The 288358-nt window shown below is 36.2% G+C and overlaps 2 protein-coding genes and 1 long non-coding RNA gene across 6 annotated transcripts; 2 read left to right on the top strand and 1 right to left on the bottom strand.

Moving 5' to 3' along the window:
- Positions 1 to 42854: 42854 nt before the first annotated feature.
- Positions 42855 to 84542, bottom strand: Herpud2 (HERPUD family member 2). Its single transcript, XM_078039859.1, has 9 exons — positions 84227 to 84542; positions 83602 to 84025; positions 66355 to 66432; positions 63128 to 63241; positions 60117 to 60262; positions 47158 to 47280; positions 46158 to 46481; positions 45344 to 45458; positions 42855 to 44676 (listed from the first exon to the last, which is right to left on the bottom strand). The coding sequence occupies exons 2-9, from the start codon at positions 83746 to 83748 to the stop codon at positions 44515 to 44517; spliced, it is 1209 nt and encodes a 402-aa protein (XP_077895985.1). The 5' UTR covers positions 83749 to 84025; positions 84227 to 84542; the 3' UTR covers positions 42855 to 44514.
- Positions 84543 to 84554: 12 nt separating this feature from the next.
- On the top strand, positions 84555 to 88301 carry LOC120891973 (uncharacterized). Its single transcript, XR_005736571.2, has 2 exons — positions 84555 to 84739; positions 87667 to 88301. It is a non-coding gene; the product is annotated as an uncharacterized LOC120891973 (long non-coding RNA).
- Positions 88302 to 168144: 79843 nt separating this feature from the next.
- Septin7 (septin 7) lies at positions 168145 to 275167 on the top strand. Of its 4 annotated transcripts, none has more exons than XM_078039858.1 (13): positions 168275 to 168313; positions 195879 to 195981; positions 218574 to 218680; positions 228317 to 228417; positions 229488 to 229622; positions 236085 to 236202; positions 239884 to 239976; positions 240853 to 240949; positions 242291 to 242342; positions 246153 to 246278; positions 268880 to 269015; positions 273084 to 273223; positions 274098 to 275167. In XM_078039858.1, exons 2-13 carry the CDS (start codon positions 195972 to 195974, stop codon positions 274135 to 274137), a joined length of 1155 nt encoding a protein of 384 aa, XP_077895984.1. In that variant the 5' UTR covers positions 168275 to 168313; positions 195879 to 195971; the 3' UTR covers positions 274138 to 275167. The 4 variants fall into 4 exon arrangements, with proteins under 4 accessions (XP_040147777.1, XP_077895984.1, XP_077895983.1 ...); XM_078039857.1 differs by lacking the exon at positions 168275 to 168313 and adding an exon at positions 188775 to 188798; XM_040291842.2 differs by lacking the exon at positions 168275 to 168313 and adding an exon at positions 194545 to 194563.
- Positions 275168 to 288358: the final 13191 nt, after the last annotated feature.

Genomic DNA, 288358 nt, shown 5'->3' with positions numbered 1-288358 from the left:
AATTATAATAATACAAGTAGTTGGCTACATTAGTTATAATAATTACAGAGTAAATTAACATGTATACTATATAATTGATATGTTTTGATTGTTTGATGATTAAAATCATTACAATGTATTAAGATGATAAATCTAGTGTAATATATATGTTTCTGAAATACAATAGGTTAATTATGTTTTAAAGTTATTATTAAAGTAGTTATACTTACTTATTTTTGTATTTACATATCTGTATATGTATACATAAATATATATACGTATATAAATGTCTAAATACAGCCATAAAGAATTATGAATAAATTCTTCACTGCAAAATGTTATAAAGGACACCAAGAAAAGAGCTCTCAAAAAAACATAGAGCCAAAGCTAAGATCAATGTTTTGTCCCTGACACACTTCCTACCTCATCAGTGATCAACACCATTAATGTTTCTTGAAATAGTTCTCCTTGAGTGTCTTTGGAATAGGAGAAAATCTTTGCCACCTGCACCTCAGAGAGAAGATTAATCTCCAGGATATACAAAGAATTCAAAAAGTTAACACCAAAACACCAAATAACCCAATGAAAAAAGGGGGGCAAAGGAGCTGAACAGACACTTCACAGAAAAAGAAATACAAATGGTCAATAAATATATGAAAAAAATGATCAACATCTCTAGTAATTAGAGAACTGCAAATTAAAACTACACTGAGATTCCATCTCCCTCCAGTCAGAATGGCAATTATCGAGACTACAAGTAACAATAAATGTCAATGAGGACGTGAGGGAAAAGGTACATTCATACATTGCTGATGGGACTGCAAATTGATGCAACCACGCTGGAAAGTAGCATGGAAATTCCTCAGAAAACTTGGATTGGAACCACCATTTGACCCAGTTATCCCACTCCTCAGTTTATACACAAAGGACTTAAAATCAGCATACTACAGTGACAAAGCCACATCAATGTTTGTAGCAGCTAAATTCACAATATCTAAGCTATGGAACCCACCTAGGTGCCCCTCAACAGGTGAGAGGAAAAAGAAAATGTGTTATGTATACAGAATGAAATATTACTCAGCCATTAAAAAGGAAAGACATTATGACTTCTGCTGGTAATGGATGGATCTGGAGACTATCATGCTAAGTGATATAAGCCAATCTCAAAAAAAATCAAAGGTAGAATGTTCTTTCTACTATGTGAATGCTAATACACAACAAGGGAAGAAGGGAAAGAATAGAAGTTCAGTGGATTAGACAAAGGAGAAGGAAGGGAAAGGAGGAGGAACAGAATAGGAAAGAAAGTGAAATGAATCTAACTCAACTTCCCTATGTACAAATATGAATATACCACAGTGAACCTCACCATCATGTACAACCTCAACACTGGGATCCTAATTGGAATAAGATACTTACTCTGTTTGAATAAATATGTCAAAATATACTCTATTGTCATGTATCACTAAAAAGAACAAATAAAAAAAGAAATATTTCTCCTTTAGTTTTATGTGACAACAAGCCAACCCTCCTCCTATTTCCTCAGTCATTCATTTTCTCCCCTTTGCAGAACTCTCCTCTCCCAGAATTTTATAGTTACACACTCTGAGTCTTGGTCTTCAGTCTTTGGTTCTCTACATTCTTTCCCCCTAGGCAATCCCGTCCACCCAGCTGTTTTAAATGCTCTCTATAACCTGACCCCCAAATCATTATCTCAAACCTAATCCCTCCCAATTTCCTGTTTTGTGAACCCAGCTTCTGACTCAGCATCTCCACTTGTGTGATAGGCGTCGACACTAAGTGTTGGCGAGGATGTGGGGAAAAGGCACACTCATACATTGCTGGTGGGACTGCAAATTGGTGCAGCCAATATGGCAAGTAGTATGGAGAATCCTTGGAAAACTGGGAATGGAACCACCACTTGACCCAGCTATACCATTTCTCCATCTATACCCAAAAGAGTTAAAAACAGCATACTATAGGGACACAGCCACATCACTACTATTGTTTAGCACAATTCACAATAGCTAAACTATGGAACCAAACCAGGTGCCCTTCAGTAGATGAATGGATAAAGAAACTGTGGTATATATACACAGTGGAATATTATTCAAAATTAAAAGAGAATAAAATCATGGCATTTGCAGATGAATGGATGCAGTTGGAAAATATAAATCTAAGTGAAGTAAGCCAATCCCCAAAAAACAAATGCCAAATGTTTTCTCTGATATAAGGAGGCTGGTTCATAGTGGGGTTGGGAAGGGGAGCATGGGAGGATTAGATGAATTCTAAAGATAAGGAAAAGGGTACAGGGGAGGGAGGAGAAGGGAGGGGTCATGGGGGTAGGAAAGATGGTGGAATGAGATGGACATCATTTCCCTAAGTATATGTGTGAAGACACGAATAGTGTGACTCTACTTGTGTGCAACCAGAGATATGAAAAATTGTGCTCTATATTATACTATGAACTGTAATGCATTCTACTGTCATATATAGCAAATTAAAATTTAAAAATGAAAGAAAAAATTTACAATTAAAAAAAGAGAAATCCTGGCACACCTCCTCCACTCCACCTGCTCTGCACCTTCTTCCCTCACCCACTCAGTTGCAGAGCCTCCAGGTCATCCTCAATTCTTCTTTTTCCATAACGGTCCATGTGCTGTCCACTAGCTTTATATGCTCTGCTTCCACAACTTTCCCAAATATGACCACCTCTCATCATTTTCCACTTCTAACACCCAGCCCGACCATTCTCAGTTGCCACCTACACTCCTGAGATAACTCTGGATGAATCTCCCATCCTCCGTTCGGGCTCCCCAGCCCCCTTTCACTGTCTGTCTGTCTCACCATAGCCACAGGGAGCTTTTCAAATAGGAAATACATATGTATATGTAATAATGAGTTTCTGAAAAGCTATTTAATCTCAGCAAGCAACTAAACATTTTTAAATTAAAATAATAGACTGTTCAATATAATGCTTGGCACAAAATGACTACTCAATGAATATTTATTGCACAGATGGAAAGCAATATCTCATCTACCAATGGGCAAAAACTTTTTTAAATATCAATTCACAGTATTGGCAAAGGCACTCCCTATTCTTCAGGAAAGATTATGCACGTTATCAGGAAATTTGTCTCCGTGGTCTCTGAAATGTCCAGTTTCATACTTAAATTTTTAAGCTAATGGTTTAACTAAGGATGTTCACAGTGGTAGCTTCTGCATCTTTGATGCAACCAGATGAGATCTTCAGAAACTAGTTGGCATCTTCATATGTTCATTCATTTTTTTCCCCACAGCTCAAGATTGGAGCAGGAAATTTAAAAGAAGGGTTTCGGTCATGTCACACAGAGAGGTTAACCAGGTCTTGGTCCTAAGAAAAGCCAATTGATTCACAACCTTGACTTGAGTTCATTGGTCTCAGTTGGGTCTTCAGAAGAATATTTTTAACGTGTTTTTTAACTGGCACATAATCATACATCTTGTGGGGTATAGTGGGAGAGTTAAATACCTATAGTCACATGCAAGGATCAGATCAGGGTTATTGACATAGACATCACCTCAAAAATTTATTCTTTCTTTGTGTTGGGAACACTCAAACTGCTCTCTACTAGCTATTTTGAAATTTATAATTAATCATTGTCAACTTTAGTTATCCTGCTCAACTACACAACATAGACGGTGTTCCTCCTCCCTGCAGCACTCCTGAATTCCTCCAAGGAAATTTTTTTTTAATTTATTTTTTAGTTGTAATTGGACACAATACCTTTATTTATTTATTTTTATGTGGTGCTGAGGATCGAACCCAGGGCCCCCCACGGGCTAGGTGAGTTCCTACCACTGAGCCACAACCCCAGACCCTCCTGCAAGGAAATTTTTAAAGCTCTCCTTAGAGTCCACAGAGTAGAAGGCTAAGAAGGATCAGCCTTGTTTCCCCACCTGCAGGAAGGACATTCTCAGCACTGCCGTTTTCTGAAAGTGGCTCAGAGGAGCCCCCAAGTGGCACAGACTGCCATTGGTGTGGCTTCCTGGGACTCAGACGGGGCTGCCTCCTAAGCTCCTGAGCTACCTACCAGCGCTCCTGTGGCCAGGCCATCCGTCATTAAAGGAAAGCTCCGTGAACTCTGAATGTAGATGACCATCCTCTTTGCCACAGAACAGTATTGAAAAGAGGGCAAAGGGAAACTTTTTTCACACTCAGCCCTAATTGTCTCAACATCCCAAATCTAGGTTCTGAATGAATTAAGGGTTTCTATGAAGATTTTAGAATATTGCTCATACTGTGATCTTATGAACTGAATGAGTTACGCCCCCCCCCAAAAAAAAACAATTCATGTGTTGAAATCCTGCTGTGGACTTGATAGTATAAGGAGATGAGCCTTTGAGAGGTGGCCAGGTCTAAAGGTGAAGCCCCAAAGAATAGGATTAGTGCCCTTACAAAAGAGACCCTGGAGAGCTCTCTTGATCTCTTTGCTCCATCTGAGGACACAGTCAGAAGATTGCCATTTAGAAACCAGGACACAGGCAGCCACCAGACACCAAATCTGCTGGCATTATATTCTTGAACTTCACGACTTCCAGAACTGTGAGAATAAATGTAGTTTAAACCACCCAATCTATGGTATGTTTGTTATAGTGGCCTAAGACACATTGCAAGTGTTCAATTTCCTTTTCTATATAATGAATGGAAACTAAAATGAGGTAACAAATTGCAAAGTCCCCTATCCAGATTGACCAGTAAAATTTTTCAGGCTAGAATTAAGAGATTCAGAGGACCAATCAAACAACATAGTTTCTTCTTTCTTCCCCTCTCATCCTCTTCCACATACTCTCCATATCCTGCATGTTTTATAGCCTGAACCCCTTCCCCCAATAAGATGCAAGCAGGGGCCTTAGTACTCTCTAAAGACCTTGCTGGGTGATGGCAGGATGGGCGCCCAGAGTAAGCTCCTTTCTGCTTCCTCTGCCCACTCCCTACACCAGCACTTCTTCCCCATACACAGGTCAGAGTCAAGGACAAGAGCAGGGAGGAAGAACAGACCCTGAATCAGGAAAAGCATCTCTGTTTGTAGTTCTTTGAGTTACTGAGATGGTAGGAGGCAGCTCCAGGGGGCTATTCTAGGCTCTAAAGACTGCAGACAGGCCAAGCATGTTAGGCATTGAGGCACTCTGGCTTCTGGATGGCAGGCAGGCTCTGTGTTAGCCTTTCTTTGACATCAGACTGCCGGAGTCAAGCCCAGCTACACACCAAGCCATAAAGCTCTTGGACCTATCTAGATCCTCTGCCTAAAGCTAAGGGGGGCGGGGGCTCACTATTTATCTAGCTTAATAAGGGAGGAACAGTTGATTCTCTTTGGTTCCCAAACATCCATGTTTTGGCTAGAAAAGCAACTAATTTATATTCTGTAATTCAAGCATTTTAAGTAACAATTTAAACTAATATGTTCATGTGTTTTTTTGCTTAAAAAATTCATCATGGAAAATAGGGGACTTTTCCTTATAGAACATATATTAATTTCTTCTTGCAGCTGTGACAATCTCTCACAAACTTAGTGGCTTACAACAACACAAATTTATTACCTCATGTTCTAGACTGTCATGGAAGAACTTTATTTTGTCTTCATGGTGGCCACGGTGATGGTGGTGGAGGTTAATGCAAACTTTTGGTCTCACTGCTAAGCAAATGATGACCTTCACCCGGGTCATCAAACTTTGGAAGAAGGTCTGAGGCTGAAGCCTCAGTTGCAGACCAGGAGAAGACTCCTCAGCCAGGTGGATGGAAATCAGTATTGCTATTTTTTATTAATCCAAATATACAGATGAGGTAACATGATCAGAACCCAGTAAGGTATTTTGCTACTTGGACCAAAAGTAGACCTGAGTCACCTTCTCAAAGCAACCAAGATGTGGAAGGCCAGATCTGGAATTCTTAAGCCACACGAGAATCAAAGCTGGGGAAACAACGTACAAACACCAAATCCATGCGGCAAAAGTAGCGTTGTCACCCACCGTGAGACCAACGTGAGATGGTGACTAGTATCCAAAACTGGAGCCCACTGAGCAAAAGCACCACTGTGTATCTATTTGCCAATCACCCTCTTGGTGTTTGGGCATGGTCAGCCTGTCTTAGAGGCACAGGCTTCACCTGGCATCATTTTCCTCGGATGAAATTAAAACAGAATCTCTGTTTTGATCCATTTTTGTTTTCTCCGACAAAATGAAGAATCTCAGTAGACAAGGATGAACCTTTGGCCCCACACTAGTAATCCTAGTAATGTTAGGAAAGGCTGGCTGGGGTCCACTTTTCACCCACCCCAGCATCTTTGCAGGTGCCTACTGGAAAGCGTAAGAGCTGAGATAATGGAATGGAAACCTAGCATCTTAATGCACATCACCAATACCCGTTCCATCCAGGTATCATCAGGCACTTTCTTTCTTGTAACAATGTAATTTCACTGGTGAAGGAAACAGGATACTAGCACAGTGGTGCATGGAAACCTCTAGTTTACTCCACTGCAGCTCACAGAAAAAGCTTTCTAATAGAAGTGTCTCCTGGATTGAATGAATAAAGGAGGGAAAAAAACTACAGCTGAATCTAGGCGACATGTTATCTAATTTCATTCTTTTTTTAAAAAATTGGGTCCACAAAGGGCTCTGGTATTTACCAAAATTTCTAAAGATGTGTAAGGGAAAGAAAATAGAATGGAAGAAAAACAAACAGAGAGAAAGCAATGTAATTGCACACCAGATCTGAACCTGGATGTATTTCATCTGCTTTTTTATAGAGCGTGTCACAACAGTGGTGTAGTTATTATTATTCTAACCATTTCAATTGAGTAGCTAAGACTCACTCAGAATATAAATGACTGGCCTTAGTTAATTTTCAAAGCACATAACTACATGCTTAAGAATCCTTGACATTAGCTAGAAAATAGTAAAGCTAAAACTGACACTTTGTGCTCTCTGAACCCTCATATCTTTTCCTCTATGACATAATACCTCCAGATTATTTTTATGCTATCATTTGTCCAAACAGATTCCCACAAGCAAAATACTGAACGACCTTAGTGATGTATTCAGCACAAATATGATATATTTCAAAATTACTTGTGGGCTTGTAGAAGGGTAGGGATAGGCTGGAGGTGAGGCTAGGAGTCCTGGTGGGACAGGGAGAAGAAGGCTAGTCTGGAGCAATAGAAGAATTGAACGTGGTCCTGGATTAGATGGTGTTTCAAAGACTAAAGCAAAATGATCATGGAAACAACCTCAAGCCCTACATATACGGACTCCTGGACTTTCAATGAGATTGTATCCCAATAAGCCTACCATACGTTTGAAATATAATAAGCTGAAAATACACGTAATACAGATAACCTACCAAACATCACAGCTTAGGCCAGACTACCTTCAAGTACTCAGAGCACTTACACTAGCCAACAGTTGGGCACAATCATCTAACACAGAGCTCGTTGAATAGTGAAGTGTTGAATAGTTCACACCGTTTATTGGCTACTATAATAAAAGTGAAAATCAGAATTGTTGTGTGGGTACATTTCTGCACTCATAGTAAAGTCCCAGAATTCTAAGTCAAACTAAGTCATGGACCATCTGGATACAGAGGCAACAGCTGAAATCCTGGAAACGTATCCTAAGGAATAATTTAGAAATAATACATAAGCACTCGAACATACACAAAATGCTCATGGTGTCACATATTTCTAAAGATTTGGAAACATATAAGCCTAACAATATAGAAACAAATCAGCAAATTTTTATATTTTTGCAGTCATATTTTTAAAGTATAATATTTAAATATAGAAAAAATGCTTATAAGATTGAGTTTTTAAAAATCAGAAATCAGAAAATCTAGGAAAAGATTATTGTTTTAAAAAATTTTGAAAGACAGCTTACCCCAGACTGGGAAGCTTATAAAGAGTAGGGGTTTATTTGGCTCACGGTTTGAAGGCTGGGAAGTCCAAGAACATGATGAGAGCCTTCTTACTGCATCAGAACATAGCAGGGCAGAGCCAAGCGCGCTCTATCAGGTCTGTCTCTCTCTCTCTCTCTCTCTCTCTCTCTCTCTCTCTCTCTCTCTCTCTCTCCTTATAAAGCTGGAAATGACATTGGGGGAGAGGCGGCAACCCTCATGACCTCATCAAATCCTTTTTGCCTCCCAAAGCACATGAACACTTCCAAATACCATTATCATGCAAATTTGGATTTAAATTTCCACACCTGAATTTGGGGAGAGCATATTCAATTGAGAATAACCCCTAAAATGATGAACCCTGGAATCTTTCCCAACTCTCCTGAGCTGGAAGCAAAACAAGCCACCTCACCCTTCCTCTAAATCGCTACATATCAGTCCCCTGCCCTCCTTATCTCAGAAACTGATGCTCCATCTGCTCCATTGCTAAGCCTGAAAACCTCTTGATTCCCTTGGTTCCCTCCTTTTCTCACAGCCAAGATGTAATCCATCAGCATATCCTAATGGCTCCGCCTCTACAGTATATCCCAAATCTGGTCACTTATCATCTCCCCTTCTCACACCTGCATTCCCGTGACAACTTCTGGCCCATCTCCTGTCCTATATTCTGGCCCCCAGCCCTCTCCAGGGTCCATCTCATCACGGCCAACATGAGCTTTATAAAAAGGCAATATAATTAGCTGCTGGATGTATGAAAAATGATCCATATCAATAAGGAATAAACATTTTCAAATGAAAGTAGCATTGTTCAATACAGTAATTAACCTATAATGAACATAAATATTTATTGAAGACATTAGAGACATTTTTGTCTACCAAATTGACAATTATTTCAAACTGAAAATTACTAGAATGGAAAGGGTTCATATAAGCACTTTTTTTGCTTTTAGAGAAATTGTAAATTTTATTTTAAAAAGTCTCAAAAGTTTCAAAGATATCTAGTAATTTCATATGTAAAATTTCAACCTAAGGATTTAATTAAAAATAAGCAATTCTACTTTCTGCAGTTTTTTTTGTTTGTTTGTTTTATACATCCCCAGCCCTATTTTGTATTTTATTTAGAAACAGGGTCTCACTGAGTTGCTTAGCTCCTCACTTTTGCTGAGGCTGGCTTTGAACTCAAGATCCTCCTGCCTCAGCCTCCTGAGCTGCTTGGATTGCAGGTATGCGCCACCCCATCCCGCTAGCTTCTGCACCTTTTGACAACAAAAGACCGAGACTCAGAAATGAGTGTCCAACTTGCTCATTTGTCTGTTTTTTTCTGGCTGCTTTGGATTATGTGAAGGGAGAAAAGACTTTTATCTCTTTCCCGTAGGAAGAAATTGTCAGATCTGTATCCTAGGGCACTTGTGGTTAACCTTGACTGCATTTAGAATCATCTAGAAAGTTTTAAAATATACCCATCATCTGGGCTCTATTGCTAAAGATTCCAATTTCATTGGACTGGGGTGGGGCCCGAGCAAGGTATTTTTCTCACCCACTGGGCATTTTCACAACAGCCAGGCTGAGAGTGAGGCAGGAGCTCCTCTGCCCCCAGGGGAGGGGTCTTCTCCACATTGTAGGATTCCTCAAGAAAAATCCAGAGGTGCCTAGAGCCCAGATGGCCACAGCTGTATGGAAGTCTGAAAACTAAAACAAGCCCCTGACCTTGAGAATATCATCAAGGCCAGCAGTGGTTAGGGAATGTCCTACAATTAACTTGCTGTGCTGGCCAAGAGTGCCCAGAAACAGGTCCAGTACCTGCGTTCTACCCCAGAGGATAATGGCAAAGATGGTTTCCAGAAAAATCTAATGACCGAAGGCCTCTGTCTGCCATTTTCCTGAGCTGTTAAGATTCTATCTCCTAGCAAATGTAGGTGTTCCCACAATATCGGACCTCAAATTAGACTCCAGAATTGGAGTAACAAAAACAGCACGGTGTTGGCATGAAAACCAATGGAACAGAACAGAAGACACAGAGACAAATCCACATAGATAGAGTCATCTGATCCTAGACAAGAAGGGTGAGAGATAAAGGCAGACTTCAGGAATGCCTGCGAGGATTTTGGAATTTCATGACTGATGTTAGCATTCTCACCATTTGTAATCCTTTAATAAAGAACTGGAACATTCCTTACATGGTGAGTTTTCTGGAACAATTCTTTCCTATTCAAATCTGAGCACTCCTTTAAGGGATTGCTAAGACTGTGCGTTCGCAGGACTAGTTACAGTCCCCAGCTGTGTGGCCAGCAGAAGCCAAAACCCCACTTGAGGATGGGTGAGGGAGCTGGGGAGGCCTGGGATGAGGTCAAGAAAGAAAAGCACCTCAGGAAATTCTGTTGTTTCTAGTGAAGAAACCAGACAGCGGAGCTTAAAGCTTTACTGTAAACCATTGCTGGGGACTGGAATCCTAAAATTCTTAGGACTTAAGAGGCAAGAAGCCACAACTTACTAATCAGCTGAAAAAAAAAACAGGTCAGGATAGAAACATCCCAAGCCTCATCACAAACACCAGGCTCCTTTCCCACACCCGCAAATGTGCCTGTGTGTCATAAAAATAAATTCTCTCCATGTGGCCCCAAGCTAAGCTCCCAGGAAAAAAAAAAAAAAAAAACAAGACAAAACATATCCTTCTGACTGGCCTCTGCCTTGTCCCAGAGCTTAGGTTTCAGTGAGTCCAGGGCCCTGGAGCCAACCTCAGGGGCAAGATTTTTCCCTCCCCATCTCAGCTTGAAGAAAGCAGTGTTGAAAACAGGATTTGATTTCAACAGAGGTAGGCCAGAGCCTCAAGACTAAACCTTCAGCTGTAAGATGTAAACCGTGCCATGGAATTCTGGCTGTGGTATGTCAAGCTAGAAGACAACAGGCCATCTCGCCGCTCTGGATAACAGTGGCACAGAGAGGCTGAGAGGGAGAAACACATAAATGTGTCCTTAACTACGGTATCCAAATAAGGGAGCTGCAGGAAGAATCTCCCTGCTGCTGAAAGTCAGAGACACTGTTGCATAAGAACCATGTAAATTTTGACTGGAAGCAACACTTATAAAATTTGATCCCTAGAAATTCATAAAGATAAGGAACTATCTTATTTTATTTCCATGAGACAGTTTTCTGAAAACTGCTAAAGCAAGAGTTTTGTAAACAAAATCACGTTCGGCACACCCTTATTCCTTTACGGGAAGGATCACCTCCTACCTTGACAATTTACCCTTTTTTGCTTGGATTGTTCTTTGGCCCTTTCCCTCCTCCTACAATGTGCAGTTCCTTTGAGACAAAGTTCATGGTCTATGGTGGATGCTGCTGCTGCTGCTGTTGCGATTGCTGCTGCTGCTGCTGCTGCTGCTTCTGTCATTGGCCAAGGACAGCTAAAAACTCAGCTCATGTTTTCCTGGTTCCTTATCAGCATGTCTTTCATCTCTGCCACTCTAACCTTATGGCACTAAGGTGCCAACCCTACGACTTTATGATCCGAAAGGTGTTACAAGAAAAGGCAACAAGAGGTGTCTCTTCACCACCCCTCCCACCGCGATTCCTGGATGGTATGATACTGTCCACACAGGCATGCCCTGATTTACTCTTTCAACCTTGATGCTGCTCAACAAATACTTAACTGAGCACCTACTAAGTGCCAGACACTCTCCTAGAATCTCAGTGTACAAACATAGACCAAATTCCTTAAGACATTTCTTAAGTCTCCATAGACTTCAGACTTCATGTCCTCCTGAAAATTCACACGACATCCCTGTGTTTGGAATCAATCCCATACTAAAATCTCAACCTGACAACAATTTCCAATGTTTGCCTTTAAGATAAGCAGGCAGTAAGACTATAACACTATGGGTATCTAGAGCTTTATAAAACTGTCCTTCCTAACATTGTCAGCAAACAGGCACTGACCTTCCACAGGACCCTGGGGGATGATCATGGGATGCAAATTCCACAGGTTGCACAAATCTTCTTTTCAAGGAGGTTCCTCTGACTCCTGCAGAAACCAAAAAGTCTGTGCAAATTCTTATAAAATTCTGGAATAAATCTACCAAACTTTTTCCTAAATCTCCATCAATCTGCTCCATTTGACCACACCAGGCCACCAGCCACCATGTGCAGACTCTTGCCCAGGAAAATCATTGAAGGTTTCCAGTTGGGATATAATTTATGCGCCAAGCCATAATATCTATCTTGAAAATATTTTAAAAAGTCAATATAATGAAAAGCTTTCCCTTGTCTCTTTCTTGAAATTCTTCTCCAGCTTAACCCAATTTCCCAAGTCACTTAGAGGGCCTTTAAACAAAATGAAATCTTAATGATGTCTCTGCCATGAATAATTAATTGTTCGGGTACCATCTTCTCAACAAAATCCATTATCATTAGATTAGAGGTTTCCTCAAGATACATGAGTTCATTACGGACATTTTTGCCTCTTTGTTGGTATCTTTCCCTCCTTGTCCTTATCTGTGCCTGTGATCTGAGATTCCATCAGCCTGACAGCCCTCCAAAGAGAAACTCTGTCTTAGGGCACTTAAAGGCCTTTGAGACCTTTAATGCCCCCCCCCACCCCTGAAAATTCACACGACATCTCTATGTTTGGAATCAATCCCATACTAAAATCTCAACCTGACAACAATTTCCAATGTTTGCCTTTAAGATAAGCAGGCGGTTAAGACTATGACACTATGGGTCTTCCTGCTTGAAAACATGGTCGTTTAACCAAAGAGATTTAAACAATGGAGAGTGAAGGTGTAAAGGAGGGTGTTTGGTCCTTCCTGGGAGAGAGGAGAGTCTAGAGAAGATAAACCTACCTTCTTAGAAACTGACTTCTTCATCCATCAGTCTCCTGTCTTCACGTCTTTTGTTTTTTTTCTTTTGGATGATCAGAAATCCCTGAGGAAAAGGGAATACTATAATAACAGACCTTGTGATTTCTTCTCAGATGATGAGATGAAAGGTCCGTAGACACAGTGGGAAAAACTCTAGAGGTCATTAGACAGAAAGTCCCAGTCATGAACAAATGAAGCTTGGCCCTTCCCGCCTTGTGATCCCTCCTATCCATTCTTCCCTCTGCCATCCTCAGATGCAAATGTGTTGAAGTATTCCCCTGTATTGTTGAATTGAATCAAATGTATTAAATCTGTATTTGAATTTTGAAACTATTCTAGAAGAAGAAAGCTTCCCATGTAAAACTTCATGAGAAGTTATAAATTATAGACCTTATATGTAGACATTCTGCTTACACCCGAATTATTGTTCTTCTAAGTAGTGGTCTAAAAAACAGTTATGTATAAGAGGGATATGTCAGATGTCAGGCATAGAGATTTCTGCTTCACTGGCTTCTTTTTTACGTAGCTATAATCATCCAATAGACACAATTTTGTATCCTGTTCTTTTTCATCTTTTATCCTCTCATCTACATTTTTGAGATTACAACATAATCTCTACAACCATCCTGTAGAAGAACTGCATGACATCCCGCTGAGTCATTATAGTACTTTAACAAACCATGTTCTTCTTTTTCCATTTTTTACTGCTATTAATAACATTGCAATGTGCATCTTTCTGTATGAAACTTCCTCCGATATTTAGTATTATTTCCTTAGCTTTAACTCTTAGAAGTGGAACTACTGAATCAAAAGAGAGCAATTAGGTTCTTGAAAAAGAAACAGCTTTCCCAAAACTGTTCCAATTTATGTTCCCTCACGTTCTATTGGCTGAACCAAAGTGAAAAAGATTAATTAACTCTCAGTATTAGGGGGTCAAAATGTACAAGAGAGTGTGATATTGTTCATTGTGAGATTTATGTTACATATGGAAAGTATACAAAATATATGCTGGTTCGAAAATCATAATAAAATTAATACCCATGTACCCAGCACCCAGTTTAAAAACTAGATTTTTTTAGTGCTCTTAGAAGACCCCTATGAACTTGTATTAGTATATTAAAGCAGCTACAGACAGATCTCAAAATCTCAAATCTCATTGACCTTGCATTTATAGGAGTATTGACACATATAAATGTATTGACACATACATTTATAGGAGTCCCCCTTACCTGCAGGAAATGTATTCCAAGACCGCTCAATGAATGCCTGAAACTACAGATAGTACCAAACCCTAACAGTATATTGCAATAAAAGTTTTATGAATGGGGTCTCTCTCAAAATATGCTACTGCATTGTATTCATCTTATTATGATGATGCAAAATGACATAATAGCTACAGGATGAGATAAAGTGAGGTGAGTGACGCAGGCATTGTGGTGTAGACTTAGGTTATTACACAAGAGTTATTCAAAGATGAGCACTACAATACCAATACCGAGTGGGATGAAATTTTATCATGCCACTCAGAATGGCAAACAATTTAAAATTTATGAACTGTTTACTTCTGGAATTTTCCATGCAATATTTTCAGACTGCAGTAATTGAAACTACAGAAACTGAAACCATGGATAAGAGATATGTTAGTCAGCTTTGCGTCACTCTGACCCAAATACCTGACAAGAAAACTTAGAGGGGGAGAAGTTTATTTGGGCTTCTGGTTCAAAGGTTTAGTCCGTGGTGAGCCAACTGCATTGCTCTGGGCCCACGGTAAGGCAGAACATCACGGCAGAAGGCCATGGTGGAGGAGTGCTGCTATATTCATGACAGCCAGAAAGCAAAGAGAGGGAGAAAGCAAAGAACCTCGGGGAAGATGCACCCTTCCAGGAAAGATCCCCAGTGACCCACCTTCTTCAGCCATAGCCTACCTGCCTACAGTCACCACCCAGTCCATTTAAACAAGAATGGACAGATAGATCACAGCTCTCTGTCTTACTCATTTCATAAAGATCCCTGAATGAACACAGCTTTGGGGGGACCCCTCATATCTAACCCATAATAAGGGACAACTCGAGTAGCTTTTCTTCACATCCTAGTCCTTGCTGGCTGAGGAGCTCTGCTAGACACTTCCAACAGTAACTGAAGATTCTGGGTTGCTTCCAATTCATAATTCTACCATCTTGGGTCCTTTTTTTTTTTTTTTAACTTCTAGTCAGGTAAGACAAATAAGAGAGACCATGGAGAACTTACATCCGCTTTTAAATGCCTTTCTCTAGAAGTGACACATTTTACTTTCTTTGGAACTGCCACGGGACCTCCACTCTACTGTAAAGGAGGCTGACAAATGTGACTATCTTTTATACCCAAACAGGATTGGCCATCACACATTGCCTCGGCCACATTGCCCTTTCTCATTCCTGTCTCTTGTAGGAACCATTCCTTTGCTTTTCTTAATAATTAGAAAAAAAAGGAAAAAAAATTATAAGTAGCCAGGAAGTACAAATCTGTGAGAGAGAAGGATAATATCGACACTATTATACAAAGGCTCCTGAAAAAAGATGACAAATTGCCTGAGTCATAGTCTGACTTCAGCTTCCCTAAGAATTTACAAGAGCTCTTTCTGGGAATGCCAGCAGGCAAGGTCACGGGTGACCCTTGGAAATCACAGGAGTTGACACAGGTGGGACATCTAATAGAACTAAAATTTGGACCAACTACTGTATGTCCATCAGAAATAGCTTCAGAGAGAGGAAGTTACTCTGAATTTTATTCTTTAAATTCACAGTGGTCTTCCATCAGCTCTAAGAGGCTGTTAAAAGCTAACCCAAGCATTAAGAGGGAATAAGAACGGGGTAGTACGTAGTTAAGACTAGTCCAATGCGGAGGAGAACCTGGGCCATTCTCATCCAGGCATTTATTCCTCAGAGTAGAAGGACAGTACTAAGGCTGCGGGATCTTGGAATGCATGGGGTTCAGTGTGCACTGGCTGCCTTCTCTCTCATCCGTCCGTCGGTCATCATCCCAGGGCCTTCCCTCATCATCACCCTGGGGATTCTCTGCACCTCTCCCCTGTGTTGAATTTCCTGATTCCAGGATCCCAGGGCTCCTTTTTTTTCTTTTCTTTCTTTCTTTTTTTTTTTTTTTTTTTTTGGTTTACTCTTGATTTTTGTTATTTCTTGAACATAGTCACAATAGCTATTTTAAAGTCTGTAATTCATGATTCCAGTGTCTGGAGTCGGGAGGGCCTTTTCTGTCATCTGTTTGTTTCTGCTGAAACCCAACATCTAGCAGCTTCTTAAGAAAGGATACACAAGAGGGAAATTTTTTGAGAAAATGTAAATGCATTGTTTTTTATTATGCAACATAGTTTTTACAACCATCATATAAAGGATACATGACATTCCATCCAGTAGATATATACTCTTTTATCAAACCATGCCCTTTTTTAGATACTTATGTTGTTGTTTTCCATTTTTTATACTACTGCTAATAGTACAATGAGCATCTTTCTTCATATGGATGGCCAGTGTGGACCAGGTACCCTGGTGGGCACTAGAGAAAAAAGCCAAATGCAGTCAGTGGAGATGTACACACACACACAAACACACACACACACACAAACTGAGAATTAAATGATTGTTTCCCTAAGAAATTGGGGTGTTACAAAATAGCCTAATGCAAAAGCTAAGTTTCTCTGAGGTCTTTACTGTAACTTAATTGCACATACAAATTCTTCATTTTAATCTATAATAGTATATGATGGTTTTGACATTAACAATAATCTCTTAAATTACCAGTTATCTCATCTGTGTCACCAGAATTGGCTGTCATTTCTCAGAATTCCTCCACATTCACATTCTGTACAATTCATCTCTCAACTTTCAATCCTGTATTCAAACCAGTCTGCTGGTCCATTTTGCATTATTATAATGAAATACTTCAGGCAGGCTTACATTATAAAGAAGTCTAGTTGTCTCAGATGTGGAGATTCAAGTGCATGGTTCCCATATGGGGACTCATGGGGGATGGAGTCACAATGGCAGAAATACATGAGGAAGAAATCACATCTGAAAAACAGGAAGCCTGAGAAGTTGGGGTTCCACAGTCCTTTCTGAGGACAGTACCCCGGTGTCATAAGGAATTTCCACTAAGTCCTGCTTCTTAAAAATCAAACCTCCTGTCAGTACCACCACACTAGGAACCAAGCTCCTAACACATGGATCCCTGGAGAAACACTCCAACCATATCCAAACCACAGCATCCTTCCACCTGAAGTCTATCTTCTGCTCTTCTTCCTTCTACCTCTAACTCAGCACATCCAGACCTGTCCCAAAATCACACTTCCAATGTGTCCCTGATCCTTATGCTAGCTGGGGTCTCAAGATAAACATTACAAATCTATCAGGTACCAGCTGACTCAATGAAGTGAATACTTTTATGCTCTGTAGTTATCTCACAAGAAAATCCTTAAATATACTAAAATATGCTTCCAACAAATCAGTATGGAATTTCCTCAAAAAGCTAGGCATGGAACCACCATGTGACCCAGCTATACCACTCCTCAGCATTTATCCTAAGAATTAAAGTCATCTTATACAGTGATACATGCATCTCCATGTTTACAGCAACATAATTCACAATAGCCAAACCTATGAAACCAGCCTAGGTGTCCAGCAATGGATGAATGGACAAAGAAAATGTGGTAGATATACACAATGGAGTCTTCTTCAGACATAAAGAAGAATGAAATTATGTCATTTGCAGAAAACAGATGGAACTAGAGACCATTACGTGAAGCAAAATAAGTCCAACTCAAAAGGTTAAGGGTCGCATGTTTTTTCTCATATGAAGAAGCTAGAGAGGAAAAAGGAAAAGAAAGATGGAAAAGAATCTCATGAAAATCAAAAGGAGATCAGTAGACTAAAGGGAGCAAGAGGTAGGAGGGAGGGAGCAGGGAGGAAGTGCTGAGGAGTTATTTTGGCCAATTATATTCTTATATTATGTGCAGATATGACTGTGAAACAACAAGTCCCATCAACTATAATGAACCAATAAAAAATGTGGAGGAAAAAAAAGAAAGAAATATGTTTCCAATGGACTTCCACACACTGCCTTTAAGAAAAACACAGGGCCACCCTTCACCATTCTAGAGGGGCTCAGAACACCCAGAGAGCCCAGAAGCCCCAGCATCGACTTCTGGTGCTTATTTCTGGTAAGGGAAGAAGAATGGAGAGAGATAACCATATGTTGGAAAGAGAATCACGATCCAACATGGCAGCCGGCAAGGAAGCAGCACTTTCAGTATCTCCACATTAACGGGATCAGAAAGACCCATTAATACACCTAGATTCTATCTACTGAGGAACTTCTAGCAAAATTCTGCTGAAAGGAGACCTGCCGGGAATTAGTAAGTTTATTAGAGGTGACAGTTTGTCCCAGACGAGTGAATCTTGGCCACACGACGCACAGGTCCAGTCCTGCCGCTGCCGCCGCCTGCCCGGCTCTGCAAGCAACCCCCAGCGGCCTGGAGCGAGAGAAGAGTCCCTGCCCGGCCTGGCAGATGGCCCCCGCCCTCCCGGCTCTGCTGGCGGCCCCGCCCGCACGGTGAACAGCCCCACCCGCCCGGCTCAGGAGGCGACGTGAAGGGAATCTAACCAAGCCTTTATGAAATAGCGAACTGGGAACTAAAACCAGAGATTGAGTCACACCAGAGACAAGCCAGTCCCACCCCTCCCTTCGGATACTCCGGCAAGGAGCCAGGGGCCCACCATAGCAGAGAGGGGAAGTCACCAAAGTTCGGCCAACAAGATTCCTTCCCAGCGGAATCTACTTTAGCAGGTGTGTGACTCCCACTTACATCAGATACAAACAACCAGGAAACTTCAAAATCTCTCCATGGGCGTGACCGTAAGGGCTAAGGGACTCCCGACCCCCAACTCCCCCTAATGCCAGTGACGTGGGCGTGACTGTAGGGGCGGAGGGAAGCAGAGAAGACTCACCACCCCCAACTCCCCCAAACGCCAACTGAGAGGGCGTGGCGGTAGGAGTGGAGGGAAACAGAGGACACTCCAGACCCCCAACTCCTCCTACCACCAGTGGAGTGGTCGTGATTGCAGGGGCTGAGGGAAGCAGAGGGGATCCTCCACCCCCAACTCCCATTACCACCAGCGGCGACACCAAAGGTCTTAGCCGCCAGCTTCCGAGGGCGTGCCCACCAAAGGGGTCCGGAAAAATTAAACTATTGACTCCCAGACCACAGCTCCACAGCACTGGGGCTTAGATGAATGACAGAGAGAGTGCTCAGTCAATCAGGAAATAGGGCACACGGTGGGGCTGAAAGTGTAACCAGATCCTTGGGGAACTGCCTCCAGTGAGCAGGACCAGGCTGGTTGGCAGGAGGAAGGGGAGGGAGGGGCCGTAGAAGTGAAACGGCTCTGGACCAACAGGATTGAGAGACTCCCAGGAGCTGCCTTACAGGGATTGCTGTCGACACATTGAGGGCAAAACTCAGCTTGGAGGGCACAGCTTTGCCTACGAGAAGAGAAGAAAATGGATCTCTAAGACCTAGTTTTATTTCTTATTTTATTTTATTTTATTTTTTCTCTCCCTTTTTCCCTCTTTCTTTCCCCTTCCAAGTTTTATTGTTCTTTCCATTCTCCTCTATGCTATCTATCTCCCTGTCCTTCTCTCTTTTCAAGAGCACCTTCCTTCCCCTTCCCCCCAACTTTCATCCCAAGCATTACGTCCTCCATTACGTGTAACTGTCTAAATGCAAATAGGTGAATGTTTGGAGGCCACCTATAGTGCTCCTAAATACCTAGCTATTACCAACACCTTGATCCAATCGACGGTTAGTTATTCCCCTTCAGTAGAGCAACCTTCTAAAGTAGCCAAGACATACTAACCCTTATACCTTCATAGCACCTAACCTAAAGTCCTAAGAACAAACAACAAATCACTATATGCATACAAAATCCGGAAGCCCTTTATAAATTGAATGAATCAGCTCTAAAGTACAATAAAGCCCAACATCTCTAGGCATAATCTCCCACCACAAAGGAGTGACAACAGAGATATACAAAGCCAAAACAAATGTATAGGAGAAAGCAGTTACAAAGCAGTCAAACAGAGCTGGAAAGTAATGCGAACAACATGAAAAAACAAGGGAAAAAAGGATTACAGATAATGCAGGACAACTTAAATCTACAGGAGGACCTAGAAACATCAGAAACATGGACAGGGAAAGAAATCAAGGCATACCTAACCCAGATGGAACGGAATATTAGAGAAGACATGAGACAGCAAGTCCAAGCATTGAAAGTATATTTTGAAAACGAACTAAACAAACAAATTTAAACTGCAAAGAACAAGTTTTACCAGGAGATAGAGATCTTAAAAAAAACCAAACAGTAATCTTAGAAATGCAAGAAACCATAAACCAGATTAAAAACGCTAACAAGAATATTACAAATAGACTAGATCAAGTAGAAGTCAAAACATCAGATAATGAAGACAAAGTTTATCAACTTGAAAAGAATATAGTCAACACAGAAAAGATGCTTAAATCTCACAAGCAATCTATCCAAGAGATATGGGATCTCATCAGAAAACCAAATTTGAGAGTCATTGGGATAGAAGAAGGCACAGAGGTTCCAACCAAAGGAATGCAAAACCTATTAAATGAAATAATCCTAGAAAACTTCCCAGAGATGAAAGATGGAATGGATTGCCAAATCCTGGAAGCCTACAGGACCCCAAACATCCAAAACCATAATAGACCAACTCCAAGACATATAATTATGAAGACAGCCAACATACAGAACAAGGAGAGAATATTAACAGCTATGAGAGAAAGGAAGCAGATTACATTCAGGGGTAAACCAATTAGGTTAATGACTGATTTTTCATCACAGACTTTGAAAGCGAGAAGATCCTGGAACAATGTATTTTGAACACTGAAAAATAATGGATTCCAACCAAGAATACTATATCCAGCAAAATTAAGCTTCAGATTTGAAAATGAAATTAAAATCTTTCACGATAAACAAAAGCTAAAAGAATCCACAGCCAGAAAACCAGCACTGCAAAGCATTTTGGGCAAAATTCTACAAGAAGAGGAATGGAAAAATAGTGCCCAAAACTAACAGCGGGAGGTAACTCAGTAGAGGGGGAGGAAAATAACCAAAAAGTAAAAACTAGCCAAACTAAAATAAATAAATAAATAAACATGACTGGAAGTACAAATCATATTTCAATTGTAACCTTAAATGTTAATGGCCTAAACTCACCAATCAAGAGACACAAGCTAGTAACCTGGATCAAAAAAACAAATCCAACAATATGCTGCCTTCAAGAGACTCATTTGATAGGAAAAGACATACACAGGCTGAAGGTAAAAGGTTGGGAAAAATCATACCACTCACATGGCCCTCGGAAGCAAGCAGGAGTGGCCATACTCATATCAAATAAAATCAACTTCAAACCTAAGTTAATCAAAAGGGATAAAGAAGGACACTATATCCTGTTAAAAGAAACCATCCACCAACAAGACATAACAATTATCAATTTGTATGCCCCAAACAATGGTGCGGCAACATTCATAAAACAAACTCTCCTCAAGTTCAAGAGTCAAATAGACCACAACACAATAATTATGGGTGACTTCAACACACCACTCTCGCCATTAGATAGATCCTCCAGACAAAAGCTGAATAAAGAAACTATAGAACTCAACAGCACAATCAATAACCTAGACCTAACTGACATATATAGAATATATCAACCATCATCAAGTGGATACACGTTCTTCTCAGTAGCACATGGATCTTACTCAAAGATAGATCATATATTATACCATAGGGCAACTCTTAGTAAATATGAAGGTGTGGAGATAATACCATGCATTTTATCTGATCATAATGGAATGAAACTGGAAATCAATGATAAAAGAAGGAAGGAAAAATCCTGCATCACATGGAAAATAAACAATATGTTACTGAATGATCAATGGGTTACAGAAGACATAAAGGAGGAAATCAAAAAATTCTTAGAGATAAATGACAATTCACACACAACATACCGGAATCTATGGGACACAATGAAAGCAGTTTTAAGATGGAAATTCATTTCCTGGAGTTCAATCCTCAAAAAAAGAAAAAACCAACAAATAAATGAACTCACACTACATCTCAAAACCCTAGAAAGGAAACCCTAGAAACCCTCAAAAGGAAGAGCAAAACAACAGCAAATATAGCAGAAGACAAGAAATAATTAAAACCAGAGCAGAAATCAACGAAATTGAAACAAACAAAAAAAACATTGAAAAAATTGATAAAACTAAAAGTTGGTTCTTTGAAAAAATAAATAAGATCGACAGACTCTTAGCCATGCTAACGAAGAGCAGAAGAGAGAAAACTCAAATTACTAACATACAGGATGAAAAAGGCAATATCACAACAGACACTACAGAAATACAGAAGATAATTAGAAAGTATTTTGAAACCCTATATTCTAATAAAATAGAAGACAGTGAAGATATCGATAAATTTATTAAGTCATATGATCTGCCCAGATTGAGGCAGGAAGACACGCACAATTTAAACAGACCAATAACAAAGGAAGAAATAGAAGAAGCCATCAAAAGACTACCAACCAAGAAAAGCCCTGGACCGAATGGTCCATACATATTGTGGGGTCGGGCTCCAAATTCCTTAATAGGACACCCATAGCACAAGAGTTAATAACAAGAATCAACAAATGGGACTTACTTAAACTAAAAAGTTTTTTCTCAGCAAGAGAAACAATAAGAGAGGTAAATAATAAAAACAAATTTTTACTCCTCACACTTCAGATAGAGCCCTAATATCCAGAGTATACAAAGAACTCAAAAAATTATACAATAAGATAACAAATAACCCAATCAACAAATGGGCCAAGGACCTGAACAGACACTTCTCAGAGGAGGACATACAATCAATCAACAAGTACATGAAAAAATGCTCACCATCTCTAGCAGTCAGAGAAATGCAAATCAAAACCACCCTAAGATACCATCTCACTCCAGTAAGATTGGCAGCCATTGTGAAGTCAAACAACAATAAGTGCTAGCGAGGATGTGGGGAAAAGAGTACACTTGCACATTGCTGGTGGGACTGCAAATTGGTGCAGCCAATATGGAAAGCAGTATGAAGATTCCTGGGAAAGCTGGGAATGGAACTACCATTTGACCCAGCTATCGCCCTTCTCCGTCTATTCCCTGAGGACCTTAAAAGAGCATACTATAGGGATACTGCCACATCAATGATCATAGCAGCACAATTCACAATAGCTAGACTCTGGAATCAACCTAGATGCCCTTAAATAGATGAATGGATTAAAAAAAAGTGGCATTTATACACAATGGAGTATTACGCAGCACTAAAAAATGACAAAATCATGGATTTTGCAGGGAAATGGATGGCATTAGAGCAGATTATGCTAAGTAAAGCTAGCCAATCCTTAAAAAACAAATGCCAAATGTCTTCTTTGATATAAAGAGAGCAACTAAGAACAGAACAGGGAAGAAGAGCATGAAAAAAAGATTAACATTAAACAGAGACGAGTGGGGGGAGAGAAAGAGAGAGAGAAGGGAAACTGTATGGAAATGGAAGGAGACCCTCATTGTTACACAAAATTACATATAAGAGTTTGTGAGGGGAAAGGGGGAAAAAACAAGGGAGAGAATTGAATAACAGCAGATGGGGTAGAGAGGGAAGAGGAGAGGGAAGGGGAGGGGGGATAGTAGGGGATAGGAAAGGTAGCAGAATACAACAGTCACTAATATGGTATTATGTAAAAATGTGGATGTGTAACCGACGTGATTCTGCAACTTGTATTTCGGGTAAAAATGGGAGTTCATAACCCACTTGAATCAAAGATATGAAAGATGATATGTCATGAGCTTTGTAATGTTTTGTACAACCAATAAAATTTTTTTTTTTAAAAAAAGAGAATCACACTGAGTGTTCTCTGAATGCAGATCTATAGGACTGGGCCACAAAGAGCCCAGTCATTTAATCAGATGCCTTCACGCTGCTTAACTATGCCTCCGGTTCCTCAGTAGTAAGACAGTAAGAGCAGCTGCCAGCTTCAAAAAATGTGGTCTCAATTGTTTGATTCTTACATGTAATAAATATCTCTAGGGCTAGGGTTATGGCTCAAGTGGTAGAGTGCTTGCCTAACATGTGTGAGGTACTGGCTTTGATCCTCAGCACCACATAAAAACAAAATAAAAATATTTTAAAAATATCTCTAGAATATTAGCTGTAGAATCAGTACTAAAGATATAGATAAGGGACATAGTCCCTGCCTTCGTGTTGCCTATTGTCTGCCTGTGAGAGGAAACAGAAAAAAAAATGCAATTGCAATACAGTCACATAAGTGTTACCAAGATGTGCACAAAATTAGATCATGATTATACAGTGGAGTTACCAAACTTCTGAGTGGTGTACGAATGTTTGGTTGTATAATAACGAAGTACTAGACCCTTATGATCCCACTCAGAGATCTCTTAGTCCTCTATCTCTCCTGCTTCTCCAGACCAACCCAGGAAAACAGGAGAGCCTTGGTGCCCAGATCCCTTAGAAGCAGACTTGACATTGAAGCTGCTGTTCAAGGGGCCACACTAAGTGAGCCCTCCCACCAAGCTCCCCTCATTGTCAGGCTGCAGGTGAGAGAACCACGTTAGCACTAACCCAGGGAAGCCAGTGTCTGTGCCAGCTCCCAAAATGTGATGCTGTCTGCCCAAAGACTTTGTGTCAAGCCAATCAGTTTCTCACTCTCAGGAATTTGGACTGGGAAACATAGTAAGGATCCTGCAGTCAACAACAGGGACTAAAATTGCAAGGTTACCTAGAGCCTAACTGAGAGGCAGAATCACGGACAGTGAGGGGCCATGGCCAGCAGAGGTTGTGAGGAAGCTATGCAGAAAGAAAAAACCTACTAAGCCAGTAGTGAGAGGACAGCAAAACAGGTGCACAAAGTAGAGTGACAGGAAGATTTGTCCTTATGTGGAAGCTGTCAAATTTTAAATGGCCTTTGCCTGAAAAATAATGGTACAACTTAACCATCAGGAGTGGAGTCTGGACATAGAAAAAATCACAGGACAACAGTGAGTAATGGTTAATTTCTGCAAAAACCACTCCATTCCTCACTCTAGTGCCTCCCACCAACACTTCTGAGTAAGTTGTACAAGGAGATGTCCCTATTCTCTATATCTTTCTATAGGTTTGAAATATTCTATGATGGTGATATATAAAACATGTAAATTTTAAAAATGAATATTTTTTATTTAACTTCAAGTTTGAAATAACCTCAGAATTGACCCCCCCCCAAATGTTTTAAAATTAATACAAAAATTCTCATACACCATTCATCCAACTTCCCCAAATATTAACATTTGACATAGCCATGGTTCAATGACCAAAATCAAGAAATGAACGAGCAATACTATTAACTAATGTCCCTTTTCTGCACTAGAAACCTATATTGCATTTTTTTGCCTTATCTTTTTTCTCTTCCAGTCCCCCTCCTTGACTGTGGCAGTTCCTCAGTCTTTCATAACCCTGACCTTTTTGGAGAGTCTAAGTAAATCATGGAAACTCACTGATTTTAGGACAAAGTCTCCAAAACAGTATTATTAGAGGGTGCTCATCAGTTATTCACCAGGATGTGAGAGCAGAGTCTGATGTAGGTTCCTGCACCAAGGCTCCTCTGAAGCAACCAAAAGGCAGTGAGAAAGTGGCTGGGAGAGCCAGGACTGTAGCCCACTGGGATGACAGAAGAACGGAGTTTGTGTATCTGTAGTCTCTTGAGTATCTAACACAGTGCCAAACTCTTTGCTGCTTAGACATCCCACATCCCCCACAGGAGCCTCTGAGGTGGATATGTGTGTGTCCAGCTCTATTCCCCAGGACTGGGTAAAACAAAGAACTCAATTCACAAAAAGGCTTGGCTGCAAGTCCCAGAGTGGAAAGTCTTCAGCATTCCCAGAATTTAGCATCAAAGACTAGATTATTAGAGCCAAGAAAATTTCCTCTCTTAAATGCTTTTTCATACTGAAGTAAGGTAGCATCCTCCTCACCAGCACCACAAATGCTGAAGATACTTTGTCCAAGACCCACAGCAGTAGAGATGTGTGGTGTTATAGCACCATCTAGTGCCAAAAATAGAGAAGTTGAGTCATCTATGCCACAATTCCAGTCACAGCCATGGGACGGTAACCAGTAATTGAACAGAGGTTCACCACCTTGAAAAAGCAACACACCAGGGTTAAGAAATGAACATTGTGAATTCCAACATGGCGGCGGGCGCAGAGAGATCAAGTCTCCGACCTCTTCAGCTGTGGGGGCATAGGGAGTCGTAAACAGCCTAATTCTGTTTGCTCAGGATCACTAGGCAATGCTGAACTGACGTGGATCTGGAACGAGCAGTCTGGGCCTCTCAGAACACACACTGAACCTGGATCGGCTGAATTCAAGCTCCCGTTCGCCTGCTTCCCGCAGACAAACAGCTGTGACTCAGCACTAATCCATCCAGCTGAAACAACCGGTCAGCCCTTCTGATTCTACGGAGGTAAATGCCAACCGAGCCTTCATAGGTAGTGGCCACAGGTTTGAACGGGGCTTGGGAGACACAATAAGGACCCACCCGTTGCATTGGTCACCCGGCAAAGGGAAACGAACTGTCGCCATTTGCAAGAGATACCACCATGGCAGAGAACTGACGTCACCAGACTGCGGCGGAGGAGATAACTTCATTGAAACCTGCGGCTACAGGTGTGTAATCCCCTAGCCTTCCCTCTCCACACATTGGGGAAACCTTAAGGGCCAATCCCAGCTCTCCCATAAGGGCCCCCCCCCCAGCTCTCCCGTGAGCGCAGTAGCTAGACTGAGGGAATCAGACGTGGCGTGGGACCTGAGGTGCAGAACTCCCGACTACGGCTCCCACCAGTGCTGACAGCTGAGGTCTCTTGCACCAGCTACTGGGGTCATGGCTACTGGAAGGCAAGTAAAATTCGCTGAGGATTCTCAGCCCCAAGCTCTACAAACTTAGGGTCTGAGGGAATGGCAAACAGGGAGAGTATGCCCAGGCGTTCATGACAACAGGGCTCCCAGGAGCAGCAGACCTAACGTGTAGCCAGTATTGTGGTGAGCGGCAACCGTGAGAGGGGCCTGGCTAGAGGAAAAGTGGGGAAGTGACTAGACACAAGAGGAGGCCCTAGGCACTCAGGATTGGTGACTCGTCCAGTCTGGGAGGAGGAGATGCTGCACAGTGATTGGTTCCCACGTATTGACAGGAGAAACTTGGCCCAGTGGGCACAGCGCCACCTACTGGAAGAGAAGTTAATCAAACTCTAAGACTGCATTTATTAGGGTTTTTTTGATTTGGGTTTTTTTTTTCATTTTCATTTTTCTTTCTTGTTTTTTTTCATTTTTTTTAAATTTTTTTTCTTCTAATTTTAATTTTTTTAATTTTTTCTTTTTTTATTTCCTATTTTTTCTTCTTTTGTCTTTTCATTTCTTTTCAATTTTCTTATTCCCCCTACCTTGAATTCTACCTGCTTACTCTCAATCTATTTAGTGACTTCTTCCCTTCCCTTCTAATACTTTTCCTCCCAAGCACCAAATAAATTTATAGGAGTAAACAGTAACTCAGCAGTCAAATAGAACAAGAAGTAACATGAGCAGCTTGAAAAATCAAGGAAGAAAAGGAGTACAAACAATGCAGGACAGCCTAAATATTCAGGAAGATATAGAGTCATCAGGAAAATGGTCATATAAAGAACTCAAGGAACACCTTAGACAGATGGAATGGAACCTTAAAGAGGATACGAGACAGCAAATTCAAGCAGTGAAAGAACACATTGAGAATGAATTACATAAACAGATAAAATAAGAAGTTAAGCATCTTTATCAGGAGACAGATATTATAAAAAATAATCAAACAATAATTCTAGAAATGAAGGAAACTATAAACCAAATTAAAAACTCAATTGAGAGTATCACTAACAGAGTGGAGCAAGTAGAAGCCAGAACATCAGATAATGAAGACAAAATATATCATCTTGAAAAGAGTCTAGCCAACTCAGAAAGGCTGGTAAAAAATCATGAGAAAAACATCCAAGAGTTATGGGATAACACAAAAAAACCAAACTTACGAGTCATCGGGATAGAAGAAGGTACAGAGATTCAAACCAAGGGAATGAGTAACCTGCTGAATGAAATAATTACCGAAAACTTTCCAGAAATAAAAAAGGAAACAGATATACAAATTGAAGATGCATACAGGACACCGAGCACACAAAATCACAGTAGACCAACGCCAAGACACATTGTTATGAAGATATCTAATATACAGAACAAAGAGAAAATATTAAAAGCTACAAGAGAAAGGAGGCAGATTACATTCAGAGGTAAACCAATAAGGTTAACAAGGGATTTTTTATCACAGACGCTGAAAGCGAGAAGATCCTGGAACAATGTATTTCAAACACTGAAAGACAATGGATGCCAACCAAGAATTCTGTATCCAGCAAAATTAAGCTTCAGGTATGACAATGAAATAAAAATCTTTCATGATAAACAAAAACTAAAAGAATTTGCAGCCAGAAAACCAGCATTGCAAAGCATTTTGAGCAAAACACTACACGAGGAAGAAATGAAAAACAATAACCAAAACCATCAGTGGGAAGTGCCTCGGTAAAGACAGAGGGTGAGGGGAAAGATAATCATGGAGAAACAAACTAAATTTTTTTTTAATAAAGGATAAATAATCAAACATGGCTGGAAGTACAAACCATATATCAATAGTAACTCTAAATGTTAATGGCTTAAACTCTCCAATAAAGCCACATAGGCTGGTATCATGGATTAAAAAAACAAATCTAACAATATGCTGCCTCCAAGAGACACATCTGATTGGAAAAGACATACACAGGCTGAAGGTGAAAGGATGGGAAAAAATATACCACGCACATGGTCCTCGTAAGCAAGCAGGGGTGGCCATCCTCATATCGAATAAAATCGACTTCAAGACTAAGTTAATCTAAAGGGATAAGGAAGGACATTATATACTGTTAAAAGGAACAATTCACCAACAAGACATAACAATTATCAATATTTATGCACCAAATAATGGTGCTGCGACATTCATAAAACAAATTCTCCTCAAGTTCAAGAATCAAATAGACCACAACACAATAATTATGGGTGACTTCAACACACCTCTCTCATCATTGGACAGATCCTCCAAACGAAAGTTGAATAAAGAAACTATAGAACTCAATACCACAATCAATAACCTAGACTTAACTGACATATATAGAAAATATCAACCATCATCAAATGGATATACTTTTTTCTCAACAGCACATGGATCCTTCTCAAAAATAGACCATATATTATGCCATAGGGCAACCCTCAGTAAATATAAAGGGGTGAAGATAATACCATGCATTTTATCTGATCATAATGGAATGAAACTGGAAATCAATGATAAAAGAAGGAAGGAAAAATCCTACATCACACGGAAAATGAACAATATGTTACTGAATGATCAATGGGTTACAGAAGACATAAAGGAGGAAATCAAAAAATTCTTAGAGATAAATGAAAATACAGACAACACATATTGGAATCTATGGGACACAATGAAAGCAGTTTTAAGAGGGAAATTCATCGCCTGGAGGTCATTCCTCAAAAAACGGAAAAACCAACAAATAAATGAGCTCACACTTCATCTCAAAACCCTAGAAAAGGAAGAGCAAAACAACAGCAAATGTAGCAGAAGGCAAGAAATAATTAAAATCAGAGCGGAAATCAATGAAATTGAAACAAAAGAAACTATTGAAAAAATTAACAAAACTAAAAGTTGGTTCTTCGAAAAAATAAATAAGATCAACACACCTTTAGCCATGCTAACAAAGAGAAGAGAGAGAACTCAAATTACTAACATACAGGATGAAAAAGACAATATCACAACAGACACTACAGAAATACAGAAGACAATTAGAAATTATTTTGAAAACCTATAAATAAAATAGAAGATAGTGAAGACATCGATAAACTTCTTAAGTCATATGATTTGCCCAGACTGAGTCAGGAGGATACACACAATTTGAACAGACCAATATCAATGGATGAAATTGAAGAAGCAATCAAAAGACTACCAACCAAGAAAAGCCCAGGACCGGATGGGTTTTACAAAACCTTTAGAGAAGAATTAATACCAATGCTTCTCAAGTTATTTCAGGAAATAGAAAAACAGAGAGCTCTTCCAAATTCATTCTATGAGGCCAACATCACCCTGATCCCGAAACCAGACAAAGACACTTCAAGGAAAGAAAACTACAGACCAATATCTCTAATGAACCTAGATGCAAAAATCCTCAATAAAATTCTGGCGAATCGAATACAAAAACACATCAAAAAACTTATGCACCATGATCAAGTAGGATTCATCCCTGGGATGCAAGAATGGTTCAATATATGGAAATCAATAAATGTTATTCACCACATCAATAGACTTAAAGATAAGAACCATATGATCATCTCGATAGACGCCAAAAAAGCATTCGACAAAGTACAGCATCCCTTATGTTCAAAACACTAGAAAAACTAGGGATAACAGGAACGTACCTTGACATTGTAAAAGCTATCTATGCTAAGCCTCAGGCTAGCATCATTCTGAATGGAGAAAAGTTGAAGGCATTCCCTCTAAAATCTGGAACAAGACAGGGATGTCCTCTCTCACCACTTCTATTTAATTTAGTCCTTGAAATACTAGCCAGAGCAATTAGACAGACAAAAGAAATTAAAGGCATAAAAATAGGAAAAGAAGAACTTAAATTATCACTATTTGCGGAAAACATGATTCTATACCTAGAAGACCCAAAAGGGTCTACAAAGAAACTACTAGAACTAATAAATGAATTTAGCAAAGTGGCAGGATATAAAATCAACACACATAAATCGAAGGCATTTCTGTATATCATCGACAAAACTTCTGAAATGGAAATGAGGAAAAACACCCCATTCACAATATCCTCAAAAAAAATAAAATACTTGGGAATCAACCTAACAAAAGAGGTGAAAGATTTATACAATGAAAACTACAGAACCCTAAAGAGAGAAGTAGAAGAAGATCTTAGAAGATGGAAAAATATACCCTGTTCATGGATAGGCAGAACTAACATTATCAAAATGGCGATATTACCAAAAGTTCTCTATAGGGTTAATGCAAAGCCAATCAAAATCCCAATAGCATTTCTTGTAGAAATAGATAAAGCTATCATGAAATTCATATGGAAAAATAAAAGACCCAGAATAGCAAAAGCAATTCTAAGCAGGAAGTGTGAATCAGGCGGTATAGCGATATCAGATTTCAAACTATATTACAGAGCAATAGTGACAAAAACAGCATGGTACTGGTACCAAAACAGGCAGGTGGATCAATGGTACATAATAGAGGACACAGAGACTAATCCACGAAGTTACAACTATCTTATATTTGATAAAGGGGCTAAAAGCATGCAATGGAGGAAGGATAGCATCTTCAACAAATGGTGCTGGGAAAACTGGAAATCCATATGCAACAAAATGAAACTGAATCCCTTTCTCTCGCCATGCACAAAAGTTAACTCAAAATGGATCAAGGAGCTTGATATCAAATCAGAGACTCTGCGTCTGATAGAAGAAAAAGTTGGCTCCGATCTACATATTGTGGGGTCGGGCTCCAAATTCCTTAATAGGACACCCATAGCACAAGAGTTAATAACAAGAATCAACAAATGGGACTTACTTAAACTAAAAAGTTTTTTCTCAGCAAGAGAAACAATAAGAGAGGTAAATAGGGAGCCTACATCCTGGGAACAAATTTTTACTCCTCACACTTCAGATAGAGCCCTAATATCCAGAGTATACAAAGAACTCAAAAAATTAGACAATAAGATAACAAATAACCCAATCAACAAATGGGCCAAGGACCTAAACAGACACTTCTCAGAGGAGGACATACAATCAATCAACAAGTACATGAAAAAATGCTCACCATCTCTAGCAGTCAGAGAAATGCAAATCAAAACCACCCTAAGATACCATCTCACTCCAGTAAGATTGGCAGCCATTATGAAGTCAAACAACAACAAGTGCTGGCGAGGATGTGGAGAAAAGAGTACACTTGTACATTGCTGGTGGGACTGCAAATTGGTGCGGCCAATTTGGAAAGCAGTATGGAGATTTCTTGGAAAGCTGGGAATGGAACCACCATTTGACCCAGCTATTGCCCTTCTCGGACTATTCCCCGAAGACCTTAAAAGAGCATGCTACAGGGATACTGCCACATCGATGTTCATAGCAGCAAAATTCACAATAGCTAGACTGTGGAACCAACCCAGATGCCCTTCAATAGATGAATGGATAAAAAAAATGTGGCATTTATACACCATGGAATATTATGCAGCACTAAAAAATGACAAAATCATGGAATTTGCAGGGAAATGGATGGCACTAGAGCAGATTATGCTTAGTGAAGCTAGCCAATCCCTAAAAAACAAATACCAAGTGTCTTCTTTGATATAATGAGAACAACTATGAACAGAGCATGGAGGAAGAACAGGAAGAAAAGATTAACATTAAACAGAGATATGAGATGGGAGGGAAAGGGAGAGAAAAGGGAAATTGCATGGAAATGAAGGGAGACCCTCATTGCTATACAAAATTACATATAAGAGGTTGTGAGGGGAATGGGAAAATAAACAAGGAGAGAAATGAATTACAGTAGATGGCGTAGAGAGAGAAGATGTGATGGAAGGGAAGGGGGTTAGTAGGGGATAGGAAAGGTAGCAGAATACAACAGTTACTAATATGGCATTATGTAAAATTGTGGATGTGTAACCGACGTGATTCTGCAATCTGCATTTGGGGTAAAATTGGGAGTTCATAACCCACCTCAATCTAATGTATGAAATATGATATGTCAAGAGCTTTGTAATGTTGTGAACAACCAATAAAAAAAAAGCAACACACCAAGATTTAATAAATTCACTCTAATTTCCTGGTGCGACAAACAGAGTAACTTAAGAAGAAGCAAAGAAGAAAAAGCACTGGAATCAGATGAGTCTCTGCTCTGCTCTTCACTCACAATAGCTGGTTCAGCCACTATTCCTGGAGCTCTTTCCATATTTAAAATGTGGCTAGGGCCAGGTGAAGTGGTGCACACCTGTAATCCCAGTGGCTCAGGAGCCAGAGGCAGGAGGATCGTGAGTTCAAAGCCAGCCTCAGCAAAAGTGAGGCAGTAAGCAACCCAGTGAGACCTTGTCTCTAAATAAAAGACAAGGGATTATTTGGCTCAGTGGATGAGTGCCCCTGATTTTAATCTCTGGTACCAAAAAAAAAAGGTGGGGGTCAGGGGGTCCTGAAGATGGCAGAACAGAGCTAGGTAGTGATTTCCAATCTCCCACAACACAGAAAGAAGGCAGTGAAGGAAAAACAGATCTGAGAGAGCTTGACTACAAGTTTATACCTGGATTAGAGGGATTGTGGAGAGCAGTATCAACAAGTTTTTCGATTTTCATAAGATTGAATAGTATGTAGCTTGGCTCTGAAAGTCAATAAAGTTCAGTGGCTTCTCTTAAAGTGGTGCTGATGCTGGGAACAGCAGAGGCCACACATGAAGTTAAAGTACCAATACCTGGATATTCACCCAACCCTGGCTCTTAAGAGAAAGAAGCTCATGAAGAAGTCCCTTGCTCAAAAGGAGAAGCAATTACCAACCCAATAGATGGACATACGTATAAACAATATGGAAAAGCAAAGGAAGAAACCACACCCAAACAGCCTATAACAAACACTTCAACCACTGACTTCATCAACACCACAGTATGGGAAATGTCAGAGAAAAAACTTAAGTACCTAGTTAAAATGTTCAGTGACCTAAAAGGAGACATAAGTAGTGAAATTGGAAAATATAGGAAATGAAAGACAACTTCAATAAAAAGACAAGAGATAACAAACAGAAATCCTAGAAATAAAAGACTCAATAAACTATATTTAAAATTCAATGGAAAGCATTACCAATAGATTAGATCACTTTGAAGATAGGTTTTCAGGCCTTGAAGACAAAGTATATAATATTGGAAAATAAAGTTGATCACAAGGAAAAAACATGTTAAGAGAGTATGATGAGAATAATCAAGAAATCTAGGATAATGTCAAGAGACCAAATTTAAAAATCATTAGGATACATGAAGGCTCTGAGATACAAACTAAAGGAATGCACAATGTTTTTAATAAAATAATATTAGAAAAATTTCCAAATCTTAGAAATGAGATGGAAATTCAAATAGCATGTAAAAATCCAAATAGAGTCAGAATAGATTTTCTCTAAGACACATTATAATGAAAATGCCTAATATGCTGAATAAGGATACAATTCTCAAAACTGCAAGAGAAAAATGGCAGGTTATATTTAGAGGTAAACCAATTCAGATTTTAACTGATTTCTCAACCCATATCCTAAAAGCCAGGAGGGAATAATACATAACAAACTCTGAAAGAAAATAGATACCAACCAAGATTACCAAACCTAGAAACATAATCCTTCAGAATTGAAGATGAAATAAAAACCTTCCATGATAAGCAAAACCTAAAAGAATTCATCATAATGAAACCTATACTACAAAACATACTCAATTATTTCATGAAGAAGCAATAAAAAATAAAAATGAAAACTAGCAGATATGAATTGAACTAGAAGAACAGTCAATTAGAGGAGACTCCAGCCTGAATTAAACATTAGAAGTACATCAAAATAGCACTAAATAAAGAGCATCGTTCTATATAAATGGTCTAACTCTTCAATCAAAAGCCAAAAATTGGCCTAGGGATATAACTCCATTGGTAGAATGCTTGCCTTGCATGCACAAGGTCCTGGGTTCAATCCCAAACACCACACACACACACAAAGACAAAGATTGGCAGATTATATTAATTAACAAGATCCAACAATATGTTTTCTGTAAGAGACAAACCTCTAGGCAAAGACATCCACGGACTGAAGGTGAAAGAATGGGAAAATATATATCATGCAAATATTCCCCATAAACAAGCAGGGGTGACTACTCTTATATCAGACAAAATAGACATCAAGCCAAATTAATCAAAAGAGACATAGAAGGTCAGTTCATACTGGTTAAATGAATCATCCAGCAATATATAATAATTGTAAATATTTGTGCCCCAAATAATGACACATCTATATACATAAAACAAACTCTTCTTAATATTTAGAATCAAATAGACCACAATACAATAATATTGGGTGACTTCAACACACCTCTCCCACCACTAAATAGATCATCCAGACAGAAACTAAATAAAGATTCTTCAGAACTAAAAAATACTATTAATCAAATGGACCTAATAGACATCTATAGAATATTTCATCCATCAACGACTAAATTTACTTTCTTCTCAGCAGCACATGGAACAGTTTATAAAATATATCATATTTTAGGCCAAAAAGCAAATCTTAGCAAATACAAAAAATAGAGAAAATTCCTTGCATCCTATCAGATCATAATGGAGTGAAATCAGCAAGATAAAAAACAGAAACCACTCTAACATCTAGATATTAAAAAGTACACTTTGAATGATGAATATATATCAGAAGAAATGAGGAAAGAAATAAAAAAATTATTACAAACAACTGAGAATAGTGATACAACATCAAAATTTCTGGGACAGTATAAAGGCAGTTCTAAAAAGAAAGTTTATAGCACTGAGTTTATACATTAAAAAATAAAAAGATACTAAATAAATAATCTAATCTTATACCTGAAGGGCCTAGAAAAAGAATAAATCAATGCAAAAATCAGTAGAAGACAGAAAATAATTAGTATCAGAGCTGAAATTAATAACAATGAAAATAAAAAATACAAAGGATTGATGAAGCAAAGAGTTGGTTTTTGAATGAATAAGCAAAATTGATAAACCCTTAATCAAACTAGTCAAAATAAAGAGAAAGAAGATTAAAATTAACAAAATTAAAGATGAAAAAGGAAATATCACCATAGATGAAATCCAGAGGATCGTCAAAAACTATTTTGAAAGTTTACTCTCAATAAACTAGAATATCATGAAGATATTAACAAATTCCTAGAGATATATAATCTACCCAAGTTGAACCATGAGTGTATACAAAAATCTAAACAGATCAATATCAAATAATGAAATTAAAGCAGCTATCAAAAAAAAGCCTTAGAATTAGGGGCTGGAGGTTGTGGCTCAGTGGTAGAGCACTCACCTAGCATGTGTGAGGCACTGGGTTCGATCTTCAGCACCACACAAAAATAAATAAATAAATAAGGTATTGTATATGCCATCTACAACTAAAAAAATACATTAAAAAAAAAAGCCTTCAAACTAAGATAAGCCCAGGACTGGATGTATTCTCAGCTGTGTTCTGCCATACCTTTAAAAAAGAACTATACCAATCCTCCTCAATAATTTCATGAAAGCAAAAAAGAGGGATCACTGCCAAATTCATTCTATGAATTCAGTATCACCCTGACACCAAAACCAGACAAAAACACATCAAGGAAAGAAAACTTCAGGCAGATATACTTGGTGAACATATATGTAAAAATTCTTAATAAAATACTGGCAAACTCTATGCAAAACACATTTTTAAAATCCCAGAAATGCAAGGTTGGTTCAACATAATGCAAATCAATAAATGTAATTCACCATGTAAGTAGATTTAAGGACAAGAATCACATGAATATCTCAATAGATGCAGAGAAAGCCTTTGACAAAGTACAGCACAACACCCATTCATGTTTAAAACACTAGTGAAACTAGGGATAGAAGAAACTTATCTCAACATTGCACTGGCTATATATGACAAACCCAAGGCCAAAATTATTCTGAATAAAAAAAACTAAAAGCATTTCCTCTAAAAACAAGGATGCCCAGTCCCATCACTCCATTCAACATTGAAACCCTAGCCAGAGCAATCAGGCAAGAGAAAGGAACTAACGGGATACAAATAGGCTAAGAACTCCTCAAATTATTTGTTTGCTGATGATCCTATATTTAGAAAACCAAAAAACTCCACCAAAAGGTTTCTAGAGCTGATAAAAAACAATTTAGTAAAGTATCAAGATATAAGATCAACATACATAAATCAATCATGTTGCTACCATAATGAATCTCCTGAAAAAGAAATTGGGAACACTTTCCTTTCACAATAACATAAACCAAATAAAATACTTGGGAATCAATCTAATGAAGGATGTCAATGACCTCTACAATGAAAACTAAAGAACACTGAAGGTAGAAATTGTAAAATACTTTAGAAGATGGAAGGAACACACCAATATCATTCTTTACAGAACTACAAAAAGCAATTCTAAAATTCACTTGGAAAAAAAAAGACTCAGAATAGCTAAAGCAATCCTGAGCAAAAAGAGTGATTGATGCTGGAGGCATAACAATACCAGACCTCAAAATACACTACAGAGCTACAGTAACAAAACCAGCATGGTACCAGTAAATGGAACAGAATAGAAGACACAAAGACATACCCATATAAATACGATTATCTGATACTAGACAAAGGTGCCAAAAACATTCATTGGAGAAAAGATAGTCTTTTTCAACAAAAAGTGCTGGAAAAACTGGAAATCCATATGTCTATCTCTCATTCTGTTCAAAAGTCAACTCAAAGTGGATCAAAAACCTAAGAATTAGATCAGAAAATTCTACAATAGCTAGAAGAAAATTTAAGCCAAACTTCTCAACTTATGGCACAGAAACTGACTTCTTTAATAGTATTCCTAAAAAATCAAGAAATAAAACCAAAAATCAATAAGTGGGATGATATCAAATTAAAAAGCTTCTGCACAGCAAAGGAAACAATGAAGAGCATGAAGACAGAGCCTATAGAATGGGGGGAGATCTTTGCCACCTGCTCCTCAGATAGGACATTAATACCCAGAATATCTAAAAACCTCAAAAATTTGACAACAAAAAAACCCCAGTTAATACATAGGCAAAAGAACTAAACAAAAGAAGAACTACAATTGGCCAACAAATATACAAAATATGTTCAACATCTCTAGCAATCAGGGAAATGCAAATCAATACTATATCCAGATTTCATCTTACTCCTGTCAGAATGGCAATTATCAAGAATACAAATAATAATGTTAGTGAGGATGTGGGTGAAAAGGTATAGTCATACATTGTTGGTGGAAGTGAGAATTAGTGCAACCACTCTGGAAAGCAGCATTGAAACACCTAAAAACCTAGGAATAGAACCACCATATGATCCAGCTATCCCACTCCTTGGGACCAAAAGATCTAAAATCAGTATACTATAGGGATGTGTTCACATCAGTGTTTATAGCAGCACAATTCACAATTATGGACCCAATCCAGGAACCCATCAACAGATGAACGAATAAAGAAAGTGTGGTATATATAACAATGGAATACTACTCAGCCATAAATAAGAATAAAATTATGGCATTTGTTGGTAAATGAATGAAAGTGGAGATTATCGTTCTGAGTGAAATAAGCCAGTCCCCAAGTCAAAGGTCAAATATTTTCTGTTATTTGGAAATTAGTACAAAATAAAAGGGAAAAAGAAAGAAAAAAAAGGGAGAGGGAATTCCATCAAAATAGAAGACAGATTGGTGTACTAGATGAAGGGAACTGAGGGGGAAGCTGGAGGGATAGAATAAGAGAATAATGGAATGAACCTAACTTTCCTATGTATGTATATGAATATACCACAGTGAATCTATCATGAATAGCCACAAAACACTAACTTTTAAAAATGATGACATTTATCCAGAGTCAGATTATAAAATCTGGAGTCTGCTCCATGACCAAGAGCAGGGACTCTGGCACCACAATGACTTGCTTTGCACACTCTAACAGTGTGGGTTTTCCCATCTGTGAAATGGAAACCTCCAGGGCTGCTGTGAGGATATACTAAATGAACACATGCAAAGCCCTTATATCAGGAAGCATTTGATAATTGTGAGCTAACATTAACATTTATTAGTGATTCTGACCCCGAAAAGTAGGGCAGGGGGCATGCATAGGACTCATATCATATTTACAAAAAAAAATGTTGCATTTCTTGGCCTTTTAATAGTATGCTCCACCCTTGTGTTTTTCTCTGATCTCGCTTGCTTCCTCCTGTCTCCCTGTATACTTTTTAATCTAGTTCCTCTCTGACCAGCTCCAAGGTGAGGCAGGGCTATGGGCACCTTTGTGAACCTCACAGGCAGCTCAATTACCTCTGCAGGCTGGATACTCTGCTAAAATGAACCATTTATCATTATAAAATACTCCCCTGGCCCTAGAAAGTGTCTCTTATTTGATCCCCTAATTCCCTACTATCTAGAACACACCTACTTTTTTTGGGGGGGGGTGTAGTGGGGATTGAATCTAGGGGCGCTCAACCACTGAGCCATATCCCCAGCCCTTTTTATTTTGTATTTTGAGATAGGGTCTGAGTTTCTTAGGGTCTCACTAAGTTGCTGAGGCTGGCTTTGAACATTGTGATCCTCCTGCCTCATCCTACTGAGCCACTGGGATTTCAGGCAGGCACTACCTACCTGCTTCTTTTAGCTTCACTTACATGATAGGTCTCTTCTTATCTTTGTCCCTTCAATTCTTTTGTATCCTGATATTTAAGCTGTGTTATTTTTAAGTCTCAGATTGTTCAGATTTGTTCTTTATCCAGGCTGACAATATTGTCTTTAAAATGGAATGTTTAATCCACATGTGCTTGATATACATACTGATGCATCTGGGTTTAAATCAACCTTCTTAATGTTTTCTCTTGCTCCCCTTGGTTCTATGACGCTTTTACTCCTTACTTGCCTTTTTTTGGATTACTTTGCTATTTCAAATTCTCCAGCTATTATTTTGTTACTCTTATGTTGTTTTAGGAAATACCTCAGAAACTGAAATGTGCCCCTTGCTTTATTGATTGCCATTTTAGTGTCTTCACCATCTTCCAGACAATTCAAGAACCTCAGAGTAACTCGGATCCTGGGTTTTGTTACCAAGAAGTCTTACAAGAATTATTCAGCTTCTCAGCCACTGTCCTTGAATTAGCAAGATCTTTGAGGGGGGAAAAAATGACACCAATTGTAGGTTTCAACTCTGGAATATAGGCTCTTACTTTCTCAACAACTCTCCAGTGCCTTAATAGATATGCATATTCTGGCTTTTCCAATTGTCTCAGCAGAAGGGATGGTGTAAGACAAGCTCTTCAGTCTGCCTAAAGCCAGGTCTCCACAAGCCTTATTTGTGTATGACTACTTTTTAAAGAGTGCAAAATCTGGGGTAGAACAGACACCAGTTCAAATCTGTTATGTACTGTGTGACTTTGGCAAGCTGTGTAAATCTTGGTGTTCTCATATGTGCTATTGTAAGGACTTTTTAAATTGCAGGTATAATGCTTAGCACAGAGCAGGAATACAACCAATGTTCAAGTATCAATAATAGTTTGAGCATTCTAGTTCATCATCTTATTATCATGTAGCTGGAAAGGATGGCACAAAACCAGCCTCTCCCCTGCATTTCCTCCTTGAGAGGTGGTAACAGGTAAGGACCCTACACAGGTCATAATCTTCCTTCCCATTTGTTCATCCTGTGGTTTTAAGATTCTTGTGTGCAATGGCTTGCCACCCCATATGGCAATGCATGCAGACACTGGAAGGTTTATTTTGGAAAGTAGATCCATTGGGGGAAGAGAGAATTTAGCAGTAGGATCAGGAAGTGAGCTTTGACAACATAACTCATGAAGTTGATCCCCTAGACTGGGGCCTCTAGGGTGTACCCACCAAATGTAACCACAGGGATTTGCTCTGGAAAGAAGAGTCAGAGCTTCTGTGTCTAATCCTCACCATGGCTGAGGCCTCATGGTGCTTGGGCTTCTTCCCATTTACTAATAAGCATCTTAGCCAGTAAAGAAACCTGAGGGCTCTGAAACAGGAAAGCTGAGTAGTTACTGTGGGCTCCCTCTATAAGAAACAACTTTTTGTCAAGTACTCCACAGTATTTTTTAATAACAGACTTGCATCACTCCACAGAACTTGACATCAACAGCATTACCACTGATTTCTTTGGTTTTAAATGTTTTAATTCTTCTTAAATGTCTTAATATTCAAACATCCAAAGTGTTTGAATAATTCATAATTCATTAATGTAAGATCCAATAAACATGCTTTCTACACACTCTGCAGCAGGTTTCCATGACTTTCCCAGGCTGCAGTTCAAGCTTGTGATGCTGGCATTACCACCCACAAAAGGGAGCCCTCTGGCCACACTGGGCCTCCCAAACAACTTGGTAGTTGAGGTAACTACATGCCAGAGCCTGGGCCAGTTATGCAGATCCCGCACCACCATTCCACACAACAGGCCCCAAGCTCTGACTCAGAACTAAAAGCTGATGTATGAGTCACCACACTGCAGTACCATGAGGCAAAACTGCCAGTGTGACTGTACAACTGAGGCTACAAACATGGCCTTTTCTCCCACTAATTTGAAAAACCAAATTTTAGTAGTGATGATGAAAAGAGCCAAAGAAACCAGTCAAAATCCTGACGGGTTGTGGCATCAAATGTCACCAAACTACAATGCAAAGGTCCAACTCTCCAGCCCACAGAATCACTTTTCTTTTACCCACCTCTCACTGCAGAAAGTCTAGTTTTTAATGTGATGTGTAAGTAATTGTGAGAAGTTCTTACATAAGGACTTATAAATATGCAAATATTAACATGTTCCAGAAACATATATCCTGGTTGTCACCAGCCATCACTTGGTCTAAGACCAGAGCCTAGGCTTCTCTTTGGTGCTCTCCTGCCATCTGGAAATGATCTCTAAGCTACCACAGCCATTTTGACACCATCTGGCCCCAGTATGAACAGAGCCCCTCCCTGAATCATCCAATACACAGCTAACACTGGACTGTAGTTTTGGGGTTTTTTAAAAATATTTATTTAGTTGTAGATGATCACACAGTATCTTTATTTTTATGTGGTGTTGAGGATTGAACCGAATGCCACACACATGTGAGGCAATCACTTTACCACTGAGCTACAGCCTCAGGCCCTAGACTGTAGTTTTTGATGAGGACTTACTGAGAGTGAGGCTAATATAAGGGAATTAAAAACGTAGGGAACCCCTGGCCACACCCCTTTAAGGGGATCTATGACTAGGAACATTCTCCTTAAACCTCAGCCTGAGGCTGTAGTACAGTGACCTGCTCATTTCTTCCAGAGTAGTGTCCCCCACAATGCCAGTCCCCCACAAATTCCACAGTTCCAATTCTCCTCCTTCTAGTTCCCAACAGAAGAGACAGAACTCCATCTTCTCTCCCCACCCTGACCCTGCCTTAGGATCTTACCCATGGAGCATTTCTGCCAGCATTAACAATTAATTCCCAGATTAAAATTCAGACCCTCTTTCTGGATGCAAGGATTCCATCAGCCCTGAAAAGCCATCCCTAGTCATGGACTCAAACAGCATTCAAATGTACTCCTTTGTTGAATAACTGCTTAGTTCTAATTTCTTCCAATTACAAAAAAAAAAAAAATGCCATGAATATCTTGAAAGCTAAATCTCATATGCAGGATACCTTTTCAAACTTTTGCTGATTGAAACGTATGCACTCACTCAGTGTTGAGTTAAATACCAGGCACTCTTCTAGGGCTAGGGATATAATAAATGAGCACAAACACTCCCCAACCTCAAATCCCTCATATGTTGTGGTAAGTCAAATAAAGAAACAAATGTAAACAACATCATCATTAATGCAAAGAAGGAAATTGTACTTCCAAGGAAAAGCTTCCATAAGGGAACTGGCAATTGTGCTGATGTCCATTCATGATTAATATTAATGAAACAAAGGAAGGGACTATGTTCTGAGCAAAAAGTACAGCAATTTCAAAAGTCCTGGAAGGGGAGAGTGCTGGAATTGGAAGACCAGAAATTAAGAGGGAGCTCAGACTGAAAGGAGGCAAGGGCTACCAGATCTTTCAGGATTTTGTAAATCATGTTAGTTTTATCTTTATTCTAAGAATAACAGGATGACAATGAATGATTTGGCACACAATTTTGCTACTTCACATTCCCCTATAGCTTCAATACCAAGTATCATCTTACAAAGTTGATAGTAACTTCTAGATACTATAGTACTTTGCTCCACCCCCACCACCCCAGTGTTTACCACCCACTTCTTAATTGGGTGTTTTGTTTTTTTTAAACTGGACCTCAATTTTTTTTTCTACCGGCTGGAGACTCCATTTATTATATTTCCATCTTTTTTTCACCTATTTGCCTTTAAATTATATATGCTAAAATACTACATATACAGCAATCTTTTCTTTTAGGAATTCTGCTATAAAGATAGTTTCTTACCCCAATTTTATTTTCCTATATTTTCTACTCATATTTCCATGGTTTGATTCTGAGTCATGATGTCTTCATTGACACATACAGATAGAAACCTAATTACTTTTCAAGAGATAAACCAGTTACCCCTTGAAATGTCACCTTTAACATTATAAGTAAACAACTTAGATAATAATTCAAAGATATTTTCTAAATCTCCCACTCTGTTCTGTTACCTAACTATACATTCCTATGCCAGTAGTACCTTCATAATTTTACAATGCATTTCACATGACATAAGTTCTCCCATCCACATGTTTGATTTTAATTGGCTATCTTATAAAACTTTGCTCCTTTCTTATGAAATATTACATTGGCTTTTACAGAGATTTTTAAATAAATTGCAAAGGCTCCAGATTACCTAAGAATTAGGAAATATCCATCAGACAGGAAAAAAGGTAAACATGACCTTAAAGACTTCAGCAACCCTTCTAAACAACAGCTGAAGTTTACATAGATTTGTGCAAGTAAATAGGTTAGTTACTGAAAGTTTGAACAAATATCCCATAAGACCATTTACCATAATTCATAGTTGACTTTTTATTTAAAAAATTACAGGGAGCAATTTCTAGCATTTTTTTTATAAAAGTACTGCCTGTATCAAACATTTTATATCACTGTTAATTCCACTGAAGAGCTGCCTTTTTTTCTTTTTAAAGTACTAATTCCAACAGATGGGATACATGCCCTTAAAATAGAAAGTTTCCATCATTTATTCAAATGTCAAAATTAAGATTATTGACAAGTTTATTGCTTATGGCTGGGCAAGATGCTACTAGCACATTTTAGGTAAATAATATTCTTTATTAAAAACTATGAGGTCATTCTGTTTAAAACTTTCAGGATAATTCACAGAAAATAGATATATTTATTCAAATTACACATTGAAGGGCTGGGCTACTAGCTATAGACATTTATAGTTGAAGCAGCTCTTTAAAGAAATAATATGCCCAAGTAAGTCTGTCTTGATACACTACACATAATTGAAATGAAAAAAAAAAAAAACCTGGAAGACCAATATTGTTATGCTATATTCTGTTAGGATCTTTAAAAAAAAAAAATCACACATTTAGTAGTCCATTTGTGCTTAAAATATTCATATGCATGAGGAGCTTAAAGAAAAGAACACCTCTGTACATGATGATCAAAAGAAAGTTATAAATTTTTTTTTGAAATTGCACTGTTATTTAAACCACTTTCCTAAAGTCAGACCCTCCTTTGCTGCAGGCACAGTTTTTCAGGTCTAATTGGCAACCTGGGGAGGCCCCTCTGGTATTAGTGACGTAAAGAAGGTGGTGATAAAAGACCAAGCTGAAGCTATTAATCCAGGCCTTTGAATTGCACCGACATCTTCACCTCCATCTTCTCCACTCTCATCATCAAACCCATCATCCATAAGGCGCTCCTTTTAAACAAAACAAGAAACACTCCTGAGTGATCTGAACCACTGGTATCAACTCACAAAAGAAAAAGAGAGTTAAGTTCTTTTTGGAAAGGAAGAAAATGTGCATTTAATCAGAAATGGTTAATACATGGTCACTAGAAATCTTTTTTGGGGAGTTGGGATAACTGGGGTATATTCAGGGCCAATCAGCCACAGACCCACATCCCTAGCCCTATTTTGAATTTTATTTAGAGACAAGTTCTCACTGAGTTGCTTAGCACCTTGCTTTTGCTGAGGCTGGCTTTGAACTTGCAGTCCTCCTGCCTCAGCCTCCCAAGCTGCCATTAGAAATTTTGGGGAAGGTCAAAACTAATAAATTTGAACTTACATATACTTGAATTCGGTGGTCAAGTTTAAAGGGAAACCCATCAATGTAATGCAATAAAGTCTCATCTTGTGCATAATTTCCTTTTTAGGCTATTTTCAGAAAGAATGTTAGTCCTTCCCACTTAATTTTAATACATGACTAATCTAGTATTATATTCTAAATTCTCACCAATAAAACCACCAAAATTTATGTTTGCTTTTCTTCATGTGCCATTCCAAAAATATTTATAGAATATGTTGGTCCCACACAATGCTAAGGAAATATCTGTATTTAAAGTTTAACAAAACTTCAATAACGTACCATTTCTTCAAGTTCTAAGTTGTTTGCATTTTGCCCATCATTGTTAACATCAATGTTGTTGGGAGCCTGTTGCTGACCTCCTTCTTGCCTAAAAGGAAACCATCCAGCTTGGTGTCTGTTCAGTATAATACAGGAAAGAGAAAATAGGTTGAAATTGTTTTTATTTGCAACATTATAAAACATTAATGTCCTACAAAAGAAAAATGATGAAACTATTACAAATGAAAAAAAAAAACAAATCTCCCACTTCAGGTCAGGAACTACCCTTCTCAAAGCAATGACAGCAAAACAAAAATCAATTCAAATCTAAGTCTACCATGGGCTTAAATGACTCTATGTGAGATATTAAGAGAAATCGGGAGTCACAAACCTTTTTTGGCATTTTTCAAAAAGAAATATAACTAGATATTTGTTGGTTTGTTGTAGAAGAGGGACAAGGGAAAAATCAGTCTACTTGTGAAAATACATGACTTGTATTTATATTTATACATCCTATTGGTAACTATAATTAAAACAAACATGTTTAGGCAGGAGTACATCATACATTTCTTCAAGTTCTAATTAAAAGGCCATATCTCATTGAATTCATAATTTTAATAAAATACAATAACAAAAACTGATTCTAAAATTCTGATAAACATTCTTCTCAGCATAGCCTATCCCTGCTTTTGGTATAAAAATATGTCAGGTATTCAAAGCATAATATCCATAACCCTGCACTTAACATTTACAACAAATATCCTATGTCAGGTTCTGTGCTGAACAATTTTAGAAATTAATTAAAAGAACCCACAAGTTCATGAACATCACTCACAAATAAACCAGTAGCATGGCTCCCATTACCATGATAAACCGACTAAAAGAAGAATAGAAGTAAACAATGCTAAGGAGAATGGCAGCACGTGAGAATGTGTACATCCAGTCTAGCCAGTCACGATTGAAGTCTTCTTCATTTAGCACTGGACCTCCCTGTGCATTCATTTGAACATTCTCATTCATGGGTCGATTTTCTTGGGCCACAAGGTTTGGGGGTGGTGGGGGTTCTTCTCCAGGAACATGTGGCAAATTTAGAGGCTGTGATACAGCAGGCTGGGCTGGGTTAGCAGTTGATGTGGCCTGAGCTGAAACTGCAGCTTGACTGAAATATTCACCAAAAAAAAAAAAAAAAAAATTAATGAACAAAAAGCTTTACCATACTATATTTTTTAAAGACTTCCTATGGAATTAAGATATTCTTCATAAACCTAATATGGAGTATCACAACTTCTGTACCACATTTTTTAGGTAAGTACAAATTCCAGTGGAAAAGTGGAGCCAAGATTGATCCATGTGCAGCTAAGAAAAGGATGCTCTCAGTCTAGTAGTCAAAGATGACAAGGGAGAGGTGGAAGAAATAAGAATAGCCACATTCACCTCTCTTCTTTTTCATTAAATTACCTTATAAACTAATCATTAGCTATCTCTTCATGTAGACCTGCTGCCATCCAGTGAAACTCTCCTATGTCTTCTCCTCTTGAATTTATAAAATGTTTTACTAGCAAAAGCATCTGAATACTAATAAATGTAATAAGGGGAGGAGCCAAGGTCAGGTTTACCTCATGTGAACTAGAGGTGAACCCTTTTTCCTTTAGACAAGTAAATTTAAAATAAAGTATCTGCTGAGATGTTTGTGAATTCTTTCTCATAATTTTGAATAACTGATTAAATACATAAGCAGATAAAATCCCAAATCAACTTACTTAGGATAAAATACAAAATAAAGCAAGTAACAGTAGTGAATAACTGAAAAAAAAAATGAACTCATATTAACTTACTATTGCATATAATACTGATGAGCATACATCTGTTGCCACCACAGCATCTGCAGTGGGCTGAAAGCAGGATACACTGGGATTGCAGGTGCTACAGCTTGCCCAGGAAACTGGTTATCTATGTTTCTGCAATAAAGAAATGAAAAAGTACAGTATTTCAATGCTTCAAGAGTTAAAAGCACTTCTCAATTTTTATTTCTGAATTCAAGTCAACCATTATCAAAATGTTTCAAATCATACTGGAAAGAAAAATTTTCAACATTCTTCAAATAAGACCATGCAACCTAGGACCAAGTATATAGATAAAGCAAGTCATTCACAATGTGTGTAGCAAGCCTAAACATTTCCTATCTTCTCATCTCAGCCCATAAAGCCAAAAAGTACTTTATGTACATTCTCCTTAAGAACCAAAGTCCTAAAATAAATTTCATGACAAAATGTCTTGAGGAATGAGAAAATGAGCCAAATGAAATTTTATATTAGCTTAAAATATTATTAAAAATGTCAGCCGGATGCAATGGTGCATGCCTGTAATCCCAGCGGCTCAAGAGGCTGAGGCAGGAGTTCAAAGCCAGTCTCAGCAACTTAGTGAGGCTTTAAGAAACTTGGCGAGACCATCTATAAATAATATTAAAAGGGCTAGGGATATGACTCAGTGGTTAAGTGCCCATGAGTTAATCCCTAGTGCCAAAATACACACACACACACACACACACACACACACACACACACACACGAGCTAATTAGTTGCAAAATAAAAATGAAGATGACAAAAATCTGTGAAATACATTTAAAGAGCCAAGAGTGGCCTAAATGTTGTGCGAATATAGAAAGTATGTGTATACATACATATCTTTAAATCTATATGTAATTGGGGAGAGGTTCCTGTGGTGGGTGCTCAAACACTGAACCACATCCCCACCTACCCCTTTTTACTTTTTAAGACAGGGTCTAAGTTGCTTAGGGCCTCAAAAAGTTGCTGAGGCTGACCTCAAACTTGCAATCCACCTGCCTAACCCTCCTAAATCACTGGGATTATAGGGATGTACCACACTTGGCTATGCATATATTTTTAAAGCTTAAAATTCTATTAATTCAGTAAGCTTGCAGACAAAACTCATTTAACTTCATTATTTCATTATGTCTCAGTTTCTCCATTTCTTTTTTTTTTTTTTGTAGTTGTAGATGGACAACTATTATTTATTTTTATGTGGTGCTGAGGATTGAACCCAGTGTCTCACACATGCAAGGCAAGTGCTCTCCCACTAAGCTACAGCCCCAGCTCAGTTTCTCCATTTCTAAAATGAAGCTAATAACAGAATCTTCCACAGAGGGTTGTTACCTACATTCCATAAATGTCAGCCTAGTTTTGTTTTTAATTCCCCACAATCCCTATCTCAGAACATGTCTCCAAAGTGTGTAATGTGAGATCTGTAGAAATTCATATATATCCAGACAACTATAGGGATACACATATAAGTAAGTGCAGAATTTATGAATTTGCTAATCCTCCTTCATATTACTTGAATTTTAAAAAAATACTTTTAGTTGTACATTGACATAATACCTTTATCTTATTTACTTATTTTTATGTGGTGCCAAAGATCGAAACCAGTGCCTCACACGTGCTAGGCAAGAGTTCCAACACTGAGCCACAACCCTAGTCCATATTACTTGAATTTTATCTTGGGCTGACAGTAGTTTGTTTACCCAGAGTGTGATGAGTAATTAATGATAATTATATATTCTAAAAACCATTTACACATACAATTGGTAATAGTTGATAATAGAGATCTAATTTAGAACAGCTGGGGGTGAGGGCTAAAACTTACCAAGAGGCTGTACTTTAGGAAACCTGGTGCTAAATGAGACACAAATACTCATTTCCATATTCTTCAATGTTCCCTATGTATTACTGAAACTTTCCTTATCCTTGAAGAAGTAATGAGAGCCAATATGAGTATCCTGATAACAGTTTTCCCCCTACTTCCTAAGCTTTCCTGAATACTCAATTAAGATGGAAAAGCAAAGCAGCTTTCTTAAAGTGGCTCCGGGCAATTGACAAGACCTGTATAAGAAGGGAAAATAAAACCTTAATATAGCTCTTCCCTTAAAAACATGTGAATTGTTGAACAAACCTAGAAAGAAAACCAGGGAAGAGAAATATTATAAAAAAATTTCTACAAAGATCTCAGCATTTATAACACAGGAAGCTGATACATCTCTGAAAACTATCTAAAGCAAGTACTACCAGTGAGATGGTTTCCAATGAGGAAAAATCACCCCCTTCCTCTGAAAGCATAGCTCCACCAATCTCTACTATAAATAAGAAACACAACCTCAAACAAATCTGTTACTTGAACTTGAAAAATGGGGAGAATGAACTTGGTCATTGTTTTTTAAAGTAGACAGAAGAAAAGTCACAAATAATAACTCAAAAATTTTTCTATAGCTTCCCACCTCACCCTATTACAGTCCAAAACACAAGGCAATTATTGAACACATGTTGCCAAACTAAATGAACTCCCCTAGATGATTCTGACATGCTTTCTACCTTTTATTCCAATAAGTTAAAAACTACTAGCTGGGCATGGTGGGGGCAGGCCTATGATCCCAGAAACTCAGGAGGCTGAGGTAACAGGATCCCCTGAGTTCGAAGCCAGTCTCATCAACTGTTAAACAAAGCCCTAAACAATTCAGTAAGACTCTGACTCAAAATAAAAAATAAAAAGGGCTAAAGATGTGGTTCAGTGGCAAAGAGCCAGTAGGTTCAATGCCCAGTACAAAAAAAAAAGAAAACTACTGAACTATATAGAATTGCTAAAATACATTCCAGGCTCAAGCTGGCATACTATAATTTTCAATTGTGCTTATTACCCTTCAGATAACATGATACACATTTAGCACCCTCCCTAAAAACAAGAATTAAATGATTGGATATTAAATTACAAGTTAATATTAAAGTATATAAAAAGAAATCAATGAAACATATAAGAATTTAATATATTTTGGAGGATGCATCATTAAACAAGAAGGAAATTATCTGGTGCTAGAAAAAATGATTACCAAAGTTGGTGGTAGGGAAAGGGAAAGTTAAATGCTTCACTTTTTTCCATTTGTTCAGATAAATTTCAAGTAGACTAAAATAAAGTAATAAAGAGATAATCTAAAGGAAAATGAGAATTATTTACCAAAATTTTGGATGAAGAGCTTTCCTAATTTAAAAAGCAATAGGAACAAACAGCATAGACACACAAAAAGCAATATATTGGACATCAAAATTTACAGAGAACTTTAAAAAACACTTGGCAATCATTAGAACAAATGCAAATTAAAACAAAGAGAGGTTTTTTGATTGTTTGAAAAGTTAAAAAGATTAAAGTAAAATCCAATTCTTTCAGTGCTAGTGACAGTATAAACTGGAAAAAGCCTTTTAAAAACAAGTGTACAAAATTAAGGACCTATAAAAAATGTTCTTTTATACCTATTTGTCCTAGTAATCTCGTTTTTGAAAATTAGCAGATATGAAATATGGAAAAAATTCACACCTCTGCCTTTTTAGTCTTTGTACATACTAACTCTCAGGATCCACTCATAAAACTATTCTCAGCCCTAATCATAAAGTTTTCCAATGGTGTTGTGATTAAGTTTTTGAAGTTTACGTCTACCAAATCTGTTATAAAGAACAGTAAAGTATTGCAGATGAAATGATATATCCAGGTTTTGCTTTAAACTCTGAGTCAAGAATAAAAAAAAAAAAAAGAAAAACCAGAGGAAAATAGATGGAACATGGTAGTTTGTTAATACTTGCTAAGGCTGGTATTAGGTACACTAGTGGTCATTATAATATTTTCTGGGTTTTTAAAAATATTTTAACCTACATCCTGGGAACAAATTTTTACTCCTCACACTTCAGATAGAGCCCTAATATCCAGAGTATACAAAGAACTCAAAAAATTAAACAATAAGGAAACAAATAACCCAATCAATAAATGGGCCAAGGACCTAACAGACACTTCTCAGAGGACGACATACAATCAATCAACAAGTACACGAAAAAATGCTCACCATCTCTAGCAGTCACCCTAAGATACCATCTCACTCCAGTAAGAATGACAGCCATTATGAAGTCAAACAACAACAAGTGCTGGCGAGGATGTGGGGAAAAGGGTACACTTGTACATTGCTGGTGGGACTGCAAATTGGTGTGGCCAATTTGAAAAGCAGTATGGAGATTACTCGGAAAGCTGGGAATGGAACCACCATTTGACCCAGCTATTCCCCTTCTTGGACTATTCCCCAAAGACCTTAAAAGAGCATATTATAGGGATACAGCTACATCGATGTTCATAGCAGCACAATTCACAATAGCTAGACTGTGGAACCAACCTAGATGCCCTTCAATAGATGAATGGATAAAAAAATGTGGCATTTATACACAATGGAGTATTACTCAGCACTAAAAAATGACAAAGTCATGGCATTTGCAGGGAAATGGATGGCATTAGAGCAGATTATGCTAAGTGAAGCTAGCCAGTCCCTAAAAAACAAATGCCAAATGTCTTCTTTGATATAAGAAGGGCAACTAAGAACAGAGCAGGGAGGAAGAGCATGAGAAGAAGATTACCATTAAACAGGGACGAGAGGTGGGAGGGAAAGGGAGAGAGAAGGGAAATTGCATGGAAATGGAAGGAGACCCTCATTGTTATACAAAATTACATATAAGAGGAAGTGAGGGGAAAGGGAAAAAACAAGGAAGAGAAATGAATTACAGTAGATGGGATAGAGAGAGAAGATGGCAGGGGAGGGGAGGAGAGAGGGGATAGTAGAGGATAGGAAGGGCAGCAGAATACAACATATACTAGTATGGCAGTATGTAAAAACCTGGATGTGTAACAATCTGTATAGGGGATAAATATAGGAGTTCATAACCCACTTGAATCAAATGTATGAAATATGATATGTCAAGAGCTTTGTGATGTTTTTAACAACTAATAATAATAAAAAAATTAAAAAATATATTTTAAGAAGTTTAAGTCTTTAAAAGTTAAAAATAATGCAATGGGTAAAAACACTGTTTAACCTTAATATACATCAACAGGAATCAGTCCATTCAATTATAATAATCCACATTATGGAATACTCTGCAACTATAACAGATGGGGCAGCTATTTTGCATTAATATAAAACAATTATCAACATTTAGTGAAAAGGCAAGATGTAGTCTAGTATGTATAAAAGAATGTAGTATGTATAAAAGAATGCTATAATTTATGTTAAAATACATGCATGTGTATGTATGCCACGTAAGCACATTATATCCTTCCACTTTGACTCAGGAATTTCACTTCTCACAATGTATCCTAAAATTATGACCATACTTAAGAATGTTGGTTTCAGTGACGTTTAGTAGGAAAAAGTTAACCCAAATATTTGTTACAATTGTCTCAAATTATTCACTCTTTGATAACAGAATCATATGTAACCTCTGCCACACAGTGGCAAAGGTGGCAAGTGCTGATGCATACTGGCTCACAAGAGCTGATGCTTAAGTTCAGGAATTTTGTGAGTCAAACCTTTGTGTCTTAAAATTGGCCACAGTGAGAGTATTTACACCACAGAAATCAGGAAATCCAGGGCTTATTTTTTTTCCTGCAGAAATGCCAGCTGTTAGGCTTTTCTAGCACAGCACTACCTGTAACTTTGTAATATCTCCCCCATGCTAATGAGTATCCCTGTGACTTGCTTTGGACAATCAATATTAATAAATGTAACACATATAAGGTTTTAAATATGCTCAGGGGTTAGCTTGCCTTCTTGTGTTTGTCATTTACCATGAGAAGAACATGTCCTAGGGAATTACTGATCCACAGAGAAGGAACAACATGAATCAGAACTGAACTCAACCTACAGCCTGAAGCAGAGCTATCCTGGGTGACTTACAAACCTAGGAGCAAGAAAAACAAGAGTTTTATTCTATGCGACTGAGATTTTCAAGTTATCAAACAGCAAAACCAATAAATATACTTTCCATTGCTAGAAGAGTAAACAATTAGTATATCCAGATAATTAAAAAAAGGACTTTAAATGCTTAAGATTTATATTTATCTGAAAATATATCCAAGCTATGTTATTTTAAAAGCATTTATAAAATAAAATAAAAAGTATGATATTTCCATTGAAAAAGTAGACAGAGAAAAGTGTTTAAAACATATTTATAAAAATGTAAGTAGCAACTATTTTTAAGTGATGGCTTCAAGCAATTTTTACTTTAAAAAATAGACAACATAGGAAGGTATATGTTAGTCAGCTTTTTATCACTGTGACCAAAATACCTGACAGAACAACTTAGAAGAGGAAAGGTTATTCTGGCTCATGGCTTCAGAGGTTCAATCCATGGTTAGCTGATTCCTTAGTTCTAAGACTAAGACAAGGCAGAATATGGCAGAAGGGCATGGAAGAGGAAAAATGCTCAGTTCATGACAGCCAACAAGGAGAGAGAGCTTATGTTGAATGCAGAGGTAACATAATCCGCCCAGTGACCTATTTCCACAACCACACCCTACCTGCCAGTTATCATCATTCATCCATTCAAATTATTAACCCATTAAAATTGATTAATTCACCAATTACATTATATCTTACCTCCAAACATTCCTGCATTGTCACCCACATAAATTTTTGGGGACACCTCATATTTAAACCATAACAGTATAATGAGTAGGATTTCAATTTTATTTTAAAACAAGGGCTATTACTATTTCAGAGAGAAAAACTGAATATATAAAAAACCGGTTATTCTATAAACCAGTCATCAATTTTTAGAGTTAAGATAAATAAATGTGACAGCACAACATAATGAACCAAAAAACAGTAAGATTTATAAATGTGACTTTGTAAATGGATAGACAGTGTGGTGATGTGCAGTTCTGCTATGCCCTTCTCATGTTTCCCCTCATGAGCTGGTTAGACAACTAATCCTCTACATAAGGACTTCTCAAAGTGAAGTTCCCAGGTCTTGTTAGGTTGGCAGATTTCTAAAAACCACCCCAAAACTAGTGATTGAAAACCTCAGAGAGTAAGAAATAGGAATCAGAAATTTTAATAAAATCACTAAAGATTGAGAATACTAATCTACATGATAGAAAACACAAGCCTAACTAATTAAATGTAAATTTTACTGGAATTTAAAAATGAGGAGCAGAGCTTTTATTTTGATGGTGAATTATTTCAGGTCACCATATTACTGCTTTAGTATATTTAAGACTGTGTTAAATAAAATTTAAAGATATAAAGCCTTCATTTCTAAAATATAACAACTATATAGTCAAAACATATTCATTGTTGAACTAAATAATGTATTTATTGAACTTTCTTATCAATTGTTTTGTAAATCATAAAGTATTCTCTCCAAATATAAAGTCTTATTTTCTAGCACTATGCACTGGCATTCATTCATCTGAATGCTTTAGTGTACCAGGCACACAAAATGCCTATAAATTGTCTGCTGAATGGATGTCCAATATTCACTCATAAGGATAAATGAATTTAAAAGTAATTGCTAACACATCACTGTTGAGAGCCACAGCCAAAGAGGCCCCAGCAAACTTCCAGCTGCCAGCAAACTTCCAGCTGCCGGCTGATGATTGGCTCACAGAGGCCCCAGCAACATCTAGCTGATTGGCTCCTCTGCGGTGATGTTCATTGGGCTGTTTCCCTGCCCTTCAGACTGCCAGCTGATGATTGGCTCACAGCGGTCCCAGCAACATCTAGCTGATTGGCTCCTCCATGGAGCTGCTCAATGGGCTGTTTCCCTGCCCTTTCAGACCACGGAGCTGCTCATTGGGGGACTTCTTTGGCTCCGCCCACGCGACCCAGCCAATTGGCCTCAAGAGCAGGAGGATTGTGGGAGGTGGTGAGGTTGGTGTGGGTGAGAGGCTTGTGGAAGCCAGTGGTGGCAGTTGGGCTCTGAGGGTTTTTTTTCCTGAGGAGCTGTTTTGCTTAGCGTTTGTAGTTCTAAAAATAAAGTTAGTTTCTTTTGACAAGTGGCTCCTGAATTGTGCCCAGCCAGACTGCGGCACATCACTATGCACCTATTATTACTGTTCTAACCACTTGACATCCACAAATTCTTTTAATCCATATAGAAATCCAATAAGTACTATTGCCCTCCAAGTAATGAACAAACTAAATAAAGCATAGTAGGGAAGAGACTTGCTTAAGTAGTGAATGAATAAATTCTGGATTTAAACCCAAGCAGGCTGGCTTCAGCATCTGTGTAAACATTAAACTATACTGCCCTGCTGACTAAATATCCGTATTATCTAGCAATAGACTCCCTAAGTGAAGCTCATATAGATTCCCTAAGTGAACAGTTTTGTTACTATTTCCCCCCTCACTTCTGGCAAAATAAATACTATTTCAGATTTTTCTAATCCATTTAATAATACTTTTATGATCATTCAATTTCTTCCTCTGTGAAGTACCTGTTCAGTTCCTTTGCCCATTTATTGATTGGGTTATTTGGGTTTTTTTGATGGTATGTTTTTTGAGTTCTCTGTATATCCTGGAGATTAATGATCCATATATCCTGGAGATTAATAATCCATATAAGGTGCAGGTAGCAAAGATTTTCTCCCTTTCTGTAGGCTCTCCCTTCATGTTCTTGTTTCCTTTGCTATGAAGCTTTTTAGTTTGATAACCATCCCATTTATCAATTCTTGATTTGACTTTTTGCACGTCAGGAGTCTTGTGAGGAATTTGGTTCCTTGGCTGACTGGATGGATAATTGGGTCTACATTTTCTTCTAGTAGGTGAAGAGTCTCTGGTCTAGTGCCTAGGTCCCTGAGCCACTTTTAGTTTTGTACAGGGTGAGAGATAGGGGTTAAATTTCAATCTACTACATATGGATTTCCAGTACCATTTGTTAAAGAGATTATGTTTTCTCCAATGTATGCTTATGGCACTTTGTCCAGTATGAGATAATTGTATATATGTGGGTTTGTCTCTGAGTCTTCTATTCTGTTCCACTGGTCTTCATGTCTGTTTTTATGCAATGCCATGCCATTTTTGTTACTATAGCTCTGTATTACAATTTAAGATCAATTATATAATTTAAGGTTTATTTAATAGTTAACATACAAAAAAATGTTCAACATCTCTAGCAATTACAAAAATATAAATTAAAACTAGACTTAGATTCCATCTCACTCTGGTCAGAGTGGCAATTATCAATAATACAAGTAACAATAAATGTTGGTGAGGATGTAGGGGAAAAGGTACATTCATACATTGCTGGTGGGACTGCAAATTGGTGTAACCATTCTGGAAAGCAATATGGAGATTCCTCAGAATATCTGTAATGGAATCATCATTTGAACCAGTTATCCCACTCCTTGATGTATATATTCAAATGACTTAAATCAGCATACTACAGTGACACAGCCACATCAATGTTTATAGCAGCTCAATTCACAACAGCAAAGCTAGGTGCCCTTTAACAGATAAATGAATAGAGTAAATGTGGTATATACACACAATGAAATATTACTCAGCCATAAAGAAGAAGAAATTGTCACATTTGCCAGTAAATGGACAGAACTGGAGGCTATCCCGCTAAGTGAAATAAGCCAGTCCCAAAAAATGAAAAGGCCAAATGTTCTGATATGTGGATGCTAACATACAATGGAAGGTGGGGGTGAGGAACAGAAGTTCACTAGATTAGACAAAGGAAAATGAAAGGAATGGAAGGAGGATGGGATTAGGAATGACAGTAGAATGAATTTGACATAACTTTCCTATGTTCATATATGTATATGCAATCACTGAAATTCCACATTGTGTACAACCACAAGAATGGGATCCTAATTACGATAACTTAGACTCTACACATGTATAATATGTCAAAATACACTCTACTAGCTGGGCTCTGGGTTGCATACCTATAATCCCAGCGGCTTGGGAGGCTGAGGCAGGAGGATCATAGTTCAAAGCCAACCTCAGCAACAGTAGGGCACTAAGCAACTCAGTGAGCCCCTGTATCTAAATAAAATACAAAATAGGGCTGGGGATGTGGCTCAGTGGTCCAGTGCCCCTGAGTTCAATTCCTGGTACTACCAAAAAACCCCAAAAAACAACAACAAAAAACCACTCTGCTGACATGTATAGCTAAAAAGAAATTTGAAAAATAAAAATAAATTTCATTAAAAGCTAAAAAATAGTAATAATACCTTAATTGGCTGGCTTTTTAAAATTTTTTAATTTGTCTTAATTAGTTATACATAATAGTAGAATGCATTTTGACATATTGTACACAAATGGAGCACAACTTCTCCTTCCTCCTGCTGAACATGGTGCAATCACACCAGTAGTACATGTATATAGGGTAATAATGTCCATCTCCTTCCACTGGCTTTCCCATCCCCATACCCCTTCCCTTCCCCTCACTTCCCTCTGCACAATCATTGTACATTCTCCCTGCCTTGCCCCCCATTATGGATCAGCATCTACTTATCAGAGAAAACATTCAGCCTCTGTTCTTTTGGGTTTGGCTTATTTCACTTAGCATGATATTCTCTAGCTCCATCTACTCATGGGCAAATGTCATAAAGTCCTTCTTTTTAAGGCTGAGTAATATTCCATTGTGTATATGTACCACATTTTCTTTATCCATTCATCTTTTTAAGGGTATTTAGGTAGGTTCCATAGCTTAGCTATTATGAATTGAGCTGCTTTAAACATTGATGTGGCTGCATCACTGTACTGTGTTAATTTTGAGTCTTTTGGGTATAAACCAAGGAGTGGGATAGCTGAGTAAAATGGTGGTTCCATTCCAAGTCTTCTGAGGAATCTCCATCCTGGTTTCCATAGTGATTGCACCAATTGGCAGTCCCACCAGCAATGTATGAGTGTACCTTTTTCCCATATTCTTATCAATATTTATCATGCTTATATTCTTGATAATTGCCATTCTGACTTAAGTGAAATGAAATCTTATTTTTGATTTGCATTTCTCTAATCACTAGAGATGATGAACATTTTTTCATGTTTGTTGATTGACTGTATTTCTTCTTCTGTGAGGTGTCTATTCAGTTCCTTAGCGCATTTATTGATTGGGTTATTTGGGTTGGTTTTTTTTTTTTTTTTTTTGAGTTCTTTATATATCCTGGAGATGAATGCTCTATCTGAGGTACATGTGGTAAAGATTTTCTCCCATTCTGTAGGCTCTCTCTTCACATTATTGTTTCCTTTGCTGAGAAGAAGCTTTTTTAGTTTGAGTCTATCTGATTTATTGATTTTACTTCTTGCACTTTAGGAGGCTGGTTAAGGAAGTTCATAAGCCAACGTGGTGGACATTTGGTCCTACGTTTTCTTCTATTAGGTGCAAGGTCTCTATTCTAGTACCTAAGTCTATAATCCACTTTGAGTTGATTGTTGTGTAGGATGAGAGATACAGATTTAAATTCATTTTTCTGTATATAGATTTCTAGTTTTCCCAGAACCATCTGTTGAATAGGCTATCATTTCTCCAATGTATGTTTTGGGTACCTTTGTCTAGTAAGAGATAATCGTATTTTTGTAGTTTGTTTCTGTGTCTTCTATTCTGTATCATTGGTCTACATGTCTATTTTGGTGCCAATATAGCTAATTCTTTTTCTCTCTTGTTGACTGATTTCCTCTATAACCTAGTTTAGAAAAATTACTAATCTTTTACTGATATCTCTTATTCTGAAGACCTGCTATCTTACAAGCTTTATTTTGTTTATTACAAAATAAATAAGTATGGAAAAGTTTAAAATCATCCAGAGATAACCACTATTAATATATCGTATTATATTCTTCTAAGCTTATTTTTAAAAATCCCACCTTCCGCCATTATACTAAATAAAATAAGTAAAATCATCTGTATAAGAGGCACTGTACTGTCTTACTCTGACAAAAAGAAAGGAAATGAATCACTGTCATAAGACACAAAGTATTATAAGCTACTGTTCCACAATGAAAATTCTAAGAACTCTGCCTGTTACAAATAACTAAGTTTTGGCTTATACTTATCATATTCTAAAAATAAAATTATTTTCATAGGGCCTTATAAAAGTCTATAACCAGCTTCATCTTTAAATGCTTACTTTGACACGAAAGTCTTTATACTAAAGAAATAAGAGACAAATGAGGCTTCTTATATTTTGCTATAAATTCAGTTTTATTCTTCTATATTAAAAAATTAACTAAGATAAAAGTTCTAAGTAAAATGTGTGAACCTGAATGTTCATGCTATTCTATTTAGTATAGCAGTCCTCGGTTACATCACCTCCTCTACCATTCTGGGTCCTAGCCATTTCTAGCTCACCAACATATACCTGGAACAGTGCCACACACTATAGCCCCAGAGTTTCATGTACAATGCAAAGCAATCATCACTACCTGTTACTTACATTTCCTTTACTTCAAAATACAAATAAATGAAAGTATCCCAATAAAGCATCTACCTTCACACAACAACTGAGGTCCAAACTATATTTTCTAAGATCCTATCTCTGATTTCTGAAAAAATGTGCTTTTACCCCGTGGCTGTAAGCTGTATTTCCTACAAAATTGCCAAACTAAAGAGGCCTGTTATAGTTGTTAAACATAAGGTAGGCATAGTAAGCTTCTTTAAAAGCCTCCTCTATAGAACACTCAATTCAGTGATTCTAGATAATATAGAAGGGTCATGTATCTTTGTAAGCCAGGGTGGTTTTTTACTCTATCTCAGTTGTTCCTAAGTCTGGAGGATCTGAGTAGAGCTTTTTAAAAACAGATTGCAATTCCTACTCTCACAAGTATACCCTCCCTCACCCACCTACTCTCCAGAAGAGTAAATTGAGTAACTCAATAGTGAAACTGAATGAAGGAAAAAAAAAAAAGTTTCCTAGGCGCCTACCTACTCAAAAGTATGATCCAAGCACCCTAATTTCACTTACCCTTGCATTACATATGGAAACTGTGCTGGGTCAGTTTGTGCTTGTGGAAGGGTACGCTGCCTCAATCCTTCAGAGGAAGACGCGGCAGCTAACGACAAAGTTTCTTGACTGGATGATGGAGTTGTTGATCCTGAATGATCTGAACTCTAAAACAAAAATGAAATTATTTTTTTTAAGGAAACTTAATTTATTACACTCATGAGATTACAGGCATGCTAAAAAATGTACTCATAAATACCCTCCGCAAAGTAACTGAATTTTAGAAATGACCCAATATGATTCAATCTTAATAAAACTAAAAAAGTCAGAAAGTTAAAACTGCTTAACTAAACAATAAACATAAATGCATTTATCAACTACATAAAACTGAGTAAAAGAACAATAAACAAAAACTGCATACCACATTTTTGGATTAAACTAATGAATGCAAAGTTCCTTTCATGATGCCTACACAAAGAAAACGCTCAATAAAACTAATTACTAGGTCATTTAAATAGATACTATGCACCAGGTACTGTGTAACATGCTCCTGGTAACACACTAGCTTAACATGATAAGGAACAGGAAGGAATAAATGATCTACAATCTGATGCTACCTCTGATATTAACAAAGACTACAACCTTAAAGATTCACTTAATCTCTCAAGAATCTCTATTTTCTTATAGAAAATGAGACTGAACTAGATTTTCAAGATTCCCTTCAGTTCTAAAAGTCTATTAGTTCACAGATGCCACAAACAAATATTGTTTTTTTACAAAATGAGTAAGATACCAAACAGGACTTTTTAATTCTCATGTTCAAATGATGTAATAACTCACTGATTCAATAACCTTAACCAATATAGTGCCTAAAATATCACCTCTGTTTGTTGAAAGTAGTTTATCCAACTGTCTTTGTAAATTTAAAACATAACTTCATTTTATATTAATTACAGTTTTTTCACTTTTGTAAAAGTTGGGTATAATATTGTTTTAACATCCTTTCAACTTTGGTGAAATTGGATTTTACCTGTACTGCCTTCCAATTGACAGAAGTCTTGGTCCCAAGAACATAGTCTCTTGCAAAACTAACAAAAGCTTTAAGATGTTAATTCGGGGAGGAGGAGGGGGAAAAGGAGAGAACTGGGGAATGAAGTTGACCAAATTATGCTATGTGCATGTATGAATATATCACAATGCATTCCAATTTTATATATAACTATAATGCACTGAGTAAATTAAATGGAAGATCAACAGAGTAGAGGAAGGTAATAGGAGGAGGGAGGAGAGGAAGAAGGGAGTACTGGGGTTGAAAATGGAGAAAACTACATTATATGCATTTATGAATGTTAAAATGAGTTCCACTGTTATGTATAACTATAATGCACTAAAATTTAAAGCAATAGGGATAGGAAGAGAAGAAGGGAGTACTGGGGATAAAAATGGAGAAAACTACAATATAGGCATTTATGAATGTTAAAATAAATTCCACTATTATATATAACTATAATGCACTAATTTTTTTTAAAGTTAAAAAAATATATGCTACTTCACACAAACTAGATACCAAATAAAGACTCCAATTATTTGGGACATAAACTTGGAAAGGCTTTTCTTGGCAAGATTTCTCACTAAAGGAACATCTTGATATAATATTCATTAATATAGTTAATAGAAGAAAAACTTAGCCATTCATCAGCATAGCCTAATTTCACTAGACCTAATGACTTCTGACCTTTTAGGTAATTCTTTTGTGATTAGATTTTTAACACTTTTTTTTTTCTTTAAATCCCTCTGAAGGTTTTGAGCCACAAAATATTTAGGGTGACTCAATTTAACATTCCTTTGATATTCTTTAAATTTTTCTTAACACTCTGAAAAAAATATATACATACTAATGACATGAAGTCATAGCTTAGGAACCACTAGACAGGAAAGAACCTTCTGATTTAATTGACTTGTCTAACAAAAATCTGAAGAAATACAACTGTATCTAAGACTACATACAAAACTTCATGCCAATGCCAATATTTGACCCTTGGTCATAATCAAGGTAGGAAGCATATAAAGAGTCTTGGGTGTTCAGATAAAGCATATTTCCATTTGATGTAAGCTAAATTCCGATAGCTGTTACTAGAATTTACCATGCTATATTATTAAGTAGAGCAAATAGAGAACCTAGTTTCATAAAGAAGCAGTTCACTAGCATGTATTGGAAGATATTTCAACTAGTTATCACTCCTGCCACTCATTCCTTCCTTAAAAGTTTTGGCTAGATTCTTGATAAAAAGTAAAGTATACTTATCCAAATCATAGCTACCTGCCTGAAGTTTAAAGCAAGCTTCCACTAATCCCAATCCTCTCACTCCAAATCTATTATTTAAATCAATGGAAAAATCAAAAATAATTTAACAAAAAGATATCAGTATCAATGTCTTTAAAATTTGTAGAGACTGTTAAATTGAAAAGTTCAAATATTACAAAAATTTTCAAAACAATTTTAGGCAGATGGAAAAACAGAGAGATAAATAAACCAAGTCTGAAATAGGTAAAATAGTTAAGTACATTAAATACTTCTTCTTCTGTAGTCTGAATGTATGCCCAAATCCAGTGATTTAAAATAAAAATACATACACAATCCTTGATCAATTACTATTTCAAGAAGATTTAAGGTATTTGCAAATTTAAACAATTTAACCTACCTTGAATAAATACGTTAGATACGTTATTTTGTTGAAATTTCACTGGCCTGAAAATCTATATAATATAACCATTTCATAATTCTGTTTTCTGAGTATTTCAGTCATTAATTAAATCTATGAAGATAGGCTCTATTAATGCCTGCCATTCAGTAAATTATAACCCACAGTAAATAGGATTCTAAAAACAAATTTTAAATGCCATATTCCAATTATTCAAAAAACAATCTCAAAACCCACAGGTTACATCTCTTCTGTTTTCCATTTAGATTTTGAGAGGTAAAGAAAAAGAATCAGAAAACTTCAATGTTTACTTCTCCTAAAACAACTCACAGAATTGCTGTTGGATGCCAACGCTTCCCGACTTTCTCTATTGGTACTGGATTTTGGAGAACTGGGAGGAGTCCGAGAAGTACAAACTAGATGAACCATATGATACTCATCTTGCTAAAATTAAAGAAGATTACATATTTAAAAGGGAGTCCTAGAAAATATAATTCAAAAAAGTTAGTACCTAACCTAAAATACTTAAAACTTACATTCCTTTCTAGTCTAGCCAGTTATTAGTAATAAACTGTTGTCATTTGAAGGTAACTTTGCCATTTTAATATTTGAATTAATTATGTAATTCAAATATTGAATTCAATATTTTCCCTCCGTGTTTGAAAAATAATCTAAGTATGTGCTATATTAAAAAATTATTACTTTGCATTCTAAGCAGTCTTGAAGCAAACAATGCTGTAAAGTTGGGAGAGCAGAATCTATTATTTCAATATATAAAAGAAATAGAACCTTAATATCAGAACTGTTAAGAGTCACCATGAAGCTTAAGCCTACCAACTTTCAATAGTGAAATCATTTCAATTACTTAGAGTTAGCACCCATAAAAGAAACTCAAATAACTTCATTGTAGTTTCATTTGTCCTAATTTTAGCTGCTATTGAAATATGCCCAATTTTTAAGTCAAACATTTTTTATCTGGAACAATTATACGTATGTTTAAACTCTGTTCTATAAACATTCCATGTGTTTCCACAAACCTACAACTGAAGGAAAATATGCTAAACAATGATTAAGCATGGCATTTTAGCTTAGTTCATGCATATTTTACACTCAGACAAAGCTAGTACAAGATGAGGAAAAAATAAAGGTCAAAGAAGAATGATGCATTAGCAATTTAAAAAGAAGAAGATGAAAAACAACAGAATGATAAAAAGAGGCAGAAAGAGAACAAGAGATTTTTAGTGGTGAGAAAGGGAAGCAAAATTACTAGAAACTAAGAACTGATTATCAACTGCCTACCATGAACCTAAAATCATGCTTAATGATGAGATGAACCCAAGAAAGATAAGCTCAGCCTCTTAAAAAGCCTCAAGACATTTGTTAAGAGATCAGACAAGTCCATTAGAGCATAGTTAGAGAAACATAAAAGAGTCTCTTGCATAAAACCTGAGAAGCACAAACTCTAACTGATTTAGGAATTCAGGGGAAGAAGTTAATGGGATTAAAATGCTAAGAAAAGACATCACAGACAGTGTGTAACATAAAATATGCTTGAAGGTGCTACTAATTTACAATGTTCTCTCAGCTTCTGAGTATGAATATCAAAAAGTATTTAAGTATAGGTTGAGCGCTGTGGTGCATGCCTATTAATCCCAACAGCTCAGAAGGCTAAGGCAGAAGGATTTTGAGTTCAAAGCCAGCCTCAGCAAAAGCGAGCTAAGCAACTCAATGAGACCCTGTTTCTAAATAAAATTCAAAACAGGGCTGGGAACATAGTCAGTGGTTCAATGCCCCCGAGTTCAATCCTCGGTACCAAAAAAAAAAAAAAAAAAGTATTCAAGTATAGAATGTTTACCCTTAGAAACCTAGGTTCAAATTTTTCATACTAATCATAACTCAGTGTTCATTCACTTTGGGGGAACGTTTCTATAAAATATTTTATAACTAAACAAGTAAAGCTAATGGCAAAATTTAACAATGCCTTTAACAAAACCAGTTCAATGGTCTACTCAAAATGTAAACAATACTGCTCAAAATGCTTGATCTAACAGTTCTTTCACTAAAGCAGTTTAATTTTTAAATCTTCTTCTCTAAAACTATTTCTGGCAGCAAAAGCCTTTTTAAAAAAAAAAAAATTTTTTAAGTATTTCTTTAGTTGTAGGTAACACAATATCTTTATTTTATTTATTTATTTTTATGTGGTGCTGAGGATCAAACCCAGGGCTTCGCATGTGCTAGGTGAGTACTCTACCACTGAGCCACAACCCCAGCCCAGCAAAAGCCTTTAAAAGAGTATTCATGTGTAGATCCAAGCTATCCTTAAGATATCTGCATTTCAAAGCAGACAGCAGAAATGCCTATAAACAGGGGAAAAAAAAAAAAAAAAAACAACCATGCAGACACAGAAGTTTTTTGGACTATTCAGCATGATGCTATAATGGAGTCATGTCATTATTCATTTGCCAAAACCCACTGAATGAATGTACACCAACAAGAGTGAATTCGAATGTAAACTATGGACTTTAAGTGATAATGTGTCAATATAGGTGCATTGATGATAACAAGTGTACTACTCTTGTGCAGGATGTTGGCACTGAGATGGGTTCAGCATGTGAAAGGAAATCTCTGTACCTTCCATTCAATTTTGCTATAAACCTAAAACTGCCCCCCCCCAAAAAATAAAGTCTACTGTAAAAAGAGAAATGAGAATCTGCCACAAAATTCCACTATTTTTGAGGGGGCAAATATTAAACCACTTTAGCTATTTGAAACTACATAATGAAAATGACTGTACCAAATCACACTGGCAAAGCTAAAATGTCAACTAAGCAGAAAAAACAACCGAATACATAAACATCACAATAAACATCAGAATAAAATGCAGGTCTTCTAAATCAGATCAGGTCTATCCACAACAATATTAAGAATTATTCAAAGATCAAAAAAATATATAAAGCTATTCAACTCTGCTGTAATCACAAAAAGTAAAATTTCAAAGTATAAATCCTACAAATAAGTATGAGCTAAAAGCTGCCATTAAAATAACTAGTATTCAAGCTCATTGTCAAAAAGATACACTGAAATAAATATATTTTAGTGATGAGGATTAGCTTTCAGAGCTTGATGATGGGAACAAAAGTAGAACTTCATTCTACTTCCTATCCTGAAATGAAACTTCCAACCCAGACAATCTGTATTAAACTGTCATGCAGTGAGGTTTAAAGGGTATTAGAGGAAAAATTGGTACTAGTCTTTCACTACCTACTGAGCACTCTATTCCTATACCACTTATATAAGTCATTAGTGTTTTCTTCCAAAAGATGACAAATAACACAAATATATAATCCTTCCTCAAATTTAGCTATCAGATGAAAATATAACACTGTTACTCAAACTAATCTGAACCTATCACACTGTTTACTTTCTAATTTATTTTACCTGTTAGGCTAAACCATAGGGGTTGATTTAAATAAAATCCAAACTAGTTGGATAAAACTGCAGAAACATCTCTCACAAAATGAATATATTTGGTTTCAAAAAGTGGAAGAAAAGCTTACTTTTCTGAGAATGTCTTTCAGCTGCAGATGATCAGGAAGCAGTCTGCCAGAATAAACCAATCTCTGATCCTTCGTCAACTATAGGATAAAGAAAAGAAATCACTTTACTAATTATACAAATTTTAAGTTGGGAAAAATATGACTAAATATAGGTAATATAAAACCCCCTTTAGGGATAATTCAGCAAAAAAACTGACATAATTAATAATTTGTTTTTCTAATTCCTACTTAAGATAATTAAAGTGCTCAGCAACTGGAAGCAAACCTATAATAAAATAATACAAATAATTATCATATTTTTAAATTGTGGCCAAAGAAAGGAAAAATTGGGAATCTATCTTTTCAACTATAATGCATGTATGACTATTATTAAAAACCTCCAATATTACATAAATGAGAAAAATGGTTGGCCTATTAACAGTAGGCCAGGTATAGTGATGCACACCTATAATCTCAGAGACTCTAGGAGATGAGGCAGAGGATCACAAGTTCATGGTCAGCCTGGACAACTTAGTAAGACACTGTCTCAAAAAATTAAAAGGGCTGGGAATGTGGCTTAGTGGCAAGGTGCCCCTGGGTGCAATTCCCAGCACATACACAAGAATATTTAAGTAGTCAATAGCAGGATAAAATTTTAAGGTCACCAGAATTATTCTGCATTGTTTTATCAGTGCTTTTAATCTAAAATATATACATAAGACTTATTTTCTTCTTTACTAACATAATGCAGAACAATTTATTGGTTTTAATTCAAGAGCCACTTGAATTTAATTACAATTTGGGTAACTATTCTAGTTTTTATTATCTCTGACACCATGCACAAATAGCTTTATACATTTTCAGAATCACAAGACTTGAAAAAATTTAACACAAATACTTGGAGATTCAGTTGCCATCTCTATATGCAACCAGGATACAAAATATATACTGGTTAGCTCTGTCATATTTTATTCTTAATGATAAATCTGCTAATGTCTATACTGTTTGCATACTTAACATTAAAGCATCTTCATTAGATTTATTTGCCTTGAACATTCACCTGCAAATAAGCCTATTAAAACAATATCAGCTATATCAACTGTTAAATCCAAAAATCAAAATCTATAACAATTTTTAAACAGACTATACATCCAACATGGCTACTATAAAAGACTATATGAGTAGTTACTATATATATAGTTATATATACTATAAACAGTCATAACAGAAATTATCCTACTGACTAAGATCTGAGGTTCAGGTATCCTTATACCCCAAAGATGAAGGGAAAGGCACTGTTTGCCAAGATACTTAACTGTTAAGTACAGTTTCTCCTTCAAGTAGCCATTTCTAAAATAGATAAATAGACACTCCATATGAAAACAACCAAATACAACATAAGAGGTTTTTTGGATAAATATCACAAGTCTCCAAAGTTCTTATTAATTCATATAAAGTCTAAGTGGGGTACCACAATGTTGTGAAATATGTATTTGGTCTTCATCCTATTTCCTTCCAATACTGCTCCTAAAATCCCTAGACTCTGCAATGATAAGTGTATCTCTTGCATGCTAAGGAATGACTGGTGGATAGGGGTCCCTAAAGAGCTCATGTAATTAAAGAGTTAAAACTTTCAGTCTCACCCTCCAAATTCCAAAAAGAGAGGCCAAATTTTGAATTTGAATTAACAAACCAATGGCCAATGATTTAATCAATCATGCCTATGTAGGAAAGCATTCATAAAAGACTAAGTTCTGAGAAATTCCTCAGCAGAATATGTTAGTAGTAGCAGAAGTTCCACTAGAAAGTGCTATGTCAGAAAGGACACAGAAGCTTTCCAACACCGCTTCTCCATATCTCCCCATATGTATCTCTTCCATCTGGTCGTTCATCTGATCCTTTGTAATATCCTTTAGAGTATATAAGTAAACATAAGTCAATGTTTCTCTTGGGTTCTGTGACCTGCTCTAGAAAATTAACCAAACCAAAAAGGGAGTCTAAAGAAACCTCATTTATACCAGGTTGGTCAGAAATACAAATTGTTCTCATACTAAGAGTCTATAGTGGGGAGAAGGACTGAGCCCATCTCCAGATAGTGTCAGAACTCAACTGAATTAGAGGACACCCGGCTACTGTCTCCTGGAGAATTATCTGCAGAGTTGCTTGCTTGCTGGTAGGGAGAAATTCTCACATTTTTTTCACCCGAGGCCACAGAAGTATCTATTGTGGATGGTAGGAAAAACTGAATTTATTTTTTTGTTTTTCCCCCATACCCTTACCATCAGTGAAGTGTAAATTACATATAAGTAACTTAAAAGCTAAGTAGATAATGAATGATGTAAACCCCTGGCAAAAATGAATTATCTAATTCTTTATAAATTTCTATAACATGATTATTGAAAGACAGCCAAGTCACAGACCTAACCAACTTCATTTTATCCCTTTCTAATTCCATTTACCTCTTTTGTTTTCCTTCTGAGCCACATTTTTTATTTTAAAAAAATTAGTTGTAAATGGACACATATATAAAAACAAATAAAAATGTATTTTATTTGTTTTTATATATGGTCCTGAGGATCAAACCCAGTGCCTCACATGTGCTAGGCAAGCACTCCACCACTGAGCTACAACTCCAGCCCCCAGAGCCACTTTCTTCTGCAGATATCTTAGATTCCAGGACCAGAGGTCTGATTGATAAGCATCTTTATGATAGGGAAATAAAATTGTCCCCAAGCAATGGCAAGCCTCCCAGAACAGATCATCCCATGATAAGACTGCCCCACTAAGCAGGAACAATTATCCCATGACAGAAACACCCTATTCCTATGAGGCATTTCATCCCCATGACAGAAGCACCCCATGACTGAAGGAAGGCTTCCCACCTACACAGAAGGAATCATCTCACCTAGGAATTAAACTGTCCCCCCTCAGGTGATGATAGCCTTCCCAGAGTTTCACAGAACTAGTTCTGAAATAATGATCAACCAGACCACTGCCTTACCAAGATGGCCTGCCAGCTATGCAAACACCCCACCCACCTAAGTCCCCAACTTTTTCTTTTATTATAAAAACCTCACATTTTCTGTCAGCCCCTGAAAGAATTGTTGAAAGATTGTTGATCAATGAATTCCTAATCTAATCTTCCCTGTGTGGTCACACTGATTAAAGCTCTGTTAGTGCCCTTTACCATTGTTCATCTCTTTGATTGGCATATTGGGACAGGTAGCCACGTTTGGTCTACTGAGATCCCCAGAGCCAGGGCCTGCACCCTTAGAACTCCAGAAATTACACTAGAACTTAAAGAAGTTATCAACAGATACTTCTATGTCATATCATTATTCTGCATAATGGACACCTGTCTTTTTTTATGAGTTTTTGTACCTTACTATAAAAATTCTCAAACATACACAAAGTAGAGGAAATAAAATTAACCCCCAGGTACCATCTTCAAGAACTCACAGAAAACTCAGCTTCAACCACTACATTCTTCTATTCTTATTTTATCTATTCCATTTCCCCTTTCTCTCTCCTCCACCCAAAGTATTTTAAAGCAAACAACACATATCATCTCTTTCTACCTGTAAAGATTTAGTGTGCATCTGTAACCCATTTTCTTAAAATAACCACAATGTTACCACATTCAACAACAACAACAAAAAATCCTTATTATGTAATACAATACAGCTCAATCTTTCCCACCTACTCAAAAATATTTTTTAGAGATGGTTTATCTGAATCGGAATTCAAACAAGGTTCCCACACAGGTTTGGGTTGTTATAATTTCTTTTAATTTTTTAACAGTTCCATTTCCTTTTCATTTTGCCCATGTTATTTGTTGAAGGAATCATGAAATCTGTCTTAGTGAATTTCCCAATCTGTTCTGGCTGACTATATCCTCCTGATACTATACACTGTGGTGGTTAGCTGTACAGGGTTGATTATATTCAGATTCCTTTTTCTTGGACAAGAGTACTTTATATAACAGTGCTATGTGCTTCCTGCATTACATCATTATCAGCACATTTGAATTAGATGATCTAAAACTTTTAATAAAGCTGTGATAAATCAGTTCAGATACTGTCAGCCTAATCCATCCCTTATAAAGATCCCATTAACCTTATTGATTACCTACATCACTTGCCTATTATTTCTATTATTTCATTAGGGTAGAGAACTGTTATTTTTTTAAAACCCTATAAGTCCTTCTGTATTTATTAGATACAATTCTTCTGAAAAGAACTTTACCTATAAACTATTCAGTTACCCAGTCCATATAAGCAGCAAAGATGTACAAAGAACTCTTATCCTTTATCACTTTTCAAGGTGACCGTGCAAACCACCTCTACAGTGACCAATGAGCTTTTTTTTTTTTTTAGTATCATTATAAGCTTGCAGAATTGTATGTTTTTCAATATAAAGATATCTTCGCCCCTCCCTTTTTTGTACTCAACTTGTTCCATCTTTGGCCAGAAGATCCTTCAAGTTGGTTCTAGTATGGCATGACCTGAGTCTACTCTAATAGCTTCCTTTTTTCAGATACAAAATCCTAGGTTCATCCTCTGTACTTATAGACCTGGAATCAGTCATTGCTCCAGGAGCTTTGATTCCTTTTAACAGGAAATGATATCTGAAGACCAAAATCTGAGAGATAACAAGTGCTTAATTTTACTTGTCATCACTTCTGGGATTCTTCAATGAGCAAAGCTAAAAAAGTATTTTTTAGAAGGAGAAACTTAAATCCAGAGTTCATATTTTTATTTTCCATTTAAATTAAACATTTTTTCTTATTTTATCTTCTTGAAAATCTTGCTTGCTAATGACATTAAAAAATGTGCCATTGGCAAGTGTACTTGTTTTCTCCTACCATATATAAGCCCACAATAAAGGATTGGTTACTGTCAGTATTATATGAAATCTAAGATTTCTTGTAGCATTTTTCTATCCTTCAGATATATGCCACTAGAAATATGCAACCAAAATATTGCATTTCAAAGTAAGTTAAAATAATTCTTCTCACTGCTTTGACCATCATCATATTGTTAAGTTCTTAAATTACTTCTTAGGAATGATTTTCTATTTAATTGGGATTTTTAAAAAAATTGTATATGACATACATGGGAATAACGTTAAAACTTTAGAAAAAGGTACAGAGAAATTTAATTTGTCCCCTATACCCCTTATAATTTTAGATTACTTTCCATCATTTCTTTTTAACGATATAACAAACCTGGACACACATTCTTCTATTTCTCCTCCTTTCTTACATAAAAGGTTGTACACTATACTTAACTTCCATGTTAAAAATACTCTCAACACCAAAGAAGAATAAAACAGAATTCCAGACCCTCTCTTGATGCCACTTTCCTTCCAGCTATTGTTCTATTTCTTTCCTTTCCTTTCATGCAAAACTCCTTGTATATATTATATATATTTAGTTGTATATATTTACTATTTCTTACTATCCTTCTCTCCTTTTCTCCTCATCTATAAAATGAAGACAATAATAATATCTTACTCACAGAATTAAATTTTCATTAACAATAAAATGCACATCAACCTCTTAGAGCACAATGCCTAGTGAGCATTCAATGAACATTAGGTACTAAGTTCTAGTATATGCATTTTGCAGTTTCATCAATATCCAATGTGATTATGTGAAAGTATTGAAAAGTTATGTGTAACATCAGACTGCATATGTTCATTATGCCTAAGAACATGATTAAGACACCACAAAACTAGGTTTAAAACTACAACGGTTATCTTTTATTAATTAAAAAGGACAGTTCCAATCAATACTAGAACAACTTCCAAGTCTCATATTAAAATGACATTTGTGGGCTGGGGATGTGGCTCAAGCGGTAACGCGCTCGCCCGGCATGCACGGGGCGCTGGGTTCGATCCTCAGCACCACATAAAAATAAAATAAAGATGTTGTGTCCACCGAAAACTGAAATAAATATTAAAAAATTCTCTCTCTTTAAAAAAATAAAATAAAATGACATTTGTAAATAACAAAAGGAAGTCTTAATTCATTTTATCTTCTCTACACAGAGAAAAAATTTAAAGTTTATTAAAAGAAATTCATGTCCAAAACATGAGTCAGTTTGCTTCAGATTTTTATTGAAAAATGCAGTTTACCAACTACCTGTAAATGTAAATGATCTATATATTATCTGCTTTCTATATGGATAATCTCCATTTTCCTATTAAGCTATCATTAATCAGATGCTTTATCAAAAATGTCATCTCCAAATAAGAAACAAAAATGCTAGAAAAATTTATATTTGTAATCACTGGATAAAAATACATATATTAAGTATACTGACTATCTAATTTTAAAAGTTTACTTTCATAATTCACTGGTAGATAGGTTTTAGACCAATTGGTTCCAGAAACAAAAACTCAGAGACTTTACAGACACCAAAAGCCCAAGCTTGAAAAATCTACAATTGCCGGACACAGTAGCACAGGTCTATAATATGAACAGCTTGGGAGGCTGAAGCAAGAGGATCGCAAGTTCAGGGCCAGCCTCAGCAATTAAAGAGCTGTGGATGTTGCTCAGTGGTTAAGCACACCTGAGTTCAATCCCTGGTACAAAAAAAAAAAATCTACAATCTAGTTAAACATACTTAGGAAGATTATTTAGCTAAAAACATAGAATCTCTTGATAGTTATAAAGTGATCATCCAGACTGTCAAAGATTTTGAGTACTCCTAGTTTGAAAACTGTGGGTCCTAGTTTGAAAACATATAAAAACAATTAAATTTTAGGAGCTAACACAAATCTTATTTGACCCAAAATATAGTTGACTGAATTATTATTACTAGTACCCACAGAAAGAGTGGTAATCCCTTATCCCCAAATTCTTCTTAAAGCCTATACCTACTGAACAGAAAGGCTGGGCAATGGCTAAGTCCCAGGACAAGGGAAAGACTCAATAGCACCCAGCAAAAGATCCTGACGTTTGCAAGAAGAAAAGACACCCCAGCTTTCCCCACTGGCACCTCTGGAAGAAGGATCAAGGCACAGAAAAAACATTATGAAGCATTTATACATTTCTTCAAATGACTCTTCTTTGCCCTTACAGAGTCCTTCGCTAAAGTCTCCATCCAATTCTAAAAGCTAGATTTCTTCATGTTTTACAAATTTGTCTCTCGATCCAAGTCCTCTCTCTCCCTCTCAGACCCAGACTCATATCCAACTGCAACAACACATGACACCTTCAGATGTCTTAACAGGCAACTCAAAGCCAAAACATCTACAATGGATCTCAATTCTCAAAACTTTCCTTGTTTCTTCCCTATCCTAAAACAACTTGCCATCAGTTGTTTAAGCAGAATACCTAAGCATAATTCTCCAATTCTTCTTTCTTTTATCTTGCCTCCCATATCTGGCTGGAAGTAAATCCTACAGATCATATCTACAAGTCCTTCACAGATATATCTACATTCTTCCATCACCATCTTCTAATCTAAAACATTATTATTTACTTACCCTGGGCCTCTGCAATAGCTTCTTAATTGATTTCCTTGCTTCCATTCTAAAGTCAGTAGTTGGTGTGATCTTTTCAGAACAAAAATCATTCCTGTCACTCTCTGATGGATCACCACTATACTGAATTTAATTCTAATTTCCTAACTATGGCCAGACCTGGCTTCTGTCTCTCTCCAACCTCTTATGATAGTATTCTTTCCTCCTTACTAGAGAAGAGAACTGGCATTCACTTAGATCCCCAAGTTCTTTCCCTACTCACACACCCTTCCTGCACTACTCTCTTCCAGCTCCTATATAACTGGGTCTTAATCATCTTTTAGATGTTAGCTTTAACAATGTCCTCAACCAGGTCTCCCTGACTTACAAACTTAGTACAGTACTTATTCCCTTTTGCACACTCTGCTTATTTCCTTTGTAACAAATCACATTCTGTAATCGCGCTCACATATGTACCCCTAAGTGGAACATAAATGTCAAGAACAAAAAGGTCCCTATCCCTTTTACTGAAAATAGTAAAAACCATTGTTTATACCTTGAGAGAGCAAATTTTATAGTATGTAAATTATAACTCAGTAAGAAAAACATTGTTAATCTCATCTGCATATTCAAATGCCTTCAGATTATCTGAAGTTATAAAAGGAAAAGAAATTCTTTCATTTTACTATGATTGAAAACAGAAAAAAATAAGTTCTTTATGTGCCTAAATTAGGCAAAAAATTAGACTTGAAAATTTTTCTGTCACTAAAAATATTGCCTCTTCAGTTTAATTAAATGTAAATATCAGGTAAACTACTTGTCAGACATAACAAATGACAGTTAACTGAATTTTCAACCAGTTATTTTATTATAAGCTATAGCATTAAGCAAGGTACAGATTTTGAGATCTCAATCAAAATTAAATCTAACTTTAAATTATATTGTTATATCGTGTGCATGTACAAATATGTAACAAGAAATCACATCAAAATGTATAACTAATGCACCCACCAATAAAAATGTGGAAAATTTTTTCAATTCAACTTGCAAAACTGATATGACTTTATTTCTACAAACTTTCTTATAACACTTTTTCCTTGATTGAAAAATCTCTTTCTTACCAATGGTACAGAATAGAGGATACAGAGACTAACTCACAAAATTACAATTATCTTATATTAGACAAAGGTGCCAAAAACATGCACTAGAGAAAAGACAGCATCTTCAACAAATGGTGCTGGGAAAACTGGAAATCCATATGCAACAAAATGAAATTAAACTATCTCTCACCATGCACAGAACTTAACTCAAAATGGATCAAGGACCTAGGAATTAAACCAATGACTCTTGTCTAATAGAAGAAAAAGTAGGCCCTAATCTTCAACATGTGGGATTAGGCCCCAACTTCCTTAATAAGACTCTTACAATGCAAGAATTAAAACCAAGAATCAATAAATGGGATGGAATCAACTAAAAAATTTCTTCTCAGCAAAAGAAACAATCTGTGAGCCTACATCGTGGGAGCAAACTTTTACCCCTCACACATCAGATAAAGCACTAATCTCTAGGGTAAATAAAGAACTCAAAAAGCTAAGCACTGAAAAACAAATAACCCAATTAACAAATGGGCCAAGGACCTGAACAGACACTTCTCAGAAGAGGATATACAATCAATCAACAAATATATCAAAAAATACTCATCATCTCTAGCAATCAGAGAAATGCAAATCAAAACTACTCTAAGATATATCATCTCACTCCAGTCAATATTATGAAGACAAACAACAATAAGTGTTGGCAAGGATATGGGGGAAAAGGTACACTCATACATTGCTGGTGGGATTGCAAATTGGTGCAGCCAATTTGAAAAGCAATATGGAGATTCCTTGGAAATATGGGAATGGAACTACCATTTGACCCAGCTATTCCTCTCCTCGGACTATACCCAAAGGACTTAAAAACAGCATACTACTGGGACACAGCCACATCAATGTTTATCGCAAAATTCACAATAGCTAAACTGTGGAGCCAACCTAGATGTCCTTTGAATGGATGAAAAAATGTGGCATATATACACATCAGAATTTTACTCAGCATTAAAAAAAAAAAAATCATGGAATTTGCAGGTAAATGGATGGCCTTGGAGAAGATAATGCTAAGTGAAGCCAGCCAATCCCCCCAAAACAAATGCTGAATGTTTTCTCTGATATAAGGAGGTTGACTCATAGTGGGATAGGGAGGGAGAGCATGGGAGGAATATGAATTCTAGATAGGGAAGAGGGGTGGGAGGGAAAGAGAGGAGGCAGGAGATTAGCAAGGATGGTGGAATGTGATGGACATCATTATACAAAGTACATGTATGAAGACCTGAATTGAGTATCAACATATTTTATATACAGAGATACGAAAAATTGTGGTATGTATGTGTATTAAGAATTGTAATGCAAAAAAAGCAACAAAATTCATGTATAAAGGCATAAATTGATGTGAACATACTTTATATAGAGAGATATGAAAAACTGTGCCCTATATGTGTAATAAGAATTGTAATGCTCTCCACTGCTATTGTGTATTTTTAAAATAAATAAATAAAAAGAAATTTAAAAAATGCTATCCATAAATTTAATGAACCACTCATGAAAAAAAAAATCCCTTTCTTTATTAGTTTGCATAAGTGATGCTGGCTGTTATAACACACCCCAAGATCTCAGTAGCTTAACATGATAAAGATCACTTTTCTCTGAATTAAAAAAAAAAAATACGGGCATACCTTTTATAAGAATCCAGGAAACTCAGGATTAGCAAATCAAAAAGCACTAACTAAATTTTCAATTAAAAGATTCTACTGATAAAACTACTGGCTCCACAGAGTAACATAATTAAAACTATTTCTGTTAACACCACCACTATTCTTCCCAGCACTCACTCCTATCAGATACACACCTTTTATCACATCCACTATCCTACCTTAGACAAAACCTGGTCATATATGGTAGAGCAGAGTCAGCCAAACTAGATCAAGATCAAGATGGAAACATCCTAATGGTACTCTGAGTAGCCCAGACACAGAAATGTTCCATTCAAAATAAATGACTGCTTAACCTTAATAAACAGTGGGTCAAAAAAGTTCTAGTACTCACTTAACAGATATTGCAAAATAACAAAGCAAGGAAAGCTCACCTACTCGTATATTATTCAAAAATAAGTCCAAATATGAATATTTTTCTTTTTAAAACATTTACATAACTATACCATTAATATATATATACTTACATATTAATATATATACTAATGTCTAACTAGACATCAAAAATAAATGAAGGAGCTGGGGTTGTGGCTCAGTGGCTGAGCACCTGCCTCGCATATGTGAAGCACTGGGTTTGATCCTCAGCACCACATATAAATAAATAAAAAATAAAGTACATCAACAATTTAAAAATATTTTTTAAAAAAATGAAAATAATGAATCCCACTATTATTTATAATTATAATGCATCAATACAAAATTTTTTAAATTTTAAAATATTATCCAACTCAAATACACCTAATACAAAAATCTGAGAGCTGAGTTTACAAAACAAACAATATTTTTATATTTCAAAAAATTCACAGTATTGGAAGATTAATTTTTTTATGTGAAAGATTAAATGTATGCCATAATTATGTATGCCTTAAAAATCACATTCTTACTACATATGACTTTAGTATAATCAAATTCCACCTGAAAATTTTTTTTTAATTTTTTTTTTTTTTTTTTAGTTTTAGGTGGACACGATCTTTATTTTTTAATGTGGTGCTAAGAATCAAACCCAGTGCCTCACGCATGCTAGGGGAGTGCGCTACCACTTGAGCCACATCCCCAGCCCATCCACCTGGAAATTTTAAAATCTTAAAATTTTTAAAATTTAAAATATCTAGTCTGTACTGGATCAGTAAGAGTAATCTTTACCTAACAAAATAATTTAAATAATCCTTTGAAAGTAATAACTTTTAACATTTCAGTATTTACATATAGTTCAGTCAAAAGTGTCAAACAGCTTTAAAGCACTAAGTACAAGGAAATGCACAAAATTTCTGTGGAAAATAAATTGTGTGAATTTGTAATGGAATACATCTCCCTTCCATTTACAATTAAATTCACCCAATCTAAAACCCCAGGAAATTCAGAAACACTATGAATGCAAGCATGGTTACCCAAACAGCCTTGTCCAGTCGTTGCAGTAACAAATGGTACAAAGACTAAACACAAATATTCTGAGCCAGGTGCAGTGGCACACATCTATAATCCCAGAAGCTCAGGAGGCTGAGGCAGGAAGATCATGAGTTCAAAGCCAACCTCAACAATGGTGAGCGGCTAAGCAACTCTAAATAAAATACAAAATAGGGCTAGGGATGTGGCTCAGTGGTCTAGTGTCCCTGAGTTCAATTCCCAGTACCCACCCCCACCCCACAAAAAAGAGTAATATTCTAGAGTTCCAAAGGGATATTTCCTGCTTAGCAGTTTCCATTCACTGGCCATTCACATATCAGATGTATGTACAATAGAGAATACCCAAACATAGAAACTATGAAAAGATAGGCCACAATAATGTAGTTTGCAGAGTTAAGATTATATTCCCACAGCTTCCCTATAAATTTATCAGGATAAACATAAATAACTACATACTAGACTGCTAAGTGTTAGCATAATAGCAAGGCTACGTTACTCATTCAACACAGCCATTAGACAACAAACCATCCAAATCTGCCTCTTTTTATAGTGGAATTGGTTCTTTTTAGTTTACAGATATAACCGACATGACCAAGACCCTAAATGCCTTTCTTCATCTACTCTACAGTCCTCATATCTAATGTGAATAAAATGGTTAAGGGCCTAGGTCAAACCAACCTGGACTCAAATTCCAATTCTATTGAGAGTTCTATGACCTTAGGCAAAAAAAAAATCACCAAACTTAAGTTTTCTCATCTATAAATCTTATGCCATAAGGTGTCTATAAGAAATAAATGTGATGAAGCATAGCAAGTAGAATTACACAATAGTAACTATTTAGCAAATGGCAGTCTAAAAATCAGAGCAGCTGAAAAAAAGGATAATAGACAATAAAAGGATTATAGACAATCAAATCAGTAGGATGTAAAGAAGGGAAACTTAAACTACAAATTCTTAAAAAATCTTTTTTAAAAAAGCATTAATGCACGATTAAAACAAAAATTACCTTCAGAGTACTTCTATTTTTCCAAAAAGATATTAGAAAAAGGCTTTAAATGACTGAAATTTTAGTCAGCAGTCATTAAAGTTTTCAACTTAAGTCTATTTCTCATCATCCTTCACATTCAATTTGATAGTACTTTTGTTCACAAATGGTTTTAAAAATTTGAACTATATTGTGGTGACATTTATAAGACAACAGTCTTATATCTATATGTATGGATTATTATAGCCCCCTTGAAATCAAGAGTTCTGAAGTGGTTACACTGACCGATTTTTAAAATTACTTATGTAAGGTAATAGGGAATTACAAAAATAACAGATACAAATTTCAAATGATATAATACAAGCTACTTCCTCTGAAAATGAATGGAAGACTTTGGTTATGGAATGTTATTATAGACTCAGAATATATTCTCAGAATAGAACCTACATGCCTGGTTCTATTCTTGCTTTAATTCTAACAGAATAAAAGAAAAATTTGAAAAAGTAGCACAGACCAGATCTTCTCATCAGCAAAGCTAAAAGACCTAAATATTCAAAGTCACTGCTTTAGTGTAACAGCAAGAACAGCAAAGACAGAGGGAATGTACCCAGAGAGGAGACAATCAAGAAGCACTCTGATCCCAGAACTGGAAAATGGGAAACAGGGAATGCAAGCGCAAAAAAAGTTTTGCCTTTAACACTGAGTTCAAGGTGAGTCAGGTCCACCTTAGTTACAGTTTGCCTATAAAAACAGATAGTAAAAAGAGATAAAGAAAAAAGTAAATAATTGAACTTAGAAATTTGTATTTTTTAAGTTTTCTTAGTCCATTCTAACTGAACAACATTAAGTTCAACCATTTAGGTATCTACTTCTCTGATAATTAAGTCTAAACTCAGATCAAGGTCCCAAACTCAAGTGAAAGTGGCCTTTCTTGACAAGTATCTTCACCATCTAGTAGGAATTACCTAAATTTCAGATTTCACACTACAGTCCAATTTCAGGACCTAAAAAACTAAAGTCATCAGGTTAAAAAAAAAGTCATATTAGAATAGGATCCACAACTAAGTATTCATACTCTCATCAATATGAACTGATACACTTTCCAGTTCCTAAACTAAAACTTAAACCAATTATCAATACCATTCAAAGTTAACTAAATTGCAAAAGAGCTCAATTCCACTTCTGAAGATTTTAATGATTTGGAAATATTTTCATAAATATGGCAACTTCCTGATTCTTACCTAGAAAGTACCTTCCCCTCCATAGCCCACTAAAGATCTATCATCTTTTTACTAAGGACTGTATCACTATGTGATAAAGTAATAGAAAGCATCTAGTCATCAATTCAACATTAACTATGAAAGAATACTTAAAAAAGGAAATTATTAGACTCTGACTTCTCTCCTTCCTTAAAATTGCTATCAGCTCTTTAAGAAAAATGTAAATGTCCCTGTGAACCCTGTGAATAGCTACATTCCCTTAACACCCCCAACACAAAAGTTAACCATTCCCTTCCTGTGCTCCTACAACACACTACACCCCTCCTGTATAACACTAGTCACCATAGTGGTATAGTTTATTTATATGTCTGTATTTATATGTCTGTATCCCCCACTAGACCTGAGCTTCATAAGAGCAAAGGACAGTCATCATCATCTTCACACTGCATAGATATTTGAATGCCAAGTCAATAAAATCCTAGTTAAATAAATGAAGCTCAAGAAATGTGCTTTTTGAGCAGCGGGGTACATGTATGGTAAGTTTACAGGGGGAGGGTGAGTTGAATTTTAAATATTCATGTGGAGATTAAATATTCACCTATGATTAAGTCAAATCAATATCTGACCATACAGCATGTAAACATGTGACCTATCCTTACAGGAATCCTAAAAAAGACAACTTCAAATCTCTATTCTTCCTCCTCCCCCAGCAGATCCCATTTACTTTCCCAGAAGCCACTGCCACAGGATCCAAGGCCCATCAGATCCAAATAGAGTGGTATCAACCAAAGCCATCAACTTTTCTCCTTCTTACTGGGGGAACTCCTACTCCTATAAGGCACTGGAACCCCTGCTTCCAAGTCCACCTACCTCCACCAGGCAGATATTAAGGAAGAGGCATAAGAAATTATCTCTTAAAAACCAAACAGCAGGGCTGAGGCTGTGGCTCAGTGGTAGAGTGCTTGCCTAGCATGGGTGAGGCACTGGGTTCGATTCTCAGCATCACATATAAATAATTGAATAAAATAAAGGTCCATAGATACAAAAATATTAAAAAAAAAACAGCAGCCAAGAGTGGTGGCACATGCCTGTAGTCCCAGCTTCTTGGGGGCTTAAGTGGGAGGACTTCTTGAGCCCACAAATTGCATACCAGCCTGGGCAACACAGCAAGACCCTATCTAAATAAATAAATAAAATTTAAAAACCACCAAAGAGCACTTGAAAATCTGTCACTGTGGGTGGACATAAAAAACATAATTTCTGCTATACTATTTCTTAATTGTGAAAAGAACATCAAGAAATAAATTTTTAGGACCCCAAGGTTCCACGCTGACGACTACCATAGCTATGGGATACCACTGAACAGTTGATCTGCTCAACGGCTGTGATACTTCAAATTAATCTCTAATGATCATAACATAAACCTGCCAAATCTAATAACCATACAGTTTTTAGTGAAATTTGTAATAGTAAACACATGCACCCCTGTCCAAATCTCATTAACCTGGAAATGACAGTCTATTACTTGATATTACAATCTACTTGGAGAAAACTTGCTGGAGGATAAAAAAGTTAGGTTTACCACAAGGCTGAGTCATGAATAGGATGCATATTATTTGGTAAGGCCTCAAAAAGCATCTCTGTGTGTCTACAAAAGGCAGAAGGGTTGAGAAAGAAGTTTTGCAACTGATATCCTCAAGCAGCTAATAAATGATGGCACTTATAGTCCTCCACTAGTGATTAGCACTACATGGGGAAAACTGCCAAAAACAGGTTTCTCCCAGGCAGATAAGGTAAAAAGGTTTCATATTCCCTTCTCTAATACTTAAAAAAAAAAAAAAAAAAAAAAAGTTGCAGAACAGTAATAATTTGTTCTATCAGACTGCAGACCAAGTCCCTTTTGCTTTAACAGTACAACATGAAGATCTCACATAAGTACAGATATGATCAAGAATGTACTTGGGCTATGATATTAATATTATATTAAATGATATTTTGGCTGTTGTGAACAGCACTATGACTTTCAATACTGACTACTCTGAAAAGCTACTTTTCATTTCAAATATGTGTAAAATTAATCATATGCAATAGAAAATTTTTTGTAAAGCAGAAATTTTTTAACAAATTGCTACCATGTGAAACTTTTAAACAAAAGTTCTGAATAAACCAGAGCTCCAGCTATTCTGTTCCAAGTACTTACATACCTGGGGGGGGGGGGGGGGTTGCCCTCTACTAAAAATATTTGTATCATAAAATACTGACAAACACAACTAATGCCAATGAGTTATTTTTCTAAACCTCCTATTTTCACAATAATTGTCCTAATTCCATGATTATTCTAGAAATCTAAAAGCCTAACCAAACTTAATACTGCAACATTGAAAGAGTCCTAATTCATAAATATCTTAAGTGTCTTCCTAACTTAGGCGGTAAAACAAGACTAGAAGGCATAAATGCCTTCTAGTAAACCCATGTGTATATCTGTCTGATGCAAAAATAGTTCCCACCCTAAAATCCACACCTTTTCCATATTTACACAAAAGTTTAAGTAAGTGAACACTGTTCAAGAATGAAAAATGTATACAACAAAGAATATGGAAACCTCACTCTACATGAGACTATCCTTCTTTCATTAACTATTTCAAGACTTCTTAACTACCAATTAGGTTCTTTCAAATCCGACTTTAGAAACAAATAGATCTACACTGTCCATCTGTATTTATCTTTGCAATCTCCACATATGCTTCAGAATGGGAAACAAAGTCACACTGATCTTGGGGAAACAGTTGATATGAACTCCCTATGAAAGGAATAAAAAGATACTAAATGGTTGGGAGGTGGTCAGAGGGTTGGAAGGACTATTCTAAATTAAAGAGATTTCTGTGTCCTTCCTCTTCAGGAGAAAAACGAGAAAGGAGTGCTGGTGGAAGAAAATTAATGTACAACTTGCTCCTTGAAACACAGGCTTTAAAGTATAACTTTGGAATCATATACTTATTTTCAAGAAAAAAATTATCTTCACAATGAACGAATTTCTGGATGAGGTACTTAGAGTAAAATGGAATTCTAGTGTAGAAGGGCTGTAGCACTTCTTTATCTTAAAAAAAAAAAATGCATGTCATTCTCCTTTTAGGCTGTTGACTACGGAAAATGGTCCCTTTCCATATCTGCCAATTTTATGTCTCTTGATATTTCTGCACCCTCTTACTAATTAACTGGTCTTCATCAGGAAGATATTAATAATGGTTGAACACTCAGGAGACACCCACAGCCTCAAAACTAAAGAGACCTATTCAAGAAGAGACGGGATGAACCAGGAGAATAAAGGTACATGGCAAAAACACAGCAGGTCAGAGCAGTTGTGCCCGGCTTTGCACACTTACTGGTTTGCTAGGGTACACGTTAGATAGATGCGTTTTTAGTTTCCCCACGGTCCAGTTCAAGAAGCAGCTAATAGTCTGGTCACTGTATTTCTGATTCGGTGCTTTAATGATGAGGGTCACAGGAATCTCCATCCCACTTTGGTCCATGGTGCTCCCAAAGTCGGACGGTCAAAGAGGAGCAGCAATGAGCCCTAATGAGCCGAAGTGTTTACCGCCGGCGCGGCTAGGATGGGGACGGAAGTGAGTTCTTAGTATTCTGTGTTCAATTCAGTCACAAGTGCATCGGGCGATACGAAGGCCATTGCCAGTACCAAGGATGGACAGAGACGGTGGCGGCGGCGGCGGCGGCGGCGGCGGCGCGGTCTGGGTGCCCGGCCGTGGGTGCAGCTCTCCCCGCCAGGTCCGGGCTCCGCCTGGCTCCGGACTGTGGAGGGAGGCGGGGGGGAAAGAGAAAGCGATGAGAAAGCAGGATGGGAAGGGTGGGGGGCGCGACCACAAGGGTCACCGCCCCGCCCCTACAGCGACCCCCAACCTGAAACGCAATAAGGCCCCTACGCGACTGCCCCGCCGCGCAGGCTGGGGAAGTAGCTGGGCTGCGCAGGGCGGCTAGTCGGAAAAGGGGTACCTGAGACACGGCAGCGGGGCCCGCCACCGCCGCCCTCCGCGCCCAACAGGGCGGCCAGCAGCACAGTCGGGGCGGGCGTTCTCGGCGGCGGCCGCTCCCTTCCTGCTGCTCCGCGGCGCCCGGCACGGCCCACCCCGGGTCTCGCGAGGCGGAGCGGGTAGCAGTCAGAGAAGTTGGCCGAAGGGCGCGGCCCGGCTCTCCAACTGACCCCTCGGGCGGAGGCGGCGCAGGTGGCAGGAGGGCGGGACGACGGCCGCGGCGCCGGCCCCGAGCGCGCAGATTTTGTTGTTGTTGTTGTGTACGGGGGTCCAGCTCCTCTTTAAGCCGGAAGGTGCAGAGCCGGAAGTGCGTCACGCGCGGAACGCCCCTGCGCGAGGCCGGGTCAGCCCCGCAGCCTCCCGCGGTGTTTGCACTGCGGGTAACTGGACGTCCTGAACCTCGCTGCGCATCGCCGTAGGCTGAGGCCTGAATGCGGTGGCTCTTGGTGCAACCTGGCCCCCAACACCAATTTAGGTGACGTTAGCATATCTTGTTGACCACACCCTGGAGGTGCAGGAAGTGCTTCTTCATCCCATGGGTTGTCTTTGCTAAAGTTAATACCCTCCCTAATGCTGACTCAAACTGCTCAAAATTTTTTAAATGTCGACTATCTGCAAAGCACGATGCCAGGAGGGGAGGCCATGGGTACATCGTGTAAGGAGCACTCTGCTTTGTGGGAACCTAGCTAACCTTTCTGAGTCTCCATTTAGGGAACAGTCCTGCCTACCCAACTGCATGCTGATAAAGGAAATGAACTGTCCATGTAAAGCGAGGTATAATTAGGGAGAATGGCAGTCTCTCAAACGTAAATTCGTCTTGGTTCTCTTAACAAACGTTGACAAGTGCTTATCGAATACCGACTACTGTGTGTTCAGTACAATGGGGCTTGAAGAGGGATGATAGTATTATTTTTCCGTTTTATAGGTTGATATAGGAACAGAAGTTGATTTAAACTTTTTCACATTTCCTTGCAACTAGGATACTTTGATAAAGGAAAAGAGATTGAGTCCACAACTTATTGCTGGTTTATTCTGCATTGTTTGCATGGAGGGGTCGGCTAATCGGGAAAGGGGTACCTGAGACACGGCAGTGGGGCCCGCCATGGGTTTAGGAGTCAGTAAATTTAAGTTTGTTTAATGTGTATTTTCACTGCTTCAGACTTCGACTTAGAGGAGAATGCAAACTGATAATACAGGGAATTTGGGGAAGTTGGTCTTTTTCTTTCTCAATACAAAAAGGACTTCAAACTACCACTGGATTAGTGCCCAAGTGGAAGAATTTCCAGTCATCAGCTAATGCAGCAGGATCCCTTCCATTCTTCTCCCCCAATACACACCACCTTGTTTTTTGTGGTAGGACATTTTACCTATCTTAGCGGTACCCTCCCAAGTGCTGTTCTGAAATAAAAGTGAAATCCCCTTTGTTGCCATTCATGGAATGACCACAGCTTTCTGTGATCGGGTTTTCTATAGCAAACTCTACTCTTTGTTTACCCTGTCACCCAAACAGAACCTTAACATTCTAGGTTAATTTAAAAAAAAAAAAATTTTTTTGAACTTTTTCACATTTCCTTGCATCTAGGAGCAACCATATGACACAGGTCAAGCAAAGGAAATGAAATTTGAAGTTACTACTGGGGTTCCCAGGAAAGTTTTTAGGACAAGCTCCATAGAGCAGAACTCATCCTTATCCTACATTTGTCTTTTGAAGGTATGTTATGCTAGAGGTGTAGCAACATGCATGAAGTAACAAGCAGAAGAATAGAAAGTCTGCATGCCAAGCATGGCAGAAGCTAGGTCTTTAGTGGCAACATCATGTCATCATATAAACCCTTGACTGTCTTTTCTAAAACTTTTTATATCAAGTTCCTATTAAGCCATCCCTACAGCTCCTGTCACTTATGTTTGTAACTCAGACTTCCAGGAATCCTTTAAACATGATGTCACCATCTTGACTTGGCACAAGAAAATGTACATTACTATTGAAATGTACATTAGTAATTATTTAAAAAGGAATTCTTTTCTCCAGTAATAACAAAGAATATGGTGGTATAAATAAATGAATGAATAAATAAAAAACAATTATTAAGACAGAAAGTGCATTTCACAATGTTAGGCAATTTAAAGCAGAGTCCATCAAATATTCACTAGTGTGAACAAAAATTAAAATTATAATGAATGCCAGGCTCTATGGTGCAAACCTATAATCCTAGGAGACTAAAGCAGGAGGATCACAAATTCAAAGCCAGCCTCAGCAATTAAACAAGGCCCTAAGCAATTTAGTGAGGCACTGATGCAAAATAAAAAATAAAAAGGACTGGGGATATGCCGCAGTCTGGCTGGGCACAATTCAAGAGCCACTTGTCAAAAGAAACTAACTTTATTTTTAGAACTACACATGCCAAACAAAACAGCTCCTCAGGGAAAAAACTCTCAGAGCCCAACTGCCACCACCAGCTTCCCATAAGCCTCTCACCCAACACAAGCCTCACCACCTGCCAATATCCTCCTGCTCTTGAGGCCAATTGGCTGGGTTGCGAGGGCAGAGCCAAAGAAGTCCCCCAATGAGCAGCTCCGGGGTCTGAAAGGGCAGGGAAACAGCCCAATGAACATCACCGTAGAGGAGCCAATCAGCTAGATGTTGTTGGGGCGCTGTGAGCCAATCATCAGTCGCAGCTGGAAGTTTGCTGGGGCCCCTTTGGCTGTGGCTCTCAACAGGGATATGGCTCAGTGGTAAAGTGCCTCTGGGTTCAATCCCTAATACAAAAAATAAAAATAAAAAGTGGACTAATTTGAAATATATTGGCATGTAATATCAGACAAAAATGATTTTAACTTTATAACTACTTGAGTAAGTACCTAAAAAAATGTTCTGATGCTGTTGAAATGGGCCACAATAAAAAAATAAATGTACCATTTTTGTCAAAATATGTATATATAACAATGTATGAAAGGGTGGTCCCCAGAATATTGATAGTGTTTGACTTGGGATTTGGGATAGAAATAATCACTATTGAGGGGATACAAGATAGTAACAGTTGGTGAGAGACTGCTATAAACTAATTAATATGCCAGGTATGGTGGCATACAGCTATAATCCCAACGACTTGAGGGTTGAGGCAGGAGGATCAAAAGTTTGAGGCCAGCTTCAACAGTAAGGACAATCAGTCTCAAAATAAAACATAAAAAAGGGCTGGTGATGTAGCTCATTGGCAGAGAACCTATCACCAGCCCTTTTTTATGTTTTATTTTGATGTTTTGGTCCCTAGTAACCAGACCAAAAAAGAAAAATCATGTACATGTTGCAGATTGGAAATGTGAAATGTGAAAGAATGATTGCTATTAAAATTAAGACTTATTTTATTGACTTGTTTAACTGTGAGATCACAAATGTCCACTTAGATGGATTTGATTAGGAGGATAATGAAGCACCTGACTCCGAAGAGGAAGAGGATAAGGATGGAGATGAAGATGATGGAGATGAAGAGGAATATTTAGCTGGTCCACCTGAAGTATATGAGGAAGAGGAGGAGGAAGATGAAGATGAAGCAGGATCAGAATTGGGAGAGGGAGAAGAAGAAGTGGGCCTTTCTTACTTGATGAAAGAAGAAATTTAGGATGAAGAAGAGAAGATGATGATGATGTTGAAGATGGGGAAGAAGAGGAGGAAGAGGAAGAAGAAGTTCTGGGGGGGGAGGAAGAAGATGACTAGATCATTCTAATACCAGGTTCCTCAGCATTTCTGGGTGTGTAATAGAGTGATTACATCTTTGTTTTTTTTATGTACAATAGCTATCCCAACATAAGACAATGTATAACTTTTTATAGAAAAGTGTGCTTTTACTAGTTTTGCCTTATCATTCCAGTTAAGATTTACTAGTCTGTTAATGATCATTGTATGTGGAGAAAAAATTTCATTGACACTCCCCCCTATTAAGATATTCTCTAGCAATTATATTTAGAAGCTTAATTTTTCTAGTTCAAGTTCATTGTATTAGTAATTTTTAGTCCATAATTAAAACATGATTGCTTTTACACAGGTGAAGTTTGGTGCATTTCATTCATAAGATTTTAAAGTTATTTATAAATTAACTGAAATTACAGTCATCTGTAATATGAAATGACAGTAGTCTCCTGAATAAGTTGATTATTATTTTTTTTAGAGATGATCCAGGGATCTTTATTTTGAAGGCATTGACTTTTTTTTAAAATAGCTAAGGATATTCGGGTGTTTTTTTTTTTTTTTTTGTCTCATGAATTAAGTTGGAAAGTAGAAGCAGAATAATAAAGGTTCTATTCAGCAATATAGTTTGTGTATTTGGAGGAGGTTCTAACCAGTAATATAATTCATGGATTTTGTGGTGATTGATAAGATTTTATTTTTGAAGGAAAAATTGCCTATACTAAGTGAGACACACAGGTGAATCTGATCTTTAGGCTGCAGATCATGACATGCCAATGGTTGTTTATTTTTGTTTTAGATATGCATTTGTTTTCCTCTCATCAATTTCTTTATGATCACCTTCCCTTCTTGTTGACTCCCATTTCTCTATCCCAAAAGAAAGCTGGGAACTTCTGTATACCCAGAAAACCTTATGAAAGTCTTATACTTCAACCACCTTTTCAGATCTTTCTGGGTTTTAAACAGAGTGGAAGAAACTGAGATTTTTCTGAGATACAAATATTGTTATTGATAGAATTTTAGGCAGCAAGCTCTGCTTATTGTAAATCTTTCTTGACTGACAACACTTAAGACCATATAAGTAGGATGAAGAAAGTAAAGGACCAGGGGAGGGTTCTTGAATTAGCATCATGTTCATTGCCTGTTGATAATTAATGAGACATTTAAGTCAATTTTTAAGTTGACATCCCAAATTATTTGGATACCAACCCTGCGCAGTTTTAAAAATTTTTCTTGGTGGACCCTTTAGTTGTTCCTATAATTTTAAAGCATTACCAGATTTAGTATTTAATTGGAATATTGTAGGCAGTTGGAAAAATATTTGGGATTAAATATTAAAATTAAGACTTATTTTCAAGTGAATGTCCATTAAAATAGAAGAATATTTGGGATAAGTATGAGTATGTGCTTACTTACATGGTTACTAAATAAAATATAATGAATAGACAAGTACATCTCTGTTTTTGTCATGGAGGCTCCATGTTCATGGTAATTGCTTTGTTCTTCTTGATTTCTTCTTCTTTTTCTTTGTTTTGAATATTTATAAAGTTTTTAAAAGTTGGTGTCAGGAAACTAATTGAAGCTATTCTCTGCTGGGACATATCTAAATTATGAGTGTAGTACTGCTGCTGCTTGTTTTTTTTTAAGTTTAAAATATATGACTTGGCATTTTAAAGGTTATTTGTGGAGAAACTAAAACAGTTGCACAACTGACTGAAATAAAATGCTTGGAATAAATTTAGTAGGGGAATCAGAAAGTACAAAAGATTAACTTTTTCTCTCCTAATTTTTTAACAATTGATATGCCCTGCTTTTCTAAGAATTTTCATTCCATACTATGCCCAGATTATAAAATACTTATTTTTAAAATGGAATGTATATGTTGACTTTCTTATCAATCATCTTATTGTGTGATCAAAATTAGAGTTCTTTGGTTTGAAAACAACACATAGTGAACCTCCAGATAACTTTTAAGAACTTATTTAGCTTTGTGGGTGGTATTTTCATGCAAATAAGTTAGGGAGGGGTTATATTTTGTAGAAGTTTGGGGTCCTATTTTAATGCTTTTTGTATTGCAGTATGTACATAGTGTGTTAAGTTCTTTAAGAATCTCTCCTTAAACTTTGAGGTTAATACTTTTGTGCAACTGTGTTTTTGAATAAAGCCATTACAGTGTTAAGAACAACAACAACAACAAAAAAAAGATTTATAATAGTAATAAATGTACCTAAATAGTATTAACTATGCAATTCATGGAAACTATTTTATTAACTCAGGGTAATTTCTGCCCACTTGGGTAGCTATCTTCGTTAACAAGGTAAATGAGAAAATTACTTATAAATAATAAAACGTGATTTCCAGTGTTTGTGGAGTGTTTATTTCTAATTCTTTTAATCATCAAGGTAAGAAAGAGAACAGCTAGAAAAGCACATACTGATTCATTCTATGAGATTCCAGATTCTTTTAAAAATTCAAAGAAAATCAAGTGTTTGTTAGTGAAATTTTCTTACTAAAATTTGGAGTACCTTCCAGGAAGCTAAATGCTCTTTTGGTGTTGGTATATTTGAGTTTCTTCATTTGTTTATTTGATTGCTGTCTTGGGATAAAAGGCTTTAATCAAGTGATGATCTTGCAGTTGCAGATTTCAGAGGTGATGTTGGCCATCTGGCTTCTGATTCCTTCCATTTCCACTTTCTCCATTCTTTTCATTTCTTAAGATGCTGTGTCACAAAGCATCTAATCAAATCTCAATCAAGTGTATTGTTTTTTTAAAAAAATGAAAACCAACAGTGGAACTCTATGAAAACTAGTTCATTTCAACACTGTTCTTTAAAAATCTTAATTGGTCCCAGATGTTTGATTTAAACCATCTTATAGAAAATGGAAGGAAGAGCCAATGCAGTGGCTATGCCTGGAGTTTTAGCTATTCATGAGGCTAAAACCAGGGAATCACTTGAACTTAGAAACTTAAGACCAGCCTGAGCAACATAGAAAGACCACATCTCCTTAAAAAAAAAAAAAAAAAAAAAGCGGGAAGAAGCATATGTGCATGCCTTAAATGCCAAATATGTGTTTTGAGTAATATATCAGTTAATGAATTTTCAAAACAGCCCTGTTTCAAAACAGTGGTTAGGATACTGAAGCTCAGAAAGGATGTCTGATACACAAAGTCTCACAACTATTAATTTTTAAATATAGTTTTGATTCTATTGTAATACTCAGTCTTTCCATTACACTGAACTTTCTCATTTAAGAATATTCATGGATAATATGAAACATTCAAGATGAAAAGACTTTCAAGAACAACCTTAGAGGTCATCTAGATCAATCTTTCAAATACTACCAGAATCTCTCTTCCCATTTATCTGAAGGACCATCCTTCAGATAAATGGGAAAAGAGATTTAAACCTTTCCAGGAAGAAGAAGCACCCTAGTTTCCACTGAAGCATAATCAATTGTTAAACAGCCATAATCATTATGAGTTGAAATCTGTATTCCAATCATTTGTCTTTAGGTCTGCTCTTCCCCTCTTTATCAGTTCAAATATGTCTCCCTTTATTCCCTTCAAATAAACATTGAGTGCCTTGCATGCCTTTTTCAGATAAAACAGCCCTGAATCCTTCAACCAGCCTTGAGAATGATTTCCAGATCTCTCAGAATAGTGACACCTTTGGAAACACTAGTTTATAATAACTCATAAATTTTGGTACACACAGTAGTTCAGACATTTTGTGATTTCCCTAGAATAGCTTCCATAATGATGCATCTACGTTTCAGTTTCTATATTAATAGAAACATGAATAAGCTGGTTTGACAGTTGGATTTACTGCTTTTCAGGAACTGTATTTCTAGTCAGTACTTACAGTGACCATTTGATTAAGATAGAAGCTTCTAATTTCTTTGGCGATTTCAATCTAGTGATTTATAATGCTTAGAGAATATTGTAGCAAAATAGCATCTCACTGACCAGAAATGTGGCTGGAGGCAAGTGTGTGTGTATGTGTGTGTGCAATAAAACACACAAATCCTTTCTATTTTTCACCTTTTGAGAATTTTGACCTAAAAGGATGTATTGGTTGCAAAATAAATTACCTCAAAAAAATTGTGGGTCAGAAATTTGGGAAGCAGCTGAACTGTAGTACTAGTTTGAATCTCTCATGGCATGCAATCAAAATTCCAGCTGATACTGGGTAATCTTCAAGACTGAATTAGTACTAGAAATCTACCCTCCAGGTGGCTCACTCATAACACTGGCAAATTAGTGCTATTTTTTATGTGATGCTTCAGTTCCTCCCCACATGGCCTCTTTAAGGGACTGCTTGAGGGTCCTCACAACATAGCATCTAGATTCACCCAGGACAAGAGATCTAAGAGACCATAATATAATTTCATAAATCACATATTGTCATCTATAATGTGCTCTTTGGGTCACATAGATCAGCCCTGAGTCAATGAAGGAAGAAAATATGTATGAATAACAGGAATTAAGGGCCACTGGTCCCATATTGGAGGCAAGTTACCATATATCTTACCAAAGCATGGCAGGTGATAATAGGTAAATCTTGCCTTCTGTTTATGATTATCCTTGTCCTGATCCCAATGCCAATATTGCAATTATTTCACAACTGCCTGCTCTTCCACTGACATTCAGCCTCTCTTCTCCCAAAGATTTTTCATCAATTTTCTACCTCCAAATTTAGAAATATTGGCTATATTTTTCAAATGTTTGCTGTCTTTGTTGCTAAAAAGCAAACACAGTTTAGTAGAATTTGGAGATCTTACATTTCCTACCCTACTTTCAAATAAAGTTAAGAATATGTTAATATGTTGGGCTGGGGATGTGGCTCAAGTGGTAGCGCACTCGCATGACATGCGTGCAGCCCGGGTTCGATCCTCAGCACCACATACAAACAAAGATGCTGTGTCCTCCAAAAACTAAAAAAAAAAAAAAAAAAATTAAAAAATTCTCTCTCTCTCTCACTCTCTCTTAAAAAAAACTAAGAATATGTCACTAAATTGAAACAAATTTGAATTGCTGCCCTAATCCAGGAAATTCTTAATCTAGCTTCAGAGACAGACATCCAGAATATGCATACCTCTGAATTGTCTATAGGACTGTGTGTGTATGTATGGTCAAGTGCAGCAAATATTTGCTTTAATTGGCCCATAATCAATATCATAACACCCCTGTGTGCCATCAATTTCTATAATCTCACTGATCTAAATGTATTTATCCAGAGGAAGTGTCCATGGCTTTTATCAGCTCTTCAAAAAGGCTATTTGTAGGGCTGGGATTGTGGCTCAGTGGTAGAGTGCTTGCCTAGCACATGCAAGGCCCTGGGTTTGATCCTCAGCACCACATAAAATTAAAAAAGATATTGTGTCCAGGGGCTGGGGTTTCTGCTCAGCGGTAGAGCACTCACCTTGCACATGCGAGACCTTGGGTTTGATTCTCAGCACCACATAAAAATAAATAAGTGAAGTAAAGGTATTGTGTCCAACTACAACTAAAAAATATTTTTAAAAATGCCTTTCAGAGCCCACAATGAAAATCAGTAATCATTTTGAGATTTTTTTCCAGTTAAAGGTAATGGGCCTTTCACTGAGCCAATTATAAAATTATTTTTCAATGCTCCAAATATACCCCTATTTGCTTGCTTTGTAGAGTCCAATAAAGTTTTCACTGCAGCATGAGTATGACATTTTCCAGCTGGTGTGACATTAAGCTTCATCAGTAGAGGGCAGTAGAGAGACACTGGAAGAAGAGGAGACTGGGATATTACCTGAATAACTTAGGCAGGCCCCTACAATGAATGTGAATTCAGTTCTAGCAGCATTCCTTGCTTCTGCAGAACCCAGTTCCACCAGGGCCCAATGACCAGTTGTGTGTAGCACCACTCCATGAACAACTTAACCAGCAACCCTCTTGTGCAAATTTGCAAGCAAAGCCTATGAACAGTTTCCTCTAAAACCCCCTCAAATGGCTTTGCAGCAGAATACCATGAATACAACCTCCACAAACAGCATCTCTTCACACTCTTTAGGTGGCTTTGAACCCTAGCACAATTTCTCTGACATCCAGTGAGCCACACTCACTGGACTTCAGCAGTAACTGCCTATCTTAACCCTAAGGGTTGTGGCTGATCTCTCTGTTATTCTTAAATTCTTCAGAATATTCTTTGTTCCTTTCTAGTTATCACCTTATTACTCTAATTCCTGGTTATAAGTAATGATTCTTTATACTTAACCTTGCATGTTTAAAACATTGTGTGGTTTCTGTCTCTTGACTGGACCTCAACTGATACAGAATTGGTATCAAGAGTGGTCCCAAGAAACAGACACACAAAGATAGAATTTGAAAATTGGTTTTAACTAAGCTTCCTTCTCTAACCCCAACCAGTAACAAATGAGATGCTAGAAAATGATGACTTACGGGGGGTGTTATCTTCTGATTATGATTATGTATCAACTAAAGCAAATGTTTGCTGCACTTTATCATAATGTCAATTAATATGACTATAGGGACAGTGGCATGGGATAGATACTTGTGAATGATCTCGAGCCTTTATAAAAATAAAATGCCAAACTCACATCTTTCAGCTCTCAGCTCAAGTCACAATCTAAGAACAGAAGGCTTCCATGACAAGTGTAAAAGGATCTTTTAGTACTTAAAGACATCAGGGTATTTTTATTGAAAATCAAACTTAAAAATTTATTTTGTGTGTTGTTTTTGTTTGTGTTGAGATGAGTTCTAACTATGTTGCCCCGGCTGATTTCAAACTTCTAGGCTCAAGTGATTCTACTGCCTCAGCCCCACAAATGCTGGGACTATAAGCATTTGCCATGTGCAAGCTGCAAAATTTTATTTTAAATATTGCTGAAACAATTGAATTCATAATCCTATAAAAGTTTTCTTGTGACAGGGCACTAAATAGTAAAGAACAGGATTCTGAAAATTAGAATAGGGACATCTACTTGGACCCAAGGAAAATAACAATCTTTAAACTCTACATCACCTTAAGCATTCCCTATTGATGAATGTAGCTTGCCCTCTGGAAATAAGCCTTCTTTTCTTCAAAAACTCAGTGATAACCTCATTCAGTATTCTTTTTTTTTCTCCCTATATCAAGGGATTTAACCCAGTGGCACTTAACCACTAAGCTATATCTTCAGCCTGTTTTTATTTTTATTTTAAGACAGGGCTTTGCTATGTTGCTAAGACTGGCTTTGAACTTGCAATAATTCTGCTTCAGCCTCCCAAGCCTCTGGGATTATAGGCATGCACCAACACACCTAGCTTCAGAGCAAAATTTTAAAAGGGGATGTTCCTTACTCTCAAGACCCATCATAACTGCCTGCTGTTGCCACTGTATCAATACTGGGGTTAAATCTCAGTGTATTCCACAGAGACAGGTATACACTACAATCCAGGAAAAACTAGCTCATGCACCAAAAGAATCACAAGACTTAACAAATATATGTCAGAAATCTGGGGAATGTGCATGGAAGTCCACTCTAAGAGTATTAGAAAAAGAGAAAAGGGTGAAATACAACATCATATTGTGCTTATGGGTACACTTGCTAGAGATTATAGGTTTAATGTGTTTGCTCATGTGGCTAAGAATGGCTCTCACAATTTATTGATTGGTTGACTGAAGTTTGGACTCAGTGGTAGCCCACATCTGAGATGCCAGAGCTTTACTGGCATGACGTGGAGAAAGGAATCCAGGGCTTAAGGAGACAGGAATGTTAAACTATAGCACATGTTAACTACATAGACACCCACCCCCTCCACTATTCCATGAGAAAGCCCAGAAGATAATCCCATCTCTAAGGCATTGAAGAGGACATTAGTGAGGGGAGCACATATATCCTTATAAATCTCAGTGGTTGCTTTCCTTTATAGACCAGATATGTCTTAAGGAATGCTGCCATTATGATAGAGCTCCTAATTATGTCTAGAATTGGGAGACAGCACTCAAAAAGATGGTGATCTGTTTCATAGGATGTAATATAAGCTACAATTATATCCAATTATATCCAATTTATATTAATAGTTGTGCCAGTCACTACAATAGAGGATATAGGAATAGTAAAATATACTTGACTTCAAGAAGTTTTGGAGATATTAAGACAAGCACACAGTGACTATAAAAACAAAATAGGATAACAGAGGTGTCACAGACCCTTCTGCATGCCAAGCTACCTTATGTCTCATCCAAAAGCAGAAGAAAGTAAGAGAAATGATGTAAGCTGATATCTCAGCCCATTTGCAAAAGATAAACAGTAATTTGACATGATTCTTCCTTCCTGTAGTCTTTTCCAATTTTTCCTCACATTTTCCTCAGATTATATCTTCATTAACACCTTCTATACTGCCTTTCTGGAGGCCCAGTTAAGACTCAGGTCAGCCAGTAGGGAAAGAGACTGACGTGGGTGAGAAAGGGGGAAATGACAGGTAAAGTGCTTCAAAGACTATACACCAGAAACCTACTTCATCCATTCATGCAAGCATTCAACAATCTAAACATACAGATTTTTATATTTGTTTATTATCTTGAAAAATTGTTTTTCAAAAACACACAAAACGCTTTTTAAAAAGTTACATAACTAATCAAAAAAAAGGGCCAAAGTTCTTGGAGAAAAAAATCTTGTCTGAGTTCACAATTTTTCCCCTTCTTGGGTCTTTCTCTGAATACTGCTCTTCATGACTCCCTAGGGTTTGTAAACTAGGTTGAGCCTCTTAAAAAGCCAGCTAGCTTTGACTAAGAAAACTTGCTACATTCCAGGCTTTACAAAGTAATAGGAGAGCTTTCTCTCCCAAGCATAGTCTTTGCAACAATCATTCCTAAAAAACGCAGGCGTTATCTCCCTGAAGGGATTTAGGTTTCACAACTTTGATATTGCCCAGTGCAAAAAATGCTCAATTCTGTTGCAAGAATGTATAACTAAGATCACTCCAGAATGAAGACAAAGCAACTTAACATTGGTGGAATGCCTATTTCAAATGTGGAGTTCATTAGGTGTTGTTATATGATGATCTCTTTGATTCACTTCAGGATAAATCCTGAAGGCCACTTTAAAACTTCTGCCCCCTCCTTAAATGCTTTCTGTGTACTTTCATGTAAAATCAAATATTGCATTGACCATATGATAATTACTTATTTAATAAAGTCTTCATTAAGTCTGTCTCACTGGCTGGGGTTGTAGCTCAGTGGTAGAGTGCTTGCATAGCATGTGTGAGGCACTGGGTTTGATTCTCAGCACCACATATAAATAAATAAAATAAAGGTCCCGCATCAACTAAAAAATAGTTTTTAAAAAAAGTCCGTCTCACTACACCATGAGCTCCCTTAGGTTAGATATTGTGTCTTAGTTATTTTTACACCATTATTACCTTTATACAATCCTTTTTTGGATAATAACAACAAATATTATTGATTGAATGACAATACTTACTTTACAGAGAGGAAAATGAGCTGTAGAGAAATAATTTGCTCATGGTCACACTGTAATTAATAGAGCTATTGACGTAAAAATCTTACAATTTTATGGTATTTACCTAAGTATTTCTATTTAACCTCACTTCCAGCTACAGTTTTGTAGGGGCTTTGAATAACTATTTCATGTCCTCTATCTTGGGTATGATACCAGAGTGCTTGGGAGAGTCTGGGTCATATTGAAGAGACTTAGCAAAAAAGAGCTAAGCAATGAAACCACAGAATTCCACAGGGACAAAGTTCAAAAGCAATGGAGAGACGTCACTCTTCAGACATCTGCTAGGAAATTCACAAAGCTGAAAGCAACATCCGGATTAACTATAAACTTGCTTGTTATTCACCCAGCAAAATAAACAGCCATAAGATTCAGTACTGTACCTAATTCTTATTTCTTACCCACTTTTTCATTTTGTGATTGGCAATAACACAGGCCATTTTCCTGCCAGTTCCTTCTCTGACAAACTCAGAATTTTAATCTAGTTATTGTTATTACCCATGTGACTGGAAACTCTTATAATATGCTCATGTCTCTTCTTTTGTACCTATTAAAGTCATTCTTTAGTTAACATAACCATCTTTCCTTCACTCTTGCCCCAAATTGCAGCTCGGATCATACTACTTCAGGAAGGGGAGATTTTGAGGCTTCCTCCTAATAATATTTGTGAAGATCCCAAGCTTAAAGAAAGAAAAGAAAAAATTTAAGTTTACATTGGTCTTTTCTCAGATTTCTGTGAGATACAATATTTTTTGATCCTCACCATTTATAAATTGGTTCTCCAGTTTTTTCAAAATTCCTTTAGAAACATCCATTATGAAGATATGATCTCATTTTGACTGATCAACAGAAACCATTTTTAGATTATTTCAGGGGATTGTTTATCAGCTATGATTTTCTTTTAAATTAAAACATTTTAAAATTTGTAGAACTTTCAGTCTAATTGTATACTCATTGACCTAAGGCAAAAACTATTCTTATTTCCTCCTGTCTTCCAATTTCCATTATATGTGTATATGTAATCAATCAATGCATATAGTTTTATAATGTTGTAATAATAGTATACATACACAATTTTAGAAATTTCTTTTTCACTTAAAAGTGAATTTGTAAACTCTTTTTTCCCATTGTATTTCTATATAGTCATATTTGTTAGAAATAGAGTTTCAAAAAATAATCAACATGCCATATTTTTTTCTTTTTCTCAAATATTAGATTTGTGGGTTCACAACTGTTATTATAAAAATAATGTTCCTATAGACACCTTGGTATGTTTAATCCCTTATTCTTGAAATATATTACCAGGAAAAATTAGTAAGTCAAAGTATATGAACATTTGTCACTCATTATACATTAATCATTGCATTTTTTTAATCAATTGAAATTTATCTTGAAATAACCATAAGAATGGGTATTATTTATTTTAACTTGCTTTAGTCAAGCTGTTAATATAAAACATGTGGTCATCCAAAACTTTAAAATTTGCTGAATATGTATCATTTAGCTCATTGCATTGCAAAAAACAGTAAGCTAACTATCAAAAAGACATGACTAGACCCAGGAGTTCCTTTTCCCCAACCTGCTTATCTCCAAATGATATACTAGTACTGTTCCTTGAAGGGCTTCTCCATAGCAGGAAAAATAACTACTGTTAACTCAAACTTATATCTTTAAGACTTATGGCTTTCATGTGTCAGACTTCATTGAAGGATTCTGACTGTCCTTGTTTGTCAAGCCAAGCTCATAAGTCGGACTAATTTTTTCTAGAAATATGACTAACATTTTTTTCTTTTGCAGTGTTGGTGATTGAACTAAGGGCTTCATGCATGCTAGGCAAGCACTCTACTACTGAGTCACATCCTCAGTCCACTAACTTCTTTTTTGATTGATATATATGGTTTGAGGAAGGAAAATTAATTCTAACTGTGTAAGACATAAATATGTACAAACCCACATACATCATATATCTAAATATACATACAAACATGCATAATACATACATCAGATATTTATAGGCATACAGTTTGGAGACCCATACCAGTAAAAGCTCTGCTCTTTGACTCTAGGATACTTTTCCTCTTAAACCTACATCAAATACCAGCATTGCCTCAATCTGACTCCTAGAGGTGAACAACCTAAGGAAAAAAGCAAGGTAACTGGGAGAATGCTTTGTGAAATGCATTCCACTCCTTTTCTAATAAGACCCATAGGGTGCCTTTAGGTTTGACCCTCTTACATTAGATTATGACTTGGTAGGGGGAGCTTCCTATTCAGGTCATTATAAGACAAAAATGCCTGGTACTGTGCTAAATATCATAGGCAGCCACAGTAAACTAAAATTCAAACCTGAATTATATTTTCAAATATTATTTAGAAATAAAAGTACAATTGTAACAATGCCAATATGACACTCCATATAACTTGTTGGGTTGTTTGTTTGTTTGTATTTACTATTGATTGCAAGTTATTTCACAGCCATTCTCTAAGATAGACACCTGATATAGTCTTGCAGGAGTGCTAACAAATGCATTTCTGGGAAGTAATTTGGTAATAGATATCAAATTCCCCCAAAGAGGACTACAATCAGGAAGGGGCTATATGTATCCTAGGGGATTATAATGTTCTATTTCATGACCTGGATGGTGGTTACACTGTTTTAGACTGTTTGTTAAAATGTATATGTAGGTCAAGTACTTGATTATTGGTTGTCAACTGTTCAATTAAATTAAACTTGGCAATATTGATGAACCTATCTGGTGTGCAAAGCACTGTGTTCCTGGATGAGGAAAAAAAATGGAAACTAAATTTGAAACCTTGGTTTTGTATAGTTTTTCTGGTTTCAATCCACGAATAACATGTTAAATCGATAAAGTTAAGGTTTGGACATTGCTGGTTTCTCATTGAGAAGAGGATGTTTTCCTGAAACGAGTATAGTGTACTAGATCTGCATTATGTGGAGTTAGCTAAGCTGGAAATAAATTACCCTAAATTCCTCCTCCCCCAAAAAAGTATATGTAAAATTATATGTACTTTTCTCTATGTTATGTTATAATTAATAATTTTAAACTATTCTTAAAACGCACATGCTATCTTTAAAAGGTATATGCTAAACAAGATGGCATATATCTATAATTCCAGCTACTTGAAAGGCTGAGGCAGAAGGAGCACAGACTTAACAACTTAGTAAAGACCTAGTCTCAAAATTTTTAAAACAAGGAAATAAAAAGGGCTGAGGATTTAGCTCAGTAGTAAAATATCCTTGGATTCAATACAAGTACTGCAAAAAAAAAAAAAAAGGAAGAGAAAAGAAAAGAAAGAGAGAAAGAAAAAAAAGGAAAAAAGAAAGGAAGGGACAGTGAGGAAGAGAGGAAGTATTTGACAGTAAAGATTTTGTTAAATTAAGTATAGTACAGCCATATAATGAAATACTATATGTATTCTTAAATTATGTATAGATGAATAGATATTGATATAGAGGTTGTTCATAAAATAAGGAGAAAAGGCAATGCAAAAAAAACTGTTACATTTGTCAGTTCTGCATTACTACAATAAAATACTTGAGATAATGGACTTGAAAAGAAAAAAGGTTTGCTTCAGCTTACAGTTTTAAAGATTTCACTCCATAACCGATTGGCCTTATTCCTTTGGGCCTGTGGCAGCGCAATATATTATAGTTGGAGGATGTGATAGAAGAAGACCATTTACCTGATGTACAAAAAAGACACACACACACACACACACCTAGTTCGAATAATACTCTTCATAGACATGCCCATAATGACCGAAAATCTCCTACTAAGCTCCATCTCTTAAAGGTTTCCAACACCATTCAGGTAAATCCTTTTTACTTGAAAAATTATCTATGTATAAGGAAATTTTCTGGAAATATATGAACCAAAGTATTAAGAATGAAATTGTAATAAGCATTTGACTTTTTTTTTTTTTTTTTTTTTTTGGTACCAGGGACTGAACCCAGGGGCACTTTACCACTGAGGTACATCCCCTGCCTTTTTTTGTATTTTATTTAGAGACATGGTCTTGCTAAGTTGCTAAGATGCTGAGGCTGGTTTTGAACTTGCAATCCTCATGCTTCAGTCTCCTGAGCCACTGTGCCTGGCCTTTACTTCTTTTTGTTGATCTATATTGTCTAATTTTAAAAATTAACTTGTTTTACTTTTTTGATAAGGAAAAAATGGTTCTTCAAAAAAATGGGGGGGGGGTTGATACTGGGGTGCTTTACTATTGAGTCACCCACATCCCCAGGCCTTATTTTTTTTTTCTTTCCTTTCCATTTTTAAATTTTGAGTCAGGATCTCACTAAGTTGCTTAGGGCCTTGCTAAATTGCGGAGGCTGGCTTTGAACTCACAATCCTCCTGTCTCAGCCCTGAGCCACTGGGATTACAGTCATGAGCCACCCTACCAGACTCAAAAAAATGTTTAACATTCATTTATTCCTTCACCCAGTCTTGTCATTATTTCTCAACATTATTGTCTTTTTATTTTTTTAATAAAATATACCAGTTCTTTTCACAGTCTTAGATATTTTTTTAATATTTGTTTTAGTTGTAGGTGGACACAATAACCTTTTTTTCATTTTTATGTGGTGCTGAGAATTGAACTCAGTGCCTCACGCATGCTAGACAAGCGCTCTACCGCTGAGCCACAACCCCAGCCCCACAGTCCTATATTTTAAAATGTTAATGTATTTTATTTGTTGAAAATTTCAGTGGTGTCAGACATTTTCAAATTTTAAGTTTTAATTTCAAGTCTCAAGTGTCAGTCTTTATATACAATTTTTCCTAAATTGAAATTAGAAAAAAGAAACTTACCTTCATGTCTTACAAAAACTATATTTTTAAAAAATAAGGCAGGATTGAAAGATGTTTTTCCTTTATACTAATTTAAAATGTTGCTTTTTCCACACATTCTTTCATCTTTTAGACTAAGACCTAATTTGTGAGTGAGATTCAAGTCATGGATTTCATATTTATTACTAAATTATTAAATTTCTGTTTAGAGATACTCGGTGTCATCTTTTCAAGAGGAAATGGACACATAGAAAACAGGAAACAGTGCACCAAGAAATAAGCTGTTGCTGTGGTTAACCGCACTAGCCGCTGGGTGTCTCCACTGCTTCACACCATTTACTATCTCTGATGGTAGTTTTCAAGGAAAACAAGACATGAAGAGCAAAGCTTTATTTACAGAATGCTTAATTAGGAACGGATGCAGCTTTTTCATGCCGGACATTTTATTTAGAAACAGTTCTGCCCATGTACGCAATATTGTCTTGCATTCTTCGATAATAGGACATTTGATTTGACAAGGAGAGGAGAGGAAATCTTTGTTTCTTTACCATTCTTTACCATCCCATCATTTCCTATGCCAATTTTAAATCAGAATTTTTTTTTCATTCGTACACGTTGGCTACCATTTTCAGAGGGCTATGATAAAATAACTCAAGAAAAAAAAGTCATTGTGAGACAGGGTCATAGTTTGTTTTCCCTTTGGAAAAGTAGAAAACTGCATTGCAGATAGCAAGTAATGTCATTGTGTCTGGTAAGAGAAAAAAAAGTATCTCCCACAAAGTTGTAGAACTGGCCCCTGGGTAGGGATATTTAAAGCTAACTCTCTCTAGGATCACACATCTAAACCTTGGAACCAACCATTATTTAGAAATTTGGCTTCAATTTGCATTTCTGGATGCCATTAAATCTGCAATTTGTTAGGATGAATTTTTCTCCACACTGCCTTCTTTTAATTTGATTTCCATGCTCCAAACCCATCATTTTCATCTGTGTTCTTGATTTTTTTCGTAATCTCCCAGCCCTATTTTTATTTATTAATTTATTTTGCTGCTCCCTCTCATTTGCTAGGTTAATAATTTTTGAATGAAAGTCATTGTTTTTAAAAAAAAAAAACTTCTACTTTAGCCCAAAATCATTCCATCAGAAAAAAGGAATTCTAGAAATTTAACATAAATGGTTCAAAGTTTGATGGGCCTCAAAATATGAATACAATGAAAAACTTGAGTTTAATATTCACTTACTTTAACGTAGGCTATAGAACAGTTTACTTATCTGTTCAGAGAAACTAATGAATAGTGGAATCAGATGAAAGGACTTTGAATTCAAACAGCAGTGAAATTAGAGAACATATTTCTGATTCTGTGAACTATAAATAGAGTAACTAAACACAGAATTTGGTGTAAATGACAGAACTCTAAGTAAGAAACTGGAATTTAAATATCAAGTTCACCCTGTTGGGAAAGATAGAGTCACAAGTTGGAGAATACATAGTTTTAAATAGATGAGGAGGAGGAAGTAATATAGAATTTTGGATACCAGGTTTGGGCATAATTTAATATTCTGTAATTTATGGAGTTCTCTGGACAAGGGATAAGGATTTTTAAAATCTGTCAGGCTGATCAGAGAGAGAAAGAGAGAGAAGGAGAGAGAGAGTAAGAAAGAGAGACTATGAATCTCCACTACCATTCTACCAAGAAAAGATAAATCCAACATAACCCTGTCATATAGCCTTGGGGTAGATCAGATTTCTTTCCTATCACATATGTCAACAGTACTAGTATCAAGGATATTTCCAGAGTGTGAGAGCCAAATGGCCACAGCCACACTCACCTCAGAGCTTCATTATCTCCAAAAGCTTCTGTAATCAGATTTGTTTTTTGGAATGAAGTTTTGTGAAGTGGCTACACCTCAAAAATGTCAGGACATCAGCTTGCATTTGGGTTACTTAAGTCTTGAATGGGTCTTAATGTATAATGTTCTTCATCCATAAATAGAATTATGTCAATAAAATTTTAAATAAAATATGTAATTGAGGCTGTTCAGCAGCAGAGTGCTTGCTTAGCATTTTGAGGACTTTGGTTCAACTCCCAGCACCACACACACACACACACACACACACACACACACACACACACACAAATGTTCCTAAAGATCTAATTTTTTTCCTGCAAATATGCAGTTCCCTCCCATTACAATGTGATTGCACAATTCTTTATTTCTTTTTATTTTAATCACAAAATGTTTCCAGAATACCAAAAAGCATCAAGAATAATATAATGAACTTCTGGGTAATCATCATGAGGCCAAGTCTAATCAATATTTTTTTTATATTTCCCAGAGCTCTTTATTTGGGGTATTTTTAAAACTTTTTAAATATTTCAGATTTAGATGAAACCTCTTGTATCTTCTCTTCCAGCTCCTGTCTCCAATGTCCTTCCCTAGAAGTATCACTCCACGAATTCAGTGTTTATCATCCAATGCATATATGCATTCCTAAACAAAATATATGCACTTGAATATTTTAACATTGAGAGGTGTTTGCTGGAATTGAACCCAGCATCTTGCACATGCTAAGCACATGCTCTACCACTGAACTACATACCAACCTACTGTTCAGTTTTTTGTAAAAACAGCACCATACTCTGCAATTTGCTTTTTTAACTTAATATTTTTAAAATTCATCCATTTTTACTAAAGTAATCTGCTATATTCATTTGTTTTGACTTAAGCTCAATTTTCCCTACTTTTAGTTCGTCACTGGACAGTTTGACCACATAAAAATCTACCATCTAGTGGAGAGAATGAAGAATTATAGACAATTATTTGAAACAACTATGATTTTAATTCCATCTGTTTACAAGAAGAAACTGGTTAAGAAAAAAAAGACATATTTTAGACTTTATTGTATGGTTTTTATTTTTTTAAATTTCTTTTCTTTCTTTCTTTCTTTCTTTCTTTTTTTTTTTTTTTTTTTTTTTGGTACTGGGGATTGAACCCAGAGGCACTTTATCACTGAGCCACATCCCAACATCCCCAGCCCTTTTTATTTTTTATTTTGAGGCAGGGCCTCACTGAGTTGCTTAGGGCCTTGTATAGTTGCTGAGGCTGCTCTCAAACTTGCAGTCCTCCTGTCTCAACCCTCAGAGTCTTTGGGATTACGGGTGTGAGCCATTGCACCCAGCTATTGTACACTTTTTAAAGATGATCTGAGCTATTGAAATAATTCCCCCAAAGTTTCTTCCACATGTCATGAAGATCAATGAATGAATTACTAAACTGCTAGGCTGTGAGATAAGAGTGCTAGATCTTATACTAGGATTCAGTGGTCCCATAGTCTATTCCTGACTTTCCTACCTTTGGCAATTTATTTAATTTAACTGATCTTTTTTTCTTATCTCTAAAATGAATTTGTTGAACCTCTTAGTGCTCATTTTCAATGATCTATGAAATGAATAAAATATTTAAAGGCTAAAATTTATTTTACATCATGTACTTTAGCTGAAATTCATTTTTTGTGTGTGAAATAAATTTTTATTATAATACTTTGATAAGGAAAGTGCACAGTGTATGAATACGCATTTTTAGTACAAAGCATATTTAAATATCAAAGCATATTTAGATATCTAAATTACTATATAGGCATATAGTTGTAACTTTGCTTTTATCGTACATTTTGTTCACATCCATAATCTATTTATTTCTGAGTTCTTGGTGGTAATCCTTTCTCTCATTATAACATTGCTCTTGTGGAGGAAAAGGATTCACTTCTAGGATCCACTTCTTCATACAGATTCATTGTCACATTTGTAGGTACTTTGTATGTAGGTGAATTATAAGGAATATGCCTCCCCCATCCTCCCACCGAAGTCCCAACTGTTGTCCACAAATTCAAAGGAGACTACTGAGAGTCCTTCCTAAACTCTCATTTACCTTGAAGTAAATTTTAAAGTGTGATTAGAGGTATGGACAACACAGACACTAATGCAGCAAAAATAAATCTTGGTGATTGTCTGAGCATCTGTTATCTTTTTCACCAATATTATTTGAAAAAAATATGAATTTACATGGAAAAGTAGATTGTGATGATGACTTGCCTTTTAACAACATTTCCCCCTCCTTTTTCATGGAGAGCAACCCTAATTTATTACTGGGGGGGGGTTGCCCTATATTGCCTTACCATGTAAACTTTTAGCACATTGCCTCTATAAAGGAACTTTTATATTCCTCTCTTGCAGATATGATAAAAATTGTTTAAAACTCATATTAAAGTTACAGGTTTCCTTTGCTGTTCTATGTCTCAGCCTTACCCCCATGGACTTCACAAATCATATTTAAGGGATTAGAGAACTTCCTTTCTTAAATTCATTCTCATTAGTTCTTTTTTTATTTATTTTTTTCTCATAAGTTCTTCTAGGGTATTTATTCATTAAATAGAATGGATCACTAGACTATGTCTTTTAAATGTGAAGGGCATGTGACCCAGCAAACATCAAGACTATAAGTTGGTAGGATTTCATGGTCAAGTACAGACTCCTAACACAATCTCTTACCTATCACACCCGCTGGTCTTCTACTTCAATCCTATTCATTCTTACTGCTACTAATAATTCCACTTAGATTCTTTAATTCCATCTCCTTTCCTATTTCTCTTTCCTCACAGTTGGTTTCATTTCCCCCACTTATGATGACTTTCATCTATTCTGATCTGTAGGCATTTTTTCATTGAGCCCTAAGCAACATGAGCAGAGGCAACATTGTCAACCTGTCCAAAAAGTGCTGCAATTGTGAAGGGTAGATAAGCAGGTGGTAACAAGAGCATCCAAGCGAATCTGGGCCAGCCTGGGAACCTGCTGAGCAGGCCTGGCTCAGAGGCAGTAAAAAGAAGGCAACAGTGGGCAGGAAGCATGGCTATTACTGTAGGTTCAAAAGCAGGAATGGGGAGGTTGCTCCCCACCTCAAAGCATCAAGGGGGGAAAATTCTCCCAGAAACAATGCAGATAAGAAAGCTTAGAGTGGAATCACAGTAAGATCAAGTATCAGTGCCATATACAAAAGGTCAGAAAAAGGAAATCAAGATTAGTATGATAAGGCCAACAGTTTAACTTGTGGTTTGGCTTTATCAATATGTGGGCAAATGAAAAGTGCCAACAGACAAGCTGAAAGATTCAGGAGATGCAGAAAGCAGGTGTATTGGAGATGTGGGCCCCAGAAGAGGAAAAATGTGAAAGAAGAAGATACCATAGGAGTTGAGGAATCGGCTAGGAAGTAGATGGCAGAACTGGCAGAGACTACTGAGCCTATCTGGGCACAAAAATGACAGAAAAGACTTGCAGAGGTGAGAGGCAGCTGCTGGGCAGGGTAGACCAGATTGGGCAGTACAGCAGCAGAGGCCACGTTGTAATTTGACCCAGGAAGGTGGAGGCAATTATTAGAAACTGGAAGCGACACAGTAAGTAAGCCAAGGAAATGGTCAGACAGGGAAAGCCAGATGGCTGTGTTGGTGTGTCCAATTTTCTAGCAGCAATCAAATAACCAAATGAATATGTAAGTCAACAGAAGCCAATGTCAATTATAATTCTATGCTTTGCTAATGATACAGAATCATTAACTGTGTCAATAATGTCCATGTTAAGCTCTTTCTAGAATGGGGACAATTGCATATCTTCAATTTGGTCCAGATATGTTCAAAGCAAAATCATAAAACTTTGTTTTTTAAACTAATAAACATTAGTAAAATCTAGGAAGCCATGAGAACTGACAATGTTGAGATTCATAGAACTGTTGAGAATTTACTTTCCAGGAATAATTTATTTCAGTCAGCACTTTTATCTTCCACTGAAGTACAAACTTATTTTCATATAAATAACTACTTCTTGAACACTAAGATAATATTTTCTTCAAACAAAAAAATAAAAAAGGTTATGTGTGTGTACATGTACGTGTCAAGACTAAAAATTAAGCATGAGTTAGTCTTTGGCTAACAAACAACTGGCAAGTTCACAAATTGGAATGTATAATTCCATTGTGAAGTTAACTGATTTGTTATTTTAAGTAGGATTGTGACAACACATAAAAAGATAACCCAGTCTCAAATGTAGCTACAGATTGCAAATCATATGTCAGTTCAAATTTTTGCCAACAGATAACTAATGACTTTACTGAAAACAGATGTTTAAAATGGAAGTGCAAACCCTATCCTAGTTGAGTACTTTGCTTATGTACTTCTATGTTACAATACTAGCAAATATTCAGTTATCTATAAGTTGATCAATACCATATCCAACAGTATCATGAGAGCCTACGTTTTAAAATGATTTTTCCAAAGTTTCTATCAATCTATCCTAGCAACAGAGCCAAGTGTTAGAGCCATTGCTGTCTTGAGTTATAACAGCTGCCCTGGGAATCTTGTCTGAACAGCCAAGTTAACTGCTGTTCACAGTAATATCTGGTCTTTCCCACCCCCGAACATACACAAAAGATTTTTGTCATTCTTGGCATTGGGAAATAGAAGTAGTGAGACATGCCAGCAGAACTCTAAAGGCAGAATGTCCTTCCACCTGTTTTATGCTGTAAGACAGCCTTCCAAGTGCGAGGCGATGTGGAGGGCTGTTTCTTTGAATGGCAGCTGAATGAGCCAGCAGGATCCTTGGCAGTGATGCCTGGGCACTGAAGCTGGGCATTCAGGAGAGCTAAATGGAGAAAAGAAACTTGAGCAAACTGCTTCCTGGAACACTGAGAACCTGAATGGGAAATTAAGAAGTACCAGATTCTCTCTATTCTTGTGCTGGCCAAGGTCAGATTTCCAAGCTTCCATGTATTTGAATCTTTACCTCCCAAAAAGTATTGTGGCAATGGTGAGAGTCATAAAAATATTCTTTTTTTCTTTTAGAAAATATCAAAAGTTATTGTTTTGCTGTGCTCTTGCTTGAGAATTTTTTCCCCCATCCTAAATCGACAACTTTATACCAAAAAGCAAGCAAAACCATGGTGGTGATATTCATTTACAGGAAACAAGTACTTTTAGTGCACACCTTAAAGGAATGTTTCTTAGGTGAGAGGTGTTGGCTATGCTGGATCACTTGTTACATCTTTCTATGTCATCTTAACAAAGCTGGGACTAGTAGCCCCTAGGTGGGGAGAACTTAAGTCAGGAATAATTGCCACAGGGGAAACACCCATTTCCATTAAGGAGAGCAAATAGATAGCAAAAGACCTAGCAGAGTTAATTCTGTTTCTGCCTGGCACCCCCTGGAACCCTAGCTTGAAAGCTAGAATACATAGCAGTTGAGGATAGTAATGACCAGTGTCTGAGGGGGCGGGGTAGACAGAGGATGAGAATTCCTCCAGTTATTTTCAGTTTCTCAGGAAACTTAAAAGTAGTTGTTAGTTTACTCAAAATACAGCATCAAGAATGAATTTTAGTTGGGGGGGGAAAAAGTATCTTGATTCCTTGATTTCCTCTTGGGAAAATAAATTCATTATTATTTAACAGAGTTGTTTGTTTATTTAAAAAAAAATCCCTCAAGACAGGGACTCCATTGGGGAAAATTTCTGAAAGGAATTTTTAGGGGTGATGAGATTAGAAATCTGTCCTAAGAAAATTGTGTAAAGGATGTCATTTTTCAAACTGTTTTCATTTAAAAAAAATGTTTTTACAAACAGTGGCTAACTTCCCATTAAACTCCTTATCTATTTTAACCTCCTGGAACTTTTAGAAGATTGTTCTAGGAGCGGCTGTGGGAAATTCCAGAGTTGCTGTTGCCTGCAGAGCTTTACTTTATGGAGAGTCTCAGGACTGCTGTAACAAATCCCAGACGCTGGCTTGATTTGCCAGAACTGCAAGGAAATGGCTGAAATTCAATAGAAGGAGATCTCACTTGAGACAGGGGAGCCTTCTCATAGAATTATAGATTCTCCTGAGAGGCTTCACCAAAGTAAAAGCAGAACGTGCCTGGACTTCCATGGATTCAAGAAATGTGGGCAACAATGTACATGATTAGCCTTCCTCTTGTTCCAGCAGCAATAACAAAATCTCTTGTTTTTGATTGGCACAAAGTGTATTTGTTCATTAAGTTATCAGACATTGCTCATATACCAATCATAGGCCAGGATCTGTGCCAAGCACTGGGAATATAAAGGTGAATAAGACTCACAGTGCCACAATCAGGATTGTCAACAACTGACCTAGGTGGCTTATCTGGTTTGCCCCCGCTGTTTTCCCCATAGGAGGGGTTGCACCCAAACTATTCCCAAGACCAGGTCATCATGTGCTAGACAGCTGACTTCTCTAGACGACTCCTATAAAAAGTCGGTATCTAACCCCAGTCTGGATGTTATTCAAAAAGTCTAAAGAGCTTCCCTCCAACTAGGCTGTTCTCGTTCATGCCCTAAAAGGAGAACATCAGGGGGAATCATTCCTCCCCTGGAATGCCCATCCACCATCTGCCCAGCAGAGAAACTTGGCCCATCTCTTCTCTTTTTTTGTTGATCCTTGCTTTGTAAATTGCCCCCTAGTGTAACCCATGATACTTCATGGAATTCATCCCAAATCACAAACCTTGTTGTATGATAGATGATGAGCATGAAGGGTAGCCTACTATAACTTTGCTAAATGGTACCACTGAGGAGAGCTAAGTGAAGATACACGGGATCTATCTTATTTCTCACAACTGTGTGTGAATCTACAATTATCTCAAAATTTAAAAATCTAACTAAAAACAAATAGGCAAATAAATCTACAGCATGAATTTCTTGTCATTTTTTTTTCCTCCTGGAATTGCAGAGTAACAAAACCAAACAGAATAAAAAAGAAAGAAAAAACCAGCCCAGGATCCCCAGTTGTGATTCTTTGGCTTCCATGCTTATGAAAGTGTATCAGGAGGCCTTCAGGTTTAACAGAAGATGCTGACTCAACCGATGTAAGTAATAAGGAGAATGTGATGTATTATTATATATTGAGAAGTCTTGGGTCGGGTAGTCCTGGGGTCAGGTGAGTCAGCAGCTTAAGATTCATAATTGAAGACCAAAATTCTTTCCAACTTTCTAGTCGACCCTTTTCATCAAGTCAGTTTTGCTTTCAAGCTAGCCTGGTTATAGTTGGTAGATGACCGCTATCATGCCATTTTCCGCATATAGCTGCAAACGATATCTCTTCTCATAAGTCTCCTTTTATGAGCAAGAAAATATTTATAGGTCTTTCTACTCTTCTCTTTGCCTATTTATTTTATTGACCAGGATCAAGTCACAAGTAGCTTCCTAAATGGATTCTGTGGGAGACCAATCTTGCACTTGACTGAGTCACACTCTGTGGCTGGGTGCTGAGGCGCTCAGTCGCAGAAATGTGGCAGAGCTTTCCCCACCCTTCTTGGTCTGAGGGTCCATGTCTCGTGCATGGGTGTGTCTTGCTACAGCCCCATGGGTAAAGCTATGCTCACCTGTTCCTTTGTAATATAACCCCTTGCCCTGTTTAGGATAGAATCTTCCATGGAAGTGCCTTGTGTGTGTCCCCTTCTCTTACTGTGCCCTTGGGTGTGGCCAACCCAGGTGTCAGTCAACCTGCTGACTGGAGACATCATGAAGATAGACTCAGCCCCCTGAAACCTGACTCCTTGCCTCATTTGATTAGCTTCTCCTCTCTCTCTTCCTGCGGACCCTTAAGGTCACGGCGACCCCAAACAAAAAGGTATCTGTGTCTCTTGTGTGGTTATTTTGCGCAGCCCAGTCAGCCCAGTTTTACTGGAGTGACCCCTGAGCCTTTTAGTCGTGAGAACAGAAACCCGGCAGGATTCCTAGCTAGGGGGATGAGATTGCCACTATCCTTATGACCTAGTAGCTGGGAAGGTGGGATGGTAATACCTGGAAAAAAAATAGTGTTCTGTTGCTGAGTAAGAGTGAGGATCTAAAGATGGGTAGGCATTCCATTGCTAAGGAATCATAGTAAAGTTTCAGGCCAGCTCAGATGATAAAGAGGGAGTAGACACTAGAATAACCAGAACAACTGGAAGGAATGCACTCTTACAGTCTGTTACTAATTCCACCCTATTGAAGATGATGGGACCAGCCTTCCAATTAGGCCTGGGGAATAGAAGTAGGTAGGGTGCAAGGGAGAGAGGCTGCCATCATGGAAACCCAAAGAATGAACTTTCTACCAGGAGGCTGCAGAGGTTGTCCTTGTTGTAAAGAATTCTGTTCTGGGTTAGAAAATTTGCAAAGGTTTTGTTTTGCTTTTCTTGACTTGAATGAGGGTCAAATAGGGTGAAATAATGTTTAGGAATTATCTAAAATAAAAATCTTTTTAAAATGAGAAAACGCAACAGCTGCCTTTCAAATAATTTATTCTCTAGTTATCAAAGATTTCTTTTTTATTTGCTTCAGCTTTCTGACATACAAGCTTGGTGCCCAGTGGAAGGGTCCAGATGGGACAAGATTCAATCTGTGATTGGAAGATGTGACCAATTTGGTAAAGGGCAGAGGGGTACAAAATATGGTACGATGTGGGATACTTACTGCTTCCCTGACTGCAGACTCAAGGAGGCAGAGACTTTAATACCTTCCCCAGTGCCTATCTGTATCCCCAGTGCCTGTCACATATTACATGCTCAAAAAATACTGGCTGGATGAATTTAAACTTTCCTTCTCTACTGCCAAACTATAAAAACTATCCTCTTACTGGAGGATAGCCTAGAGACAAAGGAGAGAAGGTGAAGATATCTGTCATTCCTATCTGACACATGCCCCACATATGTGATCCTAAATGCCACAGCCTCATGGGTGGCCTCTATCAGGACCTAATCAATCCCTGTGGAGACAGTAGCTTACAGAGCTGCAATCCATGGGTGGATTGCAAATGGTGGGCAAGATGGAATCACCCAACACAGACATGGCCTTCCCCATCCTTGAGGAAAGAGGGCACTGCACTATTATTCACCAGTTAAGTCCTACTATAGAACTGGACCAAGTGGTAAATCTCCAAACCTGGAGGTCCATCAGTGTCACAGGCCAAAGGTTGTTCTTTCCAGGGTGTGGGCAGTGAAAGGGGTTTAAGCACTGGTTAATAGCCCAACGAAGTTTCAAAAGTGTGGAGAAAATTGTTCCTCTCCCTCGGAAGAATCTTACTAATGACCTTGTCAAAAAAATCCTTCAAAATCTTTAGAACTAATTTTTTTTTAAAATTTAAACAACTCTGCTGTTTTCTTTTTTACATATACACTGAAGACCAAACTAAGGACTTCACACCAGACAAATGTTCTACTATTGAGCTACACCCCCACCCCACACTTATTTCTATTTCCTTCTATTTTCTCCATTTCTCTGTTTCTTTAGGATTCTTCCTTTCTCCCCTACTTCTTCAACTCTTCCTCCTCCCCCATAAACATGATACTTTGGAAGCAAAAAGATATTTTAATATTTTTTAAGTATTAAAGCAAAAATATATTTTACATTTAATATTTATTATTTCTTTTCTCATGGTTCTTGACCCTCCTTAGAAAATTATTCTTCCATCTTAAATTGACTTTCATATTAATTATCAGAAGGCACAAGAATCCAAATATGTATAAGTTTAATACATTAAAAGAAAAAAACAGTTATTTCAAACTAACATTTACTCATTCTGGCCTTCACTATTTTAAAATTAGAGCTCAACTTGATGCCATTCATATTGGAATCACTAAAATTACAACTACCATCTATGTTTTACAGACTTCCTTTTTCTGTACAGATATTTCCTGCTCTGTCTCCTATTTCCCCTGAGACTCATGAAAACTTTTTGTTGGTGTAAGATTTTATTTGGCAAGGGGAACAGGGTGCCTTTTTAAAAATAAATATGAATCCAGACATTTGAAGAGAGGTAGGGAAAGGGCAGAAGTCATGAGATGTTGGCTCTAATCTAGGTTGGTATGTTTGCTTTTGTCTGACCAAATTGACTTTATAACAAAATATATACCCCCTTAATTAATTTTAAAATAGTTTCTCAAAGTTTATCAAAACTCAGTGTGCCCATATAAAATTATTCATGACACACTGTACAATATCCTAAGTCCAGATCTGAGTTCAACACCACTAGATAATCCTTATAGAACTTCCCATGTGCCAGGCATTGCATGAATCACTTTGTGTGTGTGTGTGTATGCGCGCGCGCATGAGTATGTGTACATTTATGTGTGTTAATCAAATTTCCATTGCTGTGACAAAATACCTGAGAAAATCAATTTATTTTGGCTCATGGTTTCAGAAGTTTTACTCTATGATGGACTGGTCCTATTGTTTTGGGACCTGTGGCAAGGAAGAACATCATGGCGAGAAGCAGACGATGGGGTAAAGTTGTTTACCTCATGGTGGCCAGGAAACAAAAAATAAGAAAGAAAGTTGCCAATGTCCTGATATCCGCCTCAAGGGCACACTTCCAGTCACCTAAATTTCTTCCACCAGGCCCTGACTCCTATAGGTTTCACCATCTCCCCAAAGCACGATGAGTTGGGAAACAAGCCTTCAACATGTGATCCTTTAGAGAATATTTAAGATACAAACCAAAGAGGGTGGATTCATTTAACAGTCCTACAAAGTAGGTGCTTTATTCAGCTCAGGCTACCCTTACAAAACACCACAGACTGGGAGGCTTACACAGCAGACATTTGTTTTCTCACAGTCTGAACACTGGAAGTTAAGATCAAGGTGCTTGTGAGGTTGGTAAGGGTGTGGGTCGTGGCTGCCTTCTCGCTGGGTGCTCAGGTGGCCTGTCCTCTGTGCTCCTCAGAGAGAAACTGAGAGTGCATTCTCTTCCCATAAGGAAACTAATCCTATGTGATGAGGGCCCTTCTCTTAGTTCCTCATTTAACCTTAATTATTTCCTGAGAAGACCACATCCAAATGTAGCCACACTGGGAGTTAGGCTTCAAATTATGAATTTTGGAGGATGCATTTAGTCCATAATAATAAGTAATATTGTCACCCCCATTTTTCAGATAAAGAAACTGAGACCTAAACAGGTTGAGTAATCTGCTCAAGGTCATTCAGCTAATAAATGGCAATACTAGATCTGAACTTGAATACCCATATTCTTAACCACTATGGTGTATTCTCTCTCCTTACCTAGCCCAAGGGTTGATCTATCATTTAACAACACATCAATATTAGCAATCCAACAACTACAATGCTTAGCCAAACTTTAAACCTGTAATAGAATTATTAGAGATTTGTCATGCATTTTTAAAAGGTTTTCTACAAAAAAATGATCCCCCACCATTATCATTTTATTAGAAATAGATTTTTATATTATTAATTAAAAAATAAATTGTAGTTACTACAATCTAACTTTTAAAATGCTAATAAACCCCATCTATTTCTAAGTTTCTACCATCTCCTAAAACTCAACAAAAGAAAATAAAAAACCTAGAACCTATCTTAAATTTAAAGTAATAATAATAATGACTAGGGATGTAGCTCAGTGGTAAAGCATTTAGCATGAACAAGGTCCTGCGTTGGTTCATTGATGGTGGGAATACAAGATGGTATAGTCACTTTGAAAGACTGGTGGTTTCTTACAAAACAAGTTTCTATATTTACCTCTAGTGGTTATAAATATAACCACTGATAGATTTTTCTAAAGGCTCTATTACTTTTGAATGATTTAAAGATTTTTAACCCAACTTTTTCTCAGTAAATGAGAGCATTGTAATTTGGTGATATTATTCTTAACAACTGTTGCTTGTGAATGAAGACATGGCTATGTTCAAAGTAAATATGCACAGAGGAGAATCTGATTAATTGACAACAGTCCCAGGATTCTTACTGGGAGGAGCCGAGGAAAACAGTGCATTGGATAAGAGCAAAGATTCTAGAATCTGGCTATCTGGGTCTGAATCCTGAATCTGCTGTGTCTTTGAGCAAGTTGTTCAACCGAAGTTTCATCTTCTTCATTAGTAAAATAAAGTTACATAACATACACTTTATGTGAGAATTGAGTGAGAGAATTCTTATAAAGTGTAAATTAAATAGTCCCTGGCTATTAGCTCAATCTAACCTTGTACTGAAAACTCCAGAAGAGAGATTTTAATACTTAAAAAAAAAAGTATTATTATTCCCCAAAGTCCCTAACAGAACAGGGCATGGTAAGTGTCAAGAGGGGTCAGTTTCACACCCCAACCCATTCTCAGTTATTACTAGCATCACTGGGAAACAGTTGAAGTTCTCTTATGAGGCAAAACCACTGGGCCTCACACAGGCAAGAAGATTGCTAGACCGCAGGCCCTGACTTTAAACCACAACTACATACCCCAGCCTGACATGGGACCTGGGGAGGAACTATTGCTTGATTCCCACAACAAACACGTTTTCACCTGTGCAGTTCTTGTGAATTACGATAAATGTGTTTGTTAGAAGAAGACATTGTGATGTAGGGAATTTCTCCCCATAATCTATTTTAAATTAGGCATTTCAGTTAATGGAATGAATTAAAACTATTAAGTACTACAGAAAATATAATTTGGCTGTCTGAGCCTAATTATAGACTGTTAGCTTAGACACTCATCAACACGACTACTACTCCCACCAACACAAGACCGCCTGTGCCTGTAGTGATATCCTTAGGAAGTTTGTGACTTAGGAAGTAGAGCCAAGTGCAGTTACTAGGGTGGCTAAGATCCACGAGGGAGAGGTTTGAAGAAGGGTATGGATTCTCTTCCCATCTAGATCTTTGGACCTGATTTTAAACCCCAGTGGTTAGACAAATGAAGACCAGAAAGTGATGAAACTGTCCAAAAGAAAACTTTTTGATACTCAGTTCTAAGCATCCTTGCTTCAGATCCCTGGTGACAAGGCCTTGATCAGAGCTGGGAAGAAGAGGTCATTTCCACTGCTTACACATAAAACCCCATTCTGTTCTGACAATCCAAGAGTTGGCAGGCTTGTTGGAGTTGGCAGCAGTGGAAGGGACCAGGTCCTTGGCGCAAGCAGCCTTGCTTTCATTATAGGCAGTGAGAGCGCTGAAGATTTCCAAGTGGCCCTGCAGGAGGCAGACCTGGGGTAGCTAGAGCAGTAGAGAAAGGACTAGGTGGATCTTGTAGTTATGGTTGCTGGTTTGAAAACATGAATGACACCTTATGGGGGATGCTCAGAAATAGCTGGAGGATACTGAGGTCAAGCTAAGAGCAAGCTGTTACCTTAGTAATTTGGACATCAAAAGGAAATATAACCTGCTTTTATGTAGTCTGAAGCGATCTAGACATGCTGTAACTAAACTGTAATTGCAATTAATAGGCTACTTTATAAGTAACCTAATTTCATGGAGAAATTGGTGATTTGCAATAAAATAAGAGGGTAGCCACTGACAAACTGTCTATGAATTGGAGAAATTGAAAGACAAAAACAATTTGAATTAGGTTATGCAAAAAAAGAAAAACACAAAGCTTAGGAAGACTGAAACTTGCCCATGGGTAGCTCTTTACTGCAAGTTCCAACATTTCTTTCAAGAATTGCTTAGGAAGAGAAATAAGGTTGGGCTGGGTTTGTGGCTCAGCGGTAGAGCACTTGCTTAGTATGTGTGAGGCCCTGGGTTCAGTCCTCAGCACCACATAAAAATAAATAAAGATAAAAGTATTGTGTCCAAGTACAAGTAAAAAATAAATTAATTAAAAAAAGAAAGAAGAGTGGAAGATGGACCAAGCACTTGTCTTGTACCTTTGCATATAGCTCAAGACTAAGAAAATGTTAATTGTCCTTATCAAAGGATGAAGGGTTGACAGACATTAGCCCTTTGGTACCACTGGGTTTTTGGACATGTGTATGATACTAGGGATCAAACTCAGGGCCTTGTGCATGGCAGGCAAATGCTTTACCTCTGAGTTATATCTCCAGCCCAGGCACTATCTTTAATCCCAGAGTATCCTTAACTTTTGAGACATCTGTAAATCAGCCTTGTGAATGACTATAAGACATGCAGCACTAGGGCTGGGGATGTAGCTCAGTGATAGAAAACAGGCTTACCATACATGAAGCTCTGGGGTTGATTCTTAGTACCACAAAACAAAATGGGTTGCTGTCTTCTGGTGAGGGTCACCTGGCAGGCAGACAGTGGGTCCAGCACCATGGGACATATGCCTCACAGTTCTGGCTGGTATGCACTATGCATTCCAGTGAAAAACATTTTCTAGCAAACTCTCTCTTGTTAAAGCAGCTTCTCTGAGACCAGGAACCATGAAAGCAATCAGTTACCTTGACAATCCCTTCTGTCTTTCCATTTCCCTCCACTAATAAAAATTCATTGGGTCATCCTTTGGGTCGCCAGCTGGTAAGCCACTTCCTCAGAAAAGGCTTCTCTTACTAAGCTACGCCTTTCATTGTCCTCTTTACTTCCTCATATTATTATTAGTATGAATTATTTATATATAATGAATAAATATTAACATAATTATGCATTTAATTATTCCAAAAAATATGGGCAGGGGTTATGTCTGTGTTGTTCACTGATGTACCCTGAGGACCTAACACAGTTTCTGGCACATGATAAGTTATAAAATTTACTGAATGAACGAATATTAACATTTTTAAAGAGCTTTCCCTATGCAGCTTACGGATTAGACTAAAGCACTTGATGTGTTAACCACTCCTGTCATTAAATTTTTTAACTGCTTTTTAATATTATATGAGCAATACATGAATATATGCTCACTGTAAAAAATTCAAACACATGTGTGCACATATCAAAGTTATAGTTTTATATATGTAAATTATGCCGCAATAAAACTCTTTGTGGGTGGTATTAGGGAGTGAATCCAGGAGCACAGTTACCATAGATCCCAAGCCATTGTGATTTTTTTTTGTTATTGTTATTGTTGTTTGTTTGTTTTTGTTTTGTTTTGAGACAGGGTCTTGCTAAGTTGCTTAGGGCCTCGCTAAACTGCTAAGGCTGGCCTTGAACTTGCAGTCTTCCTGCCTCAGCCTCCCTAGTGGATAGGATCACAGGTACGCATCACTGTGCCTAGCAATAAAGCTATTTTTAAAAATATTTTTTCGTTGTTAATAGACCTTTATTTTATTTATTTATATGTGGTATTGATAATTGAACCCAGTGTCTCACACAGGCAAGGCAAGTGCTGAGCTCAAGCCCTAGTCCCAGTAAAGCTATTTTTGAAGAAAGCTATGGTGCCCCATCACAAATCCATAGAGCATATTTCCACTCCTTTTCCTGGTCAGGAAACCACTCTTAACAGTTTTACATGTAAGCTTTCAGATTTTTATTCTCTGTGTTTTTCACACAGATAAATAAATATAAATATTCACATATTTATGAATATGTGAATTCACAGATAAATATTCACATATGTGGCACATATCTGGCCTGAAAACATATATACTCACAGTGTTTTAATCTGCATGCAATCAGAAGGCAGAAGTGATGCTAGATTCTGCAGAGGAAATTTAACACAGGTAATTAAAGAATTGAAAGGCCAAACAGAGAATGGCAGGAAGTCACTTCACCCTGGGACTAGAAGAATTGAAGGAGGAAGCAGTGCTACTAGAGCTCAGGAGCTGGGACCACCTGGAAACATCTAGAACCTAGCAGCCCTTCCAGATTACAGTGAGAAGCAGGGAAGAAGGAGCTATCTGGCAGGAGCTGGAGACAGGAACAAGATGCTGTCAGATACCATCTGAAATAGAAGAAAAGACATAACCTGCCTTCTGCCCTCCTCCCAATCTTTAGTGTCCATTTCTTGTTCTCTTTGGTCAAGCCTACAAATAAGCCTGGAAAATGCAGTTCCTGAGGATGCAAAACCCAGGATAGAGGATGGTCTGGAATAGATCTGAGAGGAAACAGACAAAAGGCTGGCATATGTAGTTTAAAATAAAATTCATAAATAGCATCATGTCATATGTAGTGTTCTAAATTTATCACTTACCATTTTATAGAGATAAAGTTCTGTTTAAAAGAACCCCGACAGAAGGCTTGATCCACAGAATCAAGGGTACAGCAGGAGAGCACAGAGGTAAGCAGCAGAAGGCAGGCTTTTGTGGAAAAAAAATACACTCCTAGTGAAAGTCAAGTCATGTCACAGAACAGCAGCTCAGGGGACTGTGTGGGTGCTGGACTTGCTCCTCAGGGACCAGTCCTGACCTGATCTTCAGAGAGTAAGAAGAGGTCAGGGGTGAGCTGACAGGACCAAAGACTCAGAGGTTTTAGAAACTGAAGAAAACTTGGGTCTCCCATTTCAATTTAAGACTGCTACAAAATGAGGAACAAAAGCACAGAGCCGTGATGGTAAGCCAAAGGGCCTCTATTTTTTTTTTTGCCTTTTGGAGATGTAGTGGGGGAGGTGTTAGGGGGCAGTTTATCACCAATGCCACCTCTTCCTGTTGTGAGTCACTAAGCAACTTAGCGGAGAAGACGTCATGAGGAATGAGAAGTTCTAAAAGCAGTTGCTCAAAATGTCCTGTTTTAGAGACAGTGCTAGGTACCTGACATGTCTTATGAAGGAATTCACTGAAGACCATATTTTTCTTAGTGACCCCCCTAACCTCCAGAGTCTGGCTTTCGCTGCCACTGGCACCATTCTGGAGGCTTCAGTAATTCCCAGGCACTGTGCTAGGCACGAAGATGAATAAGATACTCCAGGAGATTTAAGCCTCACAGGGAATCAGAAGTGAATAGAAATGATTATGATGCAATGTGATAAACATGATGGTGTCTGTAGCACAGTAAAGGGCGTGAATCGTTGCTGAGGGAGGCAAGCATAAGGAGGCAGACAGAGGAAGGCTTCCAAAGATGACATCGGAGAAGGTATTGAAAGAAGAATAGGAGCTTTTTTGATCTTCAGTTCTGTTATTAAAATAACTCTCCCCCAAACACCATTATTATTCCTCAAGGATTTGCACAGCAACTGTTGTCTAATTTACCTCTCATTACCTAACAGAAGCCACACATATACACAGCTCTTGATGAAGAAAAATAGTTCACTGCCCCATCAACCACAGCCAGCAGGGATGGATTAAGAGCTTCAGAGGTTCTGAGCTCTGAAAAGTTGAAGGTGCTCCCGTACGTAATTTAATATTAAACAATGTCAATCAAATAGCTGTAAGAAAGTCCAGCAAAGTTCTGATTTGTCCTACAATGATGCCTTGGATGTTTTTGTAAATATCAAATAGCCAACTCTTATCCCTCAAATGTCATTCTGAGTGTTTTTGTCGCCCTGCCTTGCTGCTGTGGGTGGTCCTGCTCTGAGGAGCAACCCTTTTCCACACCCAAAGCTGTAGATGAGTTTGACCTCAATAAGTCATATTCCTATTCTTAACCAAATGTACTTAGTTGTTCTTTCACTTCCTCAAAGACTGCATGCATTATGGCTTTGTTCTTTATCTGTTTCTGCCAACAAACATGCAGGAAGGACCATCTGAAGGTCTAGCTCTTCTGGTTAACCATAGAGAAATGAAAATGTGCAAAATACTGTTCTTATGTTACACCTTGTAGCAAGAGGAAGATCGTGCTGCAGTGGGTGCTTCTGAGCACAGGTTTATAACAGACACGTGGCTCAGTTCAACATATGCTTTTTCACTTTTTTTAAACACACAATCTTAAGCAAGGTACTTCATAGCTGTGAGTCCAAATTCCATCATCATCATAGAATGTGCTTAACAGTTGCACCTACCTCAAGTGGTCATGTGCTGAACAAATATTTAATGCACTCTTACTTGGTGCTAGGCACTGTCCTTGAAGAAGGAAATTCAGCAGTGAGCTAACAAAGACCTTGCCCTAGTGTTTATGTCCTAGGGGAAGAAGATAGACAACTAAGCAAATAGATTAATATGTTAGAAGGCAAAGGAACTAGGAAGAGTTGGTGAGGTAGATGGAGTGAACAAGAAGTGCCCAAGTGGGGAGACTCTATGATGTGTCAACAGCAGGTGGGCATCATTCCTCCAGGCAGAGGGAAGAGCCTGCATAGAGGTCCTGGGATAGAAGCAAGCCTACTATGTTTGAAGAACAGTAAATCTGGCTGAAACCAACTGAGGGTGGAGGTGAGCAGAGGGAAATGAGGTCAGAGAGTATGAGATTAGAAGATTTTGAGCAGAGGAGTGGCATGACCTAACTTGTATTTTAATAGGACCTGCTCTGGCTGCTAGGTTGAGAAGAGACTTAGGAGGCTGAGGGTGGAGGCAGGGAAACCGGTTAGGAAATGCCTGCAATGATCTGGGTGAGAGATGACACATGTAATGTCCTTACCCCAGAGCCTGACATGCAACCAACTCTGGATAATGGTGTCCTTGTCCCTCCTTACCATCCTCACTTTGCATCTCGTGCAAAGGGAGAGCTCAGATTTGTTCTCTTTCCAGCAGCTCTCTCAGCCACCTGTCTATCCATTCCATCATCATCATCTTCCTTAATCACTCCTTTCTTAATCATTTCCTCCCTTTATTCTCTCTTTGCCTCTCTCCTTTTGTGACTTTAGGGATTTATCTTTTATCTGTGGGGAAAGAGCAGCAAGACTATTGGCCTATTGGCTCTAAAAGTCATATTCCACAGGGCACATCAGAAGGATGAGGAAACAGAGGGGGGTGACTGGCACAGAAGGTGCCCAGAGGGAAGACCTTTCCATGGAGATCATACTGATGCCATGGGCAGAGCCTATGTTCCCTGTCAGAGTTTATCCAGGATAGGAGAAGCCCCTCCACGTACAGTGTGCATTGCTTAACAAAAGAGACAGATTCTGAGAAGTGTTTTGTGAGGCAATTTCATCATTGTGCAAACACTGTAGAATGTTCTTACACAAACTTAGATGGCATAGCCTACTACACACACACCTAGGCCATGTGGTATAGACTATTTTTTTAACTTTTTGCTTTTTTTAACTTTTTAAACATTTTTGTCAAAAACTAAAGTACAGCCAGGCACGGTGGTGCATGTCTATAATCCCAGCACCTTCTGAGTCTGAAGCAGGAGAATCGTGAGTTCAAAACCAGCCTCAGCAAAGGAAAGGCATTGAGCAACTCAGTGAGACCCTATCTCTAAATAAGATACAAAATAGGGCTGGGGATGTGGCTCAGTGGTTGAGTGTCCCTGAGTTCAATCCCTGATACCAAAAAAAGCAAAAACAAAAACATATCTAAGGTACAAATATGTACATTAGCTTAATCCTATACAGGGTCAGGATCATCAGTATCTCTGTCTTCCACTCTCACATTTTATCCCACTAGAAGGTCTTCAAGGGCAGCAACACACATGCAGCTGTCATCTCCTATAACTGCCTTCTTCTGGGATCCCTCCTGAAGGACCTGCCTGAGGCTGGTTTGCAGTTAACTCTTTTTTTTTTTTAAGTTGGAGTACACCAAAACAATGAAACAGTATGGTATACATGTAAACCAGTAACATATTGTTTATTATCATTGTCAAGTATTATGTGCTATACACAATTATATGTACTATGTTTTTATATGACTGACAGAACAGTAGTTCTGCTTATACCTGCATCATCACAAACTTGGGAGTAACGTATTACACTACAGATGATGTTATAAAGGCTATGATGTCACTAGGCTGTAACAATTTTCAGCTACATTATAAACTTATGGGATCACCACCGTATCCATCACTGATGGAGACATCATTATTTTTTTTAAAGAGAGAGAGAGAGAGAGAGAGAGAATTTTAATATTTATTTCTTAGTTTTTGGCAGACACAACATCTTTGTTTGTATGTGGTGCTGAGGATCAAACCCGGGCCGCACGCATGCCAGGCAAGCGCGCTACCGCTTGAGCCACATCCCCAGCCCTGGAGACATCATTATGTGGTACATAACTATATTTCAGGTAATACCTAGAAGGGTGATAATGAAGGGGACTATGGGCTAACAGGACCATCAGATGGACTGAGAGAGTAAAGATCAAAAGGTCGTTTTCAGGAAATCAGGAAGTACAGGGATAATAGAGAAGTCATCACCCAGAATTCCACTCCTACACCACCAAAGCTCATGATTCAGAAGGATCCTTATTAATACTGACCACCACCTGGGTGTTACAATACCAGATGATCTGTCACAGTGAACAGGAAGGGTATTCCCAGAAACAATTCTGACATTAGAACTACAAACAATGACTTGAGAATATACAGAAGTGGGTCCAAATCACATAAATATATCCAACTAGAGCCAAACTAAATGTGTGGCCCAGTTTCTCTTCCCCTTAGCCAAGACCCAAGATACCGAAGGCCACTCTAATTCTAATCAGAGAACAAAGGGGAAGTCAGAGAAGAATGAGAGAATGAGTTTAAATCAATTGTAATTTAAAATATCTTTTTTTTTCCATTTTACAAAAATATTTGACCCTGTACACACATTGCAAAAAACTTGTAAAGGTTCTTACAAGGGAGGGCTCTTGTAACCTAACCTTCTCATGCAAAATCAGTCTCTGCCTAGGACAGAAATAGTTCACCTTCGTGGTCAGAGAACTAATTCCTCACAGGAAGAAGAGGCAGACAAGTGTGAAGGGTTTCCTTGGGTATTGTTCACAGTGATAATATTTTATCCAGTAGAGATTGCTAATAACACTACTAGAATGTTTATTACATTAATGCAAATTTGAATTCGTACGCAATAAGCCACTTTCGGTAGATTTTACACTCTGACTTCTGAACCATTCTCCTTTAAATCAGGTCTCATTCTCAAACATTTAACAAAATCATTCAACAAAAATTTATTCAGGACATACTCTTTCTGGGCACTGTGCTAAGCTCACATGGGGAGGAAACTCAGTGTAGACTCTGTCTTCATGGGGCCCCTTGAGGAACAAGACAAAGAATCAAATAGTCAAGAATATTATAGGACTAGAGAGGAAAAGTTCAGGGTCCTACAGAGAGTAGGACAGGAGATTCTAATCTAGCATGCATGACAAAGAGTCTGAGCTCTGAAGGATTCATTCTTTCAACAATACTTTTTATGGTACTAGGGATCAAACTAAAGGGTCTTGCGCATACTAAGCAGGTGCTCTACCACTGAGCTACACCCCCAACCTTCAATAATTATTTTTGAATGCCTACTCTTTGCCTGTACAGTGCTAAGGACCAGGAAAATGGTAAGCAAGAGATACAGAGTGGTGTCTATCCATCACCCATACTGGCACCACCACCACGCTCCTAGAACTGTCTTGAGAAGTCAGGAGATGTTGTGGCAGAAATCAGATCAACCTTCCATAAATTTCAACCTGATGATGGCCTCCTTAAGGGGTGATGTGGGTGCATTTGAAGAGGGTGACAGTGCACTGAGCACCAGAGACAGACCCAACTGAATAGGTAAGAGACAGGAGGGTTTCTTGGAGTTTTCCAGGCAAAAGGAATTGCTGGAGCAAAGGCCCAGGAGGGGAGAATGCACTTGGGAAGGAGAAAAAGATAAAAAGATACCTGTTTGGCTGGAATGGATCCAGGAAGGAATACAGCTTCAGGGGGTCAGATCAATAGGAATGGGCTACTGTGCCTAAAACTGATGGAGCCCTACAAAGGTTGAGAGCAGTGGAAAGAAAAGGACCCTACTGGCGTTAAAACTGATCACTCTGGCTAAAGCAAAAATATTGTATTACAAGGGTTGCTTTGGCAGGAACTGCATCCTAATTACTTTCCCCCTTCTCACTTTCCTTTCCGGTGGCCGCAGAGATTTGAATAAATGCGTGCCAGATAAACAGCTAAAAGCTTGCCAACAATGAGGGGCTGTGTGACTTGAAGAAGTGCACACTGCTTGACAGACTAGTTCTCCCTCCATCTCTAGTTGGCTGGTGGCTCCTGGCAGGTCATTTTTCCTCTCTAACATCCACCTTCCTTATGGTCTATAAAACAGGGAGAACAATGCCTCCTCCACTGAGTTGTATGAGTAATAGAAAGGGTGTGTGTAAATTACCTGGCATTTGGCAGAGCTTAGTACCTGCCAGCTGTTATTGGAAGTAATTGCAAGTTGTCAAGCTAGTCAGAGGAAGATTTCCAACATGTATGCATTATACATAAATACCACATATTTTTATACGTAGCCATCTAAGGATATCTTCCTAACACTAGTATTAGAAAACAAGTTTATATTACTTCTGTATTAAAAAATATATATTATATATACACACACACACACACAATAAAGTTAACAAGCTTTCTCAGTAAGTTATATTATACTTGAATTGCCTTATATTTGGCCTTTTCCTGTGTATAATTATTCCCCAGAGAAACTGAGCTCATTTGTTAGCCTGTCCATCCCTCAGACTGAATGGTATTAGATTCTCAAGAAAATTTTTATTTATGAGCTTCTCCAGGGGCTACTAGGGAGACTGGGAGCCTGGCTCTCAATTTGGCTGCTACTGAGGACCCTGGATCTCAATGGTGGGTGCTCAAAAATACTTAGAGAATAGAAAAAAATAAAGAATGAATGAATGAATTTAACTTAGGAGTCTAGCAACTATATTTTATGAACCAAAATCAATACATATTGTCTGTTCTGCAGAATATAAGTGTCTTAGAACTTGGTATGGAAATACAGACTGCCTTGGAAAGTTAAGGATATACAATCAGCACATATTCTCAAAAAATGAACATCTTTTAAAAGGAACTACAACAAGTAGCTATAACAAGTTCCACTGTGGGCTTGTGTTACACTTATTTTTGTGCATAAAAATTGTTCCAATTCCTTTGTTCCTCCTAGAGAAGGAACAATCTAGAAGATTTTAAAGGACTTCTGTCTAACCACTGACACAAGGACTCAGGATTAGCTTTTCTTTTATCTCATTCACTATAATTAGTTGCCTTGATCAAACCTCTACTGGCACAAAAAGAGCAAACAGAACAGCCATACATTTTGTTTTTTAAGCACAGCTGAGCCTAGCTCAACAGAGTGTCAATTCAAAAGGGAAATAATATATGCAGCAAAGTTGGGAGACTAGGAACAAAGAATCTAGTATGACAATTTACAGGAGAGCTAAACAAGCACTCAAAATAGCATCAAGAAGGTGAAAAGCCTCAAGAATCTAAAAGACATAAACTGGAGGGAGAAATTGAGAGAGCTGGAAGGATCATTTTAAAACCAGTGAAGAAATTCAATATTTTGTTTTAAAGGACTATGTTTAAAAGTCAGGTTTGTTAAAGTGTAATCTATTGCAATCAATTTACCCTTTCATCCCATAGTTCTGTGATTTTTCATCATAACATGCAGTTGTGTTTTAACAATCACAGCCAAAAATCAGAACTGTTTCATCATCTCAAAATTTTCTCTTGCCCCTTCGTAACCAAGCCCTCCCTTGTCCTTAGCTCCTATCAACCCTGATCTGTTTTCTGTCCCTCCAGGCTTGCCTGCTTTAAAGGAATTTAAGGGACTGTGGGGGTAACTCATTGGTAGAGTATTTCCCTGACATGTGCAAGGCCCTGGGTTCAATCCCCAGCACTGGGGTTGAGGGGGTGGGGTGGGGGGTGGATTTAATCATAGGAAATAACAGAACTTAAAATGGGCAAAGGGGGCTGAGATTCTCTCCCCATCCTTGCTACCTATTCACTTCTGACATCATTTAGTAGCATCATTTAGTGACCTTATATTTATTAAGGATCTATCATTTGTCAAAGATTTTGTATATATTATTTTTCTTCTTACAACTTGTCCGTGAGCCATGTATTTTCTCCATTTCCCAGATGAGAGATGAGACTAAAAGAGCCATCAAGATGGTAAGATGCCAAGCAGAGTTTAAAATCAAGGTTATTATGGCTTTGGCTTATTTCTGGGTATTAGAATATGGCTGACTTGCATTTTCTTCTCTAATTTTTTTATATTATCAAAGTTTCAGCAATTAGCTTACATGACTTTTATCTTTAATTTTTATTTTTAGCTTATATTACTTTTACAACCTGAAAAATATTCATATATTTATAAGTAAATATATAAATAAATACTATATACATACAAAGTCTGATTCCCAAGTCTATTGTTTTTAGAGGGGATAAAGGAAAAGCTCCTTTTAGCAATTGGCACCCGTTCAGAAGTGAGAATCCAGAATTAAATTCACCAAAAAATACATCACAGCTCCATGCTCTCTAGGTCTCATCACAGTGTACCATCTGCACCTTCAAAGTTTCTAGCATAAATGACCTGAAGAGCAGCTCAAGAGGTCTGTGAAGCTCTCTGAAACCACTCTGGACCCACACATAATCTTCTTAAGTATCTTCCCATCTCATCCTACATTTCCAAAAGACCAGGCAGGAACAAACAGATCATCATCATGGGCAAGTGAATGCATGGCAGCCTTTCACCATTCCTGGTGAGGCAGGAAAATGCATAATGAGGTCAAAACCAAAGGGAACACAGATCAAAATATAGGTACTATTTGAACAGTCCATAGACTGAGATAAAGATATACATCTGACAAAGAATTAGTATCTAGAATATGCAAAGTGTTCCTATATCTAAAAAAAAAATGGATTAACTGAGACACTTCACGAAGGAAAATACATAAATGGAACAAAAGCCCTTTAAAAGATACCCAGCATCATTAAATCATCAGGGAAAATGCAAATTAAAGCCACAATGTGATACTACAACATACATGAGTGTGGAGTACTGACTAAAATATAAGAAAACTGACAACACTAAATGTTGAGAGAACATGGAACAACCTGACTTCTCATACACAGTTGGTGGTACCACCACTTCGGAAAAAAATCTGACAATTTCTTAAGAAACTAAACATACACCTACCTTATAACCCAGCAATTCCATTCCTGAGTATGTAGCCAAGAGTTATGAAAGTATTTCCACAAAGACTTATACAAAAACATTCAAAGCCGCTTTAATTGCCAAACAAAACTAATGACTATTTATACAATGGGATACTACTCAGCAATATGGAAAAACAAAATCTCATATACATAAGAGCATGGATGAATTCTTAAAACATGAAAGAAGATATAAAAAAAACCTACTGTGTGATTGTATTTGTATAAAACATTTAAATGCAAAATAAATATATGGTAGGGAAAAATGGTAATAATAGTTGCTTCTGAGGTTGTGGGGACAAAAGGAAACATAAAGGAACTTTCTGGAATGATGAGAATATTCTGTATCCTGGAAAGGATTTGTGTTTCACAAATGTTTCTATTTGGCAAAAATCATTAAAATCACTTAATGTGTACATATTTCACGGTATTTCAATTTGTCCTCAGTAAAGCAAATAAAAAGAACTGTACATAAGCAAATATCCAACTCTAGTTAATTATATGCATACCAAGGTGTTTATGTGTAAAGTGTGAGATGTTTGCAACTTCCATTGAAATATATTAAAAAAATAGGTAAGTTGAATTCATGACTGAATAGAGGGACAGAAATATGAATAGATATATAATAAAACAAGTACAGTAAAAAGTTAATTGTAGACTCCAGATGGTAAGTATATGGGTGTTAACTATAAAAAAAAGTTATATATATTTATATATATATATTTTATACTGGGGATTGAACCCAGGGGCACTTAACCACTGAACTATATCCCCAGCTCTTTTAAAATATTTTATTTAGAGACAGAGTCTCCCTGAATTGGTTAGGGCCTTGCTAAATTGCTGAGGCTGGGCTTTGAAATCATAGACCTCCTGCCTCAGCCTTCCAAATTGCTGGGATTATAGGCACGAAACACTGTGCCCAGCAAAGACAGGGTCTTGCTCTGTTGCCCAGGCTGGCCTTGAATTCCTGAATTCAGATAATTCTCTTGCTTCAACCTCCCAATTAGCTGGGCCTATAGGCAGCAGTCACCACACCCAGTTTTGCACCTTATTTTTAAAAAAATATTTATTTTTTAGGTGTAGTTGGACACCTAAAATGCCTTTATTTATTTATATGTAGTGCTGAGGATCAAACCCAGGGTCTCGCAGAAGCCACAACCCCAACCCTTTGAACCTCATGTTAAATTAAAGCATGAAGAGGAGGCTGCAATGTGGTTTTCTTAGGGTGTAGGTTTTACATAGTGACCCTGTATATTAAACAAGCAAAAAATTCATTTTTCTCTTACATAATGAACAACAGATATGCTCTTGCATAGTATGTGCCTCAATTCAAGAGATTATGATAGAAAACATGAAGGGAGCTCCAAAGTTCTACAAAATATAAAATGACAGCAATCATTTAGCCAGAAAAAAAAATTACATCAGAAGCTAGAAAAAAACCTTGAAAATCAGTAAGAAATAGATTTTATCACTTATCTCATTCATCTACTTACTCCAAGGTATGCTGCTAAATTCATTCCTCTCTGAACATGTACCATATGTTGGGTACCACAGGCAATGATAATAATAGCTTTCTTATGCCACGTTTCAACAATTCTAAGATGCATAATGTTTTTTTCACATTTTGACATCTCTGAAATTTGGATAGGACTTACAATCAATGGTATATCATAATTTGTAACCTTGTTTTCTTAATGGAACATAAAATTATTATTTCTTAAAATCAAGGGCATCTTATATTTACTAAAACACAATATCTAGTGCCTCACATTTTAAAGTATTTTCATTTTGTTTGGGCCCCACAATATCATATTCAGGTGAGATTAGTAGTTATTCCTATTCCAAATATAAGAATTAAGATTCAGAGAAGTTAAGTGACCTCTCTGATATCCTCAGCTAGAATATGATGAGGCCCTAACTCTAAATACACTATTTTGTCTCAATGTTACACAAAATATTTATAGTATAAAAATTCCATGGAAACAAGGACTTGGCTTTAGTCACTCCTGTAGCACCAGAGTATTGAACATTGCTTGGCATATAGTAGATATTTGATAAATATTTATTGAAGAAATGAATATCGTATACTGTAGAAGTGAATGGTAGGTCAAAAGGGAGAGAACCATGTGGCTTGTAGTGGGCTGCTAAGTTTATACAGGGAGTGACTATTCTGCCATAGTTTCTTTGTTTTGAAGAAATTCTCATAAGTCAATTAAATATCATTCACTCCATGATGCCTTCTTCCATTTAAGCGACTTCAGGAGTATTACCTAGTATGGTACAAAGTATACAAGTTTTTGCATCAGAACTGAGCTTACATCCTTTCTGACTTTAACCAACTACTGGCATAAAAGAGAGTATACTACTTACCTGCACCAAAATTTTCTTATCTGCAAAATCAAGGATATCAACTATGGTGAAATGAAACTGGCACATAGTAGGAATAACATTGGTTCTTTCCTCTTCCCTCTGCCATGCTCCACTTGAACTTGGCAAACATTTCATTTTCACACTTCAGATTTTTCCCCAAAGAGATGGCAACTTTCTAAAAAAACTCTGTTTGTTCATATCCACCCATCCAGAGCTCAGGAGAGTGCTTAACACATTTTAAATGCCCTTAAATATTTTCAGAGTACATCTATTCCCTTATTGAATCCATAAATACTCAGTGTGTACCTAGCATGCTCAAGTCCCTGGGTTCAATCCCTAGCACAGAAAAAAAAATATATGGTAAAAAGTGCTACAAAGAAAAAAAAAGTAGGGAATAGGTATAAAAAGTATAAAGGGAAGGACAGGGGTGACTTTTTGCAATAATTTGGATGTTAAATAAAAACCTCACTCATGTGTTGAGAACATTTTACCAAACTCCCAATGGAATTAAATAGAAGCCTTGCATGAAGCCTTGCATGAGCAATATTAAATGGACTAGTCTATCTGGAGTACTGGGACTCAGGAAAAGAATCTGCATTTTACCTTACGAACCACAGTGAACCATTGAAGGTTTTTGGGCAAGACAGGATGACAAAAAACTTAATGTGATAGAGCAACTCATGCAGGGAGTATTAAAGGGAAAGGATAGCAATTCTATTTGAGAAATCTTGAGTTTGACATTATGGTAGGTTAACAAAAAATACCCTGTTTGACAAACAGTTGGAAACACAGACCTGCAGTTTAAGAGAGAAGAGGGCTTGAGATTTGAGAATATAGTTCATCTGAATCCTGACAGTTGATTGTAATCATTTCCCAAAAGCTGCAGACTCTGTGAAGCAACAGAGATCTTGTTAGAATTTTACTTCTGGCCTAAGAACTAGTAGAACATTCCTCTTCGGAATTTTCCAAGCTTAAGCCAAAACAAGACAACCACAGTCAGCAGTAATGAGAATGATATGCATGCAGGACCTGACAGGGAGACGCGCCAGCAAATTAAGTCCTGTGTAGCTAAGAGACCCTGAAAAGTGGGGCACAACGTGCCTTGGGAAGCTTGGACTCAGGAGAAATCTATAAGAACATATATCATGCCAGATGCTTCAGCCGTAAGGGAGGGCTTTTGTTTAAAAGTGTGCTACATGAAATGATTTAGACACCCTTCAAAATACCGCATGCCAATGATTCATCCTTTCTAAAAAAACATACAACCCCTCACATTTGACTTTTCAATCTAATACTGATTGGATATATCAAAGAGAAACAAAATTCTCTTTTTGCACTTTGTAATGATTTCTCTCTTGTTACCCTCTAACAAGCACAAAGGGGTATGTTTGAGTGCTACAAAACCAAGGAGTGGGATTTGTAAACTGAAGAGAAAAAAGATGCAGGAAGCAGCTGCATCTTTATGTAAGATTCTTCAGCCTTACTGATGTGCTGGTGGCTTTGAAACAGTGAAAATCTACCACTGAAAAAAGAGAAAAGAAAATGTTATTGGTATAAATCTGGTTCTTACTGACAAAAACAAAGGGCTGGGCCTTGGGGAATGTAGCACAGTGGTAGCACACTTGCCTAGCATGCATCCCTCAGGTTGATCCCCGATCCCACCAAAAAAAAAAAAAAAAAGCAAAGACTTCCATTTTGCCTGGAATTCCAACCAGGTGTATCATATACCTATAGTTAGCTGTTGGCTCCTGGGAAGGAAAGAGTCTTAAGAAAGGCAAAAATAGGGTAGCTCTGTGATAGAGGTCTTGTCCAGTATGCACAAGGCCCACAGGGTTCAATCCTGAACACTACACACACACACACACAAAAAAAGTCCTTCTTTCTTTAAATATTTTGCTTACATACCCCCCCAAAATAATTTTCTAAAGTCATTTAACTCCTCCAATATTTTAAGTTGACATCTAAAATTATTCATTATAGGACAAAATAAGGTGATGATAGACTATAATTGGGATAAATATTTCATGACACTATTTGATAAAACAGGTTTTAACTTCCCAAGGAATAAAACATCTCAAATCTGAAATAAATCATGTAAACATTTTATAAGCCAGTTTTATCCAATGTTGCTCATAATCTTTGCTTGTCCTGTAAGACATTACAGTTCACTTTAAGAGGATTGACATCACTCACTTGTATGGTTCAGCTACTGCAAAATCAGAGCTTCTCACACAAAGGCCAATTATTTTGCCTCCAATTCCAACTTCACCCTTTAACAGATCATGTATAAAACAAACAAATAAAGGAAGCCCCATGGGTATAAATCAACTTGATTAATAATACATAAAGGTGTCTTCACCAAGTCAATATTTCTTTTTTGATTTTTTACTTCAATACCCACCTATAAAAAAATAAAAAACTGTTTTCTAAATGGTGAAAACAACACTGTCACATCTACCAAAATATCCAGTCCATATTAAAATATATCATATGTCCCCCAAATACCCTTTATGGCTGGTTTTATTAATCCAGAATCCAATCCTGGACCATATATTGTGTCTGGTTGCTATATCCCTGAAGTCTCTTTTAATCTAAAACAGGCATTCTTAGTGGGGGTGATATTTTCCCTGAGGGAAAAATCAGTTTTTGGGAAATGAAAAAATTTTAAAAAAATAACCATTTTCATATGCAAAGCTCAGATATGCATGCATTACATAAACATCTGAACAGGATACCTGGGGGTATGTTCATGGTAGGGATAATTAGGAAAAAATGCCTAAAAAGGGTCCTTTGGGCAGTAGGCAGTGCAATAATGTAGGAAAATGGAAAAATACAGTTTAAAACAATTCATTTTTCATAACACTATACTTCAAGGAGTGTGGCTAGCTGACACTCTCCAGCTCTTTGATTCCTCCATCTGCCCAGCATTCGAACCAGGGCATGCCCTTCTTGGGGTGGTCCTGCCAATGAGTGAACAAGGCTGGTATACCTGGGCCTGGCTATTTCCACCAACATGAGAACTTCTTAGAGAAATCTTAGCTGCGGAGCCCCCCACCCCACCCCACCTCCCTCCGTTAAATCTTGAGATCTTCACCTACCCAAAGTGTAAGGTACCAGTCCAAATTCAATTAGAGAAGCATAATCCTAGCAAACACACACACATAAGTAAGATCAAATCCCTATAATAAAACCCATATTGAATATATTCTAGGGATTTGATCTACTCAATCAGGAGAGCTGGTTACATAGTCCATTCTTCTATGCCTGGTGCTGAAAGCTTGAAATGCTCAAAGAAGTTATTTGGAAAAGAAAGATAGCTGTGAAATGGGGGAAGCAAGAGCAAACCAGAATCATCAAGGATGAATTTGAATTGGTATTGATATTTTTCAGCCCCTAAGTCACCAACTTCATGATCATGTGCTCTGTAGAAGAAGCTGTTGTCCATTATCAAGATGCTAAACATGCATCTGCTCTGAGAGTCAGAGAGGCTGGAGAAGCGGCAAGCCTGGCTGCTATTCCACCCAGCAGTGCCAGCTGGTGGGTGGATAACAACACGAATGAGCCACACATGTGACTTGCACCAAGCTTCTGGGTAAGAAAAGAATATTGGTGCTGTTCCACTGCTTTACTTTAGCTTTCTAGATTTCACACAAAATATCTCTTGAAGTCCACATTAACCTAGAGCTAGGCAGGGAAGGGAGTTCTGGAAGACATGGTTTCAGCTTAGCTGAACTGACACATAAATCCATCAAAGAGTGGTTTCCAACCCTAGCTTAAGGACCACTGACTGGACAAATAATAAAGGGCTTTTCTCAAAATTTTTGCTTGGGAATTCAGGATTAAGTTGATAGCCTTATTGCTATAATTATGTTGATTTGGATCCACTGAACTTTGGAGAATCATACAAGCCAAAGTCCAGTTAAGCTAGAGATTAGAACTCACAGAACCATCAGTTTCTATTCCCTAAAACCAGTGTTCTTCATGTCCTTGTAAGTATATGGGTGCAAAACCCAAGTCCCAATTGGTTGGCTTCTGATTGACATATGTCATCATAGCTGCAGGCAGAAGAGAGTGGTCAATAGGACATTAAGCTTCATGCTGCTATTGCAATACAGTATTTCCTGAAGGCAGATGCCTCCTTCATGGTTCTTCATGCCTCAAAGAGTTGGAATCGACTTGCGAATCGACCTAGGAAGCATAGAGGCAAATAAATTTGTGAAGGACAGAAAAGAGTCACTATTGTCCTGCCTCATGTTTTTCCTCACTATTCCCTGCTCTCTTTTGCCAATATATAACTTAAGGTCCACAAATTAACTTGATGGTCCTGAATTCATCAAGTCTGTGGTTTTAAGAAACACAAATTTAAGTCAAACTAGCTAAAACAAACAAGTAAACAAGAAAGAATGACAAAAAGGACAAGGAAGAAAGAAAGGTTATGGCTTGTTTTTTTATTTGGCTCAAGTGATGGGTAATCTTGGGAGAAACTACAGGGCCTTAGCAATTCTCTCTCTCTCTCTCTCTCTCTCTCTCTCTCCTCTCTCTCTCTCTCTCTCTCTCTCTCTCCCTCTCCCCCTCTGTGTGTGTGTGTGTGGTTTTTTTTTTTTGTGTGTGTGTGTGTGTGTTTCTGTCTATGCAGGGGCTACATTTTCTCCTACTACAGCTGAGTTTACTCACCTTGCTGTGGATGGGAAGTGGAACATGGTTAAGATAAACCCTGGTTATATCATCTCATTCAAGTGATGCCAGAAGAGAAAACTTTCTTCTCCCCAAAATGTGCACGTAAATTCCCAGGAAAATGCTCTAATTGACCCAGTTTGATGTAGCCAAGTGAATATGATTATGGATTCACGCACAACCTGTAGATAGAAGACTTGTTTGGCAACCTTCTAAAACCACAAGGAGAAAAGGTGGGTCATTTCCCTCCAGTGAAATAAGGTATTGGACCAGAAGAAAGAGACAGGGCAGAATTGAACAGACACAACTGACAGGTGTTCATTACAGATCTCTTTTATGTCTCAAGGTTTCCAACAAAAGTCTCTTGAAAACAAAGAGGATTTAACATATAAAGGAAAAGCTCCTTGTTAATAGAAGAGAAGGTGTGCTAAAGAGAGGATCTGGGTGAATGGGTTGTCATCAAAACTCTCGGAGAGTGCATCATCTCTCTGTGTGTATGGCTCACATATCTTTTATTTTTTTTCTTATATCCTGCAAACTTGTTTATTACCACTAATGACTTTTAATGGATTTCTTAGGATTATATAGGAGATCTTGACATCCATAAATAGAGATAGTGTTAGCTTCTTTTTCAACTGGGATGCAGTCTCATATCTTCTTTACCAACTTCTAACCCTCAGAGTATAAAAACAGCACCTACCTCATTAGGCTTCTGTGGGGACTATACAAGCTAATATAAGTGAACACTTGGTACAAAGCCTGATGCACGGGAAGCTATTTTTTTAAATTAAAAAATTTGTGTGCGTTCATATAATAGCCATTTCCCCCACGGCACATTGAGGACTATCTGCTGCAAATAACTGCTTCTCACTGCTTGGTGTTCTTTTTCTGGCACAGGGAGTTATTTGGAGTTAGTGGATACATATAGACAGGAATTAGTGGATAGATATTCCAGCTTTCTTGTCCCTAGAATGACTTTTAGACCTCTTCTATTTCCTCTTCCAGAGTTCCCCAGCATAATTGTAGTCTTTGTTGATGACTTTGTTTAAGAATGCCCCTTCTTTTTTCTGCTTCATTTCTTTTCTTATCTTCCCCACTCCCTTTTCAGTGTTTCCTAGAACTACCTCCTGAGTAAACTAGTTGCACTCAAATCCTCTTCTCAGGATCTGTCTCCAGGGAACCTAAACTAGGACAATAAATTTGCAAACAAATATTGTGAAAGGATATGCACCAGAATGTTTACTAACATTATTTTGTAATTGATGGAGCTGTAAGTTATTTTCCTCTTTGTTATCTATATTTCAAACATTTTCCACAATGAAAGTGGGTATCAACTAATTGGTACCAATTTAAAACCTAAAGCCTGGTTTTTAGTTTCTACAGGATGTGACCTACTTCTAACTCTATGTACCCAAATAAACATGTGTTACCTTTGCGTCCACTAAGCTCATTCCTAGTTTTCTGGCTTTACTCATACTTTACCAAGCACTTTCAATAACTCTTACCTCTTCCATAAGGCCTCCCCTCACTCACTCAGTCTATGATGCCCAGTTGTGTCCATTTCATTCAATAGACATTATCATTTCTTCCTACACCCTGCAAGACTTTAAAGAGATTGTATAAAGTACTTCTTTTCTGTATGATTCTCTCAAGATTCTAGACTATTTAGATCAGCAGTAGAGCTACTTTCAACACAAAAATAATGTAGTACCAATTCAAGATAACCCTCCCCCCAAATTATTTAAGATACTATCTGAGCAGCATCTGCTGTTTCAGACTTTAACAAAGCATCTTTTTATAGGACAGCAGCAGTTGGGGAAGAAAAGAGAGAAACAGAAGCTGGCTCTAATGCACTCATTCTACCATCCATAAGTGATCTTTTCATTGAGGACACAGATGATAAGGAGAGAAAGAAAGACAAAAAGCATTCTTGACTTAGGAATGGAATAGCAGCTCCCCCTCAGTGTCTGATTCAGATACTCAGAATGGCCTTGTTAGGCCTGTGCCTCTTGTGAGTTATGAGTCTCCCTCTCTTTTCCCCCAGGCTTCATATTAAAGACAAGACGCAGCTGCCGGGGCCTCCAGAGATTTCCCAGCAGTCTATTATGGTGAAATAAAATACCATGTCATGCTGGAAAACCAGCCAGTTCTTTCTTCACATGGGCTGTGCAATCTCATGGCCAAGGATAAAGGATTCCAGGCCCTGGACACTCACTGCTTTTCTTGAGATTCGTGGCATGATCTATACAGTACTTTAGTTTCGTGTGTGTGTTCCATGCATGATATTGATGATTATCTTGTAAAGGGATTAGATGTTTGTATAATATGTATATATTCCTCCTTCTTGAAATACTGTCCTGAACAAGGGCAGCTATTTTATTTCCTAGTGGAGAAATGTTCTCTGTTCCTGGTGACACAGATGACTTGGGACTTTGACAGGAATGTGATCTTCCCTATTTGCTTCTTTCATGCCATTACTATCAGAAGACTGCATTATACGAATGGGCTGGGGTTTATACATAATGATTGGTTGGACTGCTTCTAATGTTGCAATCTCAGCTTGATCTGCCCCAGAGGAAAATGGGGCCAACTTCAATAGGTCTGTAATCCAGTATGGTGATTTGGCATATACTAGTGAAATGCTAAGAGGGTGTCACATTGAAGACTATCTCTAGTTAAATGGCTTAAACCCTAGTACAGACGGCTTCCATTTGAATCTAGAATGTGTTAATGGTTTGATCCTCAGCTTGGAGCTAATGGGAAGTGGTGGAACTTTTAGTAGGTGGGACCTAGTGGGAGGAAGTTAGGACCTTGGAGGTGTGCTCTTGCAAGGTACATTTGGGACCCTGGTTCCTTCCTCTCTGTTTGCTTCCCAGATGCCATGAGGTTAAGCAGACTTCCTCTTCCACACACTCCTGCCGTGATGTTCTGCTTCACCACAGACCTAAATCTGCAGGTCCAAATGCCCATGGACTGAAACCTCTGGAACTGTGAACCAAAATAAACTTTTCCTCATTTAAGTTGTTTATGTCAGCTATTTTGTCAGCCTAACAGAAAACTGACCAATACAGAGACTGAGGCTGAAAGTAAACCTGATGTCCATCCTCATATCTTGATTTCAATCTTTAAGTAATAGGAAAATTTCAAATTTCAGCAAAGGTTTCTTCTGTAGCACAGAAGAAGGATCTCACATGAGAAATTACTGAGTTCTTCCTGCTAGTAACAGTAGCTTTCCATGTGTCAACAGACAACTCTCCCTGCCCACTCCTTTCTTCCTCTACCATTTTACATAGATAAAAACTAACAAATAGGACAAATTAAGATCCCTGTCCTTGTTGGATATGCCTTGAATTCAGAAATCTTTAATAGGAGACTAGATAATAAAAATCAAATTTCCGGGCTGGGGATGTGGCTCAAGCTGTAGCGCGCTCGCCTGGCATGCGTGTGGCCCGGGTTCGATCCTCAGCACCACATACCAACAAAGATGTTGTGTCCGCCGAGAACTAAAAAATAAATATTAAAAAAAAATTCTCTCTCTCTCTCTCTCTCCTCTCTCACTCTCTCTTAAAAAAAAAAACTCTTTCCAAGACTTCACTTTCTTTAAAAAAAAAATCAAATTTCCTTCTGACCTATCTGTAGGTATATATGAGAGAATAGGTAAGGATCAAATAGTGATATAAATGTTAATTTATATGTTCTATCAGATAAACAGGTTATTTCAGGGTACCCAGGTAAAATCTGTAACAGTTGAATCTACCAACAGAGGGACAAAGATGGAGTCTTATTTATTTGCCTATTTTTTAAAAAAATAAGTGCTCTCAAATATAGTTGGTTTGAATTATTAGATTGAAAACATTTATGATCATTTTGAAGAAAATTATGTGAAAGGAAATTATCAAATGCAATAAATACATAAACTATGCCTTGAGCTACTTCTCTGCTTTTTAATCATGAAAGTAAAATGCTCTCCTAGTATAACTCATTAATGTTTCCAAGGTATAATAGTCCCTGACAAAAGGGAAATGACAATTATCATCATCTCATTTTACAGATGTAACTTAAGATGAGTCAGTCAGAATAGCATGATGTGAGGTAGAAGAGAGGGAACAAAATTACTGCCAAGAATCTACCATGAGCCCCTTTTCTATCTCTTTGCCACTTTGACTATATTACAACCTAGGAACTCCTAGCATTGCACTCTGGCATACTAAGAAAAATCTCCCCTCTCCATCAGAAGGGGCAGAGCAAAGAGCAGAGACTCTGTTTTGTTCACCACTATCAACATACCTCTAGCGCACATGCCCAGGTCCTACCCAACACAGCACTTGGTTCAACATTACAAGATCAAATACAAGATCAAATGAATGAAGGCCATGTTGCTCCCATTTTGGTGTTTGAACTATTAAATCAATGTTTCCTAAAATGGTTCCATCAGCCCCTTTAGAAGGGAAAAGATGCGCTAGCATTAGCTACCTGTCAATGCTCCTGCAAAAACACCAGGAAGAATCCTTTCAGATTGTCAAGGGACCACATAAATGGGGTTCTAGTAACACCCCTTCCTAATAAAATAAAGACCTAAATATAAATAAGCAAGTAAACATTAAAAAATACCATGTATGAGGAAAGGAGAAATACCATATGTAATGAAAAGAGAAAGTCAAAACGGTACATTCATTGGGCCAAGTGATTTTTAAGTGTACTAGCTCCTTTTTTCTTCAAAGAACTTTATTAGGTAAGTATTCTTTTTATTCCTTTTTATAGATAAGGAAACAGACTTAGGTTGAGTAACTTTCCCAGAAGCACATAGCTCAAAAATGAAGACTCAAAATCAAATCAGTGTGAATCCAGAAAGAAGTATCTAACTGCCTCTCTCTGTACTCTGACTTCTTGCTTCCTCTCCTTGCTTTCTTCTCTCTTCTCTCTCCTCTCCACTCCCACCCAGACTTCCCCTCTCCTATTCTCCTCTCTCTCTCTCTCTCTCTCTCTCTCTCTCTCTCTCTCTCTCTCTCCATGCTGATCTATGCATAGCTTTCTTTGCATTCTCCAAGGTTTCCATGATCCAGCAAACTTCCACTGTCAGAGAGCCTTGCCAATCCTAGACTCAAACACAAGCAGGGTATTCGATATCTTGGCCACCAGTTCACTCTAGGTTACTATCCAACTGTTGAGCACATTCCAAACTCACAGACTGTGCCTGGGCTGGGGTCCTTCATATGTTTCACTTGGATATGATGATGGCAATCATTAATTATAAAAGCAGTATTTAGAAATGCTGCCCTTAGATTTGGGTATAAACATGTCCTATTGATATGAATAATTTGCTTCAGAGATTTGCTTGGGTTCTTCAGTAGAAATGCTCTTCACATTCCAGACATTAAAAAGATCCAAACACTACCCAGGTTGCAATTACACTTTTGTCCTTTGATTTAACACAGAGAAGCATATTTCCTGTCTGTAACATTCTTGAGTGATAACTATAAAACAGCACTCAATGGTTCACATTCATTGTCTTATTCAGGGCTCATAGGGATTGGACACCAACCCAATTGTTACTTACTAGTCACTGGAAGAGCCAGTTATCCTGTAAAAGCAGGCCTTAGGTCAGGGCCTAACAGCCTTTCTACTCTCAGTGACAAGTCTGGGCCATCCCTATAGAAGACAAGAGGAAATGGCTCCCTCAAGGAATGTGAAACTCAGTAGCACAGATGCTTTGAAAGGTTCACAAATGTAATCATAAAAGGCAGAATGCAACTGCTATCTCTGTCCAGCAGATAAGGAATAGTGATTATTTCTTTAAAAAGGAAAACATTTAATTTGTGTATGATGCTTTTTAAAGAACTTAGAAAGAGGAAACCACGGAGCACGTCCGAGGCGGGTAGATTCCCAAACATCACAATTACCTCTGTGGAAAAGCAGAGCCAAGACTGAGGGGGAAAGTCCAGAAAGTCAGTGGCTGGGATGAGCTTAAAACTTGTATGTGCATCTGGTGATAAAGGGGTCAGAAGGGCCGCAGCAAGATTAGAGCTAATGACCTGCAGGACTAGAAATCCTCCAGCAGTAACTCCTGATACCAGACGGGTGGCTATTACTATCAGGATCGCACAGACATGGAGAATCCAAGAATTAACCACTAGCATTGGAGGGCTCTTGAAGGCCAAGACCTTTTCTTAGTTTCTTTTGTTTTGCTGTAAATCATTTACTCAATACACTGCAGTTTTTAGGACAGTATACGCTGTCTTAATTTATGACCATCCCTGGACTAAGAAAGAAAGCACAAAGTTTATATACAAAAAGAAAAAAAAATCGTCCAAACTATTTTCTTTTGATATGTGACTGTGTGAGGAAAAATCAAGGCCAAGACTCGTTTTTGAAGGGTGGGAATCACTATATCATTGTCTAAACACCACCAGCTTTTAAATAACTTCCAACTCCAATTTGGCAATGAAGTAGTCTCCACCAAAATTCTACTTTTCATAAATGCCTATTCATCTTTACTTTTAAATTATTTTAAAAATGGAAAAACTTTTAAAATTGGAAGAATGCTGAACTAGGGAGTTCAGTAGCTTGGTGGAAGAGTTCTAAGAATTTGACCTCCTTCAATATTTATTCATCAAAGATTATATCTTCAAACTAAAGAACATATTTTATCTCCTAGCCATGTGCTGCATGGAATTGTACACTAAAATGTGAAGAGTTCTCAAAAGGAAAAAAAAAATTCACTTGTACTACCTTTGCCCTTTAATGGTTATCTGATTGAAATTATCTTTTTCCAAAAAAAAATCTTGCTAGAACTTGCAAAGTTCTAACAGAAATCGGTATGGAGCAGTCAAGCAATGGCAAGTACAAAAGGGGAAAGAAAACAGCAAGTCCTGACTTTGAAAAGTATTTACATACATTCCAGAGCATTCCAAACACATAAAGAATAAACTTAGCAGGGAAAGGCATTCCATGCCCAAAATTGTCTTTTAAACTGGGATCTGAGTGGAAGAAATACATTATTGATATATGGAGAGAAACAAAACAAATTGTAGGCCCATATGGAGTGTTCTTGGAAGATTTGTGAGAGAGGGGCAAGTACACACCAAGTTGATACTTTGCATAAGGACATGCTTTGCAATTTGAGCATTTTTGAGCTTGCAATGGAATTTTAAAGCCATCCAGAAACAACAGATGTTTGAACCCAAATGATCTAACTTCTTGATGCCAAAATTAGGGCTCTAAAGAGGAACATAACTTATGAAGAATAACTTCAGTAACTCTTCTGCAGGCAAACAGTTCAAAGAGATTTATTCCACCACTTGCTGACCTACCCTTTTATCTGTGCCCATTTATTTTCAAAGTGATAAAAAATTTCTGTCAAATGGGCATATTAATAAATAAAACCAAGTCTCTTTTCAAGGTCTGACTTCAATCTCCTCTCCTCTTTGAGAACTCTATCTCTAAATGAATTATGAATCAGGAGAAGGACCCTTCTGAACATTTTGACAATATGAAAATGTATATGTAATAATAACTATTATATACAACATATTACATATGTATATACCTACACAATAGAGAATTTTCTAGCTAATTTAATAGTAAAAAACAACCAAGCCTGACATTGCAAGTAAGCAAACAAAAACCAACAAACACTAACTCCCACCAATAAACCAACAAACACTAACTCCCAACAATAAAAAGTAAGCAAGTTCTGCTTTGCAAGCTACTTTATTTAAGATTAAATAGGTAACAAACTATCTGACAAATATCTGCCTTATTTGATTTAAATATGTAAATATAGAATTAAATGCTATATCATTTCATTCTAAAACAAGATTCTTTTTATTAGCTTTCAAATTAACTCTCTCTCATTTCTCTATTAAATAAAATAATTTGTACCATTCAATTGCTTTATTCAACTTCCAAAAAATCTTCTTGTACACCTCATTTACCAAATAAACTTCCCAGCAAGGTAGCAAAGTTTATTTGTTTCCAGAATGATGTTATCATAAAGATGTCTCTTTTTTTTTTTTTTTAGCCATACAATACAGTAATATAGCACCTTTGAGGAGAAAGTGGCAGTATGGTCACAGTTCTAAAAGGAAGCCAGAAACTTGAACTGTAACTGTGTTTTAAAAATAGCTTAGCAGCTATGATTATAATTTAGCTCCCTAGCACGTAAGCGTGGTATGAACAGGAAATGGGAGTACATCTTCTGAGCCTGATAAGGGTCTCTAATGTAAGACATATGCTGTGTTGCTTAGCTGCCAAGCTAGGCCCAGCCAGAAAGAAGAAAAGCATATATATTTATCTTTAACCTAAAGATCAAACTTATAAATCTTAGAAGATTTTTGGAATTGCTATCGATTTAAGTGATGAAGCCGAGAATGTGTGGCATAGATTCAATTGTGAAAAAAATGTCTTTATTTGAAAAATAAAGATTTGAAATAACTTCCAAAGGAAAATTCATTAAGTTAGCTATGTATCACAAGTCTGTGTTATTTCGGGCAGCCTCAGTAGGGCTGATCTGGTCCTTAGAAAAATTACTCCTAATCAAGGAGACATTCCTAACAAAAGAAACTCCATTGTCTATAAAAGTCCAAAGTTGATCTCACTAAGGATTTATGTTTTAAAAAATATTTTATAATATCAATAACTATTCTTAGTTGTACTTATGACAAGTAGAAACGTGAGAGTATACCCTTGAGATTACTCTTATATTCTAGAAAGAAAATGATGGTTTAGACATTTCTATATTGGTGTTTTGAGAAAGAAGATAAAATGACACAATTCAAAATGGTCATGTGACAGTACCTGAAAGCACAGATGGACTAATGAAATCATATATAATTTTTCTTTTTTTTTTAATATTTATTATTTTTCTTTAGTTTTCGGCGGACACAACATCTTTGTTTGTATGTGGTGCTGAGGATCGAACCCGGGCCGCACGCATGCCAGGCGAGCGTGCTATCGCTTGAGCCACATCCTCAGCCCCATATATAATTTTTCAATCCACATTAAAGACAACGAAAAGGAGCTGATTTCCATGATCTACCATCAAAATACAAATTGGATTTATTATCCTAAGATACAGATAATGGTAAGAAAAATCTGAGACACCTGGAAAGCACAAAATATTAGTTTTGATTACCAGGTTATTTTACTTAACAAACAGAAGTCAAAGAATATTTTTCTGGTTATTCAGAATAAATATAAATTTGTTCACTCAACAAATATGTATTGAGTGCTTCCTATGCATGAGGCACTATGGTAAATACCAGAGATATAGCAGTGGAAAATAAAGGGTGCTTACATTCAAGTAGTAGAAATCAGTCAATAAATAAATGAACAAAAGTTCTTCCAGGAAAATTAATACTATGAAGGAGACAAAAAAGTGATGTGTAGCAAAAGAGAGAATAGATAGGGACTATTAATGTAGTCAGGGAAAGATTTGCTTGAGGTGAGACCTGAATAATGAGAATAAACCTGTCATGGTTTGGATCTTAAACGTCCCACAAAGGGTCATGTGTTGAAGTTTTTCTTCACAGTGCAGCCTGTTCAGAGGTGGGGCCTTTAGAAGGTGATTGGATAAGAGGGTTCTGATCTCATCAATGGATTAACCCATTGATGGATTCATAAATAAGTTTAGCATGATGTCCTGGAACAGCAAAAGGTAATGAGGGCATAGGAATAATGTGTAGGCTTTAGTTAATAATACTATATTAATATTGGCTCAGGGCCTAGGGTTGTGGATCAGCGGTAGAGCGCTCACCTAGCACATGGGAGAGCCTGGGTTTGATCCTCAGCACCACGTAAAAATAAATAAAATAAAGGCATCGTGTCCAACTACAACTAAAAAATAAATATTTAAAAATATTGGCTCAGTAATTATAATAAGCACAGCATACACTAAACTAAGATGTTCATAATAGGGGGAATGATACAAGAAGCATGGGAATTCTCTGCCTTCACTTTCCTTGCAAATATAAAACTGTTTTTTAGGGCTGGGGCTGTATCTCAGTGGCAGAGCGCTTGCTTTGCATGTATGAGGCACTGGGTTAGATCCTCAGCATCACATAAAAATAAACAAATAAAATAAAGGTATGCTGCCTATCTACAATTACAAAAAAAAAATCTAAAAGATACTGTTCTTAAAAGTGAAAGTGATTAATAAAAAAATAAATAGTATAGCCATATCATGGAATAATTCTATGCAATGCTCAAGAAGGAATAAGGAAGCTCTTTTAGAAATGATAAGAAAAGATCTTCAGAGTTGTTAAGTAAGAAAAGCAGTTGCATAAGACCTTGTAGTTGCCTAAATAAACCCTGCATGTACATGCAGATATCTAATAGCAGTGGTCATCTGTCAAGGGGATGTGGAGAAAACAAAGTGGATGGAAAAGAGGGTGAGCAGAAAGAAGCCAGGAAAATACCTCAGGCCCTGTGAGCTGGGAATGCCTCTATCTTGGTTACTTCGAATGTAGACTTTGAGGTTACACAGGCTCTGAGTGGGAACATCCCCTCAGCAACACAGACCAGACCTCCAATGGGAGGAGCAGACCAAAAAACTAAAGTAAGATCCTTAAAATTTCAGGGATCCAGGTCACTTTTCTCACCCTGCCCTAAGGGTAATACTGCTTCAGATAGGTATTGGTAATCAATCACCAAATTCTCTTTTATAAATAAAAGAATAGAGAATAAAGCTTTCACTTGTCTCGGTCCTTTGGAATATTGCTTTGGAACACAGATTTTTTTTTTTTGGAATATTGACAAATAGAGATTTAAAAAATGCAGTGATTTGTCTTTTGGCATCATGCAGTATTGGGATTTTCTGAAATTCAAGGTCATATGTAAAATAAAGTAAGGTGATGGGGGTTGGTTCTTATTATTGTTTTGTGTGATTTTTACACAGTATGTTATTCAAAAGATAATCTCTAGAAAGAAGGAATAAAGGGAGAGGAAGAATGAAAAAGGAGATTTATTCATCAGTTAATACTATTTTGAACTGTGGGTTTTTTCTTTTACAACATAGATATATTGCATTTACCATAACACACACAAACACACACACACACACAACACACACACACACACACACACACACCACACAAAATCAAGACCTTATAATAGTCCCCTTAAGCAAATATAAAGGTTAGAACTTTGAATTTATTTATTGGACATAGTCTTTTCATTCACAGATGAAACATTGCCAACACAACATATTAGGTAATGTGATAAATACAGAAACTCTATTTTTTCTTAATGGCAACATTCACATTTGAAGCAATCTGTCAGTAGCAAACAGCTTTGCCTGAGTTGCCTGGTTTAGCAGATGTCTTTGTTAGGAATGTGACAATTATCGGCATTATTTATTTCACTGAATATCAAGTGGTACAGAGGGAAGCCAAGTCCACATCAATAGTGCACATGGTTAATTACATCATGTATCTCCTCACATGCCTTATTCTTTGTTACTCATTCTTGAAAATATCATAAAAAGACACCTGACTCTGACTCAAAAAGTGAATGCAGTTCAAGGTTAATATCACCTGTCACACAAAATTATGTAGACTACATAGGAAAAAGAAAATTATTTTTTCCAGACACTTTATTTATTATATAATAATAATAAGTAACATTCACTAACTGCTTATTCTGTATCAGATAAGGAATAAATACTCTATGAACATTCTCTCTTTCAATTATTATCAGAAACTCCCCTAATAAGTACATATTCTTTCACCTGCATTGAGTCTTCCTTTTAACATGCTACTATTTGTTATATTAGCCAATGACTTGTTTTGATATGATGAATTTCACAAGTTTTTTTGTCCACTGAACAATTCCTACTGTTAGAAATTTGAGTGGAGGGACTGGGGGTTGTGATTCAATGGCAGTGTAATTGCCTTGCATGCATGGGGCCCTGGGTTCGATCCTCAGCACCACATAAATAGATAAAATAAAGGTATTATGTCCTACATCTTAAAAAAAAGTAAAACTTAAAAAAAAAAGAAATTTGAGTGGAAAACTTAACATTACAATGAAGACCAGATTATTGATGAAAAAAGATAAAAAAAAATTTCTCCCTTAAAATAAATAAAATTCACTCTTAATTTTACAGATTAAATCAAGGAAACCCTTGATATAGAATTCAACATTTCAATAAGCAATAAACACCTACTATGGGCATGCTTCACTTTCATTGGGTTGGGTACAAAAATGGACTACTCTGTTCCTCTCTTCTAAGCTTTAATGAAGAAACATTTGGGTGCCAAGACAGATTTTGGTAAGATTTTTGTTCCAGATATCAACCAGGTTTTTGATAATGTGGGGAGGCTCCTATTCGGATTTTGTTGATGGGAACAGAGTATTTTGGAGAATGATTTGAATCTGGCTTGGAAGGACACTGACCCTGGGGCCTGAATGTTTAAAGACCCTACTTTGGTCTTCCTTAGGTCTTACAAAAACCGATGGGGGAAGAAGGCCACCAGACAGAGGCAGTAGTTTAAGGAAAGGCAAGTAAGTACAAGGGATATTTGGGGGACTTGTTACTAACAATTAGGCTGCAAGAATGGGAAAGGAGGTAGGACTAGAGAGAGATGAATTCAGACAGAATCATGGAGGGCTTTGATTACATAGAGCCCAATGAATAGGAGATGAACGTCTTTAAGCTGGAAGTGTGACATGGTTATATCTGATCCTTAGGAAGATGAATCCAGCAGCAGTGTTTAAAAAACATGTTAAGTATTGGTGGAGAAAAATAATTAAATAAGCCAACGAATAGCAAAGTGCTTTCTAATATGCAAAATCACTTAACATGTGATTTCACTAAATGGAGGGAAGACAAACTGAAAGCAAGGAGAGATAGGCTATTGCAGTAGCCCACACCAAGAGTTAATAGGCTTTTGAAGGGTAGTGAAAGTAGCAGATTGATTTGAAAGATAAATGGTGGAAAGATACTTCATTGGGTTGATTAGACAAGATAAAAACCACAGGAGTAAAAAGAAAGGCATTGAATTTAGATCAGAGTTTAAGGTGTCTGCAATACATCACTGTGGTATGCTCAACATTCAGTCAGAAATAGGGATCTGATTAGGGGAAGACAGATGAGGGCATAAGGTACAGAGCTGGGAGTCATTCTTGCAAAATGTGATAGATAGATAGATTGAGCCAGAAGATAGGATGAGATTCCCAAGGGACTGTTGAGAGTTAAAACAGAGAGGACTGAGCAATTGAATCTTCAGAAACTCTACATCCCTGAATTTAAAGTTTTTTTTTTTTTTTCTTTTCAGAGAGGAAGCAGAATCCTGGAAGGATAATGTAACATGGACATCTATTGCCAAATGCCCACACTGACGAGATGAGCTGGGTTCAAAAGAGCTGGCTCAACACCAAGATAAGAAAATGGTGAAGAAATCATGCAACACATGGACATGAGTTTCTCAGGTTGAGTAGGACGGCTCTATGACCTTAAGGGTCAGCTTCTACACTGGATAATACTGGGAAGAGAGCGTGCACCCGGAATCTCTTTATTTTATAAGAGGGACACACAAAGGAACTTCGATGGAATGTTCTTTACCAAATAAGGCAGGGGTTAGAGTTTCAAAAGGGGAGTTGTCCAATCCCATTGGGTAATGCTCCAGTCCAGGGCTAGAGCAAACTTCTTTGTCGAATGAAGATGGAGGCCACTTGCTTTGAACAGTGCACGGTGTGTGATGCCAGAACAAACTCCCCCCTTACTCAAGGCTAAGACAGGATGCTCAGCCCATGGGCAGGGTAGCCCCCCACAGACATCAGTGGAAATAAGAGTTCTAGTAAGGAAAGGATGGCCACTGTTGTCAAAATCTGCTAAAAACAGAATATAAGCTGAAGGTCTAGAAAATGTTTGGCCTTAGGACTTTACATAAGCTGATGGTGCTGAGAATTCAGTGGAAGAAGAAACCAAAATGGATGAAGTTTGTGGAGAAGGAGAGAGAACACTATGGATGGAAATTAGAGTCATGAAAGACTTTCATTAGGGCAGAAGAGCAAAGGGTTATATGTATCAAGGGAGGGACTAGAAGTGAGGATGGCCCAGAAATATATAGGGAGTAGATTAATAGAGCAAAGTCATGAAGAACATGAGAAAGGAAGAGAACAAAAGGATAGGTAAACAAACAAACAAACAAACAAACAAAAGAAACCACTTGCTTTACAAGGAAATAGGAAAATTCTTCAAACACTAGAGGGAATGGGAGATCATTTGGACAAAATGAAATGTATAATTATTCGTATCAAATGACCTCTAGCTTGTCATAAAATAGGTGGCAAAAGAGGTGGAGGTAGGTGTAGAAAGTTAATGAGAAGCCAGAAGATTGATATGGTACGGTTATTATGAAAGTAAATCATGAAATAGCCAGGTACCTTGGCACACACCTGTAATCCCAGCAACCTGGGAGGCTGAGGCAGGAGAATCACAAGTTCAAGGCCAGCCTCAGCAACTTACTGAGACTCTGTCTCAAAATAAAATTAAAAGGGTCGGGGATGTAGCTCAGAGGTAGAGCACCCCCTGGGCTCAGTCCCCAATAAAACATACACACACACACACACACACACACACACACACACACACTAGTGGATCAGTACAATGAGTTCAGGCAAATTGGATGGAATATATTTTAGGGCATCCAGTCAGCCTGAAACATTCATCTGCCTAGAAAAGGGAAGAGAAGATACAGATAGATGGTTTAACCAGGGCAGAACAGGGATGAGGGAACAGAGGTGATAGGAGTGAGTTGAGTCATGAAAATGCAGATGAGAGCACATGGAAAGAATTGTCCCTGAGATTCAGGAGGGATCTTATGATGTCCTGTAAGGCTAGGAAACCAGGTGGATCAGGAAAGAGGAAAGGGATTGCATCAAAAAGTGTGAAACCTTTAATGTATTTATAGAAAGAACCCATCAAAAATAAATAAAAAGTTGAGTGAAAGGAAGACCAGTAGCATCAAGGAAGGACAATGCAGGAAGGAAAAGGGGAGAGAAAAGAATCCACCATATCATGTGAACGGAAATAAAATTCCATGCATGCATGATTTTGTTGGGGTGAGCCCAACTTCTATGTATAACTACAATGCTCTAATTTTTTAAAAGTGTGAAGAGTGGGTCAGAAGGAGTGAGGTAATAGGTAAAGAGAGATAGAAAGTGATCAAAGGAAACTTGAAGCTTGAGTTTCCAGTGTGGAGAAGTTGTGGGTAATGGTGAAAAGTAGGGTGTTGCTGGCTTCACAAAGGAGGAGCTAAGGCAGAATGCTGTGAAACTCCCAAAAGCCACCTTAAGAAACTGATAGGTCAGAGAGTTAGAAAGGACTTACCAAAAAATACTCTCATTATATCTGAGTTTTATTTATTATTTGGTATTACAAAAATTGTACTAATATGGTATTAAAATGAGTGGCCACTAAAATACTTGGAAAGACATTCAATCTGTTCATTCAGTAAATATATATTGAGTGCTATGTAGTGTTCGATGTGAAACTACATTCAATACACACTATATGACTGTGTCACTGTGGTATGCTGAGTTTAAGGCCTTTGGGTATAAACCAAGGTGTGGGATAACTGGGTCAAAGAGTGGTTCCATTACAGGTTTTATGAGGAATTTCCATACTGCTTTCCAGAGTGGTTGCACCAATTTGTAGCCCCTCCAGCAATGTATGAATGAACATTTTTCCCCACATCCTTGCCAACATTTATTGTTAATTATATTCTTGATAATTACCATTCTGACTGGAGTGAGATGGAATCTCAATATAGTTTTAATTTGCATTTCTCTAATTGCTAGAGATGTTGAACATTGTTTCAGATATTTTGACCATTCATATTTATCTTCTGTGAAGTTCCTGTTCACTTACTTTGCTCATTTATTGATTGGGTTATTATTATTATTATTATTATTATTATTATTATTATCATTATTTTGGTGTTAAATTTTTTTAGTTCTTTGTATACTACAATGACGCAACCACATCAATTTATAGCACTCAATTCAAGCTATGGAATTGACCTAGGTGCGCTTCAAAAGATGAGTGGATAACGAAAATGGAATATTATTCTGCCATAAAGAAGGAAGTTATGACATTTTCTGGTAAAATGGATGGAACTGGAGAATATCATGCTAAGTGAAATAAGCCATTCACTCCCAAAAAACCAAAGGCAGAATGTTCTCTTTGATATGTGGATGCTAACCCATAACAAGGGAGGGTAGGGAGGGGAAGTACAGAAGTTTATTGGATTGACAAAAGGGAATGAAGGGAGAGGGGATGGGAACAGGAAAAAAGTAGAATGAATTGGATATAACTTTCCTATGCTCATATATGAATAGATATGAATATAAGACCAGTGTAACTCCACATCATGTTCAACTACAAGACTGGGATCAAAATTGTAATGGATTGCACTCCATGTATATATAATATGTCAAAATGCAGCCTACAATCATATATATCTAAAAATAACAAATGAAAAATAAAATGTTTGCACAACAAAAAAATAAGCATGATATGGTGGATTCTTCTTTAAGTGGTGGTTTAATTAACTTTTAAGATTTTAGTTCCCACTGTCAGAGCACAATTTAGTACCTGATGGATGACCCTGCACTAGGAATAGAAAATACAAACTGAATACTTTGAAGAAAAAGAAGGGAAAAAAGACAGGGAAACTAAACCCAGTAATTATGAAATATCACTCTACATGGAAATAGTCAAACCAAGTAAATAATACTGATTCCCAAGAAATTACTCATATTCATTGTGAAACTGCTAATTGTTCCTTAATGTTTTGTTGTGGAGTATAAACATTCACACTCAGAAACTCTACAGTCAATGAACCCAGAAATGCAGCCTTTCTCAACTACACTCCCCCTAGGTTGTCATAAGATTAGCCTGGTGGTGGCACATCTGGAGCCATTGAATGCAGGAACCACAACAAACTGGGCTCACTGGTCCTTTGTACCCCAGATGGGGACACAGCCACAATTTTTTGAAGTTTGCAAAATAAATAAGTTGTTATTTTTAGAGACAAGTACAGTGACTCTATTATATACACTCATCAGGAGATTGTGCAGAGTTTGGGATGTTGTAATCATCCAACTCAAAGAGGAATTGTTAGCCAGATGTTGAAAATATATGTAAATAGGCTCTGGGAGTACATGTTATCTCTAAATCTTCCCAAAGAATGTTGACCTAGTCCCAGAGCATCTATTTACACATTCTTTTCAATCTTTAAAGTAAACCACCCTAGTTTGCATTACTTAGTCCAATATAGACAAAATGTTAATTGCTAAGCTGGGTGATAGATATGAGGGTTTATTATACTCTCCTTTCTTCATTTGTATATATTTGAAATTTTCTATGATAAAAAATTTAAAAAATTTAAAAGGTAGGGGGTGGATAAGTCTGTTTATTGTGCTTACATAGCTAGAACTAATGAGGCTCCTTTCTTAGTTTTCTCCTTCCTGTTGATACATGCTGTAACCTTTGAGAAGTTGCTTACTCCAGTTCCTTTTTCTCTAGAACAAACTTGAGTGCACTGAAACTAATATTTGGATAGGATTACATCATTATTATTCCTATGGTCCTCATGCTTCATAAAACTCTTTGATGTACCATCATTTACTTCTGTGGAACCTATGTACTCATAGGTATTCTCCCAAACAGTTCATTCATTATAAATGAAACAGGTTTTATCATTCAGGAAACAATATTTATTGAGCATCTAGTATGTGCCATTATTTTAAAATTATTTTATAAATACATACAAATACATGGCTATATGTATTTGTAAGGAAAAAAAATAATATCCAATAGAAAGCTTTGAATTGCTCAATAAGTATCTATTAAACATGTATTATCTGCATAGTAGATTCCAAGGCCTTGGCATGCTAGGAACTTCTGCAGAGAAGCAAGAGTAAGTGAAAAATAGTGAGGTGGCCCTTCTAAGTGAAGGAAGGGAGGCTTTTAAAATGTTGATTCCCATTTCCCACACATAGGAGGGTTTAAGTCTGGGGTGGTTCCAGAAAGAGTTGCAAACCACTAGACTAAGTCATCAAGTCTGAGGGGCCCACCAGATTCTAGTTTGACTGAAGCTGGCATTGCCTTCAACTTGGAGTATAGTTGGCAGGTATAGGCAGGATATGTGTTTAAAAGTGTATCCTGGTGCTGGAAGAAATATTAAAATAGGGTTAAGGCCTAGAGGAAGGAGTCAGCAGGATGTAGGCAATAGGTCAGAACTCAAAGAGTTCACGGGGTGTAGTTTCAAGGCTAGGCTTTGGTACTGGTGGAATCGTAAGCAGAGACCCTAAAAAGATCAATTGTATATTCTGTCTCTTTTGTGTAGCACTATGCAAAGTTCTTTACTTGTATAATCTCATTTAATCTTCATGACAAGCTGTGTGACTTGTTGATTTGCCCAAATTCAGAAAGTGTTGAAGCTATGATTTGAGTTTAACTTCATTCTAACTGTAAAGTCCCTGCTCTTTCTGCCTTCCATAGTGTCTACAAAGATGGGCAAAGTCTTGTTGGGCTCATCCAGGTGATAGCTAGCAAGACCATTCAAGTAGGAGGAAGCATCTGGCAGTTGACTATATCCACATTCCATTCACTTGAGGGTAAAATAAATTTTCAGTGACTCCTGACTTCCAGGGTTCTCATTTTTTCCAGCATCATGTCCAGGCAACAAAGGAAAATTAGAGTTTTTCTTTGTGTCCACCGCCTTCCTGATTTTACCTGTTTCTTCCCCAATTCCTTAGGAAAGACCTACTTGCTGTCCTCATACTTCCATTCATGTGTCTGATGACAAATGAAAGCATTGTGCTTTGGGGACCCTCTGCCTTTGAACAAAGACCATATGCTCAGAGGAATGAGGGTGACATGAAGAACAGGATAGAAAGACTTTGGATGATATGCTGAATTCCCTGAAATAACTCTTGTAGATAGGCTGGAGCCCCTTTGAAAACTGATTCTATTGATATCTGAAGAGAAATGATAAGATTTCAGGAGATGGGATGATCAAGAGTTCTGCTGCTTCAGAGATTCTCTTGAAGTACTTTTCCTACCACTGTACAATCGGATTTGTACAAAGTCCTCATTTTTCACAGGGAACAATAAGTGTGTGTACACTTCTCACAAAGGCAGGTCATCAGTGGTCATAATCCATCAAAGCCTCTTTCTTTCAAAAACTAAAGTTATAGACCCAGACACTGCTTTATTAGTATTCTAAATACCAGTGTGCCCTACCCTGGTATTTAGAATAAGTAAGCATAGTGACTCTGGTGTGGGGGAATACCAGCCCACTACCAACATAGTCCACAGAATTTTCAATTTATCAATATTACTTGTGAGTTCCACATCATCCCAGCAAATACCTCTTACCAGAGGCTAGCAAACATATTTACATATTGTTCAAATTTAGAGGTGGTAGTGTATTTGCTGAGGGAATATATTAGTAATCTGTAAATGATATTCTAAGATAATGTCAAACTGAATGATAACTTTTTGTATCGTGTTTACGTAACAGGAAAAAGTACTCTTATGAGGCAGCATGATAAAGCTGATCAAAGACTTGGCTTTGTTGCTTATTAACTGTGCAACTTTGCAAATTACTTATCTGAATTTTGCTTTCTGCCGTGACCAAACAAGCAAACAAGCAAAAAACAAAACAAAACAAACAAACAAAAACACCTTAATTCTTGCTTTGAAAAGATTTTGTGAGGACTGGTTATAAAATATGTGAAGGGGCTCAAAAATACTTGTTGAATGAATAGGTGTTAATGCTTAATAAGGGTACCTTTGATTATTTAGTCTAGTGTGTGTCACACTTTAGATACTTTCTGTCTAGTCATGCTTCTCAGGGAGAAGATTTAATTTAAGAATTATTAAATTAAGATAATTTAGGAATTATTGTTTTCATTTTAAATAAACAAAAAACAAAAAGCTGTTGCAAATTATATAAGTGGACAAATGAAAAGTAAAAGATCCCACTGCTCAGCCCATACTTTAGAGGTAACCATTCTTAACATATATCCTTTTAAATATTTTTTTTTAGTATGTATAAATATAAAAGTTTAAAACACAAGTTTGGGCTCTACTCAGTATTCCGCAACTTGAGGTTTTCACTTAACATTATGAATATTTTTTTCAGGTCTAGTATTCTCTTCACATAGTTGAACTCTGTAATTTATGCTACAACTTTCCTATTAAGAGAAGATTAGGTTATTTCTTATTTTTTGCTATTTCAACCACTGTTGCTGTGAGCATCCTTGTGTAAACATTCTTTGACGTAGGTACTAGGATAAATATCTAGAAGAGGAACTCCCAAACAGTACACGTATTAATTAGACTTCACTAACTTGCAGAGATAATGTTATAAGATGAATTGTGTCCCTCAAGAATTTACATTTGAATCTGTTTAACAATACCCCCCCACACACCCCCCCCCAACACTGTATGAGTCCAGATTTAAAGATGGGGCCCTTAGAAGGGTGATTAAGCCAAAATATGATCATTAGTGCTGTCTTAATCTAATCTGACTGATGTCAGAAAAGCAAATTTGGATGCACAAAGAGAATCAAAGATGTTCAAGAACAGAGAAAAGACTATGAGAGGACATAGAGAAGATGCCCATCTGCAAAAAAAGGAGAAAAGCCTCAGCAGAAACTAAACTTACTAATCCATGATCTTGGAATTTTAACCTCTGGAACTGTGAGAGAAAAGAGACGTTGGTTGTTTCGGCCACCCACTCTATTTTATTTTAGATGCCCTAGCAAACTAAGAGTTCTTCTCAAAGCCATGAAGGCCCTCTTTGGGTTAAGGCCCCTTTGGTATAAAGGAAGCTGTTCTAGTCACTTGCACCCCACCTGTGTCCCTCCCTTCATTGTCCTTACCCTCCTTCCTTGTTACAGTTTATTTAATAAAGTATTTATTATGAAACTCGGAGACTCTCCAAGATCTTTGGGGTTTTGTGAATTATTTAAAAAAAATAATTTTAGTTGTAGGTGGAACACCTTTATTTATTTATTTTTCATTTGGTACTGAGGATCAAACCCAATACTTCACATGTGCTAATGCTCTACCACTGAGCTACAACCCCAGCCCACAAGTTATTTTTTTTTTCAAGTATCTCCTTTTGTCATTAGATTACAGGAAGGCATTATTAAGATATTTTCCCATTCAATTATCCTTACCTTTCATTATATGAACTACAAAATAGAAGAAAATTAAGAAAATCTTTATCACAAAATGTCTCCCACATTTCTTTCTTTGATTGATGGGAATAAAGAGCTTACTTTTGTAGATCACTTTAAGTTCATTAAATAAGTCTTTTGATTCACATAATTAAATCATCCTAAATAAACCTAGTGACTAAGATAATGTACCCTTTAAAACTGAATCTTAACACATTTCTTTTCCATGACCACCCCTTTTCCCTCATTACTGAATCTTATGTTTGTGCTCCTTTGAGAAAGATGTAGGAAGGAAACTTAAAATTACTTGACAATCTGTATTCTGCTCTGTAGCCATCCTCAGTAACCTTCACATATTTGACATTCTTTTGATTTCCTGAAGAAGTGACTCACCCAAAATTATAGCCAGAGTACTTGGAATAATTGGTCTCAAGGTCTTCTGTTTTATTTTTTTCTTTCAGTAATTCATTTTACCCTTAAAGCAAAAAACTGCTTTGCTGAAGATTATTGCATACTGGTGAAAAAAGGAGAGAAAGAGAGAGTGTACTTGCCAGGGATTGAAAAGAGACTTTTTACTTTTGTGCTTGTTTTTCCCCCTTCTCTTTTTAGAGATCACTTTGGTTGTTTAAGTACCATAGGTCTGTGAAGGGTTGTGTTTACTTTTCACTAACAGGTTACTATATCTTTTGGAAGCTGAGTCAGGCCTGCCTCTTATCTAGAACTGGGCAGGAGAGAGGACTTCAAGTAGCTGGGCTGAAAGGCAGACTTCTTTCCTTAGCCCGCTTCTCCAATGGCAGAGACAGCTAAACCTTTCATTTGATTGAATGGAAATGGTGTGTGGGAGAGAGAGGGGAAAAAAAAAAAAAGCAGAGAAAACTGCCATATGAAAACTGGGAGGAAATTATTTAGGAAAAATTCTGTCCGCCCCCCCCCCCCGCCTTTTTTCCTTTCCCCCTCAATATATTTCTTTCTCTCTCTCTTTTTTTTTTTTTTTTTAGTACTAAGGATTGAACTCCAGGATGTTTAACCACTGAGTCACATTCCCAACCCTTTTTCTATTTTTTATTTTGAGACAGGGTCTTGCTAAGTTGCTTAGAGCTTCACTAAGTTGCTGAGGCTAGCTTTGAACTTGTGATCCACTTGGCTCAGCCTCCTGAGTTGCCAGGATTAGAATGTGTGCTACTACACCCAACCTCTCAATGTGTTTCTATGGGTGTACAATGGAAATTGGGGATAAATGAAGGAACAAGGGCTGGGGTTGTGGCTCAGTGGTAGAGTGCTTGCCTAGCACATGTGAGGCTCTGGGTTTGATCCTCAGCACCACATAAATAAATAAATAGAATAAAGCTATTATGTCCCTCTATAACTAAAGTTATTTTTTAAAAAAAGAAGGAACAAATATGAAGATACCATAATAATCTCTATTTTGTAATATTCAAGTTCTATTTTTTTGCCTTTTTGATGTTTTTAAATTCAATTTCCTAAGCCATATATGAATCTCTACAATAAATGCAATCATTTCCAATAAATAGGAGTGCCTACTATATACAAGAAATTATGCTAGATTATATTAGGTTCACTATATTAGATTCTGCATTAGACAGCTAAGACTTAGTCTCCCTCATGGTCTGCAGTCTCAGTGAAAGTAATGTATGGTCATGGTCATGTGTGCTCACATGTTTGGAAAAACAGCTATTTCATAAGGGAAAACATTTTAATTATTTAGTGCTCATTGATAGCAACCATTGCTGATGCTTAGCTCAAACCCAAACTTATTTTTAAATAATGAACAATTAAATAAACACTTTTATCAGAAACAAGGATTTCAGAAGAGTTTGCTCACTTGTATGCCATAAATCATGAAAAGGGGAGTTACAACCATGCCATATGTGAATCACAGAGCTATACAGTAATATCGTATCATCTGCAATACAGCTGCTTCATTTAAATTCAAATTCTAACATTTATAGCTTGAATGGTAGGCTGTGTACATGATACAAAAAAATCATATTTGAGGAAGTAGAAGATTTGGTAGGTAGCTGATTTAGAGTTAGAAGGTCTTTTTCTAACTCTGTATCTTAGATTCTAGGAAGATATAAATATAGCCTTTTGGAATAACAACTAAAATGGGAAATATCTACGGTTGAACACTAGTGTTTAATCCTGTATTGCTACTATCCTGGATGATAAAGATAGTTATTATTTTGATTTTATAAAATGTTTACCTGTTTATATTGTTCTACTGGCAGGATGTTATTATTTGTAATAACATCCACAAATTTCTGGAAGCTAATAAATGGCCAAAAGAGTATTAATCAAAAAACATAAATAAGACATGATTCCTTCTATGGAATGGATTATATTAGGAGTAACAATTACAAATACTACCATGTGTTCTTTTACTTTTTATCAGATGCTTAAGCACCTCTTTAATACTGGATTCAATCAATATCAAATGATTAGAAGTATAATATAAGAATCTCTGTTTCTGGGAGCCTCATGAAGGAGGGGAATAAGGACATACTATTTTAAATATTACTAAGCATTTGTTCTCCAACAGTCAGTCTCCATGGTAATCCAGTGCATTTGTTTCACTTATGGCAAGCATATTAATCTGGCACAGGGATTTGCTTCTTCTCTGCATTTCCAGTTTTCTTGGATATGAGTTCTCTGAGGTACACCTTCAGAAAATAGTCACTCATGCAGGCCTAGAAAAAGGACAATTGGAGAGGGCTGTTTTCTTACTGCTTGCTAAAATGATAGCCAAGTTCTAAGCGATTTCATCTACATAAAGTTACTTAAGCTCAATTCAATTCACTTTCAGGAAACTCTTATATAGCAGGAGATATTTAATCACTGCCAAAGTCAATATATTAAGTCTGGTTGTTGAAGGCAGCTAGTTTCCCATAGAACCATGTGTCCCTATTTCCTATTTCAGTCAGTGTTAGTAGGAAACACCAAAGGGAGTTGGCAGCAATGGCCTTTCCACTTATAATAGATTTTCTTTTATGTACTTTGGATTTTTCTCCAGTATTGTTTTCAGGGGTATTTCTACTGTGTAATCAGATTGGATAGCTCTACAGCAAGGTGCTGATTGGCAAAAAAACTCTGAGGTAAATTATTTCCCTCTTTTCCTTTACTCCCAGAAGCAAGTGTGTTGCCAGTCTATTACCAAGGATAGGAGTCCTCCAAGGCAAGTGGGACTGTCATCTGCATGAGAACTAAGTTTCCATAAGAGCCTTGGAACTTCAAAACTCCTTTGGACTCCAGTGATAAACTGGGATAGATCTGACCTTCTGAGGCAGTCTGGCTGGTGGTGGTGGGGTTGGGGGGAAACCTTCCTGAGGTAAAGAATTTAAGAATGGGAGCTATTTATTCTAACTTTTTTTTCCTTCTTCTGTTTTGAATCTCTGGGCTTCAAGTTGCATGGTTCTTTCATTTTATTTGTTATAATTGCTGTATCTTTTGTTTTTCTATTGTGAGGTTTGATCTCTGAATCTTGCCTTAGGCCCTTACAAAATTTAAAACCTTAAATAAAATCAGTTTACTTCTCTTGTGGTTTCTTCAACTAAAAATGAGAATAACACCCACTTCACAAAATTTTATATGGATTACATTAGATTGTTGTGAAATGATTGGCTGTAAAAATTAACATTTTCATGTCAACTATGAGGTTATTACAGGTAGTCTTGGTGCTACCACTCAAGATAGCATTTTGGTCCATTTTTAACATAATTATCAAAATAAGAATATCTGTGTAACACTCTATAGTTTACAAAGCACATCTACCTAAAAAATAGTTTTACTTATGCATACTTTGTTATTAACCCTGAGTTTTGATTGTTTTTAATTGAATATAATATAAATTCTGGGATTTTGGAGGAAATGTTTGAACTAAGAAACATTAAGATAGCTGGGAATACAACCCAGATTTGAATTCATGCTTAGCTTATGTGAGGTCCTAGTTTCAATCCCCAGAATTCTCCCCCCCCCATCTGATAATAAAAAATTAAGCAGCTGTATGCTAGAATTTTGGCAAACTGACATTCACTAATTATTTAACACATAGTGCTATTGCAGCAGTTATCAATTTTGCAGTCTCAGGACCCCTTTTCATTCTTAAAAATTACTGAGAAATGCAAAGAATTTTGTTTATGTGTAATGTAACTGTTGATATTTACTTATTAGAAATTAAATGTTTAAGGATAGGATTGTGACTCAGTGGTAGAGCACTTGCCTAGCATACGTGAGGCACTAGATTTGATCCTCAGGACAACATACAAAAATAAATAAAATAAAGTTATTATGTTCATCTACAATTAAAAATACTTTTTAAAAAATAAAAGTTTAAAAATATTATTTACTAATTCATTTAAAAAAGAATTCATTACAATTCATTAAATACAACATGCACACATAAAGAACACATTTTTATGAAAAAATAATTGTATCCTCCAAAATTAAAAAAATAGTTTGAAAAATAGGGTTTACCTCCACCTTTTTTTTTTGCAAATCCTTTTAATCTATAGCTTATCAGAAGATAGCTTTATTGTTTTTTGTGTTTTTGCATTCAATCTGTCGCTAAAGTAAATTATATACTTTATGTAGCCCCTAGAAAATGCTAGTATGTGTTCATGAGAGAATAAGAATGAATTTTTAAAGTCTGGTATTCCAATTAAGATTGACCTTAGGGCTGGGGATGTGGCTCAAGCGGTAGCGTGCTCGCCTGGCATGCGTGCGGCCCGGGTTCGATCCTCAGCACCACATACCAACAAAGATGTTATGTCCGCCGAGAACTAAACAATAAATGTTAAAAATTCTCTCTCTCTCCCCTCTCTCACTCTCTCTTAAAAAAAAAAAAAGATTGACCTTAAATAAAAGATCAATAATATTGACTATAGAGACAACTGCACATCTCAAAGATACCTCTGCCAAGTATCCCCACCCCTTCCATACTTTAGCTACTTTTCTAGTACAGAGCATCCAGTTATCACTGAAAAATGGTTGCTGAATGAAGTAATAAATACCATACCTTGTGCTGGGGTTACACAGGTGAACGAGACAAGAGTCCCTGCCCATAAGGAGTTTAGCCTCCATTGCAAGAGAGGTATTTACAAAACTGTGCTTTTAGTACACTATAGGAATAAATACAAAGGTGTTATTGGACTCTTGGGAGATCAAGGAAGGCTTTTAGAGAAAATCACAGCTAAACTGACATTTAAAGGAAAAGCTAGGTAAGGAATACAAGGATAGAAAGGAAAATGGAGGCAGCAGCAAAGATTGCTATAGCTTAGAGACATGAGTCATAGTAAGTTGGCCAGAAATGTGTTATATATCATGTAAGTTTCCTGAAAAAAGTCTGAAGAAATTAAACAAGAAACTGAAATAGAAAAAGCATTGAAAATATAATGTGAATGAGTTATAGGTACCACAGAAAGGTTAGGACTTGAGGCAGGTGACACTATTGGCTTAACTAAAATAGTAAAGATGGAGAGAAATGGAGATAGTAGATAGAAATAGGAAGGCAAATACAATAGGACTTTCTGATGGCTATAGGAAGAGGTTAGAGAGAGGGAGGGACTGTATAATATTCAAATTTTTGATTTACATAGGTGTTTTGATCAAGAGCTATGTAATGTTTTAAATAACTAATAAAAAAAGTGTTTTGATGATGATACCAGTTAAGAGATTGGAAACATAAAAGCAAGTATAAAGAAAATGAGAGTTTTAGTTTGGGATATATTGTTTCAAGATTTTGTGGAGGACTGGGGTTGTGGTTTAGTGTGTCACAGTCTGGCTGTAGCAAAATAACCGCGGGGGGGGGGGGTGATGAATAACTTGTGTACATTGATACAGCAGGAGTAGGAGCCATTTATTGTAGGACAACAAAGGTATTTATACATTTTGCATAGCTTATCTTAATTAGCATAAACTAGATACATCAGTCAACCAATAAGGAATCTCCACACTTAATGGCTCGCTTTTGTTACTTCTCAAACCACTCCCTCTGGCATTTTGCCAGGCACCATCCAGACTTGTTTACGAACTCTAACATTCCCCTGGCAAAATGCCAGGCGCCATCCTGACTTGTTTACAGACTCTAACATTTCCCCTTTTGTTTAATTTAAATAACGACCATAGTGGTTTTTACAGAAACACCATAAATAACCTGCTACAAACAGAAAGGAAGGATACAAAATGCCACAATACCAAGCCAATTGATGGCTCCATGAAAGAAGCCCTTGGAAAAATTATACCAGCAATGACACCATTAGCAAAGATACCGAGTTAAAATTTGCTGTAGATTACAGTTTGTTGTCTCAGTCCAGGTAAAGAAGTGTCTCAATAGATTAACTCACAGTCCTGGTAAATCACAGTCCAGGTTTGCAGGCAGCTAGCTTGATCTGAAGTCTCCTCCGGTTTTCAGCAACACTGGAAATTCTTCCACCTTCGTCTTTCCTGGCACTGGGATGAAGACAGGAACTCAGGATGGCTAAGAAAATCTTGTAGCATTCTACTAAGAAAACAACCTTCTGAACAATTTAGTACATTATCTCAAGGTTTTTTACATTTGAAATAAGCCTTAATAGTGCTCATTACTCATTAGTTTCCAGGTGTGGGAGAACCATTGTAGTTTAGTTATTGGCATTGAAAATGACCAAACATCAGGGATGCTGGAAGCATCTTCTGCCAGCTGTAGTGTTCAGGGCAGCCCCAGATGGCCCTGGGGAGTGTCCCAGACTCAAACTGCTTCCGGGCACAGGGAACAAGACCCTGCGAGACTGTGCCTCCAGGTCAGGTCTAGATTTGGGCTCCAGGCAGTGGAAGAGCCGGTTTCCGCCACTTGGAAAGTACTTGCTGCACCGTGACCTGTTTGCGCACGTGGCAGCCACCACTGCACTGATTCACGTACCCTCCGGTAACAAAAAGTATTTAGTAATAGCATTTTGCTGCAACTATTTTCCTGATCTGAACTTTTTTCTTCTTTCTGACTAGAGTTCCTGGGCTTTTATCAACACATGCCCTAATTGCTCTTGGTTCCATTGGGGTACCTTCTTCCCTTAGTAATTTACTTTTCACCCCTTCCATATTTTCATCACAAAGACAATACAATACACTGAGACAAGACAAGACACAAACATACTGTATCAATCTTCTCCATTTTCTCAAAATGGCCATTTTTCCTCTCACCCTATCTGCCTAGTAGATTGCTCCCGTCCTATCTATGGACGGGCAGCTTGTTTTCGTCACTTACCCCCACTGTCCCGGGGCTCCCCGTACGGGCCACCATCTGCCGCAGTCCGGCTGCAGCAAAATAACCGGAGGGTGACGAATAACTTATGTACGTTGATACAGCAGGAGTAGGAGCCATTTATTGTAGGACAACAGAGGTATTTATACATTTTGCACAGCTTATCTTAGTTAGCATAAACTAGATACATCAGTCAACCAATAAGGAATCTCCACACTTAATGGCTCGCTTTTGTTACTTCTCAAACCACTCCCTCTGGCATTTTGCCAGGCACCATCCAGACTTGTTTACGAACTCTAACATTCCCCTAGCAAAATGCCAGGTGCCATTCTGATTTGTTTACAGACTCTCACATTAGTGGTAGAGCACTTGCCTAACACACATGAGGCACTGGGTTCGATCCTTAGCAAAAGCATAAAAATAACTAAAATAAAGGTATTGTGTCCATCTACAACTAAAAATATTTTAAAAGAAAGATATTGTGGAACATCCAAGATAAACATTTTGAAGATAATCAGGTACATATACTTGTAATCAGAAGAGACAATTGAACTAGAAACTTAAGATTTAGGAGACATTGGCACATATAATAGCATACTGAAGATAAGGAGAGTACAAAAGGAAAGTACAAAGAGATACGGACAATTTGACTAGACCACAATTCTGAGGCACATTTACACTTAAGTGACAGGCCAGAAAGAGGTCCTGGAAGGTAAAATAAAGAGGCTGGAAATCTAGGAGGAAAAGTAAAAAAAAATGTAGTTTCATACTATCAAGGGGTGTGAATTCAGGAGGCTAAGGTTATCAAATGCTGTAAAGAGGTCAAGCAAGGGGTCTACTTGATACTCAAAGTTGCTGGCGATCTTGTTGAGAATTTCAGTGAAGTGGCATGGGCAGAATCTAGAAACTCACTGAATAAATAACCCTTTGAGCAAAATTCCAGGGAAGGCAGGAGGAGACAGAATGCAAAGAGACAGATATATGTACCTCAGAGGATGGCAGGGGATTAGGGGAGGTAGTTTATCTATAGTGCCAGGTACAGTGTGGATGCAGGTAGGTTTATGAGTGAAGACAGGGAACTATTAGAGTTCCTCTTTTATAGTTTGTATTTGTTTGTTGAGAATAATGAGGAAGGAGTTTTGAGAATAATAAAGAAAATATGAAGAGACTAATGTAGAAAATGGGAAGAGAGCTAAATAAGAAAAGAAGCATTGCTTGGCAAAGTTGAAGGCTCATTCAATGTTGGACACTATAAATATGTAGTGGAAACAATCTATGTGGTCTGTCTGGAATTTCTTTTTTTTTTTTTCTTTTAGACCTATATCTGAATTAAAAGGTTAGCATCTAGGCTATAATTTTTAAACAAATGTAATCCTGTAGACTGTACAATATAGATATTTATTTACAATAGAAAATCAATTGTATCAGTAATAGTACATGATTTAATTTATATTCTAAGTCAATCTATATGTACGTAATATTATTAAGCATTTATTATGCACTGGGAACATGTTATTGAACTCTCACAAAAAAAAAAAAAAAACCTCTGTTAGGTAAACATTATCTTCATTTATAGATAAGGAAACTAGATCACAAAAGGTTAAGTCACTAGTCCTTAGTCAAATGCCTAATAAATGGTGAGCTAGGATTTGAAACTAGGCATTCTAATTTCAGAGTCCATAGGTTTACCCTCCCTACTACATTGCTCTTTCAAAATAGAAACTTATGAAAGTTCCCAAAGTAAAATACTTTTAAGTTTCAGAAATTTAACACAATGACTAGTTGGGCAGATAAGTTCTAACAGACTAGATGAGCAATTAAATAAAAATGTAGACTTATGAAACAGCATATATCAAGACACAAGTTGTTTTTTTAAAAAAAAAAATCCTTCCTTAAAAAATTTACTTGGAGGGGTTGGGGTTGTGGCTCAGCGGTAGAAAGCTCGCCTAGCATGTGTGAGGCGCTGGGTTAGATCCTCAGCACCATATAAAAAGTAAATAAATATAATAAAGGTATTGTGTCTAACTACAACTAAAAAAATAAAAGTTTAAAAAAAATTGCTTGGAAATATTTCAAGCACATAGAAAAGTATAGAATATAATTACAACTGAACAACTATGTACTCTTCACCTACCTTTAACAAATCTTAATGTTTTGCCTGCTACATTTCCTGCAGATTACTTTTAGTAGAAAATAAAAACATTAGAGATACAATTAAACCCTTCCGGTTACATTCCCTTTTCTTCCTCTCCAGAAGTAACCATTATTCTGAATTGATATGTATCCTTTCTTCATGTAACTTTTACAGTTTGATTTCAAGTTTTTATTTTTAAACTTTTGTGGTATACTATATACATCTTTCTGCGACTTGCTCCCCTCCTCATTATCAAGTTAACGCACTCTATGTTAACTAGTAGCTTTAGTTCATTGACTTTCATTTTTTAGTATTTATGTATGTCATTTTTTCCAACAATGTATCTTATTCATCCATTTTATCAGAAGACATTTGTTGTTTCACTAATATAAACTATGTGGCTATGAACATTCTTGAGCTGCTCATGGCAACTTTGTATATATATATATGTACACAAAATTCCTTAACATGCGGTTGAATACAGAAAGATCACACACATGCATGATCTTTATAACCAAGAGAGCCATCAGTTTCAAGAATGGTACAAAAGTCCATGGGTTGTTTTGGGCAAAGTGAGGCCACTTTCAGTAGGAAGCAACTGGGTAGGGTTCACATATAACAGTGATATCAATCGCTACAGTACAAGATCACACAACCTTTTCATGACTCTTTTACTGCTACTGTTACTCAATAGTTTCACGTGTGCCCATTCGTTTCCTCAACTAGAGCGTGAAGACCGAACCAGGCACTAACAAGGCAGGCCAACACTAGTGTGACCGTGAAGCCTGGAAAGGAGGCTGCGGGACCCAATCTCTGGCTGTGCCAGGCCACTAGAAATTGACAGCGAGAGGGACGAGTCGGGGCAACTAGGGCCTAATTTCACTGTGTGTCGGGAAAGTTAAAAAAAACAACAACAACAAAAAAAAAACGGGATGGATGGGGCATGGACACCTGCTTCTAATTGTCTCTTAACTTTCACAAATACTCCAGGTCAGTAGCCAGGAGCCGAGGGGCTCATACAGCCTCCGCCCTGAGGGCAGTTTCCCAGGCTGGCTCTTTCAGCGGCGCCTCTTTTTGCTTTACGCCAATTTCGTAAGGAAGAGCTGAGGCCAACCGGGCGGCTCCCGCAGTTGCAAAGTTGACGCGAAATTTCGCGGGGCGGCACAGAAGGCAGCCATCTTTAATCCGGGCAAGACCCCACCCTCGTACCCACCAACCACTCCTCAATATCTCCAGGATTTTCACCGAAAAACGTAACGCAGTAAGCCTTAGAGGCACTGCTGAACAGACTTATAAAGAGGCCCGACTATCCACAACCATGGAGGTACCAAATGCGGCCAGTTGAAACATGGCGGCTAAACCCGAGCAGCGAAACAGCACTAACGCCAATGAAGTCATACTCGAAATGCGGTGAGGCGACGGGGTTGGGGAGGGAGTCATCTCGCGAGATTGTAGGCAGCCGCGGCTCGGCCCGGAAGCCTCGTCTGAGGGGGCGGGGGGCGGAGGAGGGAGCGGAGTCGGACTGGAGCCAGTGGAGGAGTCTGCCTGCTGTCGCTTGCGTAAGCGGGACGGAGACGTCGGGAGGCTACGCCGCGGAATTGGCGTAGGCGGCTTTGGAGAATCGGCGGGCTGCGCTGCGCCGGGGCTGGTCGCGGAGGGGGGAGGGGATGTCGGTCAGTGCGAGATCCGTTGCTGCTGAGGAGAGGAGCGTCAACAGCAGCACCATGGGTGAGTCTCAGCTTCGGGCAGCCGCGGCTCAGGGTTGGCGGCTCCGGATGCGGGGGGCTCTGAGACCGCTGTGCCGAGCTAGGGGAACGCCCTGAGGCGAGGCGGGGGGCAATGGCGAGGGGAGGGGAGGTGGGAGCGACGGCGGGCCCGGGGCGCGGCGGCGGGCCCGGGGGGAGGGGAGGTGGCGGCGGTGACAGTTTGAATTGAACGTGTGGAGAGCCCAGGCGGCGGCATTTCCTGTGCAGCAGCGGGCGGGCCCGGGGCGCGGGGAGACGTGAGCCGCGGCCTCCACGGCCGGAGCAGCCAGAGCGGGGTCCTGTTAGCTAGCCTTCCCTCCCTCTCTTCCCTCAGCCTCCTCCCGGGCCCACAGCTCCCGCGGCCCTCCTTTCTCTAGTCACCGGCCGTAGCACCCTGGGCAGAGGTCCTCTTGTGGGGAGTGGGCCTGGCTAGGAGGATGGGGATGTGTGTGCGCACTCGGGCGACGGTGCTGTGTGGGCCGGCCCCGGGAGGGCGGCGGCGGGGAGGGAGGAAGAAGGATGCACCAAGCTGAGGCTGCGGTGGAGGCAGCGGCAGCGGCAGCGGCAGTGGCTGTGGCAGCGCCAGTGGCTGTGGCTGTGGCTGTGGCTGTGGCGGCTGCAACTCCCACTACTGCGCGCCTGCTCCCTTCCCTTTCCCTGCCTTTCCCTGGGCGCAACCCAGAAAGCCAGTGGCTGGCTGGCGAGTATTGAGGACTGAGGATCCAGGGCTTGGCTCGAGGTTTGGGCTTAATTTTTAGGAAAAGGGAAAAGAGAATGTCTGGAAGGGCGCCCCCCGGAGGAGGTGGAAAGAGTGGGAAGGGTCCCTGAAAAGGGGAGGGAGTGGAGATAGGGATTGGTGAAGGTTAAGGAAATTAATTTTTGTAAGTAATTTCAGTTATTTTTAGTTATTCTCTTAAGTCCTTTCATTTCCTTTCCTCCCCCACATATTGGAAAAAGAACAGCCCATTTCATTCACATTTTCCACTCCTGAGTTCCATTTCATACTGTGTGTGTAGTATGAAATAAGCAACTTGAGTTTTTTTTTTTAAACACATTTCCATTTGCTAAGTACTTTTTTAGAGTACACTGTTTCAGATCTGGTTTTTTATAGCTATAGGGAAAGAATCTGTGATATTCGTGTCCAGGTATTTGCTTAGTTACTGAAATGATAACTTATGACTTAAAATCTTGCGAGCGTATTGTTAAATAGTTCAGGTTTAGGAATTATTTCTTTTGGCTTTGTTTTTGATGAAATAAGAATATCTTCCAGGGTTCCCTTGAATCCAAATGAACAGGTAATCTAGATTCACAGGATTTCGCTTGTTTTACATATTTATGTGTGTATAGGGGGTGGGTATAATCAGCCCCTCCATGTGAAGAAGTTAAGAGGAAACTCTTAGGCTTTAAATCTTGTCTCTTTTTAGTGATGAGATTTAAAGAATCCTGATAGATTGTAGGATGGATATAAACAATTACTAAACCAGGTACAGCTGCCTGGATTTCTTATTTCTCCAAACAGCAAGAAGCTAGGGGTAGTATATTAGGTGGGGGTGGGGAGCAGGAAACAGTCTTTCATCCTGCCCAGCTGTTCAGTGGGTGGGACTGAAGGAGATAGGGTTGAATGGAGTATGAAATAAACGTGGAAGTTACATAGATGGTTTGCATGATAGCATTGTATCATTCTAGGATAGGACAATGTGATGGAGCCCGTCCTTTTAATGGTTGTTAAAAATGTCTGTCTTAGGCTTACAGAATTGAAGTTAATAATTGATAACAGCAATTTATTTTGTATTTAAGTTGATTAATTTACATAAAAGATATGTTCTTCATACATATGTTTTCTTAATGTTTGGTTATTGGTTTTTAGTATTAAAAGATTTTGTTTCTGAAGTTTATTATAAAATTGGTTGTTTGGATTTGTGCATTTTTCCATAGGAATGATTTGGGGGAACATCTGAGCAAGTCTAGGGCAGTTTAAAGGGTAATGCTATAACAGCAACAGGAAGGAGAAAGAGTTAGATCTGTGGTTTTTAAGGTCTTAGTAATGGGAAATGATCAGTTGAGGAGACCAGTCAATGAAGGTAGAGGGAAAGAAGATTGATTTCAGATATATATGATGATATTCATATTCACCATAAACTGTGTTCTGGTGGTAGAGTATTGTTAATTTACTTAATTGCCAGCAGAGATCCATGTTTCACATTTTAACAAAATAAGCTAGCTATCTTCAATTTTTTATTAGAAATTGAAAATTTTTATTTTAACTTTAACGAAGCATTTGTTTACATATTTTACTAAATTTTGAAACAAAAGTATTTGTATATTTTTATGTGCTTAGTTTGTACCCAGATAACACAAGGTTTATTGTATGGTGGGAATCTGGTGTAGAAAAATTGTTTTATGGGTTTGGCTTGCTGGATGAGAGCATACTGTTAAATGTAGACAGTTGTACTCTACAGAGTGTTTCAAAGACTGAAGGTTTTGACCCATTAGTGGATCTTGAAATCAAACTTGTGAATTTCTACTGATACTTTTTTCTTAAAAAGCAAAAATAGAAAATATCAGGATAATCAGGATATTATACTTACATTGTGGGTTCTTTGGAAGGAAGTTGAAATTTTTTTTTTTTTTACAACTATTATATATTGAGTTGGAATGTAACTTTTTTGTTAGAATGTAACTTTTTTAAACTAGGGATTGTTATCAAAAAGTGCAGTATGAATAGGTCAAATCTAAAGACTTGAATCCTTATGGTAAAGAGTTGGTGCTCTTGGTATGAGGAAGGAAGACTTTAGTAGATGACTGTTAAGACTACGTGTTTTTTTCTTATTTTGGGTTAAATACCATGTGGCTGATGTTAGAGAGATGTGGGGCCTATTCCTCCTTGTTAGGAGGTCATACTCCCAAAGCAGGTAGAAACAAAGGTGTGTCCCAAGAGAAAATAGTAGCATTCAGTGAGTATTCACTGGGCTTTGAGGAAAAATGGTCTTTTGTTTTGTTTTCTCTTGTTCTTTTGTATCATCATATATCTGGAGACTTAAGTTTTGAGCTTGAACCTGAAGAAGAAACAAGTGCTATCCGTGGCTCATTTGCAGTGTTGGCAGCCTAAGGCCAGATACACAAAAAGTCTTTGTGACTCATTCTGGTTTTGTCTAGCTCTTCAGAAGTATATGTTACATACTGGGGCTTTGAGTTCAAAATCTTAATGATAATGGAAGTATACATTATAATGATTAAGAAGGTGGGCTTTGATGACAGACTGGAGTCATCTTGATCTTGCCAACTTACTAGACCTATCTGTCAGGATAGGTTAGTTCCTTCCTACTCTACTAATGGACTGTTTCTTTTCTTTCTCTTTTCATTTCCAACTCACTGTGGACTGATATTGTAAAATAAATTTTCTAAAAAAGGCCAAAAAATGTAAATGAAGTTGGAATAAAAAAGATAAAATAAAAGCCCTGTCTTTTTATTAGACATAAAATTTTCTGGTATAAATGTCCACTTTGGGGCCTGAGAATCTAGGAGATGTGGCTCAGTGGTAGTATGCTTGCCTAGCATGGCTGATGTCCTTAATTTGTGATCCTCAGCACCACCAGAATTTTTTTTTTCTATATTTCTCTAACATCAATTGATATACATTTCACACACTGACTCACTGGTCTATAAGACTATACTTTTAATAGTTCTGGGTTAGACTATTCTGCAGTAACCAGTAGCCTTAAAAATCTCATTGGGGGTAGCTAAGATGAGGTATTATCTGCCATGCTGAGGTTTATGTACTGTGTTTTAAAATAGCATTTCTTAACCTCAGAAGTACTTTAAAGGCTGATAGGAGAATAAGTAAGTATACTCTGTGACTGAGAGTATAGCATGAGACTGATCTCACTTAGGATACTTTGAAGTTTTAAAAATCTTTGGTATTTATATGATATTTGTGTTTTATTCTATATTTATTTGCTTTATTGATAGAATGTAAAGATGATACCCCTTCTTCCCTACTAATCTAGAAGTAAAAATGGACTTGCTTAAAGATAGAATAGTTAATATTGTTATTTTGTGCAACTCTGTAGCCATTACTGAGTATTTTGGTATCTTCACTTGAGGTGAGACTCCAGATCAGTTTCTCATTCTTGGTGATATTGACATTGAGTTTGGTGATATTGATAATTGAGTTTTAATTCTTTGTTGGTTGTGGAATGCTGTCCTGTATTGTAGGATGTTTTCCAGGATCCTTAGCCTCTCTACCCTCTAACATTCCAGTAGCACAATCCCCTCTCTAGTTGTGAGAATGAAAAAAATGTATGCAGACATTGTCAAATGCCATGTTGGTAAGCAGGGAGGTTGCAGAATTGTCTTAAATGAGAATCACTGCACTGGTTGATGGAGAACCATTGAAGGATTGTAGGAGATGGGGAAGAAGTGTTTCTTAACCACATTAGTTCATAATTCTTTCTTCTGGAACTCCAATCATTTAATATTCTTAGTGTTTTCCAAAATTGAAAATTACAATCATTTAGCTAGATTTTTGTTTTTGTTTTCATTTTTTATAATTGAATCATTAATACAGATTTTTTTTTTTGTAAAATGTTATCAGTAATTACTGGACATTCAACATTATTATAGGTTAGTGTTTTTCAAAGTATAACTGATGACCCTCACCACATGAAGGATTAATCATGGCCTGGTGCTAAAAATGCAGAGTAACTGGTTTCTACCACAGACCCACTGATTAGTCTCTGGGGAGAGGGCCCAGGAATCTGTATTTCTAAATGGTTCAGAAATTAAGTAACTTTATTGAGGTTTCATACAATAAAATGCACATATTATAAATATTTGACTGATGAACTTTGACATATAGATGCACATCTTATAGCCTATATTCAATCAAGCAAGATATAGAACATTTCTACCGTCCTGAAGTTTCTTTATGTCCCTTTGTAGTTATTCCCTGACTGTTCCAGGTAACCATTCATCTCTTTTGTTGGGGGTGGGTACTGTGGATTGAACTCAGGATGCTTTACCACTCAGCGACAATACCCAGCCCCTTTTATTTTTATTCTTGATTTTGAGACAGGGTCTCACTAAGTTGCTGAACCTGGCCTCAAATTTGCAATCCTCCTGCCTGGGTCTCCCATGCTGGGATTACAGCATGAGCCACAATACCCTGTCGAGATCTGATTTTTATATAGCCGCAGATGATTATTATTATTTTTAAAAAACAGCTTTATTGGGATATATACATTGAGTGTATACCTTTGACTCTTGACTTGTTTTTTTCTGGGTATTTTTTTGAAGTTTTTTTCCCCCCTTCTCTAGCTTCTTTATTATATAATATTTCACATGTATATAAAACAAGAATAGTTAAAATGATTCATTGGTTCTTTTAAAAGAATATAGATTTTATTAGTGTTCCAGAATTTGATAAATAGTAGGCTTGGGATGGGCTCCTAAAGATCTTTGATTCTGATTGTCTGTTTTTCAACAAAATCAAAAACATTTTTCCCTAGTTTTATTGTTCTTTTTTTTTTTAAAGAGAGAGTGAGAGAGGAGAGAGAGAGAGAGAAAGAGAATTTTTAATATTTATTTTTTAGTTCTCGGCGGACACAACATCTTTGTTGGTATGTGGTGCTGAGGATCGAACCCGGGCTGCACGCATGCCAGGCGAGCATGCTACCGCTTGAGCCACATCCCCAGCCCAGTTTTATTGTTCTTTGTAAAATATATATGAAATATTTCTGCAGGAACAGTTTGAGATTTTCGTAAACCTTGTTCGTGGATTTAGATCAGACACTGAATTAAGACAGCTATGTTCCTTGCTTTCATGCACGTTCTGGTGTTTTGTGTTTTTATTTCTGAAATTGTTTTTATTTATTGGCAGTTTATTTTTGAATAGGTAGTATAATCACTTGGTTCAAAATGCAAAAGTTTAAAAAGGGATAAAATCATATTACTTTCCTGCTCCTAGCTTCATACCAAACAGTTTCCTACTTTTAAGCAATCTATGGTAATAGTTTCTTCTAAAGGTCTTGTTTCCTTTTTTTGATGGGAGGGGCATATGAAGATAAAATGCATGTCCTTCCTAGCCCTACCCTTAGTAGCATATGACAGATTCTTTATTTTTTAATTTTTTTTTTAAAGAGAGTGTGTGTGTGAGTGTGTGTGTGTGTGTGTGTGTGTGTGTGTGTGTGTGTGAGAGAGAGAGAGAGAGAGAGAGAGAGAGAATTTTTTTAATATTTATTTTTTAGTTTTCGACGGACACAACATCTTTGTTTTGCATGTGGTGCTGAGGATCGAACCCAGGCTGCACGCATGCTAGGCGAGCGTGCTACCGCTTGAGCCACATAGCCAGCCTTCTTTTTTTTTTTTTTAAATATGTATTTTTTAGTTTTAGGTGGACACAATATCTTTTATTTGGTGCTGAGGATAGAACCCAGTGTCTCATGCATGCTAGGCGAGCATGCCACCACTTGAGCCACATCCCCAGCACCTGACGTAGATTCTTTCTTACCTAATTTTTTCCCATTACTCCATCTTGATTACCTCATATCAGCATATAAAGAGCATTCTTATTTTATACAACTACATAAATTCATTTTATGGTGTTTCACTCCATTTGTAATGCTGCTATAACAAAGTTCCTCAGAGCAGGTAGTTTATAAAGGACAAAAATGCATTTCTTAAAATTCTAGAAAGTGGAAAGTTTAAGAATGAGCACGGGCAGGTTCAGTTATCTGCTAGTGGCCAAGTCTGTTTCCCCTGGAGGAGACAAATGCTGAGTACTCACGTGGCAGATGAGGTAGTAAGGGGGAATAAATCCTGGTTTCTCTTCTATAAGGTTATTCTATCACTTTGGTGATTAATTTTCAACATGAATTCTGGGGGGAGATATACTCAGACGATAGCATATGATTTGTTTGATATGTCCTCCTTTTGAGAGACTTTCATTTATAGTATTATGCTATTACAAATCATGACATAATGGGTAGCTTGGGGACAGTAGAAATAGAGGCATGGTGATAAAAAGCTTAGGTTATGGAGTCAGACCTGGATTTAGATGTCATCTCTAAAGCTCACCTGAACCTAGGGCAAATAACAGACTTCTGTTTTCTAGCATAAAGTGGGATTCATAAGATTATTTTGAGAATGAAATGAGATTATATGTGGAAAAATCTTTAGACTGATGACTGGCATATAACAAACGCTCAGATATTAGCTTGTAAAAATATATCAGATTGTATTGCATTTGATTTTTGACTTTTCTATCACTACAGTAAATTAAGAACTCTTTTATATCCTTTTGTATCCTCAGGCCTAGCAGATACTTAATAAACAGTTATGATTTAAAGGTATGTAGTATATACCTTTAAAGAAAAGAAACATTTTAAGATTGAAATGTATTCATTTGTGCTTTGAATTTTTATGTCATAGCAAGTGAATTGTGAGCAGAATTGAAGGAAATTGGAATAAAGTGATTTGTGTGAAATTTACGTATCTTTGAAAGTTAGACCAGAGTCACTAGTTTCTTGTGTAGTACTAAAAAAATGTTTACTTATTTAAAATTTCAGTTGGTACATTGCATAGCAGCAATGTTGTGCATTAGCACAACTTTTCGCATGAGTGACATTTCATATCTTTATATATTATACAAATTGTTTTCAGATATAATATAGTTCTTTTCTTTTTGAGGATGATTTTATTAGGTACTGTCAATCAGTTTTAAAGAACACTAAATATTTTGAGTGAGATTATTATTTGTGAAAGAGGAGGCAAAGCCGGGAATGGTGGAGCATGCGTATAATCCCAGCGGTTTAGGAGACTGAGGCAGGAGGATCTCAAGTTCAAAGCCAGCAACTTAGTGAGGCCCTAAGCAATTCTGCAAGACCCTGTCTCTAAAAAAAAATATAAAAAAGGGCTGCAGATGTGGCTCAGTGGTTAAGTACCCCTGAGTTAAATTCTTAATACCCTCACCCCCACCCCTGAAAAAAAGGGGAGGCAAAATCTTTGTAGCAGTCTTACTTTTGTGCTGTTTATAATATTTTAAAAAAGGGGCTGGGGATTTGGCTCAAGCGGTAGCCTCTCGCCTGGCATGCGTGCGGCCCGGGTTCGATCCTCACCACCACATACCAACAAAGATGTTGTGTCCGCCGAGAACTAAAAAAAAAATAAATATTAAAAATTCTCTCTCTCTCTCTCTCCCCCCTCCCCTCTCACTCTCTCTTTTAAAAAAAAAATAATAATATTTTAAAAAATAACCAGGGTACCACCTCATTTGTTACATGTACCATTCTGGGATGTAAATTGATCAGTACAAGAAGAAAATTCTTCAGTAACTAATATACTCTCAAACATCAGCATTTTAAACCATTTTTAAGAGTAATTTAGAAAGCTTAAATGAATACTTTCATGATTAATTACAAAACATTTCACCAGGAAGGGGAAAATTCCCTGAAATTTTTAAGGTTAATTTGTATTTTTTCTTAATGACATATATTTTTTTCACGGTTGTTATTAGTGGTATATTAGTGGTTAGTGGTTCTAAACCCTAATTGGGCATTTGAAACATAAACATCCTTGGAGGCTCATTAATTTACTAGGTGGGAGGCATGGCCCAGAAATTTGTATTTTAGGTTTTATAAGTAATTCTGATGAACAGCCAGGATTGAGAACCTCTTTGTATATCGTATTCCAAGGTAATATATGTAAATGTAGTCTGTAAACTCTTTTAATGTTTATATAAAGATATTCGATTGATATTTAAAATAGTTTTGATGTATCAAGATATGCAGACTTTAAAAATATGTATATAATATTACAGTGTTATAATTTGTTTAGTAATTTTTTCTGGGCACTTGATAGTATTAGTATTTCAGAATAATAAATACTATTTTTTAAAATTTATATTTTAGTTGTAATTGGACACAATAACTTTATTTTATTTCTTTATTTTTATGTGGTGCTGAGGTTTGAACCCATGGTCTTGTACGTGCTAAGCGACGCTCTACCACTGAGCCACAACCCCAGTCCAATAAATAGCATTTTTAAAAGTGTCTTTAACAAACCTCTTTATCCTTCTCTAGTTATTTTTTTAAATTTTTTTTATTTAGCTACACCAGTTATTTTTTTAAGCTTGTTTTAATTTACATATTTTTTATATTATATATAAACTGATTATTCCCTGCTTTCAGTAGAATACACTGAACTTTTAAAAATCATTATTAGGAATATTTGATTTTCTGCTGTGACTTATGATATGGGGTTATTAAATAATACAATATGAGTTTTGTTTTAAACCATATGTAGTTTTTCAACTCTTGTAAATGTACCCCTTCCTCTCAAAGTTTGCTGTTTAAAAAGTCTTGTTTTAGTTGCTCCTTTTTTTCCTGTTTTTTTTTTTTTTTTTTAATTTGGGTTCAGCTTTCTAATAATTGTTGAGCTATTTTGCCATCTGGTTCCCAGCTTTTTATTCTGTATAATCGGTGTGCTTGGTGAAAAGGAAATAAATATAAGTAGGAATAGTTACTATTCTATGGATGTATAAAATGATGTGTAATTCAAAGGACTACCAAATGAATGTAGGTCATTGTTTGTAATTTGCAAAAACTGTAGATAAAGGACAACTTGTATGTAGCTTTCTCATTTTTAGGGATTGACAAATTGAATACTGTAGTTATACTGTATAGATTTAGTCAGTCTTGTATTGGGGTATTTGTATTAGAATAAAAAGTTGGTCTGATATAGGACCATTAGGTGTTACTTTCGGGGAGATGATTCACCTGTGAGCCAGGAAGATAACTAGAATGACTTAGCTGGCATGTAGTACCCTTCCCCCCCAACACTTAGATTTGTGTTAGAGCATGGTGTTGTGCTCTTAGATAATTACCAAGTTATAGTCCCTTCCTTTTTGATGTTTTGAAATAATTTTTAGACTTGCTGAAAAGTTACAGCCTCTGTCTTATGAAAGTTAAATATTTGGTTTACATAAAGGAAATGCAGAAATAATTCCACAAACCTACTTTCATGGCATATGGTAGTATATCTCATATACCTGATATATGAGATAAATGCAATATCTGCATTAGTACTGGCCAGGATTAAGGAAAATGTCAAGGGAATAGTCATTTTATGCTTGATAGGAGCATCTTTTTTTTTTTCTTAAATTGGCATATTGTAATTATTCATAATGATGGGATTTGTTGTCACATATTCATACCTGCACACCATATAACAATATAATTTGGTCAATTCATTTCCTAGTGTTTTCCTTTCCTTCCTTCCCCTCCTGCTAGTCCCTTTCCTCTCCTCTATTGATCTTTAATTTTCATGTGATCCATCCTTTCCCTTCAACCTTTCTTTTCTCTTTTCTTGATTCCCCATATAAGAGAAAACATATGAACCGTGACTTTCTGAGTTTGGCTTGTTTCCTTTAACATAATGTTCTTCAGTTCCATTCATTTTCCTGCAAATGACATAATTTAATTCTTTTTCATGGCACAGTAAAACTCCATTGTGTGTGTATAATTACCACATTTTCTTTGTCCATTTATTAATTGTGGACACCTAGGCTGGTTCCATAGTTTGGCTGTTGTGAATTATGCTGCTGTAAACAAGGGTATGCATGCATCACTATAGTATGCTGACTTTAATAATAAGAGCGTCTTGTATTTGAATGTGTGTTGGAAGGTTTTTAGTAGACTTGGAAGGTTACACTGCTTTTTAATCGAAGTTTGGGTATTCTAAGTATAGTTGGTCACTTTGATTCCATTTAACAAATTAGAATGTAATTAAGATAAACACAGGACTTTCTTTCCTGTAGATTCCTCATTGATCTTGTTACTTCCAATCTCTTCCTACTTTAATTAATAAATCTTCAAAGATTATTATGACTACAACTATACTTTTATAAAATAAACAGGTTTTGCAGAAATTTAAATATTAATTTTTCTTATTTATAATATGGACTTCTAGGGTTATTGTTTAAAAAAAACTGTTTCTTGGGCTATAACACCAAGATTTTGATTCCCTACTTCTAGGCTGAGGCCCAGGTATGTGTTTTTATCAAAAGCTTCTCAGATAACTTCGGATTACAACCAAGTTTGGGAATTATTTGCAAGATAACAATCCAACTGCTATCATCTATTGCATAACCCCTATAACAACTATAATTTATTTATTATCTTTTGTACTTTATATGAAATGTCAAACCCTTTATATTAGTTATTTCATGTATGCCCTACAGTAATCTGATAGGAATATCATTCTGGTATACGACTCAGAAAGGTTGTATAATTTGCCCACTAGAACACATCTCTCAGTTTCAGCAGATACTGAAATTCAGATTTCTTAGTATGCTTATATAACTGCCTCATATTGTCTCATATTTTCTTTGAAATGTTTAGCAAGTCATTTTAGGACCTTCTTGATTTGGTCTTCTCCTAACTCAGATTGAATAATATTTAGTATTGCCTCTGCTTATGATGTTCTTAAGGTCCCGTTATCTGTTAATTAAAGGCCCCCTCATAGTTACCCATTCTGGAAAATTTTCTCCAACTATATGAATCCTTCATTTACTTTGAACTCCCATAAGGCTGCTCTTTTAACAGGTAACAGCATAGGTGCACTATTAATTTTTATGTATTGTCTGTTATGTTTATGCTTAATGTTGTAGATGTTGTTGGGGTTGTATTGCAGAATTGTGACAAGTGGCTTGCCCTTTTGAGCTCCCATAGTCTCTAGCTTCAATACATGTAGTACTGATCTTGGATAGAATCTTCTTTTTATAATGAAATAAAAGTTGAAGACCTACATTATTGGTAAAATTAAAATTTGCTATAGTGAGATAATCAAATTATTTCGTACTTCAGTAACTTAACAAAGCACTTTTCAAATCTTGTAGATTAAATTTACAAACACCAAAACATTTATCATAGTTTATTAAGAATTTAAATAATAATATAATTTGGTTTGCTACACAGTTTTTTTGGGGGGATACTGGGGATTGAACTCAGGGGTGCTTAACCACTGAGCCACATCCTATTTTGTACTTTATTTAGAGACATGGTCTCACTGAGTTGCTTAGTGCCTCACTTTTGCTGAGGCTGGCTTTGAATTCCAGACCCTCCTACCTAAGCCTTCCAAGCCTCTGGGATTACAGGCTTGTACCACTGGGCCCAGTGCTACATAATTTTTTAAAAAGCATTTTCCTAGTAACTGTTTCAGTGTGCTAGGGCTGCAATAACAGTAGTAAAAATTGTGTGGCTTTAACAACACATTTATTTTCTCTTTGTTCTGGAGGTTGGAAATCCAAGGTCAACGTGCCTGTTGGTTGTTTTTTAATCTCTGATGTCTTTTTCTTTTCTTACATATGAGTCCTATTAGATTAGGACCCCACCCTATGTCCTCATTTAACTTTAATCACTTCCTAACAGGCCTTTCTCTAAATACTGTAGAGTCACAGTAGGGTTAGGGCTGTAACAGGAATTTTGTTTTTTGTTTTAATTTTTAATATTTATTTTATTTTAGTTTTCTGTGGACCCAACATCTTTGTTTGTATATGGTGCTGAGGATCTAACCGGGCCCCACGCATACCTGGCGAGTGCGCTACCACTTAAGCCACATCCCCAGCCCTGTAACAGGAATTTTGAGGGGACAATGTTCTAGTTCATACCAGTGATCAACTTTCAATTTTTCTGAATGGCATTATATTAATATAGAAAATTTGTAGAAAATTTTGAAAGTACAGGGAACAACTAATATTTCACTTATATTTACTAGGTAGGTAATGCTAGGGTGACTATCGAACATTTTATGAGCCATAGGATTTGAAATTCTGGCAAAAAATAATTTTGATGTCTTTAAAAAGCTTGTTGGAGGGCTGGGGATGTGGCTCAAGCGATAGCGCGCTCGCCTGGCATGCGTGTGGCCCGGCTTCGAACCGTAGCACCACATACAAACAAAGATGTTGTGTACGCCGAAAACTGAAAAATAAAATATTGAAATTCTCTCTCTCTCTCAAAAAAAAAAAGCTTGTGGAGGAATATATATATATATATATATATATATATATATTCCTCCACAAGCTATATATATATATAGTAGTAAAAATAACTTGAATTCTCTTATGAAATTGGTAGGTTTTGTTCAGAATACTACAATAAAATAAAGAATGCATATATATATCATGTGAGGGCATAGAGAACAATAGTGACTGATTAAAATGGAATAAAGTTAATTTTGAGTATATTGTTGATATTTGAGTATGTCTTCTGTTATTTTCATGAGATCTCAGGATTGCAAATGCATTAAGTCATTTAGTCTGGTCATGTACACAGTACTTTAATTCCTCTGCAGTATAACTGCTAAATAGTTGTCTAACCCCAAACTGTCCAATAAGGTAGTTATGAGCACGTAGGGCTATTGAGCACTTTAGATTAGGCTAACTTGAACTGAGTTGTGGATCATAGTTAGAATCCATATATTCCCATATAAATTATCTCATTTTATAGTAATTGTATGTTGAAATAATACTTTGGATTTACTGAGTTAAAGAAAATATATTACTATAAATTAATTTTAACCTACTTCCTTTTGCTTTTCTAATGAAACTAATAAAATATTTTAAATTATGTATGTGGCTTACATTATATTTCTAATGGAAAGAGCTGGTCTAACCTGTTTTAGAAATTCACTACCTTCTGAGGAAGCAGATTTTATTTTCGAAATTTCATTTTCATTTTTTGAAACTTTATTGCTCCTATTTTTAGATGGAGCTAAATGTTTGTATTCAAAGGTTCTCATTTGCCTCCTGAAACCAAAAACGTCTAACCTCCCTATTTAATCATTTTAAGACAAATTGTAAGTCTTTCTGATTCTTTTCATTTCCATTAATAATATTTATATGGCAGAGGGTTATATTTCTCTAATTGTTGTTATACCCTTTTAAACTTTATTTTGCACATATTCTTGCTGACATTAGTAACTGTAGATCTGTGATCTTAAAATTACAAATCTGTTGTTGAGATCTTGTTGGAATTATCTCCTATAATTTCTTACTTGACAGTCATATAAACTTGTCAGAAGTAAAAATAAAGAACATCAGACTTAACCTGTTGAAAAGTAGACCCATAGTGATTTTTGATGTATATTACTTTAGTTTTTTCTATGTGATTTTTTTAAAAATGGAAAATTAAAAAAAATATTTCAGATTTCTTAATAATAACTTGGAAAATGGAGAATTATAGAAAACTGAATTACCTCTAAACACAGCAAAATAACACAGTGTTAAAATTTGGAAAGTATTCTCTTTCAGTGCTTTTATTTTATAGACTTTTTAAAAAGCTGTAATTAGATGGCTCATGATTTCATTTTTCGTAGGGAAATAGTACTTGGACTATATTATATGGTAGATATATGTTTATCTTTTTAAGAAATTGCAAAACTATTTTTCGATGTACTTGTAACATTTTACATCACTATCAGCAGTGTGTGAGAATTCTACTGGCTCTATATACTCACCAACCCTTGGAATGACTCTTAATTTTAGTTGTTGTAGTAGATCTGTAGAGGTAACTCATTGTAGTTTTAAATTGTATTTTCTTGGTGACTAATAATGTTGAGGATCTTCTTTGAGTATTTGCTATCCATATATCATCTTTGGTGGTCTATGGAAATCTTTGGTCCATTTTTAAATTGGGTTGTTCATCTTACTGAGTTGTAAGAGTTCTTTGTATATTTTAGATGCTATTTTGTTGAAATGTGCAAATACTTAATTTCTCATTACTAATATTTTTACCTTCTAATTTTAGCATCTGTCAATAATTCTTGCCTGTGGCAGTTGTTACTTTGTTATTTGTCTTATAGTTTCTGTTTATATCATGCTACATTTTAAGGGGATTATGTTGTAAGGAAGAACTTTTATTCATTAATTCATCAATTATTAATATTAGCATGGACCCATGGATATTAATTGATTGCGCTTTCACATTGGCTCTCATATCTTTTAATGTGACCCTGTCATTTTTTGAGTTCTTCCTTATTTTCTGGCTTATCTTGATTTTTTTCCTGATTAAGGCTTGGAATCAACCATTGCCTAAGGTTCCTTTTGTTTGAGAATAGTTTTTATATACTAAATCTGGGCATTAGAAGCATCGCTATTGGAGTATAATGCTTCTACTATTTTGAGCAGGCAAAGGTAGGGAATACATGTATTTATGTACATAAACACACATTTTTTTTTTTTTTTTTTGGTGGTGCTGGGGATTGAACCCAGGCTTTGTGCTTGCCTCACATGCACAACTTATCCCCAGCCTCATAACCACATTTTTATTTCTGTATATGTATACAGTTATGAACCATGAATTTATAACTGGTATACAGATTCCCATCTAATATTTTAGGGTTCACGCTAATATTTGTTTTTCTTTTTTGTAACTCCTTTCTCTTCCTTTTAGAAATTGCAGTACTTCATGTGTACAAGGCAAGTGTTCTACCGCTGAGCTACAACTCCAGCCCCTTACCTAAATATTTATAAAATTGTTATACAGCTGAGTGCAGTGGCATATGCTAATCCCAGCAGTTTGGGAGGCAGAGGCAAGGGGATCTGAAGTTCAAACCCAGCCACAGCAATTTAGTGAGACCCTGTCTCAAAATTAAAAAGAAAAAGGATGTTATACACAGATAAAACTTCAGAACTGCTCTTATACATATGTTTACTTATTAAGTATAGTGTTTGTGTATACTTCTTTTTGTCTCTAGCCTTATACCATTATAGTCAAAATACTGTTTTCTGAAGTTACTTATCTTTTCTTTAACTCCATTCAGTGTCTTTATGTTCTTAATTTGAAATACAGTTAGTTTCACTTGTTATTTTTTGTATTCCATTTTGGGTTCTTCTCATATCCTGGTTGATTTTGATTATTTCGTTGTTATTGTTGGAATATATGAAACATGGGGTTAATAGTCACCTCTTTATAATGAGTGTACTCAGAAGTATACTTCCCTCTTTTTTTTTTCCCCCTGTTCTCATTTCCCTTTTCTTTCTACCACTTTCCAGTCTGTCCGTAGAGGTAACCAGCTAAGTTTCTGGCTTTTTCGTCCTATCTTTTTGGATAAATGAGAAGATAATGTGTGAGAAAGGGGACATTATACCTGAGAGGTTGCAGCATATTATACAATACATGCTTGTTTTTATACCACCTATATTGATATATAATTTATATACCTTAAAACCCCCTTTTATGTATACAGTTCTGTGTTTTGGTATATTAAGGGTGTGCAACCATTGACAGTATCTGCTTTTAGACATTTTCATCACCAGAAAGGAACTCTGTACTCATTAGTAATCAGTCACTATACCCTCTCCTTCTCAGATCCTGGCAACTACTAATCTACTTTTTGTTTCTATGGATTTGCCTATCCTGGACATTTAATATAAATGTGGTCTTTTGTGAGTGGCTTCTTTCACTTAACATAATGTTTTTTAAAAAAGATATTTTGTTTTCATTGTAGTTGGACACAGTACCTTTACTTTATTTTTATGTGGTGCTGAGAATTGAACCCAGCGCCCCGCACATGCTAGGTAAGCGCTCTACTGCTGAGCCATAACAAATAACAGAAGCCATGTATAATGTTTTAATGTTATCCATACCTTAGGAGTACTTTATTTTATTGTTGGTATTATTCCACCATATAGATAATACTTACATTTCGTTTATCCATTCATCAATTGGTTATAGGCATTGGAGTTTCATTTATTTATTTTTGCTATTATGAAAAATGCTGCTGTGGACATTTAAATAAGTTTTTATGTGGACATATTTCCAATTCTCTTGGATATATACCTAGAATAGAATTTCCCAATTCTAGGGTAACTCCATTTCAATTTTCTGAGGAACTGCAAACTATTTTCTAATTACCACCAGTTTATGGGAGTTTTAATTTTTCTGCATTCTTGTTCACATTTGTGATTGTCTCTTAAATTTTACTTATCTTTGTAGGTTTGAGGTGATTATCATTGTGATTTTAATTTGCATTTTCCTAATGGCTAATGATGTATGACATATATGTTTATCTTTGCAGGAATGTCTGTTAAAATTTCTTGCTCAAGTTTTAATCGTGTTATTTGTCTTTTATTAAGTTGTAGGAATCCCTTATGTTCTGGATATAAATTTGTTATCAGATGGTTTGCAAATATTTTCTTTAATTTTCAGTTTTCATTTACTTGGTGGTGGTGTGTGAAGCACAAATGTTTTTAGTTTTGATGAAATACAGTTTATCTGTTTTAAAAAAATTGTGCTTTTTTTTTTAGTTTTTTATTTTTTTTATTGGTTGTTCACAACATTACAAAGCTCTTGACATATCATATTTCATACATTAGATTGAAGTGGGTTATGAACAACAAAATTGGGAGTTCATAACCCACTTGCTTGTGCTTTTGATGTTCATATTTAAGAAACTTCATCCAAGATAATGAAGATTTACTCTTTGTTTTCTTCTAAGAGTTTAATAGTTTTATATCTTATATTTAAGTCTTTGGTCCATATTGATTTTTATATGTGATGTGATCTAGGAAATATTTTTATGTAGATATTCATGCCTTTTGATAGGCAAAGTGTTGAATTTATAGATCAATTTCCTGTTTATAAGATCATGTCATTTGCAATTAGAGATAATTTTACTCTTTATATTTACAATTAAGATACCTTCTTTTTATCTTGCCAAATGCCTTTTCTTGAACCTCCACAAAGTGTTGATTAGAAGTGATATGAGTGGACACCTGTGTCTTGTTATTGATTTTTAGAGTGAAAGCATTCAGTCTTTTACCATTAAGTATAATATTGTGGGTTTTCTTGGATGCCTTATGAGTTTGAGGAAGTTCCCTTCCGTGCCTCATTTGTTAAGTGTGTTTATTTTGTGTCGCGACCCCCCTTGCCCGCAAGGAAGACGCGACTCAGGAATCTTCTTTCAGCAGTTTATTCAGGCCCTTGATATTCTTCTAATAATTCTTCTACTGCTCCCTCGGATGCCCCTCCCAGCCTTAATAAAGCACCGCGAACCCCAATGCAAAGCTGCCACGTGTACCCTTCTCACAGGGTGCTAGAAAATGACACGCCAACTTTCTCTGATAAGGAGCTGGGAACACGCCAACTCTCTTTGATATGGAGTTGTCCTTCACAGACCACAACGGAGCCAGCGCCATCATGTAATGGCGACCACAGTCCGCAGGAACGGCTCACCACAATTTTGAAAGAGTATTGAATTTTTGTCAAATATATTTTCTTTTTCTACAGAGATGGTCATATGATTGTTGTGTGTATTTACGTAATTTAGTATGTTACATTGGTTAATTCTTAGATGTAAATCCAGCATATTTATTCTGGGATAAATCCCACTCTGGTCATGGTGTAATTCCTTCCATATTGCTAGAATCTGTGGCTAGTATTTTGATGATGGTTTTTGGGGTCTATATAAAGAGCACTGGTTTGTTGTTTCCATTTGTGCATTTGGTTTTGGTATCAGTATAAAATTGGTCTCATAAAAGAAACTGAGAATTGTTTCCTCCTCTTGTGTTTCTTGAAGTAGTTTGTGAAGGATTGGACAATCTTTAAACATTTGGTAAAATATTCCAGTGAAGACATCTGGGCTTGGGTTTGTCTTTGTGGGCAGATTTATGTTTTTGTTTAATTTTTTGTTTTGGTTATCTCTGTGTGTGCACACATACATGTGAGAGAATTTTTGATTGCTAATTTAATCATTTATTTGTCATAGGACAGTTCTGATTTTCTGAATTATTTTTGTTTTTGCAGTGCTAGGGTTGGAACCCAGGGCCTCTCACATGGTAGACAAATGTGCTAACACAGAGCTACATCCCCAACCTTTTGTTGATAGACAGCTTGAGTCAGTTTTGATAGTTTGTGTCTTTCTAGAAATTTTTATATTTCTTCTAGGTTATCTAATTTTTTGGCATACAGTTGTTCATAGATTCCTTTGAAATATTAAAAAAATTTTTTTTTCTATGAGGGTAGTGCTTTTTCCTTTGTTCTTAACTAATTTGAGTGTTACTTTTTTTTTTTTTTTTTTTTGGTCAGTTTTGCTAAATTTGTCAGATCTGTTGATGTTTTCAGTAAACCAAATTAGAGTTTTGTTGACCCCCCCATTGTTTTCATGTTTTTCCTTTATTTCGAGTCAAACCTTTATCATGTTCTTATTTTTGTTTGTTTTGGGTTTAATTTGTTGTTTTTCTAGTTTCTTGAGAAGAAACAACTGCACATGGTCAGTTCCTTCTTACTTGGTTCTTTCAGGGTTCTCTTTGTCTTTGCTTTCTTTTTGACAGTTTGAGGTTTGGGTCTCATTTTATCCTGTTTGGCATTTACTGATCTTTTAATGTGGAGACTAATTTTTTTCCTAACAAATTTGAGAAGTTTTCTGCCATTGTTCTTCAATACTTTCTCTCCCTTCCTCCCTCTCTCTTCCTCTCCTCTCTTTTTCTCTCCTACTCTAGGAATTCCCATTATACACATATTGGCATGATTGATTTTTGTTCTGTGGATTTCTATGGCTCTTGCCCACTTTTCATATTTAACTTAGATTGGTTAATGTTATTTGATCAATTTTCAGTTTTTCTGATTTTTTTCTTCTGCCACATCTAGTCTTTTGAGCCTAATGAAAAGAGGAAGCCAACTCCACATCATTTTCAATAAGTGTAAAATGTATTTTATCAATAAATAAATATTAAAGTGATGGCTCAATCACAACCAAGAAAACGAGACTTAAACTTATTGAAAGACTTTACACATAGGCGCTAAAAATATTCTGGAATGTCAATTTGGAGCAGAAAGGAAAACTGAAATGTCAGATATCATCTTTAACAAACAAAAGAAAGCAGGAGTGTAGTATCTGACAAATTTAAGAAACAGGGAGAAGAAATATACTACTGTTAAACAGTTTTTTTTGGGAAAGCTAGATTCTAGCTGTCCAATAGAAACATAAGGTGAACCATACATATTAACAGTATATACCGTTATATAGTCTACTAGACACATTAAGAAAGTAAAGGTAAAAAAGTGAAAATAAATAATAAAAACTGTAATATTTTATGTTACCAAATGTAATCCATAATACTATCATTTTAACATTCAGTCAATATAAAAAGTTAAAGACTTTATTATTCTGCATTCTTTTTATTTGTAGTAAACCTATATAATCTGATGTACATATTAAAACCTTTAGAACATCTCATTTGATGGGGGTAGGAAAGACAGTGGAATGAGATGGATATCATTACCTTAAGTACATGTTTTTTTTTTTTTAAGAGAGAGAGAATTTTTTTTTAATATTTATTTTTTATATTTCAGCAGACACAACATCTTTGTATGTGGTGCTGAGGATCGAACCCGGGCCGCACGCATGCCAGGCGAGCGCGCTACCGCTTGAGCCACATCCCCAGCCCCTTAAGTACATTTTTGATGAATGGTGTGACTCTACTTTGTGTACAACCAGAGATATGAAAAATTGTGCTCTATATGTGTAATGTGAATTGTAATGCATTCTGCTGTCATATATAACAAATTAGAATAAAAAATAAAATAGAAATTAGAATTAAAAAATCATTTGGAACTGGTCACGTTTCAAGCCAGGTGCAGTGACTCATATCTGTAATCCCAGTGATTTGGGAAACAAGAAAAAGGATTGTAAATTCAAGGCCAGCCTAGGCAATTTAGTGAGACTGTGTCAAAAATAAGAAAAACGTGGATGTAGCTCAAGTGGTTATCGCGCTTCTAGATTCAATTCTCAAACTGCCTCCCTCCAAAAGAGTGTGGTGTGTGTGTGTGTGTGTGTGTATAACTAGTCACATTTCAAGTGCACAACAGGCCCATAATATCAGTGACCAACATAATCAGCACAGATAGAGAACATTTTCATCATTGCCAAAAGATCTGTTTGCGAGAATAAATTAAAATGAATAGAAGGACCCAGTACTGGCTGAGAATGTAGAAATGTAAGGTACTCGGTAACATGATTGTCAGAATTTAAATGACTTACTTGAGGAGCAGTTTGGTTTTGTGGACGAAAAGCTTAAATCTTCATTCCCTTTAACTCAGCAAATTCCAGTTCTACAAATTTATAATCTTGAGAATATGTAAGATTTAAATAGCAGAATATTAAAGAAAGCCCTGTTAATAAAAGTGAAACATTATTTTATAAAGTTCCTTGAACAAGTGAAATAAAAAACATTATGGTATGTCCATATATTAAATGCCATGCAGATATAAAAAGCTTAGATTTAGAAGAATAGACATGGACAGATAAGGGCATACTGAATAGAAAAACCATTTTGAGACATTTGGCAGAGTGACATCAAAGAAATTACAATACATCTCAGAAAATGCTCTCCACCACTAAAATCAATGAGAAAATGGGCAAGAATGGTCAAAATTAACTTTCTTAGAATTCTGGAAATTAACCAAAAGCTTGTAACAATTCAAGGAATACTTGGAAAACAAAGCTGAATTTTCAGGAGAAAAAAATTATTTTTTTTGTAAAACAGTGTGTCATATGTGCATCTACATATATATTTAATTTTAAAATCCAAAGGAAGGTGGATTGAACTTAGTTATTTTGGAAAGACCAAATGTTTATCGTTGAATTTGAAAGTAATTGATATAATCCTCGGATCTGTATAACCTGATTTTTTAAAATCGAAATAACCAAGAGGTGAAATAGAATTCTAGCATATTAAGGAAATTTGGGTTGTATGTTATTATTTCTAACCACTTTGATTTTTTTTTTATTGGAATCTCATTTTGTGAAGATTGGGGGAGTTGAAGGTTGATGAAAATCCTTCCAAGATAATTTTTGATTTTCCTGAGATTTTGGTCTTTATTAGGCTTCCATTCTTTTACAATTCTCCTTGCTTAATTTTTTTTATTGTTGTTACCAAAAAGCATTTTGAGCAAATTTCAAAATATGTTGTGGTTTTCTACTCTGATGGAAAGATTTGTTAGAGCAAATATAATACCATACCTTTAAATATGATGATGGGATTTTAGGTATCAAATTTTAGTGACTTTATTCTGTGTAACAAGAACATGGCAAAAGAACATGAAGAATTCTTGAAAAGTTTCAGTTATATAAGCATCTTTTTCTTTAAGAAGTTTTGATTTCTAGAAATAAGGTTAGATAAGTTAAACATTCATCTTATTCCATATTTAATTTTTAGCAAGCAGTGGCATTGTAGTGTTCTCCTTTCTTTCTTCCTCCCTCCCTCCCTTTCTTCCTTCCTTCCTTCTTCAGGATTGAACCCAGGGCACCTAACCCCTGAGCCACATCCTGAGCCTCCCCTGCTCCCCTTTTTAAAAATATTTTATTTAGAGACAGGGTCTCGATGAGTTGCTTAACTCGCTAAGTTGCTAAGGCTGGCTTTGAGCTTGCGGTTCTCCTATCTCAGCCTCCCAAGCCTCTGAGATTACAGGCATGCCCTACTGTGCCCAGCTCTAGGTTTTTTTTGTTGTTGTTATTGTTTTGTTTTGTTTTAAATATAAATTTTCGCAGAAATAGAATATAACTAAAAACTATGAATATATTCATCTGGAAATAATGATTAAGGTTTCTTTTTAAAGAGCTGATGTTTAAAATCAAAGAATACTTTCAAGATCTTAAGGTTTTAGATAGAAGCCTGGGTGAATATACATTTATTTATAATTCTCATACTTATAAATACCATGGTTATATCACTTACATCTATAAATAATGTTTCCTTATCCAGCGATTGTATTTCACAACTGGCACTGTGAACATTTTGTTTGTTCAGGAAAAGAATCAGTGGGTGGTTAAGTCTTCATAATTACAAACTGGCTATTTTAGAATTTGGGGTCAGGAAAGATTCTCATGGGATATGAAAAGTTTGTGCCTTAGTTAAGCAATATTGTGAATAGTGTACTATCTAAATAGTATTTGGAGCCAGGTAGCATTAGACTTTTATTTTTCTATTTGATGGGATACTTTTATGCAAATTCTGTCATAATTTATTTTACAGCAGGAGTCAAACCAATTTGTCTTTGATTTTTGAACATTTTTTTTTCAGAAGAAACGTTTCTGAATATGCAGTCCGCCACAATTTTTGGTTATCAACTCTGTAAATGACACTTTGCTAGTACTATAGAGATGAATATGACAATTCTACCCATCTAGGATATCAGTCATATGAGGGAACCATAAGTGTTTCAAAATCATTTGATTTTTGAAATAACAAAATGTTTTAATAAGTAAGTGCAAATAATTATCTACTGTAAACCAAACTAGTCACTCTTCTTACTGTGTAACAGTGACTGCGTTTTCTAAAAGTTATTGGCAACTTTATTTTCAAATGTTAGGGTCATATTTCATTTGACTTCTTTTCTGTAGCATTCCATACAGTTGATTGACTAGTCCATCATTGAAATGGTTTTGGTTTTCCTCATACCTTCTCATTGTCTAATTTTTCACATCCTAACTATTAATATTTTAGGGTTATAGGGCTCTGAATTCCCTTCTTTTTTATCTATAATCTCTTTTTGGGAATTTAGTCCCTTCCCAGTCATAATCTGTATTTACAGCACTAACTAGTCTTGGAATTTCTGGAGCCATGTATTTAAAGCTGCCTACTGGACATATCAAATAGATAATAGGCACCTCAAACAACTATTTCAAAGCTGTTTTTGATTTTGTGTTTCACCAATCTTTTCTTCTACCATTACTCCTTTTTTCCCTAGGAGATGTCAGTAGCAATTGAGTTGTTCAAGCCAAAAATCTAGGAATTATCCTTCATCTCTTTTTCCTTCACTAATCACATCCAGTCCATCAGCAATATCCCCTTAACTTTATCTTCAAAACATTTTGAATCCTTAATCTGTCATTGTTTTTGTACCATTTTAGTTCAGTATATCTTTCTTTCCTGGACTATTGCAGTAGCCTCTTTACTAGTTTTCTTATTTCCACTCTTCACCTTGCAGGGAGAACTATCTTTAAAATACTAATCAGGTCACTTGCCTGTGGAAACCCTCCAGTGGCTTCCCATCTTGCCTAAAATAATATCTAGACTTCCTACTTTGGCTGAGTCCCACATGATCATACCCTGCCTACTTCCCTGACCTCATTTCCCATCACTCATGCCCTTGTCCATACCTTCCTTTGTTTCTTTACCTTCTTTTCTACTTCAGTTCATATACCTTTTTTGTTATTGTTGTTGTTCCTAGAAATACCAAGTTTATCTCTAATTTAGGGTCCACTTTTTACCTAGAATACTTTTCCCTCTTTTCTTAGTATGTGCCAAAGACTATACTGAAGCTAAAGCAATGAATAAGACACAGCCAGGCTCTTTAGATGTTTTTGTTATGTCTTTTGTCTGGTGGATTCTTTGAAGATGCAGACTAAAATACCATAATTTCTGAACTTTTTTCAACTCTCCCAGATGGCTTCTTTTTTGATACTGCAATTTCTGTAATTCATTTAATCTCTGCCCTGATGGAGCTTACAATCTTGTTAGCAATGGGGTAGAGAAAACTAATAAACAGTATGATTAACATGCATGTTAGATGGTGGTAAATTTAAGTGCAAAGCAAGCAGCAGAGTACTAGGTGAGGAGTGGATTAAATAGGGTAGACAGGCACATCTCTCTTTGAAGGTGACATTTGTGTAATGATAATCTCTTATATAGAGAAAAAGCAATAAGTGTGAAAGTCATGAAGTTAAAGCATCCTAGTGTGTTTGAAAAGTGGTTAGACATTCACTGTGTCTGGAAGAAAAATTAGTAAGGCGAGTTGTAGGAAACTAGGCCAGGATAATAGCAAGGCTAGATCTTGAGGGCCGGGGTGCTTGACAGTTGTTGGTTTTTAGCTCTGGCTGTTCATGGGAGCTATCTAAAGAGCTTTGAAAGTACTAATGGGTGAGTCCTACTCCTAGAAATTGATATAATTGATCTGGATGGAGTATAACCAGGGCATTGGTATTTTATCGAAACTCCCTAGATGATTTCTAAGATGAAGCTGAAGTTGAGAACCACTGTAGGTCTTTTGTTAGGAATTTGAATTTGACTTTTGAGGGAGAAGTCATTGAAGGGTTGTGTCATGGGAAAAATAATTTTGTAATTAATTATGTTTCAAAGTAGATTTTCATTTACTAAATTTAATTAACTATAAAACTACAGTAATGCCTTAACTCTCTGATTGGTAGAAGTAGGTTATAGATTTGTATTTGTGTAAATATGTACACTTTTTTTTTTTTTGAGAGAGAGAGAGAGAGAGAGAGAGAGAGTGAATTATTTATTTTTTAGTTTTTGGTAGACACAACATCTTTATTTGTATGTGGTGCTGAGGATCGAACCCAGGCCGCACGCATGACAGGCTAGCATACTACCGCTTTGAGCCACATCTCCAGCCCCAATATGTACACTTTTCACAACAAGTTTGTTCGGTGATTGTCTTTTCTTCTCTCTGTTTCATTAATTTTCATTAAGTTTTCACAGCTCACAGTTTATCCCATCTTGCCATATGTTGCTGCTTACCATCTTAACTTTCTTCCCTTTCCTGTATCCAGTCTACATTTCTTTTAACTCTGAATTTCACTTTAATAGAATTGAAATGTAGCATTGTATGAGAAGATTTTTAGTTAAAACATTTAGGTTTGTCTGATTTGGGCTGCATTAATACAGCGACTGACCAAAAAAAAAAAAACAAGAAAAATGAAACTATGAAAATATTTATATTTTTTCCCTTATTGAAAATTAAAAGCTTTTGCCTGTGTATCTTCCTGAAACTATACTTCTGACATCTTTCAACCATTTCATGTGGAAGACTTAAGATGCAAGGCATAGTAATTGGCCTTTATAAAAACATAGGAGTCTTTTGTTCTATATTTCAGCAGAACTATTGACAATGAGTTTTAACTCACACTTCAGGATAATAGCAAGGCTAGTGTGAATTTTAACTCTCACTGCTTGATGTCCTGTAAACACAAAAAAAGACCAAAATGTGTAGAGAAGTCTGTTCTCAATTTATTTGTGATTTACATCTATTTTTGAGTTACATGTAAGTAACTTTTATTTTTCTACCTTTTGTTGTGTTCCAATGGATTTGCCACTCCTGTTTGGATTGAATTGTCATTACAATTCTTGGAATTCCTCGTTTACTGTTCCCCTGTGAATTTGTTCTGTTTGGAATCTGGAACACTGGAATGATGGAAATGTGTTCTTTACAAAGTAGCTGTAAGTATACTACATAATTTATACAGAGACATTTTTTTCATTCTAAGTTTACTTAAATTTAACTCAAAGTTGGATGAAATGTGTACTCAGGAAACCTTAAATTTAATACATATTTTAGCTATACTTATAGTAAGCTTTCAAATATTAACTTTAAAATGCTATGTTAAGATGAGTTTCTTGATTATTAGCATTAAAATTAGCTTTTCAATTTAATCAACTGAGTTGGCTTATCAATACTTGGATTAAAAACTATATGAGTGAAAAAGATTATTGATAAAATATTTTACTACATACGTGATTCTAGTGAAGAATTTAGATGACTTTGTTAAATACAAATGTGTTGAATTAATGCTTTGATCTCCTGAGTTTTTATTAATGTACTGTTGTAAAAGTGGCCAAAACTTTTAAAAGAAATATGTATCTCTAAGTAGTATTTGCCATTATATTGTCATAATGAATAAGACTTAATCTCCAAAGTGAAATTAGCCAGTAAGACTCTACTCCCTCAGATGGTCTGAACTATGGGCAGTGTTTCTTACCTATGGGCAAGTTAGAACTCAGACTTATTTACTATACCAATTTAGAATTGGATTTTTTAAAGTTACTTATTAAATAATCATTGAAGTCATCAGAGGACCAAAAACTCATATAGCAAAGAAATTATGATGTACTTAAAAATCTGGATAAATTTGATTTCCTTGAAGATGGAATAGGCAAGATCATGTGAAACCTTGAAGTGGCATAATTGGACCTGGCATAATAGCTTGAAAGTTATTGTTTGTTGATTGACATTGATCATAAGAGCTGTCAAGAATTTATGAATAAATTGCTTTAAACTAAACTTTATTTCATTTCATGATTCAGAAAACATATTTCAAGAAACTCATACCTGTGGTAATTAATCAGTGAGAATAAAGGTTATAGTTAAAAAATGTTCATAACATATTTTTAGGGGATTTGAGTTTTTGTTAGTAAAAGTGCTTTTTTATTTTGTTTGGTTTCGTTGGTTAGAATCTTGTTACTAATTTATCATCAATGGAAGTCTGCTCTGAGGGAGGTGGAGGTCTAATTTTTATGTCATTCCCTTGGGGTTTTTGTAATTAGCCATTATGTTATCAATCAATTTGAGCTCTATTCATTTCATCCATTCTGCCATTAACTAATACTTTTTATTGGTATCAACCTAAAAAAATTGGATTTTTTATGAATAATATTTTGTATAATTTTAAAAGTAGATTAGTAAATAAAATTTGAAATGTCTGATATGATACTGTTGTTGATACACGAATAACTTGCCTCTTTTTACCTTTCTCAGCAACCGAAGAACCTTGAAGGCTATGTGGGATTTGCCAATCTTCCAAATCAAGTTTATAGAAAATCAGTGAAGAGAGGGTTTGAATTCACACTTATGGTAGTAGGTAAGATATGATTTTGCACTAAAATGGAGTTTTGGTTTCAGTTAAAATGTTGATTAGCTCTGAATAAATTTAAGACAATAATAAAACAATAGCCCAAATAACTACAGTGAATTTATGTTATTGTTTATCTATTTTTTGTATGATTACATTTTCAAATTTAACTTAGTGATATAATGAGATTTATATATCTTATCTATTGGAAACCAAAAGTTGGAAATGATGGGCAGTAGAGGTGAAATAGAACCCAAAAGAGATTCTCTACAATTGATATTGCAAAAGAAAATAGTGTCTGGTGGTTACTTATTACTTTAGGATGTTTGTTCTGTGCTTTATCTACTATGATGAAGTCATGTCACATGAGCATTTAACAAAAAAAAATATGTGCTCTAAATTCAGAGGTCGGGTGAAGAAGCATAATCCAAATGATTATGCTTAGAATTATATCCATTCCGAGTATGAGCCCTTGAGTGAGTTAAATATTACCCTTCTTGTTCTGTAATTCAGTCTCATTTTTTCCTTTTGTGTTTTATGTCATAAACATCTTATTCTGTTTTATAGTCCATCTGAAGATTAAGGGCTATTTTGACTGTAGTTTGGTAATATTATTACATATAAAGAAACATATTCTGCATTTTACTATGAGTAAGATTAGTAATTTAAAGTGATGGTTTTATTCTTAAATGACCAATATTTTTACCTCATAGATTGACTTTAAAACCTTTCATGAGTATGATGCAATTTTATTGTACTTTTATTTATTTATTTATTTTTAAATCAGGTAAAAAGGAGGGTAGTGGATTAATTATCCTTGACAAATAAAATTGATTTAATATTGGCATGGGGGTAAAAAAGATGGTTTAATGAGAAGGATATCATTACCCTAAGTACATGTGTGAAGACATAAATGGTGTGAATATACTTTATATACAGCCAGAGAAATGAAAAATTGTGCTCTGTGTGTATAATATGAATTTTAATGCATTCTGCTGTCATATATAACAAATTAGAATAAAAAATAAATAAAAAATGATTTAATGCTAGGCTTTTAAGGTAGTGTTTACCAAGTTTTGTTAATCATTTTTTACCATGTAGTATTTTTATTTTGGTATTAAATTGAATTCATTGAATCAGCTATGAAATACTCCTTTATGGAGAGGAGAAAATATTTTACCTGTTTATCAGTTGTACACATTGTGACAGTTCATACATTTAAAACTTGACTCAAAGTTGTAAATTTGTTGGTTAACTTGCCCCACTATGCTTTGGTAGAAGTATAGTATACCTAGCTTGCAAATTCCTGCTGTGGAGCAGAGTTGGATCTAGATATATGGATAAAATAAAGGAAAAGTGTGCCTTTTATTCTGGAGGTTTATAGCATCATCATTATATAAAGAAACATTGGCTCTTACCTTAGTAGTTGTAAATGATAAATTGTTATAGTTCTCTGATATAGGTCCATTAGGAGAATTATAACAATAGAAACTTTTTTTTGGTATTAGAATTTTAGTTTGAACAATAAGTTCTTGAACTTAGTAGAATAATGTGTGGTGATCAAGGCTAGATGTTTTAAAATTTCTTTGTCAATTTTTCAGATAAAAATCTGATAAGCTATTTTTTTCTTTCTTTTTGAAATTTAAGTCATCATATATATTTAATTTTGTTCTTTAACAAAGCCATTATAACTACATTTCCTACTACTTTACTGACCTATGTAGGAAATCATTGAAAAATATTATAAAATCTGGTAAGTCTTTTGATCTTGCTTTTTTAGACTAAATGTGTAGTTTGTAAATATATCTTCTCTATAAGCTTTTATGATAAACTCTTCTGGGAAATTCAGCTTTTTTTTTTTTCCCCTCCTTCTTAAACCTCAACTGAGGATAAAGGAAAAGAGGTATCCAAGTCCTTACATTCTTCTGCACCTTGAACTTGTCTTTTTTTTTTTTTTTTTTTTAGCATTGGAGATCAAACCCAGGGCCTTATGCATGCTAGGCAAGTGCCCTACTACTGAACTACATCCCCAGCTCTTGAGCATTGTTTACTTAGCTATATTTATATAGACTTGTGTGCAGAGACTAAATCTTTTCATCAGTGTAGTTGTGCCTAATATATAGTCAGTCATCTTTTAAATGTCTCAGTATGTTGATCTGTTTTTCAGACTTAGACTGAGTTTTACAGCATTAATCATAGTAAGCTAAAAATTAACCTTTGTTTTAGTATTCTTGACTTAAATAAAACTACAAGCAATTTCTTAGAAGTCCTCATTTTTGGGATCGAAATTCAGAACATTTCTGACTCTTAACAATTCTTAAGACTTAAACATTGATTATGTATATCTATGATAAACATCTATAACATTGATTATGTATATATCTCTCTATATATGATAAGTCAAAATACATTCAACTGTTATGTATAACTTAAAAGAACAATAATTAAAAAAAACTTAAACATTGGCACAAATTGAGAATCTATATCAGTGATTTCCATTTAAAACTCTTTGTACTTTGTTATAAAGCCTTTGTGCAGTAATCTTGCCTCAGATACTATATCCCGAGTACTTATTTGAATACCTTTTTTTTTCCTGTTTAAGAGGTATGGTGTGAGTTCCCATATTGTATGTCTTAAAAGGAACATATAATTGGCATGACAAGATAAACTACACATAAAGAAAATAGGTGGAATTTCAAGAAAATGAAGATAAGTCAGTAGGCTCATACAAAAATTGAAAATTCTTAGAAGTTTAAGAATACAGGAGAGTTTGCCGTGGTTACAGATTATTAATGCCTTAATATAATGATTATTGTAAGATTGGGGCAGAGGGTTTTTTTTTTAATTTAATGCTTTTTTAGTTGTAGATGGACACAATACCTTTATTATTTGTTTTTATTTTTATGTGGTGCTGCGGATTGAACCAGTGCCTCTCACATACTAGGCAAAGTACCACTGAGGGACAATCCCAGCCCCTTAGGGCAGAGTTTTGAGAATAGAATTGAAGTTGAGATCAAGTGAGCATTCTAGTTTTGAAAATAGTAACCCAGCATAAAATTAATGTGTCATACAATGTTTATTATGGATATTGATTGATTTACTCAATAAAATGATTTTATAAAGTACCCCAGTTTAGAGATGAAGAAACCAAGGTATTAGATAGCCTTTTGTTGCATAACTAGCAGGTGACAGAAGCAAATTCATTTTGCTCCTTAGTTTGTTTTGTTCTTTTTTTTTTGGTTTTTGGGACAGAGTCTTACTAAATTGCCAGGCTGGCCTCAAACTTGTGATACCCTCCCCTACCCCATCAGACTCTTGAAGTAGCTGAGACAGTGGTGCCCAGTTTTGTTATGTTCTTAACCATGATTCAGAGGCTCATTTTGCAATACTGGTTCTAGTACACAGTTCAGTAGAGAGCAACCATAATGCTTTGAGCTCACATGAATTCAACTACACACTTTTGTTTCCCCTAAAAAAAAACTGTGGGAAGGGGGAGAGAGAAAGTGTGGGTATATGTGAGAAATGGGGTCATGATTTAAGAATGAAAACTGTAGAACCTTTTATGAATTGTTTTTTTCCCCCTGCTATTCCGTGGGAATTGATGTCTGCCTAGAGTGTCTTGAAATGGGAGAGATTTACTATCCCACTAGTCACTTTCATCTTCCACATACTTTCATAGTGTATGAGCATCACCTTATTGAATATTAATCTGGTGACAGTATTCCACCCCTTTTTTAGTGGTACTTGGGTTGAAGCTAGTGCTTCAGGCATGATAGGCAAATGTTCTACCACCGAACTACATCCAAAGGCTAATTAAATCCATTCACTATGTAACTACTCAGAGGAATAGTAACTTATTTAAGTGCAGGAGGAAAACAAGTTGCTAGATTATATTTCATTATGCTGTATGGGTGATAAAATTAATTTTCATTTCACATTGACTTTAGGATCTGACCCCTAAGTTGTAACATTATCTTTGAATCTTTGTTTTTGTATGCTTCCTAATTAGATTTAACTATAATGGAGAATAAAATGTTAATTGTAAAAGTCCTGATTTTACTATAATCCTTGAAGGAGGCAGAACTCAGAAAACTGTAGATTGCTTTGACTCTAAATATTTTGAAAACAGGTGGTATCAAAACTATTAATTTCTTTGAAGATAAAATTCTAATTTTGAGGGTTGGGGCTATAGCTAAGTGGTAAAGTGTTTGCCTAGCACATGTGAGGGGCCCTGCGTTCAATCCCCAGCACCATATAAAAATAAATACAGTTGCTATGAAAAAAAAATTCTTAAAAAAAAGCCATCATCAAGTCACTTTAAAGAAAAAAATCCAAAATTTGATTATTTCTGTAATTTTGAGATTTGCAGGATTTCTATGATAGAGATTTTTTTGTTTTAGTTTAATGACATGACATGTATTTGACCTATACTAAATATTTTTAATAGCGGATTAGCATTTCTATTTTTTAGCAGGAGAATGCTTAGAACATTGGTTTAGCCATTTTTGGAATTCAATGTTTGTCATAAAATGTTTTTTGTATATGCTTTATTAGACATAGTTTATGAGGTAGTCAGTGTTAGTATATTCAATGACTGTCATAGTTTCTATTTTTCTCCACCATACTATTGGTGTTTGAAGTGATTTAATAATATCCAGTTATTTGAAAAAGCTAAAAGATAGGTCTGAGAATGTAGGTCAGTGGTAGAGCTTGGACTTAGCATATGAAATCAACCTCCATCATCTCAAAAAAAAAAAAAAAAAAAAAACAATAACAGCAACAAAAAATCCTCACCCAAACCAGAAAGGTAATACTGACTCATTTTATATGTAGGCTGTTGGGTAATTAGTGGTTTTTTAAGAGATATTAGTTTGTTGGAATGCTTTAAGTAGTGTTTAAAAAAATTCTTCCTTGAGCTCTCTATTCTTATTTTACTTTAAATAAAATAACTTAATGACTGTACAGCATTGTAAATATACTGAAAATCACTCAATTGTTTAGTTAATAAAATAGTGAATTTTCTCTCATTTTAAAAAAAGTAATTTTTCACCCATACAGCATAACAAAACCTAATCTAAGAAAAGAAAGTTCAGAGGCAAAAGCAATCGTGAAATTCCATGTATCTACTATTTTAATTTTGTGCATTCTTTCCAGGTGTTTAATCTGTTTCATTGAAGAAATTAGGAAATGCAGAAAAGCAAAATGGGAATAAACATTACCATTTCACCCATCATGACGCTTACGTATAGAAACTTGGAATACTTGTAGTATTCCTGTTTGTGAGCGTCTGTAATGTTCTATGATTGCTTTTTTAAATTTAGCAGTAAATTGTGGTCATCTTGCACTGACTGTGGGTCAAATTGTGTTTTTTAAATATTCATTTTATTTTTGAAAAATGGCTAAGTAATCATCCTAGAACTATTTATTACAAACTTGATTTTTGAGAACATACATGCTTGGTTTTATCTTTCTCTCCCTTTGGTTTGGTTTAGTTGTAAGAGTGTATATCTGTTATACTTGGCCATGTTGTCAGAATAGTTAATAGTAATACCAGAGTAAACATGATTATAGTTGTGTTTTTGCTTGCATTTGCAGTTATTTACTTTCAGTTAAAGCTTTGGAAGTGTGAATTGCTGTTTTTTAAGGCCATTTTTAAAAGGGGTTTGATACAAATAAAAATTGTCCTAAAATAGATTGTGCCATTTTACCTGCTCACTGTTACTAATACCTCCTTTTCTGAATACTGCCAATATTGGATATTATATTCTTCCTTTGCCAATTTAATGCCCCCAATAGGTGTCTTATTACCATCTGTATTTCATCATTGCTATTTTTTAAGTGTTTGTTTATCTTTTTTTTTTAAAATATTTTTTTTTTTAGTTGTCAGTGGACCTTTATTTATTTATTTATTTATTTTTTAAAGAGGGAGTGAGAGAGGGGAGAGAGAGAGAGAGAGAGAGAGAGAGAGAGAGAGAGAGAGAGAGAGAGAGAATTTTTTAATATTTATTTTTTAGTTCTTGGCGGACACAACATCTTTGTTGGTATGTGGTGCTAAGGATCGAACCCGGGCCACACGCATGCCAGGCAAGCGCGCTACCGCTTGAGCCACATCCCCAGCCCTGTTTATTTATCTTTGATATTGCTGTATTTGCTTGCTTGTTTGTTTTTATGGTGCTGGGGAATAAACCCAGAGCCTTGAGCATTCTAGACAAGCACTGTAGCACTGAGCTCTACTCCTAACCCCTTGCCTTATTTGTAAATGATATACAGTAATAACATTCAGGATGAGATCTTTCATAGCATGCTTATCATAATTCAGAAAATAGATTTTAATTGAGAACAGATTTTAATTCAATTAAAATCTATTCTCTGAATTATGATAAGCATACATACACTTCATAACAGTAAATGCTAGGAATTCTAGATCAACTTGGATGATATAAAAATGAAAGTGGTCAATTCTACCTTCAAAGGAATTTCCAGGGAAGAAACACACACTACTAATTGCAATGTAATAAGTGATATATACACATGTACGTGTGTGTGTGTGTGTGTGTGTGTATGGAAGTTATTTTTTGAATTTAATGGTAGTAACATCTTACTGGTCTGATAGATATATTAGAATCCCTAAAGTAGTAACTTATTATTGTGTTTAAATTTAAAATATACAAATTATTTTGGAAATTTTATAACAGAACTCCTTATACTCATGTTTTGGTTTACGTTTTTCCTGAAAATCAGGCATCTGTATTTAAACAACATTTAAAACTATCTTATAATACCAAGTACAGCAGCTATGATACTTATTCTAGTTTTAAACTTCAGAGGTATAAATGTTATTCACCACATCAATAGACTTAAAGATAAGAACCGTATGATCGTCTCGATAGATGCAGAAAAAGCATTCTACGAAGTACAGCATCCCTTTATGTTCAAAACACTAGAAAAACTAGGGATAACAGGAACTTACCTCAACATTGTAAAAGCTATATATGCTAAGCCTCAGGCTAGCATCATTCTAAATGGAGAAAAACTGAAGGCATTCCCTCTAAAATCTGGAACAAGACAGGGATGCCCTCTCTCACCACTTCTATTTAATTTAGTCCTTGAAATACTAGCCAGAGCAATTAGACAGACAAAAGAAATTAAAGGCATAAAAATAGGAAAAGAAGAACTTAATCACTATTTGCGGACGCCATGATCCTATACCTAGAAGACCCAAAAGGGTCTACAAAGAAACTACTAGAACTAATAAATGAATTCAGCAAAGTGGCAGGATATAAAATCAACACGCATAAATCAAAGGCATTCCTGTATATCAGCAACAAAACTTCTGAAATGGAAATGAGGAAAACCACCCCATTCACAATATCCTCAAAAAAAAAAAAAAATACTTGGGAATCAACCTAAAAAAAGAGGTGAAAGATTTATACAATGAAAACTACAGAACCCTAAAGAGAGAGATAGAAGATCTTAGAAGATGGAAAAATGTACCCTGTTCATGGAAAGGCAGAACCAACATCATCAAAATGGTGATATTACTCAAAGTTCTCTACAGGTTCAACGCAATGCCAATCAAAATCCCAACGGCATTTCTTGTAGAAATAGATAAAGCTATCATGAAATTCATATGGAAAAACAAAAGACCCAGAATAGCAAAAGCAATTCTAAGCAGGAAGTGTGAATCTGGAGGTATAGCGATACCAGAGTTCAAACTGTACTACAAAGCAATAGTAACAAAAACAGCGTGGTACTGGTACCAAAACAGGCAGGTGGATCAATGGTACAGAATAGAGGACACAGAGACCAATCCACAAAATTACAACTTTCTTATATTTGATAAAGGGGCTAAAAGCATGCAATGGAGGAAGGATAGCATCTTCAACAAATGGTGCTGGGAAAACTGGAAATCCATATGCAACAAAATGAAGCTGAACCCCTTTCTCTCGCCATGCACAAAAGTTAACTCAAAATGGATCAAAGAGCTTGATATCAAATCAGAGACTCTGCGCCTGATAGAAGAAAAAGTTGGCTCTACATATTGTGGGGTCGGGCTCCAAATTCCTTACTTAATAGGACACTCATAGCCTAAGAGTTAAATACAAGAATAAACAAATGGGACTTAAACTAAAAAGTTTTTTCTCAGCAAGAGAAACAATGAGAGAGGTAAATAGGGAACCTACATTCTGGGAACAAATTTTTACTCCTCACATTTCAGATAGAGCCCTAATATCCAGAATATATAAAGAACTCAAAAAATTAAACAACAAGATAACAAATAATCCTATCAACAAATGGGCCAAGGACCTGAACAGACACTTCTCAAGAGGAGGACATACAAATCAATAAGTACATGAAAAAATGCTCACCATCTCTAGCAGTCAGAGAAATGCAAATCAAAACCACCCTAAGATACCATCTCACTCCAGTAAGATTGGCAGCCATTATGAAGTCAAACAACAATAAGTGCTGGCGAGGATGTGGGGAAAAGAGTACACTTGCACATTGCTGGTGGGACTGCAAATTGGTGCGTCCAATATGGAAAGCAGTATGGAGATTCCTGGGAAAGCTGGGAATGGAACCACCATTTGACCCAGCTATCGACCTTCTCCGTCTATTCCCTGAGGACCTTAAAAGAGCATATTATAGGGATACTGCCATATCAATGATCATAGCAGCACAATTCCCAATAGCTAGACTCTGGAATCAACCTAGATGCCCTTAAATAGATGAATGGATAAAAAAATGTGGCATTTATACACAATGGAGTATTACGCAGCACTAAAAAACGACAAAATCATGGAATTTGCAGGGAAATGGATGGCATTAGAGCAGATTATGCTAAGTGAAGCTAGCCAATCCTTAAAAAAAAAATGCCAAATGTCTTCTTTGATATAAGGAGAGCAACTAAGAACAGAGCAGGGAGGAAGAGCATGAGGAAAAGACTAACATTAAACAGAGACGAGTGGTGGGAGGGAAAGGGAGAGAGAAGGGAAACTGAATGGAAATGGAAGGAGACCCTCATTGTTACAAAGAATTACATATAAGAGATGGTGAGGGGAAAGGGGAAAAAAAAAACAAGGGAGAGAATTGAACAACAGCTGATGGGGTAGAGAGGGAAGATGGGAGGGAAGGGAAGGGGGTTAGTAGAGAATAGGAAAGGTAGCAGAATACAACAGTCACTAATATGGCATTATGGAAAAATGTGGATGTGTAACCGATGTGATTCTGCAACTTTTATTTGGGGTAAAAATGGGAGTTCATAACCCACTTGAATCAAATGTATGAAAGATGATATGTCATGAGTTATGTAATGTTTTGAACAATCAATAAAAAAAGAAAGAAGAAATAATAAGAAAAAAATGATGTAAATCTCTTTTTGTTGTGTTGTTCCACAATTAAGTGTTCCGATAATGATTTTCCATTCTTTGTCTATCTTGATACTTTAAATAGAGTCTAGGTTAAAAATATCTGGTATAATAAAATAAGAAACAAGCAGCTAGCGAATTAGGAAGTAGGTAAAACTAATTAAAATAATTCTGAAGACTGTTGAAGGTATAGTTCTAGATTATTTTTTAGTTATGTCAATATTTCAACCTTTTCTAGATAGTGTTTTCATACTGACTTTGAGATTAACTTCAATGGCACCATCACACATTTAAATAATAATATCACAGTAATGATATGTGTTGATGTCTGGCAGTCCTGCTTCTGTGCCAGCAATATGCTAAGCTCATCTCCTATGCTTCCTGATAGCTCTGTACAAAAACAACCCTAATAACCCAGTGGCCACAGAGGAGATAATTGTGGGCTTAATGGCCCAGTGGCACACTAGATGCTCAACACAAAATCACTATGCTTTAGTAGGACAACACTAAGGAAGAAGATGTATACAGGGTGAACTTTGCCTCTGTTTGCTTTATACTACTTAAAACTGAGAGAGACCAACAATTTCTGGTTTGCATAAGCTTTATTGCCAACTTCCAGGCCAAAGGGTAGGCCACCATTTTTTTTTTCTTATTAAAAAGAAGAGGGAACTTCAATTCTATGAGCAAATTCTAGCCTCCAGTTTTCTCAGAGCTGGGTAATCTGGTTGGCAAAATACATAGATCCAACTACTTGTTTATAAGTTTATAAAATTCCAGTGTGATTTTAAAGTCTTTATTGCAATATCCTAAAACCATACAATGCAAATATTATTCCCTATAAGTTTGTTAGTATGAAATAGTCACTCCTGCCTCTTTTTTAAGTCCTTCCTTAAGTTATTATATTTCTAACTTGTATCTGCATTTCCCTATAGCTAATTTTTCTTTCTCTTCCTCTTACTGTGTGTGTGTGCACAGGCTCTCTCAAAAGCATTTTAAAAATCATATGTTTATTAGATTTTTGTTTTATTTATATTTGTTATTTTTATACTTCAACATCTTAAAAATAAATTTACAATGGAAATAACTAGATTTTTACTTCAAATATAGCTTTTCTTGCTTGCAAAAAAAACCCTTCAGAGCTATATAGCTTTGGATGGATAATTTTGAATCTGTTTCCTTCTTACAGCAAATTCTTACGTAGTCTTTTCTAAGCTAGGCACTGCACTGTGATGCAATAATTATAATAACAACAATAATGATAATAAAAGAATTACAGCATTAGGGTGCCTTCAGCACCTATAAGTATTGGATGATGGTGAAGACACTTGTGTGACCATAGTGTGTTCTATGTGACTACCCTACCTCAGAGAGGGCTTGAGATAATTGCATATGTTAATGTATATATACTATATATAGAATGTATATACTAAGTCTTTAAATTGTGTTAAGTATTAATTTTATACCCAGTTTTTTATTATTACTTTTTAAAAATTTATATATTCTAAGTAGGTATATGTGAAACCAAAATCCATTTTTACTATTACTTTTTAATGATAGTTTTGAGATCTAAAACTAGAAATGAAAAAAGAAACAAGGGATGCATTGTATCCCTGTATACAAAATATGGTGTTTTTACTTACCTATTATGTATAGATTAGGGTCCATAGTCATTTTGGAATATGAGATTTACAGAATGCTTAGAAATGGAAAGACTGGGTCATTCATTGTTCAATTAAAGACTGCCCCCTTCTAGTTTGAAAGCCACTCCTTAGCATCACTGTGTAGGAAAAACAAAACAAAACAAAACACCTTCCCCAAGAAAAAAATGACATCTTGTTTCCCCTCTTTAATCCTTTAGATAGGAGAATACTAAAGAAATGTTTTTACTTGCCTATCACCTTTCCTGACTTCCCTTTATTTACCTCCTCATTTTCCCAGTGGCCTTTAGCGGATGTCTAGCTTCATAGAGCCTTCCAACTGTATTTCCACAAAATCTCTACCTTCTTTGATTCAGATAAACCAAAAGTAGCCCTGTTTCCCTTAAACTAAAATTTAGTGAATGCTGACCACAACTAAAAGTTAGAGGGAAAGTCTTTTTTTTTTTTTTCCAAAATATGAAAGACTAAGAGCACTCAAGAGAATACTGGATTTTTAAGGAGGAAAGTTTATTGAATAAGCAGTTACAACTTCTGGTAATAAAAGGGAGAATTTAGAGTAACATTAAAGGAGATACAGTATCCAAAAAGTTGATTTCATCACATTTCAGTTAAGTAAAATAACTTATATTTGTTATGAAAGGTAGATCAAATCAAACAATATTTTTAGCCTAAATCAAACAATATTTTAACCAAAAAATGGTGATAACCTTTTTTAAAAATAATTAATCATGAAGAAAGTGTTCCAAGTAGCTAAGTTTTTCTTATAATATGAGGATTAAAAAATGTAGCTATCCATGTGAACCAGGCTGTATAAAGAATACTTTTTATCTCTGAATATAGTAAGAAAGAGATAGCAAATGTACTAGGCCAGTGGGGTAATTATTGAGTGTCTGGTTGGACTCTTTGCTTCTAGTTAGGTACAAGAATTGTTTGTTAGATCTTAGGATTGTTGGTCAATATTGTAACTCAAATGAACTTACTTTAGGATAATTGTAGAGTCAGCTCATACAAAACCTTATTTAGCTTATATTTGAAGAATAGCATGTGTATCAGTCTGCGTACTGAAGGCTACCTTAATAGATTTTAAGGACGTGATATAGTCTTTCAGCAAATTTCAGATCACATATTTATGGAATGTCTTGAAAATAATCAGTGTCTAATTATATTCTGTTCTTGAAAATCTTCAGATAAGCATATTAAAAAGCAAAACAAAGAATAGTATCCTTTCTTGATGACACATCTTTATCCCATGGGTGGTATCTTTTCTTTGTTTTACAGCTAGATGAAAGGAAGGATAAGTCTTTACTTTTTAATTTTGCACCCATACTTAACTCCTTACCATTTGGGTTTTTTTCATTATTTTATTATTTATTTTTATGTGGTGCTGAAGTTCAAACCCAAGGCCTCTCATGTATTAGGCGAGCGCTCTATCACTGAGCCACAACCCCACCCCTGGCTTTTTCCTTTAATTTAAAGCTGCTTTTTACTAAAAGTTAGTAGGCCTTTTTCTTGTACACTAATCACCCTTTCTTTAACCTCTTCGATGACATTGTTGACCTTGTTGGGGTTTTTTTTTTTCATTGAAATTCTTTCCTTTTAAGAATTTGTGGTTAACTGGTTGTTTTAAAGCCTCCTTTATTAGGATTCATTTTCCACTGGCCAACTTTATGTTGCTATAATTTGGCATATTTCCTTTGTTAGATTGTCTTAATTTTATCTGTTGTTTGAATCATTTGGACTGCTTCATCATCATATACCTAAAAATACTTGCCTGGATATTCTGGCCTTTAGAGGTCCGGGGTGTGATATAGTCATTAATTTTGAAGTAGGTCTTTAGCTATTAAATGACATCAATATGAATTCTGGTTAAAAAATGTAGTTTGCCCACAGCATGCCTGTAATCCCAGCTACTTGAGAGGCTGAGGTAGGACAATATGGAGTTCAGAGCCAGCCTTTGGAACTTAGCAAGGTCCTAAGCAACTTAGAGAGACTCTGTCTCTAAAAATAAACATAAAAAGACTAGAAATGTGGTTAAGTGGTTAAGCATCCCTGGGTTTAGTCCCTGGTACAAAAAAAAAAAAAAAAGATTTTAATGGAATAAAATATTCTGAAAAATCCTTAAATCAAACTGTAGTTTGGTGCTGTTTCATCTCTACTGCAGTTAAAATGAACACCTGTATCTTAATAATAGGTAACATTTGAGGTATTTTTGTTCTTATGTCAAACACTGCTAATTTAATAAAATAAGTTTCTTAATTGAAGTCCTATACTTGTATTGTGATTCAGTTAGGATTTGAATTGAACGAAACTGTTTTCAAAACCCAGGAAAAGTGAGAGAGGGAATCTGAAGAACAAAATGGAAAATGGTGTACAATGTGGTCATCATTTTCATAAGCACCACCAGGCATTTATTCCATCATGACCAAAAATCTAGAAGAACTGAAGATCCTGCTTTTAAACATTCTTTGCTTTCTTTCCCACACTATTGCAAGATGATAAAAGTAACATCTTCTAACCACAAATATAGTAAAAAGTTGAAATGCTTACTGAATTGGCACTCCCTTCTTTCAAAGCCTCATTGAAATGTGCTCTCCTTTCCAGACTTCTATGATTTATAGTTTTTGAAATTCTATTGCTCTTAGTTATATCATTCATGGTTTGGATCAAATTCTGCATTGTGTTATTGTTTATTTGCATAGCTTACATTTCAGATCTACCCTTTTTGAGGGCAACAATTACATCATATTTTGCATTGCCTATTTATTTATGTGAAAAAAATTTAATGATCACTTAAAAAGTATTTTATGCTCTTCTAGTCCCTGAAGATCTTATGGCTGCAAACTGAGGAGATGCTAAACAAAACAAAAATAAACATTTATCTTTGACTTCAGGAGTTTTCAGAATATATAATTCTATAAATTTTGGAGTGAAGAGGGTACTAGGGATTCAATTTAGGGGCACTTAATTACTAAGCCATGTCCCCAGCCATTTTTAAAGTTTTTTTAGAGACAGTGTCTCACGGAGTTGCTTAGGGCCTTTCTAAGTACCCGAGGCTGGCTTTGCATTCATTATCCTCCTGCCTCAGCCTCCTGAGCCATTGGGATTACAGGCCTGTGCTGCCACACCCAGCTTGTCCTATAAATCTTGTAGGGTCCTAAAGGATCTCAATCCCAAGGTCCTGAAAGAATCTGACCTTGACTCTTATAAGTAAATATTGCAGTTTTCTTCAAAATCTCATGTGTAGACATTTTATGAATATTTTAGTCTTAGACTAGAAATTTAATATTCTTGAATATGGTAGAATATACATGGCTTTCATGGGCTAGACCGCAAAGATGAGAAAGACAGGTGATTTTAACCTTCTTAATGTTAAAGTACATGTGCTATATTACAGATTTTAGGTACTTTTATTTCATAAGGCATTTGACATCTTAACTCGTAAGTAATAAAATATTTTGTTTTAGCAAAGATAAAAAAATTAATCCAATTATTTCCCCTTAAATAACAAAACAAGGGAATGATAATGACATTGTTGTACAGCATATATATAGGGCATATCAATGTCAAGATAATATAAAATAGACATTGATTTGAATCAATAAATAGGTCTCCCAGAATTTTAAAAAATATTGTTTATAAGGAGATATAAAATGTTAGTTAGATTTACTATTATATTTTCTTAAATAAGTTTTCTTAAGCCAGAATATATAATTCCAAACTTTATTATTATTAAATGTTTCTAAGGTAGTGCAAAGGTTAACTTGATTAGGATTGTTTTCACAAATTCTTTGTTCAAGTAGTGCTTGAGTTATAGTCAAGAATATACTGTACTAAGATGGTTCTAATAGATAATTTCTTTCTCAAAACAATTTTGTGATGTTGTAGATATTACCTTTAATCTCATTTTATTAATAAGGATACTGAAGTGTTGAAATTGTGGTTTGCTGAAGGTCACAAAATCAGTTTAAGATGGAAGCGGGTTAAGAAATTTCAAAGACATTTTAAGCTCTAATGGACTAGTATAACCTTTTCCCATAGCCTTTTCCAAAGTTATACAACTGCTTTCTTAAAACTAGGCATACTTTAAAAAAATATATTGTTGAGATAACTTGGAGTAAGGATATGTGGTACCGAAGGAAGCATTGAGAAGGCTGGAATGCACTTAATTACAGACTATTTCTATAATATTTCTCAGGTACTGTATTAACTGGTATACCAAATAAATGAACTACTCATTTATTACAAAATAGCTTGTTCTTCGAGTTCCCATATCAATGTCACATTGGTCACAATGATTTGAATAAGGTGACCTTGCTTATAAACTTCATTTTATCAGTTTTATTTGAATGACATTTTGGTAACCTCTACAGTATAATAGAATCATTAAAATACTACAGTAGCCTGCTAATCTCATTTGTCTGAGCTTGCTTATTTTTCTTTTTTCTTTCTGGTAGTACTTTAGAAGAAAGTTCACTGAAACAGTGTTACTCTGGCTGAGTATAATTATGTCTCGTAAAGGTTCTTTTTCCTCTTTTTCTTCAGCCTGCTAAAGAGAAGGTTCTAATTTGGGTCCACTTCAGATGTGGGATTTGATGCTTGGTAGGTAGAGAGTATTTAGTCTGAAGAGATCAAAAGCTGTTTAGCTTTCTCTTTTCCCCTTTTAAATTTTGAATTGCTTTGATTTGACCTTTTCTTTTCCCATTCAAAACTCTTTGGGTCTGTTCTCACTATTAAGACTATGTAGGCCAAGACAAAGAGGAGAAGAAGCATCTTCTTTAGTCTCTTCAGAGTATGGGCAATATAACCTGGTGGTTTAAGAAACAAGCTTTGCCATTCAGGGTGAGATGTAGCTCGGCTGTTAGATAGATATTTGTCTTTGGTAGGTTATTTAACCCCTCAGAGTTTTTGTTTATTCATCTGTAATATTTGGATAAGAACCTTAATAGAGTTTTGATTAAATTTTTATTATGTTTTCTGTCCTGAATTCTTTCTTTTATGTATCCTTTCTTAATGTTGCTAAGTTTTATTTATCCTTCATGATTCAGCTTTGTTGTAACCTCTCTAGACTATCTAATCCCCTCTTTAAAAGTTACAGTTCTGTTTTCTACCATCTTAAATATACATAAATATAGAGCTCATGGTATTTTTCTTATCTGCCTACCTGCAAGTCTGTGGTGTAAGTTGGAGGTCTGTTCTGTTTGTACTTTTAATTTCATAACTGATAAAAGTAGGTGATTAATTAGTATTTACTGAATGTATTTTATGCAAAGCGGTTTCTCTTTGCTCTATGAGAGTGTTTTGTATTCACAATTTGGCAGTGTTTTCTGTTTTCAATGTGATTATACAGGGTTTGTCATGATAAGTAAAAGAATTATTATTAATTTCTTATTGGTTAAATGTTTATGGATATTTGGTCTGTGTGAGACCTTATTTGTGAGTTATTGATTGTACTCTTGTGAATTTTGTTCATGATGAGGATGTTTAAATATCTCAGAGCAGAAATGGCAAGTTATCCAGTTTTTCCATTGACTAGAAGTTAACTTATAACTATTTCTCTGTAAAGCATATTTGGCAATAAGCTTATTGATTATTTTGACTATTCATAAAGAGGAAAATACATGTTCCTTTTAGAAAGTTTTGGAAATAGAAAAAGTTGATGTAAGGGAAAAGAAAACTAGGTCTATAGTACAACCTGGGTTCCCTTTCATGTCAACAATAAAACATCCCCAATTTCTTTAAGAAGTTGTAGTAACACTAGCCTCCTCCATTTCTCATACTTAATCTTCCTTTTATGCAGAGTTGGGTTCTCTCCTGTATTTTTAGGCTCTCATCCCTTGCTCAGCCACTCTACTAACCTCTCCATGATTTTATATGGATCTCCCATGCCACATATAACACATTCCCTTAGTTTGAATTCTTCTTCTTTTTTTTTTCTTTCCTCTTTTTAAAGACTTTTATGTTTTTTTAGCCAGGCATGGTGGCACACACTTGTAATACCAGTGGCTCAGGAGGCTGAGGCAGGATGATTGCAAGTTCAAAACCAGCCTCAGCAATGTAGTAAGACCCTCAGCAACTTAGTGAGACTCTACCTTAATATAAAGGTGAAAAAAAATTAAAAAAAAAAAAAGTGACCTGGGGATTTGGCTCAGTGGCTAAGCACTGCTCAGTTCAATCCTGGTACTGAAAAAGAAGAAAAAGAGGCGGGGGAGACTGCTTTTAGAGCAGTTTTAGGTTCACAGCAAAATTGGGAAGAAGATACAAAGATTGTTCATATACTCTTGTTTTCCCACACATGCATAGCTCTACCCTCCCCTCACCTACCCACAGGGTTACATTTGTTAAATTGTGAACCTAAATTGACATATCATGATCAACCAAAGACATAATTTACCTTTTCACTCTTGGTATTGTACATTCTGTGGATTTGGACAAATATAAATGGTTTTCATCATTGTAATCTCTATTTAGAGTATTGTCACTGCCCTAAATATCCTCTTCTCTTCATATTTATTCCTGTACCACAAACCTAGGTAACTACTGATTATTTTGCAGTTTCCCTGGGTTTTGCCTTTTTTATAATGTCATAGAATTGGAGTCATACAGTATGAATGCATTTAATGTTACTCCATGTTTTTGCAGTGCTGGGAATTGAGTGCAGGGCCTCATGCATGCCAGGCAAGTGCTCGCTCTCTATTAAAAGGTCTTTTTTTTTTTTAAAGAGAGAGGGAGAGAGAGAATTTTTAAAAAATATTTATTTATTAGTTTTCGGCTGACACAACATCTTTGTGTGTATGTGGTGCTGAGGATCGAACTTGAGCAACATCCCCATCCCTTAAAAGATCTTTTGACCATTTTTTTAACTGGGATTTTTTTTTCTATTGAGTTATTTGATATTGAGTTGTTTAATATTTTGAATATTAAGTCCTTATCACATGTATGCTTCGAAGATATTTTCTCACATTCTATATTTGTGTCTTTGTTGATTTATTTATTTTTATTTCCATACAAACACTTTTTTAATTTGATGTAATTCTTCATCCTCTCTGGACCCCCCCCACCCCCACCTTTTTTTTTTGCCTTGGTTGCCTGTGCTATTTGAGGTCATATCCAAAGTCATTGCTATGACCCAAGCATAGAGTTTTTCTTGTTTGTTTGTTTTTCTTAATAGTTTTACAGTTTTAAGTCTTACATTTAAATCTGTAATTCATTTTTTAATACAGTGTGGGCTATAGGTCTGCTTTCATAATTTTATGTGCAAATACTCAGATTTTAATAACATTTATTGAAATAACTATCCTATCTTTAATGTGTGTTCTTGACTTCTTTGTTAAAAATAAATTTAATTTTTTGTAGATTTTATTTTGGGCCAATCTATTCCATTGGTCTTTATGTCATTTTAATGCTAGTATGTTGTTTTTCTGTTCTCTGCACTATTATAGCTGTATAAGATATCTGAATCAGATGGTATAGTAGTTCCTGCTTTGTTCATTTAAGATTTCTTTATTTGTGGTCTTCTGTGGTTCTATGTGAATTTTAGAATTATTTTATCCATATCTGAAAAATGTCATTGGAATTGTGATAGGTATTGCATTTATGTCTAGTTTTTTTTTTCTTTTTAAGGCAGTATGGTCATTTTTATCAGTATTTTCAAATCCATGAACACAGGTTTTCTTTCCATTTATTTGTATCATCTTCAATTTCTTTTTTAATTGTTCCAGAGTTTTATTGTAGAAATCTTTAACTCCGGGTAAATATATTCCTAAGTGTTATTCTTTTGGTAGCTACTGTTAAAGGTAAACCCCCCCCCCATTTCTTTTTTTGGGTAGTTCTTTGTTCATAGAAATACGACAGCTTTCATGTTTTTTCTAAGTATAAAATCATGTCATCTGCAAATAGGCAGTAGAAATGATGAGAGTGGACATCATGTCTTAGGTTCTTAGAGAATGTTGTAAACATTGTGCAGTTGAGTATGACATTAGCTGTGGGCTTGTCATCCTTTCTTTTTAATTTCTTGGAAGAATTTCAGGAGAATTTGTTTTTAATTCTTTAAATTTTTGGTAGACTTTACCAGTGAAGCCATTTGATCTAGGACTTTTTTTTATTGAAAGGTTTTTGGTTACTGCTTTAATCTCCTTACTATAATTATGGATCTTTTTATGTGTTGGGGCTGGGGTTACTAGGGTTTGAACCCAGAGGAGCTTTACCACTGAGCCACATCCCCATTCCATTTTTTTTTTAATTTTTTACTTTGAGTCAGGGTCTCGAAAAATTAATCAGCCTGACTTGAACTTGTGGTCCTCCTTCCTCAGCCTCCCCAGCTGTTGAGATTACAGGTGTGTGCCACTGCACCTGGCTAATTATAGATCTTTAACATGTTTTCTTTTTCATCATTCAGGCTTCATAGGTTATATGTTGCTGGGAATTTGTCATTTAGGTTCCCAGTTTGTTGCCATACAATTATTCACAGTACTCTTTCTGCCTTCCTAGTAATGTAAAATAGAATTAATTTTTAATTTTAGTAATTTGAATCTTTTTCTATTCTCTTTCTAGTTAATGGTTTGTTAATTTTGTTGATCCTTTTGGATAACTGACTTCTTTTTGTTATTACTTTTTTTCTATTGTTTTTAAAAATCTATATCTGCACTAACCTTTTTAAAATTTCCCTCTTTTTGATGACTTTGGGTTTAATTTGCTGTTCTTTTTCTAGTTCTTTGTGGTATAAAGATAGACTCTTGAATAAGATCATTATTTTAATGTAACCATTTTCAACTATAAATTTTCTGTCTTAACACTGTTTTCTGCATCCTATAAGTTTTGATATGTGTGTTTTCATTTTGATTTGTCTCACTATATGTTCTATTTTCTCTTATGATTTCTTCTTTGACCCATTTATTATTTAAGAATGTGTTAGTTAATTTCGAGTAGGTATAAATTTTTCCAGTAGGTATAAATTTATTATGTTACTGAGTTTTAGTTTCATTTTGTTAAGAAGGAATAAAAATTTGATTTTAGTCTTTAGTTTAGATTTTAGTCTTTAGTTTATTTGTTTGTTTGTTTGTTTGTTTTGGTACTGGGGTTGAACCCACAGCACTTTACCACTGAGCTGCATCCCTGGTCCTTTTTTTATTTTTGGTTTCGAAATAGAGTCTTACTAAGTTACTGAGGCTGGCTTTGAATTTGTAATCCTCCTGCCTCAGCCTCCCTAGCTACTGGGATTACAGGAATATGCCACCACTCCTGGCTCTTTTGGATTTATTAAGACTTGTTTTAGTCATTCCTGAAAAATGTCTTGTGTGCATTTGAGAAAATTATGTATTCTATTGTTGGATTCAAAGTCCATTTTTACCCATAATATAATAACTACAAAGCGTACAGATGTAACCAAAAGATTAGATCTAGCCAGATGCATTGGTACATACCTATAATCCCATGGCAGGAGGATCACAAGTTTGAGACCAGCTTTATTGAAAAGTTTTTGGTTACTGCTTTAATTATGGATCTTTTTATGTGTTTTATGTGTTGGTTATTCTATTCATTATTGAAATCAGAGTATTGAAATTTCTATTATTATAGAACTATTTCTCCCTTCAGTTCCATCAGGGTTGGCTTCATGTATTTTTAAAAATATTTTTTTTAAGTTGTATATGGACACAATATATTTATTTATTCTTATTTGGGGCTTAGGTTAGAACCCATGCCTCACGCATGCAAGTGCTCTACAACTGATCTATAACCGCAGCCTGGCTTCATGTATTTTGAAGTCCTGGTGTTTGGTTTATGTAGATTTTATGTCTTCTTGATGAATTGATACTTTTACCAACATACAGAAAGTCCTTTGACTATCATAACAGTTTTTGATAAGTTTATTTTGTCTGACAGTAGTAACATGGTAACTCTTTTAGTTACTGTTTGCTTGGAATATCTTTTTTCAATCTCTGCTTTCAACCCATTGAGTTCTTAAATCTAAAGTGAATCTAATAGATAATATGTAATTGGTATCTTGTAGCAGTTTTGTCCCTCATTTCCACCAGTTTTGTGCTGGGCAGTCAGTCCTCTGCTAATAGAGTGGGCATGGCTGGGCATGCTTAAGCTTAAGGATCATCTCAAGGTAAAAGCTTAAGTTTTTAGGACTTCTCTGAAGGTGAAAGTCATAATTTCCAAAAAGACTTTCACCACTGTTTCTTCTGGGTCTTTAGGTGGTCTGTTGTAGCTCTTTACCATAGTCTGTGGCCCCAGGCTGCAGACTTGTAGTCTCCTTGTCATTTTCATAAATGGTTCTTAGCACTTCTCCCACCTGAGATCCAAATTAGGCAAGATAATTGTTACTACTCCTTGCAGAGCTAAGACTGATTAAAATGTTAAAAGAAAGTTCAGCTCTTTTCCCTTCTCTTTGAAGGGAAGGAATTCATTCTACAAGGCTTTTGTTTTTTTGAGACCCAGACAAACCTATGGAAGGGTTGAAACAAGAACTCAGAAACATGCCAAGCTCTCTTTTGCCTATAACTTTTTCTCAATTGGGCATTTTTTATTGTTCCTATAGGTCTTTCGCTTTTTTAAAAAGATACTTTATTTTTTAGTTGTATTTGGACCCAATACCTTTATTTTATTTATTTATTTTTATGTGGTGCTGAGGATCGAACCTAGGGCCTCATCCATGCTAGGCAAGAGCTCTACTGCTGAGTCACAACCTCAGTCTCTCTTTCACTGTTTTTTTTAATCACTCTTATAAGGTCAGTTCAGCCGATTTTGTTTTGTTGTTTCTATGAGGAATAAGAGCTTGGAGCTTCTTTATTTGCCATTTTGATGTTTACACTTGAATGTTTTTTAATTTTGCAAAAATAATGTAATATTATTAAAGGAAATTTAGAACACACAGAAATGTAGAAAGCTTAAAACAAACAACTCCCTCTCCCCAGCACACTTCTACCATCGTTTTTGGATTCTGGCTCATGAAGGGGAGATATTCTTATACTTAAACTCATTGGTATGTGGGTAGATAGATTAGAAAATATTTTTTGTGATTTTAAGTTTTATACTGAGGTGCATTGCGATTAATTTTTCTTCGTATAAGCAATTTTCTACTTTTATAGCTACATTATTTCTTACTGAGGATATTCTGTTTTTAATAATAAATATTTATAATTTTCTAGTTTATTTCACTGAAATAACAATATATAATCCAACTAGAATTTTTTCCATAATGATCGACTTTGGTCTTTAGGAGTACATTATTGTTAAAATTGCCAATTATAGCATTTGGATACATTACTTTCTAATAAAAAAATTTTATTTTTAATAGTGGGATTTGCTATGTCATCTATCTACAATACAGTAAAAGACAAATGGGGAAAATTATAGAACAATTATAAAAGAATCCTTGAATATATAAATTTCATTTAATTAATAACAAACTTGAGGACAAGATACTTATTCTAATAGTGAGTTTTTGTAATATATTTTCTAATGTTAACTTTTCCCATCAGAACTACTTGCATGAAGCAAATTTGTTTATAGTATTATATATACATTGATTAAAGTGGTTGAGTTTGACAGACTTTTCTCCTATTTCTTTTAGGTGAATCTGGACTGGGAAAATCGACATTAATCAACTCATTATTCCTCACAGATTTGTATTCTCCAGAGTATCCAGGTCCATCCCATAGAATAAAAAAGACTGTGCAGGTATGTAGATTAGTATTATTAATTAATGATAAACTGAAATAATGTTAACACAAGAGAGAACTCATGCTGTGCCTTTCATTCACCTAGAAGTAGGATGCAAATTTGACTTTAGCTAGTGTATAAAGTGAGAAACATGACTGTCATAAAATTAAAAAGAAAACTTAAAAGTAAGCTAATCAAAGAAATTGTCTTGATTGGGACCTTCCAGAATTGTCCTGAGGACTCCTAGAAATGACACCATGACTCTCAGTAAATAACCTTAGAATTGTTCTGTCTAGTATGGAAGCCTCTTGCCACATGGGACTAGGTTTAAATAAATTAAAATTAAAATTAAATTTAAAAATGCAGTTTCTCAATTGCAACAGATATTTTAATCTGTTATGTGCTCAGTAGCCATAGGTAGCTACCATTTGGAGTGGCACACATATAGAATATTTTAAGGCTAGGGATGTAGCTCAGTGGTTCAGTCCTCCTTAACACTTATCACAAGTCGCTGCACCAACAGACAGTTCACAATGCATACAAGTGATACATAGTCCAGACAAGTTCTGTAAGCAGTTCAGTGATAGCTATTGCAGAAGCTGTAGATTGGTTTTATCTTTGTCTTCACCGGTACTGGGATGAGGATAGGAATTCTGGCAATAATGGCTAAAGAAAAAATTATGTAACATTCCAGAAGGCACTAAAAGAAAACAATTTTCTGAACAATTTACATTATCTTGAACAGAATTATTAAATATAATGAAAAGGTGAAAGTAAACAGATCTCTTAACCTCCTTTTGTGTTCACATATTAAAACAATCCTCACAGCTGTTTACCCAATTTAAATTAAACCATGTGAATAAAAAAAAAATTTGGATCCATTTTTTCATGAGCGCTCATCATATATGATGTATGGACATACGTAAATACAAACATACAATACAAAATACAAGTGTGCACACGTAATATAATACTTACAACACATAACATAATAGTTAAGGCCCTATAACTTTTTACAGGTGAAATCTCCATTGCAATGTTTAAAAACTCTATAGTCAAAAAATAGAACTGATCAGCAAAACATTAACCTAGGTCTGTATGAGCTCAAAAAATAAAATAGGACTTTATGATGTAGTAAAGGGCAATAATAAAATAGTTATTGAAAAAAGCATCCTGGTTAAATTACTGATATACCCTTTGGAGAACTGGCTATAATTTTTATTTCGCCTTTATAATCAGGATCAATTACCCCAGGACTTATCATAAGTCCTTTTAGTGTAGAAAAACTGTGTCCCAATAATAAGCCTACTGATCCTTGGGGAAGAGATCCTTTTACCCCTGTGGGAATGATTTGAACTCCCATCTCTGGAGTTAGTGCTGCTCTGGCAGAGGCGCAGATGTCCAACCCTGTGCTCCCTCTGGTTTGTCTGATGAGGGATTTAATGGATAATGTGTCCTGGGCACTACCCTGATGTGGTTGCTGGGTTCCTCCAATGCCCCGGAGCATTAGGCCCTCCTGTCCATTTTTTGGAAATGGAGCCTGATGCCTTTCTCCAAGATATGGTGGATAGACACGTGGTCCTTGTCCATTTTTTGATAACAGAGTACCCTCTATGGTGGTTTGAGAACGGCATTCATTTGCCCAATGTCTCCCTCTACGGCATCGTGGGCAAATACCCGGTATTCTACTCCTTTGATACCTAGTTTTGTTAAACCCTCCTCCTATGGGGCAGTTCCTTTTAAAATGTCCTGTTTGTTCACAATTGTAGCATGTTTTTGGCCTGGCATCTAAAACCTGTTGTACTGCAGCTGCCAAGACTTGCCCTTGTTCATTAATGTCTCTACATAATTTAATATATGTGTTTAAATCTTCATGTTTCCATTGTCTAATGACTTCTGTGCACCAACGATTCGCTTGCTCGTAAGCCAGTTGTTTTATTAATGGCATTGCTTGTTCTGTTTTCCCAAAAACTCTGGTAGCTGTTTGAATAAGCCTATCTACAAATTCAGCGTAAGGTTCATTAGCTCCTTGTATTACCTTATTTAACTGACCTTGTAAACCTCCATGTCCTTGTAAAGTCTTCCATGCCCTAACCGCATCTGCAGCAATTTGTGAGTATATGGAAGCAGCCCATGACCTGGTCAAACAAGAAGGACATATACAACCTTCTCTATCTCCCCATAATACTCTCATTTTTGTCATCAAAAAGAAATCTGGTAAATGGAGATTATTGCAAGATTTAAGAGCCAAAAAAAGTCCCCCAATGAGCAGCTCCGTGATCTGAAAGGGCAGGGAAACAGCCCAATGAGCATCACCGAAGAGGAGCCAATCATCAGCTGGCAGCTGGAAGTTTGCTGGGTCCCCTTTGGCTGTGGCTCTCAATAAAAACCCATAGAAAATACCAATATAGGCCACATGACTGACCTGTGTCTAATGCTACTTAGTGAAAGATACTTAAAATAGATGGGACTTCTATTTTTTAAATCTCAGTTGGTACACCCATGAGGTTACATGTTGTTTTTAAGGTTTGGGTTGGAAACTGGACTTAGGGGATGTCTTGACTTCCATTTAGGTACTAGATATGAAATTTTAGTAAATTGCTGGGTAGAGGAGGACAATCGGTGAACTCATAAAAGCTTTGAACTTTACATGTATTATTTTCCTTTTTTAAAAATAAAAACAATAGAAGTATATTTCAAAGCTCTTTTGATTCACCCATGCAGTAACCTTTGCTGGTATCTGAACATGTATTTATTATCTCAGTACTTTAACACATAGAAATCTAGTTTGTTGTACGGAACAAAATATTTACTCAAATAATGAAAGAGTGCTTGTAATATAATCATAAGTGTGCTTATTCTATCATGGTATACATATTACCATGTATGAAATTGTCATCACTGATTCTCTACATTGTATGATTATGAATATGTTTTTTCTTTTTTTTAAAATTCAGTTGTATAGTAGACATTCTTTTATAATCAGAAAAATGCCTTTTAGGGCAAAAGGGGTACAAATTTTAAGCAGATTTATGAATTTTCAAATATGTAAACATATGTTCATGTAACCACCACTTAAATTAAGATATAATACATTTTCTAGCATCCTAGAATGCTTTCTTGATTTTCCTTTCAGTGTTATACCCCTCAAAATAGACATGTTGCTGACCTCTGTCTCTGTAGATTAATTTCACCTGTTTTTTTGAATTGCATGTAGACACTTGTAGCTGGTTTCTTTCACCAAAGATTAGTCTGTGTTATTTATACATGTTGACTATAGTTGTAAATTTTTTTTCATTATTCTATAATATCTTTTGTAGGATTATATCACAGCATATCTCTTGTTTCTTATTTTTGTTTTATTTCATTTTAATTTTGTGGTCCAGGTGATTAAACCCAGAGGCCCTCTACCACTGAGCTACACCCTCAAACCATTTATTATTTAAATTTTTGAGACAGGTGCTTGCTAAAGTGACCAGGCTGACCTGTTACTTGTGATCCTCCCGTTTTGGCCTCATAAGTTGCTGGGTTTACAAGTGTGTACCATCACACATTGCTTCTCTCTCCTGTTTTAGATAGCCTGTGGATTTTCAGGTTCTTAGTAATAGAAACATTCTTGTATATGTCTTTTGGTGAACATAGCCCTTGCATATGCATAACAGTATAAAAGTGTCCCATCATGTTGATCTGTTTCTTTCATTGCTAATGAGATTGAACTGGTATTTTCTACTCATTAACCGCTTCGGTTTCATTGAATTGCTATGGTTGTTTTTAATACTTGCTATCTTTTCCTTACTGATTTACACAAGTTTCTTACCTAAATAGTAATCTAAATCCCTTACATTTTGGGCATTATATGTATCTTCTTCCAGCCTAGCTACCTTTCTAGAAGATGTGACATGCTTGAAAAATATATCATCTAAACTCAGTTTGCCTTCCTTTAAGAAACTTTCTCAATATATTTTCCTTTTGTGACTATATTTTTGACTTTCCCATCTTGAGGACAAAGGAGTAATGGGATTTGGGCATATCCCTAACAAGATCTTTTAAGGCACAGGTGTTTGTTTACCACTGTCAAATCTTCCTTCTTTATCAAAAATAAGACCTCTAATACTGAGAATCAGAATGATCCTAACTAGAATCCCAGAGAAGTATCCTTTCCTGACTGAATCTTGTAGATATTCCTTTATATACTAGAAACAAATTGAAGATCATCTATACTCTTCTGTTCACTTATCCAGGAAAAAGTATGACATATGCTAGACTGGAATCATTTAAGAGACCTAGAAAGTAGATTATGATCATCTTTTACAGTTGACTGTCTCTTCTCTAGCCTAGCAGTCTAGCAGATAATCTGCCTTTGGAAGCCAATGAATTCTTTCAGCAGGGAAGCATGATCACGAGACACATTAAACATATAATTTTGAGTTTCAGAAGCCAGTCCTGACCTGAGGCTTTCTGGAACACTGACATCTGTCAAAAACAAAACAAAAATAAAAACAAGGAAAAAAAATCCTCTCCTGCAATGTGCCCAAACAGGGAATGAAATTTTCATAAAGACCGTGATTTCATATTTTCCTTTCTAAGGATTATATATTTACAAAAGATTTGTATCTTAAAGAGAAATTTGTTCACATTTATAGTCTTAGAAGACAATCATGTATTACACTGAATGGAGAGCTAATTCTAAGACTCCTTTTTATCAGTAGTTCTGTTTTAACTGTTCATTATGAAGCTCTCTGAGATTGATTATTAACTTTCTATCTTGGGCATAAGGACCCTAAGATGTGCATTTCCAGATGTGAGCTGACATCTCAAACACCAGTGTGCATCACGGTCTCTTGGAAGGCTTGTTAAACAGATTGCCGATTTCTTTCCACAAAGTTTACTGTATAGTAGGTTGAAGGCAACCTCCCTCCGTTTAAATTTATTAATTTGCTATCACTGACTTGGGTATTACACTTTAAGAATTCTTGCTATGTAGTTTTCTTGGCCTACTGAAAACTGGTATTATCCTATCTCTGTGGGAAAGGAGAAGGGGGAAGTGTTTTGTCTTACTTCTTTTGGAATATTTCAAATTGGATGAAAAAGTTCCATGTTCCTTATTATATATATATATATATATATATATATATATATATATATATATATATATATATATATATATCTTTCTTTTCCCAATAGCTGACTAAAATGAAGTATCAGAAAAAAAATTGGAATATGAGCTCCACATCATATTCTAATCTCTTGTATAGATCCCTGGACAAAGTTATTAAGAAAAGCATCACATATGTTGTATCTGTGATAACAAATTTTATCTCACAACTTTGTTGTATTTGAAAATCATATGTTAATTCAGTGAAAGTATTTTCTTTGGGAAAAGCTTTTATTCAAGATTAAGTCCATTTTAATTTTATAAAGAGAATTCATGGGGTTAGGAAACTGGGTTCAATTTCTAGCATCACCGAGAGAGTGGGGGGGGGCTGTGTGGAAATTATTTTGTGAAAACTACAGTGTTAAGATCTTTTGTTTATTTGAGTTCTTAGTTGGCAACTTTATGTTGATCCTACTTTAAAACCTTTTCTTGGACTATGAAGTCCTGTAAATCACTGCTTTAGATTAAGTTGGCACAAAATTTGTGGAAGTAAGGAAAGGTGAAAGCAGTGTATCCTAGTCTTTGAAAAGCATGTTTATAGATGCCTTGAAAAAATTTACAGACTCCAATTAGAAAACTCTCCTGCAGTTATAAGCGCAGTTTTGATTTTTTGAACCAATCAAGAAATTTGAATTCTTTAATATCAGGCTTTGTGGTTACAGTAATGATGAACAGATACAGTTTCTAAAGTTCTCAATTTAAAAACTTAGATAAACAATTACGATTTAGTGGGTAACCCGGATGCTACTGTCGTGCTTAAGAGATGACCTGGGTATATAGTAGATATTAGTGAAGTGGGAAGGGGATGGAGAAGAGGAGGCAGTGGGTTGAGAAGTGAAGATAAGTGGTAGCTATCAAGAAAAGGATGAGAGAAATATGTGTAAAGAGTTGAGAGAGTAGTGTGGTTATTTCAAAAAGACTCAAGAATAGTTATATTCAGTTTCTGAGAGATGAGAGGTTGAATATACAGGGGAAATAGTTGTCAAGATGTTTCAAAAATGGGAAGTTATCAGATCCCCAGTATAGACTGAGAAATTAGCTTTAAGAAAAATCAAATCTCTTTCATTGAATAGTAGGGAGGACTCAGTGCTGATTCAAACAGGTTGAGAATGCTCTAGAGTGGCAGGTATTTTGACCAGCATAATTGACACACATGGTAGAGAAGAGGACTTTAGGAAGACCGTTCTGGGAAATGAGAAACATGCAACTAAGAAGCTTATAAAAGGAATATTAGATAGCAGAGAGGTAGCCGATTGAGGTTGACACTCATGAATTTTATGGTACAGAAACAGAAGGGTGAGTAGATAGACTAATCCAGACGGGAATCTGAACTGGAAAAGGAAAGAAAGGTTTTGAAAAGAGGAGATTGCTAATAGAAAATGAAAGGAGCATGGGATTTAAGGTCTCAGAGTAAGAAGACAGAAACAGAGAGTAGAGGCAGAATTAGAAACTCAGGATCAACTTTCTCTTTTATAAACTAAAATAATTCTGGGTCTTGAGAAAGAAGCAGTCTTTAGGTATAACTGTTATACTGTAGGTCATTTCTACTTTTCTGTGGTATATTTAGAAGCATTTAAGATGATATTTATCTTTTGAGCTATTAAGTAATAGTTCTTATGTTTGATCTCTGGAATACGTCAGACTTTTCAAGTCTTTTCTGAGCTTTGGTCGTAATGCCCTTTACCGAGCAAGCGTTAGTAAGAAGTGAGCTCCTGACAAAATTTTAAACTTCTCGCCAAAATTTTGTGCATTTAATTAAATAATGATTTTAATTTACTCTAATAAATGACTTATAAACATTAGCTTAAAAAAGTTTAGTGTACTTAGCAGTCTTTTGGTTATGAAATGGTAAACATTGAAAGTTTGATTTTTTTTTTCCCCCTCTCAGATTGAAACTAAACAGCATTAAAAAGGAGAGAACTTTAGATTTCTGGAATCTAGGAAGCCAGAATAAACCTCTAATGGGCTTTAGTTTTATTTACTCTTCAGGGAGAAACCATTGAAAATGTCCTTGCTTCATTCCTTTGGTATTAAATTATGCATTTAATCTTAGAATTCTGAGTGATGCCATAAAATATGCTGATGTGACTGACCTGCTTAAGGAAAGTGCATGGGAAAGTGGCCATTTGGAATAGATTTGTTAAGAAAAGTTTGAAATTCCTGGACTTGAACTAATTTGTTTTCCATGGATCTCATGAGGATACTTGAAAAACCAGATGATAGGATACAGTTGGATCCTGTGAATGGCACTTGTTTACAGTTAAGTTTTTTGGATCTCTTCCATATGTTACTGACTTTGTATTTGACCATGTATGGATATACAGAATTTGATAGGCGAAAAAAGAAAAGAAGATTTATAAACCCATTCTTTAAAGTTCATACAATATTCATTTTTCTTATCAAGTCAATAGACAATTAGGTTGAACTGATTTTGTTCATTCTTTCCTTTTTTGGGATGGCGGTGGGCTGTGTTGGTGATCAACTCCATGGTCTTATGCATGCTAAGCAAGCACTCCGTCACTGTCTGATCTATACTCCTAATCCCTTTTTTATTTTTTATTTTAAGTAAGAAATGTCTTAAAATTAGCCTGGTACAGTGGCATACACCTGTAATGCCAGCCTCAGGTATATGACTTAGCAAGACCCTATTTCAAAATGAAAATGGCTAGAGATATAGCTCAGTGATAAAGCACCCCTGAGTTCAATCTCCAGTACCACCGAAAGAGAAAAAAATTAAAATTTAAGCTGTTGTATTAAGGTGTGTAATATGTATATAGCATTTGGGCTCTGTTTATTAATAAGGAAAACAAATGATTTCAAGTAAAACTGAGAGAATATTCATGTGGAAATAAATATTTTTTAAATCAAGTAAAAGGACAATATGATTATTTAATATGTTTTTGCTTAGTAACAGTTATTAATAAATGACCTGTCTTTATGAAGGATCTGGAAAATAATCCAATAATAATAATATTTTAAAATGTAGACTTGACCAGGTTGTCCTTTGACTAGAGGATCACTAGATAAATAAAATGTGGACTTCCTAAGCCAGGAGAGAGAACATAATTTAAAAATTTGTTTTAATACTGATGAATATTATAATTTATATATTGACGTTTGCCTTTTAAATCTGCAGATAAATTAATACTTAATATTTAGATTACCAGTTTGTTAGATTAATATGCTTATATTCGGGATACTCAAAATTTTTACTGATAGCTTATGCCAAGATCAAAGCAGTTTGAAAAATCATTGATCTAAAAGATAAGACCTCCAGAGACATGCATGTCTAAATCTTATAGATTGTTTTCTTTTCAAGATTTTACAAGTTTTTCTTAATGATAAACTTCTTTTATTGGTAGTCACTAGTCATGTGTGACTATTTAAATTTGAATTAAATTCAAATAATATAAAAATAAACATTTAGCTCTTCAGTTGCACTAGCCACCATTTTATGGGCTGAGTAGCTACATTACCAGGTGGTTACAATATTGGACAGAGTGGATACAGAACAATTCCACTATCTAGGTATATTTTCTTGGTACTATTGGGTATAGTTGCTGCAGTGTTCTTACTCAGCAATCTTAATCTGAGCTTCTCATTCTCTTTGTATGCAAGAGCGGGTATCTAAAAATGCAACAGGGAAAATAGAGTTCCCATTTCCATATTCTCTAACAGTATGCCAAACTTTTTCTACCCAGAAATTAATCACTTTCTTTTCAAATCCTTTTAGTCAACATATATGAAGTTGCTTTTTTCTTGGTCATGATCACATTTTATCCTTTAATTGGGTAGAAAACAAATTGTGCCAAGAACCATTGTTGTATAAGTTTAAAACCTTTAATCAGACAGAACATATTTGAAAATTGAAAAGATAACTGAAGATTTTAATTAGTAAAGTTTCAGTCTTATCAGAATACATTTTCACTACCTGGACCTTTATTGATTTGTGTTATTCAGAAAATGGAGCATATAAGTTGACTGAAAAATATTTAGGGAAGGGATGGCAGTAAGTTTGTTTGAGTAATTAGTTTGGATAAAACTATATGGAGACTAGTCCAGGAAGTTGTTTATTATAAACGCTAGATGAGATATGCTTGTATAATTAATCACATTTGAACTCAATAAATTACCAAATTATTCAAACAAATTATTTATTTATATTGTTTGTGTATTTGGGTCACGTAGTATATAGCTCTATTGGTTATTACTACTTCATTAGTTCCTCTTTCCTTCTTTATGTAAAGTATGAACCATAAACTCAGTATGAAATACCAAGAGAATGGTATATTATATACATACATGCTTTTCTTTCAAGTATTGAGGATTCTAATGGCTGCAATAATTGATTTTAAAGAAAATTGTGGGAGAGAGTAGATTAATTTGTAAATAATTGCCAAATTGGTTTAGAAAAATTTGATTGTCACTGTTTATATCCCTTGTAGGAAATATCTGGTGTAATGCATGATACTAACATCTGTACCAAATGACTCTTACAGGTGGAACAATCCAAAGTTTTAATCAAAGAAGGTGGTGTCCAGTTGCTGCTCACAATAGTTGATACCCCAGGATTTGGAGATGCAGTGGATAATAGTAATTGGTAAGAAGTGTTTGTTCTCATTGCTTTCTTGGGCTTTTGAGATATCAGCATGGTTAGACTTCTTTTGCTTACCACTTACGTTAATAAATAACATTGAACTTTAAGTGATGTGACTTGAGTTCATATGTCAACCCTGCCACTTATTTGAAAATATTTTTTAACTACTTTGAAGTAATTCTTTCCTATACAATGGAGTTAATACCTGTCATAATTATTTTTAACAAAAATCTTAAGCAACAAAGGTAAGAATTTTCATTATTGTAATAAATGTGTAATAAATAAGAATTCTCATTATTGTAATAAATGTCAAACTTTCCCTTTACTATAATTTATAATTGCATAAATTATTTTCTAAATAATTAGCTAAATTACCCAATTTTTAGACCTTCAGTTTTAAGTAAATTAACTTATGAAATTCTAGTCTTAAGTAGTTATTGAAGTTTTGTTTTGTTTGTTTGTTTTAAACCTCTAATTAAACCCAGGGACACTTAATCACTGAGCCACATCCCCAGCCCCTTTTTGTATTTTATTTAAAGACAGGGTCTTAACTGAGTTGCTCAGGGCCTCATTAAATTGCTGAGGCTGGCTTTGAACTTACTATTCTCCTGCCTCAGCCTCCTGAGTCTCTGGGATTACAGGCATGTGCCACTGCACCTGTCTCTCTCAGTATTTTATAAACAGAATTTTTTTTTTTTTTTTAGTCCACATTGATTTGAGGTGATTTTCTCTCTTAAAACCCATAAATAAGTTTATCCTAATGTTTTTATATTAAAGTAATCTCCATTTTAAAATCGTATATAATTGTTTTCATATTGGAAAGTATCTTAGCATTTTTGTAGTAATTTGTTCATAATTAACTAGGTCTTCACACTGCATTTTAAATCTTTTGAAATAATGAACAAGGTTTATTCAACATAATTTTTACCTGTTTCTGAATAGAATTGTTTGAGATCCTTCTATTAGTTTGGTTTTTACCTAATTAAAAATATTGATTATTATCTTATGGTTATCAGTTTTTCATTCATTTATAAGATTGTAACTTAATTGTGTTGTTTATCTGCATTCCACAGTTGGCAGCCTGTTATTGACTACATTGATAGTAAATTTGAGGATTATCTAAATGCAGAATCTCGAGTGAACAGACGTCAGATGCCTGATAACAGAGTGCAGTGTTGTTTATACTTTGTTGCTCCTTCAGGACATGGGTTAGTACCTTGATTGTTCTGATGCATTTGTTGTTGTTGTTTAGTATTTCTCATCTTTATGTTCATATTTTAGAATCCTTATTCTAGGAAGCACATATAACTAAACTAGACCAATGATAAAGGACCAAATTCCATGCAGAAATGACTTACGAGCAAACTTTTTAAAGTTCTAAGTAAACTAACAAGTGATTTTATCCCTTAATTCCTCATATGTATCGTACCTGCTTCATGGAAAGTAGCAGGGTTTTCACCATGGTTTGAGGTCTCAACGTGACTAATTCAGTGTTTGTTTTGACCATACTTTGTCACTAACTGAACTACCAAATAAGCAGGAGTAGCAATAACAATTGTCTTTCGATTTAATGTTAAGAAATTTTAAATAATTTTGCCATTTCTTCAGTTAGTCCATTTGGCTTCTGTTTCACCTTAGCTACCAAAGTCACATTATTTCCATTTCATACCCATTAGTACTAACCTTCTTTTTATTAGGAGTTAGGACCATGTGTCTAGATGTACATCTGATTTGATTATTCTGTTTGTTAGTAGTTAGCCTGTAAACTCCTCACCCCTTTTTTCCCCTTTATACTCTTCTGTCATTTTGAGTAGATGTATGTGTTATTATCAACTGCAGATGCTTTTAATTACTCTTCTTCAATCTTTTTCTTTGAGTCAGTAACTCAGAGTAATTCAGTCACTTAATGATAACTCCACCTCTTCACCAAAAACAACTAGATTATTATGTAGAACAACATTTTCCTTTGATACTCAAATTGCAATAATGTAAAGCAATTTCCTTATAAGCCATGTTGAAATAATGAACAAGGTTTTTGGTTTCTCTCTCCATCTTTTCTGTAGTCTGATGTCCATTTTCTCTATCGGTAGAGCAGGGAACCTTAATTATGAAGTTAACATTTTTGCACTAGCAGGTTAGAGAGGTGAAAGTGTACCTTTGGATATTCTACATTGTTCTCAGAAGTTTATAAATTTTTATCATTTAAATGACTCATCTAGTTAAAAGGCTCAAAAAAGGTAATCTTAAAAAAGGGAACACTATATAAAGTTTTTTATAAGAACCTAGGCAGCTACTTCTTGAATTTAATTTTTTAAAATATTTTTTCAAGTTGTAGATGGACACACAATATCTTTGTTTATTAATTTAGTTTTTTATGTGGTGCTGAGGCTCGAACTCAGTGCTTCACACATGGGAGGCAAGCATTTTCCTACTGAGCTGCAGCCACAGCCCCTTAATTTTTTTTTTTAATCAACCTAGTTTAATTTGTTAGGACTTAATCCTGGAAGTCAGCTGAATGAAGTTTTAACCTGCAGTTAAGTCAATAGAAATTAGTAAGCTCATAACCAGTTTTATTATTTTAGATCTTTTGGACACTCTCCAAGCGTTAGTATTTCTCATGAAATTACATTCCTCCCATCCCCCCTGGGGAAATTTATTTCTTAAAATTGCATGGGAAATATGAAGGTTCCCCCAATGCCTTATTTTGTTTGTTTGTTTTTAGAAAAAGTTTTATAATTGAAATGATATGTAGAGGCTTTGACCTGTTTTTTGTTTGACACAGGAATGGGAGTTCAAAATTTTTATTTCCTCTATGCAAAAATATGCTTTTGAATAGTTAGCTTAATTATTTTTAGAAATGGAGCAAAGTTTTGCCCATTATGTGATACCATAAACTAAGTAAAAGAATATGACACTGAATTTTATGTAGAGTTCTAAATTCTCTGCTCACTCAAGACTGAAAACCCATGCAGTTTAGTAAATGAATTAAGGCTTTTCTATCTTGTTTGAGTAGTTCCTAGATTTCTTTTTTAGAAGGACTCCTTTTTTGAAGAAGAAATAAATTTTAACGTATTGATTTTATTGTCTTCTACCTCATCCTACCAAGTGGATGAGGAAATAGGCATAACTTATTATTTCAGTTATTATTGTTCCATTTTTTTTTTTTACTCACTGTTAGGTAGCTGCTATTAAAATTAAAAACCAACTCAGCACTTCAATTTTAAAATGGTGTCTCATTCTTTAAATACTGACCACCACTATTTTAAAAAAGTAAATATAATTTAGTAAGCTTTATACAGAACTTTTTTCTTCCTGAGAAACATACTGTACTTTATTTTGTGTGTGTGTGTGTGTGGGGGGTATTTATCATTTCCCCTGTGGTCAGTGATTTTGCTATAAATAGGCTTTGAGATTAAATAATCTTTTCTCTCTAACGGGGGTTTATTTTTTAAAATTTTCACAAAGGACTTTCTGTTAGTTAAAAACAAGATTTAAAAACTAAATTTGTTAATGAACAGATAAACCTGTTCAAAATTAAAGGGACAGAGGAAAAATTTCAACCAGTATGAATATAGTCAACATTGAATGAAATGTTTTCTGCTGATGTCATTTTGTAAGCATGTGAAATTTGTATACTAATTTAAGAAGAGTTTTATTGAGACTTTTATAAGGTTTTACCTTTTATCCTAAAGGAAAGACTGATTTAAATGTTCATTGGCCTTCATTTTATACTAAGAAAATTGACTTCCCTGATTCTCTGTCATGATTATTTTTAAAAACCTTTCTCTTTAAAAGTTGGGATATTATAAATAAATACTCAGTTTAAAGTTACAATTAAAACAGAACTCTCAAGGGATAATTTTGCATGCATGTTCATTTGCAGTATATTTTTCATAATAGCTAAAACATGGAAGAAACCCAAGTATCCATTGACAGATGAGTAGATAATCAAAATCTAGTATAGCCACATGTTGAACATTATTCTGCCTTAAAAGGACGAACACATAGACTTATGGTGCAATATGGATGAATCTTAAGAACATTACATTAAGTGAAGTAAGCCAGTGCAGTGGTCTGGATTCTTTCCCTCCAAAACTCATGTGAATGATTCCCCTCATGAATAAATTACCATTGTAATAGAAAGCCCTTTGGAAACTGAATTGCCCCCTCTAGTATTCTGCCACATAAGGAACAGCACTCCTCTTATGAGGATGGTGCATCATTCAAACCATCTTAGAAGGGGAGAGCGGGCCTTTACTAGACACACCTGCCACTACCTTGACTTGGGCTTCCCAGACTGCAGAACTGTGAAAGAACACATTTCTTTTTTTTTTTTTTAATAAATTACACAGTCTCAGGTATTTTATTATGGTAGCATAAAATGGACTAAGATAGCCAGTCATAAAAAGACAAATACTGTATGATTCCATTGAAATGAAGTACTTACAGTAGTCAAAATCATAGACACAGAAATAGAATGGTAGTTACCAGGTGCTAGGTGGAGGGAGAAGGGGATAGTTATTGTTTAATTTGTTATAGAATTCCAATTTTATAAAATGAAGAGTTCTTGAGGTAGATGATCACACAACATTGTGAAATATCACTAAACTGCTCACTTAATTTTATGTTATCTGTAAAATTTAAATAATTTTATTTTATCTGTATTTTAAAATATATTAATCATTATCTGGTTTTAAATATAAAATCTAGTTAACTTGTATTTTGACTTTAATGTTTTATATTAAATGCTCTTAAGATTTAATAAAAAAATTAACTGAATTCTGCCTTTAACACTGGTTTATATAAGCCTATCTATATAGCTCAATAAAGCAGAGGTAATTTAAACTTTTCATGGGTGTAAATTGGAAACTGTACCATATGTATTTAGAAATCTGAGGTTGAATAGGCCATGACTTTATATTTAATGATATATGTAAAGATTGATGACAATAAGCATATTTTAATTTTTTCGCAAAGATGGATAGGTTTTTTTTTTTCCCGTTAGTATTAGTGAGGTAAATACACTGTTATACATAGTGTAGTGTTATTTCAGCTATACTCTTTTCCATGGTATTTTCTATTCTTTGAATGCCAGTAACGAATTCCAAGGAACTCAGGATAGAGAGATTTGCAATAGGAGGCAACCATCTTAAATTTTCATATTTGTATCTTCTTTTCTCTTTACCTCTGTTTTTGTGCTGGTCAGCCTCACTACCACAATGAGGTATAATGGTTTTTGTTAGTATAAAGGAGTATCGTATTACTCCTGGACTCCAATCTTCCCAATTTCAACTATTTATTAATTTAAAAATAGTATCAATATAATTATTAAGTCAATATTAGTCAATAGAATAACAGACCTTTATTCCAGTTTCTCTTACTGCTTTATAAAAATTAAAGAATATTACTTTAGAATGGTATTGCTATGCAAAAATATTTCTTATTATCTTTACTTACTTCTTTGGAACATTAATATTTAGTCCTAAGTAGGATGTAGGTGTAATATTTAGTCTTAAGTAGGATGTAGGTTTAAGGACTTTCTTTGGTTTTCACTTATAATTCCGAAGACATAGAGAAAATCATAGTAATTTACTTTTTTTGTTCATAAATATTTGGGCACCTTCACAAGTGTCCAACATTGTGCTAAATGCTGAGGATACAGATGGATGAGATAAAACCTTCATTTGAGAAGATCTTTTAGTGAAAAGATAGGCAAAATGAATACATATTCAGGAATTAATATGCAGTTCATTAAGTGTTTACCACTTAGAAATTGTGTAGTCGTAGATTAGAGAGGATTCCCAGAGGAAATTGGCCAGATTCAAAATGAAAAGTAGGAATTAAACCAAATAGGAGGAAGATGGAATTGAAGGATGTTTCAGGTAAAGGTGATAACCTGTGGCCAACAGTTGAGTTATGGTACTTTTCAAGAAATTGTGAGAAATTAATAAAGGATGGCACATTGGAAGTGGGAGATGGCAAAAGATAGGCCAAGAATGCTGCGAAATGAGTCCAGACGGAGAATCTTTGTCTTTACTAGCCCTGTGAGCCACACAACCTAAGGAATGTGTCCTTCAGTAAGGCTTTTAGTCAAATAATGATTTAAATCAGATTTGGATGTCTACAGTGTAGATAGTTTATAGGGAAACAAAAAGGCTCATGTGGCTCTCCATTCCAGAGGTCTTGGTGACCTGAACTAAAGTAATGGAAGTGGAGGAGTATGTAGGTACATATTTGCATACATATTTGTTTGAATGTTTTCCCCTGTAGCAGATCTTGGTGAATCTTCAAAAGTGAGAGTTAGAGAGCAATTCTAGATTTCAGGCTTGAGTAATTGGATAAATTCACTGAGCTGGGAAGCATACAAGAGGAGGAAATACTGAGACTCAGGTTGTTTTAGTTTTTGCATTGCTGTGAAGAGTATATCTGACAGAAACAATGCAGAGGAGGACAGATTTATTTTGGTTCACAGTTTCAGTCCACGATAGCCAACCCCATAGCTCTGGGTCCAAGGTGAGGCAGAACACCATGGTAGAAGGGTGGAGTAGAATAAAGCAGCTCAGAACGTTACAGTCAGGAAGGAAAGAGAGATCTCCACTTACTAGGGACAAAATATAAACCCCAGGGTCATGCTCCCAGTGATTTACTTCTTCCAACCACAACTTACCCTACCAACAGTTATTGTCTATTTAATCCCTGTCAGTGGATGATGAATCTACTGATTAGATCATGACTCTTATAATCTAATTATTTCACCCCTGAGCATTCTTGCATTTTTTTCACATGTGAACTTTTGGGGGATACCTCATCCCACAACATCCAACTCTCATAATCTAATTATTTCATTTCTGAACATCTTGCATTGTCTCTCATACATGAGATTTTGGAGGACACCTCATATCTAAACCATAACATAAAGCTTTTGATTTGAAGGAGCCCCCCATGAGATGTCCCAGTTTAACCATTGGGTAAACAAATCTGGTCTTAAGTGAGATCTAGATTGTGTAAAAAGATTTGGGAGTTATTGGTCTGTAGAGGATAATCAAAATCTATTGAATGATGAAAATCATACAGAATATAGAATTTTTTTAAAAGGGCCAGGTAGAGAATTCTAAGGAATGTACTTCTTTGAAGGACCAGCCTTACACAGAGGATCCTATAAAATACCTTAAAGGATCGTAGAAGAGCTTATGAGGGGGTGATGACAGATATACACATTGGGCAATTTGTGATGGTAAGCATCCTTATGGAAAGATTTGTGACTTGAAAAATACAACGGCAAAGTGATGGCAGCAGCCAGATTGTAATGGACAGAAGGAATTTTGAAGGTTCTCTTAAGTATCTTGTCTGAGAAGATTGTGAAATTTAATAAATAGTTGATTCTAAGAAATTCTACTAGGAGCCTTTCTGGTTTTTTTAATTCTTTATTAGGGCCAAAACCCTATGAACTGGGTGTTCAAGGGCAGGAATCAAAAAGCCTTCTTAGTCACTCCAGTGTTTCTTGATTGAAGTCCTGTTCTACCTAACTGTTGGCTGGCCTAATACCTCATCAGAGAGTGTTTCTGATAAGTAAGTCAAGCAGTTAATTGTATTTACTGGTCATTGGGAATGTGAAGAATCTGTTTCCCCAAATTGGTCAGTTCAGTCATATTAAATACTATGTATTTCAGACTTAAACCATTGGACATTGAGTTTATGAAGCGTTTGCATGAAAAAGTGAATATCATCCCACTTATCGCCAAAGCAGACACACTCACACCGGAGGAATGCCAACAATTTAAAAAACAGGTGAGCAAAATAAGTTAACTCCTGGGTTTCTCCCATTATTCATGTAATTTGCAGTTTTTACCATTTTTCACATAATTTGTTGCAATACATTTCTCTTTCGGATTTACAGTATTGTCAAATTGTATTAAATAACTCCTGAAAATAATCTTCTGCCTTAATTTTCTTCTCAAATTTTTATCCATTATCATAGTAACCTGATGCTTTGTCAGTTTTTAAATAAGATTATTTTAAATAACTCCCATCACCACCCCTCCTCACACCTTATAGAATTATTTTAGAATGAATTGCCACAGCTAGGATTGCTCATTGAAAGTATCTGGTTATTTTTATAGCCCTTTAACCCTGCCTCTGCATTTTGTATAGTGTTTTCCCAATAAAACAAACCAAATTTCTATAATGAATATATTTGTTTCACTTAATCTTACCAGTTTTTAATTTTAATTTTCAGAAAGACTGAACATTTTTTGAAGCAGATTTGTTCATTTTAAAATTTCTTTCATGAACTTCCTGTTCAAAACCTTTGTACTTTTTGAAGAATAATATTAAGTAATGCCTGTATGTATTTATTATAGATTCTCTTTATTTTGGATATTTAGTTTTCTCTCTTTCTCTCCCCACCTCCCTTGCCTTGTATGCCTTTCTCTCTCTCCCTCCCTCCCTCCCTCCCTCCCTCTCTCTCTCTCTCTCTCTCTCCCCCCTCCCCTTCTCCCTCCCCCTCCCTCCCCCCCTTTCTGTCTCTCTCCCTCCCTCCCTACCTTCTTACTTATCTCTCCCTTTCCCCCATCCTCTCTGGGATCCAGAGGCATTTAACCACTGAGCCACATCCTCAGCCACCAACCCCCACCTTTTTAATTATTTTGAGTCAAGGTCTCACACAGTTGCTTAGGGCTTTGCTAACTTGCTGAGGCTGGCTTTGAACTTGCAATCCTCTTGCCTCAGCTTCCTGAGCCATTGGTGTACACCACCATGCTCTGCTAGTTTTCTCTCATTTTTACTGTGCATTTTCTTTTTTCTCTTTTGCTCTTTATATCTTAATTTTTATTGCATTTTATGAAAGACATGTTTTCCCCATGTATTAGAGATATATATGTTCCATAGTTTAAGCTTTTATCTAAACTCATACCCAGTTTTATCACTAATATTGAGTTAAATAATGACACGTTTTCCTCATTATCTTGTCTTAATTTATTGTACGTGACATTTTATGAAATGTAGGGTCAATTTGTGGAATTCTCTCCCATTCTAGTAGTTGTAGTTTCTGTTTTAGGCTTGTGTTGTATTTTTTTATTTTAATTTTTTTTATTGGTTGTTCACAACATTACAAAGCTCTTGACATATCATATTTCATACATTAGATTGAAGTGGGTTATGAACTCCCAATTTTACCCCAAATGCAGATTGCAGAATCACGTCAGTTACACATCCACAATTTGTGTTGTATTTTTTTAAAACCACAGAAACTTTGTATTATATCTAAAAAAAAATTTTTTTTGAGTTATTATCTCTTACTGTTGTTATAGTTCTCTTTATAAAAAAAAATACCGTTCTTCACTTTTCAATATGAATTTTAGATTACCTTGAAACTTTTTACAAAAAGAAAAACCTGTTGAAATATGCTTTGAAGTTGTGTTAAATTCATGTAAATTTTTGAGAATATTTTGTATATTGTTTTTACTAGACATATTTCCATCAGGAATATGGTTTTTTTGTTTGTTTTCCATCATTCCTGTTTTTGTCTTATACTGTAGTGTAAATTTCAAATACTAATCATGACATTTCTCCCTTTATTTTGCATTATATCTCTATTGGGATTTGTACCGAGAACTTAGAGATAAAAAAGACAAAGAAGTAATGATCTCTACTTCCAAATTGGTCACATTCTAGTAGTTGCACAGTTCCCTTTTTCTTTTTTTCCTGTTTTTCTTTGGGGAATTGGTAATTAAAGCAAGACCGCATACATGCTTTCCCACTGAGTTATACTTCTAACCCTAGTGGTGGTTGTTGTTTTTCTTTCTTCTTCTTCTTTTTCTTCTTCTTCTTTTTTATTTTATTTATTTATTTATTTATTTTTTTGGTATGTTTAGAATAATGATTTCTATCCAGGAGTCTCTATCAAAATCATCTAGAGAACTTTTTCAAAATGAGTTGTTGGGGCTTATCCCGACCAGTTATTACTGGCTTTAGTATTTATTTTGAAAATGCTCTCTCAGTTCATTTTAATATACAGCCTGTACCCAAGAACCACTACTCTTAGAGCTTGATACTATGGCTTCTTTTTGTCTGCTAGTCATTTATTTGTCATCTCATCAATTTTTTCTACTCTTTTTTTCTATGTAGGACATGTCCCAGTTGTGAAAGATATGTGATCCTGTTTCTCTCCCCCCCCCACCCCGGGGCAATTTTTACTTCTTTTTGTTTCTATTTAGTATAGTAACCATGTAACTTACTTTGTTGAGAATACGTTCCTTGAGAGTAGCACCAAATGTAAGCAAGGACGTGAGTTCTAGGTACATTATCTGTTTGTTTGTTGCAAATTCAAATAGGGTAAGTAGTTGAAAATTATTTGGATGACTGTATTTCATTTTGAATTTGGAGTCAAGTTGTCTTCTTTGATCTTTTCATTCTTGTTAACTCTTGAGCTTCTTAATTTCTAGGGCATATTTTCATCCTGTGGGATGTCCAGTCTTGTATATGTTGCTTTTTGATTTGTGTTATACACTGTACATGCAAGGATATTTACCTATCAGAGTATAATTTTTCTCTTGGGACCAATGTTATATTTAGTTTCACTCATTCTGGCCACATAGTATAAAATTTTTAGGTGAGTTTTAGTCTGCTGAATAAGATAGTTGGTGAGTTATATCTAGAATAAGAATCTCAGTTATTGTAAATAAATGACCTAAAGCCATTACGGTAGAAACCAACTGGTGAAATCCCTTTCTGGTTTTTATAGTTTTGGAACTCTTGGTTTTATAACCAAATGACTTTAACATTTCTAAAAACTTGTATTAAATTTTATTATTTTTTTAGTTGTAGATATTTTTATGTGGTGCTGAGGATCGAACCCAGTGCCTCACATGTGGAAGGCAAGCACTCTACCATTGAGCCCCAGCCCCAGCCCATGACTGTAACATTTTTTAAAAAAATTTTTTAGTTGTAGTTGGATACAGTATCTTTATTTATTTATTTTATGTTGTGCTGAGGATTGAACCCAGTGCTTTGCACATGCTAGGCAAATGCTCTACTACTTAGCCACAACCCTAGCCCCAACTTTAACATTTTTGAATTTTGGGTTTTATTTGTCAACGTAATAGTTGTCTAAAAAATAGAACTTAGGAGGCTGAAGCAGGAGAATCACAAGATCAAGGCCAGCCTCAGCAACTGGTGAGACCCTGACTCAAAAACTAAAAAGGTCTGAGGATGTGGCTCAGTGGTAAGGTGCCTCTGTGTTCAGTCCCCAGTACTAGGAAAAAAGAAAGACTAGCATAGTTTTTTTGTTGTTAGTTCTGTTTTTTTGTTTTGTTTTGTTTTGTTTTTTTATTACAGTTTTACATCATTGAAAAACAGTAAAGAACCAGAAGCTATGTGGTCTCATGTAAGAACCCAAGAAATTTACTAAAAATAGGGCCAACATACTAATTATATATGGAGCTCTTTTGCTAACTATTTCTTCCATTTTAGATAATGAAAGAAATTCAAGAACATAAAATTAAAATATATGAATTTCCAGAAACAGATGATGAAGAAGAAAATAAGCTGGTTAAAAAGATAAAGGTAGATTCATTCATACATTTTTGTATATGTACGTAAATATATATACATGCATGTACATGTGTGTGAAAATATTTGGGAACCTTTTCCACAGAAAAGACCAAAAATATCAATGTTTTAAGGAGTTGGTTTACAAAACAAGATTGTTTAATGTTGAATTCAACTTTGGAGTTAACTTGGTTGATTAGCTGTTACATGTAATTAAGACATTGATTAAAATAGGTGAATAGCACATTCATATCTTAAATGATTTTAGGTACCCTGGACTTAAAAATGGTATACCAAAAAATGGCATATGTAGGCAAATAACCCAGTTATCTTTGAATTAATGAACAATGAAGAATTTCTGGGGTTTTATAAAATAGCTACTTAGGTATTTTTGAAAGCCCCAAGAATTTTGAAAGTTTTATACTCCGAGTTAATGTGGGTGAACACAAATCAAGTTTCTTGGATATGAAATTTTGAAGTTAGAGTTTAGCAAATAAAATATTTCTTGTTTCTAGTGTTGTATTGTTAGTGTTGGTTTATGATAGGGTAGATACAATTAATCACAAGCTTCATTTTTTCCTCCCCTAAATATCAATATATTTTTTATTCTTTTCCCTCACAGTGTGGGACAGTTTTTTGGAGTGACTTTTAGCAAATAATTTGATAGCATCTGCCTTAGTATTTTTAAATTTTCAGAAAAGATATAACTATATTCACTGATTACCTTGATGGTAATATCCTATAATCTCAATTTATAAATATTTATTAATGGCCTACAAAAATGTTGAATTATTATCAATTTTCTTGTTAATCTGTTGAGTAATATAACTTTATTCTTAGATTTATGAGGACTACAGAGATGTATTTGAACAAGAATACTTTATTTTATAGGACCGTTTACCTCTTGCTGTGGTAGGTAGTAATACTATCATTGAAGTTAATGGCAAAAGGGTCAGAGGAAGGCAGTATCCTTGGGGTGTGGCTGAAGGTAAGGTTTTCTTCAGTGAATGACTTGTAAAATCTCATAAATGCAATAAAACTTTGTATTTATAATTAGTATAATATGCATACTACATTGAAACAATCCAGATTTTTAACGATAGTTCTGATTTTATTTTCCTTTAGTCTTATTTTCTTCAGAAGTACAGTATGTTTTTCAAACTTTCTATATTTTCAAACCTTTAATACATACAGGGAAGTATGTGTTAAATTCTAACATTGTAGTAATACTTTAGAAGTCAGTTGTCAATGCCCCACCACATTTTTTTTCTCATCATTAGGTCAATTTCTGTTTTCTTGTTTGAAAACATTCTTATAATTCAGGACTTCTATACTCAGGGCCAAAAGATTGCTTCCAAGAGTTCTGCTGAACCCTCTGAAATCGAATAATTTGGAGAGAAAACCCATCACATTTATTTTAGTCTCAGATGGGTCGTGGATCCTCAAGAATCATTGAAAATATTTATAAACTCATTTCTCAAAGCAGAAATAATTTTTTTTTGCCATCACATCTTTACAAATTATTATAAGAGATTCTTTTTACTACTTTTATAAAAGCTTTTAAATACCAATAAAATGTTATAGCAGCAAACCTTAGAATATCTCTTAGCAATACAAGTGTGTCCTCAAATTTACGTTTCTTATATTGGTTTGATCTAATACTTTCTGTGAATTTTAGTATATCATTCCAGATTATTGTCTATTCTAGATATCCCACCAGTGACCCTGTCCTTTGTTCCTAGCTATCTGTTGGACCCAGTGAACCTCTAGTTGCTGGCCTGAGACTTTAGAATTTATGCTTATGTACCCCTTAGATATCTACACTGGAGAAATTGTGTCTCTTTATTTATTTATTTGTTTGTTTGTTTATAAATATGTATATATACATTTATTTATTATTATTTTTAAAATAAAATAAAGAGTCTTAAGTTCTTGGCTCATCTTTTTATTCTGTTTACCTATGAAGAAAGTGTTTATGAAGTGACTCTCCCCTCATCCAGACTACTAATTTTTAAAAATATATTTCATTTCAGAATAAATATATCTTTACCAATGAGAAAAAACATTTTTCCTTTCAAATTTTTAGAATTGTATGTTTCCACGTAGCTCATTTATTAGGTTTACTTATCTATCACTGAGGATTCAACTATAGTAAAGTAATATTATAATGCAATTATTTGCTATATTAGAGTTTTACCTTAATGAAAAATTGATCTAACCAGTTCTACATATTCTTTCATTGTTTTTACCCTCATGTTCCTGTGAGATTTCCTTTGGAAAGACTTGGTTTAGTGGAAATAATATATATGGTCTATTTTTTTTCTTATAGTTGAAAATGGTGAACATTGTGATTTTACAATTCTAAGAAATATGTTGATAAGGTAAGTACAAACAGTGATGAAAATAGCATAAGTGTTTTGTTTCCTTAAATAAAGTTAGAGTTGTACAGATTTACCTTTATAAATGTGGCTAATTTAAATTGGTATTTTCATCTTAGCAATGAATTAAGTACTTGATGTAGACAACTTGGATTCTTTCTCTATGGTTTGTTTTAGCAAAAATACAAAATAAGTTGCATGACTAGGGATACAAAGGAAAATCAGTCTATCAACATGCATTATGTTGAGGTTTAGAACTGGAAGTAAGGATAAAGAGTGGAATAGACAGGAAAATGGTAAAAGCTAGACTTTGTATGTTAAAAGGTGCAGAGTTCAGTAGCTGGTGGGATGGAACAGTTTTTGTACTGTAACACTGAACAAAGCCAGTCTTCCTCTCTGGTGAAAAAACAGCCCTAACTTGTGCATTTCATACCTGTTGAAAGAAAAGGAAAGCCTCGGATATTGAGGTCATTTTGATTAGAGGCCCAGGGACTTGAGTTAGAAAAGAAGCAGCAGCAGGGTTGGGAACATAGCTCAGGGTTGGAGTGAGTGCTGGCCTAGCATGTATGATGCACAGAGTTCAATCCCTTGATCACACCCCACCCTCCTCAAAAAAAAAAAAAAAAAAAAAAACAGCAGTTGAGAGAAGAAAATGTTAATAGTGCTAGAGACATTAGCAAGAAAATGGAACAGAATGAGCTACAGTGTTGTTGAGACACATGGTTTCCTCTCTCTACCTAATCCCTCTTTCCAGTGCTCCTCCCTTTCATCTTACTTTTCAAGGCTCTCACATCATATTCTCTTCAACTACCAGTTATAATTAAATAGAAATAAAGACTTCCCACTTTCCCAATGTACAGGAATCTTTTAAGCTATTTAGAGGCAGTAATATACACATGGGTGATAATTGGAAATCATGGAATAACAAAAAGCCCACTCTTACAAATGAAGAGGAAATTTTAAGAAAGTGTGATTACTATCACAAGAAATACATAAGGAAAAATAGTAAACTAGAGAAATTTTGAAGTCAAAGAAATTGTCATATAATTGGTATTTTTTCAAAGGAGAACATAATCAGATGTTTCTGATAGAAAGTAGATTATAAGATTGATTAAACCCTTGGGGTTGCCAGGCCTCACATTGTGAGAGGGTATCCTCAGGGTTTTGAGAACACAACACTTCAGGTTCTGTTACAAGCTGTTCTCTTTCCCTTCCATTCTTAAGGTATTACTTTGAAAGAGGTAATAATGCAATCTCTCGTGGCAGTCTGTGTGTAGGAATTGTTTAATAAATATTAATTGCCATTGTATTTCCTCTGGTTTTAAAATCTGCTGTGGTGCTTAACACAGTGGTACTCTATAAATTTTTTGTGTACTTTGAAAATATATAATCAACCATTATCTATATTCCTTTACCAAGGGAAGGCTAATTTTACTGAGCCAGAAGCTACTTAGTTTTGTTTTGTCCAGGGCCTTCCAACAAGCAAATGCTCTACTACTGAGCTAGACCTTTCAGTCCAGAAGCTACTTTGAATGTTTACAGACTGGCAGCTGGTGAGGAGAACTCTCTAGTATAAAAGTATTATAGAGCAAATTGACCATGTCTATAGGAACATTTAATCAACAAAGCAGCAGGACAGTATGCATGTATGAAAATATGAAAAAAATCTTGAGCTTATATGCTACCATAGAAAACTGTGTATTTTGTAGCTCATATCTTCAAAATAAAAATACTTAGTGAATATTTAACAGATACTTAAGAAATAACAATACTAATATTGCCGATGTCTATAAATCTTAAGTATTTGAAATCTTGCAGACCAAAGATAGGAATAGTGATTGCTTCTAAGAAAGATTCAACCTCAAAGAATTGTCATTTTGTTAATTAAGAGAACTGGTTGCTGCAGGCAAATCAAGGAAAATGAGAAGAAAATGTTGCAAATATTTTAAGGGTGTAGGAATGGGATGGTACAGAAATAACAGAAGGAAAAAAAAGAGAGAACACTTTGAGATCAGTAATGGGAAATGGAAAAAACATTCCTGAAACTAGGGAGAACTATATAGCTAATTATCAAATTATTTTAAGAATGGAGAATGAATTGAGACTTAAAAGGATAAAGTAAAGTATGATTAAATAGAAATAAAGGCTTTTATATCTGGCAAAAGTTAAGAGCTATGGATGTAGTTCATTGATAGAACACCTGCCTAGCACATGAAAGGCCCTAAATTTAATCCCCAGTATTGTCCCCCACCCAATAAAGTCAGAATTATGCAATCATATAAAAGATTTACTGCAAAAGAAGATCTTTCATTACCTAAAATGTTAGATGACACTAACAAAAATAGGTTAACAAAAAGTTTACCTTGTTTTTATTTTATACATCTTGTATTTCACTATACTTTTCTTCAGGCGCTTTGAAGATTTTTCATTAATAGAGTGACATGTGATGATAATAATTAAAATTATAAAATATTATTTTTATGTTGGCACAATTTTTTTATTCTCTGCTTATAGAAGCTAGTAATAGTAATTTATTCCCAAAATCAACATTAGTTATATTTTAGCTTCATTCTTTAGTTGTCAGTTGTTTTGAAGCTACTATATATCTATAGTCAGGGTACAAAAAAAAATAACGTTTCTGGCAAAATGGATTTCATAGTAGAAGAGGTAAGATAGTATCACCTATGACATGTATGGTCCCAAAAAGGATTGGAGTGCCTTTACTTCTAGGCTGGGAAGAAAGTAGAACTCTTCTAAGGATCAGTAACAAGTTAGCAATCAGTTTCACCTACCAGATATGCTAGGAATTAAGAGCTCTCTGACTTAATTGTAGATCAGATCTTTAAATGTAACTGTGTGGCTCAAGAGAGTATGAATTATCAAAGGACAGAGTATTACAGGAGATTAGTAAACTATCAAAGAACTATGGAAATGTCAGAAAGAAGGAGATGAATCAGTAGTTAAATGTTACATTCTAAGAGTACTTTGCAAAACTGGGTGGTAAAGTAATCATACATATTTTCTGGATATAAGGAAGTTCATATAGCATATCTTTAGGTTTGTCTTCCAGAAGGGAAATGTGATAAGTGGTAAGGACGGAAGATGGCAGATGCAAGAAATTAAAAAATAATGGGTGATGAGAAAAGAGAAGATTAGATAATAGAGTACTATGATACCTCGAAAGAACATATCCGGTGCTTTGTACTATGATATCTCGTGAGAACACTGTTGGTAAATGATATCCATAGAGCAGCTTCAGAGTATCTTCAATGAACTCTAAAGAATGATGAAATTGTTTCATATAAATTGTATAGTTTATCTTCTATGTATTGATTTTATATCTGAAACAAATATGGAAGAAAAATTTATTTAACCAAATCATCATTGGAGAGTTTGAAAAAACAGAAATGTACTCTAAATTGATTCCCCTGTTTGAAACCAACTTGAAGTGTCCCTGTGTATTAATCTGGTAATAGTTGCTTAAAGAAAAGCAATCTCGTTTAGATTTTATGAGCTAATCTCCTTTCCCTTCTCTAGTAAAATTAAATATGTACCATCAGGGTCAATACTCTTATAGACAGTTCATTCTTCAGAAATTGCTTTAAGGGATTTGTGGCTCTTAAAATCTCATTTGGAATCTAAATTTCTGTTGCTTAAGTTGGTGTATTTTACCTTGGTCTGCTTTGAGTATGAATAAAGACAGATAAAAATATCTTCATTAAGAATAATCTTTTGCTTTATTTAAGTATGAAATTTTTGTTTGGGTAAAACTTGCATTAGTAAAAGCAAACTCTTGCTATTTGTTTATGACAGAACACACATGCAGGACTTGAAAGATGTTACTAATAATGTACACTATGAGAACTACAGAAGCAGAAAACTGGCAGCTGTGACTTACAATGGAGTTGATAACAATAAGAATAAAGGGCAGCTTACAAAGTAAGTGTATATACTTTTTCCTCCACAAAAGGTATTACATAGTAAATAATTATACTGTTTTATTTTCATCAAATTCCTTCTTATTACTCATCAGAAAATTTGGATAATGTTCCTTGTGAACAACAGCAGAAAATTGTATTGTTAAGCTTTGTTTTAGTAGTTTTATATACTGGTTTTTAATTGTTGGAGGAATTTTTTTTATTATATTGCTCCTTAAAGAATCATGCATTCTCTTCTGGTCATTTGCCATCATCTTATTAATCCATACACCACACATTTAATAGAATTCCAGTAAGAAATTAAACATCTTTTAGCAAATAAGTTTTTTGGGGAAAGAAAATAGTTATCTTTAAGATCTCTTAAATTCATTTTACTTATTTTTTAAGGTAAAGATTCTTTTTTTTTTTTTTGGCCATTACTTCATATTTATTATGGCATTCAAAATGTAATGTCCTCTCCAAGTATGGTGGCATACACCTATAATCTCAGCAGCTCGGGAGGCTGAGGCAAAAGCAGAGCAAGTTCAAAGCCAGCCTCTGCCACTTAGCAAGGCCCTAAGCACCTTAGCGAGACTCTAAAAAACATATCTTAAAAAAAAAAAGGCTAAGATGTGTCTCAGTGGGTAAGTGCCCCTGAGTTTAATCCCTGGTACCAAAAAAAAAAAAAAAAAAAAAGAAAGAAAGAAAGAAAGAAGAAAAAAAAAATCAATGTCCTCAGAAAAGTGTGTGCCTCTGTGGGAACTGGAATCAGGTATTGGCGCCCACCTGTGGCTTCAGTTGTGCACAAGCAGTGACTCTTCCTATATTCTCTTTAAGGAGAGTAAACAACTTCTGCTAAAAGGAAAAGCTTTAAACACAGCATTTTGAAAGAAAGAACCAAGTTTATTTGGACGGGACCAAACAAAAATATTCTGATGAATATAGTCTTATTACCTTCTGTATTCATATTCTATTGTGTATTCCAAGAAGTAAATTAGCTAGCATTTGGATTTCTTCTCTTGTTAGTGAGAATAGTATGACTACCAAGCATGTAGCTTTGCCTTACTGATTGCATATTGCAAACTGTGATGGGTTTTATGATGGAGGTGTGGGGACATGTATGAGAAAGTAGGATTTTTGATAACCATGTCTATACCCTACACTTCCTTTATTTGGATTGTTGAAGACCAAAACTATAATGAAAACTATTTTAAATGATGTACATTGCAGCTAGATATTATCTTATCATTTGGAGAGAATCCTGAGGAATCATATATGTAAATAATGAGAAAAGTTTTTTAAAAAAAGCAATAGTGTTGTTTTTGTAGCTGTCAATATTCCTTATAATGGAATAGAAAAATGTCACTTTCATATTTAAAAATATAAAATCCTATTTGAGATAAGGTTTAGTTTTTTCTCCTTCACAAAATATATGTGAACAATTTTAACACAAAATAAAAGAATTTATAATAGTGAATATTCATAAAATTTTAATCTACTTTAAATGTATTCTCTTTAATTTGGGGACTTTTAACTATTTAAAAGAAAAGCATACACAAAGCTACTGATGATTTTATATAATATTTAAAGAAAAATGTACTACCAATGTATTTTTCATTAAAGGTATGTACTTCATGTTAATTTTTTAAAACTAAATAATTGTTTATATCCTAAACATGAGAAATTACTTTTTCCACATTTCAAATTTAAGATTTTTAAAATAGTACAATTGGAGTAGTCCTCCTATTAGTTATAGGTAAGGTAATTCAGAGAAAAATAGTAAATCTTAAGCTTTGATTTAAAAATTTTTTTAATGTATACAAAATTCTATTCTTTGGGCTTAACTTGATGAGTTCAGTTATAACCCAGGAAGAAAGCTTAAAAAGTAGAAGTAGTATAAAAAGAATACTATCAGAAATCTATGTCAAGATGACTCATGACAAAAGTTTGCCTGTGGAAATACAAAAAAGAAAAGTTTGCAATTGGTTTGATCTCTAAAAACATTTCTTTTTCCACTTAGAGATCAAACCAATTACAGAATGACTATAATTGTAAAAGATGTTTGATATAATTTTATTAGAATTTATTACTTTATTGAGGTAATAAATATTAAATTTTTACTCTAATTTTAAGGAAGTCATTGAGACATATTAAATCTGAAAGAAGTCACTTAAAAGTTCATCCATTAGTTATATCATATGTTATCTTGAAAGTTTTAGCAATTTCAAAAAGCATAGTAGCTAAATTTAAAAAAAACAATATCAGCAGTTTATAATGCCTTTATTACAGCTGGGTACATATCCATGAATAACTAAAAATAAAGACTAATGTTTAAGTATATGAAGTATGAGTTTAGGCTTCTTATTGAAGTTCTTTTGGGATTACTCTAATGGGACTCTCCCTCCATAGTGATGTGTCCTTTGACAATGATAGCAGGGAGAGGTTGAGGTTGCAATAATACAGTCTTGGAAGAAGCAGAATTGTTTAAAAAAGAAAAAAGTTGCCAGTACTCCAACCATCTCATTTTGTATGAACTTAGAGCATCTGAACATGGTTCAAACACTGTTTCTAACATCTAAAAACATGCTTTTCCCTTAATAGAAACGTTTTAATATTGGGAAACGCAGATGCTTTATGGATTTATTATTGAAGATATACCTCAGTAAATGAGATGAAAGAGTAGGTTCTTCTTTAAAGTGAGAGAAGGGCTATCTGCAACTTGGGAAATTTCAGGCAGATCAGTTTAAGAATTTGTATAGAAGTTGAGGATCTGGAAGTTGATTCTCTTAAAACTACTCATGTTTAAATAACTTAAAAGACTTCATATAGAGTCCCAATTTTAGAGATAATTCAACTAGACAATCTCTTTGGTCCCTTTAAAAAATGTTGGTGATAGTTCTTTTTAAATTTACTTTTTATGGAATCTAAATAGGGTTTAATGTAGGCAATTTGAGAAAGAAAGAAAATTGATGATAATGTCAATTATTCAATCTATTGATTGCTGAGGAACCTGTTTTTTTCATTACCCAGTAAATAACATTTCTTCATACCCACACATATATGTGTGCATACTCACATTTATGTGTGTATACACACAAGAACACCTATTCAAAATTTATAGTTAAACTAACCTTTATATGGCAATACACACTTCATAAAGTGCTAATCATATTTGGTTTATAAGCTAAATTGTTCAAAAAATGTTAGGCATTGGATAATATTAATTTATCTTATTTTTAATTTTCTGAGGCAATTTTTGGCAAACAGAATGTGCTTAACTATGGAATAAAAATGAAAATATATTTGTTTTGCATATCTGAAAATTGGTCCTAAAATAATTGTTCTGGAAGGACTTAAAATCAAGAATGAGAATGTGTGGTTAAAATCTGAAAGGTAGCTGAAATTGTCTAGTTAAATACTAGCTTGTCTCAAGGCTTTCTAGACACTCAAGAAAGGGTTACTATTCTTAACAACTGGCCAGGGATTACCTGTATCTGATAAATAAGTTATCAGTTTTTTAGTACTTCTTAAGTCCTTTTTTTTTTTTCTTTTTTTTTTTGGTGGTGGTGGTGTTGGTGCTGGCTATCATACTCAGGGCCTTGTACATGTGAGGCAAGCACTCTGTCACCTGAGCTACATCCCCAGCCCCACTTCTTAAATCCTCAGGGAGAGTGTATCTTGTACATTTCTGTATGGGGGATGGTAGGTTGTTGGAAGCCACAGAAAGTGAGACCTCCCCATCAAGCACATTCAATAAGGGGTTGTAAAGGAAAGGGGAGAAGAGGTCCATATCCAGATTACAAATCTCCTTAAAGAAAGAAAATGATCCCCAATAAGGGGAGAGCTATCCTTTTTTGCTAATTTGTTTTTTAGAGTTTTATATGCTGCTTTCTTTCTTGATTTTTCTTGTACCTTTTACTTAAAATCACTGTTGATTATCTCTGAACTCTTATCTATCATTAGCAGTATTTAAGATGGTTGATAACATGCTCCAGGTTTGGGGGCACATCCTGTTAGCTCTTTTCCTGCTTGTCAGTTCATTTCTCTTTTCTATAACCTTCTTCATCTCCGATCTTAGGATAACTTTAAAGTAACTGAGTTCCTAAAAATACAGGTTTCAGAGTTGATCCTTAGAACTCTTTTCATGAAAAAGTTTTCAATTATAAAAGTTTCCCCCTAAAATTAAATTTATTCAGTTATATCCCTCACTCTTTGTTCAAATGTACTTTTATAAAAATAATAGATGGGATTTTATGTTGTTTATGATTGGTTTTAATGCTCTCATTTGGCAAAATACTGACAAATATTGTTTCCCAAAATTTTTGAAAATTTGTTCCTCTTTGAAATCTGTTGAAATGAAATTCTTTTGGAAAATTTTACATGAACACTATATGTCAGATATATAGTGACTAACTAACCATTGGAGTGAAAGTATTAAATGTACTAGCTTAATGTATTCTTCAGGAAATACCATACACATAATTTGAATGAAATGTAGGTCATGAAATACAACCATGATAGAATTTTGCTGAGTCAACTTCATGTGGCCCTTGTTGTGATTCTGTTACTGTTCACCAAAGGGTGAATTATCTGGTGGTTTTAAAGAATTCTAACCAGAACTGGGGTTATGGCTCAGCAGTAGAGTGCTCGCCTTGCATATGCAAGACCCTAGGTTCGATCCTCAGCATCACATAAAAATAAATAAATAAATAAATAATTAATTTAGATTAAAAAAAATCTTCACATGAAAATAATATTAAAAAAAAAAGAATTCTAACTCTGTTAAAGAGAACCCTGAAAGGAACTATATTATATCTTTGGGGATTTAGTTTGGTATTCAGGTTATGTGATAGCCTTTTTCTTTTCCTTTTATGAGACTTTTTCATTTCTTTGACTGGGTTGGTATTAATTTCTTTGACAAGATTGGGTTTGCAAAGCTTTTAGCATATCTGTGGGGTAGGGGAATTTCCCATTAAAAAGCAAACAGGCAATAATGTAACTTGGTTTTTCCAGCCATCCATTTTAGTTGGGGGGAAAAGAAATAATACTAAATGTGATAATAAAAAGTGATCCTTTTTCCTGCATTTTCTACATTGTAAGCACAATTTTGTATTATGGTTTTAAAAGAATCACTTTAATAAAGGTAACTGGAAGTGGAATACTGATTTATTTTAAAAATTAAAGAATTTAAAGATCCATTTTAGGTATGCATGAACATTTTTTCATAATATTTTAATATCAGTTCATTTGGTCAGGGATCAAGCGTGATCAAGGATGAAGAAGTATCTCAAACATCATCGATTGCGGATTTTCTTTTGAAAGTACACATTTAATAGGTTTGGAACTTTGGACAGGCTATCAGAAGATAATTGCATAAAATATATTTTCATAACGATTTGGAATGGTTATAGATAAGAGAATTGGGGGAATAAATTAACTCACTGTAACAAATTTTACCGTAAGATTTTTAACTTAGGGCACATACCTTAATTATTTAATCCTCAAAGCTATACATTTGCCTTTATTTGTTGCTTTTAGTAGTGTTTAAACATGTTCAGTATTCATTTTTTATCTTTTAGGTAGGCATGTAAAGGATTATTTCTTTTGAAAGATATAATCAGTTCTTGTTTACTATGCACAGATTCCTAATATTTAAAATTTGAATTTCAAATGATGGTGGAATGAGATGAATATCATTACCCTAGGTTCATACATGACTGCACATGTGGTGCAACCCTACATTGTTTACAACCAGAGAAAGGAAAAGTTGTGATCCATTTATGTACAATGAATCAAAATGCATTCTATCATGTATAACTAATTAGAACAAATAAATAACAACAACAACAAAAAGCACATTTCAAAACATCATTGTTTCTCTGTAGTTTGCTATTTTTCCTCAAGAGTCATTTAAATAATAATTTAAGTGACAAGGTTTACTCTTTGAAAACTGGTATAGCCTTTAATGTGTATGGATTACTATAAATTCTTTATGTGAATTCCCTGATTTTTCCCAGAGATACATAAAATTAGCATTAGGTTATTATAAGTATGAATATGTGTTTAACATTAAAATGATTATTATTCTCTCAAATCCTGATTTATTCAATATATTTACAATATTGAAATATTTGTTTTTGAATCATGGCTATATTGTTAAATAATATAAGTTGCTTAAGTATAAATATTCAATTATTTAAGACTATCAACTCAATAATAGTTACTAGATTATTGTATAGAGTCTAACGAGGAAATTTTGGGAGTGTTTGAGAAACTGAAGTTAGAAACCTTTTGAAAAGCTAACAAAAGCTTTGGGTCATCTCACCAGCAAAATGAACTTAAGCACACATCTATTTAGTATGCTCACTTCAGGGCAGTCACTAACACTCTGCGCAAAAGATCTGAGATCCCTGTGTTTTAAAAACCCCTGCCATTAGCTGGTGGTACACTCCTATATTCCCAGTGACGAGGAAGGCTGAGGCAGGAGGATTGTAAGTTGTGCAACTTAATGAGACCCTGTCTCAAAAATTTTAAAAAAGAGTATTGGGATGTAGCTCAGTGATAGTGCCCCTGGGTTTAATCCCTAGCACCATAAAAAATTTTAAAAAAATTAAAACGCCTACCATTAGTATAAGAAATATAAGAAAAGTTTGTTTGTTTTTTGGTGGTACTGAAAATTGAATCCAGTGGCACTCTACCACTGAGCTATAGTCCTAAACTTTATTTATTTATTTATTTTGAATTTCAGTTTTTAAAAATTTTATTTCTTTATTCTAATTTATTTTATATGACAGCAGAATGCAATACAATTCATATTACGGGTATAGAGTACATTTTTTCACATTTCTGATTGTATACAAAGTATATTCACACCATTTGTGTCTTCATACATGTACTTAGGGAAATGATGTCCATCTCATTCCATCTTTTTTATATCCCTTGCCACCTCCCTTCCCCTCTCTCCCTTTTGCCCTAATCTAATCTTCACATGCTTCCCCTCCCAACCCCACTATGAATCAGCCTCCTTATATCAGAGAAAACATTTGGCATTTGGTTTTTAGAATTGGCTAGCTTCACTTAGCATTATATTCTCCAGCTCCATCCATTTACCTGCAAATGTCATGATTTCATTCTCTTTTATTGATGAGTAATATTCCATTGCCAATAAATACCACATTTTCTTTATTCATTCATCTACTGATGGGCATTTAGGTTGGTTCCACAGTTTAGCTGTTGTGAATTATGCTGCAATAAACATTGATGTGGCCGTAGTATGCTGTTTTTAAGTCCTTTGGGTATAGAACAAGGAGTGGGATAGTTGGGTCAAATGGTGGTTCCATTCCAAATTTTCCAAGAAATCTCCGTACTTCTTTCCATATTGGTTGCACCATTTTGCAGACCCAGCAGCAGTGTATGATTGTGCCTTTCCCCCATATCCTTGCCAATACTTATTATTGTTTATATTCTTCATAGCTGCCATTCTGACTAGAGTGAGATGAAATCTTAAGTGTATAGTTTTCATTTGCATATCTCTAATTGTTAGAGATGTTGAACATAAATATAGTTGATTGTATATCACCTTCTGAGAAGTGTCTGTTTAATTCCTTGGCCCATTTATTGATTGGATTATTTATTATTTTGGTGTTTAGCTTTTTGAGTTCTTTATATTCCTAGAGATTAGTGCTCTATCTGATGTGCAAGTGGTAAAAATTTGCTCCCAAGCTGTAGGGTCTCTCTTCACCTCACTGATTGTTTCTTTTGCTAGAAGAAGCTTTTTAGTTTGAATCCGTCCCATTTATTAATTCTTGATTTAATTCTTGCACTATAGGAGTCTTATTAAGGAAGTGGGGGCTTAATCCGGTATGATGGAGATTGGGGCCTACTTTTCTTCTGTTAGATGCAGGGTCTCTGGCTTAATTCCTAGGTCCTTGATCCACTTTGAGTTAAGTTTTATGTGTGGTGAGAGAGATGGATTTAATTTTATTTTTCTGCATATGGATTTCCAGTTTTCCGAGCACCATTTGTTGAAGAGGCTATTTTTTCCTCCAGTGTATGTTTTTGGCACTTTTGTCTAATATAAGATAACTGTAATTATGTGGGTTAGTCTCTGTGTCCTCTATTCTGTACCATTGGTCTACCAGTATATTTTGGTGCCAATACCATGCCGTTTTTGTTACTGTTGTTCTGTAGGATAGTTTAAGGTCTGGTATAGTGATACCATCTGCTTCGCTCTTCCTACTAAGGATTGCTTTAGCTATTCTGGGTCTCTTATTTTTCCAGGAATTTCATGACTACTTTTTCTATTTCTATGGGGAATGTCATTGGGATTTTTATTGGAATTGCATTAAATCTATATAGTGCTTTTGTCAATATTAATTCTGCCTATGCAAGAACAAGGGTGATCTTTTCATCTTCTAAGGTCTTCTTTAATTTCTTTAGTGTTCTGTAGTTTTCATTGTGGAGATCTTTCATCTCTTTTGTTATTTTATTTTATTCATTCTTTCATTCATTCATTCATTTATTTTGAGGCTATTGTAAATGGGGTAGTTTTCCTTTCAGAGGATTTGCCACAGATATACAGAAATGCCTTTGATTTATGGGTGTTGATTTTGTATCCTGCTACTGTGCTGAATTCATTTACTAGTTCTAGAAGTTTCTGGTGGAGTTTTTTTGGGTCTTCTAAGTATAGAATCATATCGTTGGCAAATAGTGCTAATTTGAATTCTTTTCTTGTCTGTATACCTTTAATTTCTTTTGTCTACTCCCAAGTTTTCTGATGTCTAATCGCTCTGGCCAGTGTTTCAAGAAGTATTTTAAATAGAAATGGTAAAAGAGGGCATCCCTGTCTTTTTCCAGTTTTTTGAGACAATGCTTTCAATTTTTCTCCATTTAGAATGATGTTGGCCTGGGGCTTAGCATAGGTAGCTTTTACAGTGTTGAGATATTTTCCTGTTATCCCTAATTTTCCTAGTGTTTTGAACATGAAGGGGTGCTAATTTTGTCGAATGCTTTTTCTGCGTCTATTGAGATAATCGTATGGTTCTTTAAGTCTATGGATGTGATGAATTACATTTATTGACTTCCGTATGTTGAACCAACCTTGTATCCTGAGATGAACCCCACTTGATCCTTGATCGTAGTGCACTATCTTTTTGATATGTTTTTTTATTTGATTTGTGTTTCAATGGTCAAAATGTGCCACTTATGCAGTCGAGGGTGAGAATGTCCGCATGCTTCTGCCCTTTGCAATGCTTTTTTCACTCAAATCACTCATACAATTTCACTCTATAGGTTCTTAATCAAGAAAATGACAATCCTTAATGCTAGGCACTGCAGTAGACAATTAATTCACAGCAAACAATTCAGGATTAATTAATTCACAGTAAACAATTCTAGATTAATTCTAAGCACTGCAGACACACTTAATCATGACCGGCTAATGACAGACAATCTCTCTGCACACTAAGTTCAAGTGTCAGATCAAAAGTCTCTAGCCTTAGGCTTTAAATCCAGACCATGGTGATCAGATCAGGAACCAAGGCAGGCTTCTGGGGTGGAGCTGATGGCTAGCTGAGGGAGAAGTTGTGGCTCTTACCAAGGTCAAGTTGTGGCTGTAGAGTTTGAGAGCAGTGAGGCAGATGCAGAGGATCAACAAAAGTGTCGAGATGTCCAGATCCTCATCAGGCTCTCAGCATGAGGGCATCAGTATCGGCTGGCTGAATGTATGTTCATTTGCTCTGTTATTTATACTAAATTTTGGGGCTTTTGCCCCTCCCCTCCTTTTAATCCTTATCAACTGCCACTGGATTTCTCAGTGACATCATTTACCCTGGGGTTAAAACATCTGGTCCGGTGGACTTGTTTGTGCTTGAGGGCCACAATGGAGGGCTCTGTTAGCCGTGCCTGATGAGATTGCAGGTTTCTTTCTTTTTTTTTTTTTTTTTAATTTTTATTTATTTATTTATTTATTTAGTCATACATGACAGTAGAATGCATTTTGATATATAATACATACATGGAATGTACATACATCAATCATATTGTCTTTTCTGTTCTGCTGCCCTTCCTATCCTTCCTACTCCTCTCCCATCCTTTCTCTCTATCCAATCTAATGTGACACTTTTTTTTTTCTTTTTCTCATTACAACATCATATATGTATTCTGTATAACAAGGAAGAGCATGAGAAGAAGACTACCACTAAATAGGGAAGAGAGGTGGGAGAGAAAAAGAGGGAGAAGTGGAGTTGCACAGAAGATGGGAGGAGAACCTCATTGAGATTGCAGGTTTCAAACTGGAGTTTTTTTTTTTTCTTTTTATCTATTTATTACATAGATGACAATAGTGGAGTGCATTACATTCATAATTATCCATTCACTGCACAATTTTTTGTAACTCTGTATATAAAGTATGTTCACACCAAATTATGCCATTATACATGAGCTCTCATTTTTTTTGCATACAATTCTTAATACACCTTTATACCACCATTTATCATATATAAGTTATGTTAACACCAAATTCACATCTTCAGCTGTTTCTTTATCCACAAAGATTGTTTAGACAATAATCCTTCAAAATGTCATTGCTAGCTCAATGTCATACAAATTCTAAATTAGATCCTTATCTTAATAATACTGTTGACTCATTCTTACCCATTAATATTTGAGATACTAATTCCCCACACTCAGGTCAATATTAAGCTTTATAACAATAAAAACAGTTTTTCATACATTGGTAAATAAAAGACTATTCATTTTTCTATTTCATTTTTTATTAATGGTAAAAAAGCAAAAGATCTTCTTTAGGGTTATTAAGTATGTGTGCTTCCTAGTTTGGATAGATGTCTATCTTTTTTCCATGCCCATAGTAAAGACCACCACTCCTAATTTAAAAACTCTGTCTCTAGCCTCATCCCAAATTGAATAATTATTTAAGTTAATCTAGAACTAATTTCAAAATATAAATTTTTATATGCAGCTTACTATATTCTTCATTTTGGGGTAATTCTGTTAAAGTCATACTATTAGTAAAGGCTAACTTTCTATTTAACATGATCTCTTTCCAATTCACTAATATTGAACTTAATTAGTAGGTGACCTTTGTCAAGTTTTATGACCAGCTAGAGATAATAAATCCTTTCTTGTTATTTACTTGTACTATTGTCTATAACTTAAAACTAATGATATTATGATGTGCCAGTCTTTTTATTCAATTTTAATAAATAAAAAAATGGGGAAAACAGGATCCCACATGCATATACTGGATCTTACAAATATTTCAAAAATTTTCTTAAACTGTAATATTAAAAGTCTTTCTTTTCTGCTGAACATGATTTAGAAAGTTAAATCAGATTTCAAAGGAGAGTTTAAACCTGTCATTGTGAAAATGACTGAAAAACTTGGCACAGGAAGGTAAATGTCCAGCTGCAGAATTTACAACAATGTGAGCTTTATGAGCTTGACAGATAAGTACAACTTATGAAGATTTCTATGGACCCATTTCTCAGGTCCACTTTTATTTATTTTTTAAATTTTTTTTTTTTTTACAAGAAGAAAATTTATTCTAAGCATTGAGATGATTAGCAGCTTGAAGATAAGTTACATGTAACATTAGGGTTGGAAGTATAAAGAGCATATGTGATTTCTTTTTTTTTTTTATTTCTTTTTTTTTTTTTTTTTTATTGGTCGTTCAAAACCTTACACAGTTCTTAATACATCATATTTCATAGTTTGATTCAAGCGGGTTATGAACTCCCAACTTTACCCCGTATACAGATTGCTGTATCACATCAGTTACCCTTCCGTTGATTGACATATTTCCTTTCTAGTGTCTGATGTATTCTGCTGTCTGTCCTATTCTCTACTATCCCCCCTCCCCTCCCCTCCCCTCCCCTTTTCTCTCTCTACGCCTTCTACTGTAAATCATTTCTTCCATTTATATTATCTTGTCTTACCCCTCCTTTCCTCTTATATATCATTTTGTATAACCCTGAGGATCGCCTTCCATTTCCATGCGATTTCCCTTCTCACTCCCTTTCCCTCCCACCTCTCATCCCTGTTTAATGTAAATCTTCTTCTCAAGCTCTTTGTCCCTACCCTGTCCTTGTTTACTCCCCTTATATCAAAGGGGTCATTTGGTATTTGTTTTTTAAAGATTGACTAGCTTCACTTAGCATAATCTGCTCTAATGGCATCCATTTCCCTCCAAATTCTATGATTTTGTCATTTTTTAATGCAGAGTAATACTCCATTGTGTATAAATGCCACATTTTTTTAATCCATTCATCTATTGAAGGGCATCTAGGCTGATTCCATAATCTTGCTATCGTGAATTGTGCTGCTATGAACATCGATGTAGCAGTGTCCCTGTAGCATGCTCTTATTAGGTCTTTAGGGAATAAACCGAGAAGGGGAATAGCTGGGTCAAATGGTGGTTCCATTCCCAGCTTTCCAAGAAATCTCCATACTGCTTTCCAAATTGGCTGCACCAATTTGCAGTCCCACCAGCAATGAATAAGAGTGCCCTTTTCCCCACATCCTCTCCAGCACTTATTGTTGTTTGACTTCCTAATGGCTGCCAATCTTACTGGAGTGAGATGGTATCTTAGGGTAGTTTTGATTTGCATTTCTCTGACTGCTAGCGATAGTGAGCATTTTTTCATGTACTTATTGATTGATTGTATGTCCTCCTCTGAGAAGTGTCTGTTCAGGTCCTTGGCCCATTTATTGATTGGGTTATTTGTTATCTTATTGTCTAATTTTTTGAGTTCTTTGTATATTCTGGTTATTAGGGCTCTATCTGAAGTGTGTGGATTAAAGATTTGTTCCCAGGATGTAGGCTCCCTGTTTATCTCTCTTATTGTTTCTTTTGCTGAGAAAAACTTTTTAGTTTGAGTAAGTCTCATTTGTTGATTCTAGTTGTTAACTCTTGCGCTATGGGTGTCCTATTGAGGAATTTGGGGCCCGATCCCACAGTATGTAGATCATAACCAACTTTTTCTTCTATCAGATGCCATGTCTCTGATTTAATATCAAGCTCCTTGATCCATTTTGAGTTAACTTTTGTGCATGGTGAGAGATAGGGATTCAGATTCATTTTGATGCAAATGGATTTCCAGTTTTCCCAGCACCATTTGTTGAAGATGCTATCCTTCCTCCATTGCATGCTTTTAGCCCCTTTATCAAATGTAAGATAGTTGTAGTTTTGTGGATTGGTTACTGTGTCCTCTATTCTGTACCATTGGTCCACCCGCCTGTTTTGGTACCAGTACCATGCTGTTTTTGTTACTATTGCTCTGTAGTATAGTTTGAAGTCTGGTATCGCTATACCACCTGATTCACACTTCCTGCTTAGCATTGTTTTTGCTATTCTGGGTCTTTTATTATTCCATATGAATTTCATGATTCTTTTATCTATTTCTACAAGAAATGCCGTTGGGATTTTGATTGGCATTGCATTGAACTTATAGAGAACTTTTGGTAATATCGCCATTTTGATGATGTTAGTTCTGCCTATCCATGAGCAGGGTATATTTTTCCATCTTCTAAGGTCTTCTTCTATATCTTTCTTTAGGGTTCTGTAATTTTCATTATATAAATCTTTCACCTCTTTTGTTAGGTTGATTCCCAAGTATTTTATTTTTGGGGGGGATATTGTGAATGGAGTAGTTGTCCTCATTTTCATTTCAGAGGATTTGTCGCTGATATACAGGAATGCCTTTGATTTATGCGTGTTGATCTTATATCCTGCCACTTTGCTGAATTCATTTATTAGCTCTAATAGCTTCTTTGTAGACCCTTTTGGGTCTGCTAGGTATAGGATCATATCATCTGCAAATAGTGATAATTTAAGTTCTTCTTTTCCTATTTTTATGCCTTTAATTTCTTTCGACTGTCTAATTGCTCTGGCCAGTGTTTCGAGGACTATGTTGAACAGAAGTGGTGAGAGAGGGCATCCCTGTCTTGTACCAGATCTTAGAGGGAATGCCTTCAATTTTTCTCCATTCAGAATGATGCTGGCCTGTGGTTTATCGTAGATTGCTTTTACAATGTTGAGATATGTTCCTGTTATCCCTAATTTTTCTAGAGTTTTGAACATAAAGGGATGCTGTACTTTGTCGAATGCTTTTTCTGCATCTATCGAGATGATCATATGGTTCTTATTTTTAAGTCTATTGATGTGGTGAATAACATTTATTGATTTCCGTATATTGAACCAGCCTTGCATCCCAGGGATGAATCCTACTTGATCATGGTGTATAATTTTTTTGATATGTATTTGAATCCGATTCGCCAGAATTTTATTGAGGATTTTTGCGTCAAGGTTCATTAGAGATATTGGTCTGTAGTTTTCTTTCTTTGAAGTGTCTTTATCTGGTTTCGGAATCAGGGTGATGTTGGCCTCGTAGAATGAATTTGGAAGTTCTCCCTCTTTTTCTATTTCCTGAAATAGCTTGAAAAGTATTGGTGTTAGTTCCTCTTTAAAGGTTTTGTAAAACTCTGCTGTATACCCATCCGGTCCTGGGCTTTTCTTAGTTGGTAATCTTTTGATGGTTTCTTCTATTTCCTCTATTGTTATTGGTCTGTTTAGGTTGTCTGTATCCTCCTGACTCAATCTGGGCAGATCATAAGACTTAAGGAATTTATCTATGCCGTCACTATCTTCTATTTTATTGGAGTATAAGGATTCAAAATAATTTCTGATTATCTTCTGTATTTCTGAAGTGTCTGTTGTGATATTACCTTTTTCATCCCGTATGTTAGTAATTTGAGTTCTCTCTCTTCTTCTCTTCGTTAGCATGGCTAAGGGTCTGTCAATTTTATTTATTTTTTCAAAGAACCAACTTTTAGTCTTGTCAATTTTTTCAATTGTTTCTTTTGTTTCAATTTCATTTATTTCAGCTCTGATTTTAATTATTTCTTGCCTTCTACTTCTTTTTCTGTTGTTTTGCTCTTCTTTTTCTAGGATTTTGAGATGAAGTATGAGATCATTTATTTGTTGGTTTTTTATTTTTTTGAGGAATGAACTCCAAGCAGTGCATTTTCCTCTTAGAACTGCTTTCAATGTGTCCCATAGATTCCGATATGTTGTGTCTGTGTTTTCATTTAACTCTAGGAAGTTTTTAATTTCCTCCTTGATGTCTTCTAAAACCCATTGATCATTCAGCAACCTATTGTTCATTCTCCAAGTGATGCTTGATTTTTCCTTCCTTCTTTTATCATTGATTTTCAGTTTTATTCCATTATGATCAGATAAGATGCATGGTATTATCTCTACCCCTTTATATTGTCTAAGAGTTGCCCTGTGACATAATATAAGGTCTATTTTTGAGAAGGTTCCATGTGCTGCTGAGAAAAAAGTGTAACTACTTGATGTTGGGTGGTATAATCTATATATGTCAATTAAGTCTAGGTTGTTAATTGTGTTATTGAGTTCTATAGTTTCCTTATTTAACTTTTGTTTGTAAGATCTGTCCAGTGGTGAGAGAGGTGTGTTGAAGTCTCCCATGATTATTGTATGTTGGTCTATTAGACTCTTGAACTTGAGAAGAGTTTGCTTGATGAACACAGCTGCACCATTATTTGGGGCATATATATTTATGATTGTTATGTCTTGGTGTATGGTTCCCTTGAGCAGTATGAAGTGTCCTTCTTTATCCCTTTTGATTAACTTTGGCTTGAAATCTATTTTATTAGATATGAGTATGGACACTCCTGCTTGTTTCTGCATTCCATATGAGTGGTATGATTTTTCCCAACCTTTCACCTTCAGTCTATGAATATCTTTTTCTATCAGATGCGTCTCCTGTAGGCAGCATATTGTTGGGTCTTGTTTTGTGATCCATTCTACTAGCCTGTGTCTCTTAATTGGTGAGTTTAAGCCATTAACATTTAGGGTTATTATTGAGATATGATTTGTTTTTCTAGCCATATTTGTTTATTGATGTTACTAAACCTGATTTGTTATCCTCTTTGACTACTTTCCCCCCTTTACTGTCCTATCTCCCATTGTTGGTTTTCAATGTTATTTTCCATTTCCTCTTCCTGTAATGTTTTGCAAGGATTTTTTGAAGAGATGGTTTTCTAGCTGCGAATTCTTTTAACTTTTGTTTATCGTGGAAGGTTTTAATTTCATCTTCTATCCTGAAGCTTAATTTCGCCGGATACACAATTCTTGGTTGGAACCCATTTTCTTTCAGTGTTTGAAATATGTTATTCCAGGATCTTCTAGCTTTCAGGGTCTGTGTTGAGAGATCAGCTGTTATCCTGATTGGTTTGCCCCTAAATGTAATCTGCTTTCTTTCTCTTGCAGCTTTTAAAATTCTCTCCTTATTCTGTATGTTGGACATCTTCATTATAATGTGTCTAGGTGTGGATCTCTTATGATTTTGCACATTCGGCGTCCTGTAGGCTTCTAGGATTTGTGATTCTGTCTCATTCTTCAAGTCTGGGAAGTTTTCTCGTATAATTTCACTGAATAGTCTGTTTATTCCTTTGGTTTGGAGCTCTGTGCCTTCCTGTATCCCAATGACTCTTAAATTTGGTCTTTTGATATTGTCCCATAATTCTTGGATGTTCTGCTCATGGTTTCTTAGCAGACTTGCTGAGCTGTCTATGTTCTTTTCCAGTTGAAATACTTTGTCTTCATTGTCTGATGTTCTCTCTTCTAAGTGATCTACTCTGCTGGTAGTATTCTCAATTGAGTTTTTAAGTTGGTTTATGGTTTCCTGCATTTCTAGGATTTCTATTTGTTTGTTTTTTATTACCTCTATCTCCCTGTGAAATTGATCTTTTACTTCCTGGATTTGTTTGTCAATGTGATCTTTCATTGTCTGATTTTGCTGTCTCATGTCTTCCTTGAGACTCCAGATCATCTGAAGCATATATATCCTGTACTCTTTATCTGACATTCCATCTGTTGCAGCTATTACCTCTTCTAAAGTTGCGTTGACCTGCATTGCTTGTGGTCCTTTCTTTCCTTGTCTTTTCATACTGCTCGCGTTTCTTTCTGCTTGGTGCAACTGTTGTGTTTTTGAAATTTACCCTCTATTTATTTATATTGCTCTTGTATAGTTGGGAAGTCTCCCTTGCAGGGCGGGTAGTGGCTGTGCTCCTCCTCTAATTAGGGTGGTCTGTCTGTCACGCTAATCGGTCGCAGGTCTGCCTCCACTGCGGGCACAGGTGGCTGTTCTGCTCTGGCCCCACTCCAGTTGTGGTAACGTAACTACCACGCCCTAGGGGTCGTTGGTCCTGATCTGGATGTGGGTGGCGGCTCTGCTGGGTCCCCACTCCAATTGGTGTGACGTGTCTACCACGCTGGCGGGCCTCTAGGCCGGTGGGTCGCAGTTCTGCACAGCCCCCACTCCCAATGGGGGTACCTGACTGCCTCTCCAACGGGTCACTGAGCCCCCTATGGACCCGGGCGGCGACCCTGCTCCACCCCCACTCCAACCAGTGTGACTCGACTGCCTCGGTGTTACGTGTCCACCACGTTGGCAAGCTATCTGGCCTGTCTTGCCAGTGGGCCGCTGGTATGCCTGCCCTGCTTGCTCAGAAGGCAGCTCTGCACAGCCCTACTCCAAATGAGGTTACTTGGCTACCGCGCCGCAGGGTCGCTGGTCCTATTCTAGGCATGGGCGGCTTCTCTCTTCAGCCCCAGCTGCATTTGGGGTGTCATGATACCACGCCGGCGGGTCACTTGGCTTGCTCTGGGCACAGGTGGAAGTTCCACTCTGCCCCCACAGCACCCAGCAGGACCCTGGCTGAGAAGCAGTCACCGCCGGTTCCCTAGCCTTGGGCCAAAGCAGCTTAGGTAGCAAGAACCCCGCCTTTCTGTTCCCGATACACTCTCCGCTGGAGCGACCCCCACTGGTTCCCCAGCCCCAGGCCAAAACTGTTCCGGGAGTCAGAACCCAGTCGCCCCAAGCTCAGCGCACACTCCACTTGGAGCTGGCCTCCACCGGCAGTCTCCGCAGATTCCTCAGACCTGGGCCAGGTTAGCCCCGGGAACCCACGTCCCGCTGCTCAGTGCCGGCGCACGCCTTGCCAGGCACGAGCCTCTAAGAGTATTCTCCACAAGATCCCCAGTCCCGATCCTGAGCAAGAAATCTGTCTGCTAGACGCAGGCAAATACCAGCCTAAAATCCCCTGTTCCGTAGCTGAATGAGCTGAGATCAGTAGAACAATGGGTTGATTACATCATCTCACCGAGATGGCGGCTGCTGTCCTCTGTGGTCCAACCGGTGACTGGAACCACCGCTTCTCTCCTCTGTCTCAAAGCCGGAACTCAGCACTAAGCGCTGCCAATGTATCACTGGCGGGAGCCCCCCGAATCCGTGTCGCTGTTCCCCCACTCCGGCACCTTGCCGATCCCCAGCGCGCGCCACAAACTCCAGCTGCGGGGCGATCTCTTATCAGGCTATGTGACCCTCCATGCAGAGAAATGGAGCTCCCACAGCCGAACCTCGCACGATGGAAATCTGTCCACTAGATTCTGGAGCGCCTCAATTTCACTGGAAATTCCCAACAAGATAGTCTTCAGCCGTTTCTCATCGTCTTTCTCCGGCTCAGTGACGCGGCGCACTGGGGTGATGCACTCCCTTCGCCGCCATCTTCCAACTCTCAAACTGGAGTTTTTAAAATGGAGTTACTTAGGCTCAGGCCTAAGGGCATCCTCATAATTTGCCAGAATTTTATTGAGAATTTTTGCATTTTTGTTCATTAGAGATATTGTCTGAAGTTTTCTTTCTTTGATGAGTTTTGCCTAGTTTTGGAATCAGGGTGACATTGGCCTCACAGAATATATTTGGAAGTGCTCCCTCTTTTTCTATTTCCTGAAATAAATTGAGGACTATTTGTATTAGTTCTTCTTTAAAGGTCTTGTAGAACACGGCTGTGTATCCATCTGGTCCTGGGCTTTTCTTGGTTCGTAGGTTTCTGATGGCGTCTTCTGTTTCATCACTTGAAATATATCATCCTTATTCAATTTGGGCAAATCATGTGACTCTAGAAATTTGTCAATGCCTTCAATATTTTCTATTTTATTGGAGTATAAGTTTTCAAAATAATTTCTGGGGCTGGGGTTGTGGCTCAGTGGTTGAGTGCTTGCCCTGCATGCGTGAGGCACTGGATTTGATCCTCAGCACCATATAAAATAAATAAATAAATAAAACAAATAAATAACTAAAACAACTAAAAACAATTAAAAAATAATTTCTAATTATCTTCTGTATCTCTGAAGTGTTGTGATATTTCCTTTTTCATTATGTATGTTAGTGATTTGAGTTTTCTCTATCCTTCTCTTTGTTAGCATGGCTAAGGGTCTGTCAATTTTATTTATTATGTCAAAGAACCAACTTTTTATTTTGTTTCTTTGTTTCAATTTCATTGATTTCAGCTCTGATTTTAATTATTTTCTGTCTTCTTCTGCTTTTGGTGTTGATTTGTTCTTTTTTTCTAGGGCTTTGAGATGTAATGTTAAGTCATTTATTTGTTGACTTTTTCTTCTTTTAAGGAATGAACTCCATGCAATGAACTTTCCTCTTAGTACTGCCTTCATAGTGTCCCAGAGATTTTTTGATACAAAATTTTATCTATGTTCTCATTCACCTCTAAAGATCTTTTAATCTCTTCCTTGATGTCTTTTGCAACCCATTGCTCATTTAGTAGCATATTATTTAGTCTCCAGGTGTTGGAGTAGCTTTTATTTTTTATTTTATCATTGATTTCTAATTTCATTCCATTATGATCTGATAAAATGCAGGGTAATATCTCTACTTTTTTTGTATTTGCTAAGAATAGCTTTGTGGCATAATATATGGTCTATTTTAGACAAGGATCCATGTGCTGCTGAGAAGAAAGTATATTCGTTCATTGAAGGATGAAATATTCTATATACGTCAGTTAAGTCTAAGTTATTGATTGTATTATTGAGATCCATATTTTCTTTGTTCAGCTTTTGTTTGGATGATCTATCCAGTGGTGAAAGAGGTATGTTAAAGTCAAAAGGAATTATTGTGTTGTAGTCTATTTGAGTCTTGAACCTGAGAAGAGTATGTTTAATGAATGTAGAAACTCTATTTTGGGGGGGCGTATACATTTATTATTGTTATGTCTTGTTGATGAATTGTTTCCTTAAGCAGTATGAAAAATCCTTCTTATCCCTTTTGATTAATTTTGGCTTGAAATCTATTTGATATGAGGATGGGAATCCCTGCTTGCTTCCGCAGTCCATGTGAGTGGTATAATTTTTCCCAACCTTGTTACCATCAGTCTGTGAATGTCTTTTCCTATGAGATGAGTCGGAGACAGCATATTGTTGGGTCTTTTTTTTTTTTAAATCTAATCTGCCAGTCTATGTCTTTTTTTTTTTTAAGAGAGAGAGAGAGAGAGAGAGAGAGAGAATTTTTTAATATTTATTTTTTTTAGTTTTCGGTGGACACAACATCTTTATTTTTATGTGGGGCTGAGGATTGAACCCAGTGCTCCACACATGCCAGGCTAGCATGCTACTACTTGAGCCACATCCCCAGCCCCAGGCTATGTCTTTTGATTGATGATTTTAGGCCATTAACATTCAGGGTTATTATTGAGACATGATTTGTATTTCCAGCCATTTCTGTTTATTTTTTGGTATTTAACTTGAATTGGTTTGTCCTTTGATCTGCTTTTCCTTTAGAGTAAAACCTCCCTTTGCTGATTTTCATGGATTTTCTTTCTGTAGTGCAGGCTTTTGAGTTGTAAAGTCTTTTAACTTCTGTTTATCATGGAAGGTTTTAATTTCATCATCAAATCTAAAGCTTAATTTTGCTGGATATAAGACCAGCCTTTATTTTATTATGTTTTTTAAAGTTTTGAGAAAGGGCTGCACTAAACTGCCCAGACTGGTCTAGGACTTTTCGGTCCTCCTGCTTTAGTTTCCCAGGTAGCTGGAATTATAGGAAACACCACTGCACCTGGCTGTCATCACCTTGTAATGAAATAATGCTACACTTTAAAATTTGTTCAACAAACGCTGCTTTATAAATGCAGGCTCTTGGTCTAAGTTAGTATATCTGGTTTAGTTTTATTTTCATAACTTCTGCTTAGTTGTTTAGTTGGTAAAATATACTGTAGATTTCCAAATAGAAGTAAGTTTTCCTTTGGAAAGAAGTATCCTTAGGTTAAATACTTTACACTATATAAAACAAATCATCTTCATCAAAGCAGTACATATTTATTCTTCCTTTTTGCTAAGAAAAAAATTGTAGTAGCTGATATTCTGTCTTATTTAGTATTTTCTATCTAAGCTTTTTTGTCCTCCTTGATAGGAAAGAAGAGAGCTGTGTATGGTCAGAAATACTCAGCCTAATGAGAGGTCACCATAAGAGTGTGACATATCAAGGTTAAAGTAATTGGCCCTTTAAATTATTGGGGAAATAAAAAAAACATTACCACTGTTGAGATAAAATCACCCATTTAAGTTGTAAATTATTTTGTATAGAGTCAAAATAAATAAATGTGTTTATCAACAAAGTCAGAAAAGGGCTTGTCTTCTTTCAAGGTGCTTCAGTGTATTCATTAATTTTCAGATATCTACAAAACAACAGAGCCCACTCATCATTCTCCCCTGGATATTTTGGCATTCTCTCATATGTTTAAATATGCTAGCTTTAACATAAATTTACCTGTAAATATTGGTAAATATTTTAAAATATGAAAAATGATAACATTATTATGCAAAGAGATTTGAGCCCATGGACTTTCATGTCCGTGTTAAATAAACTTTTTTTATTATTATTTAACTGTGCTTAATGCCTATTCTGGCATTTCAAAAATAAATATCAAAATATTTGATCCTTATTATTTCATGCATGCGTATGTGTATGTGTATAAGCCATTGAACGGTTTAAAGCTTAAAACACTGAAACATTTGAAATAAAGATGAATTTTCAAAACATTAAAAAATTTTAAGAAGCCTAGAAATATTCTTCAAACCTGAATAGTGTTCTAAGTATTGACTAGTAGTTGTTTTTAGCAGTATCAGTTCAATTATCAAATAGTTGAAATTTTTGTAATAAAATGTAATTGTGATATCAGTAGTCATTGCAGAAATTATAATACCTCAAATTTTAGTGGAACTAAAAATATGCTTCATATATTAACTCACTTTCTTCATGCTTTCAATTTTTCTTTAAAGAAAATTCAAAATTAATTTTTTTTTCTTATTTTTTTCATTTTGTGAATGTATTTGGAAAATGTTTCTTATTTTCCTTCTACAGGTCATTTTATGTGTCATCGTTACAGTTGATGTTCACAAAGAACCATCTCATAGTTGCTTTGGTTATTTTAGATCTTTTCTTATAATAATTATGTACTAGTGATTGAGGTTTATTGGTAAATTCTCACAGAAGGAAGTTCAAGTTTAAAATATCACGTTTCTGAGGATTTTATCTCATTTGTTCATAAATGAATCCATGTCATGTATCACTTAGAATGATGTAAGTAAAATATCTCAAAAATTATTTGGTACATATAAATAATAATAGCATCTGTAGCATCTCGTGTTTCACCAGTTCTTTTAGACTTTTGTATTACAATTTTCATTTATAAATGTTTAATGATTATTCTTAATGTTCATGACAGGAGTCCTCTGGCACAAATGGAAGAAGAAAGGAGGGAGCATGTAGCCAAGATGAAGAAGATGGAAATGGAGATGGAGCAGGTGTTTGAAATGAAGGTCAAAGAAAAAGTTCAAAAATTGAAGGACTCTGAAGCTGAGGTAATCTCTTACAGACATAGTATTCTTTTTAAAATAATAATACAAACTTTGTGCATGCATTTTTTTTTAATTTCATGCCCTAGTGTAACAAACTGGGGAAATGAAAACAAGTATTATATTTATTATAAAATAATATATACTCAATATGTAAGTGCTTGGGCACAGTGTGCTAGGTAGGGAGACCTAATATAGTAGTCAGAATACTTATAATGAATTATATTAGAATTACAATGAGCAATGAAAAACTTTTATTTATGAAAAATAAAATATAAGCCATTCTAATAATCAGTATTAAAAAACTGAAGGTCAGAGTTATGAATGAATGTAAGAATAAAAATTTAGTGTTAGGATAATAATAATTGAACAAGTTTATTTATATGTGTATGAGAAAGAAAGAACCTTAATTGAACTAAGGGCATGCCTGAATAAAATGGACAGTGGCCAGGGAGAAAATGAGGGAATATTAATTTCTAAATAAGTTGGACTTACTTTATACTGTAGTATTAAACTAATTTCTAACATTGGGGCACAGTGGTGCCAAAGTATCCCAGCACACATATCTGCTGTCTTGAAATCCCTCTAGATGTTGAGTCTTCCATGTAGTTTCTATTAATTTAAAAAACAAACAAACAAACCAAAAAAAAACCTTGCAGAATTTACTTCATTAAAGTGACAAGAAAGAAAAGATGGAGAAAAAGATACACTTAAGGTAAGAATCCTTAGAATAGTTGCTTTGATGGATGTTTAAGAAAAGAAAACTCTTGGGGCTGGGGTTGTGGCTCAGCAGTAGAGTGTTTGCCTAGCACATGCAAGGTGTCCTGGGTTCAATCCTCAACACTACATATAAGTAAATAAAATAAAGGTATTGTGTCAACTACAAATAAAAAATGTTTCTAGATTAAAAAAAAAAAGAAAAGAAAACTCTTAGCCCAGAATAAGTCAGTCAGTATAGGTTTGCTCAACATAAATTATGTTAATCTATAATTAAAAATTATAAAATAACAATTGTTTTTAAATGTGTGGAATGACTGTAACAAGAAATATTTTAAAAATAATGTTTAGTGATAAAATTTAGCAAGATCCCTTTCTGTGTCTTTACCAATAATGTTTGTATATAAATATATTTAAAAAGATATTCAGAACTCTTCTGTTACATCCTTACAGTTGATCTCATTGCTTTTGTAATTATTGAAGAAAATACTGAAACCCTTTTTTTTTTTCAAAAGTTTTTAAAGACATAACCAAAAGTACTCTAATCCACTGATAGAGTGTGACATAAGTATCCAATAACTTCAAGGAAATGTTTTTATTCTGAAACATTTCTCCTTCATTATTGGGCTTTTCTTGTAATTTCTTATGAAAACCTTTATTATTATCATATTTGTTGTGAGTTTAATTTATAGGTTAATTCCTCTTGATTTAAAACTACTGAGTACTGCAGGATTAGTATCCCTGTTACCTGCCACTAAATGCCAATAATAGTGCCCTCCGAATCATTGAGCCAACCAAAATGTGCAGGCATATTCCCTTACTTAAGAATTAATTAATAATCTCTCTTATGGTTATTATAAATTATTAAGATGATATTTTGGAGTTAAGTTTATTCTTTGTTTATCAGCCTATTATTTAAGTAAATCCTTTTGAGTCTTTACCTCCTCACTAATGGATAATATGAAAAATCCATATCCAGAGAAGGGGGAAAAAGTAATAATAATGAGCCAACTAGTTTGTCTCCACAATGAGATTCCACTAAAAAAATCTAAATATAGTTTAACTTAATTTAATGTAGACATAGTTTAGGACCTGTTCCTAAGAGTAAATGCTATAAACAGGCAATTGTGGAACAGTAGCCAAAGAACCCTCCTGGAATTTTCATAATTACTGTGAATGGTAAGAGCAGTTTTGAGAAATTATGTTTTGAAATATGGAATCTTAGCATTGAAAGGGACCTAGGAAGAGATCTGAGCCAAGTTCCCCCTATACTCTATTAGATAAATAGTGTGCTCGTTCCTCTTGTTTCATGGAATTCCACTCCGGGATATGCTTACCAACATCACTGTGGTAATAAGTTTGAAAAGCATCTTGATTATATAAATATGTATATAAACATAATATAGATTTAAAAAATAAAGCAATTTTAGCTTTGCTTAATACAGTCATCCTCAAATTCATTCTGCTGGAAATATTTGTGGGTATAGCCACTTATACCTAGCAGTATAGCGTGTTAGGTATAGTACCAAGCATCTCTTGTGTATTATGTCATTTAATCCATACCACATCCCTAAAAGATGGGTGTTACTGCTTATCTCCTCTTATAGATGAGAGGAAGGATAATTAACTTGGTCAGTGCTACATAGTCATAAGCCAGCATTTGAACCTGCTCAGTGCTTAAATTTGCTTTTAATCACAAGACAGATCCACAGTCCTTTTTTCCACAATTTCATAGTGTAAAATGCAATATGAACTATGCGGTTTTTTTCCTGCTTTTGTGAATATTTTTGTATTTTACAGCAAAAAAACAAGATATTTGATAAATATTATATGCCTCTTCCTAAGTAGTTATTGCTTCTTTAATATCTGAAAAATTCTGAACTTCAATACACATTTGACCCCAAAGGTTTCTTGAGGGGAAGGGATTATGACCTATACTATTTTTTACATGCAGTTAACACAGAACATAATTACTTATTTGTATTATAAATGTAAGTTTATGAATAATGACTGTCTATGAACCTATTGCCCAGCTTAAGAAATAGAACCATATCATTTAAATCTTTCATTTAAAATCTTTCCCTTGTTGTTGTCCCTCTCTTTCCTAATACTAGAAGTAAATAGTATCCAGCATCATTTGTTTATGCATGATTCCCTGGCATTTAAAAATAACTGGAAGCATGTTCTTATGTTCCTATTTTCTGTTTTTTTCTTACTAACTTACTGTCATCAGGAAGATTTCACCTCAGATTTGACTCATCTTTGCTTAAATGTATTGTAGGTGACTTTCTTTTGTAGGAATTGCTTGAATAGCAAAAAATAACAACATTAGTTTTTGTGGATTTGTAAAATAAGAAAAATTGTATACAGAATTATAATCCAAATTCAAGGTGTTAACTCACCAGTTAAATCTTCAATAGAACATAATTCTTGAACAATTGAAGATTTTGAATCACCCTTGGGCATTTGATATAATAAGATTTAATCTGATTTTTTTATTGACTATTCAGAAATAGATTGAATAGTTTCTTATGAAATTATTATTTACCTAATGAGCCATTAGACTTAAGGTCTTTGGCTCTTAAGTTTATTTGCATGAGTGTTTTCCATCTCTCAGCCAGCAGTTCTTTACAGCATTAATTCTTAGTGTAGTAAGGACGACCTACATTAGAATCACTGGAGCTTATTTATAACCTATATTTCTAGACATAACACCCAAAGATTCAAATTCAGTATATATGGATAGGTTCAGGATTCTGTTTTCTTAAAAAGCACCCTAGATGATTCGTATGAAGACCAGTATTTGAGAACCACTCCTTTACAAGAATTAGGGGATATTACCCATTACACTGGGATCTTGGGGCTCTTAGGTCCTTAACTAACTTCTTTCTTTCCCCCTGTCTCAGCTTTCTGAACTTGGAATTAGGAGACTTAGGTTCAAGTCCAGTATTGTCACTTTCTGGCTAGTGATCTTGAGCAAGTCACTTAAATTCTGCAACTATTTCCTCATCTGTACAGTGGAAGCAATGATGTTTTTCCTGCTCAGCCTCCAACATATTTGTGAATAAAGAAAAATGAGATAATAAGATAATAATTGTCCATTATAAAGTGCTACACAACTGTAAGTTTGTTGCATTTTTTTTATGTCTCCCAAGATTATTTTCTTGGGTCACTGGTACTTTGGGTGGCAGGTCCTATAATAGGAGGAATCCTCATCAGTGCTTTCCAGGTGGCACTCAGAATTTATAGCAGTAGGACTCAGTGCCCATATTCTTAACATTAGGACACCTGGATGGAACATTCTTCTGCCTCTGATTTCTTAAACAGTTTTTATTTATATATCATACTGTGATTTAGCTGCAGCGACGCCATGAGCAAATGAAAAAGAATTTGGAAGCCCAGCATAAGGAATTAGAAGAAAAACGTCGTCAGTTTGAGGAGGAGAAAGCAAACTGGGAAGCTCAACAGCGTATTTTAGAACAACAGAACTCTTCGAGGTAACTCATATCAAATTCTTAAGAAATGTGTTTATTAATGTTTTAAATAATTATTTCCCTATTTTAAAAACATCAGAAAAGTATTTTAAAAGTTATCACCCACTATCATGCATTCTCACACACAGTTGCTTTCATGGGTGTTTTTATATGGATGGATTCATTAGTGTATTTTTCCAGTATATTTTCCATGACTTAATCTATAATTTATAATTATAATTTTAGAGCACCATATATGTTCTCTCCAGTTAACTCACCTTAACTGATATCTTACTTCCCTCCCCCACAATTGTTGGATATAATTGTTATTTTCAGAATTTGGTATGCATGGAAAACAATGATGTTACAAAAGTTTTTATACATTTAGGTATATTTTAATTGCATTGAATGGCTTCTTTAAGATAAGCTTAAGATATGAGGATGTACATCTAATTTCTAATACTTTTAATTTATTCCTCCTTAATTTTACTGTCTTCTAATTTTTGGCTCAAAGATAATGAAAAATATATTTGAAAAAGCAAATGTACTTCATAATATAAATAGCAGCAGGAGAAAAAGGCACCACCCTTAGCTGAAGTTTTTCAAAGTATGGTATTTCATTTGGGAAGAATTGTTCTCAATATTAAAATTATTAAAATGGTTTTATTATATTTTTAATGCTTATCCTGAAATTTTGTCTAATATTTGATTGTTTAAAAGTATTAATATAGAGTAGCATTGTCTTCACAGTTTACTCTTCCATATCTTATAATTTTTTAAATGACAAAGTAATGTTTGAAAATCTAACTTATAGTTGGATTAGCAATTGCTACCATATTTTGTCTTTTATATTTATTACATGGTCACTCGTCTCAGTTGTTTTCTTCTAATCACTTAGGACCTTGGAAAAGAACAAGAAGAAAGGGAAGATCTTTTAAACTCTCTATTGACCACCAGTTACGTATTAGTTGCCAATATGCCAGCTTGGACATCAGTGTTTGTTGGATCCGTTTGACCAATTTGCACCAGTTTTATCCATAATGATGGATTTAACAGCATGACAAAAATTATTTTTTTGTTGTTCTTGATGGAGATTAAGATGCCTTGAATTGTCTAGGGTGTTATGTACTTAGAAAGTAACAGCTCTAAGTACCTTTCTACATTTTCTTTTTTTTTTTTTCTTTTTTCTTTTTAATTTTTATTAAAAAGATATCTTCAATTTAATGCAAGAGAACATTTTACTGTTGTACAATCATGTTCTGGTGGTTTGATTGTTTACAGGATATTCCAAAATAAAAGGACTCTGGAAGGTTTTCATCGAGGATAAATTGCCATAATATGATGCAAACTATGCTTCTCTATGATAATTATAATACAAAGGTTCCATTCAGTGCAGCCTATACAATAATGTAATTTAGCCTAACACAGTTGACCCTATTTTTTGACACTTCCATTGTTTAAAAGTACACATGGAAAAAAAAACCCTATATGCTTACAGTGCACCTAGAGCTTTTTTATAACAACCTCTTTTTTGTTTGTTTTGGATTCTTTAAATATGTATTATTCTCATTTAGTGCCCTCTTTAGCCAGAATCTCATTACTGCTTCATTTTTTAATAACATTTAATTTAGTTATTTTCCATATATTTGCCCTGCTAAAATAGAATATAGCATCTTTCATATGGTAGGAACCAACAAGGAAACTTTCCTTTAACTCCCTTTTTACATTTTATGGTAAGTAGCAGGGGGAAAATGCATTTATAGATCATTTCTAGGCAAATTGTGAAGCTAACGACCAACCTGTTTCTACCTATATGCAGTCTCTTTATTTTATTAGAAATGGGCATCATGTCCTCTTAAAGAGAAAAAAAAGTCACCATTCTGCATCTAGCTGTATTCCATATATTGCATTTCTGTATTTTTTGTTGTATTGTAAAAAATTCACATAATAAACAATGTTGTGATGTAATAGAGTGCAGAGTCTTAAATATTTTAAAGTTGATATAAAAGTAGAATATGTTTGGGAAGAAAATTTTCACTTGAATTTGCCTCTACCACAGTGACATCTCTGATGTTGCTTGTCTTGTTTAGAATGCGTATATGCTATATGCTAATTTTCTAATTTAAGGATTATAGCATCTCTGTCTCACTAATAGTCATTTCTTGCAGAACAATTTCCAATCCATTTGGATTAGGGCATACTCTCAAGTTTCTGGAAACTGGTCTTTTTTGTTTTAAAAAAAACTGGAAAGAAGGTGATATAATTTATTTTTACTAAGGTCAAAATGTTTCACCAGGTTTGTTTACTTTTTTGAATTACTGACCCAAGCAGAAGTAAGTGACCATTCTAATTAGCTACTGTTTTTAATTCAGAGGCTGAAGTATTCAAATAAATCGGTATGCTTCAAAGATACTTATTGCTTTTCAAAGATATTTAGTTCTGAATTTTAAACATATATTACTAAAATCACTCATAGAATCTTAACTTTACCTAAACCCCACCTCTCCGGGGCATTTTTTAAAAAGTAGATCTCATGAGGCATTACAAATATGATTTATAAGATTTTTACTTTTACATTTACATTTACTCTTATTTGATGGCTATGACTGGTTAAAAATTGCTTTGGAAGTTTTGTTAATCCTAAAATGTCATCTATTTATAGAAAACATGATGGTATGAGTGACTTTGGTTTTGTTTTTTGTTTGGTTGTTTTTTTGTGTGTTGGGGGTGGTATCAGGGATTGAATTCAGGGGCACTTGACCACTGAGCCACATCCCTAGCCCTATTTTATATTTTATTTAGAGACAGCTTAGTGCCTCGATTTTGCTGAGGCTGGTTTTGAACTCTTGATCCTCTTGTCTCAGCCTCCCAAGCCACTGGGATTGTAGGCATGTGCCACTGCGCTCAGCTATCTGTGACTTTTTAAGAAATAAATCTCAGTGGGATTATATGCTTACTAAATATGCTCAGAAGTATGAAATGCATGTCTCATGCAAGGTAGAACTGTGATTCTCCTCCCCCACACCTAAGTGTGGCTGTTATTCCAAGACCAAAATCATATGTTCAGGAATAACTTTCAATAGCAAGATTTTTGTTTGTTGGATTTTTTTCTTTTTTCCTTGTGTTAAGAGTTTGGGTTTACCACCCCTAGCCACAAAGGTTTGGTTTTAGGGTATTAGGAACAATCTACTGAATTTGGAGAATGCGAAGTAAAGTTGTTATAGACTGCCTGCCTAACTGGGGAAGTACTACTGCCTCTGGAATATAGTTGCCATTTTAAAATTTTACATATTATGATATATTGTCCAATTACCCCACCCTAATGAAACTTTGTTACATCTTTTACCCATGTAAAAGATGTATCCAGGATACCTGAGTTGATATAAGGACCTCTGTAGCTTTACTGGGTCTTTTGATTATTGACTCCAGGATTTTCAAGCATATGGAGGCTATTTTCACTAGACAGTCTAAGGATTTCTGTGATTTTCTTTCTGCTACTCAAGTAGGGTTGACCAGGTAGGCACTGATCTCATTGAATTGCTGGAAACCTTGTGGTAGGGTTTTACTGCCACCTACTGGAATGGGATCTGTTTCCCTATCAGGTTTAACTTTAAAAGTTTACATCAGTCATTAATTTGACACTGCTTAATTTGTAGTGTGGGTTATAATTTCGAAATCTGAAGATAGTTTTTTCCTCTCAGACTCATTAGCTTCACATTTGCTACACCTTTCATACATTGTAACCTTTTAGAGAAACTGAACTAGGAATAAAGTCAGGTAAGAAAAAGAAAGAAGAAAAATAGCACAATTGTCATAGTGCAGCAAGAGCAGTGTTGACCAGACAATTGCATGGATCACTGTCTCCAAACTTGACCCTTTTTGTTAAAATATTTTTGAGACTGTATCCATAATTATATGTATTGATTTAAAAATACATAAATGTACTGCTATGCTACCATGATTATTATGAAATAGTTCTAAGCATGAAATTAAAAGGTCAGCACTCTTCCCAAGCTCCAGTGAATTATTAGTACTCTTCACCTCATGGTTAACATTCAGTTATTGCTGAATCCCTAAGGAAATTCCTAATGAAGACTGCTTGCTGTGAGAGCCTACTTGATTTGGAAGAAAAAATTGGTACACCAGTAAATTGAAGTTCTTTCTAATAAATAGCTTGCAGGTGCAAGCAGAAGTCCTCTATATATCATTCAGGATTTTTTCCCTGACCATTTTGTCATCACTAACTAAAACACTGTTTTAGACAGTTAGCTAAGTAATTTGCATACATTATCTTTAATCCTTGATAGATTTAATCTTTTAATTAAAGATTAAATCTTTAATCCAGATATAGTTGGGAGATGTTTGGTGACTTAACCAATAAACAATAATGGATAGGGTTTGAACTGGTCTTGGTGACAGCGGGGCCTGTACTATACTGCCACACTCGACAATTATGAGGTTCTAGAGTTGTTAGCAGAAGCAGTTGCTCACGAGTTAGAGTAATCAGCCTGAAGTAGAAAACACTGGGTTCAAATCTCAGCTCTATGTGAGCTGGGCTTGTTACTCCCTTTTCTGGATATTCATTTCTTTAGCAAACAAATAGAGCCCATACCTCTTGCCCGTTTTGAATAACTATTACATTGTGACTGCTCACTTGAACATAGTCCCTCCTTGAATGGCAGTGGAAATGATGATCTGAAGCCCTGGCTGAACAAAAAGAATGGTTTCTTCCCAGTTTGGAGTGATGGTTCATTCGTTTTCAGTAGGAGCAAGTGGTGCTGTGATGCCACCATACCTGCTTCTTTGTACACAGATAATAGCCTTTGGAGTCAACATGTGGAAATAAAGTAACTGGTCAAGAGAGGAAAGGTATTAGGAATGGGATTTAGAAAATATGCCATTCATGGTTGAGGGTTTGGTTCACATAAGGCTGGGTTCTGCCCTCAACCCTGGGGATGGGGGGAAGCCATTCTTCTTTGCAGATAATGTTGAGGTGTTTTGTTTTTGTCAGTCATTGCTGCTTATGAAGAAGCAAATTTGGTTTCCTGTAATTTGGTATTCATCCATAGAATGTTAGAAGTTGAGTGTCAGCCATTTGCAGCAGAAAGTAATGGTCAACAATTTCCTGTGTTCTTTAGTAGCCTTTCAAAGTTCCATGGGAAGAATGAAGACTATTCTTGGCCTGAACATTTGCCCCATAGGGCGCTGAACCCAGCCAGCCAGCCAGCCTTGTATTAGCAAAGGCGGGTCAAGTGAAAGGAGACCTTGTTCTGCTCCCTGCTCTCAAGGGGGTAGCCTGAAACACTACAAGTCATACAACCTCTGTTTTAGAATCAGCATTTGTGGACCTGTTAGAATCTAATGCCACTCATGCTTCCTGAAATTCTTTGGGGTAGTGACACCAGGTAGTTGACCCCTTTGAGAGCAGAAATCTGTGACAACTAGCAGAGTATGGGGGGCTAGCTGAGGTAGGAGGGCTAGACTCTGTCAACAAACATCTTTCCCTTCAAAGTAGACTCCACTTAGCTCCCTGACTAAGCAGGAAGTCACTAGGAGCAGCTTTTCACCCTGGTTATTTATAAGTAAAAAGCAGGACACACAATCCCCTTGGGTGAGTGTCTTTATTAACTATGAAGTAGTAACTGAGTTACTCTGGCAACTTTTTTTCTCATTTAAATCCATTGTCTTTGAATTTTTTTGGTCTCTTTCATATTTAAATACATGCTTCATTACAGGGCAGGCACAGAGAAGTTTCCTGTATTTTGAATAATCCAGTGGCTTCAGCAAATTGGCAAGTGGTAGATGAACTGATGTGTACTGTGGCATGGCTCCTTATGTTAATATGAGCTTTTTTCCCCTGCTTTTCACAAATCAGGGAATATGTTGGGAGTAGTGGGAACTGTCAACTTTTCCTTCCCAGGGGTAAATCTGATGTGATTGTATAGATCTATATTGTGTTTTACTTAAAAACAAATAACATTGTAATCAACATTTCAGGAACACAGTTCTTTCAGACACCCATGACATCCTTTATCCTCAAGTTTGCGGGGCAGAGGTTCCTGGAATTCTGATTGGCATTTTTCTCACCTGAAGCTCCACTTCCTTCGTGTACCCAATTAGACTCCATCCCACAGGAGAAATGGAGTGGAGACCACTGCTGATAATTCACCTTTTGTGATCTTGATTTGGGTTATATTGGCCTGGTTACAGCTCACACCCTGAAGAGGAGATGGTCTTTCCAATTTTTACTGCAAGAAATGATCTTAACTCCAAGAACTCTTCCTACTGAATGTGAATAATTTAGACAATATTCAAACTGAGAAGGACTCCTGCATATCAAGGGAGATAAAAGGGAAGGGAAAAATCAGAAAAATACAGTAACAAGTGTTTGTAAAGTATCTGCATGCACTAACTGAACTCAAGAATTGTATGACATGGCCATTTTGAACCCCTTTGTAAGCAAGCAGACTAAAATTTTACTGTATGATTACATAACATTAGTTATCCATTTTTGCATAGCAAATACCCCTCAATCCTGGCAACAATAACATTATTTCAGTTTCTGCTGCTCGGGAATTGAGCAGATTAACACATTCTGGCTGAAGATGTTGGCACAGGCTATAGCCAATTTACATGAGGCTGGAGGATCTGCTTCCAGGAGGCTTTCTAATGTCACTAGCAAGCTGACACTGAGGACTTAGTCCTTTGCCATGTGAACTTAAATGAGGACTGCTTGAGTGTCCTTGTGTCATGGTAGTCAGCTTTTCTTCCAAAGAAAGTGATCCGAGAGGGTATAAGGCACAAGCTGCAATGTTCCACTCAGCTTTAAAAGACAATATAATTTCCCAGTTTGCTCTTGCTTTTGCAGCTCAGTCCCTGTTTAGTATGGGAGGGGGCTGTACAAGAGAATAGAGGGCTGCAGCCACAACATTGTATTCATTTTTTCTGGTTAACAGTTTCATAGTTTTCACATAATGCTACAGTGAACTTTTCTATACACATCTTGGCCAAAGCAAGAGTTTCTATAGGCTTTTCTATAGAAAAGTTCCCAAATCAGCTCTTACCAAGTTTTCTGGGATGTATCATGCAGAATGTTTTATCCCCTGCCCTCTCCCCACTTATGTCAGATGTCCTCATAGACAGACCCTCAGCTCTTGGTTAACCCCAGACTTACAACCATAAAAGAGAACTTGGTCTTCCCTCTGCCACAGCACTTTCCCCAGGAAAGAACTGTGACAGTCCTAGTGTAGAGGATGGTACAGACATGGTCACTAAGAATCACATGAGCCAGACAGCACCTTCCCCCTGCCCTGCAAACTTCTCTACCCTTTGGGTTTGTGGATAAATGAGATTCCAGTTCTGCAGCTAATATAAGCCTTTGAATCAGTTTGACTCACACCTCAAGTATCAGCTCCAGATCTAACAGGTGAGCAATCCTGGGACTTTGCCTGTGTTGGCTTGTGGCTTGTACCCCTTCTTCCCACACTCAGGCAGCCCTTGAACCTGAGCCCTCCTGAGACTCCATTTCTCTCCTCTTTTCATTACCCAATCTGGGTGTAGGTTTAGGCTGGCCCCTAATCTTCAGGCCATGGGTGCACCCAAAACCCAGCATACCCCCACCCCGGGGTTGGCTTTCTGCTGGTACCCACAACAGATTGTCCAATGTCCAAGAATTTTTTTCTTTTGACTTTCAATTTTGGCATAATTTCAGACTTAAATGTTGCCCAAAGTAATTTTCTTAACTATTTTTGAATTATTACACTACATTCCTTAAAATGAATTTAAGGAGGGTTATCCAGTCCTTGATCCTGGGTTTCTTAGGTGCCAATAAACCCTGTAGGTTCACTTCTTTCACCATCAAGTGGAACATCTTCATTATTTTGTTTGTTCATTCCTTCATTCCATTGAATCTTCTCTCAGTATTGGGGCCATCGCAGGGTCATGGGGAAGGCGTGGTTTGCATGTGCAGGCTCTGCTCTGTTCGATGTTCCTGCCCCCATAGCAACCCAGGACCTCTGAGAGAAACAGACAAAGCATCCTGGGGGACAAAGGGCAGGGCCATGGTCTGCAGAAAATCGGGTTTGGTCAACATCTGTAAATCTTTCTGAGGGCCGAGACAAGACTAACCCTTCAGGCTCTAGTCCCCACGTCCTAGGCGGCGCTTGACCCCGGTACCCTCTGTCGGCGCTAAAACTTCTGCTAGCCTTCCCCCCCCCCCCCCCCCCCCCCGTGGCTCCTAGGATAGGGCGAAACCACCGAGGTGATGGCCTCAGGCGAGCGCGCTCCTCTGCTACCCCTGGCGGCCGCCGCCTGCGGGAGGGCCCGGTCTCCCGCGCCTCTCTGGCACATGGGCTCCCCGTGTCTTGGGGACCTGCAGAGGCTGGGATCTTATTGTCTCACAGCTCCTGCCCTACTTCTCACGGGCTGCAGTTCGAGCGTCATGCAGGCGGTGGCCATGGGGACAGGAGGTCCGCGCGTGCCTCCTACACTACCCAGATTTTATTTCAGTTCAAATGTATTTCAGGACCTTAAAAATAAATATATACATTTAAAGAAGAGATTTAAGAATATCATAAAAGAAAATGAGTGTCAAAACAGAACATATGACCAAGAATAAGGAAAACTGATAATTTTGATTCCTTAAAAGGGTAAATGTAGAATTTTCATATGACCCAGCAATTCTACTCCCAGGATAGATCCACAAGAAGTGAAGGCCTGGAGGGACTAGAACAGGAGACTTCACCTACCTCAGTGGAGGATGAGTGGATAAACAAAATGTGGTCTATCCATACAATAGAATATTGTTGAGCCTTTTTTAAAAATGAAGGCCCAAGGCTGGGGATGTGGCTCAAGCGGTAGCGCACTGGCCTGGCTTGCGTGCGGCCCAGGTTCGATCCTCAGCACCACATACAAAGATGTTGTATCCGCCGAGAACTAAAAAATAAATATTAAAATTCTCTCTCTCCTCTCACTCTCTTTAAAAAAAAAAAAAAAATGAGGGCCCAGCCCCATGGTACATGCCTTTAATTCCAGTGACAGGGAGGTTGAGACAGAAGAATCCAAAGTTCATCAGCAACTTAGCAGACCCTGTCACAAAATAAAAAATAACAACCAAAAGTGCTGGGAGTAAAGCACCCTTGAGTTCAATTCCCAGTATTAAAAAAAAAAAAAATGAGGGTCCATACATGTTGCAACATGCATGAACCTTGAAAATAGTATTCTAAAAGTGAAAGAAACCAGACACAAAAAGGCAATTAATGTATGATTGCACAAATGAAATATATAGAGTAGGGCTGGAGTTATAGCTCACTGGTACAGCACTTGCCTACCATTTGTGAGGTACTGGGTTCGATCATCAGCACTACCTAAAAATAAATAAAGGTACTGTGTCCATCTACAACTAAAAACATTTTTTTAAGCAAAATATGTAGAGTAGGCAAATTTATAGGGATGGGGTAGATTTGAGGTTAACAAGGGCTAAAGCTGGGTAGGGAATTATTGCGTAGGCAGAGTTTCTGTTTGGGAGGATGGAAACCTTGGGGGAAAATGGTGAGGACTCTACATTTCGAATGCAATGAATGCTGCTGAATTGTACACTAAAAAACTGGTTAAAATGGCAAATTTTATCACAATAAAAAACAGTAAAAACAACAAAAAAGAACACACTACGTTTACTCTTTGCTTCCTATTCTATCTTTGAGGCCAAGGGCAGCTGAAAGGTTTCATTGTAGGCTTGCCAATAGAAGACAGAGTTGAGTTGATGGCAAACCCAATAAATAAGCTCATGGTGGGCAGCCTCCTCTGCACAGCCTGGCCTGGACACCTGGCCTGGACCAGTCTGCACATCAAAGCACGTTTCATAGCCACCTCCCTTCCTGACCCCAAGTACATTGCCTGACACATTGCCCTGCACTGCTGAAGTCTCCAAAAATTTGAAACGGAAAAAGATTAAATTTTGAAATTAAAAAAGAAGATATTAAGTTATTATCACAGGAAACCAGAGTTTTGTTGGACTTCCACTTGTTTTCAGTTTAAAATTGTGTAATTATTGAATTGGGTGGGAGTGGGCAGTATTTATCTTTAAGGGTTTAACAGCCTATGCATCTCAATCTGCCCCCCACCCCACCCCCTGCCTGTATATGGCTCATCCCTCTTCTTTTACCAACTTCTCACTCCCATGGGTGACTGAGTAGAGCCAGGCAGAGCAGAAGGTGGAAGCCTCCAGCCTGCTGTGGAAAGGGGAGCAGGGCAGCCAGCGAGAGGGGACTGTGGAAGTGCTTGGGAAGGGTGGGAATGCTTCAGGGGGAAGCTGAGGGTGTGACCAGTGTGGAGGGAAGGGGCAGGAGGCAGATCACCATAGTGGCTCCCATTTGGGAAGTAGTCAAGGAAGGACAAGAGGCAGGGGCATCAGTTCCCTGGTGACTTTGAAAGAGGAAGCACTAGCCCCTTCTCAGACCCTGTCCTTGGTGGATGGAGGACCTCTCTGGAACAAGACAATCTCAGCTTGGGTTTGACAGACCCTTGTGGACAGAACTTCTGGAGTTGTGACCACACAAAATGGCCTCTCAACAGAGTTATTCTGGCAGGAAGTCTGGTTATGGGCATAGGAGGGTGTACCCTACCTACCCACTTCTTCCCATTTAGATGGAGAGTGTGAGTCTGAAGAAAAGGAGGAGGTTAAGTGTGGACCCAGACTCTTGGGAGAGCTGGGAATACATGCGCATGGGCACCAGGGGGCAGTGCTGCTCCAGTGCCGGGCCTTTCATCCAGCCGTCCTGGACTCCAGCTGCAGGAGCCCTGGGTTCCTGGGCCCTTGTTTTTGAAATTTAAGAAGTTAAAATAAATTTTGAGAGCCATGAACTTGGTGCAGATCCTTGCAGTCACAGGTGGAAAAACAGTCTGGAGAATAAACATGAGACCACGTTCTGCTCTCCTGCTGTCTGGTGAAAAGCATACTTTTCATCTACTCTTTGCCTCAGTTTCTCCATCTGTCAGACTGAAACGCCTCTTCCCACCTACTGCTCAAAGATCTTTTATGCAAAAAACAACAACCAATTAGAAATGATTTCCTTATGTTAGAGGCAGCTGGCCCAGCCACTAAGTCCTTCTGGTGAAGAAACAAGACAGCTAGGGAGGCAGAACCCTGACAGAGCTGTCCTTTGGAGTCATTTTCCATAGAATGGAAACATACAATGTAGGGGAGATGCTTCCTGCTTCTACCAGTTACCCAGATCAAGGACACTTTAGCAGCCTCTGGGAGTCTCTCTTGTGGGTGCATCAGAGTCAGCAGTGGGGGATGGCCCATGGCTACCCATTGCTGGATGTCCAATTCCAGAGCCTTCCCTTGACCAGCAAGTTCCATGCCTCCCGATCACCTGTTCCCTGAAAGTGAGACTCATTTCTGGTGACTGAACTCCTTGTCAAGCTTTTCTGAAAGCACAGGGAGGCCAGCACAGGGCAAAACAACCACAGGATGAATTCCCAGAGCTTTAGCAGAGCCAGGTTTTGAACATATCCCTAGGGGAAGGGGTATTGCAAGCAGAAGGTGCCAGAATAACCCAATGAGGCCAAGCTTGCTTACTGAGTCATCCTTACTTTTAGCCAGAGGAAGATTTTGCAGCTGGAATGCGACTTTCTAAAAGGCATGAGGTTCTTTTCAACCCAGAGTATTTACATAAACCTCAATTCTAAGCTACAGGTAGATGGCAGTTTTGGCTCTACTGCTTGACTAGGAGCAGGTTCCTTAACATTTTTTTTTTAAGTCTTATGTTCCTGATTTGGAGAATGGAGACTACTTTCTCTATCTCACAGCATTGTTGTGAAGACAAAATGTGAAATGTATCTAGCTAGCTGCCTAGCAGAGCATCAAGAGTGCACTATGTGCTCAATAAATATCAATGCCACAGGATGTTGAGTGACTGATTGAGAAGGAAAAAAAATGTCTTTTTACTTCTTAAAATCCAAAAACACTCATATGGGTCCAGGAACCCACTGCTCCTGCAGCTCCTCCAGGGGTGCTGTGCTGTGTAAGTCCTTCTGTTCATTCTTGTGGGATGAGGAAAGAGTGGGCTTATGGCATATTAAGAAAGATTGAGGGCTGCAGCTCAGCGGTACAGCGGTTGTAGTATGTCGAGGCCCTGGGTTCGATTCTCAGCACCATATAAATAAAAATAAAAGTATTGTGTTCAACTGCAACTTATATATTAAAAAAAAAAAATGAAAGGTATTTTCCCCTTCCAGAAGACAGCTAGATTTACTGTTCCCAAAGTCTTTGGTTAATGTTTTGTTTTGTTTCTGTGGTACTTAGGACTGAACTGAGGGCCTCATGCATAATTAGGCAAGCACCCTACCTTTGAGCTACATCCCAGCTTCTGTTCTCAAGGTCTTCGTCCTATCTTGCTATGGCCAGAAAAGAAAAGTAGGTTCCTTTGTAGTTTTAAGACGAATCCCTATGATGGTACAAAGAGGCAAAACAAATGCCCTGTGTATTGGAGACTTGAAAAGGGACTACAACCTGAAACTGTCCTCTGTCTCCCAGAGTCAGGGAAGAACAAGCAGAAAGCAGAGGAAAACCGTCAAGGTAAGAGAATAAGATAGTTGCTGCTCCTTGGGGTCTGTGGAGGCCCAGGCAGGCCCCAGGTGGAGGGTGTGAGTGGCCCTGGAGCTCCCTTCTTGGTAGTCGGAGACCTATGAATGCTGCTGAGTACCTGCCCTGACCTGGCGACCCCAGGTCACCTGGGGGACCTCTTCAGGGCTCTGGGACCCCCACCATGATCCAGGGATTTTGTAGGATCCAAAGGAAGAGTGCTCAAGCATCTGATTTAAATACCTACCAGCTTCATGAGTGAAAGCTGGAACCAGTCCACAATAAACCAGAGGGGGTAACAACTGACATTATTTGCACCCTGAGGAGACTAATTCTCTGTGAGACACATGCAGAGGTAACACGGGTAACATTTGCTTAGGTCTTGGGATCTCTACAAGTCAGCACCAGCTAAAAGTGCTGAAGTGCTTGTCCTCTTGTGGTTTTGGTTTTCTTGACATGAAACTGGTAGAGGCATGAAGAGTAACGAACCGTGGCCACACACAGCCACCAGTGAGGAAGGGCAAATGTCCACCGCTGTTCACTTGAATACGCGTTGCACACCCAAGGAAACCTGAGGACCCATCTCAAACACACTGGGGAGGGAGAAGAGTGTGGTGACAAATGAGAATCCATAAGCAGAAGCAAGAGAGAGCTACTTGCCCTGGCAGTGATGATGGTATCCCAAGGTTGAGAGCATGATGAGAGTAGCTCCCTGCAGAGGTGAGAGAATGGTGAGCTGTAACCGTGGAGGGTCTGTCCAGGCACCCTCAGAACCACAAGCAATGCCACAAGACTTCAGGAAGTTGTTGGCAACACAGAGAGATTTCTGCTCCTGTGCCTGCCCTGGTCTTCATTCTGAGGGTCCAAGGTTGACCTCTTTAGAGCACAGTACTTGGGTGGGTTCACACTGGCTCACCTGGTGCTTTCTCAAGTTCCCCAATCCGGGAACAACCTGTGTCTCACAGGAATTGCCTCAGTGCCTTCTTTCAAGATAGACATTAAAATTAAAATTTTTCTCCTTAATTGCTGACTCCTGACACACCCCCATTAGGAAAACTATTTCTTCTGACGCTCCAAGCCTATCAGACTTTGTGGGGTTTATGGAAGAACCTCAACAGAGGGCCATATGCTGGACAGTCCTGGCCACATCTGGCTGCTGACAGTGAAGTGCTAGAGATTGTCAGTGGATTGTCCTTGTTGGAAAGCTGGGGTGTAACCGTAACTCTGGTCAACAGTGCTGGTGACACACAGCATTCTCCAAAGAAGTACATTAAGAACTTAGTGCTGTGTTCTCCAAAGAGCTTCCAGTATCTTTCTGGGGAGTGGTTGTTTACAATATAACCAGACAGTGTAATATTTTGTACTTATGGAATTATTCTTATTGACATGGAAACATGCTAATGTCACATCTATCTAAATAACATTTGGGGAGTGCTTGTGCACAGCTCACACAAACTGATTGGAGAGACATGCAAAAGCACCAACAAGCCACACAAAGAACCTACTAGAAAGAAATCTGGCAGGACAGATTGTTTTCTATCCCACAGCTGATTGGTTTGCTTTTCATACCTCATGGACCAGAGATCAGCCCAGGATCATGCAGAGGGAGAGGTTCATTCCTGGCAAACCACAGCGAGGCTGGCTATCAGTGATTGAAGAGGTGATAGCTCCCCAGCCAGGTCGTGGGCAGGGTTTTATCTTCCCACATTCTAATGCCCCTGGCCTTGAGGTCATTCCCAACAGCCTCTGGACCCTCGTCTATGGACTAAAGAACACCAGAAGAAAACAGACATGAGGGGTATTTGAACATTTAAAAGAGTCCAAGAAATCCAGGAAGCCAGTGGGATCCTCATTTTCACCTCACAGAAGGGACCATTCTCTCCTCATGGGTGGAAAGGCTGTTGGAAGCTCTGTGGCAGGGTGCCATTACTGGTGGCCTTGGGTCACTGAGCAGGGTTGGGGTCAGCCTTACCCACAAACCCTCCAGAATACCCTCATCCCATGAGGCTATGATTTTTTAAAAAAGGCCTTCATAAATTGTCATAATCCTGAAAAGGGCTTGACTGAACAATAAGTTTCCCAGAATAGAATTGTAAATTACCTGTACAGTATGAGCTCAATTTTATTTATAGCTCAACATCCAAATATACACCTAGAAAAAAAAACTTATAAGGAAATGGACTAGCGTAACAAATACTTTCCTTCCCTCAGTGTGATGGCTTTAAGAGAAGTCAAATTGTTTCCTTAAAAGCAGTTTTAATGAGTGTACTTAACATTGAGCTTTGTTTTCTTTTTCCCCCCTATTTTCTCTTCTGACTTTGTTTTAAGCAAACCTAAATATGAACATTGGATTTACTTTTAAAAATTAGGATTGAGGTTGTGGCTCAGTGGAAGAGCACTTGCCTAGCACATGTAAGGCACTGGGTTCGGTCCTCAGCACCACATAAAAATGAATAAATAAAACAAAGTTATACATACATGGAATATAACTTATAAAAAAATTAGGATGGACCAGATGTGCTGGTTCACATCCATAATCCCAGCTACTCCAGAGGGAGGATCACTTGAGCTTA

This window comes from Ictidomys tridecemlineatus, chromosome 2, assembly GCF_052094955.1.
Source record: "Ictidomys tridecemlineatus isolate mIctTri1 chromosome 2, mIctTri1.hap1, whole genome shotgun sequence".
NCBI classification, from domain to species: domain Eukaryota; kingdom Metazoa; phylum Chordata; class Mammalia; order Rodentia; family Sciuridae; genus Ictidomys; species Ictidomys tridecemlineatus.
Note: the sequence above shows the minus strand (reverse complement) of the source record. Positions and strands in the feature narration are given on the sequence as shown.

What these genes read in the sequence shown, in the direction of transcription:
- Herpud2 (XM_078039859.1), bottom strand. Translation starts at nt 83,748, where the DNA reads ATGGACCAAAGTGGGATGGAGATTCCTGTGACCCTCATCATTAAAGCA. An exon ending in TTTCCATATGTAATGCAAGG is followed by an intron (nt 47,281 to 60,116) that starts GTAAGTGAAATT and finishes TCTTTATTGCAG; the next exon opens with AAACATAGATAACCAGTTTC. An exon ending in CATCAGTATTATATGCAATA is followed by an intron (nt 46,482 to 47,157) that starts GTAAGTTAATAT and finishes TGAATATTTCAG; the next exon opens with TCAAGCTGCAGTTTCAGCTC.
- Septin7 (XM_078039857.1), top strand. An exon ending in AGCTGGTTAAAAAGATAAAG is followed by an intron (nt 239,977 to 240,852) that starts GTAGATTCATTC and finishes TTTATTTTATAG; the next exon opens with GACCGTTTACCTCTTGCTGT. An exon ending in TGAAGGACTCTGAAGCTGAG is followed by an intron (nt 269,016 to 273,083) that starts GTAATCTCTTAC and finishes ACTGTGATTTAG; the next exon opens with CTGCAGCGACGCCATGAGCA.